The sequence below is a fragment of the Perca flavescens genome, chromosome 2 (assembly GCF_004354835.1).
Source record: "Perca flavescens isolate YP-PL-M2 chromosome 2, PFLA_1.0, whole genome shotgun sequence".
Classification (NCBI taxonomy): domain Eukaryota; kingdom Metazoa; phylum Chordata; class Actinopteri; order Perciformes; family Percidae; genus Perca; species Perca flavescens.
In genome coordinates this window covers 18,849,428-19,137,785 of record NC_041332.1, presented here as the reverse complement: position 1 = coordinate 19,137,785, position 288,358 = coordinate 18,849,428, and the positions used below count along the sequence as shown (strand labels likewise).

General features: G+C 39.6%; 12 protein-coding genes, 1 long non-coding RNA gene and 1 pseudogene across 21 annotated transcripts in view; 6 read left to right on the top strand and 8 right to left on the bottom strand.

Annotated features, from left to right (window-relative positions):
• The window catches only part of myh10 (myosin, heavy chain 10, non-muscle), a 76,251-nt gene extending 70,242 nt beyond the window's left edge, over positions 1-6,009 (bottom strand). For 2 of the 3 annotated variants that reach the window (XM_028604100.1, XM_028604115.1), the window contains exons 1-2: positions 5,817-6,007; positions 941-1,322 (exon numbers count right to left, since the gene is read on the bottom strand). In XM_028604100.1, the coding sequence (XP_028459901.1) occupies positions 941-1,285 (345 nt within the window). In that variant the 5' untranslated portion in view covers positions 1,286-1,322; positions 5,817-6,007. Of the gene's footprint in view, positions 1-940; positions 1,323-5,816 lie in introns of all 3 variants that reach the window. The other variant, XM_028604108.1, reaches the window with a different exon arrangement.
• A 13,223-nt stretch (positions 6,010-19,232) lies between these two features.
• Positions 19,233-36,924, top strand: cygb2 (cytoglobin 2). The gene is made up of 3 exons (XM_028568841.1): positions 19,233-19,501; positions 29,309-29,540; positions 32,644-36,924. The coding sequence occupies exons 1-3, from the start codon at positions 19,311-19,313 to the stop codon at positions 32,806-32,808; spliced, it is 588 nt and encodes a 195-aa protein (XP_028424642.1). The 5' UTR covers positions 19,233-19,310; the 3' UTR covers positions 32,809-36,924.
• An 8,192-nt stretch (positions 36,925-45,116) lies between these two features.
• LOC114548007 (uncharacterized) lies at positions 45,117-50,043 on the top strand. Of its 2 annotated transcripts, none has more exons than XR_003691307.1 (4): positions 45,117-45,190; positions 45,432-45,615; positions 49,173-49,267; positions 50,003-50,043. It is a non-coding gene; the product is annotated as an uncharacterized LOC114548007 (long non-coding RNA). The 2 variants fall into 2 exon arrangements; XR_003691305.1 differs by having other exon boundaries at positions 45,127-45,190; positions 45,524-45,615.
• An 18,257-nt stretch (positions 50,044-68,300) lies between these two features.
• LOC114563520 (sphingosine kinase 1) lies at positions 68,301-104,492 on the top strand. The gene is made up of 5 exons (XM_028590305.1): positions 68,301-68,844; positions 86,612-86,761; positions 95,401-95,495; positions 96,586-96,701; positions 103,393-104,492. Exons 1-5 carry the CDS (start codon positions 68,433-68,435, stop codon positions 104,270-104,272), a joined length of 1,653 nt encoding a protein of 550 aa, XP_028446106.1. The 5' UTR covers positions 68,301-68,432; the 3' UTR covers positions 104,273-104,492.
• Positions 104,493-113,922: 9,430 nt separating this feature from the next.
• Positions 113,923-145,474, bottom strand: ube2o (ubiquitin-conjugating enzyme E2O). Of its 2 annotated transcripts, XM_028597036.1 has the most exons (23): positions 144,847-145,474; positions 131,791-131,850; positions 131,290-131,400; positions 130,274-130,371; positions 130,029-130,092; positions 129,114-129,257; positions 128,874-128,983; positions 128,606-128,756; positions 128,066-128,123; positions 127,095-127,263; positions 125,637-125,792; positions 124,567-124,721; positions 124,058-124,170; positions 123,767-123,892; positions 122,484-122,573; positions 122,063-122,387; positions 121,007-121,371; positions 120,710-120,890; positions 120,323-120,459; positions 119,121-119,324; positions 118,512-118,569; positions 117,249-118,050; positions 113,923-116,874 (listed from the first exon to the last, which is right to left on the bottom strand). In XM_028597036.1, exons 1-23 carry the CDS (start codon positions 145,282-145,284, stop codon positions 116,847-116,849), a joined length of 4,143 nt encoding a protein of 1,380 aa, XP_028452837.1. In that variant the 5' UTR covers positions 145,285-145,474; the 3' UTR covers positions 113,923-116,846. The 2 variants fall into 2 exon arrangements, with proteins under 2 accessions (XP_028452837.1, XP_028452844.1); XM_028597043.1 differs by having other exon boundaries at positions 113,923-118,050.
• A 1,955-nt stretch (positions 145,475-147,429) lies between these two features.
• Positions 147,430-150,833, top strand: aanat1 (arylalkylamine N-acetyltransferase 1). The gene is made up of 3 exons (XM_028599560.1): positions 147,430-147,880; positions 148,324-148,478; positions 149,680-150,833. The coding sequence occupies exons 1-3, from the start codon at positions 147,733-147,735 to the stop codon at positions 149,983-149,985; spliced, it is 609 nt and encodes a 202-aa protein (XP_028455361.1). The 5' UTR covers positions 147,430-147,732; the 3' UTR covers positions 149,986-150,833.
• Positions 150,834-151,287: 454 nt separating this feature from the next.
• LOC114571504 (inactive rhomboid protein 2) lies at positions 151,288-186,599 on the bottom strand. Its single transcript, XM_028602468.1, has 18 exons — positions 186,400-186,599; positions 169,174-169,323; positions 166,808-166,971; positions 166,205-166,388; positions 165,185-165,406; positions 164,871-164,999; positions 164,340-164,449; positions 162,964-163,188; positions 162,717-162,828; positions 162,240-162,314; positions 161,677-161,838; positions 160,098-160,183; positions 159,873-159,936; positions 159,616-159,710; positions 159,418-159,493; positions 159,230-159,330; positions 158,534-158,687; positions 151,288-153,802 (listed from the first exon to the last, which is right to left on the bottom strand). Exons 2-18 carry the CDS (start codon positions 169,309-169,311, stop codon positions 153,371-153,373), a joined length of 2,529 nt encoding a protein of 842 aa, XP_028458269.1. The 5' UTR covers positions 169,312-169,323; positions 186,400-186,599; the 3' UTR covers positions 151,288-153,370.
• A 1,868-nt stretch (positions 186,600-188,467) lies between these two features.
• On the bottom strand, positions 188,468-204,870 carry acox1 (acyl-CoA oxidase 1, palmitoyl). Of its 4 annotated transcripts, none has more exons than XM_028592928.1 (14): positions 204,602-204,870; positions 202,999-203,158; positions 201,378-201,538; positions 197,792-197,899; positions 197,475-197,594; positions 197,226-197,341; positions 196,366-196,535; positions 195,500-195,662; positions 195,170-195,360; positions 194,244-194,423; positions 192,074-192,179; positions 191,669-191,812; positions 191,069-191,275; positions 188,468-190,605 (listed from the first exon to the last, which is right to left on the bottom strand). In XM_028592928.1, exons 1-14 carry the CDS (start codon positions 204,708-204,710, stop codon positions 190,555-190,557), a joined length of 1,986 nt encoding a protein of 661 aa, XP_028448729.1. In that variant the 5' UTR covers positions 204,711-204,870; the 3' UTR covers positions 188,468-190,554. The 4 variants fall into 4 exon arrangements, with proteins under 4 accessions (XP_028448729.1, XP_028448720.1, XP_028448746.1 ...); XM_028592919.1 differs by lacking the exon at positions 201,378-201,538 and adding an exon at positions 198,990-199,150 and having other exon boundaries at positions 204,602-204,869; XM_028592945.1 differs by lacking the exons at positions 202,999-203,158; positions 204,602-204,870 and adding an exon at positions 198,990-199,150 and having other exon boundaries at positions 201,378-201,396.
• Positions 204,813-207,948, top strand: ten1 (TEN1 subunit of CST complex). The gene is made up of 3 exons (XM_028592958.1): positions 204,813-205,067; positions 206,339-206,496; positions 207,035-207,948. Exons 1-3 carry the CDS (start codon positions 204,979-204,981, stop codon positions 207,184-207,186), a joined length of 399 nt encoding a protein of 132 aa, XP_028448759.1. The 5' UTR covers positions 204,813-204,978; the 3' UTR covers positions 207,187-207,948.
• A 1,936-nt stretch (positions 207,949-209,884) lies between these two features.
• On the bottom strand, positions 209,885-226,587 carry evpla (envoplakin a). Its single transcript, XM_028588976.1, has 23 exons — positions 226,376-226,587; positions 226,211-226,270; positions 221,771-221,870; positions 221,523-221,677; positions 221,038-221,161; positions 219,280-219,411; positions 219,081-219,122; positions 218,496-218,657; positions 218,237-218,344; positions 217,985-218,080; positions 217,732-217,842; positions 216,738-216,884; positions 216,449-216,600; positions 216,255-216,352; positions 215,925-216,097; positions 215,434-215,609; positions 215,048-215,186; positions 214,737-214,930; positions 214,121-214,271; positions 213,905-213,988; positions 213,595-213,702; positions 213,412-213,504; positions 209,885-213,262 (listed from the first exon to the last, which is right to left on the bottom strand). The coding sequence occupies exons 1-23, from the start codon at positions 226,585-226,587 to the stop codon at positions 209,885-209,887; spliced, it is 6,195 nt and encodes a 2,064-aa protein (XP_028444777.1).
• Positions 226,588-229,371: 2,784 nt separating this feature from the next.
• Positions 229,372-242,246, bottom strand: srp68 (signal recognition particle 68). Its single transcript, XM_028597333.1, has 16 exons — positions 242,001-242,246; positions 241,472-241,538; positions 240,805-240,918; positions 240,318-240,513; positions 239,712-239,794; positions 239,482-239,591; positions 239,208-239,287; positions 237,936-238,076; positions 235,822-235,920; positions 235,645-235,709; positions 233,780-233,933; positions 233,297-233,391; positions 232,786-232,915; positions 231,618-231,693; positions 231,427-231,482; positions 229,372-231,283 (listed from the first exon to the last, which is right to left on the bottom strand). The coding sequence occupies exons 1-16, from the start codon at positions 242,086-242,088 to the stop codon at positions 231,056-231,058; spliced, it is 1,782 nt and encodes a 593-aa protein (XP_028453134.1). The 5' UTR covers positions 242,089-242,246; the 3' UTR covers positions 229,372-231,055.
• Positions 242,247-242,661: 415 nt separating this feature from the next.
• On the bottom strand, positions 242,662-248,177 carry polg2 (polymerase (DNA directed), gamma 2, accessory subunit). 2 transcript variants are annotated; one of them, XM_028597356.1, is made up of 9 exons: positions 247,619-248,177; positions 247,258-247,543; positions 246,590-246,695; positions 245,913-246,018; positions 245,395-245,580; positions 243,965-244,102; positions 243,773-243,853; positions 243,448-243,548; positions 242,662-243,337 (listed from the first exon to the last, which is right to left on the bottom strand). In XM_028597356.1, the coding sequence occupies exons 1-9, from the start codon at positions 247,799-247,801 to the stop codon at positions 243,172-243,174; spliced, it is 1,353 nt and encodes a 450-aa protein (XP_028453157.1). In that variant the 5' UTR covers positions 247,802-248,177; the 3' UTR covers positions 242,662-243,171. The 2 variants fall into 2 exon arrangements, with proteins under 2 accessions (XP_028453157.1, XP_028453148.1); XM_028597347.1 differs by having other exon boundaries at positions 247,258-248,177.
• Positions 248,178-248,942: 765 nt separating this feature from the next.
• Positions 248,943-257,538, bottom strand: LOC114568105 (probable ATP-dependent RNA helicase DDX5; annotated as a pseudogene).
• A 16,329-nt stretch (positions 257,539-273,867) lies between these two features.
• Positions 273,868-278,091, top strand: LOC114572276 (CD209 antigen-like protein E). The gene is made up of 6 exons (XM_028603839.1): positions 273,868-275,070; positions 275,562-275,645; positions 276,373-276,447; positions 276,921-277,063; positions 277,196-277,296; positions 277,439-278,091. Exons 1-6 carry the CDS (start codon positions 274,956-274,958, stop codon positions 277,581-277,583), a joined length of 663 nt encoding a protein of 220 aa, XP_028459640.1. The 5' UTR covers positions 273,868-274,955; the 3' UTR covers positions 277,584-278,091.
• The last annotated feature ends 10,267 nt before the right edge of the window (positions 278,092-288,358 follow it).

The window sequence follows — 288,358 nt, the reverse complement described above, 5'->3', positions numbered from 1 at the left end:
AACCTAGTTTTGCTCTGGCTGCACCGCAGCTCTCTGTGTGTGTGTTCAACCTCCCTAAGTTCTCTCACACTACAGCCCCAGCATATACATCCAGGACATGGTCAAACCATATACTCCAACCCCCCAACTCCGCTCTGCATCAGCCAAACTGCTTGCTGCCCCCTCACAGCGAGGGAGAACTAATCACTCAACAATATCCTGACTGTTTGCTGTCCTGGCTCCTAAATGGTGGAATGACCGAAAGCCTACACATCTTCCGCCGAAGGCTAAAAACACATCTCTTCTGACCACACCTCGGATAAACATGAAAAAAGACAAATTTAAAATATATATATATATTTTTTTTTTCTTGAAGCTGCACTTTCATATGGCTCTTTGTAGCTTTGCTTATTTAAAGCTAATGTACTTGCACTTACTACTTGTTGTCTGGAGTTTGAACCTTCAGAGTTGAAAGCACTTAATTGTAAGTCGCTTTGGATAAAAGCGTCAGTTAAATGACATGTAATGTAATGTAATGTAGTGTGTGTGTCTTATTACACGCTCTCAGGTACGGAAATGTACAACGTTTGATTTAACGTGAATCGGTCATCGGTAGTACCGACATAATTTGATCGGTACAGTCCACAAAAGTAACGATTTCGGTACACAACCCTACCACCGACTTGGCTTACCAAGGCATTACTGTACACTGAGATTACTAAGATGTAAATCAAGTCTAACAAAAAAGAAATATATTTATAACAAAATAAAGTATTGGTAGAGGGGCTAATAGACAGTTGGATGGAACTGTTTACATCAACTCTTATGGTGGTGATGCTGATAAAACAGTACAATCAAAATATCAACTAAATGTTTTCACACCTCAATTTAGTTTCTTCAATGTGGACAAAGATGATTACAAGTCGTTACAGGTAGTTGTGAGTGAATGACAAATACTTACATAGATGAGGCCAGAGTAGTAGCGGTCTTTGAGGTTGTAAAGCACAGAGGCTTCATTTAGGCAGGTGAGTTCCGCCATGTCCTCTACTTTGGTGAACTTTGGCGGGTTCATCTTCTGGATGTCATCCTTGTTGACCACTGCCTTCTTCCCATTCTCTGCCAGCTCCACCACCACCTCATCCCCACGCTCCTCACGAACACTGGCAGCCTCGAAGCCATTGCGTTCTGATGGGATCCATACCAGCCTCTTGGCAGTCCAGTCGGCCTGTGCGGCTGGGTTGTAGACCACGGCACGGTCCACAAAGAGGTACCGCTCCGGGTCCTCCTGCCCACTCCTCTGTGACATTTCTGCTGGAAACCAGAAGCAGAACACACTATGCCACCTGTGGGAAGGAGAGAAAGTATATTGTTAACCTGACCAACAAAAATGCTACATGCAACTGACTAATGTCACACCATTCACCTTATAGAGCACAGATGTGACCACCACTGTGACTCAAGATTGTTGGTACTTTAGATAGGCTTTTTTTTTTTTTTTTTTTTTTTTTTTACGGACATTTTGACTGAAAAGCAGCTAAATGTAATTTAGCCATCATTCATTTTAGCATAACACCTGTGCTTTTCCTACTGTGAAATGTCAAAATGTCTTCTGTGACAAAAGGCCTATCTGTGTTACAGCAATAATTTCATTCTCTGTTAGGTGTAGGGTTGTACCATAGACAGTAAAATTAATGGAAAAAGCCACGCCGTAGACTTCCACAGAGACCAGTGAAGTCTGTTAGAAGTACTTTTCCGGCTGAGCGTTACTGCCTCCAACTGAGCTTGACGATGTAGATGTGACGTGAGCAACCGGTCTGAAAGTTGGAAGTCTTCTGGTAGCTGTGCCAAGAGAAATCTCAATTATTCAATCTTGCAGAGACAGAGAGCGTGAGTAGGAGCTGTCAATGAGCGTAGGAGCAACTTTTGGTAAGTATTCTGATGAATTATTTTGTCATTTTGACCGTATGCCTCCACGTGCCCCCGGCTGCCTGTGAGCTTCTCCTGTACTGTACGGTAATTTATCTACTATGCAACAGAAAGTTGCGTGGTTATGACACAATCGTTAGCCTATTTTTATAAAAACGGCTGCTCCGGGGCCATAACGTGAGGTACAAGGTAATGGAGCCTTTTATACATTGTCGTGTTTCTTTAGAAATAAACAATGGACAAATAGAGTCTTTAAACGCTTCAGATGTAAAGTTATTCGCTGTCAAAGTGATGTCAAAATGAATGGCAGTCAATGGGATGCTAACGGCAGGTGATGGCTTATTAGCATCAAAATGGCTCCATAGGAAGTACGCTTTTCGGAGGCTGGCTTACCCCCTTGGGTTGTACACAGAATGAAATGTTTCCAAGTTTGACTCCAGAGTTGCCAGTTTAGGCCAAAATTTTGATTTTCCCACAAAGTCAAAGAAATAAAAAGTGGGCATTATGAAATTCTGTCAGCCGAACAGTGAACGTCACTGGGCGGCAGTAGAGGAGATTGTACCAGTGTCTGGTTCAAAAGTGGTTTAGCTGACTTCGCTAACATTCAGCACCAGAGCTGAAAGCGTCGGAGCAGCTAACAGGAACATTTGCTGGACAAGGTTTAGGGGCCAGTAATAGTTTAGTGGGGAAATTGTTTATCACGGTATATGTAATTTTATATCCCAATTTCAATTATTTTTATTATAATATAATGCATTTTCTGGGAAAGCAATTGAGAAATTGTTAATGGGTAAAATAACCAAACAGGAGCGTCTTAAATCAAACTAGATGCAAAAAAAAAAATCATATAAAAATTCCAATCTTGCCATAAAGCAGTCCTGCTCATTGAATGGCTGAATTGACCACAATAGCCAATCACCAATAGCCAATTATATCATATTGTTATATAATATCGTTAATGCCAACCGTGGTAGCACCATGACAAACATTTTGACCATTTCAGGTAAGATGTTGATTCAACCAAGCTGCAATCAAAACAGCTTAATGTTGAAGCTGATGGTTAAGTGCTTTAAATATGATGCAGCTTCTCTAATGGCTGCTAAAGGCTGGCTCCAAGAAAACTTCTATTGTAATTTAAATGACTACAATCTTTCAAATAACAAGAAGTCAGGCTTTCAATGGCTAATGCGGTTTGCTTGCTTGATGACCATTTTGAACGCCAGGTTTAATAAGTATATTTAAGGGCATGTCTGAATAATTGTCAAGTGTTACAGCTTATCACAGACCCCCATGGTAGTTGCTAATTGCCAGTCATAACTCAGCAGGGACTGGTAACCTTATATTAAAGTACTACTAGTAGAAAAATGTTGGTCATCCGAAAACATTAGATACATACTGTGTACCTGTGCGTATATACAGTAAGTGTATGTATCGTGTTGAGAAAAAGGCGAGTGAGCATAAAATACACCAAAACTAGTGTCTCAATCAGCATTTACAGCAGAGCCTTCTGAATCATGATCTCTTATAAACAGTGACAGAATGAGCATGAGAGGGAGCACCTGGATGACCCCCTACAAACTCCTTAGGTTCCTCTTTTAATAAAAGCACATTTATTTTTCAGAAATATACCAAATAAAAATGTAATGTGAATTATGTGTGTTCTGTCTTTTTGTTGGATTAATTTGCTGTCATTACTTTGTTTTATTGCTTTGCAATTTTTCCAGAAGAACTTGTTTGGCCCACACAGACTTGTGTGCTCAAGCCTTGACACCTCCATTCCTGTGCAAAACCAACCCACATGTACAGTTACTTCACCATTTGAGCCTCTTCAAAGGCCAAGGCAAACCCTGACTGTGTTGTGCAATAATAATAAGGCAGAAATGTGATTAGTTTTTTATTTATTTTATAAGATTTTTAAGATCATCTGACATTTTACAGGGCAAACAATTCTTCTTCAGGAAAAAAAAAAATGGCAGATTAGTAAATAGTAAAAATAATTTGAAGATATCTCCTTGGACTTAAGGAAACAGTGAGGGCATTTTTGGACATTGACCAACTAAGTAATCAAAAAAATACTCAGATGTAATGATAATGGAAAATAATCATTAGCTGCGGTCCTAGTATATAATACAAAAAAGACTGATGAGTGGTTTTATACGGTGGCCGACAGGGGCAAACGCACTGTAACTTATGAAACACACGCAAATAGACAAAACACAAGCGAATTAAGAAAACATCTCCATCTTCCATTTAGCGCTCCCCCTAGAAGCCTGGAGAACTTCCGTTGTGTAATCTGGATGCAGCGGTTTTTTTTGTTGCATTTGTTTTCGGGGATTGTGTGCTTTTCTTTTTGCATTGTTTCTGTTTTTGGAGTTTGTGTGCTTTTCTTTTTGCATTGTTTCTGTATTTGCAGCGCGTTTGTGTATTTGGTTGTGTTGTGTGTATTTGCAGCGCGTTTGCTAAACGCTGCGCATGTGTTGTCAAATTAATGAAGATGTTTTCTTAATTTGCTTGTGTTTTGTCTATTTGCGTGTTTCATTAAGTTGCAGTGCGTTTGCCCCTGTTGGCCACCGTAGTTTTATGCTTACGATATCATCCAATTGAAGATAGAAATACACTATCAATAATGAATGCATATACTTCCATAAACTGAGCTAAAAAAAGACAGAAGCGTTGACTCAGTTGACCAGTCTGAATGTTAGCCATGACTGAAAGCACCAACCCTGCATGCTTCTTATTAATCTTAGACAACATCAGCTGACGAATGCTCAGAGATATTTAACCTACAATCAAGTCCAATGCTTAAATCAGGCGCTGATTAGACACGAATCTAGGTCAGGGCAAGAGACCGGGGATCAGTGTGGCCGCTGGCTGCCATGTCACTGCATCCCCTCACTTGGAGTTGGAAAAACAGTTTTACACTTTTATTCCTCATTCAGCTCTACACCACTGGGATATAGAATAGCACACTACACCTCTGGTAGGATATTCCAACAGAGGAGGGCCAATACATTGCAATTAGCTGTGAAATTGCTCGTTAGTGACTAATGCTGCATTCACGTGCTCCTCGGATGGTCCTATTTCCCGAGTTGGGAAGTCGTTCTTCCGACTTCTGTGTGTTCATGAGCTTTAAGTCGTAATGTGGGGGGGGGACATGGATGCTACAAAGAAGATGTGTTTTATTTCATTACTCAGAGCGCTTAAACAATACCCGTTTCCAGTATTTATTTCCAGTTTGAAGCTTTATATTAGTGATTTTGTCCAAGACTTTTTGCTGCACCAGTAACGTTAATTGTCAGGAATTCCTTTTTCCGATTATTTCGACACCAATTACATGCAGCATGACATACACCGGCTGGGCCAAACCGCTGCATCGGCTAGGTTAGCCTGCTAACGTTAGCTCAAAGTTGGCGTGCTGTGCATTATATTCCACCCGCTCGAAATGATGCCTGCAGGGACTCCACAGCTCCGGTTAACCAACAAAACACAACGGTGGGTCTATGCTGGCGGTTTTGTTGACTTTAAGCAAGTAGAAGGTGAACACAAATCCAAAATAGTCTAATTTCTATTCAAATTAGAGTTTTAGGGATGACACAAAATCCCATCTAATCATGGGTGTGGGTGTCTCAAAGACGGCTGGGTGGAGATAAAAGCAAGCGGACAATGACCACTCCGTTTTACGGTAGCTCCTAAAGAGTACTACTTCTAACAGATACATGCATCACAAATGTTCAAGACTATATAGACTGATACAAAAAGCACATTGGCTCTGCGGCGCTCGCTATTAGCAAAGCTGATGGTCCTCCATCATTGAAAAGTCATGGAACAATAATCCGCTAGCTAACGTTACTGTTGCTAACCACTTACATCCTCACCACAATGAACGGCCCTGTCTTTTCTGCTTAACTTACCACACAGAGTAGATGAAGAAACCCTGCCCAGGTGCTTAGCAGTATCCAGTAGATAAATGTAACAGTCCTTCAATGCGTGCTAAAATAGTCTCTTCTTTTGCCCGCTCTCTCATCAGTGGTACTCACCCACCATCCAGTACCCTCTCAACCGAACTCTCGCCGGCCAGGGAGGTTGCACCGCACCGCCGCACTCTTTGTGGGACACACCCACAATACAAATGTGGAATGTGATTGGCTCTCAGAGTGTGATGCCTAACCGCAATTGGTCCGAAATAATTTCCATCCCAAAACTTTGATAGTTGACGACTGCCGCCCAAGTTGTCAACACCTGCAGACCGATGGATGCTGCTTCGGCTTTACATGGTTGTAGGACATTCAAATCAAATTTTTACTCATATTATAGTCAACGTCGGAATAGTCGGGCCATATTATTATTATTATGTATTTGTCCATTTCATATAGACACAAATAAGAAAAGACTGAATACACACTTTATCTTATTGTACTATTTCATTTCTTGCTGTCTTTTCACTCTCATCTTCTAATTTAATTATTATTAAATTAAATTAACTTTAATTACATTTAGATTTATTGTTACTGTGTATTATTTTAGTTTGTCTTTTTATATATCTTATCTGATCTATTTTTTCTAATTTAAAATAATAATATAGTATAGCATAGACCTATTATATATTAAATTATTTTTATTTGTATAGCACTTGTCTTAACAAAGTTGTAAAGTATTTACAGGAAAAGAGAAAAAAGCAAACAATGCATATAATTTAAAAGGGCAAATGCAAATATTATCAATACTATGAGATCATCAGATACAGGAGGATACAACTAAAAAGTGAAAGAAGAGAAGACTGCAGTATATGGAAAGGTAAACCACAAGAACCATTGTAGGATAAGGTATTACAAAAAATATCTTATTAGAAAAAATTTAAAGGAGGGACTTAAAAGAAAGAAATGGCAATAGTTTTTCAGATTCTGGGAGCTTCAACTGCAAAAGCTCAGTCAACCTTTGTCACCATGCAGCCAACACCCAGGAATCTAACATATATCTTGCAAACGCAGGCATTAATTATGTCTTTTATGTTTGGTTATACTTTGCTTTTCCAACTGGCAAAATATTTAATTGTGTTGAAATAGTGCCCTCTGTTGCATAAAGACAGACTTTACTAATGCTGACCATGTATGGAGAATATATTTATTCATAATTCAAATTGAAAGTCCAAAGAGAAAACAAAGCAATATCAAATTAAAATTTTTATTATTTTACTACACCACTAGGAAAAATCATACTATAATTTAATTTAAAAAAGAAAAAGGAAACTGAAAAAGCAAAGCTGAAATGTAAAATTATTTATCTTTTGAATTTTACATTTCGATTTAACATTTGGCTTTTCCCATTTTGATTTAACATTTGACGTGACAGCCAGCTGGTGGCGGCTGGGACCGCGCTGTCAGCTGGAAGTCTCTCAATAGAATCATGGACAAGTTTATTTCCTGAAATATGGCTGGTTTTCCGTTTGAACACATTGTCATCAATATTAATGGAAATCAAATGAACGAAAAAGTACACAGGCCCAATTACGGTAACTACATGAAAACTTCACTGTTGTTGTATGAAATGTCGTTTGTGTTTAGCCTACATCATCAGTTTCTATCATCTAAAGTGAAACAAGAGGCCAAGCCAGCATGGTAGCGAAGCTGCAGCCAGATGCTCCACAACTGTGTTTCCCAGTAGTCAGCTCCCCCTGCTGTCCATAAGGGGCCTCTGCACCCCTTTTGTTTCAGACCTTGAGCTCTCTACAGCATCCATCCATCCATCCATCTTCGTCCGCTTATCCGGTGTCGGGTCGCGGGGGGAGCAGCTCCAGCAGGGGACCCCAAACTTCCCTTTCCCGAGCAACATTAACCAGCTCCGACTGGGGGATCCCGAGGCGTTCCCAGGCCAGGTTGGAGATATAATCCCTCCACCTAGTCCTGGGTCTTCCCCGAGGCCTCCTCCCAGCTGGACGTGCCTGGAACACCTCCCTAGGGAGGCGCCCAGGGGGCATCCTTACCAGATGCCCAAACCACCTCAACTGGCTCCTTTCGACGCAAAGGAGCAGCGGCTCTCTCCGAGCTCCTCACGGATGACTGAGCTTCTCACCCTATCTCTAAGGGAGACGCCAGCCACCCTCCTGAGGAAACCCATTTCGGCCGCTTGCACCCTGGATCTCGTTCTTTCGGTCATGACCCAGCCTTCATGACCATAGGTGAGGGTAGGAACGAAAACTGACCGGTAGATCGAGAGCTTTGCCTTCTGGCTCAGCTCTCTTTTTCGCCACAACGGTGCGATAGATTGAATGCAATACCGCACCCGCTGCGCCCGATTCTCCGACCAATCTCCCGCTCCATTGTCCCCTCACTCCATGAACAAAACCCCAAGGTACTTGAACTCCTTCACTTGGGGTAAGGACTCATTCCCTACCTGGAGAAGGCATTCCATCGGTTTCCTGCTGAGAACCATGGCCTCCGATTTAGAGGTGCTGATCCTCATCCCAACCGCTTCACACTCGGTTGCGAACCGATCCAGTGAGTGCTGAAGGTCGCAGGCCGATGATGCCATCAGGACCACATCATCTGCAAAGAGCAGCGATGAGATCCCCAGCCCACCAAACTGCAACCCCTCCCCACCCCGACTACGCCTCGATATGCTGTCCATAAATATTACAAACAGGATTGGTGACAAAGCGCAGCCCTGGCGGAGGCCAACCCTCACCTGAAACGAGTCCGACTTACTACCGAGAACCCGGACACAGCTCTCACTTTGGTCATACAGAGATTGGATGGCCCTGAGTAGAGACCCCCTCACCCCATACTCCCGCAGCACCTCCCACAGTATCTCCCGGGGGACCCGGTCATACGCCTTCTCCAAATCCACAAAACACATGTAGACCGGTTGGGCATACTCCCAGGCTCCCTCCAGGATCCTTGCGAGAGTGAAGAGCTGGTCCGTTGTTCCACGACCAGGACGGAATCCGCATTGTTCCTCCTCAACCCGAGGTTCGACTATCGGCCGAACCCTCCTTTCCAGCACCTTGGAGTAGACTTTACCAGCAAGGATTAACAAAGCCAAATCATAGACCTATGGAAAAACGCAGCAGCACAAGTATCAGTCCTTATGACCTCAGCATCATAAGAAGTAGAGGAGAGTGACTAGGCAAGGTGTGATCTGTTTTTGTTTTTGCTTATTTGTTTGTTTTTGTTTTCTTCGAGACCGCAGAGGGTGGGGAGTGGGAGAGGGTTTTTGATCTTGTTCAATTATGTTTGTATGTTCTGTATGTTCAAAAATATAAAGCTAATAAAAAATTGATAAAAAAAAGATAGAGATAAAAGATAAAAAAGATTTGCTTTTTCAGTTTCCTTTTTCATTTTCAAATTCAATTATGGCATGATTTTTCCTAGTAGCGTAGCAAAATAATAATATTTTTAATTTGATCTTGCTTCATTTTTTCTTTGGACTTTGAATTTGAATTATGAATAAATATATCCTCCATAAAGGACGGCACCAGCCATGAGACGGGAGGTCTCCAGGCTCGTTAACTATGTGTGGCCACAAGATGGAGCCAGAGAGCTGCTGTTCAGTGACAGAAGTGAAGCAGTCGGTCCCTCCAGAAAAACGCGATCGCATAATTCAATTTATAATCAGCCAAAGTCCGCATATTTATGCAGGGGCCGCATTTTTTCAAATACGCCGCACTTTCGCCGCATAAATTGCCGATTTCCGCGCAAAATATGCAGGGCTTGCATGATTTCATAATCCCTACATTTTCATTGCAAAAAAGTCACATATATCTTAGCAGAAAGTTGAAAAATCGTTTAGTTTACTTCACACAAGAGCAGCCATTTTCCCCTGTTGCCATGGGAACGTTATGAAGTGACGTAATTATGCAACGTGAATTTCATCGAAAAGCAGGGTGTTGGAGGTTGAATTTGACATTTACTTTGAGTCTCTTAAGTTGGTATCCAATAAGAAAGCTATCTTAATATCTGATATTATCTGAAATTTCTTTGTTTACGTGCTCCTGCTGTCTATATTATTAACGATTTTTGAAAGTCTGTCTCTTTTGTATCTTTTATTTCCCTCTGTTTAGACTATTACTTTTATTTTTACTTTCATATTATATTATTTGTATATATTTTGTATGTTAGGCTATTTGTTTACGTATTGCGATGACTAAATATATGTAACTATTTTTTTAAATAAAGTAAAAAAACAAAAAGCAGGGTGTTGGGGTAATCACTTTTTTTTCTCTTTTTCATCAAACCACAGTTTTTGCAAGTTCCCGCAATTTTTGCAAGTTCCCGCAAATTTTGCAAGTTCCCGCAATTTTTGCAAGTCCCCGCAATTTCATTGCATAAAATTGCATAAATATCCCGCATATTCCATTGCATTTTTTAAGAAAACATGCCACATAATCAAGGATTTTTGCCCGCAACAATCACAAAAAAACTTTTTTCCTGGAAGGACTGAACAGTTGCCATGGTGAGGACACCCTGGCAGATTGCTTTACATTACAAAAGTGATATTATTTTTTGGGATATTATAACTTGATAAAATGTCCCTCAGAAGCCAAATGGAAGTTTGCTGTTAGACATGATTTAATTCAAAGTGAAATGAAATGAAATGAAATGAAACAAATGTTATTAATTTTGATGCCTATGAAGATCTTAAATCTACCAGGAAAATTAACGTTATGAAATTGTAATTTAGCTTCAGTTAAACAACGTATACCAGGTTTTTCCAGCGCTGTCGGTCTTTTAGAGAAACGGATTGTTTCCTCTGTGACCAGAATGTATACTAATACAGTGGTTTTCAAAGTGGGGTCCGGGGACGCCTAGGAGTCCTTGAGGGAGTTCCAGGATCCCCAGCAAAAAGGGAAATCATTTATTTTCACTATAATTCCATTCATAAGTAACACAATGACAGAATGTATGACCATTTTGGTCACGGGTTGCATACACTGCCTGTAATAAAATATGAGATGGGGGACCCTGGGACAAAATCTTTTAAAAAGGGGTATGTGGTCTTATTTGTGTCATTTAAGATGCCCTTGTTATGAAAAGTTTGGAAACCACTGTGCTAATACATAAGAGGCACAGACTTGGGCTAATGGTGACTTAGCAAGGTCTGCCGACGAACACAAGCTAGATTAGCTAACTTTATGCTAGGCAAAATGCCCAGTGTGTAATACAAAAGAAGCAAACTAGAAAATCAGTGGCTGGTGAAGAAAGTCAAACATTTAGCAAGTCAAAGAAAGCCAGATTTTTTTTTCTTAGATGTTGGGAGACCCAGTGGTGATAGTCTTGTTTTTTTGTAGTGAGTATACTGTGATTTTTCCCTCCCAGCTTCATACTTTCTCGTCCCAGAGCAACGCGTCCCAAAATGACAATCCCATACTTTTTTTTGCAAAGTTACCGTGTATAGCATCAGCCTCATCTGGCTCATTTTCTGTAGTTTCTGTAACGTTAACGTCTGCTGCAGTGTCACCCGAAGCGGCACTATAGCTTCAGGGGCAGGCTTACCAAAACACTGAAAGAGTGTAGTGTAAGTTCCTTTTCGTTTCATATCTCCCGTAGTGATTCATATTAGTTCATTTCAAATTTGTTGTCCCAAGGTGACTAGCAACACAGACGGGATGAATTTATGAACGAAAGTGTGAAAGTTCTGTCACAAAACAATCATTATTACATATCCTTGTGTTTTTGTAAGTGGGTAGATGGGAATCCACTGGGGAGACCTGAAATGTAACTTCCAAAGAGCCAATAACATTAATCGATTTACATTCAACAAGTGGTCAGAAAAAAACGACTCCAGGATACTCATGTTACTCTGTGTCTTCTGTATGAGGAAGTATGAAGCCCACTAAGCAGGGAGTTGCTTGTGTAACAGGTTTCTGTAAGTGAGATCAAACTTATTTTCATGGTTATAAAACATATTGTTGCAGCTTGTTATTGGCTCATCCAATAAGTATTGGAACATGGCCAATAAATCAAATCAAAATTGGGCTCGGCAAGATAGTGAAGTTTTCCACATTTTACCCCCCTCAAATTAAAGAGTTTGACACTAAATCCAGTAGTGTCAGTAAATTACATGTACAGTGGTTTTATTACACTATCTATTGAACCAGAGGTATCATGTTTGTTTTATTCCACACATTCTTCTTTCTTGTTTAAACCTGGTGCCTGCATTACCCACAATGCAACACCACTGGGGACAATTCAGTCCGAAAGTTGGGTGTGTGATGCTAGTACCGGCTAATGTAGCCTCCAGCTGCTAGCCTGCAGCAGAGATGAGCGGGCTACAGAGGTCTGGTAAGCTCACTCTGTTATAATTAGAGATGTTTCCGATACCAGTATCGGTATTGGCTCCGATACTGCCTAAAACGCTGGTATCGGTATCGGGAAGTACTAGAGTTTATGCACCGATCCAATACCACGTAATAAAGCCCTAAATAAAATCTACGTTAAAGTACTTTATTTATGATCTTTTTCCATTATAACTGACTGTCAAACTCTATAATAAAAGAAAATTCTTGGGCATTCATTGTTTGTGTTTGTTCATGTTTCACAAAGAGTTTAACCTGAGCCAGACAGACAGCAAAGATAGAAATCATATCACATCCATACAGGGATAGTAGTATAAAATTGTTAAAACATAATAAAATATATGACACACTGGTATCGGATCAGTACTCGGTATCGGCCAATACGTAAGTTCAGCTATCAGAATCGATATCAGGATTAAAAAATGGTATCGGACCATCTCTAGTTATAATGCCCCCAGATCTTTTTCATTTACTTCTTTTAAAAAAAAAAAAGTATTGACAAAATGCAGTATACAAAGAATCAGGAAAACAATAGCACATATACATCAAGTGTACAGACTTATGAAGATAAAAATAAAAAACATATAAAGCAATACAAACGATGAAATAACAGAATCATTACATAGAAAAAAATAAAAAGAGGTACATGTAAACATAAATTTACAATTAGTCAGAGGTTTCAGGGAAAAAAGCTCTACAGTTTCCACAATTTTAATACTTTTTTTGTTATCCATCAATCTAAGTGACTTCAGTAGAGATTTAAATTCTATGAGAAAAGGAGCAAAATTAGGAGATAAATTAGACAATTTCTGCTTGTGAATATAAAATTTGACATACAGAATGATGAAATTCATTAGATACTCAAGAGCACCATTTCCTGAATTATTGTAGAAACAGATGATATCTTTAAGGTTAAAGGAGTAGACAAAGTTGGTGGGTTAAAAAAAGTAAGACTCCAAATCTGTCCAAAATCTTTTGGATAGTTTTCAATATTCTGTTTACAAAATGTACAAGAAGAGTTAATGTCGGCAAATTTAGCAACAAGGTGATTAGTAGGGTATGTTTTGTAAAATGTTGAGGTGTACTTCCTTAGCTTTGTCTTTTTCATTTACTAATGTGTAGTCTTCAGACCTAACTGACGCTGACTCAAGTGCCATCACTTGAAGCAATTTTGCTTAGCTCCCTCTTGATTCTGAATGTCCGTTACTATATTTCATTCCTTAAATATGCATATTTACTGGTTAAAAAGTTTTTGTGATTTCCTTTGCAGCTAAGTGGTCTGTGCATTCAAAAATTACATTATTACAAAGAGGCAATTTCAAAATGAGTTATCACTGAAAATGGCAACTTGCACACCTTAGTAAGAGCCTCCTAGAAGCAGTCATCATACCATTTCACCTTACATGCCCCTATTACTCAAATTAATTGACACACGATTGCCTCATGTTATATGACGTGCAGCAGACAGTAGAGGGCAGCAACAGTAAAGGTAAAGCTTTGCAGACCTCTAGCTTACCAGAGATCCAGTCAAGGTTACAGAACAGCTGTCTTAGGCATTTGTTTATCAGATATTTACTCATACAGTATGACATACATACATACTCTATGTAACACAGTAAAACTATAATTCATACAGTGTTCAAACTTATTAGAGTCAAATTGTCTGTCAAGTAACTGATCATATTTTCTGTCCATTTGTCCTCATACTCATCCTCTATGTTCACTTATAGCATCACAAAATAGCATCACTGAGTATATTTCTTTCTAAATTTGATGTCACATACTGAGCACTGGCATAGCTTGAGTGACAGATGCAAGATGTCTGAGTGAGTTATTTCATCTTGTCTTGGCGAGTGACAGAGTGACACCCTTTGGTGTGGTGCATTTTGCAAAATGCTGTGACAGCTCCATCTCTCAATTGTTGGCTTCTCCAGTCGCCTCTGTGGCATAATAGACCTGTCATCAGCATCGTCCTCCACCATCCCTCTTCTGCTTTTGTCTGGACAGCAGTTTATCAAACATCTCCATCTTTTTTTTTTTGCAAGCACAGATAAGGAATGTCAAATGTGACGTTTTCGATATAGTGCCAGATTGGATAAAGATATGTGTTTGACCTCCTTGGGCACTCTCTTCAGTTTTCTGCACAAGTTATAGATTGATGTGCTGTCTTTGAGCTTGCATGCTGCAACAATCTCCATCTTAAATAAGTAATTTGTCTATCATTGAGTTCTAAAAATCATATTTTCTTCAGTGGGGTGAAATGATTTCATCTATTTCCAAAACAAATCATCTTGCTTAAGTGTCATTCCTCTTAATTTTATTTGTTGGTCTGTACTTTTGTTATGGTCATTTTTAGTTCTCAAAGCAAGCAAATGTCTATTGGAAACAGGTGAAATTGTCTGAACCCACATTTAGATGTTTTTATTCCTTTTAGGACTCATTAGACTAGGGTAATAGCTACTAGTCAAGGACACTTACTGTATGTCCACAGTACTTTCCATGGAATTTGGGAATTTTAGCATCTTGGAAAAAGTATTTACATAACATAACATAACATAACATAACATAACATTATACTTTATGGTTATTGTTTTACTGATTCCAGTGTTTTTCCGGACTGTTATATTCCTGACAGGATTGAGTTGTGAAGGGTTAATGCCATGTGGGATGGAGCTTGATTGAGCCTGATAATTGAAGAGTTTTTTATTTGGTTTTTTAAAGATTATTTTTAGGGCATTTTTAGACCTTTATTTCCACAGGACAGATGAAGACATGAAAGGGGAGAGAAGGGGAATAACATGCAGCAAAGGGCCGCAGGTCGGAGTCAAACCCGCGACCACCGTGTCAAGGAATAAAGCGCTCTCTCTTTCTCTCTCTCTCTCTCTCTCTCTCTCTCTCTCTCTCTAATTAATCTATTTCCATTCATTCTTTTTATTGTAAAGCATTTATTTGATAAATTAGTTGTTCACTTTAAACCCTTAAAGGGGTGATAGAATGCAAAACCGATTTTACCTTGTCAAAGTTGAATAATGACAGTTTAGTGGGTAACTAAATTGTAATTTCCCCACTGGGGATCAATAAAAAGTATAAATTATAAATTAATTAAAACTAGGACATACATAGAACCTCAAAATCCCATTGACACCTCTTTGCTCTGCAAATCTCACAATTTAAAACTGCCTCTGAAAACGAGCAAATCTCAACGAATTGACGTCAACTCGACGGCTCCTCCTCATTTGGCTCTAGTCTCTATCTTTGTCACGCCCAAACATTTACATAGGCTACACCACTGATCTGAGGTCAGCTTAGTCTTCTGAATCTAGGTCGCGCAGATCTCAGAAATTGTATACATTGTTCATCTGCTATTTTACCACTAAATTCACTTCTGAGACTTTTTTATGCGAGAAATCAACTATGTAGAGGTCAAATATGGGCCTTTTTTTACGAAAATGTATGTCTAATTGCAAATTTTGTCCGACTGTGTGTTGGAGTTGGCCGGTGCGGCCTGTGTTGCTGCCTCGCCGCCCGGCCTGCCTTCCTTCACAGACCCCGGCCTGCTGTGAGGTAGATGGAGCTCCGTCACGGCTGGCAGCCCACGGCACTCCATGCTCACGCAAAGTCACTGTTTTTTGGGTTAATGGACTACCAAACTCCGCTGCCCTGACAGAGCTCCAGGGCCTGCAGCTCGAGCACGGTCAGCGAGCTTGTTACGCCAGCAATCTGTTACCACAGGTTCCAGTTAATCTTATAATGTGTGTAATTATAATGTGTTGAGTTATTTAAACAAACGATTGGGGAAATAAACGCCTCTTGTCCGCAAGTCTCATTGATAGAGCCTGCGGCTGGATGTAGCTCTATCAATGAGAGCTAGCTAGCCTCCTCTTAGAATTCTTCTGAAATTCACAAAAATGCATTAAATTGAAATCGGACACCATTGTTAGCTTTATAAGACCTTGGGGTAGATGTTATATAAGTGGCGTGACGAAATTCAAATTGTAAATATAGCTACTCTAGTTATGCCAGCAGCTGGCAGCCAGCCAGCTCCGCAGACCTCCGCGAAGCCCAGAGTATTCTAGTAGTCCAGTACCCAGGGAAACGGTGACTTTCACTGGGTATGGAGGTTGCCGCTTTCTCGTCAGACTGTGTGGATCTCCTAGCTAAAGTCTGACACGCCTTACCAAATTTGCAATTAGCCATCAATTTTCGTAAAACGGCCCATATTTGAGCTTTATATAGTTGATTTCTCGCTTAAAAAAGTCTCAGAAGTTAATTTAATAACGAAATAGCCCGACAAACAATGTATAACTTTGCAGTGTCTGAAATATGAGACCTGCTGTCTCGTCTCCAATGTGTTTCTATGTGGTTCGCTCAAACCAATCAGCGCACAGCTCATCTAAATATTCATGAGCATACCATATTTGGAAGAAAAGCTCTTGTTCCAAATAGAGCCATATTCACAGGGTAGTTAAGGGCCTAATAAAATAGCATTCGGGCAATTTTCAGCCCAACCAATGTTACATACCCTATTAGGAGACCTTAAGGAACAGTGTAAAATACCCTATATAATCATTTTATCACCCTTTTAAGTTTGCACACAGCCTACAAGTTGGCTTGAATTTTCAAAGTACCTTTCCCCATTAGTTCACTTGCTAGCTACATGTAGCTAACTCACCACATGGCACATTTCACATTGTATGTATTTGACAAGTTAATGGATTTTTTTGGCAAATGAATGGATTGTATCTTCTTATGATTTGGTAAAAGCTTTCTTTCTATCTGCACATGACATGGTAAATACAGCCTGAGCAAATAACCCCTTTATTTCCAGTTTATTCCCGTTAATTCCCACAAATTCCAATGGCAAGTTTACACCTTGAATATTTCTGGAATTTTTGCAACCCTATAGGATTGACATTTTATCATGTGGGGAGATCCAAGTAAGAGAAAATATAATTCAACATTTAATTCAATTAAATTAAAAAAAAGGGGAAAAGCCACATCATTTTAACAGAGACTTGACTTTCGCTGTCTTGAGAACATTTTTTAGGGGTGTTAGCAGTGATTAATTGGACTCATGACTTCAGTATTTCTAAAATCCTGGCTACTGGTTAACAATTTGATCTTTTGAAGAAACAATTTGGTTCTGAATATCTTATCAACAATGGGTATTGAGTAAAATGGGAGGGATTAAAAAAGCAATGAAATATTGTGATTATGTAGCAGCCAGTGCATTGACAGTAATGCAATTCTGATCTATTTCCTCTCCTATCCCCAGTTGTCCTTAGCTTCCTCTTTACCCGACAAACTGTCCGCTGCAATGTCCAGAGAGGGTTATGGAGAAGCAGAACCGGCTCACACACATCTTTATTTTTAATATAAATTTGTTTTGGCATGGCATGTAAATAGATATTTGTTGCCATGGCATATAATGGAATATAGTGGATAGAGAAAAAGTATAATAGGAAGCAGTTATATAAGTGAAGATTAAAAAAAGATCTGTATGTATTTTGAGTATCCATCTTTTGTAATGTTTTTCATAATCTAGCATGGTCATAAAGCCTGAAATTGTTTTTTCAAAACATTGATAAGATGTTTTATTTGTATTAGTTCATGTAACCTTTATGTATACAGGGTAGGTTGGCTGAGTACACATGAGCTTTTATGTCAACAAGCTAGCTAACAGTTTAATAGAACAACAGAAACAAAATAGAAAGAACAGACAAAGTCAAAAAAAACAGAAAACTGGCCAAAAAAAAAAACAAGGTGCGGGCTCAGTCAAATCAATCACAGGCAGATAGAGATTGAGTATGTTCTTGATGTTACAGAGAAGTGGTTGGATTTTTATTTTATTTTATTCCATGAGACCGCTGGCAGCGGCAGTCTGGTCTCCAGTTCTGGTTCAGGGCTCCATGGCGCATTAAACCAGTCACTGGAATAATATGGAGTGCCAGAGCACCAAAGATGATAGAAAGCAGTGATGAGTGTTGTTATCACCAGTATTGAACCTGAAGGCAGAGTGGTAAATGAAATCTAGGGGCTTCAGAGCGGAGGCAGCAGCATGTCGATATTTGACATAATCCAGAACTAAGAGGAAAACTGGTGCAACAATCTTATTTTTACAAGTCAGAGGGAAGCTGCTTCTGTTTCCAACAATAGGCCAAGCATCTAGAGTTTTTGCCAACAAGGTTTGCAATAATAAATTTACATTTCTTATCAAGCCAGATTTCCAAGACATTTAGATTCTGTGACTCTTTGATTGTGGACAAATTATTGTCATACATTATTAAAAATATTGACGTCAAATTGTTGAAAATTTTTTTGGACACATGCAGAGGGAATGTATTTCTATAATAACAATAACAAGTGCTTTATATATCTATTTTGATGTTGATATGTATATCTTAAACAGACAGAGAAATAGACAAACACATTCTTACTCACCAGATGTGTGTCAGACATGTGGGGAGGTGTTGTCAGAGACCCTTGACGCTCTCTCTCTCTGTCTCCCCCTCTTTGTCTCTCGATTTCTCCACGCCTCTCTCTCTCTCTCTCTTTTCCTCCCCACTCTGCTCTCATTCCATCAGGTCCTCACAACACACACCACACACCGAACGCCTCATCTCCTCCACCAGAGCGAGAGGATCAGAGAGAGGGAGAGTAGCTATTGACGGGAGAACGGCAGCATCACTGACAAGCATCTCCCTCACTGTGGGAGAGAGAAAGAGAGAGGTGGGGAGAGGAGAAGTGGAAAAAGTGAGGAGAAAAGAAAAGAGGAGAGAGCAAACCAGTGAGGGAAATAAGTTTTCAGTTGGAAGGAGGACAAGCGAGGGAGAGTTTGGAGTGTGAGAGCTTGGTGGGTGGCAGTGGGGGGATTGGGAGCTTTATTTTCCCTTTTCTTTTTTTCGGTTGTGAGCGCCACTTGCCACCTCTTCTCCTTCTCTCCCCACCCCCCCCCCCCTCCCCCCCGCCCCCGTCTTCCTCCTCTTCTCATCCCCACTCTCCTCTCCCAGCTCCCGCCGTGGGGTCTCAGCTCTCCATCTCCCTCCCCCCCTCCCTTGCTCCCTACCTCCCCCGGGTGCTGCTGGGAGCCTCCGGGCTGCTGCGCCGCAGGAGGATGTCTCGCAGGGAGTCTCCGCCGCCGCCCTCTCCTCCTCTAGCTCCGCAGCTACTGGGAGTGCGGAGAGGAGAGGAGAATCGTCCGGAGCGGGCCGAGCCGCTGTCCGACACCGAGAGGGAGATCATCCAGGACACGTGGGGGCACGTCTACAAGAACTGCGAGGACGTGGGGGTGTCTGTGCTCATAAGGTGAGTTTCGTCAAAACGTGAAAGCCGGGGATTTTATTGTCGCTGTGAAAAACTCCCAAGATTTGTCTCAATGTGTGTGTAAACTTTCAAACAATCAGTGAATACATTCTGTACTTTACAGTTTAAGATGCTTAAGTTTAAGGCTGTGTGCTTGAGCGTTCTATGTTGCTCTGTTTAGTTTATTCTCACAGTGAATCCTGAAACCTTCTATTAATTAATTCTCTGTGATCAGTTAACCATCCAGTGCATCCTTAATAATAAATAGTTGGGAAGTAAAGTAATGGGATCGTTCTCTCTCTTAATTTGTCTTCTGTCCTTGGCATTTTGTCTGTATTTACATCAAACACATAGAGGACACATGAAGGCAAAGGAAGAGACCCACAAGATTCTCCTGAAATGTAAAGATGACTTCAGAAAATAAAACATCTTTACAATTTCAAAGTCATTTCTCATTGTATGCTGAGAAACATTTCAGGAGCGTTTTGCTTTACAAAACATTTACAACATTAAAGGCCCACCTGATTGGTTATGAAAAGTGCTCGACATCACTGCTGATGTAAATGAGAATGACCTTGCATAAGGTGGTCTGACTCAACAGATGTAAGTACATTGCTGGGATACAGCCTGACATCCGAAGGAGTCTCTCAAAAGCTGGATGTTCCTCCTCTCTTGCTATCTCTGCTATCTGGGCTTAGCGCCGCCCAGGACAGCTGTTAAGTGGTTTAAAGAAATACAAACAAGAAAGAGCGTTTTTTTCTCCTATCCCAGAATAGATAGGCAATGTAGCCAGAACATACTCATTTGCTGAAACAGCGCTTTCGAGATAAGTCTGGCAATGTGAGACTATGTATGAGGTATTTCTCGAAAGCCTCCCTATTTTGTTGTTGCTGGTGAGTATCCAAGAAATACAGAGAGCACAAATAAAAAATAGGCACATCTGAATAGTGCATCAAACGTATTGATATTAGCGATAATAGTAGGAACATGTAGGATCATATCAAATCTCAGGGAAAATTTAAAAAAGATTTCAAAATTCTAATTGAATAGAATTTTTGTCCCAGTTTTCTTTAATCCTTTTGTAGAGGTTGTAACAGGTGACATTGTGTCGCACAATTATCACATCTTCTTTTTGTGTAAAGGGAATCTGCTGAAATCTGACGTGAAATCCGCAGTGCACAGTATACTAAAGGTTACTGTGCTGGTGTTTTGGTGGGTGTTGGTTTGCTGAGTTTCTTAATAATAAGTAGCTTCTGAATGCATGTACAATTAGGGCAAACGCTGGGCAAACTCCTATGTGCAACAGACAAAGAGGGCAGTGAAAAACAGATTTTCAGCCTGAGCTTTACACCATGTTTTGAGGCAATAATTATTTTATGTTACCACATTTAGAGATTTTTTTGTTTAATGACACAATAATTAAGCATATAGAGGCACGTACAGACACACACACACACACACACACACACACACACACACACACACACACATGCATTAAAGAAGAAATACTCCATAGTCCCCTGCTCAGTATCACAAGACACCCTATGTCTTCAAAAATGTATGAGATGTTGAATTTGTGCTCCGTTCATTTACATTTATCTCAAATTCATGCATAGAAGATAGTTTATGCCTCATACATTTAGATATACTGTAAGTTTGTAACCTTGTAACCTTGTTCTATTACTCACAGCTCTTGCTAAATCAGCGCTACTGTCTTCTTAAGTTGTCAAAACATATCCATAAATATAAAATCAAACATTTTCTTTCCAAGTGCCTAATCTTCAACAGGCAGTAATTCTCAGTGAAGCTTCACTGTAGAGTGTTGCAGACCAACTCGATGTAACACAGCATGAATATGTTTTTCCTGCTTCTTTTCATGTCTAATTTTTTTTATATATCAAAGAAGAAAGACCTGATCCGTTTGAATGTCCCCAGCTAAACTGTCTCAGTGTTACACTAAGAAAACCCTGAAGGGCTTGTTAGAATGGACAGCGAGTTGTAGCCAAGGAGACTGATGTGACTGAGACAAACTGATTTACGGTTTGGGGTGACGAGAATCCCTGAGGGAGAGAGTGAAAAGGGGCAGAGAGCATCTTTTCTTTATATGTGTGTGTGTGTCTGTGTGTGTGTGTGTGTGTGTGTGTGTGTGTGTGTGTGTGTGTGTGTGTGTGTCTGCGTCTGTGTGTGTCTGTGTCTGTGTGTGTGTGTCTTGTGCTCTTATCTGTGGATGACAGCAACAAGCTTTGGCACTTAAATGTCTTCCTCCATGCCACACTGTGTGTCTTCTCTTCTGTCACTCCTTTTACATTTCTTAAATACCTTTCTTTCCCTAATTTGCTATATTTTCTCCTCCCTTTATGAAGAGATGGCTTTCTTCCTACTGTCAAATCTCAGTTGGTGGTGATGACCAACAAATTCAATTACGTCAAAGCTACCAAACACATTACATACCACAAATGTGTTTTGCTGACTCTGGTATAGATACATACTGTATTGACAACTTTTAGAGCTTCTCGTAGCCAAAGAGCAACACAACACACATAATAAGTTGACAGTGTGAGATGCACAACTACAGCTGCAACAAATGATTATTTTCATTATGGATTCAATCAAACTTAACATCATTCACAAATACCAGGCATCAGCTTTGGCCTGCATTTTCAAGAATTTATTAATAATCACCAGAGCTTTAAAAAAAAAAAAAAAACACTCTCAGACATGAGTGTGGTATCAATCTTCTCATCAAACTCTCAACAAGAAAGCATTAAAAGTAAGTATTTTGAATATACATCCAAATAATCAAACAAAGAATCAACGTCAAAGTCCAAGGTAACGCCTTTGGATTGCTTTTGTCTGACCAGCAGTCCAAAATCCAAATGTATTCAGTTATAACACACGACAGAAAAGCTGTAATCTTATTGCTTCAAGTATTAGTGAGTGTTTGGCATAATTCTCTGTCGATCTACTAATCGAGTCGACTGATTGTTTCAGCACTTTACATTTTCATTATTTTATCTCTGTGATGCACAAGGAGTGTGATTATCAACAGTTGGCTGACAAATTGTCAGTTACCTAACATAACCTGAGGCTGACTCTCGGTCAAAGTCTTGAACCATGGGGATCTTCTTTTTCAGATCAGTACACAATGTCCCACATGTGATCAAAGATTAGCATTTTCATGTCAATCCATGTGCCTGGATGCATCGAGGGAATAGACAGCGACAATAGCCTCAGTTGATCTCACCAATGCGTACAAATGCAATTGCACCAAAAAGTGAGAGCACCCCAGGCGTCAGCAGAACAGTGCATATGGCATCTTTGTGACTACAATCAAACCTTGCATACTTATACTTACATACCGCATACTTAATTAGTACTGTTGTACTGACAGTACTGATGGTAGGATTCAAGCATATTTTCACCAAGCAGAAGATAATTAAGTGTCACAGTGAAACTGAGTTTTGAGACAATCTCACTTAATTAATTTGAAGTATTTAATGTTGTATTTATAACAGATCATTGGAGCAAGACACACAAATAGGATTGGTGTACTCGGCTCAGCTCTCTTGGAACCCTGCAACGAGGTGGTAGCAAAAAAAGTACCAGGTTACTATCGACAATTTGTCAATGGAAAACCAAAATAGAGCAAGTCGAGATGAGTTGAGCCATGCAATTGAAATGCAGCATTATAGGGCTTTCACACATAAATACATGGAGGACCATTATTTCCGATGGAGAGAGCAGCTGCACATACCAAATTGATGCACACTGCTCTGGTTTCACAGTTCAACCAAATTAAAGTTGTACCTCAAATGTGCTGCAAAAGTGATGATGCACATTTCAATGGGAAAAAATGTAAATATAATAAATTGTGTTTGTTTTTTTCCCTACTTTGTGATGTTACCAGAACTTTAAAAAATCTCAAGCACGAATGAAAATATCTGAGTCGATGGAGATATCAGGTTAAAAAATGAATATTGTTAACATATTCCACATTAATTCCAATGTAGTATCATAGTTAGCTGCTTTAAAGTTTAGCAACATCGATATCAAGTAGTTTATTTAGACTATTTAAAATGGACAATAAAATGCCCTCTTCGTCTGGCTTCCATCTTCATGATGAAATTCAAAAAAACAAACAAAAAAACCCACACAAACAAACGGCCAACAATGTGCTTTGTACGAAAGCCCTGTTAAGCAGGAAGCTTTTTTTATCTAAGAAAGTCAGATACATCAACAGAAACGTATATAGATACAATACAAAAAGCACAACCTATCCATATAACAAATAGAGAAAGGAAGAAAACAAGTATAAAAGTCTACAGCCATGCTGTCAGGCTGTACACACTGCACAGCTGTGCTTTGAGCTAAATGCTAACAATGTTACTTGTGAGCATGCTAAGAATAGCTAATTAGCACTACAATTACAGTTGAGGCTGATGGAAATGGCATTCATTTGTAGGTATTTGGTCATAAGCCAAAATTTTGGAAAAAATTAAAACCTAGTAACCTGGTGGCGCTAGTCTGAGTTATTATTACAGGTCAGAGCATTCTGTGGGTACCTTAAAAGTCTATACCACATTTAGGGGAATCCAGTAGCTCCACAAGATATGTCACTCAAAACCAAAACATGTCAACCTGCTGGTGGCGCTAGAGGAAAAGTCAGGGGATCACCAAAGTCATTAGGATTTATTGTCTGGGGAACAAGAATGTCTGTACAATCTATCCAACGGTTGTTGCGACATTTCAGTTACTTTACTTTATGCTTTATTTCAGACCCAGGGGGATCCATATCACAATAAAAAACACAGAGTAAAAACATAAAAAGTACAAAATAATACAGTAGGTCTACTAAAATCAGGAATATATAGGATATTTTTATTTTTGTCAATAATTAAGCCGGCAGTATGAAGTCATGGAGTTTGCCTTGTGAAAAAGACGTCCTTGACTGGCTCAAGGTGGTTCATGGTACTCCAAAAAATTAGAAAAACCCTTCCACTGTAATCAAAATGTGATTAACAAGCCCCACTAATGGTGCTGCGTTGGCTTTGATGACTTCATTTAAATGCAGAGACAGGTGCAAGAATGTGTTCAGAGCTCTCCAAAGTACTAAACCCCAGCACTCCTCTCACACAGGGACAAAATGTCTCCCACCATGCCTCTAGAGACATGTAGTATTACAGCTACACACACAGCATATTAAGGATCAGGTAGTCACTGTGTTCCCCTATATTTTTCCTATTATGTATATGTAAGAAAGTACATTACACATCAAACAATGAATTGGTACTTAGCATTTGATTTATCCATATGCTGATGTTTTACCACACAGCGTCTTAATACTGTATACTAACAGTACATGTATGTAGGCAATATGCATAGGTGATTAGCATTGTCAATAAAGCAAGAAAATGAAATTATTCTATCTTTAAGTAAATTGATCTACATCGGAAGATGGTGTTTAGGTCTCTGGTCTCCTGCATTAAAACTCTGATGTTCTACACACCCATCCATAACCCCATCACTCCAACCTCCACGCTCTCACGTTCTGCCTCGCTACATAAAGGGTACAATACTTACCGTGTTGGCACTGAACTGTGTCACTGGACGTAAATCACTATGTACATAATCTTCCAGGAACCAAACCCCAAATAAGTCAGTGCAATCCTTCATATTGGGTTCTTTTAAAAAAAATACTTTCTAGAATATTGGAAAACTTTTCAAATCTTAAATTCTGAGGGTCATGGGATCCACTTTAAAGGATGATAGGGACTTTTAGATGCTGAAACACCAGATCAGAAAAAGGTTTCCTGTGCCTGTTGCATATATTATTTTAATGTACTGTACTGTAAAACCATGCCTTAGCTACAAGGGATTAAACATTTATCATTCCAACATAAGAAGACAGGCACAGAAAAAATAACAATTTTTTTTCTTCAAAGAAAACATCAGAGCAGCACTGTTTTCTTAAAGCGCTGTAGTTAACTTTGTCTGAGCATAACAAGAGCTACTAGACAGTATGTATTATTCCTGTCACCAAGGAAAAGAGTGTGTACATATCGTGACAGCTGGTAGAGCCGAGCTAGCAGTGCTACAGGCAAGCCAAGCCTTTGTAGGTCTAGCATGACATAGGATCTGTGGGATGTAGAGTAGCAGGGCTGCCGAGGGCCAATCTCCAACTGGGAAGTAACTGTACGAGCAATTCTAGTCAGCTGGAGCACTGACAAGCTTTAAAGTGGGTCAGAGCAGAAGTGTGTGTGTGTGTGTGTGTGTGTGTGTGTGTGTGTGTGTGTGTGTGTGTGTGTGCATGTGTGCGTGCGTGCATGCATGCATGCTTAATACTTAATTATTGTGTCATTAAACAAAAAAATCTCTAAACGTGGTAACATAAAACAATTATTGCCTCAACACATGGTGTAAAGCTCAGGCTGAAGATCTGTGTTTCACTTTAAATGTCTGTAAAAATTGACAGTATCTGCCAAATTTCTCACATACGCCTTTAGCTAAGCTTGTGGAGACTTATTGCTTTGGCTTTCCTCCCTCTTACTGAGCTGCTGTGACCACACAGTCGGCTGTGATGAAAACTGTCAAACCCCTGAATCAAAACAAATCTTTGTAACAAGAATCCCAGCAGACAATTTACATTTTCTTTGTTTATCTCTCCTCTTACATCTACCAGGGTGGTTTAAGAATGGAATTTACTACATCTGCACCTTAAAAAAAACACTCGTTGTGCTTACTGGGCAGACCTCAAAAGCAATCCAGACACATCTGAGATTAGTGTCATTTTCTCTCACATCACAAGTTTTTAATGAATTTTGAAAAGCTCTGAGCTTCACGCATGGTAAGGACCAGTTATTTTGTCTGTTACACGACAGCTGAAACTGTTAGCTTTACCACTTTTTCATAACCAAACTATACTAGCGTTCACTTTAAGCCACAGTAGCATGGCTCTAAATGTCAATCTGCTCTGTTGTTTGGTTTGTTCACCACTTCAATTCACACATGACTTTGATGATCCTCTGACTTTTCATCTGGCACCATCATCAATTCAAAATTTCACTTTGTCCAATACTTTGGTGGTTTATGACCTGCAAAACTAATGGCATTCCCATCAGCCTCAGCTGTATTATGTGTGTTATGTATTGTTTGTTAGCTAATTAACAAATTAGCATGCTAACACGCTTAACTAAAACAGTGATATGGTCAGTATTATTTTTATTATACCTGTGTCACGTGGGTTTCGCCAATGCCTCACTTCTTTAGGAGACTAGCGGCAGGTCCTGAGCGTATTGATTCCTATGGGAGAATGAACGTGAAAACAGAATATGGCCGATTATATCGTCCCATTTTTCACCAAAGTAAATATTGGACTCATTTTTCACAAGCCACATATCTCCTGAACATTCTGACACTAGAATGGCAATTTCCAGACGGACAAATGAAGGAAAAAGCTTACTTTGTACGAGACCTGTTTTTGTCTGGCAACAAGGATAGGCTAAAGTCAACTAACGTTCACAATTTCTTTTTTTATCTGCTTAATACTGTGCCTTCAGTAGGTGTCTTTGAGGTTAATCCACTGGCATGAACAGCACCAGACATGCTCGAAAATTAAAATTAAACACCACTCTTCAGCACACCTGCATCCAATTACACTCAATCTTAACTATCGTGCCTCATCATCCACACAGCACTGTAAAATATTCTGCAAGGCACTACCGTCACAGTGAGGTGGATTGCACACTTACAGACATGAAAAATGTGTGTGCGTGTGTGTGTGTGCGCGCGTGCGTGTGTGTGTGTGTGTGTGTGTGTGTGTAAATCACGTTTTAGTCAAAAACCTACTTAATAATGAAGGAAATCACAAGAGATTGATTAGAGGTTATGGCATCTGTGCAATTTAAAGGCCTTGATATATTGTTTACAGACTGAGGGTCATGTTTTGATAATGAGTGCTATAAAATTGGAAAGAGAGTGACTTCACAGCCTCAGGCTATTCGTTTCTTGGGTAAATTCTTATTTTTCAAGCATGAGTCCCCACTTTGGTCAAATCTTGCGATGCATGCATGGTTCTTATAATGAGAGATTTTCACTGGCTTTATTATGGGCTTCTGATAGGATTTGTCGCAGTTAAGATGAATATATGTCAAGTTGGGTTTATTTCCAGCAACAATTCAAGAATGAATAGTAACAACAATGTTAAGCGAATATGTCTTTCTAGCTTGTGTAATGTGCTTGGGGTCTTCATGCTTCACTCTCTCTCCAATCTGTATTCAGGATTGTAGAAATGGTCTTTATTGTTAGATTCTGTGCAAAATTCCTTCAAAACTACAATGCAGAACCAGAAAATTATACACAGCAGGAGCATTTTCCCTCTTCTCATTTCTAATCCCTCCTCTCATTTTCCTCAGCCTTTCTTCACGACAAACCAGAGAAGAAAAAAAGCAAACAAAACAATAAAGAAAATAAGAAACCTTAACCATAATTTGAATTATGGTAGATTTGTGGCATGATGGCATCATTAGAAGGAAGAGTGTTTTGTTTAGTGGCCTTAGTTCAAGTATCAGCATCCAATCGTCGCTGACATATACTGTAGCTGCAGTTCAGATTCCCTGCTCAACCAACCAGACCCTTTGAGAGACACAACAAGAATAAGAGTCTACAGCCATGCTCGCAGTTATGTGAGACTAAACATAAGGAACAGCATGCTTGGAGCAAAATGCTAATACAGCTAAGTTTAGCGTGTTATTATGCTAACATTTGTTAATTAGCATCGATGAACACAGACATAAACACCTTGAATTTGTTGTTATTTGTGAATTGCAACTGTATGAGTTCATGAGAATGATACTTTTAAATCCCAACTTTCATTTAAAAGTAGAGTATGTATATGTATAATGCTGCCATACTGTGTTTTATCCCAAAAAACATTGACCGGCTTTCCTCACTTCTGTTGTTAGTAGAGATGGCCCGATTCCATTTTTTGCTTCCCGATATCGATTCCGATACCTGAATTTGCGTATCGGCCGATACCGAGTACCGATCCGATACCAGTGTGTCATATATTTTATTATGTTTTAACAACTGTATACTACTATCCCTGTATGGATGTGATATGATTTCTATCTTTGCGGTCTGGCTCAGGTTAAACTCTTTGTAAAACATGAACAAACACAAACAATGAATGTCGTAGAACTTTCTTTTATTCTCCAGTTTGACAGTCGGTTATAACGGAAAAAGAACATAAATAAACTACTTTAACGTAGATTTTCTTTAGGGCTTTATTACGTGATATATACCGATACCAGCGTTTTAGGCAGTATCGGAGCCAATACCGATACTGGTATCGGTATCGGACCATCTCTAGTTGTTAGTGGCTGTTCTTCCTCAACAGCCTCTTCTCCTCCTACGTCACTGGTGGTATTTACAGAAAACATCAAATGACAAGTCTTGCTATTAATTTAATAACAAATGCCTGGCAGAGTTATTAAATGGCGTGGCACTGTTCAAGTACAGCAGACTGGAAGGTGACTTACACAAACTGGATGCTAACATTCATTTCTTGTACAGCACCTCCATCACCTTGATTTTAGAGCAAGCAAAGTGAGGAATATTTGTTTGTTCCACGCTGTTACTTGTGTTGCTTTTAACATGGCAGGTTTAGCATGATGGAGATGGGGGAATTGTTGGTTATTAACATGAGGAATTTCAATGGCCACTACAACATCTACACATTTCCAGTAAAGAGCACAAGGTTTTTACATGAAGTTTGGATGTAAAAAGTGATCTGAAATATATTCACCTCCTTAGGTTCTTTGTCAACTTCCCATCAGCCAAACAGTACTTCAGCCAGTTCCAGGACATGGAGGATCCAGAGGAGATGGAGCGAAGCAGCCAACTTCGGCACCATGCCTGCAGGGTGATGAATGCCATCAATACTGTGGTGGTGAACCTCCATGACCCAGAGAAGGTGTCGTCAGTGCTGGCCCTGGTGGGAAAGGCCCATGCTATCAAACACAAGGTGGAACCCATGTACTTCAAGGTAACTTTAAGCAGTGAGCCATTGTTACCAGACGTGTTGCTCTCTAGTTTTCACCACTTGATGGGAGTGTCCATCAAACAAAATAGACTGTGACCTGAAAGATAATTGTCAGGTGCTCTATGGTTAAGTTGCACAACGGAAGTATTTTCTTGCTTCAGCAGCCTCTTGAAATATCAAAGCATCCCATTACCTAGAGAAATGTTCTCATTACCAATCTAATACCACAGTGGATTTTTTTGCCTATTTAAATGTATTACCTATTTAAAATCATATTCCTTGAATAAGTTTCATAAAAATCCAGTGTTTAATTTAGACCGTATGGTTGGTTGCATAATTTTCAATGTGAAACTCTATGATTTTTAAATACGATTCCCTCTTCATCTGAAGAGGGGAAGCATATGCTTTCTCTCTTTTAAAGTCTTTTGAATGTCGTCTGCAGTTGGTTCATACATGCAGCTGTGAAGAGGACATATTACCACCATTCAAGCATTCATCCACTGGCTTCCGATGCGTTTTAAAATTGTATTGATCACTTTGTGAATAAATCATTAAAACAATTAGTCCCACTGTGTATTGCCTGTACCCTTAACCTCATATGTACAAGGGTGAACCTCTTTGGTCATTATGTAATATTTTTGTGGTGATCATGATGGTGGTGAACATGTTGGGTGAAACAACACATCATCATTATCAAGAAAAAAAAATTTCTGATTAATTAATCATTTCAAGTGGTTTATCACACAAAATACCAAAATTTTTGCTCGTTAACCCCTTGACGCCTAAATTTATTCACAATTATATAAACAAAATATTATGTGTGTTTCTGGCTCCAAGCTGATGCTAAATTAAGTTGAGATTGTTAATTTGTCTATAGCATATGGAATAGATATAAATTTAGGTATGATTCAAATTAGCGACAACAGGCATTATGGTAAAATTCTTTACAAAATGGTAAAATTAATAAAACACATAGTAGATTTCATTCATGTCACAAAGTTGTTAGAACTTCTAAACTGTAAATGACAAATACATGGATCTTGACAACGGCAAGAAAGAAAACACTCTCCTACTCCCTAACGACAGTAGTTTCTTTAGGGTTAGGGGTAGGGTTAGGTGTAGGGGTGGGGTTAGGGTTAATTTCGCTTCCGTGAACCGGATGTATACCCACTCCGACCGGTCCTACGAGAAACCAGTGCATGCAAAAGGTTCCTAGGTATGTATCGCATGTAAACAAACCGGCATTGTGGGGAATACACACGCTATCTCGCCTGCAGTCGGAATGGAAGGGGTTTGATGCAAATTAGCGACAGTCGGCGTTAAGGGGTTAAGACTCCTCAAAAGTGAGGACTGAATATATTTTGGGGTTTAATAGACTGAATGATGAATACAAAATAATCAACTGGTTAATAAATAATGAAAATGAATATAGCTCATGAATAGCTCATCTTTAGTCATCATATGAGATCTATAAAGACTGCGCCATCTTCTGAACATGTAATTTATTGAGCTTTAAGATTCATTTCTTGGAAATAGTAGGTCAACAATACAAGGTCCAACTTAAAGGTACCATCATTTCCACAGCTTTCAATCACATCCCATGGGCTTAGTGCATGGAGTTGCTCAGTTGTAATGGAGATGGTTTAATTTGTTGGAATTTTGGTGACATGATAACAAGTGATCATATAGGAGGACATTACGATCCCCACCTCTTGTCACATGACAGAAATTCCATATTTAGGTCACATGATGACTAAGTCGGGTTTCCACCCAAAGTTCCCAGGGATTTTAGTCCCAGGAACTACTTTTCAAGGAACTGAAAGGTTCCTTCAGCCCATTACTTTTACCCAAAGTTCCTGTACTTTTGTGAAGTACCCACCGATCAGCGACTTTCAGTGTTGTAATGTAACAAAGTACAAATACTTCACTGCTGTACTTAAGTAGAATTTTTACGTATCTGTATTTCGTTATTTCTATTTCCGGAAACTTTTACTTTTATTCCACTACATTTCCCCCTAAGCATCTTAGTTACTCATTACTGTAAAGTAAAATCTGAAGAAATTTGTACACTGGAAAAAAGCAGGTTTGGCAAATCATTGCTCCTAAATTGCCAAGATAATGCACGCTCCATTCCAGTTGGTGGCCTAATGCCTGTTGCTGGCAAAAAAACCACAACCATAGGCCAAAACTAAAGAAGAAGAGGAGGAAGCATAATGACTGATAGAGTCATGGAAGCACCTGGTGCAGACTCTGTTGCCATGGTAACAGACGATGATAACGTTACACACCTTTGGCCATATTCATAGCTCATAGCCAGTTCATAATCAAAGATTTTTTTACTTTTACTTTTACTTCTAATACTTAAGTACATTTAATATCAGAACATTACTTTTGATACTTAAATACAGTAAATATCAGATACTTTAAGACTTTTAAGTAATATTCTAAAAGGAGACTTTAACTTCTACCAAAGTCATTTTCTGGTAAGATACTTGTACTTTTACTCAAGTATTGCTTTCAAGTACTTTATACAAGACTGGTGACTTTTTGGGGGGTAAAATAAGGTCCCTGGAACTTAATTTAAACCCTAATCCCTGCGGTCGAAACGTAATGACTTCCTAAAAAGCTTCGTAGTTCCTGGGAAAAGTTCCTACAGTTGAAACTGCAATGCAATTTATTCTTTCCCAGTTTCTGACTTTTATAATGCAGAAACAAAGTGAGAATTAAGGGGGTTCTACATGTCCCCAGTTCTGCCTCCAGTGCCACTGCTCATCTATCACATTTAAATCCACATTTTCATCTCCCCACTTCACTCCATTTCACTTCCTACCTGGGTTGTCCTTTCTCTCTACTTTGTCATTTTCATTCCCTTTGTATTGCCTGTCCACCCACTGCTTTCATGCTTTACTGTTATCATTTTCAATTCTCACCTACCTTGCCCACTTTTCTGTAAGAGCAAATTGGATTCTTTATTTCCACCGCTCTCCTCACACTTTACATTACTCTTTCTTCCTTCTACCTGCCATTATCATATTCCCATATTCTTTCAATCTTTCTTTTTCTACTCATGTTCATCAAGTTTCTTTTTCACCCTTCTTCCTCCCAGATTCTGAGCGGCGTGATACTGGAGGTGTTGGCTGAAGATTTCCCAGAATTCTTCACAGCAGAGGTGCAGATGGTGTGGACCAAACTGATGGGGGCGGTGTACTGGCATGTGACAGGGGCCTACACAGAGGTGGGTTGGCTCCAGGTCTCCAGCTCAGCAGTGTGAAGAATTTGGAAGAAGAGGTGGTAAAAGAGTTTCAATTGCAAAACTTCTGTGAGGATGGTTTCACAGAAATGGATAAGATTAATGTGGTAATCCGTGCAACTTTATTTTTGTGACATTTTGGGTGCTAAACCTTCATTTCTGTAGTGTTTCTACATCGCACTTCCCAGAGATCACTTTGGCACCAAACAATGTAGCCAGACCACATTTTTCTTTATTTCTAATAAGGTTTTAGCCAGTGGTACTTTGGTCTGTGTTTTTTAGCCACGGAAGCTATCACTGCTCACTATACAGTTCTTCTACTGTTTATTCCAAACTACTGTTGCTGCCAAAAGCATACACATCATTGATTGACAATTTACCCTTAAAGCCCTGCCCCTCTTGGTTACTGTTGCTAGGCCTTTCAAGCTTTCCAATGCAGTTTACGATGATAATGAAGTCAGATTTACCACTCAAAATTCTTGGTAATTTTTGAAGCAGTGGTTCCTTGATTTCAGACAGAGGTAGGCTTCTCATTTTCAGCTGAACACTGTCGATCTGGCCACCAGTAATAACAACTGTTGCTAGCAGATTAGATCAACTATCACTAGCTAGCTAATTAATGTTAGCTACTGTTAGTTTCCATCCAACTAATTTTAACAAAAACCCTGTAAAAGGGTTTAAATATGTACTTGAAGGCTTCTTAACAGCTACATCATATTATGCTAAAAGTCTAAATCTACAGGTCCTACACAGCATCATCACCTTGAAACATGTAGACCACATGGAAACAAAGAAGTAGTATTGTTTTTGTATTGTGGCATAGCTATATACAGTAGTTCTAGCATTATGGTACATTATGATAAAGAAAAATGTTAAGAAAAATACTGTAATACTGTGTTATAGTACTGTAAGTGTTAGCTGGAAGCTAGGCATGCTAACATTTGCAGCGTAGGTTAGAGCAGACAAACACACTATTTATATACTGCACTCTTCAACTTTTGGTGTTTTTGATTGAAAAAAAAAACAGCACCCTCCAAACTCTTGAATACCATACGTTGCTCTCAATGCAGCTTCACGCACATTGCTTTAGCATGTGAAAAAATCCAAAGCTCGACAGGCCTGCTGTGTGTAGTTACAGATAAGCTAACGTTATGTTGGACAGTGGCTGTTCAGGGTAGGGCGTTTTAGTGAATGGTCAGCTGGGGATAGCAGAAACAGACATTTATTTAGGCTATACGAAAATGTTGCGGATTATTACTTTACAGAGTTCATTTCTGTGGAAACCTGTAGTGAAAGAAGCATCTTCCGGCTAAGCCGCACATATGAATAGACCTACACCTTATGATATTTTAAAAAGAGATTAAGAAATCTTTAGAGAAGAAGTGATATTTAAGCTCTAAGAGGAGGGAAATTAGTTGTTGAAGCCCTGGCTATTGGACCATGGAGCTGCTGACTGTTAATAGATTATCTTTGTGTCCTACTAAAGTATATCCTCATGTTTAGGGAACCTGTGCCCCTTTATCTCTCTATTGATTCATTGCGTGCTCTTAATGTCTTGTTTAACTTTACCGAGGTGTTCTTTGTATAAGTGTACAGTGGGCAAGTGTGCATACTCTTCTGCCTTTGTTTACAACTCATTGACACGTTGGTCTGTTGACGTGTTAAAGAGGGCTGTTTTTTCTTTGCTAAAAGTCTTGGACTAGCAACAGTGCTTCATTTTTTTTCACTTTCATTACACACAAACATTGTGGAAGTGAGATGGAAAATATCAGCAGGTGGACACAATCAGCAACCAGACGTGTACACACTCACACACAGGCATGCTAATATTTACAGGACTGTCAGTTAGTTTACCTCTTCATCAGAGAGACATGAGGCATTAAAGGCTCCATTAAGGGCTTTAGAAAATCACTCCGGATAGCTATGGAAAACATGTCAGCTTTAGAAGTGCCATCCTTAGATCTCTGACCCATCTAACACAAGAAATTGTATCCAAATACATGAAATGCATCATGTGAATTGTACTGCTTTTGCTATAACACAATGGATGCTTTCTATATATTTGACCAGGGGAATGGTGGAAACCTCACAGTTTCTCTCTAAACTCATATACAGACATATTCAGTTATCCACCACCTCCTTAAACATGTTATAAACTGTCAAACTAACTTTCTTTACCTTAGATTGTCACCGGCACTTCAGTAATCAGTCTTTGGACTGCATGCACTTCTGCTTGCCGTCCCCATCTGCGAGTCTCTCTCTGGTCAATTCCCAAACATACATTGCAAATCTGTTTAGGATGGACATTTGATCCAATCTTCAATTTGCATCTGCTCCAGTGACGTCCTGTATTTCCTAGTTGCCCCCTTGTCATTGGCATCTGGCATTAATGAGGAAGTAATGAGTTTCCTCTCCTCCTCATTTGGTCATTCATCTACTGTTACTTCCCATTGCCTCCGTTAGGACTGCGTCACTGAGAACAAAAACAATTATGACTGGACAGATAGTCTTAAACCCTTCACACCATGTCAGCCATTCACAACAATACTTCATAAAAAGGCCTTTTATTCACTTCAAATATTTACACAATTTAAAAAATGACTTCCTGAAGCTATTAATTACACATCATGCCTTTCCTTAGACCAGTAGTTTCCTAACTGTTGCTACCATACTCCCCTTTGGAAGCTGGTAAACAATCATAGCTGTGTAAATTGATTGAATTTCATAAACCAGGACAAATACTAGGTTAACTTACAAAAACAAAATAAGCCAATTACTTCAATTTTATTGAAGTATCATTAAAAGGTACTGCATGTTTTTGATTAGATTCTGTCATGCAAATGAAAAAGGCAAGTTAAACCCAAGGCTCTCCTGCTGTATTAACATATACTGTATACAGTACATAGGGAACAACTTTTGAAGAAAAAATTCTATTATCTCAAGTTAATATCTTGCTATCTTTATATAACAGTTTTGTTTGCTTGAGATAAGGAGATAATTAACCTGCCATTAAAAATACTGAGATAACAAGATAATTTAACTGTATCTGTATCTGCTGGATGTGATCATAATAACAGGATTAAAACAATTACAACCACAGCCAGTCTTGGCTTCAGTATCTGTACTGAAGCCAAGACTGGCTGTGGTTGTAACTGGCCATTTAAATTTGACATACGTTTACTAAGAGATACTATTAAACAAGTTCCTTTTCCAGTTGAACTGGAGAGTCTTAAGCCAATACATGGATAAAAATACACACAGGAGTCAAACAAACCACAAAGTAAACTATTTCCACTTTGGCTCAAATAGCTCTGAAGGCAGTAAAGCTGTTGTCAGTCATAAATTATCTGTTTCAAAATACACACCAATCCTGTTGTCTGCCCGACTTCCGACGTCAGCATCCCTCGAGGTTCATGAGGATTTTTGTTACATAGAGTTTCCCAGACATTTTGTTTATTAAACACTGTGTGATGTCAAACCCGTCTGCAAACACACACACGATGGAGATGTACTGTTGCTTTTGCTAAGCGGCAGGTTTCGTGTCCCTCTATGCAGGATGTTTCTTGTCACACCATAAACACACACACACACACACACACACACACGCACACACACACACAATTATGTGCAGACACATTCCAATAACGCTCACTTGCTTTCTTTATCACTTTATACACACACATACACACACACACACACACACACATACACACACATACACACATGGTCTTGCATTTAAATGGTGAGTTGGGCATGTCCTCGCATGCCAAGTGTAATATAGCATTACTTACTAATCCAGTTTAATTTTAAGAAGAAAAGTAGACAAACTTTACTCACATGTTCAAACTCTTTCAGCAAATAAGGGTGTCACAGCATATGGAACTCTGTGTATTTGTTGTGAAATGTTTCTGTCCATCAGTTGAAAAGTTAGGACTTTATATTTTTCTAAATATATCTAGGAGAGGGATTATATGTATTTGAATACTGTATATGAATATTTCATTGTATACTGCGTTGGTGGGAGCGAGTGCTGTGACTTTGTAGTGTTATGCGCATGTTTGCACAGCCTACCACAACTTGTACCTTTGCAGGCCTGTGAAAATGAATCATGACCATCAATAAAATCAATAAAATATACTTAAGTTTGTCTCTGACTGAGTTTTTTTTTTTATTTAAAAAACACATCACATTTGAATTTATTGATGTTTGGACAAACATGCTCCCTGGAGAATTACAAAGGTCAAGGGTAAACATCTCCCTTGGATCAGCCCCAAACTTAATAGTCTGTTTAAGCAGAGGGACAAAGCATGGTCAACATTCCGTCAGAAAAGGATGGTACTTATTGGGAAATATACAGGCAGTTGAGAAATTTGAGCAAGACAAAAACTCGTAATGCAAAATCAAACTACTATAGAGAATGTCTCACTAGTGATTTTAAGAATCCTAAGCAATTCTGGAAAAAAATCAAAATCATTACTAATACATCAGATAAACACTCAATTAATCAAATAAGAGTGGCCGATACAATACTTCATGACTCTTTATCTATTGCCCAAGCATTCAATCAACATTTCTCCTCCGTCTGTTCCACCTGTTTTTTTGGTAATTCATCACCTTGCTGCAGTTATTTTTCTCTTAGGTAAATTTTACCAACTGAAGTTCAGAATGCCATTAATGATCTAAATGTAAATAGTGGTGTTGGACTTGATGGAATAGAAAACAGGTTTATTAAACTAGCTTCCCATATTTTTATGTAGCCACTTGCTGATTTATTCAATCTTTCTTTGCCTACATGTGAGTTACCAGCTATCTGGAAATGTGCACGCATCACTCCACTCCATAAAACTAGAGATGTACATGATCCAAACAATTATACACCTATATCCATTATATGTTCTATTGCTAAAGTCTTTGAAAAATTAATTTATAATCAACTTTCACACCATCTCAATACCAATAATATATATCATAATTTCAATCCGGCTTCAGAACTAATCACTCCACAACTACAGCCCTACTTAAATTCACCAATGATGTGTTTTGTGCTGCAGATAATGGTGAACTCACAGGTCCCATCTTTATTGATTTAACTAAAGCTTTTGATTTTGTTGATCATTATATCCTTTGAGATAAGCTCCATGATATCAATCTCTCTGAAAATGCAGTTTTGTGGTTCAATTCATACTTGCATAATAGAAAACAATGTGTAGTCCTACAGGGAAGTAAATCAGATTTTTTGATTCAAGACAGAGGAGTGCCCCAGGGCTTAACATTGGGACCACTTCTTTTTTCTAAATAATTTACCATCAATTTTTAATAACTGTTGTGTTCAACTGTATGCCGATGACACTGTCATATATATATATATAGATCCAAACCTAATTTACCACAAATTCAAGCTTCTCTTCAGTCTGACTTCATTATCCTACAAGGCTTTTACATAATAAATTACTGCTTAACAAAACAAGTCCTATTATATTATTTTTGGTACCAATCAAAAACTCAAATCAAAACCTTGTTCCTGTGTAACAACCTGTAATGATGGCATGTCTCTGCATAAAGTTGATAAGATTAAATATCTTGGTGTATGGCTTGATACTGAACTCTCATTCAAATTACACATTGAGCAAGTGTTATGTAAAGTGAACTTTGGAATCAATGTTTTATATGGATCTCGGAATTGCTTTACGCGCAGTGTTCATATAAAACTTGCCTCTCAACTTATACTTCCAATTCTTTACTATTGTGATGTTGTATATCAAAATGCATTTAAATCAGACCTTGTTCCCCTTAACACAGTATATAATAGACTTTGCAGATTTGTCCTTGGATGTCATTATCGCACTCATCACTGTATAATGTATGATGGCCATCTTTAAGGCAAGGCAAGACAAGGCAAATCTATTTATAGTGCACTTTCTCATACACAGAGGTCATTCAAAGTGCTTTACAGGCAGAAACAACAACAAAAATATACAATTGAGATACATGAGAAGACAGACACATATTTATAAAGGCATAAAATAGTTTACAAACAAATAATAAAGTCATTAAAAATACCATAAAATGAGACTAATTAAAAGCTCTGGAGAAGAGAATGGTCTTTAACTTAGATTTAAAAATGGTTATAGTTGGTGCTTGCCTTAGATCCAGCAGAAGCTGATTGCAGCAGTGGGCAACATAATGGCTGAAGTCCGTTTTACCACTCTTGGAAAGAACTCTGGGCACCACCAACTGACCAGTACCTGCTGATCTGAGAGACCTACCAGGCTCATAGTCAATAAACATGTCAGTAATATATTTAGGGCCTAGACCATTGAAAGACTTGAAGGCAGTAAGTAGTTTAAGTAGTAGAAGACACACTCACAGGATTCAACTTATATTTAAATGTATTTCTTTCAATTATCCTCTTTATTTAAAATAGTATATTGTACCTTATACCTCAAACTACGAAGTTCGGCACTCTACTCAACTCTACTTCTCTGTCCCACAAGTAAAAAAAACAATTGGCAAAAGAGCTTTTACGTTTTTCTGTTGAAATAAGATCAATTTCACTACTTGGTTTGTTTAAACATTCCCTGTCTGCTCACTTTAAGATGAACTGCCATTGTTATTAATGATGCAGTCAGTTATGCCTACTGTCTATACCTAATGTTTATATTTGACTGTAGTTAGAAATCCACTCACACGCTACTTTTTACTTATTTACTTATTATTGGCCATCTTGACCATTTGGTGGTTGTAATGTATTGATGAACATATGCATATGTTGTTGTTGTTTTTTGTTTTGTTTTTTGCTTTGTATGTGTATGTTGCCGTATTGCTAATTGTATTTTTATTTAAATTATTTTTTCTTTAACTCTTCTGTTGTTATGTAATGATTGTGTTATATGTTGGGACCCCCTCGAAAACGAGATGATTCATCTCAAGGGGTTTATCCTAATAAACAAATTTTGAACATTTCATATATAAATATATCTGATTCAGATGAAGCTTCTTGTAAAGTTTTCACTACATATATAAGTACAAAATTACCTTATGTCAACGTTCAGGCTAAAATGAATCCGAAAAATCACTGGTGAAACGATGAGCACACAAGTTACATTACTAGTCTATCTAAAGCTAATTGGCTGCTAGTCCATGCTCACCACAAAATGTTACATCACCTGGAAAACAATGTTTGCATTTATATGCTAAATTTTACTCATATTTTTATCCAGAGTGATTTGCTTATACTTTTCCATTTTCACATAATAAATATTAAACCATTTTTTAGACATTTTTGTGGAAACTCTGTGGAACCTCTGGGGACCACGATAATGGTCATGGTTAAAACGAACAACGGCCTGATGTGTAAAAGTCCAATGTTTTGTTGACTGATTCTGTTGTTTTTTCATGGTATTTTTGTATTTTTATTTGAATTAATAGAGGGAAGTGGCAAACAGTATAGTTTACATAGCGCTTTAGATCATGGCCCACAACGTACAGACAAATTCTTCCCAATTAACAATATCATTTTTTTGTGATAAAAGTGCACCAGTAGAGTACCTACAGATACATACCGTACATGTAGGTACAACAGAACAAGATGTGAAGTTATAATAGGGGGTAACAATCTGGGAACATACAAAAATATTTTATACTGTAGGTATTTTAACTAATGGGTATCTATTCTATTAGTATGGGGTACAGCATGACCTACGTTGTGGGCCGTAATCTAAAGCGTTACCAAAATTTTAACCCTGGATTTAAGAGAACTGAGAGTGTTGCAGATATTGTATGTGGTGCCCAGAAAATGAATGCTGCTTCACCTTGGGAGGTCTGGAGGGTTCATAACGTAGCAGCAGATCAGAAATGTATTTTACCCCTGAACCATTAAGTGCTTTATAAACCAGTCGCATGAAGCTGGTGCAAAGAGCTGAGTACTGGTGTGACGTGTTCCACTTTGCTGTTTAAGTGAGGACTCTGGCAGCAGAAACTAAGGAGAATGTATTATTTTTCTATGTATTATTTTTCTTAAACTGTTTTTGCAGAGGAATCCAGTTTTTTTTTTTTTTTCTCCTCAGCCAGAGGTGAACTTGACCCAGATAACCCAACACAGCTCATATCTCCTGCCTGCAGGTAGTCAATGCAGATACTATGCTTGGCAGTCCCACTGTTTCAGGAACAAGAGATGATTAAATGGAATGAGATGTAAATGTTTTTAATCAATGATTAATGGCTTCCTGTTCGCTGCTTGACTCTGCAGGCAAGACTCTAGCTGAGGCTCCAGTGGGAGGTTCATGCAGGGAGGAAGACTGTCATTTTTCAAATCCATACAAAAATGTATTCAAAGTGTACATTGTATCATCAAAGACAACTTTGTTATATCTGCTTTCTGAGTGCAGGCAATTTCTTTTAAAATATTTTGTCTTGCTTTCACAGGTTACTGTAATGGTTGAGTAGAAAATACTTATACTTATTATAAGGATTTAATATCGTATTTGGGAACACAATTTTACTGTCTTGCTGCCTGGCTCGAGTAACAGGAATAGGTGAAGCAGGTAAACACCATGAAAGTCTGAAAATAGTAATTCTCCAATGAGTGTTTCCATCATGCACAGCGTGTTCGACAGGACACTGACTTGTCACCATGGTGACACATTTTCCCACTGCTAGATATAGTCATTTCCCAAGAGTGCTGGCAACATGGGCTCATCAACACACCTGGACAAACTCTACTCTTTAAGAACACACAGAGGCTAATAACAGGTTGACTTTGAGAACCATTAGAAGCTAAAACATGACATGACATATCTTCAGCTACTTAGGCTTATAGATGCCATAACAGTTATCATTTAATCATTCCCTAACCCACACACACACACACACACACACACACACACACACACACACACACACACACACACACACACACACGCACGCACGTCTATCTCTAGCGCATTGTCTTCGCTTCACCTACTTTACTGTTTGGTTCAGTCTCTCATCAACTTTGTCTCCCGTCGCAGCAGGCAGCTGTTTCCAGAAAATTAAACCCACTGCACATTACCTGTCCCACCACCAAATGACAGAAAGGCTAGTGTAACATTGTGGAAAATTCAGCCAGTTGGTAAAGACCAAAACATGCTAAAAGGAGAGTAAATATTGGACTTTAATAATGGCTTCCAGAAACATGACTTCAAATTAATGCTAATGTTGTTCTGTATCTGCTGGATGTGTAAGTAATGTGTATAAAAAGGCAACTGTTAGCTAGCATGTTAGCCATATTAACTTTATAAGATGAATGTTCTGTTTAAAGCTTCTTCCACTGCCCCTAAGTGTTCACAAAAACCAAGTAATGCAGCTTTAAAGACCCTTTAAGGAGGTGAATGAACTTCTTATGAACATACACGCAGCAATTCCCTCCTTTGTGGATGGAGTTTCCTCAGTTGTCATGGAGATGGACTCCATCCTCTCGGGAAGACTGTAATATGTAGTTAAGCAAACAAAGCTAGGAGATGGTTGGAGATGGAGACTTTTTGACTGCTTACAATTTCCCTCTTATTCACACACTCAAAGATATACACCAATAGGGGTGGAGCTGCCATGCAAGGCGATGGTTTGCCCATCTAGAGTAACATGGGGTTTAGTGTCTCTCTCAAGGACACTTAAATATGTGGATAGGAGGAGCAGGGGTCAGGGGATTATCAAACCGGCAACCGTGAGATTAAAGGACGACCCACTCCACCTTCTGAGATTTTCTTGGGGCCAAAAGTCTACAGCCATGCTTGCGGTACTTTGAGGCCTTAAGGCCATTTTACAGTCGCCGCATCCGAGTTTGCGCACGCCAACGTGATGTCAAAATGATGTAGATCTTGCTGGCGCGCCAGGATTTTGAGTTTGCATCCAGAGGGCGTGCACCACTCTAATTTCTTTCAGCGGTGTGCGACAAAGCAGAAACAGGAAGCCTGAACAAGCTTGAGGGTAACCGGATGCCAGGATTCTCAGAGTGACTGCAAGTCTCTCTTGTAAACTCCGACAAATTAGGTCATCGAATCAAATCGAAGCATTGACGTCAATGCTGCTTCCAGTTCTGCCGTTGTTTACCTTTTTCTTCTTCTTCTAGTCCATAGAAATAGCTTGGTCGGTAGCCTTTCCTCAGTTGCGCCACCTCTGTTCAGGAGAAGACTGCAACTAGTGTCGTGACCACCATGCGGGAGTATAAACAGTTACGGCGCTCCCATGACATCACACTGGTGCTCGACAGGTCGGCTGCGGCGAGTATACCCCACGTATTAGGCACAGGGGCGCTTTGAGCTAAATGCTAACATGTTCACAGTGACAATGTTAACATGCGGATGCTAAGCAGGTATAATGTTCACCATGTTCACAACCTTAGTTCAGCATGTTAGTAATAGTACAGCTGAGGCTGATGGAAATATAGTTGGTTTTGCAGGTATTAGTAAGCCATAAACCAAGTATTGGACAAATTAAAAATTTTATATGATGATGATGGCACTAGATAAAAAATCAGAGGATCACCAAATATATTATATTACAGTATATTAGAATTGATCTTAAGAGGAACCTAAATGTTTGGACCAAATTTGTTCAACATTTTATCAGCAATCAATCCAACAGTTGTTGAGAGATTTCATTCAAAACCGCAAATTTCAACGCCAGAGAAAAAGTCAAGGGGTCATCAACGTCGTGATTCATTCTCTGGGGACCATGAATGTCTGTACCAAATTTGAAGTCAATCCATCCAAGTTGTTGAGATATTTCTTTTAAAATGTGTGCACGCAGTATAGAACTATCGAGCCTACAGAATTTAATAGCAGGTCAATTCTAGCAAACATCGTCCATATGTTGAATAATTACAATACAATTCCTGAAATGTAGGAACCATGGAGCTAACTGTTCAAAATGCTTTTTTGTAAATTTGCCCCAATAAATCCCTTAATTCTTTCAGTCAAGCAAACCCAGAGCATGGCTAAGCCAGCCAGCCCATGCAGGTCAACACAAATAACAGCTCTGTGACACTTAAACCCCTTTTAGGCATTGGTGAGTCCTTGCAGCTCTCAATCAACAGAAAGCTTGAGAGGAGGCCTGAAGAATTTTCCAATTAGGCGGCCTGAGCTCGTCTCAAAGCTGCAGATGAGATGCACAGCCACATCGCTGCAACTTGACATTCCTGTCAGCCACTTGTGTGAACTTGTCTGCCGTCCATGCACCAGAGGTCTCATGACAGAGCGGTGACAGCAGAGTCACAGATGCCGTTGCTGGGAACGTCATCACTGGCTTGAGAATATCCATGTCCTGCTGTCAGCAAGAAATAAAACGTCCGAGTAATGAGACAGAGAATGGGCAGGCTAAGGATTAGATTTGTGTGTGTGTGTGTGTGTGTGTGTGTGTGTGTGTGTGTGTGTGTGTGTGTGTGTGTGTGTGTGTGTGTGTGTGTGTGTGTGTGTGTGTGTGTGTGTGTGTGTATCCATTTTTGTAAACCATTTTGTGTCTTGGAGCCATCCTCATTATGTTGCCAGGTTGTTGTTGTTGTTGTTGTTGTTGTTGTTGTTGTTCCCCTTAACAATGGTCATCATGCACTAGTATATAAGTGGGATACAGATTTTAATGTGGCTAAAAATGCTGCAGTACAGCAGGTGATCTGCAATTGTTCACAGATTTACAACATGGCAATACCTTGTCAGATAGCCTACTGTTTTAAATCACATGAACAATTCATTGTCTCCAGATAATGAATACTAAGGCCTTAAGGTAATCCCCTAAATGTTCTTATAGTGCCACCATGAATTGGTATTTGGTTTAGAGTGAAATGTCTCAACAACTGTTGGATAGATTGCCACAAAATGTCTCTGGATCAACTGTGATAATTTTGGTGATATCTAGACTCATCTAGCTTCAAAAAAAAGGTTATCATTAAATTAAACATTTGGTCAAATTCTGACCAAATACCTGCAAAACTTATGACATTCCCATCAGCCTCAGCTGTACTTTGTGTTTGGTGCTGATTTGCAAATATTATCATGCCAACATGCTAAACTGAGATGGTAAACATACCAAACATTAAATCTGCTTGTTTACCAATTTACCAAACTTCCAATTAAATCAGAGTATCACAGTTTAACTTAGACTTGGATGTTGCAGGTGGACTAGTATCATACACATATATATATTTATTTATATTTATGCATAAATTGTATGAACTAACAGGGTAACATTTCACTGAAATTGTATTTTATATGATTTCATGTGACAAATAAATTGATTGATTGATTGATTGTTACAATACTAGATGGATGATTAAAGGGATGAGGGGCAGGTGTGCAGTCAGGTGATGATCTGCTGGGCAGTGAGGGAACAGCAAGGTCTGGCATGACAGAAAATGTTCCAGCAGGAAGATATGGTAAATGGCAGAAAATAGATGCAAATATATCTTAGGTGGCTCTGTCAAAACAAAAAGTCTGAGGGCAGGTACTTTTCATTGGAGATTATGCAGTAAATACCTGAACACAATAAGTGCACATACATCACAGCATAGCTTAGGTGTGCATAGCTTACGTGTGCAGCAGTGCTGTGCCTTAATAATGCACCATGTCATCTTTTCTAATCTGGGGTTAACTAATCCACCTATGTTCCTGATCCAGGCAGAGACAAAAGGTCTCCTCGGCTGTGGTGAGTGGATTGCATTATTCACTATGGATGATTCATGTTAACCCTGCTGTCTTTGGCTGCACAGTGGTGGGCTCTGGAGACCATGTGCACCACCATCATGTTTCTCTCGACTCTGGCTCTAGTACTGCGCCGGCATTTCATCAGCCGAGAAAAAACGTAAGTTGTTGTTTTTGTAAAGCTTGATCCATGCAGGGCAGGTTTTTGCTACTCATTCATGCCCCTTTTTGCTACTGCCATTATATTTTGTTTAACTGGTCATGCTTCCATTCACTGTGAAAATATGTTCTGTAGGTGTATTTTAGATGTAGTAAATCATGTATTTACTTAATTATAATCAAATTCATCATTATAATTAAAGTTGTAAGTCTGATACTATACTAGCAGGGCTGTTGCCAGAATTTTAGAAATACAAGTCCAAACTCCCCTCACAGAATCCAGAACCACACTGTAAATATTATACATCCATGAACCACACCCAGACCACCAAACAAATTTTGTGAGTATTTAAAAATAAATCACAAAATCTCTTTCTTTATTTATTAATTTAACTGTTCAGTGATATTTATATTAAATTGTATGCCTTTACACTATGCTTTATTGCAAGGTATGTAATTGTGAAGATGAATTCTACATTTCTTTTTAAACATTTTTGAAATATTGTCAAACTCAGACCCATATAATATGCATGTAATCATAGAATGTAAACTCTTCTTTATATCACTATGCATTTACAGAAATATTACAGAGGACATGACCTTGGTGTCCTCAGTAGTAGCTTTGTCCCTGGTTACTAGCCCATCTTTTGTTGTTCTGCTGTCCACTTCAGAGAGAGAGGCTCATGGTTTGTATAAATCCAGAACCTGACTGTTCATCTCAGTGAGAATAAAGGGTGCATTAGTGCTTAAGAAGCAATTACTAACACTTGCTCTTTTTTTGTTGTTGCACACATTTGCAGCACAGCTTTTACATTTTTTTTTTTATAACAAATCAATGGAAATGCATCGAGAAGAGCTTGTTTTATTCATGTAAATCACACAATTATGGCCATTTTGTGATCCATTACAGCTGTAATCAACACCCTCAGACCAGGGCTGTGTACATATGCACTAATTAGGACTACCACACTACGTGGCTGAAATTAATCATTTAATTCAGTGGTAATCCAATTTTTAGATGTGTCTCAGGTGTGGTTTAATGTATACCCTTTCTAGGAAACAAGTCTTTTCTAGATCAAAAACTCCTTCATGATTACAGAAAACAAAATCTTTACTTGTGTCTTCTCTGGCCTTCTACAGTAATGTTATAAGCAGTGTTTAAAACAGCAATGCATCTTCTGTCTGGTCCAGTTTTTACCACTCTGTAACTGGAGGATTAAATGATTTTGCTTTCTTCCGGTTCTCTGAATGTGTGGAGATCTTCATAATGTTTGAGAATAAATTGCTTTAGATGCCAACATTGCAGGTTGTCAAATATTGATCTCTCCACATAATTATGTGTAATGAGGTGCGGCGCCTCAGTTGGAGAGCCACATATAATGCTAGAGCATGGCAAACTAGAGACCACTACATGAATCATTTTCTAAGAGCCCTTCTTGCCTTCAGATACTCAACCCCCCAGGCAGGGTCTGTCCTTGGATCTTTAGCTCATTACAACGTGAATAACACAACGGTTTGGGGCTTGAATTGATTCCAAGGTTGTGTGCTGGGAAAACGAGCTGATTACTGTGAAATGTTTTTGTCTTTCTGGGTTAGCCAGCCTCATATTGAGCTGGATGTTGTTCTTAGCTGACTAGAAACTGGTAAATACTGATTGCAAATGCCAAGATCATTATGTTGGGAGCTGCCGTAACACTGGCAAAAAAGGTGATGCTGGGTTGAGATGCCCTTAATAATGGTTGTTTTACATAAATGCCAGAACAACACTTTAGGTTGGCTCTTGACTGTCAATCATATTTATGACACACAAGGTTACAATGACATGTTGTATGATAATGCCCATAATATGACATTTCAGAGGGAGTTTAATATAAGACTGTGACAGTTAATATAGCTCTGGGATTGAACAAACTGTATGTGATGGATTTAGACTCTATTTTTCTCAGAAGTGCTGTTTTTCTCATAAAGAGATCCAAACATCCAGATAATTTACTTAATTACACAGGTGCATCCAGTAATTACCATGCTTTCGTTTGGACATTGAACTAACATTTAACAAATAATTATACTGTATTCACATGCTGAAAGGTTGAGACATCAATGCAGCATTAAGAAACTGTCCTTGAAAACAAAGACTGATATTTTTTGACGAGAAGAAAAATGGAAAAGGGTTTCCTTTGTTAGAGGATTGGTTATTTTCTATCAGGAATACGATTGTTAAAGGCCAGTAATGAAACAGCCCTGTCGTCTTTTGGATTCTTTCATTACTCAGTGAACAATGCCTTCTTCTAAGAATTACATTTACATACAACTAAATATACGTTGAGGAAACATCAACATATCGACATATGGAAACATTTTCACATTAAACATACTTTTGTACTTTAAAATGTATTGTCACCATTTTTCATTTATTTCCTTTGGATGATTTAGCCCCTTTACATACATGATGAAGTATGATCCACTGTTTTTTCACATAACATAGAAAACATGGTTTATACGGATGCCTTACATTGACCAAGATATGACTTAGCTAAACAAGATGCTTGTGGTGCTTTGAGCTAAACGCTAATGTCATCATGCTAACATTGTCAATAGCTTAGTTTGTTAGCATGCTAACATTAGCTAATTAGCACTAAACACAGAGAACAGCTGAGGCTCATGGGAATGTCACAAGTCACCAAAAGATCTTAGGATTTTATCCAGTATTTTATGGCAAAACATCCAACAGTTTTTGAGCTATTACAGTCTGAATCAAAGGGGCCATCCTGCTAGCATGGCTAAAATTAAAGTTGTCAGTGCTCCCTGGTGGTCAAACTATGTATTCGAGACACTTTCTAAACGTATATCTAATATCTTTGCCGTTTCTGATCTGTGGTATCTCGTTACATCAACTGACATAAAGTAAAAGTTATTAGCAAGGCTCTAATTTCTTAACAATAATGTAACAGTGATTAAAAAATCTAATCAGATGGTAACTTTGTTTTATTTTTAAATTTCTGCAAGTTGTTTTTGAATTTAAACCAGTGGTTGCTTTGGAAGTAAGTAACAACTATTATAACAATGTGTTTTGGAAAATGTTAAGCCGCACACTCAGAAAGAACTTCTTGTTTCTCTTCTTGATAGGATGAAAAGACATCATCAGAGAATAAAATTTGTTTTGTGTGTGCCCACTGAGTAATTATGCACACTAGCTGCACTGCCTTAATAACATGCCAGTTGGTCCAGAAAGTCATAGTGCAGAAAGAAAACAGGGTCTTCATTTCTATTCAAATCATTAAAAGGCCTTTTTTGAAGAGTTTTAAAAATAAGACACAGACAAAACACACACTGACCAACACGTCTATATGACACATAACTCCACTGTCTCTATTTGGCAGCAGATCACTTTCCCTGACTTGCAATGGTAAGAGTTATCCCGCCGTCATCCCTTCACTCGTACACTTCACAAGTGTTTCTCATCATTCTCTCCTTCATCTAATTAATTATAATATATGATGTAACACCCAGTTCTACTCACTGTGACCTCCTCCAACCTCCATCTCTTCCTCCTCTCAGCTTTCCAAAAGACTTGGGGGAGAATGAGGCGCCCTGTGGGCAAAGCAGCAAAGATTTGGAGTGAGGCTCAGTGTGTTGCAAGGCATCCACCTCAGGTAAACAATGATAAATATACCATTTTTCTTATGTCACCAATACTTTCCATGGCCAGGTCTCTTTTACTGTTTTGTAGCAATATGGGATGTCAGAGTCGACCCACAGCGTTTATTTTATTTTATTTATCAGAGCCTTTGTGAGCAGAATTAAAGTCTGACAGCGCTAACAGTTTTATCACTGTTCTGAATAACTGCATCTGAAATAAACTACATTTAGTCAATTTAGATTTTCCCTGTTTTCCAAGAAGGCAGAGTCTTTGTTTAATCTTCTGGGGGCAATTTATATAGGAAGAATCAAAATACGTCAAGCTGTTGATGAAGCTAATTACAGCAGTCTTCCCTCATTGTCTTAGTGGCAGGAAATTAGATAGTAGGCCTATTGTTATTATTATTTCATTCGGTGCAACAATAAAATAATGAGTCTGTACAGTTGACACAGTAATGTTGGTCCAATGGGTGGATACAATGTCTTTACACTGACTTTTATATATAGGTATAAATCCTCTAATTGAGTTTTTGTTTAGTTCATAATAGGAAACTTGATTTGAATTGAAAAGCATTGCAAAGTGTGTCTGTTATTTTGTCCACCCACATTGTCTGTTAAAATATTTTCTATGACTTTAATAAAATAACAGTCTACACACCAATAACAACAGCATAATTGAGGAACATGTAGCTCATGTAACACTGAAACCACATTAAGTCTAAACCAAGAGTGTATTTGTCTCTCCACAGATATTTAGGCAGCCTCCAGCAGGGAGATCAGACTCAGTAGGTACGTAGAAACACAGCTGTGAAAGGTAATCTAGCATTTAAAGGTCTCATGGCATGAACATTCCACTTCATGAGGTTTTTTAACATTAATATGAGTTCCCCCAGCCTGCCTATGGTCCCCCAGTGGCTAGAAATGGCGATAGGTGTAAACCGAGCCCTGGGTATCCTGCTCTGCCTTTGAGAAAATGAAAGCTCAGATGGGCCGATCTGGAATCTTGCTCCTTATGAGGTCATAAGGAGCAAGGTTACCTCCCCTTTCTCTGCTTTGCCCGCCCAGAGAATTTGGCCCACCCATGAGAGAGATACATCATGGCTTTCAAACAAGCAAAGTGGCAGTTGGTCAAGGCCACACCCACATCCTCCACCTTGCCCCCCCTCTCTCCTCCTCACTACAGACACAGAAATGGCACATACTAAGGAAAGCTCATTGTGGGACTGGCTCTAGTGGCTGTAATTCTGCACCAAGGCTGAATTTCGGGAGAGAGACTTCAGATACAGTATTAGGGGACCACTAAGGTCAATATAAAAGCATCCAAAGAGCACCATGTCATGGGACCTTTAAAGGTGTGTGTTTTGTCAGCTTTTATTGGACCAATAATGGGACTGTAGTGTGGCCACACGATCTGCACTGATACCCTGTATCTTACTAGCACAATAGTTTTACCACCTGCTCTGTGTTGCAGAGTATCAGTTTCTAGGCTCAAGTTACATTGTAGGAAACTGTGGTTGATGCTTGAGGTTGGTGTACGTGGTCAACACAGTAACGCGGGCGTTCGAGTCACACTGTGCGGAGGGGACATCATGGCTAGCAGGGCAACTGACGCATGTTTGCCAGAGCACTGGAGGGATGTGCGAGACTGGAGCATAGAGAAGAGACAAAACCACAGAGTAAGACCGTCTCTGACCTCTGAAACACTTATGTCCTACTCACACAGCACCCTGAACATGTTGTGCCCCGGTTTCTAGGAATAGTCTTTCTTACAGCTCTTGCACATTTAACTTTAAACAGACTGAACTCAGAGCTGCATGTTTTCTCCCAGTGCAGTCAATACTAAGTCATTTAGACTAGTCTGTTATGTATTCTTTGTCCAATGCCTCTGGGTATTGTCCAGCAGATCAGTGGATCAAAGTCAGTGATCCTTTACTTATCTTCTAACTGTGTTGCATAAAATGTATTATGTGTTATGTGAGTTAAGAAAATTTTAAAAATGTTTGATCAGCTTGTTAGTGTTATACATTTGTTTATATTGTATAACCCTCTATATTTAGTGTGGGACATCATGTAATGATTGCATTTCTGATTGTCCTTAATACGAACACAAGATCTATACATTAAAAGAGTTTGACACCAGTAGTTCTCCCTGTAGTTCAGCTGATCTGCATCTCCTTAATGCTTTTTGATAGAGTTGACGTTAAACTGACATACAAATCTGTACTAATTATTGTATTAATTTGCTTCTTAATGAAGTCATTAACACAGATGCATTACATAACAGTCATTATGAAGCACCATTACCCCGTGCTGTGCTCAAAGTAATTATAACAGAAAGGACAAACCTGCCTGTTGGCACAAAACCGTCTCCAGCTGGTTGTGAATTTTTCATTTATCTGGCAAGTAAACTTTTTATCCATGCGAGTGCCTGACAGACAGCTGTCATGTTATTCATTAGATGACTTGGTTACCACATGCGTTTTCCAAATAAATACAAAGCCATTATTGCTATTACTAATTTTGTTTTCACTTGTCATATTTCAAAAAAGTCAACGGACAGAACCTGCTGAATGACACACAAACATGTGGACTAAAACAAAACTAAAAATTTGCTGTATTTCAATAAAAATCTCAGCTAATCTGCTGGGAATGTATGTGTGTGTGTGTGTTTGTGTGTGTGTTTTATAGCCTTTTTTATTAATAGAAAATGAAGTCGAGTCAATGTACTTTTTTTTGGGGGGGTTTTGCCTTTAATGGACAGGACAGCTAGGTGAGAGAGAGGGGGAAGACATGCAGGAAATTGTCACAGGTCAGATTTGAACCCTGGACCTCTGCGTCAAGGCATAAACCTCCATGTTAATGTGCGCCTGCTCTACCCACTGAACCAACCCAGCCACAGTACATTTTTAAAACCAAGGCTTTTACCTGTAATTTTATATTTATTTAGAATTGTATTTATTCTATGAAATTTGGTGAATAAGATTATATACAGTATAATATATTATAGATCCTTGGCAACTAGACTAAACAACCTGTCTGTTAAAAGTCCAGTAAAGCTGAGCACTTCCTGTAGCTCGCTTAACATTTTATCAACTAAAATGTGAAACTACTCTGTTCGCTCAGAGGTGGGTCTGCTCTGATCAAAAGGTGCAAGATCCAATTCCGCTTTGCAACATCTCTCTTTTAATGATAAAATACTTCAAGTCGCTGTCTCGCTCTCCTTTCCCCACAGGCGTGGGTTGCAGATGTGGAAGGTGTCCTCAGGTCCATAGCGAGACAGCTGGTGAGTCTTTGTCATTTTTTAAATAATATTTTTATGACTGGATAGATAAGTCAATTATCTACAAACTGGATATGATGATTCTGAATGATACTTGTGTTTTTGAATGTAGTTGTTTATAGCTCATTGTTGGCAGTGAAGTGTCAAACTAACTTTCCCTCTCCTGTTCCTAGAATGCTTCTCTGGAGAAATATCCTCGTTTTAAAAGTGGAAAAAGCCCAGAATGTCGTCCTCCATCTTCTTTAAACCACAGCAGGTCTCTCTGTAATCAACCAGCTAATCCATAGAGGCGGCTTTAGATGTTCTTAAACTATTTGAAGGCAGAACTCAATAGGCTTTAAACTATTGATTGTTTCAAACATTTACTTGTTTATTATTCTAGCATGATGGGGATGTCACCGAAGATTAGCTGCCATACAGCGTTGTGTCTTTGTGTCATGAGCCCTAAAATTGTAACATATACTGTATTTGTTTAAACCCAGTTTTCTTAGCAAAGCTCACCGCTTCAATGCAAGGATCTCTTACCCTAAGCTGTTAAGTAATTTCACACCTGAGTGTATCAATCCACTGCCCCATAAGTGATGAAAAGAAGTTTCCAATTTGAGGTTCTCCTGGAACGACTGCTAACTTTTTGTTCATTACTCTGATGACCTGACCAGAAATAAACCAGTATTTTCTCTGATGTACACGGCCTGCTGATGTGTCTTTATTTGAAGGGGAAATTCACACCCAAGCCATCAGGGTTATACTTTTGCATCATTTTATATTTTACTCTCTGCATGGTGATGATTCTCATGATGATTCTCATTCGAATGATGCCTACATCATATACAATGGCGATTGAGCCCTCTGTATGAACAGATGTTTTTCATCTTTTTATGAGCTGGCCCATATCCTTTGCCAACAAATGAGATCTTATTATTTCCTCTCTGATTAAATAAATAATTGAATCCTTGTTGATATGAAGGTTGTTTTCCTGTTTGGATATCAGTGTGCATTCAATTTATGTTCCACTGGGACCAACAGGCCACAAAGTTATTTTTGAAAAGGGACCAAAACCACCACTGTGACAGGGATACGGCAGTGTTATGCATCTACTCTATTAAAAACTCTATTATCGTAAATGTCTCTGTTTGCCATTTTGACAACTGTGTACCAAATCCCTCCAGTGATGGTAAACTACTCCGGGAACTAATGTCCCTAATATGTCCCCATGAACATGAACGCCTCTGCCAAGCGTGCACTCTGAATCCGCCTGTGTAATCAAGACGGTATAGGACACGGATATCTGCCATAGTGGCGGCAGCACTTCCATATCTCCTTGTTGCCTCCTGCCCTGATGAGCCCTTCTGACTCAAATTACAAGGTGAAAGCAGGGCTTTTGTAGAGCAGCTTGGGTAATGAGTGTGGTCTTCCTGCGCACTCTGGCAGACCATGGGAGTTAATCTAATGATGGGGAGAGAGACATGATTCCTAATGGCCTCAGAGAGAGAGAGAGAGAGAGAGAGAGAGAGAGAGAGAGAGAGAGAGAGAGAGAGAAAAAGAGAGAGAGAGAGAGAGAGAGAGAAAAGCATCGCGGTATAGTGACTGATGGAGACACTACCCTTTTTCTTTCTACACTTGTACTGCAGACTTAATCATATCTTTCCTAGACTTTGAGATTCAATATAGAAAAACCCTGAACAGAAGTGAACTTATTGGCTCTTGAGAAGCTGATTATAGTTGTGCTGTTGTTGACTGTTAAAGGCAGTAAAAGGATGGAGGGCATTCAGACATCAAGTCAATATTGTGACCTTTTTGGAAACTATCCGTCATGAATCACAGTACCCTACAGGCTTTGTTTAATGTATGTGTTGTTATTATACCATAAAGCACAGGTCATAGGTTCATCCACAGTCCAGTTTTTTTTAAATCATTTATTAAGGAAGTCATGCAGGCACAGTGGAAACGCAGACCTAAATGTTTTCAATATGTTTTGTTGTTTGTTTTTTCTAAGTTTGTATCTGAGGAAAGATGTAATTTTCCCCAAAAAATGAACAATGTATTTTCTGTGTTGCACTACATAATTGGAGAATTAATTGGTGTAATTGACATGAGTGGCCTGCTTCAGTTATGGTTGTATGAAAGTACAGTTGTTATTGTCGTTGACTTAAAAACAAGACTAAGAGTCTACAGCCATGCTACTAGCTCTGTGAGGCTGTACTTAAAATGCTAACGTCAGCATGCTAACATGCTGATGTTAAGCAATTGCAATGTTTACCTTGTTCACCATCTCAGTTTAGCATATTTGCACGCAAACATTTGCTAATTAGCCCAAAAAAACATAGTAAACTGAGGCTGATGAGGATGTTATTGTTTCAGGTATCTGATCATTATCATTATCCGTATAAATTAAATATTTTGACCTGATGATGGTGAAGTCAGCCAGTCACCAAATGTATAACAATACATAGTGAGGGGGACCAAATTTCATGCCAAGAAATTCAATGGTTGTTGAGATATTTCACAAAAAAAACAAGAATGTAATTTCCCCTTGCAGGATTAATAAAGTATGTCTTAATCCTAATCGTGTCAACCTCATGGTGGTGCTAGAGGAAAAGCCAAGGGATCACCAAAGTTAGTAGGTTTTGGCAATCCATCTAATAGTTGTTGAGATATTTCAGTCTGGACCACAGTAGTGAACTGACCAACAGAGCCTTGGCTGAGGACCTCAGCTTGTGACACTGAGTAACACAGAACATCTTATAATGGTATTAAGCATATGCTGGTGTACTGTAAGGTGTTACTGTGTATGCAATTAGGCCCTAATGCTGTACATTTAATTTAATTTAGATGTTGATGTGATATCCAGCAATTGATTCACATTCACCTTCACATGTGTATTATGAATGAATAGTGATATATCATCTATATATGCACACACCTTCAGCTTTACTGGAGGAAGACCATTTGTGGTCACAACGTTGTTATGTCAATGTAGAACAAAAGAAGTATTGGGAGCAAGATGGCAATCATTTTCTTTGGTCTTTTTGTCCAAGTAACACCTCTCCTGTCTTCTGTCGCCCAAAATGCCTGCAAACAAATGTGCTTCTGTGGTAATCCACACAGTGATGAGAACACCTCATAATCAGCAGCAGGTTCATACAGCGAGCAGCAGCCTCCTGCAGTGAGAGCAAAAGTCTGATAAGATGCCACTCAAAGGCAATTAGCACGAAGCAGCAACAATAGCCCTACTCAAAACTCTTAACAAAACCCTCACACACACACACACACACACACACACACACACACACACACACACACACACACACACACACACACACACACACACACACACACACACACACACACACACACACACACACACACACACACACACACACACACACACACACACACACACACACACACACACGCCTACACACTCTCTTTCTCTCTCTTTCTCTGTTATTTTATAGGTGGCGTTTTTTGTCAGGGGGCTTGAGTGGGTTGGAGAGGTTGTGAGAATAGCAAGGTGTCCCCTCAGCCTGCATGATATGTTTGTTCTCTTCAGGGTGCCACTTTAGGAAATGAGCAGCGACATACAGAGGAGCTTCTTCTTGTAGGTCACATATGAGCATCATGAGAGCTGACCCTGTGGTTGACACTGTAATGGAGGAAATGAGATGATGGAGAACAACGGTAGTCAGCAGCCTGATAATAGTCATTGCCGTACTAATGTTGAAAAGGGACTAGACACATCAGACACACAAACTATACATCTTTATTTCTGACCAAAGTCTAAAGGTATATGTAGCACACTGGTAAATTTGTTTATGCATTTCTGTTGACAAAAATATATGAGCTGGTCCAATTATCCCTGGTTAATAATAACTTAATACGTAGTTGGTAAGATGATGAAATGTCCTCTGCTGTAAGTAGCCCTTGAACCTCTCAGGTGCTTTTCTTCTGTATTGAGTGTAGCAGGTGTCAATTTTGTTACTAGCCTATCAGTGCCAATCAGAGAGGAGGGGGCGGGACTTAACAGAACAAGAGACAGATTGAGAGCATTGACTGTAAAATTAGTGGACAGAGCACGTGTGACGTCACCCATTGGATTGTGGAGATCTGCTATGAGTTGTCGAGTTTGCCGTTATGGGCGCAGCCATCCTGGTTGTGGATGTGATGATTTTAGACGAGAGGGAGGAGTGAGGGAGGAGCCCTTATACGTTACGTTACACACTTTCACTGGCAATCACATCGTAGCAATGCCCTTAAACGTCCCCTGCTTTATCGTCGACTTTAAAATCAACGAGACCATAATTTAAAAAATTAACATCATTCTGTGTTGCAGAAGACTTCAAACTAGCAATTGAGACCATAAACGCAATATATATATATATATATATATATATTTACTGAGGTAATAAATCAAGTGAGAAGTGGATCACTTTCTCATAGACTTCTACAGAAACCGACCTCCTTTTGCAACTGCATGTGTCGCCACCTGCTGGATTTCAGATAGAATGCAGGTTTAAGGCACTTCCGCATTTGCAGCACTTTGCCAAACCGGATGGTTTATCCATTAATATTCAGTCTATGATTGAGAGCAAGAGAAGCTGGGAACAGTCAGAGAAACGCTAAGGAGTTGGTCGTAAATTCAGGAAATCGGTTAAATTACTGTTAATTAAAGTAATGGACATTTATAGTTAAGCTTAGTAAGCTCATAGTGTTTGTGAATTTCTGGAAAGTTTACATTGAGTGCTGCCACATGTGATGCTGCAGTAGAGGTGCTCAGGACTTGCTGCTGCATGGCAGAAGAGCCTGAGTTTTGCACACAAACACCCAGAACAGGTTTCTTCATCGTACAGCTTTTTTATTTCTTTTGGGTCACAAGGACATTTTAAAGGGATAAATTGCCTGATTCTGAAAAAAACCTTTTCTTGTATGACATTCAATGTTGTTTAATGTTTATTCAGGTGTGCTAGTAATGTGATTCATGTGTTAAATAAGAGTTAGTGGCTAAGAATGAATGCATGGGAGTTTTGGGGGGAGGGGGGGACCGAGTATATAGGGCCCTCATGTGAGAAGGGGATACAAGGTACTAGAATGAATAGCCGTGGATGTGGTGAGGGCTCAGAGGATGCCTATACAGGGTCAGAATTTTGTGCGTTGCCCCTGCCACACACTTTTAGTGGTTATAAGTAATGTTTGAGAGGGATTACTTTTGTATTTGTCTATACATACAAAATCCTACATATTATACCTTCAATATTATCCGAATGATACAAAATATTAGATTTATGCCTTAATCTGAAAGTGTACATGCAGTGGTTTGACTGCTGCCTGCCAACAGGTTACGCCAGCTACAGCACACAAGACTGCATCTGTGTGAACACACCCTCAGGACATGGTCGGTGAGTAGGTCAGGTCAGTAATGCCCACTGGCCATGATATTTAATGCATTTCTAAAACTAGACTGCATTTCAAGAGTAACATGGACTCCCTCTAATCGAGTCAGGCAAGTTTGTTCGGTCATTTTGCAAGACTGCATATCAACCCCTGTGACACAGTGCTCATACCATCATGCTCATCGGCTGCCTCTGTTCAAATCCCCCTCAACCACGCTCCAACAACCACGCCATGAAAATGGATGTGACACAATTAACCACATCCAAATATAATGAGGAGTGATTCCCCCGCTGCAGAGGGAGAGTCCTGGGCTTTCCCCCTGACTGTTCTTCTTGGCATCTTTTCAGTACAGCAAGTGACTCAGCCCTTTGGATGGTCCATGGCTGCCGGATGGCAAATGAGTTGAATTAAAGATGGCCTAGGCTAGTGGGCTCCCCAAGCTGCTTCTGTTGCCCTGGTGTTGTCAGGGAGAAGATGCTGGACCTTCCTGATGGTTGCAGGTGAAACTAACTTCTGAGAAGAAAGGTGCTCACTTAATAATGCCAATGCCAAAGAAAATGAATAAGCAACATGCTTGTCAATAAAACCAACCAATCAATTAAGTTATTTTTCAAGCTTAAGAACCAAACTTTTACTGGTTCCAGCACCTTGAATGTAGGTCTAAATATTTATATTAAATATTATATTATTAAAAATTATAAAGTTTCACTTTTTTCTGATATCTATCTTAATGTTACCCTTTTTTTGTTATTGGTGAAGAAAAACAAAAACAGGTGATTTAACAGAGATAGACAGTAGTAACTTCCTGGAATCCTGACATCACTGTTGCACAAAGTTGCCATGCAAACAGCAGACCTTAATGTAAATGTAAATGTAAATGGACTGTTCTTATATAGCGCTTTTCTAGTCTGAACGACTACTCAAAGCGCTTTTACATGGTACAGGAACCATTCACCATTCACACACATTCATACACTGTGGCCGAGGCTGCCGTACAAGGTGCCACCTGCTCATCAGATAATCATTCACACACATTTACACTCCGATGTGCAGCATTGGGGGCAACTTGGGGTTCAGTGTCTTGCCCAGGGACACTTTGACATGGCACTGCAGGGACAAGGATTGAACCACCAACCTGATTGGCAGGCAACCGCTCTACCACTGAGCCACAGCTGCCGACAGCTGCGGGCTTAATGAATCCGCCCAAGAAATAGTCCTCCACGTATCTCCACATACAAACAACAAATTGCTTTTGCACTTTTGTTTTGTATAGATTAACCAAATTAGATATGTTAAATAATGAGCTTTTGAGGTGCTAGTAGGCTGGTTTTGTTACTATTGGCCAGAGCCAGGAAAGCTGTTTCCTGTCTTGTAATGCTAAGCTAAGCTAATTAGCTGCTGGCTCCAGTTTTATATTTACCGTACAAAGATGATAGTGATATTAATCTTCTCATCTATCAACAAAGTAGCCTAAAAAGTAAAAATGAATGGATCATGGAAAGAGTGTAGTAGGAGTGGAAAAGGCACAAAGCTGAAAAAAACATGTATAGATTCCATTTACTTCAACCCCTCAACATCCGGTTTTAGCCCTTTTATGTCCATAGTTTTATGGTTGAAAAAATCCTCTCAACACTGACTGACAGTATCTCATACTGTATACTGTATTCAGCTTGTTGTTAAACAAGTGGTAAAAACTGAAAATGACCATAGTTAACAATATAACCTTTGTGCATTAGAGAATAATAAAAGAATAAATAAACAAGCATTTAACTAATTTCCGCACAATTCAGTCTGACAGTATCTGGTTTCTTTGATCTCCACTAAGTTCTCTGGGTATAAAACAAGTTTATGCAAGCTGCTCCTGTCACCGTTTGTTTGTAAAACAAATGATAGTACTTTTTAAAAAAATCACATTTTCAGTTTTTGTAGGAGTTATGGAAGGATTTTGCATGAAATGATACAAAATGATGATTCTCCACACAGCATCCAGGCAGCCATAACTTTATTACATTTAAATGATTCATTTCATAATAAGTGGCTGTATATTTCTCATGGTTATCTCCATCATTTCAGAGCTCAAAATGTTTCATTGTTTGCCAGCGAGAGGCAGGTCTGTATCACTCTTATATAATTAAGCCAGCGCCTTGACAAAGGGGGTGGGCATCTGAAGAAACAGAGCAGAATTAAGGGGCAAGTGAAGGAGAGCCAGGCAGACAGGCGAACCCTTTCTGCAAGCCATCAGTGCTAAGCGACCCAGATGAGGAATCTGTCATGATGAATGCCAATGCTAACTAAATGCTGAGGTATATGGCATTCCTTCCTCCCACTCAGTTATCTGTCAGTGTGTGTGTGTGTGTGTGTGTGTGTGTGTGTTGTGTGTGTGCGTGTGTGTGTGTGTGTGTGTGTGTGTGTGTGTGCGTGTATATGTGTGAAGGGTGTGGGCTGATGATAGGGCAAAGGCAGACTCAGTGTATGTTATATAAGCAATAATTGAGTTAATGTATTGACCGTATTGATATGCACTGAGTTGACATCTGTGCTGCATTACCCTAATAACAGAAAATGGATGCTTATAAGCTTGTGTCAATGGGCTCATGTTTAGGAGATGAAACCAGATGGTGAGGAACGCCAGTTGATGGCAATTAGTTCTAACTGGGGCATGTGTAGTATGCAGTGAAACCATGGTTGTTTTCATTGCCCTTTTGAGATGAAACCTCTTAAAACTGTACAAGCACATATGGGCGAGTGACAGCACTGTGTCTTAAATCCCATGAAAAACACCATATGCGGGGACGGCCCTCTTCCCCCCTTCAAGGCCAGGCAGCAATAGAGCTCACAGCTGGAGAACGGTGGAAGTGAGAATCTACTGTCTCTATTCATGGCTCCTCTCCCGCTCCTCAGCTGTACCATTTTCAATCAATAGCTTTTAGGAAATCAGCATCTACCCTGCAGTTTGAAATGAAAGGCTTCTTTTGTTGTGAAGCCCATAGTGTGTATAATGATCTCATGCTGAAGAAACATGCACATTTTTCAGAGGAGTTTTCCCCCCATTGCAGCAAATTACATAATATGTTCATGTTCAAAGTAAAGCCTGAATGGCTTTGGGGAAGAAAAAAAAAGCTGCATTCACAGCCAATGTAGGAATTAAGGTGATGCCTGCCTACTGTATATGTGGTGCAAAGTGGATGAAAAGAAATGCATTTTAGCAGCAATGTGGCACAAGACTTGCATGTGAGTAAGATCATCTTGTTTCCCCTCTGGCTCCAGGTGTTTACTGGGACCACTAATTCCCATCTGCATATATGCTTACCTCCTTTTTCCACTCCTCCCACTCCCCCTTCCTCCAGTGCCTGGAGCAGAACAAGAATGCAAGAATGACTTTGATTTGACCAAGGAGAAGTCAGACAACTTCTTTATTATATTTTCTCAAAGCAATATACTCCTCAGATACTTCACTGTGGCAAAGATGAAGATTAATTATGTTATCAGTAATGGATTTTATAGTGGCACTGATGACAAAATATGGAGGTATGGTTGCAGTGCACATTGTACCAGTTCTGGAAAAATAATCAAATCAAAACAAATACAGCCAAACATGTAGGGGAGCGGGGGGGGGTCCCTACAGTCAAACAGTGGCTTAAAGGGACTATCTCTTTTGGATATTTCCAGGTGGGGTTGTATGAGTTACGTATCCATAGTCAGTGTATTACCTAGTGACTTTGGTGTTAAAGAGTTAGTTCTGATTAACCAAAGTCACACAATAACACAAACGAACTAACCAATCGAGGCAATGGTAGATGAGTAACTCCTGTGTTTTGCAAGGTAAAATTATTATTTTTGTCAAAGGAGTCTGGTGGCTTAGAAGAGAGCATAGATGGATATAACCAACGTGATATCATGACTTTGTGTAAACATACACGCCCACTTTCAAGTGGCGTGTTATCTGTACGCATTTTGAGCTATCCACGTGTATGTCTATGCTGTATACAGCGGACGTAAACATACACGCCACGTGCCGTTATCTATCGAAAGATAAAGCGACAGTTGAGTTTAGGAAACGTGACACACGGGACGCAATCCCCGGTCTCCCTATGCGGATTTTCACCCTTTCATACTACTCGCTATGGTGTAAATTCACATACAATCGCAAGGTAATGTAAGTCAATGGAGGCCAAACGGCATTTGTACACGCTAAAAAGCGAGTATGCGTATTGATAACATGGCAATAATGGCATACGAATTGGCATGTCATACATATGCCATTTCATGAGATCAGTCTGATATAACAGTTTCCGTTTTCTGCCGGAAAGGGATGTCTGTACAGCAGAGTGAAGTATATTGTACATATATACTTATACCAATATTGTTTTTTAAGGTGGGCCTTTTTCAGGTGGCTAAAATACTTCCCCCCCTCTGCCCCCCTCTGATAGACTTTCAGAGTTTAATGATATCTTGCAGCCTCTACACTGGGTCGTGTGTGTGTGTGTGTGTGTGTGTGTGTGTGTGTGTGTGTGTGTGTGTGTGTGTGTGTGTGAGACACAGCAGAGGGGTGGGGGTTGATACAGATCATGGATCCTCCGTGTTCCATCCATCTTGTCTTTATGCTGTGTATTCTTTCTGAACAAACCATAAATTACACTTTGATATCATGATGTTATATATCCCTTTTTCTTTAAATATACACTGCATGCACTTAAATCTTATACTACAAAGTGTACTGTAGTATTTCCCACTTAAGTGTATTAAAGCATGATGTCTCACAAAATAGAAATAATCAAGTAAACAACCTTAAAACATACAGTCCTTTAGATGAATGGTATTCAGTTACTTTCTACTTCTGCTTTGTACATATACTAAATGATTTTCTTCAGTGCAGTAGAGCTCAGTCTGCCGTTTAGTTTTTACTGCCTTCTGTTTAGAGTATTTTAAGTAAAACTAAATGCATTGTGGTGATTATCAGCTGCCTCTTTCAGTATCCAACATCGCCATCTGTTGTTTGACTAAAGTAGCTGCTCCATTCTGGAGTTAGGCAGGATGTGTGAATCTTCATTTGAATTGCTCATATTGTACATGAAAGCAGAGAATGTGTAAAAAAAACAACACATCAGCACAAAGTTGCCCAGAGGTTTTGTGCTCTTCCCCAAAATGTGTGTATTCAGGGGTTTGGTAAATGATACTGGAAGTGAGGCATGTATGTGTACATCAGTGCAGCTGGAGTTGACCGCCTGAACTAGCTCGCAGGCGTCGCCCCATTGGTGCTACATAACATCTTCCTAGTATATGCCACCCTTAAATAAATCCCAAATGTAATTTAGTACTGTATATACATGTGGATACGTCCAATTCATGACTAGTACTGGAACCAGTACTTACAAATAAATAATAAAAATGACATTTGCTTGCAGGATCAGCAAACACATGATGAAGGAAACCTACTGAAGGAAACCTTAACAAAGTCCATAGAAATTTGTTTAGGCCATTGGGTTTGTTTTTCTCCTAAATGTGATGATGGAATGCATAAAATACACATATTTTGGTACAACCCTCCTGTACTGTATGGTAACATATAGTAGCAGTGGTGGAACATGTATACATACATATTTTAAAGTAGCAATGCCACAATGAACAAATACTCCATTACAATTTTGATTTCTGCATTCAAAGAAGATAAAAGTAACATTGTCAGCAAAATACTTGGTGGAGCTAATTTTAACTACTATATACTGTACTATGTTGTCTGACATCATCATCATCATCTGTTTTTCATTTAAAAGTGCAAAGTGACTAGAAGCTGTAAGATAGATAGTAAATATAGTAGTATATAGTAAATTAACTTAATTTGTCTACCACTGTAGTAGTTGCTGTTGGGATTTGGGATTTATTCTGTGGAATTGATATTTTCTCAATCATTCTTCATTCACCCAAATCCGCTTACCACACATCATTATCCCCATCTGAGGAATTTAGCTATATTGACCTCAATTAGAAACATAATTCGACTCATGAATCTCTGTAAATTATTATCTGACAAATGAATCAATACCATTTTCTCCATTTGCAGTCATCCTAGTACAGGGGTTTTCAACCTTTTGCAAGTTGGGCCCCCCCAAAGCTGGTCCATTGCAGTTGGGCCCCCCCCCTCCAATTTCTTGGCGAAATGTCTGATAAACGTAGCCTCAAATCATCCTCGATTTGTGCACGATTGCGGTATTTCGTTTTGATTGCAGTCATTTCTGAGAATCCTGCCTCACACACATCGCCAACGCGAAAGGGAGGAGAATCTTCAAGGTGACATCACAGAGTTGAGAGTATCCCTGCATCAATGCTGCCCAGAATGACGAAAGAGGGCAGGAGGTCAGTGGCATAACTAGCCAACACCGGGCCCCTAAACAGGATTATCAAGGCGGGCCCACCCCCCACTACAGCACGTGATGACGGCGCAATGTCCACGAGTAGGCTACCATGAATAGGACAGGATAGGATCATAGAGACACAGCATATAAGAGATGAGATGACTGACAACATCAGGAGTAGTCTAGGCACACCACAACAACAAAAAAACACTGGTGAATGTTGACCATAACACATGAAAAAACACACAAGGGCAGTCCCTCCAGGATTTCACAGCCTTTTTTTGAGATTGTTGCGGCCCAAAATGCCTGATTTCACGGGAGCTTTTGTTAAAAATTGCGATAAAAGTTGTGGTGTCTTTTGTATGTGTGTTGCAATGAAGTTGCAGAAGACAGTGAAAGGTGCAAAAAAAGTTGCAATTTTTTTTTATAGTTCTTTAAAAATAAAAAGGAAACTTGTTTTGGGGAGAATAATAATTAGTACTATTAATTAGTACTAATTGAGATTTCCTAGGGAACCTTAAAAGGCTCTGGATACTGCAAATGTTGGTATAATAGGAAAATGGCTGGTGGATTTAAGACAAAAAATAATAATTTATTGAATGAATCAAATATGAACATATCTGTCACTGTCAGTGGCTTGTTGATCACATTGTTAGTTAATGTCCTATCCTGGCCACACACACAAACACACATACACACACACACACACACACACACACACACACGCATTCATACGGTTTGATAAAGTACTTATTGGACTTTAATTTATCATTGCACTTACAATAACGAGCATAGCTGTCCTCAATTTAGGTCATCTGCGTTTTTTCCTGCATCCACCGTGTGTGATTGTGTGTGTGTGTGATTGTGTGTGTGTGTGTGTGTGTGTGTGTGTGTGTGTGCGTGCGGGCGTCAGTCGCGGGGGAAATGGAGCAGCAGCCCCGTCCGCTGCAGAGAGCTGAAACAGCAGCCGCTTCAGTGACTATATAATGAAAAATCGTTACAGCGTACATTGACGTTAAAATGTATACACGTTGGCAGTAGAGTCTGAAATGTTTTGCACGCTCTTTCGCTGTACGTTTTGTTGGTAAATATGAGATGTTCGAGTCACACACACGATCATCTTCATAACAGAAACAAGGAAATTAATTTGACCCGTTCTCACTCCCGCTTGGTCAGTGGCTGTTCTCTCATTGCTGACAGGTGCTCAGACGCCGATTGAAATAAATAAAATAAAGTCTGCAAGGCTGGGGAACATGTCGCAGTTCCCTCGACTGATGCGGCCATGCCATAGGTCAAGTTTTTATGTGAAGGCGTCCACTCTGTCTGCAAGGAGCAAAATCTGAGTTTATATGAGGAGTGGTGTGTGTCTCCTCTCTGCTCCGACTGCAGGCTGGGACTGGTGCGCGAGGCTACTGAGAGACTGACCGCCTGGGAGGGCTTTTGGACGGGGGAGGGGCTCACGGCAACACCCGCTGCTCGTTGAGCACAGTAACTGCAGAGTGATACATGCTTTCGAGTCTCCAAACACCAGTAAAAGTCGCTAGATTAGTTTTTGACAAAAAGGTCGCCAGGAGGATGTTACAGTCCAACCACTTGCATTTCAACATGGGGGAAATTCTTTTTCTGAATTCTTTTTTTTTTTTTTTCTCCCATCCTGTAGCCTACTCGCGCCCCCCCGGGAGAGTGTCCGCGCCCCCCAAGGGGGGCGGGCCCCACCGGTTGAGAACCACTGTCCTAGTAGAAGTGTGTGTACAGACGTTGACTGATAAGGAAATGCATATTTTAATCACTTTTCTTTTCTTGCTCATCAAAACTTGAGTTCAGTTCCGGTTATCACTAATTAAAGTGCATTTGTATGCATGTGGGAAACCTAATTAAATACAGAGCTAACACTCTCTGCTTCTAATCATCTGAGGCCATTTATTGCTGCAGTTTTTGATTGACAATCATAGAGGACAAGGTCCACTTTTGAATGGCAGAGAAACGACTTCTAGACTTTGTTTTTAATTTCTGAAATACATTTTGTTCATTCTTACTGTACTGATTTAATATGTCAACTTTGAAACAAATTTCTTTTCAGACTGATACTGAAATGAGCGCAATATGTAGGCCTAACTATGCAGAAATGATGTGATTCTGGCGCCATCTAAATCTGTATTTGCATTAACAGCATCATTATGCTCATAATGCCTCTTTGTTTATATTGTCTTGTTAAAGTGTTAGAAAGAATAGCAATAATCATGTTCATTTGTCTATGGTGTTAATCGGTTTTTATAGGCTACGTAATGCACAGCCTTTTGTCAGTAAGTTTACATTTACACTAAAAGTATATTTAAATCATTGACTGTGTATCTGCTCTGCCCCATTTGCAGGTAGTGGGGCTGATAGTGCAGTTCGTCACTGAGCTGGCTCACCTGATGAGCTGGCTAGCATACAAAGCAGGCTGGTTCAGTCTCTCTCAGTTCCCCCACGGTCTCCTGGTTTGGTTGCTTGGTTATGTCTTTCTTTTGAACATGCAACATCCTCTGCACTTTTTTCCACTCACACTGGCAATCGCATACATCACTTATGTCACTGATTGTTCACACATTTGTTTTGTAAATAACTTAATTTAACATAATATTCTACTCAGAAAACGGATTGAGAAGATGCTATGTAACTATTATTTCCATGTGAATGAAGACAATCTCTCCTTCATTAAGTGAGATGTTGGGTTGCAGTGGTCTTACCGATAACATTAACAATGGCTCTGATCTATTCATGAGTCACAATAAATCATTGAACCAGTATGTACAATACCAGGACAGTGAAAATAAAGCAAATATAATTGATCAAAGATAGTGTCGTGAACTGGCTCACGGTTCAGACAAAGGAGGGATGCACAAATGGGTGGAGGTCAAAAATGAAGCAATTGATTAAAATAGTAAATAACGTTGGTAAGTCCAAACTAAATCCACTAGGTGGCCGCAGACAGCTTCTTTTTACCGGGCAGAAGTCATAGGCAGAACTACTGAACAGCAAAGTTCAACGTAAACTGCTGCCGACTAGAGATAAATCAAGTCAGCACAAGACACCCACAACAACTCAGAGAAAACGGGCGGTTATGACTTTTAAAATAAAAGCGTGAATTGGTCCATTGATGGATTATGACCAGTATATGTGGATTTAATTAATAGCTACATTTAACTGGTTAGAAATGTACTATTACATTAAAACTACCATCTCTTGTAAATACTAAAAAAAGACAAAAACGTGTTTCATGGTCCTGATTGAGTGTGGCTACAACCTATTCCGATTTGCAGTAGCCTACTGCCGGCTTTCTATCACCTTCTAAAATATAACTCAGTATATTCACCTAATGCCCCCTACATCACAGTGTGATTAGATGAATGGAAAATACATGCACTATGGCCATGCTTAATGCTTTTCAAGTACCCACTAATAGTGTCCATAGCACCAGCGAGGCTGGATTGACAACCGGCCAAAGTGGACAACCTCTCGCTCATAGGCTGTGCATCAACTGGTTTGTGCTGATTTAATTGAAATATTGTTTGGGAGCATGCACCACCTAATTGCAATATCTGACATAAAAATGTAGACCTGCAGATTGCATAGAAAGTGGGAGGAATGGTAAGAGACCAACAAATTATACTGTCTCTCTTTTAATTTGGATTTTTTGTTTTGTTTGTTTATTTAGCCTAACTGTTTAATTATATATTCTTAAAGCTTTAGACACATGTTTTAAAGCCTTCGCCACACTTTTTTTTTTTGTGGGTCAAAAAGTTGTCCCATTTCAATATTATAATATAATAGGCTAATAGTGTAAAAAATACTGGAATCAATGTGTAGGCTACGTTTTTTAATTGCCGAATATAAACTCTCGCTAAACCCCCAAAATTCTTAGAAAAACAGGACAAAGGACACGAGTTCACTTTCCCCATGACAGTTGGTAGCCTACGTATGGGTCTTATTTTGAAATGTAACCGGATGTGGTGTGCTTAATTCGGGTTCTCTTGACACTTTACGAGCAGCAGGCTGTCGGTTGCAGTTCTCCACTTTGCTCTGCTCGCACCATCCAGGCGAGTAGCTATGTGACAGAGTGGCCGCTGCTTTATCCCGGACCCCCCGCGTCTCAGTCTCCCCCGTCCACTCAGGATGGATCAGAGGAGAGCTGACACCAGCATCAACCCGGTTTTGCTGTACGGGGAATTTACGGTCACTGGTTGCCGAAAAGCCAGGTGTGGCGTGAGCTTGACCGAGAAGGACCTCATCGTCCAAAGGCTTCTTTTGGCACCTGTCGGGCGAAACAAGGTGGTGCTCAGTCTGAAGGACTGCGTCGGTTGCAGGGCATACCGGGAAGATGACAACGCGGACCCGGCAGCATACTTGGCAGTCTACTTCTACCCGCTTAAACGCCGCTGGATGAGTTCAGCGCTGTCGCGGCAGAGAGCGGAGCACTGCTTTCGTTTCGCTTCGCTCCAGGACCCGTGCGCTAACCTGGAGGAGGCGGAGAAGTGGGCTCGAGCTGTTCGAGAACGGTCTGCACGGCAACAGTACCTAAGAGACGGTGAGTGTTCATTAGCAACAACAAGGAAAAGTTGATTGTCAGGACTCCACGCACTAGCCTACATGTAGCCTACAGTTGATTCTATAAGATGATAAAACTGTGTGACTTGAGGCAATAATAGTATATACAAATCTGCACGTGTTCATGAAATTAAAAATAAACTAAACCCCCAGTTTCTTCCACTCTATGTGCATTGTATTGACCCTATAAAGTAGCTTGTGGTAACTTGATTACAATAAAATCCACCATGAAAGCACAATAAATACTGAAATAGACCTAATACATTCTAGACCCGATCTTAATTTGGGGCCCTTCTACAATGTGGGGCCTAAAGATTATGTTGTTTTTAAAGCATCAATTGGTAATCCAGCCTTCTTATAGCTACCACTCATGTTATCATAGCAGGCTAAAGGCATGTAGGCCTATAGTCTGACTTTACTACCAACTCCAAAATGAATTATCAAAACTGAAAAACTATATTGTAACTAATTATTTTTTTAATTGATTCATCTGCTGATTATTTTCCAGATTAAATAAATGTGTATTCTATAAAAAGTCAGAAAAAAGTCCAAAACCCAAAGGTTTTCAGTTTATTATCACATACACCAAAGAAAAGCAGGACATCTTCACAAATGAGGAGCTGGAAGAATGCTTGGCATTTTGCTTGAAAAAATGACTTAAATTATTAGACAATCATCAAAATATGTAATAGTTAGGTCATTATTTGACAATAAATTTATAGATTAATCCTTTCAGCTCTGCTGTTTCATTAGTCACTTTAGGGAAATGACCTCCATGATCTGAAGTCAGGAGATGTCCCATCATGGCATCTTCCTATGATTAAATAACCGATTAACTAACTGCATTGTAGATACTGTTCAAATACTGCAGCCATACTATAAACTTGTCTTACTATACTATACTGTAAATTAAGATTAAAATTTGAAGGCATGATAATCTTTCCTGGTTTATTCTCATATCAGTTTGCCCCATAGCTCTTTAAATCACTAATATTGTTATTTGCTTATTTTCTGTACAGAACTGGCTTATTGTTACTCTGTCAGCTCTAACTTAAGGCTAGTGTTCAGTTACCTTTTAACCTATTCCTTAAATGAATGAAACAAAAGCATTGTCCTGGTACAGAGTCACATTTCGTTAACAGAATTCAAACAAACCCTTTTGAAAAACACCTGAAAAACATGAGATCACAGCTATTGATTTCACATCATGTCAAGACACGTTAAGAGGTATATCCTGTATAGAACTGGATTCTTATTTCTTATCTGTCATAGGATGTTTTAGCTTTAACCTACTCCTTGAATAAAACAATAGGACTGGTGTCGTATGGGTGAGTCACATTACAGTAACGTTAGTCTGCAAACAAACTATTTTAACAAAAAAGACACCTGAGAAACATGAGGTAGTATTACTGCTATTGAGTTCATGTATTGCCAAGAGGTTAGAATTACTCCAGTGGGAAATATTCTCTAATTGGAGATTTCTAAAGATAAGTTATCTCATCATTTGTCCTTCTCATGATGCTGTCCCAGCTCTATGAAGAAAAAAAAACATAAAATGCTATTTTTTGCCTAACACAAACTTTTTTCCTCCACACAGCCATGGTATCACTGGCATTGTGTGACCCAGATAGCATTCCCCCATTTGCACAAATGCATTTTTAACGAGACAAAATATGCTGCAATTCTGTACTGCCTGTCATTGTCAGAAGAAGGAAAGAGCAGACTTTTAGCAACTCAAAACAGAATTGTTTGCATTGAGTCCACTGCCTGGAGCTTAACCTGAGACAGTGATTTAACAGGTTTTCTACCTTGGGTCAGAGGACATAAACACAAATGTCTTCATGGCTTCACCTTCTCTGTAGTCATGTGATTCAACTCTACCTCGACCCAGTTTATCCAGACTTAAAAACACAGTTATTTGCTTTGAAACACCTGCTGTTTCTGGTGCTATTTTTGCAGACACAATTTTATTTCCTGCCTGTTTATTACTAACAGGGATGCAAAGTAGAGCGTTGGAAACTACAGCTGGAACAACTGATCGTTCGGTAAGCTTAGGTACTGTTGCTGCATCTGTCAAGCTTTCCGTTCTCGTACGGCACATATGCAGTTTACAATGGAAGATTTACCACTCAAAATTCATTGTAATATTTGAATCATAAGGTTCCTTTTATTTTACACAGAAGTAAACAAATGCAGCATCCTCATTTCTACCTGTCCTGTTGTCCCGCGTGTCACTGAAATGTACATTTTGTAACACCACCCACAATCTTTTCCTAAACTGTCTCGTTCTTGTGCCGCATGTCTGTTAAACGTACGTCCCTACCCAGATCGTCAACAAGTGACGCCAAGAGTCCCGCCCAAGCACGTCTAAATATGACGCTAAAGGAGACTTTTTGCGTCAATGACAAACGCCAAAGGCACCTGACCAAGCGTAGCTTTTTGACACGATGGGAGTGAGAATGTTGCCTTTTTTTGACGTTGTAAGTGGGGGGCTGTGTCTGACAATCGCCGGTTGGGAGAGTGGTGTAGCGAACAGTTAATCAATTAGTCGATGAACAGGAATTTAATCAGTAATAATTCTGAAAATTAATCACATTTTTCAGGTAAAAACACCAAACATTGGCTGGTTCCAGACCCTGAAATGTGACGATGTGCTGCTTTGTCTTAAAGTATAGTAAAATAAATATCGTTGGTGTTAATTGGTTGGACAAACAAGCAATTTTTTACTATTATTTGATTGATTGAACAGAGTAATTTACGACTGAGCATTAGGGCCACATCAAGGGGAAAAATGGGGATTTTTTTTATTTAATTTGCATTTCGAGAATAAAGTCGGAATGTCGAGAATTAAGTCGAAATACCATTTCAAAAATAAAGTCGAAATGTCGAGAATAAAGTCAACATGACGAGAGTAAAGTTGAACTACCATTTAGAGAATAACGTCGAAATGTCGAGAATTAAGTCGAAATACCATTTCGAAAATAAAGTCAAAATACCATTTCGAAAATAAAGTCAAAATGGCGAGAATTAAGTCGAAATACCATTTCGAGAATAAAGTCGAAATGTCGAGAATAAAGTCATCATGACGAGAATAAAGTTGAAATACTTTTTCGAAAATAAAGCCAAAATGTTGAGAATAAAGTCAACATGACGAGAATAAAGTTGAACTACCATTTCGAGAATAAAGTCGAAATGTAGAGAATTAAGTCGAAATACCATTTTGAGAATAATGTTGAAATGTCGAGATTAAAGTTGAAATGACGAGAATAAATTCAACTCCTTTATCACTTAATCACATTAGAGCGACTGTCCGCCATACCAGCTGCCATGTAGGTAACATCATATGGGTTACATCCTTGGAGTGCCGCGGTCGCCTGAGCCCCACTTCTTCAGGATCAAACAATTTGATCAATTGTCTTATTGTGTCTTGTGATACAACATATCCTCTCTGTATTGCGCGTAGGTGTAGCCATCGATACCCTTGCATCGGTCCATAACAACCTATTTCAGTTCGCACGGCCACCTCTTCCAGGTTTTTGTGGTTTCTCCTTTTGAACAGACGCAATTTTTTGGCACAATCTCTTCAATCCTAATACTTATCATCATGCTGTGTTCATGCGCTAAAAGAGAAGGAATTTTCTTGTTATTAAAACCGATTCTGAAGTATAATTTCACGAGTTCATATAGGCCTTCACAAGGCATTTTGTAGAAGACTACTTTAGGTAAAGCTAGTAGTTTGGTTTATTCTCAAAAGTCCAACTTGATTCTTGAAATATCAAGTTTTTTCTCGACATGTCAACTTTATTCTCGTCATATTGACTTTATTCTTGACATTTCAACTTTATTTTCGAAAAAGTATTTCAACTTTATCCTCGTCATGTTGACTTTATTCTCAACATTTCGACTTTATTCTCGAAATGCTAAATAAATAAAAAATCTTCCTCAATTTTTTTCTCCCTTTGATGTGGCCCTAATGCTCCGTCATAGTAATTGGCAAAATAATCAATGATGAAAATAATTATTAGTTGAAGCCCAGTTGAAAACCAGTTTGAGTTGTATTTTTTTTTATTTCATTGAGTCAAACAGAACTGCTGAGAAGTGCTGAGCAAAAATATTGGCAGCATGTGTTCTTGCTGGGCTATACCTGCCGAAGTGTCACATTTTTCAGACTGCAGACATTGTTCAGACTGCAGGGGTCTTTGGTATCTTTGGAATGTGACAAATGGATTCCTGTCTAAAAAGCAGTCTACAGTAAGTTACTCATTATGCCAAAGGCCTTGTGAACCACAGTTAATCATGTTCATGAGCTCTGCATCCAAGCCATTAGTCTAAGTGAGGTCAGTGGTGCCGGTCTCCATCAATATTGGTGCAGCGTGTCATTGTCTTCACTTCTGGTGTCCTCACCGAATTATTCAGAAAGCATCGGTTTTCCCCAGATCCATTTACCTCTGACAGGTACATGGTTATACCAAAAAGGCCAACTCTCCTCTTTTCGTCAATATTTGATCATTCTTGTATATATAATGTTTAAATACAAACAGGTCTTTGGCATGTTTGCACATGCTCAGGTTGCCCAGCGTTGCTTCTCTGCACTAACAATGTATGTGATTGTGTCAAACTGTATGGCAAAGGGATTGACTCCACTTCAGTGTTCATGGAATCAATACTAGTTTGCATGACAATGAACATTTCCCCAAGCATCTAATAAGACAACAAGCTGTCAGTTGGCCTTGGGTGGCCTTTGCTCAGTTTTATTTTTTATTTTCATTCACTTTTGGGTATTTGAGGCAGTTGTTGAGAGAGCTGTCAGACTGGTCACAGACCACATATAATGCTGGTGCAAAGCAAAGGAAGATTTTTACAGCACCATTGTCAATTTGTATTCCGAGCTGGACGGATGAATTAGTTTGAACATGGTTTACTGTTTGTTTTCTTTGTTTTCTGTCTTTCTATAATTATTTCAGCGTACTGGATTACAGCCTAGTTATTTCCTCACAGTAGGAAGTAGTGCAGAATATACCGCTATATCACGGTCAGCTAGCTGTTGGCTCTAGTCTTTGTTGTGTGCAACCTTTAACAGAAGAAGTGAGGTGACATGAGGTGGCACTAGTTCTTTGCGTATAAGATCCACAAGATCCTCATAAATTTCATCCCTGCTTTGACAATTACAATGGACAGTTCAGATGCATTGCCAAGTATTTCCTATTGATCACATACTGTCAATAAACAGATTAAATTCAGATGTGGACAGCATTATAATTATAATGAAGCAGGTGATGGCAGCAAGCAGAGGGGTTACTAGTATTGATTAAATCAATCCCTCTGAGTTGTCATCTGGCTTAAGCACTTGGCTGCCAATGTCCAATGACAATGAATTACAATGCATGTGGGTACACATCTGTTATTAACCCCTAGGTTCGTTTTGTGCCGGAATTGTCCTTTAATTCTTTGGGGTTACCAAGAATATATGCGGTCAATCACACAACACTGTCAACCTTTTTTTTTTTAAAACTGTATCTGGGTCAAACGCAATAAAATTTTCAATGTGATATTACCGGATCAATTATATTACCATGCCGATGTGCAGCCACAGTGACATGCTAGTAAATACTAATGCACTGTAACCGAATAAGGCTGTTAGTAAAAGTGTTAGACGCGATGGAAATGTCAGTGATGGAATGTCAGATGAGAAGCACCTTATTTGACACTCTCAGGGGGGAATGCTGTTGCTGCTTTTAGCAGCCAAATCCCAGTATATCAGCCAGTCAATGCTATTACTAATAGATTACCTCTGGCTGAGACAGAGTTTGAATGGTTTGTATGCTCTATTACACACAATTTCATACATGCAAGCAAAAAAGAAGAGGTTTATTGTAAAAAATGTCAATTGTCCTTTGATGCCTATTTGACAGTGAGCCTGTCTAAACCTAAATGAAAGATTTTACATTGTGTAAGTATCCATAAGATATTTTAGGATCCTTTTTTTTCTGGGCTACAAAAAAAGGGTAATTTGTGAGATCCAGAGAGGGTGAAAACATAACTTTTGTATGTATGTTTTATAGCAGTCAAACAGAAAGGGCAGTGTCATGGTCTGAAGTTGTTTTGCAGGTGATGAAGTTTGATATCAGCTCATATTTCAGAATGTCTTTCCATTGAGTTTATCATTAGTTGGGCAGCACATCATTCTTCAACAAGAAAGTAATCTGAATCTAATGGTCGGTCTGCCCAGTCTCCACACAACAGGCCCACAGATTATGTATGGAACATACTTGGCATGCTTGTCCTGCTTGTCCTCTCTGGAATTTGATGCAGAAGAAGGGGGAAAAGTTAAAATAATTTCCCAAATGCAGACTGATTGTGATGTTGGTTGTATGGCAAAGGGTGACCTTTTGAGAAATTCAGGATTTAGTAATGTTTTAAATTTGGCATAAATATTTATACTCTTTATGTTTTGGTTTGTAACTTGGTTTGTTTTAAGTTTCAACAATTTTTAATCAAATTGCCAAATAATTTGATAGTTCCAACTTATTAAATGTAAAAATGTGCTGCTTTTTCTTTACTTTAACATTATACCTTAACATTATAGTAAACTAAATATCTTTGGATTTTGGAGTGTTGGTTAGACAAAAGATACATCTAAAGATGTCACCTTGGTCTCTCGGAAAATGTGAACATTTTGACAGTTTTCATTGATTAATAGAGAAGATAATCAACAGATAAATCGATTATGAAAGTGATCGTTAATTGCGACCCAATTATTTACAGAAAAACATCCAGCAACCATGCCCAGGCTTTTAATGGGTACTGTATAACTTAATGTACGGCAGCTGTTCAGAATATGCTGATCAACTGTAAACTGATTTCCCCATTGCATTTTGGTATTGGTGAACATGCTCGCTATTACATATTTTTACATACAGTATGTTTTTAGTGCTTGAGCTGTTTTATGTCTATGTGGGTGTGTGAATAATCATGTCTGATGAGGGCGCACCAAAAATAAGGTGCTGGTCATAACAATGACATAATTGAAAAGGCGATCTTTTCAAATCTAAGAAGCTGATAAATCATGTGACTGATTCATCAAGGATCACACCCTTGTGATTATTAAGTCTTGAATGGACAAAAATGATGAATCTTCCTGATTTTCTTACAACAGAAACCACGTTTTATTCGCTTTAAGTTGTCCCTCTAGCGCTATAGTAGTAGTAGAAGTAAGGAAAATATTTTTTTATTATCTGGTCTGTCCTCTGATCAGCACTGTCCTAAATGTGTTTTTCTCTGAAGTATTGGAGGTGTGTGTGTGTGTGTGTGTGTGTGTGTGTGTGTGTGTGTGTGTGTGTGTGTGTGTGTGCGTGCGCAGTGTTTCCTTTAGGATTTATTTTAGCAGTGGGGACAGGTCTGTCCGAACAGCAATAATTTATACCTAGTCCTATGTCAGGGGTAATCAATTACATTTTGCCTAGGGCCAGAATACAACCAGCATCATCATCAAGAATGAAGACGTGAACATGAACATGCCGTCATTCACGTGCATATTAAGTAGCCACGTTGGTTTGTTTTGGTCTTATAATACATCCATAGATGCTCCAGCAGAGAGGATGGTTTGTTTAGCCAGCAGTTAAGTTTACAAGAATTTGTCCAAATTTTAAGATTTGTGGAAAACTTAGATAACAGTTAGACTACAAACCGACAGCTTTCGTTTTAGCTTGTCAAAATTTGATATTTAGAGTAGAGTGAGTGGACTGGATTTCTTACCTTGATTTTGGTGTCTGCGTTTCAAAGCCATCTCCCGCGGTGACGTTTTTGGTGGAGCTTTTCGTTTAACTCAGATTTTATTGATTTTTAGTATAAACAATAAAGAACAAAGAACACAGCGTTAGTGGGGTACATGTTCTTAATAATAATACTCAAATGTCTCCGACATCAAAGTTTTCGGTGGTGACTCTGTATTGTGATTGGTATTCTGTCCATTTTTCGCATTTCTTATCGTATTTTGCTTGCTGGAGTCTCAATATATACATCAGTCTTTCCATGTTGAGTATCTCCTCGACTACGTCCAGCCAGTTCCTCAGAGAGGGAGGGTCCTCTCTACACCATTTTCTGGTGATTGCCTTCTTGGCCGCAGCCAGCAGAATTTTAACCAGGTATCCGTCTTCATGTTGTACTTTTTCCCTGTCAGGTTACACAGATATAATATCTCACATGTCTTTGGTAGTTCATATCCCAGTATTGTTTTCAATTCCACCCACACGCCATTCCGATAATTTCTGATTTTAGTACATTCCCAAAAAACATGGGTGTGACCTACGTTCTGCTCCCCACACCGTCTCCAGCATGTTTGTTGTATAGAAGAAAATTTGCTCTTTGTTTTGGGAGTAATAAAGAACCTGATCATATTTTTCCAGCAAAATTCTTTCCACATCCTGGATTTGGTAGTGGTTCGCTGTACATCACATATGTTAAACCAGTCCTCCACAGTTAATGGTATTTTACTTTCTTTTACCCATCTGTCTCTTATATATAGTGTATAAGTTCCTCTGTTCTTCTCTAGACCCTGGTACAGTGCTGAAACCACCTTTTCAGTATTGTTTATATGCCTTAAATAGTGTTATAGTTACGTTGTTCAGCTCTTGAGGAAGATCTTTTTTTCTTTCTCAAAGAAGTGTCTAATTTTGTAATACCTAAAGTGGTCGTAATCGTCCAGTCCATATTCCCTCTTCAGTTTTTGAAAGCTTTTCATTTTACCCCGATCAATTATTGTGCATATTGCTGTAATTCCCTTGTTTATCCATTGTTCATAAATATTATCCATTGCCCCTGGTTTAAATTTAGAATCACAAGTCGGCCATCTCAAAATTTTGATTTCCTTCTCTAAATTGTATTTCCTAATCACTGTAAACCAGATTTCCAGAGTGAATCGAGTAATTGGATCAAGCATATTCATATATTTTTTAAACATGTCCCTGTTTGCAATCATACTTTGGATATGGTAACCCTCTCTTTTTAATTCAATATCTTTCCACCTTGCAGTATACTCAGGATCACACCAATACACCAAAGGTTGAATCTGTGCGGCATAGTAATATTCTAGAAAGCGAACGTTTTGACAATAGTTCTACATCAACATAGAGGAAACTGGTGTGTGTGACTAGCCTAGAAATCTTGACGCACCCTAGCGGCAGCAAATTCAGCAGCAGTCCTTCCCTGAGGACTCCTCCTTATTGGATATACAATGCAATAGAGCTTGACGTGCTGTCGTGACCTCTGATTCAGCGTCTGTGGAGATTTCTCCAGCTCTGGGGGCTCACAGCAGCTCTGTGGCTGTAATGACAGTGTCCTGCTCTCTCTCTTTTACCACAAGCAAATCTAAATGATGGAGTATACTGGTGAAATTTGGCAAAATACGCTCCAGCGTAGACCCCATCAAACTTTGTTCCTGTCGTTGTTGCAGACTATTTACATCTCAAACTGGAGGATTACTTTCTGTACATTTATACCACCAAGCATAAAAAGCATTCAGCGCTCACTAGTTTGCTATTCTCAGAAACGGCTTCTTGAGTCATTCTATGATACGCCGACAACAACAACAACCACTAATTGACCACTCGGCCTACAGAGCAGCTGGTTCACCTCAAAGAAAGTGTCTTTGCCTGGTAAAAGAACATGTGGTTGTGGGGTTTTTATGGTGGGAAGTCCATTTCTTCCATACATACAGCACATTAAAATTTTTTTTTTTTTACAGTTATGTCATGTTTTGGTCTCATGTCTTTTATTTAACACTGACTAATAGTTGCAGAAAGTGAACATGCAGTCAACTGTAGTGCCAACTGAGCTAATGTTAATTAAAAATGTAAGTTCCCATCTATCTATTAATTGTGTGTGTGTGTGTGTGTGGGTGTTATGCACATATCTCTCGAACCGTTAGTCCGATGTATTTCAAACTTGACAGGTGTCTTCCTACGGGCACGATTAAATGCAGTGCCAAGTTTGACATTGTTTGGATTAGAAATGCAAAATATATTGTTAAATATATAGGTAAAAGAAGCACACATTGGCTTTTGACGCTCTAGCCGCTGGCCACTCCCCCTCTCACCTTGAGGACCAGGGACAGAGAGCAGCCGAGCTTTGGCAGCTAAAATGTGACATACACCTCAGACCCACACATAACATTACCGTTGCCAAAATACCCCGCAAATCAAATCCATACTTCACCGTTAACAGTCAAGCCACTAAACCTGTATGGAAATGAACACCTCTGCTGAATTTTTAAATTCATTAATGATCATACAACATGAGACAACACCATCTCTCTCTCTCTCTGCGTGCAGACACACACACACACACACACACACACACACACACACACGTTGATTAACGCAGATATGTGCTGATTAGCTCTCATAACGGGCCAGGTGGGTAGCACACTGCCATGATTCCATGAGGCTAATGTCTGATTACTCCACATTTCCATTGTGATATTTTGTGATTACATTCTGAATCTGCAGCGTTCCCTGTCAGGTAAATATAGTAGCACAATGTCTTCCTCTGATGTAGAAGTAGCCTACACTGTAAGTCTGTAGCAGGCTATGCAGTGGAGTTGCACATTAAGTGGTTTGGGGTCCTTCTGTAAGTAATTTTGGGGTATAATTTGGTTTTGAAGAATTCTACAAGCAGCAATACCACAGGCCAAGCAATCGCCTGTTCCAAACAGACACATTTTTAACGGGCACTGCACTAGTTAAAATAAAACTGAAACTAAACATTAAAATGATTGGCAATTTAAGTGATTTTTCATGCAGCAACATAACCACCTCTCTCTAATCTGACCCTGCAACCTAAAATACCCGAATGGGAGAGACAACCGATGGTTACATCCTCTCTCTGCTTTCACGACCCAGCTCTCTGTCCCACAACATGCATCTATTTATTATAACAATGCAGGGGATACAGTATAGACATGTGGTTGACAAACAGTGCAGGATGATTTCATATAAAAACCTCAATGTCGTAAACTCTATGCCTTTCCTAATATAGATCTACAGCTAGCTAACCACTGCCACCTCCTCCTGCTCCTTCCACACCCTTTGTGGTTCTGGCTCAGCAAAAATCTGCTGTGTGCTCGAGCAGCTTCCACTCTCTGATTTACAGACAGCTTTATGGACAGGAGTCATCACCTCACTGCACCTAAATGTTACTGCAGTGAGGTTCGTTAGGTACACAAGGGTTCTTTTAAAGGTACAGTCTGTGATTTAGCTGTAAATAAACGGGTAGTCCCACCACCAAACTCGATTGACAGGCCTTTTTTATACAGCTTTTTAATGTTTTCTGGTGCATGGGATTTTCACAACAGTAATGTTTGTAAAACACAGCAGTAAAACATGCCCACATTTCTTTATGATCAGATGAGACACACACAGAAAATCAAAACAAATCAATTGTATTTGAATAAACCTGCTAATGAAATAGTTCAAATGATTACTGACTGTATCCTTAATTTGCTAACCTTAATATCGGAACAACGTTAATCAGAGACGAGAAAGGATGAGATGAGTGTGTGTGTCTCATGTTGTCTCATACAATAGTTTGTATTACCCATTACCTGTTTATTTTCCATCTCTGAATATAGTACTATAGTAATATATTCAGTGATGGAAGATGCATTCAGATGTTTTACTTAAAGTAGCAATATCAGTGTAAAAATACTCCATTACAAGTAAACATCCTGTATTCAGAAATATTATCAGCAGAATGTACTTAAAGTATCAAAAGTAAAAGTGCTTATTTAGCAGACAAAATATTAATTTATCATACTTTATATCTTGTTTGGTAGTTTAATCTGTAACACTGAGTATTTTATGTAGTGAGCATACATTTTGTATGTTAAAATCTGCATAGTAATTAGTAACTGTAGCTGTCAAATATATGTAGTTGTGTAAAAAGTACAATAATCTCCTATGAAATGTGTAGTAGATGTACAGACTAGCATAATATGGAAATACTCAAGTAAATAATAAGTACCTCAAAAAGTACAGTGCTTGAATGTGTGTGTGTGTGTGTGTGTGTGTGTGTGTGTGTGTGTGTGTGTGTGTGTGTGTGTGTGTGTGTGTGTCTGTATGTATGTGTGTGTATATATATATATATATAACATAAGATCAGAGATCTGGAAAATAACCTAAAAATGCACTAATGTAAATAAAAGTAGTTTTGTTGCCTTAGACTTTTAGGGCCCTATCTTGCACTCAGCCCAATTGCCTTTGTACACCGACGCATGTATCATTCCTATTTTGCACCCGACGCACAGCGGACTTTTCCCTCCACAGACGCACGTTGGTAAATTAGGGAATGTATTTGCGCTCCCGGGAGCGGTTCAGCAAAAAGAGGAGGCGTGTTCAGGCGCAAACGTTCCCTGGTGCTATTTTGCAGTTTCAGAAAACAATTCCGCCACAGACCAGGAAAAACCTGGTCTAAAGTCAGTGGTGCGTTATTCTGATGCTATTTTAGGGGCACGTGCTTGGCCATAATGTAGCGTGTGCACAACGCGCATACACTTTGCTTCTCTCATCTACACAGTTCCCACTTTTGCAAACCATACATAATTACAAGGAAAAAAATTATTGAAAATGCGCTTCAGGTGTTTGGATAGGTCAGGAGGCACTTTACAGTACAAAGTCGCAGCATTCTTTGTGGCTTGTTGTGTTTTACACAACGTTTCCATGAATCATGGATGTGTTGATGACATGGATGTGTTGATGACATAAATGAGGAATATGAGATGACGCTCTGATTGGTTTTTTGCACGTTACGCCCAAACCACACCTAGCTACTTCAGACCAACCCATTTTAGATTTGCGTCGGGCGCAAGAGTCATTTATCCCGCCGGCATAATAGCAACAGCGCCCAAGATCCGCCCACAAAGCTACTTGCGTTTCACGTTTGATACTTACGTTTAAGATCATTAAAATAGGGCCCTTAGTCTCTTTTTTGCACTGTGAATGGTCTTTAAGTATAGAAAAGTTCCATATAAATAAACAATAAACACAAAACTACACACATTCTGTTACTGTTCATGTGCATGCATTAATAAGAATGTGGGCACATTTAAGCACGCTAGAAACGCTGGTCCGGTCCACAGTGACTTGCAGTTAGTTTTGGGATCCAAACCTTGAAGCTCCAAATAAAGCATGTGCATGTCACTATGAATAATATTTGAGTACAAGGATAGATGACCCATAGCAGGACTAAACCTCTAATCATGATGGCTACATCCCAGACATTGTGTTGTATCTCTAAATGGCTATCATGAGGTTACAGTTAGTATGTTGTTAACTACAGTATGAAGCTCGGTTTAGAGGCTGAACACCGCACTGCCATCAGATGACCATCACATTTTTGCAAAAAGGATGTTTTTCACAGTTAAAAGATGGTTTATCTGTGTTTTAAGCCCCCAACGTCTCCTGCCTATCAGGCAGCGCTGCCTGAAAGGCACTAGGATTAGGCAATGGATATGGTTAGGGTTAAGGTTAGGGTTAGGTGCCTTGAAGTCAACAGTTGCAGCGCTGCCTGGAAGGAGACGTTGGGGGCTTAAAACACCATTGTTTTTGTGATCATTATACATTTCTTTTTGTTTTGTTAATTTGGTACTGAACACAAGATTTCTTCCACATACATCAGACTACTTGAGATTCAGACTGCAATACATGTACAGTACAGTATGTGAGAGAGTATACCTCAGCTGGCTTGGGACAAAGCTAACATTTAGTAGATAGCAAGTGAACATATCTGTCAAATTACAGGGGGCAGGGAGGGTATACCAGGTCAAATACATGTTAATCCATTAATCCTTTTAATGTGCAAACTGGATTCTCTCCTAATGGGTGTTTGTAAAGGCTTAGAGCCTTAATCACCATAGAGACCGAAAAAGAGCATTGAGACACAAACCTGTTGGTGAGTACAGTAGGTGTCAATGGGTGGAGGTCCTCTGTCACCATGCTCTAGGTCTATTTTTCTATGACAATAATAAAAAACATATACTTTAAATGTCCATTTATCACAAAGTTACAACTGATAAGAGCCCAAATTTGTAAAAAGAAAAAAAGTGAAAAACATTTTCTTCTAGGGCTGTGCAATTTATCAAATTTTGATCGCAATTTCGATTTTGGCTACTAACGATCACAAAAACAATGTAATCCAGAAAAACGATTGTTTTGCACATTACATTTTGAAAGTAAACTGTTATTTTGTCTTGTTTTCTGAAGGGAAATTCAAAAAGTTCAATGTGAAAAGTATTAAGGGAAATTTCACAGTTCAAGGTGAAAAGATTCTGTTTTTCAAGTTTCATAAATGCAACATCTTTCCAAAAGTCAATGAGTAATCGTGTTAAATAATCTTGATTTTAATATTGCCAGAATTACTTGTGATTGCGATTTAATTTTTTTCTATAATCAAGCAGCCCAATTTTCTTTTTTCTTTTCAGTCTAATGTCAATGTCCTGCTGCTATTGGTTGACATTTATGCATAACATGAAGCAGATGGTGTCAGTGATGCTGGCTTTGCAGCCATGTTGCCAGCTGCTTTTTGACACTTTGTGGTTCAGAGATATTGCAGCTGTCAGAAATGATTGATGGTGTATAAGAGCATTGTCTTTTGCTACAAATGAAATGCACTTCCAAGGCAAAATGTTTCCTGATGTCTCCTCTCTTCCTTTAAATCCCCAATGACACCAAATCTAGACAGAGTGGAACCCCATCAGAGTTGTAAAGTGATGCAGTCTGAGTCTGTGTTTTGTGGGCTCAGCACAGTGTGAGGAAAGCCACTTCTTTAATATTTGTTAATTGCAGACAGTTAATGATTTGTCATGCTTCAGTGCTGATTGTGAGCTGATATGAAGGAAGTTGAGTGAGACAATGCGTATGACTGACGCATGCACAGGTCATCACAATGAGTCAATGTGAGTCGTCAAGTAACGATGGCGCTTTTGATAGATAGAATGACCATATAAGGTCATGGATGATTTTATTCAACGAGGATGCAGCAACATGCTGGGTAATGTTTGCATTTTACCCTCAGATGTTAAAGAAAATATGAAAAATGTTACATTTGAAGTTTACAGTTAAACCTTCATCACTGACATCTTGCTGAATGTACTGAATGAGAGTTGTCAGACAAAGGTAAGAAATCTGTCTGTTCTCAAACTTTATGCAGTATGCACCCTTGCCTTGCCTGAAAATGTGTTTTTTCCGGGTCCTGGGTTTTTCCCTTTCATTTAAGCTGTCATTTCCTATAGCGAATACCTAAGTAGTGATTATTCCATTAAGATCTGGGAGAGTTCCTATGCTCTTGGTTTGAAGAAAGCAGATGAGACTGCTGTAATCACAGATCAAGTGAATGCTGTTGAGATGCAGAGCAGAGATTTGTTGCTCTAGTGCTTTTTTTAATCTTTTGTCTCGGCAGCAGTTTGGGAGGAGGATGATTCAGTCAAGTTGCAGTAGCTCTATGTCATACTTTGTGGTTTGGTTAACAAACTGATAACGTAATCAGAAACGGACTGTTGTGGCCACAATTAGTATCTTTGACTCTATGTTCAACAGTAGCAACATATGTATCATCACACACACAATTAGGGCTACACTCATTCCTATGCAAACAAGCCAGACATATTATCACTAATTCTCAATTAAAATAACCTCCATTTCCCTTAATCTATGATCAAGATCTATGGCAGAATGTTTTTTATATATATATATTTATAGTTATATTTCCATTGATTTGAGTGTGCCTCATTAGATCTATGTAACGCTCCATGCCATGACGTCGCTGCAGACAAGCTAATGACAGAGGAGGAAACCTGGAGCGTGAGAGATGACAAGATAGTTCCCTCTGGAATGTTTGGAGAAGGAAAGGGGAGGCACACAGGAAGTGGCATGGGGTTGCAGTTAACCACTAAGGTCTGCGTGGGTGTTGGGGCACACAGACAGCAAGGTCAGGTCCTTCAGTGCCAGCTGTCATGCCAGCTAATTCATAGGGCACTTCTGTGGCTTTCCCTCAGGAGTCCAGTCGTTATGATCTGGAGAGGAGAGACTACATAGAAATATTCATCCTACAGAGAAAGTGCCTTTATGAACCCGTCACAAGAAATGTGAGTTTGTTGTTTGCAGTTAAAAAGGATACATATAGCTACCTATCTTCCTACCTTGCTGGAAGACTGATGAGTTTACCTCAGGTCAAACTCCAGTGACAGAGGTAAATAAAAAAAAAAAAGTTAAGGCGTGTTCATTTTTGTGACCTGTTTCACTGCATTCCAATAGGATCACTGGGACTTCACTGAAAGTGCAGTATCCGGTGAAACCAAACCTGCCAATTAGCTTTTAAAACAGTTAGATGTGCTCATCCCTGCACTTCAGTTGTTCCTGCCCATTGTTACTCATATATCAGCTGTCAGACTTGTTTGGTTTGCCTCCCTACATGCTCACATCAAGCAGACTGCAAAACAAAGTAAGAGGAATCTCACTGCGGATTTGGCTGCTTCACTGAAAAAGTTCTTGTGTGTGTGTTGACAAGGCGTGACATAGAAAACAGCCTTACTAAAGCGTGCTGCTTCTACAACAAAGAAGACTGTGTATCGTCATACTATCGTCAAAAACATATTTTAAGGGAGACGTGGAAAAGGAGAGAACATTGATATGTAGTTGAGTTCAGATTTATATGGAGGTAAAGGACAACGTTTTTCTTACAGGAATACATGGTGTAATTTTGTTTAAACATTTGAGATACCATCCCCTTATCCTCCTATCTCCTCTCTCTCAGAACTACCAGCTCCCCCTTAACATAAGCACAGTTTTATCATCCTACTATGACTTCCATCATATCTATATTTCTATTTAGTTCTTCCTGTCTCATCTCAGATATTGAATAATAATCTAATGTTGGCAAGGCACAGTTTATGCTTGCAGTATTTAATTAAGTCCCTTCAGGAAGGAAGAAAAGGCCAAAACTAGCTTCTTCCAGTTCCTCCCTTCTTTAGCCCCATGCTGTGCCTCTGAGACGCCATAATCTTCAGAGTGTTTTAAAACGATTTGGGATCTGTGTGTGTGTGTGTGTGTGTGTGTGTGTGTGTGTGTGTGTGTGTGTGTGTGTGTGTGTGTGTGTGTGTGTGTGTGTGTGTGTGTGTGTGTGTGTGTGTGTAATATCAGTGTTACCCTCTGAAATCTGTTTGATCCCCAAGATATTGTGAACACTAATTTGCACCAACCCTGCAGTTAAAAATGTACCAACGTGTCCATCTTGAGATTCAAGCAGTGGGATTGAATCTAAAGATGGACAAGTGTCCTAAGTGTGTAACTGACTTTTGTTTTTGCTTGTATCCACAAATCTCCTGTCAAGTCTATGCACTGTTTTTTTTCTAAAGATGAGATGAAACTGCACCAGCGACATTGGATAAACATTAAGATCCTGGCTGCAGGATCTTTGTTGCATGTCATACAAACCAAAAACAAAAGTACAGCTAAAACTAGGACTGAAAATAGTTAAGTTTGAGATTAAGGTTTCCAAAGATGAACACGAGGCTGTTGTTGGATTCACACTTTGAAGAGAGTCTGTCCATTCACTGAGCTGTCACTCCAAATGTTCTAAAAAAAAAAAAATAGAAACTTTCCAGGCGTTTAGTGTCCTATATAGTAAGCCAGCCGTGATGTACTGTAAATATATGCTTTGTTGTGGAGAATTGACCTTGTCTATTTTGTCCTCTGCAGGGGTGTCGCTGAGCTTGTTGTCTCGTCCGAGCCGGATGATGCTCCTTGTGAACCCGCAGAGCGGGAAGGGACAGGCGCTCACTCTCTACAACAACCACATCCAACGAATGCTCAACGAGGCAGGGGTTACACACACTCTGGTCATCACCGGTGAGTTGGAGGCACAAGTACACACCACGCAGAGATATACACCACAGCATGAGAATACACACACACACACACACACACACACACACACACACACACACACACACACATAATCATTGGCACAGCTCAGCAAGACCACAATAACAACACCATCACCTCCCTCCATGTGTCTCTCTCTCTGTCTCTGTCTCTCTCTCTCTCTTTCTCTCTCTCTCTCTCTCTCTCTCTCTCTCTCTCTCTCTCTCTCTCTCTCTCTCTGTCCCAGTAACCCTCCACTAGTTTAAATCCCCTTCGTGTTTGTATGCTTTCAACATCAACTGCCTCTGACCCATATGCATACAGATCTGTTATGCAATAAATACGTGTGTACACTTAGCGCAGTAAGTCACACATATGGATAAAGACAGGTCCATGATAAACACAAAATCCCCTTTGGTCAGGATTTAATTTAATATATGCATTCATGATCGTCACCATAATCTACACTGGGTGGTAGTGATTATATAGTGCAGTTTTAGACTCACTCACTCATCCCATTCTATATCATGCTCTCAGTCTGATCAGTTCAGTTATTCACTTGTCTTTTATTTTGAGTTTTACCCTATTTCTGGGTTCGTTCATTAATCAGTGCAGTGTCAGATAACAGACAGTAAAACATGTCTTTTATCACAGTGTGAGGTGCATAAACAGAGAAAAGAGGGCAGACAGACAGAGGCATATGAGAATTCAGCTTCCTGGTACTGTGCTGTGGAAAACACGAAAACTGAGCTTTTTGTGATTTCTGAGATGCACTTTTTGACAAGTTAATCCCAGAGCATAGATTTAATCCCCAAATCTACATCTACATGAGAGAGCATGACTACTTAAAGGGAGATTTAAAACCATGGTGATAGACCATCTCTTCGACAAATACACTTCTAAAATAAAACTTTGACTCTAACCTCTCCCAAATAGCCCTGAATGATGCCTCCGTAGATAAGTATTGTGTTTTTTGTTTTTTTGTGTACAGTCTAGTAATTCCTCAACAATCATAATTGAGCTCCATAGTATGGGAAACAATCCTATTTACATTTTTTACTGGAATTCGATAATTGATCTGCCTCAGCTGTGTTATAGCTGAAACCTGTAACGTTATTAATTCAAAGTACATTATTACGTCCTTTGAGTGTAGTCACATTTACACTCTAAATACGCTCTCCGTCCTCTGCTGTTGAGAAGTTTTAAACTGGTTTGTACTCGACATCTTGTGGAAAAGAACATCTGATCCATTTAATAAAAACGTATAAACATCTACCATGGTTGATTATTAATGGTGAAAAAACTCTGACCCTTTACACTTGCAAATAGTTGATTCCAGAATGATTTTCACAACCCAAACGTTTGCTTATTAACGGCTTGTTACAAAGATTTAAAACAACAGACAGCTCTGTGCAAAAGGCTGTGTGCATTGGATGGTCTGAACATGTTATACCCAGTTATGAACATGGGATTGTTTATTATAAGCTTAACAGTTAATATATATTGAACAGAGAGTCTACCTGATTAAACACACTGTAGATGGAGAGATGGTAGCTGCTGTTTAACTGTGCAAAGCTGATTAAATGATCAAACATAAAATGACACTAGCCCCTTTGAATTTATTGAGCCAGACCTGCTCCAGTGTTCAGATTGCTCATGTTTGAATGATTACTTCACATCTGCATGTGATCACACCATAGGTGTAATTTACAGGGGGGGGGGTTACAACCCCCTCAATAATCAAAACTGGCCAGTGCAACCCCCTCAAATATCTAATAATAATTTCCTTTAAATAAATAAAGACATTTGCACCATAACTTAATGCAGAAAAGGCCCAAATACTTTCAGAAACATTCACCAGAATGCAGGAAATGAAGTGTTTGACGCTCAAAACTCAAGTTTGCTCAAAAGTGGAGATATCAACCAGCTGCTTTTCAAGACAATGTAGTGGCATCTATCAGTTTCTCTTTCTGTCTGGCATCTTTGCCTCCATCAAGCAAGATTTAAATTGATCCTTTGCAAAGCCCCGCTACCCCTTAGTTAACTGTTGCTAAGTCTGTCAGACTCACCCAATTTGACCAATAAAAAATGTGTTTGTATAATAATAAGTTTGGCCATAATGCTTGCTAAACAGCACGTCTATACTTGTGCATCATGTGTATCATTGTGTATGGCTGGAAGTCTCTTGTATGCGGATGCTAACAAAAGTGGACAGGCTCATTATTGGATCTTTGGCTGTGTGGCAGCTTTGGGCACTGCCAGGGGTGGAGGGCAGTTGAAGGATTACTGCACTGCTGTGGGGGTCAGATGAGAGAGAGAGAGAGAGAGAGAGAGAGAGAGAGAGAGAGAGAGAGAGAGAGAGAGAGAGAGAGAGAGAGAGAGAGAGAGAGAGAGAGAGAGAGAGAGAGAGAGAGAGAGAGAGATTTTGCATTTGTAAGTGACTAATAGTAAAACGTCTACTATTTCCTCTCAGGCAGTTTCCGTCACTGCTCAGGCATCATGAGATGTCTGTCACACAGTATTAATTAAACGGCCGCAACATGCTTGTCTTCCTCTCGTGCTCTGACTCATCTGCTCAATAAAAATTACAAATATTTACCAGAGGAGACAGATATCCACTCGAACAACCTCTTTGTGCTGCTCCTTTTTTTCCTTTCTTTATTTTTCTCTCAGTCTTTTGTTTTTTCTTTTATGGCAACAATCTATGTGCTCTCTTAAAGAATAGCATGTTCATTTATCAAGGTACAGCACAACCTGTTTTGGAGCTCTTTTCTGTGCCATGGCCCATGGATGTGGAAGAACTAACAAGGTGGACAGGAATCATTGAAAGATCATAGATCCTACAAAATGGGGAAAAGAAGCTATCAATAAAGTAGTTTGTGTCAGGGCTGAGCAGAAAACTGAGGCCCTCGATCAGATACTATGTCAGAAGGAAGACCATGCACACATGAAAAACTAGTAACTCAGCAGTCTGTTTGGCAGTGGGTAGCTTAGACAAGGGAATAAAATGGGCAGCTTTGGAGAACCGATCCACCACAGTCAAAATGCTTGTATTGCCAACACAAATGGGGAGCCCAATCACAAAGTCGATGGCTATGTGTGACCACGGGCGGTGAGGGATGGGGAGAGGCCTTAGGAGGCTCGCAGGAGGTCTGTTACCTGACTTGTTCCTAGTGCAGACAGCACAGGCTGCCACGAAAGTCTGGACGTCTGTTCTCATGGATGGACACCAAAAGCGCTGTCCGACCAGTGCCAGGGTCTGGGCTGCCCCGGGATGGCAGGCAATTCTGGAATTATGCCCCCATTCCAGCACCTGTGATCAGACAGAGAGAGGAACAAACAAGCGGTTAGGGGGGTTCTTGGCTTGGTACCTACTCCTGCTCCCGAGACGCCTGGACCAGGGCCTCTATATCCATTCGTGCAGCTCCCACCAGGCACCGAGAAGGGAGGATGGTCTCCACGGAGGTCGGGTCCTGAGCTGAGGGGAACTGCCGCGAAAGAGCATCAAGCTTGGCATTTCTGGATCCTGGACAATAAAAGAGAGAGAAATTGAACCGCGAGAAAAAGAGGGACAGTTTCAGACAACTTGGCAACTGCAGTGGTGGCTCAAACCAGTATAGAGTAATAACATTTTGAGACATTGGACCTTAAAATGCCAGAAGCCCTGTAAATACAATTTAGCAGACTCGGGCACAAACCTGGCTGGCCTGTGGTACTCCACCGACATGAAGATCAGTTTACTCATCACAATGTTGTGATGATGATGAAAGCCCAGGGCTGCGAAAGTTAAAAGATGTAAGCATTAACCAGGCTGGGAAAGATGCTGTCTCTTTCCATCTGTTTGCATTGTGGAAAACATAGCTTCCAATGTTTTTGGTGCTTTGCTCATACTAGGGATATGCAAGTCCCCCCCCAATGTTTTGGTAGTACAAGACTAAACCTTTGGAGTACTCCTTTAGAGAATACCAGAGAAAAAAGAGGCAAAATATTTCACATTCCTTTTCTATGACATTTTGACTTTGCTGTAAAAGTTTGGCTTGTTACTTCATGTGATTGTAAACCGGCAGAAAAGATGAATCTACAGAATCTGAACAGCTGACTGCCTGTCCCATGTTTTGACTGATGTAAAGTATTGTTTTGTTCTCACATTAAAATCTTGCTGCAGTGTAAGTTTTGAAAAGTAAATTGCTCGTGGATTTTGAGAGCCATCCCTATACTGCAGACAGGTTTTTCTACCATGACTCTGTGACCCAAAAGCAATCATTTTGAGGATTTTACTCATTTAATGTGGTTGTTACCACTTCATATAATTGCTGCTTGGTGTAGTTATTCTTTTCTAAACTGTCGCTCGATTTAGGTTCTTTTTTCCAACTGGCAGACCACAAAAGAGTTCCAATGTTAAAACTCTTATTAGCTGGTCATGGTTCAGGCGTGGCTGAGGAAGTGTCTATCAGCGGTACAACCCATTCGGGTCTCTCTGGATCTGTGATGAGGAGTGTTTTTATTGCTGTCTTTCTAACTTCACACTGGGAAAAAAAATAATGTTCATCACATGTTTTAGGACAGTGGGGTGAAAGTAGTCCCCATTTTGGTGGTGAGTTTTGGTGGCATGAATTTAATGAGATTTAAGAAGGGACTGTTACAGTAAACTAAGACTGCTTTTGTGAGTTGGAAAAATGAGGCTGAAACGTCTACATGTTTGACTGTGTACACTGGCATTCAAAGACACATGTGACATGCTGTAAACAAAACATTTTGGCTATGCGAACATGACAAATACAGCCATACTAAGCCTATTTAAAGGAACATGGCGACTTATTGGGACTTTAGCTTATTCACCGTATCCCCAAAAGTTAGATAAGTCCATACATACCCTTCTCATCTCCGTGCGTGTCGTAACTCTGTCTGACGCACCCACCGCTAGTCTAGCCTAGCACAGATCCTGGAGGTAACTGGTTCCAACTAGCCTACTGCTCCCAATAAGTGACAAAAAAACGCCAACATGTTCCTATTTACATGTTGTGATTTGTATAGTCACTGCGTGTACAAATAACAAGGTCACATGAGACACAGCCATCTTCTAACCGTATACAAACTGGGAACTATATTCTCAGAAGGCGAAGCACTGCTACTTGGGCGGAGTGATTAGCGCAACAGCTGAAAAGAACCGTTGTTACTCTCTGCTCCTCACCAGGGGGCTTCTCAGGTGCTGCGAGCAAATCACTCCGCCCAAGTAGCAGAAGTAGCACTGTTACACAGAGTTACACGCACGGAGATGAGAAGGGTATGTATGGACTTATCTAACTCTGGGCGATACGGTGAATAAGCTAAAGTTCCAATAAGTCAGCGTGTTCCTTAAAAGGCATCTGATGTTCACCTAATGTACTTTCTTAAATATGAGTCCGCTTCAGGATGTGAAAAATGTCCCACCTGAGGTGCTCCCTTTTGAGTGTGTGTGTGTGTGTGTGTGTGTGTGTGTACAAATTTGTGTGTTCATCTGTGTGTCTACGCCCTCAGGCACCTCCCAACAGCTGACTGAGCTGTCAGTGTTTGTACTGTTTTGTGCTGTTTAACTGTCAACACCTGCTGTCATTTATGTGGAGGAATACTGCAATTGTGCAGATGTGCTGTTTGAAAAGAGCCACAGATCGGATGTGTGTGACAGCAGTGTGGAGATGATACAAGGTTAGCATGAGGACAGAGCTTCTCCTCGTTACTTTGCATGCACTCAAACCATCATGATGGAAGATTTGAAATATGACAATGTGAAAATGATCACCTGAATCTGCCGCAGCTCCCCTCGGCTTTATGGAGCTTCACAGCGAGTTTCATCTAATCCAATTAAATGATAATTTTGTGATATGACAATTGTTTGCTCCATAAATGTCAAAACATTGTAAAAAACAACATTAAAAAATCATTACAATCTCTTATCAAATTAGCTGGAAATTAATTTTCTTTTGATCAATTAATCATTTCATTGTTTTAGCTCCAGAAAGTTTCGCACTCTCTCCTCTCGTTTTCTTTTTTTTTTTTTTTTTTTTACCTCTGCAACATAACCTAAGTATCATCACAAGCAGCACTGTGAGACGTGTCTCCGTCACTTATATTTTTTTCCCCTCACTGTGTCGTTTTGCCATTATCAATCTGTCTGACGAGGGGAGATGCATACTAAAGCTGCTCTCAGCTCTCCTCCCACCACACTGCAGTGTCCCTTCTCTACAGCTTTGTTGCTGATTGGGGCTTTTCAATCCTGTTTGGTTTACAGCCTCTGCATAGATAAGGAAGTGTTATGTGACTGGACTGATAAGGAGGAATTGATTCCTTTTATTGTGCAGAGTTTAGATAAGAGAAGAGGAGAGGCCGAGAAAGCAGATACTTCTGCATGCGTGTGTGCGTGCGTGCGTGCGTGCGTGCGTGCGTGCGTGCGTGTGTGCGTGTGTGCGTGCGTGCGTGCGTGATAACTTTGCTGTACTTCTGTTGGGTAAATAAACCCAACGCCGGCATTAAAAGGAAGAATAAGGTAGTTATATGTAAGAGACAAAAAAGACCCAGAAAAGTCTGATAAAATCTGATGATTTTTGGGCTCATATAAAAGTAGAATCCTTTTCTAGACCTGTTGGCATTTAGTGTTTTTTCTCCCATAAGATGCAGTTCAGTGGTTTCTCCTTTTGTAAACTATACAAAATATAATACTATACTATTTATTGATTAGTGGCCTACTGTAGCTAAGCCTTAGGGTGAACTTACTGTATCTTTCTGTCTAGGTTTGCTATAGCTGAAATGTCTTTGTTCGTTGGAATGATTAGGATGGCCACCTGTATGTTGCCCTGCTGTCTTACTGTGTTATGATAGTTCAGCTGTCCATCAGGAACCTGTCAGTCTAAGGTTTTGTTGCCTAAACAATAAATTCCCTGTCTGAAAACCTGATGTTCTGGCTTTGTCCAGTCAAAAAATATTAGCAGCAGAAATATCTAGTAATCTCACAGATTGTGATTTGAGCACCGGGTTACCATTGGGCAAAAATATAATTTATGAAAAACAACTCTGTTGAAAGTTTTCCGCTGTCATTGCAGCAGGGAGCTTTGCTGAGAAAAACGACTATTTTTAGCAGCTTTACAGCCAATAATCAATGACTTCATGGTCCCTTTTTGTCATTCTCACAAAGGTTGTGGTTGCAGCTCTGTAGATGTTCATGCCTTTAAGAAATGTATCAATGCTCCATGATTTTTTTTTTTCACAAAAAAATGCTGTGATATTAAATAATATCAATATTAGGATGATGGCGGTTTTTAAAGTGAAAGAAAGAAGAATGTGTGTGAAAGAGTGGAGAGATAGAAGGAAAAAGCTTCCGCTGTTGCTGACCCTCAGCAGGGGAAAGAAGAGGAGAGAGTTGTGACAGCCCAGTGTGCTTCACTGACTTTGCTTGACACCTCACAGCATTCCTTCTGCCCTTTCACCTGCAGAATGAGGACAGGGAAACTGAGAGAGAGACAAAGACAGAGAGAGATGCATCCCTTCACACACTTAAAACTGAGAGGAATATTTAAAAACCTGACTCCAAAGAAATCATGTGAAACTGTTAAGATGATGAGAATAAAATTAAGATATTAAAATATTACGAGAGACAGGTTTAGTTAGACTTTCAAAGGTCAATGGGATGAAGAAGTTACTGTCATTCCATAAATATGTTTAAAAAAATCTTTTGCTCACAGTGTCCAGTTAAAGTTCAGAAAAAAACAGTTTTCACTCGAGTGAGAAAATTGAGAGGTAAAGTTATAAACATTAAACTCTAGATGGTTTATCAGTTGTTCTATGGCCTTTAAAAATGCCATCCAAGCAGGTGCCAGATCATTATAAACTCTTGCTAAGATATCTGAATATCTGATCTGGCTCTTGCTTAATCTCACCACCCCCTAAACTCTGTCAATAGATAGAAAAACACACATATAGTGTGGTTTTGGATCCCTCAGACATCCTTGAGAAGGTTTCACCACATTTACGAGTCTGTAATTTCTTCATTTGTTTGTTCCAACACTTGTGCTTTCCACATTTACTTTTCTACATATTTTTTATATCCTTTTGTTTTTCCATATTTAATTAGTCCTGTTTTGTAGTTCTAGTGCACATTGAGGAAGCCCTCTCACTAAGGCCCCACTTCATCACACGATTCAGCCTCAGATTAATTTGACAAAGTGCTGCCGGGTAATTTAGTTGTTCTGAACTAATTGGCAGCGTAGTCGACACTTCATTTAAGACCATATATCAGCTTTCCCTCCCACGGAGGTACTTTAATTTGGCAACTGAAGAGAAAAAGGAAAGAAGATCACGAGGAGGACTAGGACTCCTTGTTTACCTGAGCTCTTAATGCCAATGTCATGATTTAAATAAGACGTACGTATTAGTGTCATGTGTAACTAGAGCTGCTGAGATTAAACAACAGCGAAAAATGTCCTCGAGTTAGACACCGAATGTCTCTCACACCTCCGTTAGAGCTGACCATGACCTCTGACCTCTCTGTGGAGGGAGGAAGCTGACAGGACAAATTTCTCTTTTTTACTTTCTAGATTTCTTGTACAGGAAAGACACACCTACATATGTATGTGTGTATGTGTGCTTTGCAGAGAGGCAGAACCACGCCCGAGAGCTGGTGAAGGAGACCGACCTGTCGCAGTGGGACGCTTTAGTCATCATGTCCGGAGATGGACTTCTGTTTGAGGTAAAGAGAGACACACAACATGTGTTCACTATATTCACATCCATACACACATTGTGTGGTTTTACATTAGTGAAGGACACTAAAAGTCTACAATACACACTTCTGTCATCATAATAAACCTGCTGTTGTGTATCAAAATGAACATTATCAATTATAAAATTCATCAGAGACAAATAGAGTGAATTTAGATGGGTTTCATCACTGACCCCAGCCTCTAATGTCCTGACTGAATTTAAGTCTTTGTAGTTGCTGTTATTAACATCACTGATTTATTTGATCACCATTGAGTCCATCTGAAATTCTCTAAAACGCTACAATATACTAAACTAAAGTCAAGCATTACATTACTTAAAACCCAGAAAAAGGACTACATATTAACAGGGCTGAAACAATTAGTTATTTAGTGAATGGAAAGAAAATGAATCAGCAACCGTTTTAATAATTGTTTTTTATTATAAAAACTTCAATAATTCTCTGGTTCAAGCAGCTTTTTAGCATTTTATAGCATTGTAAACTGAATATCTTTGTATTTTAGATTGCTAGTTGGACATAACAAGCAATCACTTTGGGCATTTTAAATTTGTGGCATGCAATTTTCGCAATCAAAATTGATTGAAAATGATTGGCAGATTAACAGTAATGAAAGTAATTGTTTTTGCAGCCTTACAAATATTTAATAGCCTTCTGTTAATGTGGTATTATCACTGCTAAAAGTTACAGACTGGTGGTTACAGTAGTACTAATGAGTGAAACCTCAAACAGGTTATTTTTATTCACCCAGTGTGAGTAACTTGATATACCTCTTATTATTAGGGCTGGTTAGAATTTTTTAATACTAGTTTAACTCAATACTAGTTTTAGAACTGAAACTTAACACATACAGTCTAAAAAAAATTATATATATATATATATATATATATATATATATATATATATATATATATATATATATATATTATTTGAAAATAAGTAGACAAGACTAGGAATCTGACACATTTCATTTCCGTCTATAGCATAAAGGCATAGAGGTTTGATACACAGCGCTGTACTATCACACAGCAAACCTGATCAAAACTGTATTTTCTGTCAGGTGATAAATGGTCTGCTGGAGAGACCAGACTGGGAGGAGGCCATCCAAACCCCGCTGGGTATTCTTCCTAGTGGATCAGGCAATGCCTTGGCTGCATCTATACATCACTACTCTGGGTGAGACGCACAAAGAATCCTGTGTGGACATGATATTGTTTCTCTCATGACTGCAAACACACACATCACTCTGGCTGGGTGAAGTGACTTAATTCATTTACTACGTGATTAATTTACTTTAGTAGAGCTTCAGCAATTAATCTATTGGTTGATCAACAGAATATTAATCAGCAACTATTTTGATAATCAAATAATCACATTAGTTAAATTTAAGTCCCTTTTCAAGCAAAATGCTGGTTCTCGCTTCCTAAATTTTGGGATTATTTTTGTCATGCATGATAGTAAAATCTGAAGTATTTTTGGTTGGTCGAGTGAAGCAAGACATTTTATAGACTGATAGACAGATTTTATAGAATGATTACTCAGTTAATCAAGAAAATTATTGGCAGATTAATCAATAACGAAAATAATAAGTAGTTGCAGCTTTTGACTGTAGATTAAAAGTGTTCAAGCTACATTCTAGCATTATTACTCTTTATCATGACTAACCTACAACTGAGAGATCGACACAAACCAGTCTTACCAGTTGGGTAACTTATTTGGGCCACATCATTCCAGGTGCAGTGCAGCTTAATTTGCATAAGCAAAGTACGTATATACTGCATGCAGGTAAATCCAGTTTAAACAAGACTATGCAATGGGGGAGCCAGTAGTTCTGATTGTGCCCAGTATCTCAACTGTATAGAAATATAATAACGGGTATTTTTTATGTAGTGTAAATGCTCCAGACACAACTGCTATGTGAAGATGTAATGATTAAAACAATTAGATTAGAATTGTTTTTTTTTAATACAGATAATAGATGTAGTATCCTTTTTAGACACACATAGGCCTGCCTTCTGGTGCTTTTCAGTGAAAAATGCACTTATGTCACCTATTAAATATTAATGACTCGCTCATTTGAGTGATTGTTTGGAGTTCATTCAGCCAGGACAAAGAACAGAAAGGAGTAATTGATTAACAGAAGGAAAGGAGGAAAGAATAATAAGGGCAACAGATCAGATTCGGAGGTGGAGGAACTTCTGCTGTGTCTAAAAATCACTCCCTTGTTCACTTATTCACTATGTAAAGGGATAATGTAGAGCGAGCGAGGTCATTATTGCGAATTAGAACCCTATAAATCAAAGTATTGGACATATTGAAATTTTGACTTAATGATGAGGCTAGAAGGAATGTCAGAGATCACCAAAGTCAGGAGTCATTAATTTTATACATGATAGAAAATTCCACCGAATATTTCCAAAACGGTCTAGACACCCCTGATAGATCAGCGGTTTGTGGTGCAGGAAATGTTCTGTGCAAAAACTGTGTCATGGAATATTCTATTATTTCACTACAAATTGACCTTTTTCTCTTAGTAGAGTGAAGGTAGTTTGTGTAGTGTCATGAAGATATTGCTTCTTGTGCTGCTGGCTATATACATTTCCCTGTGTTCTGTTGTTTGTGTTTTAAATACTCTGCCCTTTCTACTCTGAAGTCACCTGGTGTCACTATGGAAATTTTAAAACTTCATGAAGTGCTTTGAGGCACTTCTTTTTTAAGCAGCTCATACTCTTTGTAGGTCACATTAAGCTTTATCTTGCCCTTTTACTATTTTTTGTTGTTGTAATCTGTCATTTGGTATTTCAGTGTTTGTTTTGCTCCGTGTCCAGCAACCTTTATGTATTGTATTGTTTATTGTACTGCCTATTAATTAGATTCAACTTTATTGTCATTGCACAGGTAAGGACAACCAGTACAACAAAATGCAGTTTTACATCTAACCAGTAGTCCAATGATTAAAAGTGCTTTTCCTTTATAGCAGTGCTTAAAAAAAAACATAAAACAGAATGCAGTATGATCATGTTAGTGAATTATTAAAGTACATTAGCAAATAAAGTGCATAGAGTTCTGAGAAATCAGACAGTCCATAGTCCATATAATAGTATAGACAGAATGCAGTATGATCATATATAGTGCATTGTTGGGGTACATTAATAATAAAGTGCATAGTGATCAGAGGTAGTCAGACAGTCCATAGTTCATGTGCAAAAGGAGAGGGGGCGGAGCGGGATGGCACTTGTAAAAGGGTCTTGGTGTTGAGCAGCGTCATGGTGTTGTGAAAAAAGCTGTTTTTGTGCTGTAGTTTGGGACTTTTATTCTCAGTGAGATTCCTAGCTAAATAAAGGATACATTAAATAAAGTCACAATGAAATGAAATGAAACAAAACACCTAACACCAATGGTTCTGTCTTCACCAAAGAGCCACATTCATCCATCACTTCAACTGCATCTGCCAATCAGCTTCTCATCAAACAATGCTCTTCCAGCCAGAGTGGCAGCAACAATGAGAGGAAGGAACCAGACTCTGTATTGTTTACTCTCCTCTCCCGGGGCATCCAGAAAATTTCTCTCTCTCTCTCTCTCTCGCTGGTTGCTGCAGGCTGTCCTGTAGTGGCCCTGGCCAGAGTGTATTTGGTATTATTCCCAGCTGAATGTAGGGTTCACTGAGGCTACGTGGATCAAACGAGTGACAGCTAGAACGTATCTGTTATTATGCAATGCAGTGAACAGGTTTGCTGAGTGAGGGTTTAATGTGTTTCTGTACACAAACATAATGAGCACGAGCTGGAACATCATCTGAACCGCTGACTGAAGTGGCAGATGTGAAACTTTGATGTGAGTGAGAGTCTCCCTCCCCTGGTTGTTCACAGATACTGCATAAACAATGTAAAATCCATGGATTGGATCTGGAAATTAAATGAGCTTATTTAAAATTGTTACTTTATTAGGTCCACTTACAGTAGCTAAAACTAATACAACTACAGTCTAATACAACAGTAAATTCAACCTTCATGAATAATGTTCAGTTTTTTTTAAACAGTGTTAAAGTTCATCCAGTTGAAAAGTGGCCCCTGTGACTGATATATTGTTTAATATGACATTATTACAATTTTATAGTTGTAGCTGGTCGAGGAGGAGCCAGTGTTAACTACTTTATTTATAGATAGTTAGTTAAATGGGGTAGTAAACAGGACACAACAAAAGAAATAATTAGGCTACAATGATATACAATGAGGAACTAACTCTTGAAGGAACTCCTAGACATCTGGAACATATGACAAGGGGCCCCAAATAGACTCTGACTTCTTGTAAAAGGTTTCCACTGGTTTATTATTTAACAGTGTCCTGTATTTTATAAGCTTGCAATACATTTTAAGCCATGCTAACTGTCGGATGGATTGCCATAAAATTTGGTACCGACATCTATGTCCCCCAAAGGATGAATTGGGTTGATGTTTTGGTGATTCCAAAACTCATCTAGTGCCACCATCAGGTCAAAGTTTGCCTAATACTTCTGACTTTATGACTAAACATACAATGTTCCCATCAACCTCAGCTGTACTTGTACTTGCGTTGTGTGCTAATTAGCAAATGTTAGCATGCTAACAAACTAGAATAGATAGAGAACATGCTAACATCGACATATTAGCATTTTTATTGTGAGCATGTTAGCTGCTGATGTTAGCTTAAAGAGCTGATGGCATAGCTGTGTACTCTTATTTATGTAAATATTGTTATTTATTGACCTTTCTACCAGACAATGAGTAGAAATAACAGAGCCGTGGAAATTTTGATGTAAATCTAGATTTGGATAGTTGGACTGGTGAATAAATTCAGAATGATAAATATGGAGATATTTGCAGGGCCACTGCAAGTGAACTCCACTGAGACAACCAGTCATCGCTGTAATTGGCTGTGGGTGGTAACAGCAGGCGTGTGTGTGTGTGTGTGTGTGTGTGTGTGTGTGTGTGTGTGTGTGTGTGTGTGTGTGTGTGTGTGTGTGTGTGTGTGTGTGTGTGTGTGTGTGTGTGTGTGTGTGTGTGTGTGTGTGTGTGTGTTAGGGCTGTTACCATGACCTTCCACCCCTGTCTCCATTCTCCCAGATGGGGTTGTCTTTGTTGTCTGACTGGCCTGTCATGTCTGAAGGCCCATAAGCTGATTCTGTCCCTCCAGGATTTTTTCCTGAGCCTCCTGGTTTATTGATCCCCCCAACACTCCTCTTATAGCTTACTCCTCCAAACACAGCCTCGACCCAGTTTCTAACCCAAAAATATTAAGTGCGCCTTCCTGTTTATCTTATTTTTGAAGCTAGATTATTAACTGTGTCTCCTTCTAGAGGACTGCTCTAGGGCTGAACTGATTCGTCAATTTATTGTTTATTAACTCTGTAGAGTCCAGAGCTCCGCCACTGTAGCTCAGCAGGATGAAAATAAATGTCATGTTTTTAGATTAATAGCTTCATGAGTTTTTATCATACAAGCATGGCAAAAATATTGACAGAAACCTTATATGAATATTCAGTGAAAAGAGACATTACCCCTCCCACCACTAACTTTTGGTCATATAACAACATTTTCTTTAGATTGAAAATTAGTTGTATAAAACAATGGAGCAGATGAAAGTGTCTGTGCTTGTTACATACTAAGACTTCACTAAGACACACAATCACCTTAAAGGTGCTCTAAGCGATGTCACACATTTTTTAGGCTACAACACTTTTTGTCACATACAGCAAACATCTCACTATCCGCGAGCTGCCTGTCCCGTGAACACACTGTAACAAAACGCGGTCTCTGTATACAGGCCAGGCTCCATAAACGGCAACAAAAACTGCGCCAACCTGCACCACGAAACATAACAAACAGTCGTCCAGCCAATAACCAACAAGAAGGATTTGGGGGTGGGGTTGGGGGCTTAGTGTGCGGAAGGGAGGGGACGGGATGAGGAGGAGCGAGGGGCGAGCTAGCCTCTGTTTTGTTTGACAATACTTCGAACGTCAACAAGAAGTGACGTCACCCAACATCGCTTAGAGCACCTTTAAGTGACCAAAATAGTTCGTCACAATGGGTAAGGTAATGTTTTTTCACAAATTTCAGCACACTTCTAAAACTACTTTATACAACTTGTTTATTTAACAGTAATTTAAAAAGGAGTACAATCATGCAATAAATTCCACTTAGATAGTATTGTAGGTGAACTTGTGTTTTATAGAAAAAAGTCATAGTACTTCGAAAATACTGCTTAGATTTGTTCAAATTGACAACAATATCAGAGCATGCCAAAATTATCTGTGTCTGAAAACAACCTCAGACCCCAGAGGGTTAAAGAAAAATGCTTAAAATGTGAGAATTTGCAGCTTTTCTTGGTTTATATCATTGTAAATGAAACAGGTTTTTGACCGTTGATTGGACAAAATAGATTATGTAAATAATATATATATTTTCTGTCATTTTTTGTAACCGAAATATCAATCGATGATGTTAATAATCATGAGTTGAAGTCCTAGACTGGTGTCCATTTTGGATCTGGTGCAACTCTGCCCACTTAATGGCCTTTTGACCCTGTAATTAGAACTGCTGCTGCCTTAAACCTACATTGTGTAATTTCTTTTGTTGATTCTTAGCAAAAAACCCTTTGTTCTTTCACAAATATGTGCTCATTCATGTGTAATTACTTCCACCAACTAATCAAAGTATTCTCGTAAGCGTAGAATCTGACATTCAGAATCATTCAGAATACATACAAGTGAATCGCTCGACTGGCGGCAGCCATGTTGCGCTTCCATCTTTAAAATACATTAGCCAAAGAGGGACATAACTCCACCTTTCGCGCTTTTACACTCAGTGGCACCGTGACGAATGCCAGCCGGGAGATTACTCGCGACTGCCGGCAGATTTGAAAGCCTGTTGAAGATTCTTGAGAACATGTAACTCAGTCGCCAAGGAATCGAAAAAGAGAATTAAAATGACAATGCGACAGGCAAAGCAACAAGACCAAAGTTAATATGGGAGTGGCTAGAACCGCTGCGTGTAAGCGATTGAGATACTAAAAGCTAATTTCGGGTTCGGCCACCGTAGGAGTTAAAACGCGCTTGGAATGGGAAGGGCTATAAAGTAATATTCAGTTGGTTGTCATATACAGTTTCACCACTAGATGGGAGAAATTCTTACAAAATGTAGCTTTAAAGACAAGCTGTAAACACAACCTGTCTCCCGGTCAAGTACATTCCGTCGGAAATATTGACCTAAAGCAACCTGGGCCTGAAGTGGAAGTAGTTCTGTGGTAGTTGTTGGTGGATGGGTAAAACAAAGGACTTTCACCCAGGGGACCGGGGATCGTGTCACGTTTCCAAAACTCAACCGTCGCTTTCTTCTTTTACTAAACCCAACCCCGTTCTTCTTTTCCTAAACCCAAACCGCGTGTCATGTTTCCTAAACCCAACCGTAGCTTTCTTCTTTTACTAAACCCAACCCGTCCACTGTATACGGCGCTCAAAATGCGAACAGATATGCCACTTGGCTTTAGAAAGTGGCGTGTATGTTTACGTGATAACCCGCCAAGTGGTGTGTATGTTTACACATGCATAGCTCAAAATGCGTACAGATAACACGCATCTTGGCTTAAGAAAGCGGGCGTGTATGTTTACGCAAAGTCATATCACGTTGCTAAAACAATTGATTTCTTGATCAAACATGTTTTGAATGCCTGATAAGATGGCAATTTAAACTCCTTTCACATTTAATTCACATGAGCATATTTTCCAATCACTGTATTACAGATATCTCTTGAAGGCAGCATTAGATGATCTCTGTGGCTAGATGCTTCCAGCTCTGCCTGTTGTGACGAACTCTCTCCTATGTTCCTCCAGAGCCCCGCCGGTGTTCAGTGAGGAGCTCCTTGTCAGCTGTGGTTTCCTGCTCTGTCAAAGACTTGTGGCCCAAATGGACCTGGTCTCCATCCATGTGGCCTCCAGCCCTCGTCTTTTCTCCTTCCTCTCGCTGGCCTGGGGCTTTGTGGCCGACGTCGACATAGAGAGCGAGAAGTATCGTCATGTCGGTGCTGCCCGGTTCACTATTGGCACGCTGGTGAGGCTGGCTTCTCTCCACGTCTACAAGGGAAAGCTGGCTTACCTGCCCGCCACAGAGGACTACAGCAACGAGGAGGGTTTGGAAAATAACCAGACACTGCATTGTAACAATCAGGTTTCCTCCTTGGCTCCGGCCTCTCGACCATCCAGAGACTCTCCCTGCCAGAACACTTTTCACAACTCCTGCCACTCCAACAACTCCTTCAAAGCGCAGAGAACGGAGAGCACGCCTTCTCGAAGCGCCACCAAAGCCCTTGCAGGCCCGTCTGACTCCCTTCTGCTGCCTCTTGACCAGCCGCTGCCAAGCGACTGGGTGGTGGTGCAGGAGGAAGACTTTGTCCTCATGCTGGCCATGTACCAGTCCCACCTGGCGGAGGACCTGCTGGCAGCCCCAGGCGCCACCTTGGATGACGGCTTCATCCATCTTATCTATGTCAGAGCGGGGATATCACGCGCCGCGCTGCTGAAGCTGTTCCTAGCTATGGAGAAGGGTGCACATCTGGCTACTAACTGTCAGCATTTAGTGCACACTAAGGTGCGGGCGCTCAGGCTGGAGCCACATTCACCCAAAGGGATAATAACAGTAGATGGAGAAGTGGTGGAATATGGGCCGGTGCAAGCAGAGGTACACAGAGGCCTGGCGAGATTAATCACTGGATGAACAATCATCACCACCAGCTTTCATCTCTATTAAAAGCCCAATAAACACATTTTAGCATTTCAACTGAGTCCAGGTATACTGTTATCTGCAACCTCATAGCCTCTCATCGGTACGTAGAAAACACGTTTCAGTAGACGATTACGCATTATTACGATTCAGTGTTCAATATTAAATAAATAGGTAAGACATTATAAAATGAATACTCATATTAATTAATGCAGACAAGATACATCATATGTTTTTTAATTGTTCTTTCATCCTGCTTCTTTTCAAAATAAAAGCTTTAGGTTTTTTTATTTTATTTTCCACATTTTTATTTATTTTACAACACACATTTTTTTTGTACATCAAGACAAACAGGGCAGAGTAAGTTATCTGATTGGACAGCCAAAAACATAATTACGAGTCTTAAAACAAGATATTTTTTATGGTGTGCACAAAAAAAAATATCATCTTTCATGACTTCAGGGGCTCTGTACTTTTTACCAGCCTTATGAAAAAGTACTTTTTGAAAAACTGCTGGAATAAAGTAAACAATGAACGCAGTTGTTGTGAAAAGGAACAGGATCAAATTTAACAATAATGCGCTGAGGTTTAAAAAAGTATTGAATTGTTTCATTAATTTAATGCCTCTATTCATTTAATATTGAACACTTTGGGACTCCATAGCCACGGCTGAGTTTACTGTAGACACACGGTTCATGATAAAGTTTATCTCAACTTGTTTATCACTGCATGGAGAGGATTTCTTCTCTGTGCTGAAGCTGACCTAACAACCTGAAATACGGCATCTTCTGCAACCGCAAATGTTGGATTTATGCCTTCATGGCTCCTCTGCAGTATGTTGTAACTGTCCCTGTGGGGGATTTATTAATGATCAACACCTAGGTGTCTTTGCCACTGAGCTTAAAGTCCCATAGAGGAAATGATGACTGAGGCTTCGGCCTTTATTGGCAGTAAAGTCAGATTTTTAAATTTGTTCTTAATTGTGATGCAAATCTCTTCCAAAGTATGTTTCATTCATTTTACAAAAATCGGATGCAGACACAAAGAAATCAGTTCTTTGACTGAGTCCAAGTGAAGTGAACTCTGAGTAGCCTTAAACAAGGGTTTTAGGGGGTTTAAGCTGGTTAAAACAAAACATTGGTAAGAGTAGGGAGGACATGGAGAAGGAACGGAAGAGGAGGAGAGGGGAGGGGGGGGGATATCGACTTGTTAAATGCTGCATGAGGTAGGCGGCATTGTGTTCCTGACACGGCGCCCTTATTCTTCCTCCCCACCACAACAAATCATTTGGGAGCATTAGCAAACTGTCCTGTGGTGAGAAAGCAAGGACGTGTTTCAGTTCATTTAGCCTCAAGGCGAACACACACAAAATTAATTAATTCTAAAGAGATATTCTTTTACATGTTTTTGCACAATGTAAGTTTGTTACAAGGCCGTTTTGAAGCCTTCATGGGACATCAATGTCGATTTTCTGTCATTAAGTTGGTTTAAATTACGTTTACTCATGAAGGACTCTGCAACAAAAATTCAGCTACGAGCACATATGATGGAACTTAAAGACACGCTTGTAACGCTTTTTTTGTTGTCGTTTTAGGGAACAATTGTGGTCTGTAGCACCAAAACCTGAGGTCACGTTATTGACTGTTAAAAGTGGGTGTACTGTACATCCAACACAATGTTTCCCAACCTTTTTGGCTCATGTCCCCTTAAAATGAAGTTACTATGTCTACTTGTAAGTTCAACCAAAGAAAATTGGGGCCTTAATATGCAAAGATGATGTGTTATCTAGTAATTAATGAGACAAAAAAGTTGAATATTTTGTGCAGCAGAAATATATTTTTTCTGTTTACTCGTGACCCCTCAGATTTATTTTTGGTTGAGAATCACAGCTCTAATATATAAATAACAATAATCTTTTCTACACCACGGAGTGCTACTGACCCAGACCACTTTCATACATTTTATTTTTTATGCAAAGTCAGGTTTCTTGTGAGTGATGCAGTGGTCCTTTTAACTGTTTGATGTGCCTTGATTGTGCTGCCTCCTGGTGGTTTGAACACAGTGGTGCATGCACTGATTTCTTTGTTTTCTCATCTTTACATTTTTTTAAATTTTGTTATGCCCAGATGAACGGACACATTGGATGAACTGACGAAAATGTGTTCTTATGTCTGAAAAACAAGTGTAATTCTGGCACCGTCCTATTTTGACTTTAGAAACTGTTGATGCTGTTGCCATGGTGCCACCTCTTCATCAATTACTACTGGGGAGATCTTAAAATCTTCAGCTTTTCATTAAGGAAAAGAAATTGGAGCAACAGCCTTCATCCTGAATTCAATTTTTCTCTGTAGGTCAGTGTAATTGAAAATCCAAATGAGTCAGACAGACAAAAGTCTCAGAATGATGAAGAACCTAATGTTCATTCTGTAAGCAACCTAAACTGTTGATTTGCTGTTTACGTCTTCTCTTCACCTGCTGCTTCTCAACGCTCGTTGTCTGTGTGTTTAAATGTTTATGGTGAAGGGTTGATTTTATTACTAAAGATTGATTCTTTAGTCACAGAGAGATCTATTTTTTCCATTTGACAAATGTCTGTAATTTTTCTATTATCTAATAAAACATTCTACCGTAGTGGTTTTTAAAGGTAAAATAAAATAAATGATGACAAAAACAACCCATCTGTGATTTGATTTGTGAAACACTGGCTTCATCTGGTTTTGGGACAATAAGGTAAAATATTTCTTTGCTGATGGCAGTTGGCAAAACAGTTATTGGCCACATCAGCTTATGATCATTTTGGTCTAAAAGCCACAATTAACTCCCTGAACTTGACACAGGAATAAACATCCTCACTGAATTCAGAAGTCCGAAAAAATAAAGAAAATGGGAGTTGAGAAAGGTGCACAAAGTTAGTAGCATGCTATATGTAAGCCAGGTGCAGGTTAACAATTCTAATATTTTCATTTCATGTAAAATTTCTGTCTAAAACACGGATACCTATGTTAGATATTTTGTTGAGTTGTGTACTTAAACTATCCCAAATGTTTCCAACAATGTTCAAACTCAAAGAAATCTGTATTTTAATTTAACGACAAGGGATGTTTCATTTGGTACTTGTCAGTGGCGTCATATAACCTTTGACCCCTCTAGTTACTCTAACTTCCATCAAAACACGAGAAACACCACATGATATGTTCATGAGTAATTGTAAATCATATTTTTTTTCTGCCACACAGCATAATTGCAGCACTTTGCAACACGGTACTACAGCAGAGAACTAATTTATTGATAAGATATTTTAATATTGATTGATGCTTTTCTGCTGTCAAACATTAAAACTGCTTCACTAATTGTGTGAATTCTGATTCAGCAACTTTCTTTGGTTGCCTCTATAACTCTTTTTATTTGAATTTCACAATAAATGACATACAGCGGTGGCCATGGTGAACGAAGCATAATTCAGACAATATGTCAATTCCCCTCAAGTCCTTTACCCACCCGCAAACCAACCCAGATCAGGTCCAAACCAGACGTGGACAAACAACACAGACCCATGCACACAGACAAATAAACACCAGCAAGGACATACAAAATCCAATAGATAAAAATAAAAAAATAAACAAATAAGTACATAAACAAATTAAAAAAGAAATACAGGAAGAGAGAAAAGAGAACAAAAACAGCTGACGTCGAGCAGTCTAGAAGGAACTCAGTCCTCCAAGTCAGGAGATAAGCTGAGGGCAGAGGTGGAAAAAAGTACTAAAATATTGTAATCAAGTAAAAGTACCAATACTTTGATTAAATATTACTCAAGTACAAGTAAAAATACCTATCTGAAAAATTACTCAAGTAAAAGTAATAAGTAGTTCATTTAAAATGTACTTTAAGTGTGTGTGGATGTGTGGGTGTGTGTGTGTGTGTGTGTGTGTGTGTGGGTGGGAGATCTGGGTGGGTTGGTGGGTGTGATTCAGGTGGATGTGATCTGGTTGGGTGGGGGTGGGTTGATAAAATCAATAAGAATTGAGGGAAGTATACTATATAAAAAAATAGAAATGAAATTTTGACGAAACTGTTTTGATGACATTTTGAAATCTGTCTTTTATTGATTTATTTTTTTTATTGTTTCGCCTTGTTTGATGTATTTCCTTGAACCGGATTATGGTGACCCACAGAAATTAATAAAAATAAATAAAAAAAAAATGTACTTTAAGTAAAAGTTACTTAGTTACATATTTTCACATGTAGTGAAAATAGGACAGGGGTCATAAATGCAAAACTATTTTGTTTTTAATTAAAGAAAAATCTATACAAAGGTATAAACATCTATACAAATTTATACACATGTAATAACAATATAACACGTCACTTTAAGACCCTTAGAATGGTATAATGTGCAATTTCAGTTCGGACCATCCCATAAAATGTTTTCAAACAATCAATTGAAAGTGAAAGTACCATACATTGTTAGTTCTGAGGGCCATGCTTCTTTTCTTCACAAACAAACAACAGTTATAATGCAAATCAAGGCCAAATCACGTGTTTTGACTGGAGGGTCGGACCAATAGGCCAAACTTAATTCTGCTCAATATTAATTTTATGTCAGGTGACACATTCTCAAACGTCTCTTCTTTTCTCTGGGCATATTAGCGCAGCAGAGTTCACAAAACACTCTTTAATAAACTCCCCTTCAAAAAATGGCTTACTGTTTTGGCGATTTTGTGGCCTAGTTTGTCACAAAGCTGGTCTTGACTGCTGCATCCCTGGATGCCTTGTTGCTTTTGCAGCGTAACTAGCAAAGCTTCAGATGTCGGTGCGCACTCTGCATCAGTAAAGTCCTTTTTGAGGGATAACAGTAAATAACAGCTCATTTACGTCCATGCTAACGTCACCCACTCAGTTCCAGGTCCGACCGTTCTCTTTCTGCCGTTATCTAATTGTAGGGTATTTGATGATATCCTGTATTCCATGTAGTCGGGCCATCTCCTACTCCTGCGCTCCGTAGCGGACAATGTGACGGCGAGACAGCGCCGATTAAATATTAAGAACAAATTTTTATTTAAGATTTCAGTTTATGGAACAGTTATCACTGAGTACAAGCGCAAATAACACTGCTGGATTGAATCTTCATGGTAACGTGGATGATATGGAGTGAAAAAATGTGCGAGGCATCAATATTTTTATTTTTTCTACTCTTATAGTTATTCCCATTTATTTTTTGCAGTCTGACTTCAGTTCACCACCTCACCATCTGCGTCGCCAATTCCTATTTTGTCTCCATAATGTGCGTACGCATGGGTCAGAGTTTGCGTGGAGGACCGCACATTCTCCCGTCAAGTTTGTTTTTTATAAATCACAACCTTTGCGTGGGATGTGGCGTACGTACGTTTTCAGCCCCGTTTTGTGCGTACGCCACGTTTATAAATGAGACCCCAGGAACCTAATCGCCAGAATCGTATCTGGAAAAATATTGAAAAAATACAGGTTCCAGAAAATCATTCATGACACACTGGGTGTCTCAGCCAAACGATTCTGCAAGAATGTGAACACAAATGGGGACAAAATAGCCTGTTTTGCCAGGAAGAAATACATATCCACACACTCAAAACTGCAAGACCAGGTTGTTGCCTTTTACACCAGGGATGACGTAAGTTGTTTAACAGCAGGTAAAAAGCAGACCGTAACAAAGGGAAAAGTAAAAAAGCAGAAGCGGTTAATGACTGACACCATGAAAAACCTCCACAGGAAATTCCTGCTGGAAAACGTCTCTAGCAAACTTTCCTATACACTCTTCTGCCGAATGCGCCCATACTGGGTAGTCCATCCAACCATTGCAGACAGAGATACGTGTCTATGTAAGGGGCATGAAAACTTGGAATTTATCGTGGAGAAACTTCATGGACTTAAACTTCTGGAGAGAACAGAGTTAGAATCTCTTGCTGAGGAAACTTGCTGTAATCCAACATTTAAGCCATGCATGTATGCGGAATGCAAGAACTGCAAACTACAAGACCTCAAGATTCAGTCTGGCTATGATGGTCAAACCCAAGTTTCTTGTGTGCAGTGGACAACTGAAACCGTCCTCAGAGAGAAGAAAAGTGGTGACAGCAAAGAAAAGTTGCCTGTAAATATCACCGTGAAGAGGGAAATGGAGAGTTCTTTGGAGGACTTGATTGAGACTTTCCAAAAACCACTCAAAAAAGTTCAAAAGGCACTTGTTCAACATCAAGACCCAGTTTAACTACTACAGCGAATTGAAAAAGAACATGAAGAGTAATGAATGCCTCATACACATTGATTTCTTTGAAAACTACTCTTGCAAGTTTCACAAAGAGATTCAAGCTGTCCATTTTGCCTCTTCTCATCAACAAGCAACTCTTAATACAGGGGTCCTCTTCATTGGTGGTGAGGAAGACCATTTGTGCTTCACAACAATTTCGCCATGCAAAGAAAAGGGTCCACCTGCCATATGGGCACACCTCTCCCCAGTACTTAACCATCTCAAGGAAACATGCCCAACAGTGTCAATTATCCACTTTTTCAGTGATGGTCCCTGCTCACAATACAGGCAGAACAACTATTGACAACTGAATTGTACAACCAGGGCTTCACTGCGGGCACTTGGAACTTTTTTAGGAGGCCTTCTGAAGAGAACAGCTGACAGATTGGTGAGCCAAGGTGAAGACATTTCCACTGCTAAACATCTTTTCAATGCATTGGTAAACACCAATACAGCTGTCAAGATCTTCTACATTGAAGAGGCTACAGTGGAAAAGGCCATACAGCAGATGCCACAACAACTCCCCGCTGTACCATGCACTATGCGGATTCACCAGGTCATCACGCAAGCACCAGGGAAACTGACATACCGTGATGTGAGCTGCCTGTGTTCAACAAGGCAGATTCTGCAATGTCAGTGTTACCAAGCTCAGGCCTTCGACTTCAAAGTCAACTCTGCTGTTCCTTCATTGCATCAAGAACAACCAGACCTTGAAGTACAGTGGGATAGAGATGACATTGTTGGTCAGTGGTGTGTCATCAGATATGACGATGAGGTTTACCCTGGAACCATTGTTGAAGTGAGTGAGACACATGTTCATGTTAAGTGTATGCACAGAGTGGGACACAATCGTTACTACTGGCCAATGTGAGAGGATGCGCTCTGGTATCCATTTGAGGATGTGCTCAGGTTGATTCCTGCCCCACAGCACGTGACAGCACGTCATGTTGAAATAAAAAGAAATGTGCGGGAAGATATTGCCAAATCATATCTTCATGGCTAAGGACGTGCGCACACACACACACACACACACGCTAACAAACACGTGGCACAAGCACACGGTCAAGCACACACACATATAGACACCAGACGTGTATAGTCCAGTTGCCAGAAAGTAAAAATCTTGCCATGTTTTTGGATCTGCCTCTACATCTAGAACAGGTGTTTTCACTAACGAGCTCATCTACCTGGTAGAGGAGCTGGTTTAGTGATGGTTGGGACAGCTGCTGGACAGGATTTCTACTTTCTGGCACCTGGACTATACACACACGCACAGATAAACAAAGTCATTGAAAAACAAACCATAATTGGCCATGTTCTTGGGTTAGAAAATGGGGAGTGTGTTCTGTGTGCCGGTTTCATGGGTGCCTGGAAGTTGGAGGGTATGCCAATGTTTTACTTGGGTTCTGACATATAAATGTTTTTGAGATACAACTGTTTGCACTATTAAAATTTTGATCCAAGGCAGCACACTTATTCTGTTAACCAACAGAATAAAACACTATTTGGTTATTGTTACTTATTGCAGTGCACTATTATTTTTTTGTTCAATACAATGCACTACTGTATTTCATTCCACAAACAAGATTTTCAAAATGTTTACATGGTGGAATTTTTGTGTAAGTGCTGTTTTTGATACTTTTGTTGTTGTTGTTTTCTATGTTAGGATCTCTTGCTTATGATATATGTGCTTGTTAATAAAGTTGTGATTGATCCTTGTAAACTGATGTGCGTCTGTATTTCTCCTTTATGTCATGAAATATTCAACAGGTCTTGATTAAATGCAATAAAAGATTAGCTAACATATAATAATTGATATAGTTTAGGATTGTTTTTGTTAAATACATCATCCTACTTTGTCATGTCCAGTCAACTATGTTACTTTTGTCAACTATGATACTGGGCTGTCAATTAAGTTACCATTATGTTTTTTTTAAAAATATATGTATTTCAATGGTTCCCTAATCTCCAAGTAAATATTTAGAAACTGAGTAGCTGTCAAATATATACCTCAGCATAATTTCATCAAGAAAATTATCATGAATCAAGCAGTTTGGAAACAAAATATACAGACCGGTTACTTCAGTACTTGAAATTTGGGGTTTCACTTGAACAAAATGTGTATTTTCTTAATTAATTGAGTATTTTAATTGAAAAGGTAGGTAAATAGACACATATTCTTCCAAGAGTAATGCTTTTTTTAAATGTCTGCCATTTACTTAGTTAAAACTTATAGGTTTTGTCCGTTACATAGTTGACCAAGTAATGAGTAAACTTCTTGTTTTTAAAACTATATATAAATATCTGAAATCAATGAGCTTGGCAATGAGTAAAAACAAAATATTTCAGGGATGATTTATCAGGGAAGATAATCATTTTTTTCCAGAAATATTCAAACTCAAAATCTCCCACAATTATATATTGAGATAATAAGTAGTGGTACTGTCTGTATTAATATAATAATGCAAGAGTTAATGTAACATATTAAGCCTTCATTAAAGTTAGTAGAGCAATTTCAAAATAAATTGATAGCATAAGAAGCATTAATGCATATACTCTTTCCTTTGATAGTTTCCTTTTATGTGCATCCTGTCCCAGAAATGCTTGTTACTAACCTAGCTCTGGGGAGTTAAGTCCCCGGAGTCCTTATGTTTCTTCTTCGCCCAGAACATCGCCTCGGATTAGGGTGACACCAAGATCTGGGTCTTGGGTGCAGCTGTCGCTGTGGACCGGCTACACCCTGCTACGCTCTGCGATTCCCTGCAATGTCCGGTTACGTCCTGCTGCGTCCTGCCGCGTCCACCCACGCTCTGCGGTCTCACGTTACATCCTGTAACACCCTGCTGTGCCCGGCTATGACATGAACTACTACGACTATACCATTGTAGTCACTGTTCCATTATCTCTATTGTGACTATTACGCCACTGTTCATCATAACCCCAACCAGCACCGTCAGACACCGCTTACCAAGAGTCTGGGTCTGCCGAGGTTTCTTCCTAAAAGGGAGTTTCTCCTCGCCACTGTCGCAATAGCCACTGCTAATGCTTGCTCTTGGGGGAATTATTGGAATTGTTGGGGCTTTGTAAATTATAGAGTGTGGTCTAGACCTACTCTATCTGTAAAGTGTCTCGAGATGACGGTTATGATTTGATAGTATAAATAAAACTGAAAATTCTCTAGGATATTTTGATTCAGAATAAACTGTGTAGCTGCACACGAACCAATTGTCAATTGTTATCAATTCATTGTTGGTTTTGGTGTTCTCGTGGGATTTGGTAATATTAAGAAAATAGCACCAGGTTTATCTGCAGTCAGCTAACAGGTATCCAAATAAGTATAAGCCACAATGTTACGATTTCACTGCTTGCAAAGTTTAATACATCACTATACAGTTGTCTTAACGCAACAAAGTAAGCCATTAAAAAATGAAATCTTAAGTACAATACACACTCAGCATTTTGTACATATATGCCCCAAGCATCCATGTGACATGTCAGGTTTGTGTTAAATATATACTGTATGTATTTATATATTTCAATATAGTCATGACATCTGTACAGAGGGAATCAGGCTACAAATCATTACTTTATTAGTTATTTTTTTTAATATATCAACAACAGGCCACTGTGAAAATGTAGACATCGTACAGTCAAGTCTTGTGTGTAGCCCGTTCAAAAGGCTTAAAGCAACAGGTTACATGCTTTGGCTGTAAAACAAACGCCTCGCAGTAATTATAATAGTAGTAATAATAATAATAATAATAATAATAATAATGGTTTAAATTTGAATAATATACACACAGAAAATTGCACATCATGTGCTTGGTATCCTGCCAGATTTTTTGCTTTGAGATCTAGCGAGATATAGCTTCACATTTTCCGTTTCTGCGACTGAAGACAAATGAGAGAGGGTGAAAGACGAAGCAGTAAGGTTACCTCTCAACTCGGGAACCGTGGTCCATACACTTTGTCTTCAGACTGAGTTCTGACACACTTCTACAAGAATTGTGAAGGTGACATTTTACAAACAGCAGCAAGTGGTGGGACAAACAGAGACAAGAAAGCAAACAAGGCTACGTGCTACAGATACAGCAGCCAGTGAAGAAGACAACACATCCTTCTCTGTAGCATTAAAGGCAAAATAATGATGGCAAGGTCTAATCCAAGGAAGAGGACAAAATGTCATGGATGCCTGATTGCCACATCTGGTACAGAGTGCCAGTTTTAAGAGTTGCATGGGAAAAAAATGGAAGACAAAGCAAAACAAAATACCCTCATTCAAGACTTTTATTGTCTTAAGTCTCTTTAAAACAGCAGCTCTTGGCTCATGGTTTTTTTATCCTCTCCCATCACTCATAGTTTCACAATGGCACAATGTGCTCTCTCATTCAGAAACACTCTTCAGCATCAAGGTTCTTTGTTCAAGTAAATTACCAGCCAGCCAGTGCTCTCCCTTATAATCATAATAGTTATTACAATGAGAATCATAATATCTTGAACAAAATAGGAGCATTATGTTAAAGGTGGAATGCAGCTATTTAAAAAAAAAAAAAAAATGTAAACAACGCCTGCTTGGATTTCCCCAGGAAGCACAATTGGACCCAAAGGGGAGTTTGACTTTCTTTCACAGTTAAACGCAGCGTAAGAGTTTCAAGATAACTTTGTAAATACAACCTTGAATCCTTTCATTTAGATTAAATATATGCCATGTAAAGAAAGAAAAGAAGATCAGAGACAAGTTATACCACCTTAAGCTTTGTCTGAGTGCTGCAGTTTGTGTAATTTTCTCTCGCCAGTTGGGTCAGCAGTCACCTTCATGGGATAAGACGTTCAAGTCAGGTAAAACACTAAATAATAGAAAATAATAATCAAGCAAAAATTATTATAATATCAGCAAACCTTCAGCATCACACTGATTGTAGTTGGTATTCTGCTAACAAACTGCACATGCAATTTGGAGAGGAAAAATCTGAATATGCAGATGGCCACAGTGTGAGAGATTCATGTTTAAGAAACAACTGATCAGAGATCTGCACGATTAAAAGAGGAAAACACCGGAACAGGGCTTTAGTGGTTCCAGTGTGTCTCGGCATGTATAGGTTAATGTCTAAAGCATGACGCAAGCAGCTCTGTACACAATGATCTGAGATTATAAAGAACAATTCAAGTAAGGCAACATGTTGACATGAGATGACGGAATGGATGCTGTAATGTTTTTTTTCTTCTTCTATTTATTCTTTAAATTGTGTCAGTTGCATGTAATGTGGGTTCACCTCAGTCACAGAAAAGTGGAGCATTGTGGGTAAAGCTCCGCTCTGAAACCTTCACCTCAGCCTCTGTGAGTAAAACGACTTAAAATGCATCAAAACACCAAAGCACAAGTTCCATTTTGGTGATCGAACAACTTTGCTAAATTCTACAGAAAATGAATGGAACTTTTTGTTATGTAGAGGCGGCAGCTGTGGGCTTTGACTAGAGCACACACACCTTCATATGAAGCCACCTAACTGTCATCCTGTGCCTGGCAGGCTTCTCTACACACCAAACAGCTACAGCAGTCTGACCTCTAGAGGTGATTCGTATGTAAACTTGTCACACGGTGTTCGCTGCGTGGTTCAGTGCGAGTGATTGGCGAAGGAAAATACCAGCAAGTACAGTATAGAAGTGGTGAAGCTGTTGTGGTTGGCAGTTTAACTGACATTCAGTACGTTCTACTTGAATATTTTGTGTGTGAAAAGAGAGAATTTGGCAGAAAGCATACAACCAGTGATTTCTATTTAAAAAGAATACTCCTGATCAGTGTATTTATACGGCGTCACCTCTCCCAGACCAGATTGTCCATTCTTTTGTGGTAGTGCAGGATGGTGCAGCGATTATATCAGTTGTGCTACAGATAGCCGCAGTACACCCAACAGCCAGGTGAGCTGGGCTTTGCCGTTTTTCAGCCATAGTTGACCTCGTCCAAAATGCAGCGACGATCACAAGTCTGCTTTACATTTTTCAGACTTGTTTATCCAGCAAATCCTCACACATATGGTGGATGCTGCCGGAGGCTAGGTGGATGAGGAGGGTGGAAGAGGGTTCATGGCACTGATTTTCCTTCTCATTCATCCTTTTTGCATCCACACCACCTCCACTGAAGTCAAAGTCCTGCTGAAACCAGAAGAGAAATGGCCTCCAGTAAAAGCTCCGTGTTTACCTGCGTACGTGAACAGATGAGGGTTCCTGTGTGACGGGGAAGCTCCCATAGGTTTGTGCAAATGGATGAGCGCATGTGAGGTCCACCCCTCTTTATTCATCACACTCATCTGCAGAGACACTGAAGGAGAACAAAGACATTATCAAGTCGCATCCAACCTGAACCTGCTCACTCTCCTGATCAAGGGTGCCGTTCTCCTGCAGCCGTGGTTTGATCCAGAGGGATTATGGGAGGAAAAAAAAAAAAAAAAGGCAAAACATTGTGGAGTTTGGGGCAACAGTACAGACTACGAAATGAAGGACAAAGGTGTGGGTAGTGCTGGGGGCACAGTGCAGCTCTGGACAGGGGTACAGAAGATTGAAAATTGGAAGACCCCCCAGACAAGTAATGGATCCTCCTCTACAGCTTGAGGCGGATGAAAAGGTAGAAGAGAAGGAGGAAAAGAGCAGGGAACAGTGCAGAGGAGTGTTGGGGAACGGCGAGGAGGCACTTACTTGTCCTCTGTGTGGTCAGGGATGGCAGCAGCGGCCAGTGCAGCACGGTACTGCCGCAGGACCCCTCGAACACTCTTCACAAACCCCTTGGAGAGCGGGAAGAGTGGAAAGCCAATGTCCGGGTAGCCACTGCCCTCTGGCAGGAAACTCCGGTAGCTCTTTCTCCGTTTCTTTGGTCGCACCACCGGCTGGCTTCCCGTGGAGCCCACCCCTCCTCCGCTAACCGTGACTGAACCGGATTCTGACGTCACGCCGCGGACTACAGAGCCAGTGACCATGGAGCCACTCAGAGAGGTGCTCCCCTGGGTGCTGTCGCAGTCTGAGTTCTGGCTCAGCTCCTGCTGAGAGGCCACTGTAGTGGAGGGACTCAGCCCTGAATCCTCCAGCTCCTCCTCCATAATACTGGTAACTCCTGTGACCCCCTCCTCCCCACGCTTGCTGGGGCTGCTGTGAGCCACCGTCACGGGCCCGTGCTCGTCCAGAGGCTCCACAGATGAAGCTCTGTCTTTGGAGTGTTGAGCCCTGGAGGACATGTGTGCTGCCTGCCCCCTCTCAGCACCGTCGTTCAGCTCGAGCCACGCATCCAGACGGTGGACGAGACGCCAGCCGTTAGAAACAAAGTGCTCCTGGATCTCCTGTTTGAAAACCTCCACCGGATTCTGAAGGAGCTGCGTCATAGACTGGACCATCTTGATCAGGGCCATCTCGTTGTAGCAGCGGCTGTTCTCATATCCCTCCTGTAGGCCTCGGTCACTGTCAAAGCCAGCCTCGTTATAGTAAGGCTCATTGACGAGGATAAGGCCTGCACAAAGAGACACATGTTTATGTGCAAAATGTGAGTTTAAGTAATAAAACAAAAGGCGGGCAAACATTACCAGTAGGTTCAGAGTGGCTATTTCACTGTGTGGTGAGAATACAGTATACTTGTGGGGTCTGCACAGCCTTGTGGGGACCAAAATGTTGGACCCCACAAGGTTAAAGGGCTGTTTGATGGTTAAGACCTGGTTTTAGGATTAGGGTTAGAAATAGGTTATGGTTAGGGTGAGGGTTAAGGTTAGGCATTTAGTTGTGATGGTTAAGGTTAGGGGAAGGGGCTAGGGAATGCATTATGTCAATGATGGGTCCCCACAAAGATAGTAAAACAAGTTTGTGTGTGTGTGTGTGTGTGTGTGTGTGTGTGTGTGTGTGTGTGTGTGTGTGTGTGTGTGTGTGTGTGTGTGTGTGTGTGTGTGTGTGTGTGTGTGTGTGTGTGTGCTCTCTAACCTTGTATGGAGATGAGGACTTGCAGCAGACTGGACTTGCTGGTCCACCTCTCTGTGCCCTGTGGATCACATCACCATAAAAGAAAACAACAAATCAGTAACAATTTCTGAGAAATGCACAGATATATACAGTTATATTTGATTTCAAATTAATCAATTAGTCGTTTTTTTTTTTTTTTTTTTTACAAAATATACATCACAAGAGTTTCCAAATATCTTGTTTTGTTTAACTCTGACCCAAAGATATTCAGTTTACGATTATATAAAAGTGACAATTGACCTGTCGATTAACTGTTGAATTTTTTGTGTGTAGTACCCTACCAGTTACTTTCAGTTACCTTCATTGCAATTTTTACACAAAGCTGTCCAAAAAAATCAAGGAGTTATGCATCCAAACAGGAAACAGAACCACAACTGTTGCAAGTCAGGTTCAAAAGAGCAGGTTTCATTTGGTTTAGGTTACCTTGACACACCACCGTGTCACATTTCAACACTGTAATTACTGGTCAACACCCAGTACCGTAAAACTGCAGGTTGGTATTGTATCTCTCAACTTCCCTCAGTAAGATATCATACCTGTACATACATTGAGCTGTAAAATAGCACTCACCTTTCCGATCCAGGTGCCCAGCAGGCTGACGCAGACCTTGCCGTTGTCGTAGAGGTTGGGATTGAGGCGGCCGCCGCACTGCGACAGGTAGCGAAACAGAGGTGGCACAGACGGGTAGATGTTGGGCAGCTGGATGTCAAACAGGAACAGACCGTCTTCGTAGGGCGTACGAGTCGGCCCTTTGATCAGAGCTGAGAACAGGTCCTGTGTCCAAGAAAGCAAAGACCTTTATGACACGTTTTATGCTGTATGCAGTCAGTGCAATCTGTATGATGTGTCCAACTGAGAAAATGATCAGGTAAGTGGAGAAAGCAGTACATCATAGCTCAAATAAAATAATGAGATAAGGGCAGCCAGCTTCTGTCTTAAGGTTATTAATTAGTTTTTAAATATCAATACTTTATTTCACATAAACCCCTGCTGTTTTCTGAAACAGATGATCCTACTATTTCTCTTCGGTCCTACTCCCTGCTGCTGTTAAAGGTCCTATGACGTGCTGCTTTTTGGATGCTTTTATATAGACCTTAGTGGTCCCCTAATACTGTATCTGAAGTCTCTTTCCCCAAATTCCGCTTTGGTGCAGAATTACAGCCACTAGAGCCAGTCCCACAATGAGCTTTCCTTAAGATGTGCCATTTCTGTGTCTGTAGCTTTAAATGCTATTGAAGGGGGGGACCTTTAATGTTTTGAAGACCAAGAAGAAAGGCTCATAATTGTATTTATTAGATTGTGTAATGATGCTTAGGATTAATTTAAAAGTCTGTGGTTGTACATCACCCGTATCTGTGAAGAACTCTGCATGAGAAATTCAAGTTCACGCATGCACACAGCTTTCAAATGTTTACACAGATTTTACATTTTTAATGCAGTTTGTTTTCAGGTGTGATATACAACCACACAGGCTTGGAAATTATTTCCAGAAATCTCACAAGCTCAAAATCTTGTGGACCCTTGATTAAGACCATAATATTAGCCCTTGGTAACGGCAATCGTGCAGTGAAATCTGACCAGACAAATAATGAGTAGTTATTGTAAATTCTGTTTTCTTGATGTGTGCTGTACAGTGATCCAGCAGATTTACCACCAAAGAAGGACAGAAGCTGCCAGTATTTTTAATACTAAGAGTGCTAATCTTCAAAATGAATCAGGGGGATGATTTATTATTAAAAATGGTGATAATACAGTAATGACAGGAAACCCACCATGCGATCTTCAAATGTTTTGACCATGATGCCGTCCGGCAGTGACGTTGCTAGTAGAGCCATTTCTTTCCTCACTGTGCTGAAGAATTTCTTTGCCTCCGCTGGCTGAAACTCCATTTTCTTAAATGAGTGCGTGTCTAAAAAAATATATATACACAGTATATAGAGAGAGAGGACAGACAGATGGTGATTGAATAGCAATACAGACAAAATAAAAAACAAACAGACTGTGTGGCCAGGGAATTAATCAAGCTAAAAAGTGTGTGTGTGTGTGTGTGTGTGTGTGTGTGTGTGTGTGTGTGTGTGTGTGCGAGACAACAGAATGGAAATGGGAAGCAGGCTTCTGTTTGTTGTCTGAGTGTTTAAGACAATCTTCACATTTCTCACCTGGTGCCCACTCCAGCACAGAGAACACCTCTCCCTTGGCGCTAGTAAAGGTGACACCAGGCTTGCCACCACTCTGCTGGCACAGTACTGGTGTATCACTGAGAAACTCACTGGGCCATTCTTGTCCACCCACCGGTGTCTGCGGCTCTTGCTGGGGCTTTTCCTCTCCAGCTCTCTCTACCTGAACCGTCACAAACTAGCAGGTGAGACCCAATCTAATGTTGCACTCATTTATTTGGACTGCACTGGCAAATTAAAAATCAACTCTGCCACGTTGTAGATTAATTTAACACCTACCTCTGTCCCTGCTCCTCCGCTCCCCCCCGCCTCCACCACAGCCTCCATCTTCTCCTCCTCCACGATGGCCACGTTGTCCAGCGTCTTCCTCAGGTTCTCCTGCAGCTTCTTAATGTCGTCCAGGAAACGTTTCTCCTTGGTTGGTTTCTCGGGGGCCGTGGGCGTCACCGAACTCGCTACATTAGTTGTTGAAGCGGGTTCAGCGGAGGTCGGAGAGGTTGGAGAACCGCCGGTCCAGAGCTGCTCCACAGTCATGTTCTTCAGGCTCTCCAGGATCTTCAGGGCCTCTTTCAACTCCCTGAAGCCCCGAGAGGCGCCATCTTTACTGGGCTTCTCTGCGCCATTAACAGCTCCTGGAGTGGTTCCTAATTTATTAAGTGTATAATAAATGAAATCAGAAATGTCAAACAGGGCACAGGTACAACGCTGCTTTGTAACTGTACCTAATATTTGATCCAGATCTGGTGAAGGTGCTTTTTTGGTCCTGTTCTTTGGAACAAACTGACAGTGACTGGAGATCTGTGACAACTGGAAACGTTTGTAGGGTTTAATTCTCTCTTTTACTATTGTTAAATGGTCTGTTTTTACTTTCACTTTTATATTTTATCATCTACTGTATTTTAATTATCTAATAGTATTGTCTATTTGCCCTTGGTTTAATGTGTTGCATTTTTTATTGTTTACTGTAAAGCACTTAGAGCTACATCTCTTGTATGAAAAGTCTCCATAAATAACGTTTAATATTATGATTAGTTAGTGTGTGTCTTTAGGTTGGTGTTAATTTATTTAGAGTTGCTGCACTCTCATTTTTTTCTAAAGCATGTACTTGTTGCTGTATACAATTAAACGGCAAAGCATTTTGAGTTTAATTGTAATCAATTGTGCTATATAAATAAAATATCATTACCTTGCCTAAAGACACATATTTCACTTTATTAACACACAACAAAAAAAGCTCTTTTGTCCTGTAGACAAAACTATCACATAGGTGACATGTTGACACTATTGCCTCGAAACAAACAATAATATAAATGTTACAAAAAATAAGCTCCCCACCTCCTCCAGAAGCAGGACTAGCAGCAGCCACAGATGGCTCTCCCTCCTCTCCAGGGGCTCCTTTAGTGGGGCTGGTGACCCCAGCTTTGCTGCCCTCTTGAGGGGGGATGATGAATGTCGCGGAGCTAGTGGGGGTGGGGGTCGGGGTCGCTGTGTCGATGATGTCTGTATTGTTGACGTGGCTGTCTTCCTCAGTAGTGAGGCCGTTATCAGTCTCCCAGCTGTCGCTCTCGTCCTCCCACTCCTCAGTGGACAGGACGCTGCTTGTCTCCTCCACCGAGTCGTAGTCTGTCTCCTCGATCTCAGACTCCACATTGTAGAGGTGCTGTGTGTGTGTGTGTGTGTGTGTAATTATTAGAAGACCGACGTCTCACTTCTAATGTCAAAACGATATTCAATTTCATTAAGGATAAACATTTACCTGTGGCAAGACAATGGTCATGGAGTTATCCGCCCACACCACCTCCACTTTGCTGCTCACATCTACCCTGGACACCTGTCCGACCGACGTCTGAGTGAAGGAGGGTGTAGAGACACAGTACAACAATTATCAACAGCCAACAACACCTTATACAATAATAAAACAAGACTAAAATGGTCAGAGGATATAGCGGGCTCTATTTTAACGATCTAAGCGCACGCATAAAGTGCCTGGCGTAGGTGCATTTAGGGCATGTATGAATCCACTTTTGCTAGTTTACCGCGAAAAAAAAAAAAAAAAAAAAAAAAAAGGTCTGTGCGTCAGGTGCATGGTTCAAAATAATTGTACTTAGTGTCTTAATTAGCAACGTGCAATAAACCAATCTGAATTTCACTCCAATTCCCTTTAAAAGCCAGGCACGTTTGTACCTTGGCGTATTGCTGTTATGATGGCGGATTTGGTAAGCAGGAAAGACATTTTCAGGAGAAGAAACTGATCTGCCTGTGCGTGAAGTGAAAGCACGCGATCACTTTCCGCTACCTCAAGATAGCAATACAGCAAGAATGCAACTGAACACACCTCCTTGTGAGGCCAGCACACCCATGGGTGCACAGATGGACGCAGGTGCATTTGCTATTTAAAAGACGGGGGCGCTGGACGGGAAATTGACAACTGCGTCGGTCTTAAACTAGCAAAGACACCTGCGTGGGGCTTTGGGCTTTGCGATGCGCTGGGTGCAAGATAGGGCCCTGTGTGTTATCTGACTGTAAAGCCCTTTGAGGCAAACTTGTGATTCTGTGTAATACAAATAAAAATCAATTTGACAGCAGACATCAGTGTTTATTACTCCAGAATATGACACATTTGATGTAACTGTACCTTACAGTTGCTCTAAAACCTCATGAGGTCAATAAAATGAGAACAGTCTATCCCTATGGGGGCAATAATGTGCTTAACCAGTTGGATTATGAAATAGTTTGAGGGCAAAGGTGACATTTGGCCCTGAGGGTGGTGCAGGAGAAAAGCTCATTGAGTGTAAAACAGAAACAAAGAACAGGTTCCTGGTTACTAAACATTTGCAGAGCAAAATATGATCCACTCAGTTGCCAGTTTATTAGGTAAAGCTAGCTAAAACAAATACAGTCTGATACAGTAATGCAATGAATGCTACCTTCATGAATGGTCAGTGAAAAAAAAAAAGTAGTTTGTGGTGCTGTTTATTGCATTATACCGAGAGGTGTTTCTATTATTTTGCGCAGCCCATCTGTGTCAATTGTTCTCACATCGTTTTCGCAGTCATGTCCGTTCTCAGAGTTCCATATTCTAATGACGATGTCGGTGGTGCGGAAGTGGAAATCTGGGTGATCAACGATGTCGTACACACTGACATCCTCCTCCATACCGAAAACCTGGAATAAAGCCAAAAAGAATACCAGGCCGATTTCATTTCTACTAATGACTCACATACAGCAGCCAGGTATCACAACATAAGACCAAGCCGCCCAACAAATATCAAGTGTTCTCATGGCTTTTACATTCTTGAAAACACAAACACTGTTGTTTTCCTGACTGACCTCCACGTCGTCGCTTCTGGAGTTGAGTTTGATCCACTTGACAACACATGTTCTGCCCTTGTGATCACCAGACTGGATCACACCGTACACTCCTGGGTCCTGGAGGGCTTGGGCTGAGAGAGCACAAAAACACACACACAAACACACCCACCCACACAGTTTAGAGAGCAAAACAAAGAACACCAAACACTTTAAACCTCTAATTGCAAATATTGCTAAAAAAAGATGCATCTGTATGAATGAAAATAGTTTGGCTGTAACATTCCAGCCTTAACGTACATCCCCGTTTTTTCAGTCCATTTTACAGACGCACAAACTTGGCATAGTTTCAGCAAATGACCTAGATACTGTAGGTACTAGGTGGCAGAGTGGCCTATATACAAAATCTCATCGCAGTCCACAGGGACAGAAATCTGACACATGCTGTGTCTTCACTGGTCTGAAATGTTGAAACGCAACAAAATAACACAAAAATTTATAATTTTTAAAATCAAACTGTTTTTCCTTACGTCGTTTGTCTACTACAAAGTCCCCAGGACAAAACTCATGGCTGTCGAGGTGCTGGATGGGGATGAGGTTGTTTGATCGGATCCCCTTCTCCACCCGCCCGTCCTTCCACATCACATCAGCCGTGGTCTTTGTGGATACAACTTCCACTGCAACCCTGTACAAACACACAAAGGTAAATATTAACAATGTAAATGCCTTTTATCATAAAGAGGACAATTTCTCGCTTGTGGTTCACTCATCACAAAAGGAAAGCTACTGTACAATACTGCTATTTTTACCCTCCTCCTATCCTGTCCACTTATCTACTGTAGCATTTATCTTTACTGAACCACATTTATTTTGCCTCTTGGAATGTTGAGACCTCAGTCTTCCCGCTCAGTCTCTTTTTTCATGATCTCCGTTCTAAAATGATTTAGAAAACCTGAATCTTGGCGAAGAACATCTGCAGTGTTGTGGTTTTGTTTGGTGAAGTAAAACAAGCCAGAGAGAGTGTGAAATCTGTGTTGTAAACTGAGGATGAGGGTGACTGTGTGTGGTTGAGAACATGACACCATCAGTAGTCTGAAAGACTCCTTGTGTGAGAGGCTGCTGTCGAGCACAGATCGAGACATGAGCCCTTTGACAAACAAGAGAGGAGGTTGGAGGGACACACAGACACACTGTTGTCAGATTTCCCGGGTCAGCAGCTGTTGCTTTATCCAGTCTGCAACAGACGATGTCATGGGTCTTATTTTTACACCAAATTCCTGAAACAGTTGCGAGGACGCACCAGCCCAATCAGCTTTATAGATATTCCTAATGTCAAAACATTTTGGTTGTTCCCCCAGACTCTGGATTATTTACTGGTCACTTTTACGCACTTGCAGTAAGGGATGAAGATGGTATGAATGTATGGAGTGATGAATGGATGAAACATAAAAAAAAAAAGAAAAAAAAAAAAAAAAAGACAGAAATAAATAAAATGAAAAAAAAAAATAGAAAAGTACAAAGCAGTGCAAGCAACAAAGACACAGCGGAGAAGGAAAAAAAGACAACAATACAGGGGTTTTGTTTACTGCCGTTTACCCACCGGTCTCCAGGCTTGAACTCGCGGGAAAACTTGGTCCTCTTCTTCTTGTGCTTCCTCTTCAGGTTACGGATGGAGAGCGGGATGCTCTTCTTACGGTTGGTTCCCAGACCGCCGCTCTGAGAAGAGGCTGTAGAGCTGGCCGATGACGTCAGAGAGCTGCAACCAAGATTATAGTCACAGGTTAACATCTCATAATAGATTGGTCCGCAAAAGTCAGAAAATAGTTTAAAAAGCTCTTCCCAGTCCAAAACCCAAAGATATTCCATTTAAATCATAGAAGAACCTCAGAACACCTGCACATATTCACATTTGACAATCAGAACCAGAGTATTTTTTATTTTTTTTGCTGAACACAGTGACTTCAGCAGTTAAGCAATTACCAAAATGGTTGCAGATTAGTGTTCTGTCAATCAACTAATAGATTAATTGACTAATTGTTAAAGCTTTCATTTACAGCACAGCAAAAAAGAACTGGGCTTAATGTAGAACTATGTAAAGCTGAATCAGCTTAATTAATAATGCAAATCAAACTTAAAGCAAAATCAACAATAAGAGACAAACTGCACAACTGCAAGTTGATTCGGCTGGGTTAACTGGCAGAATAATCGGCAATAACTACTGTAAGCCTGTTGTAGAGAGGTCATTTGTCTTTTTTTTCCCCCAATGCTAACAATATTTCACTTATTTTTCCAAATGTAAAAAATCCAGTGCAACAGTAGCAATCTTATTCAAATGGGAAAAACATGAGGATGAGGGACACAATGGATGTGGCCGCACTGGGCAACTGGTCCTATGAAGCTCTGTAATAGTAAGTGATGTTGTTTTACTGGATTGCATCTTATTATTTAGAGCTGAAACAACAATTAGTCGATCAACAGAAAATAATTGGCAACTGTTTTGATAACAGATAAATGATTCTTGATGCTTTTTGTCATTTATAGTCAACTGAATATCTTTGGGTTTTTCCCGACTAATGTTTAGATACAACAACTAATTTAAACAAGTCACCTTGGGTTCTGGGAAATTATAATTTAATTATAATAATTTTCTGACATTTCATAGACAAAATGATTAATCGAGAAAAGAAACAGCCAATTAATTATAAAGGAAAATAATAGCTTGCTGCAGTCCTACTGTTAGTGTAATGTATAAACTCTTGCCCTCCCAAACACCTTGCAATATACTGCACTCCAACACAACACCTTAAACTCTGGCTTTAAATATTACCAGGCTTCAATCAACCCCCCTCAGACATACACTCAGTAAAATCTTTAACATTTAATCTCCACAAAGAAAGTTTTTTTGCGTCAGAGCACATTTTACTTTACAGAAGCTCACATTATTGCCTCCATACCGGTTAGTGGACAAGTGACCGACGCTGGGTGCTTATCAGCTTGTCCTCCCACACTTCAACAGACCGAAAACAACCTACCAAATAACTACATTTGGTTAACAGACCTGGTATCGTCCGTGTCTTCTGCAGCCTCGTCGTCAGCGTCCTGCTCTCCGTGTTCAGCCGAAGGGTCGTAGATGTTCTGGGAGTCCGGAGGGTTCTGGAAGGGCACCACAGGGCCGTTGTTGTTGTTGTTGGGATGAGAAGTGTCTGTCTGCTCTGATTTGTGCTCTCCTGGTGAGAGATAAAACATTAGGAATTCAATTTAAGTGAATGATGGATAATCCTTTTAAAATAAGAGATTCAATAAACGGTATACATTTAAAACCCAAATAATTCAAAAGTGTAAATCATAGATTTCTTTGGCAGTCTCTGTCTCAACAAGCTCATAGTGTCTGGGTACTTTAGGATTTTAAATTTGATACGGCTTCACAGAGTGAGAGTCATATTTTATTTTCCTGGATCATGAAAACCGATGCAATACATTTCTGAGCTGTAGTGCAATTTCCAATAGTCCATTCCCTCTGTACTGAGCCCCCCTGATATCTCACAGGAACTTTAAATCATTCTGACTCTGCTCTGCATGGAGACACTTTGTTCTCAGCTACTTTAGAGAAGATGTAAGCAAAAAGTAATGCAGTTTTCTGACTGCATGCAGAGACAGGAAATGATCACGTTTTTGGCTAATGATTAATTGTGATGATTAGACAAATTAGTTGGACCAGAGAGATTTACAAGATCAAACCATCCTAAACTACCCAACCACTACTGGATTTCTGAGGCAGATAAGTTAAAAGAATCTGAACCCTAAAAAAAAAAATAAAAAACTGAAAACATATTGGCCGATATGTGTTCATGTTCTACTTAACATGATAATTTGTGTTGTAGTGTCGTTGTTTGATTTCTCATATGCACATCTAGTTTTAAGGGAATAAAATTCTTAAACATTAGAGTCTTGCTGAACTCATAATAGAGGTACCACTGACTGCATTAGAGAGCAGAAGTGTGTGTGGGTGTATACTATACTGTTTGACACCTTGTGCGTCGGCATTCTCAGTTTTCTTCCCCGAATCCTTCTTGAACATCCTTTTCAACTGCCACACACACACACACACACACACACACACACACACACACACACACACACACACACACACACACACACACACACACACACACACACACACACACACACACACACACACACACACACACACACACACACACACACACACACACACACACACACACACACACACACACACACACACACACACACACACACACACAGAGTTTGAAGATGAAAAATTGCAGCCTTGCAGTTTACAAATGCTCAGTCTCTGTAATAGCACAAGATGTCCATTCCTAAAATACAACCGACACAGTGATCATCCCCTGTGACCCCCCCCTTTATTAACTTCTGGTGTAAAACAGGTGACATTGAGTGTTAATAAGATCCTGAGGAGATAACGTACTGGATCATCCTACATTCTTACAACAGGTAACAAGCTCCTCATATACCATAAAAGACCACTTAATCTATACTCTAACATATATGAATAAATATTATCCTCACCTTTCTGACCACGGGGTCTTCGGGCAAGACAGGGGCACCCTCGGGTCCATCACAGGTGATCCGCTTGGCGTCCCCCTGAGCAGGGAAAACGTATAGGGCCCTCTCTCCTAGCTGCCTCTGGGTATGGTCGTAGTATCCTAGACGCCTCACCCTAAACCCAACCAGCACAGTAACATTGCCCCGTGGGCAACAAGATACAGTTTCAGTTTGTATCTGTTCTGCATACATAAATCTGTGTGAGGATATATCGATGAATATTCAGACTGACCTGCAGAGATTTTCATGTGTGATGATGGAGGGAGGGGGATAGACACTGTCTGAACCTTTGGGAGAGTAGCTCTTTGTGATCCACGTCACCTTCAGTTCAACGACTTTCACCTGAGAAGAGCATGACGACACCATGGAGACAATTTAGGCTATTTAAGATACATAATTACATGTTAAACCCAGTTTATTCAAGTATATGACTCCAATAGAGTTGGCCATTAAAAAAAAAAAATCGTCTCACCTCTTCTACCACCACTCTGAACTTGCACTTCCTGCTCAGGACAGGTTTGACCCCCGACAGCCACTGTACATTAGAGAAGACTTTGGCCGGACCAATCAGGACCTGACCTGGGTAGAAACCATACGCCTCGTCGAAGAACAGACCCTGAAGAACAAACACAGTAAGAGGATACAATATGACTACAACTGAGAACATGTTGTTGATGATTTATTAGCTATTTAGAACCAACACAAGGATGCATTATAATCAACATGTACAACTAAAACAACTTCACAATAAACAAATATTTGCCTATGTGAATTGCAATGCAGCATATCAGATATTTTCTGCACATTAATGTTTAAAAAGCAAACGTGAAAACCCTCTGGGATGGGTGATAGATAGATAGATAGATAGATAGATAGATAGATAGATAGATAGATAGATAGATAGATAGATAGATAGATAGATAGATAGATAGATAGATAGATAGATAGATAGATAGATAGATAGATAGATACAATACAACTGATCAGTAGGCCTAAACAAATTGCAGCTTTAGTCTTTCTGATAATGTAAAATCCCATTAATAAGTGTTGAAAAGGAAATGGTTCACCATCATCTGTCAAGACAACTAAAAATTGGAAACATTACTGTTTTAAATGAAGACCACTTTGCATTGCATTTCAATTTCTAGAAAACAAAAATTATTGTTTTCTATAGCAGAGGAAATACTTACAAATACTACAATATTTCCTTATTGTTCAAACTAGACCTACACACAACTATGGATGGATATTACATTGGATAACAAATAAGAACCATCTACAGACAGCATACCAGCTATTTGTGAAGGGATCTGATCCCCCGACTAGCAGCTGCTCTGTTCAGGGTGGATGTACCTGAGGTGACAGATAAGAGCTTGTGGCTACATACCGAATCACTGACATGCGGACAGACGTCGTAAAGCTTGGCACCGTCCTCCACACTCATGGAGCACCTGGAGGGAGGCACAGAGAGAGAGAGAGACAACAAGTTGACACTCACTGGATTTGGCACTGATCAATGTGTGCCAGCATGTAGTCACGCTGACAGACAGGGTTACACAGTACACACGGTTACACACACACAGTTACACACACACAGTTACACACACACAGTTACACACACACACACTCTACCTGGCTCCGTTGGAGAGCTTGAGGATAATGTGATTAGTCAGGTCATACACTTTCCCCAGCCAGAAGTCATAGGCGATGTAGTCGCCGTACATAAAAGACTAGAAAAAACACAATTACAATAAGAAAATCAATCAGTTCTATCAATTTTACATTTTTATCAAAGTATTACCCTTTTTTGTGACCTAGAGGATACATTTTCAGGTACTTTATTTCTGTTACGAACTACTATTGGAAGATTTAAATGATTCTGTGAGCAACAGTATGTATTCAACAAGTTTTGGGCCTGTGTTGTGTCTGATGTATTGAGTTTACTCTTGTTATGTTGGGAGTATGAATGTTATGTATGTAAGGTTATGTTTTGTTGTACCGTTGATGGCGTATTAATAGTGTAGATGTATGTAATCCAGTTTATGTAATATTCTTAGCAATAATAGAGACCCCAGGCAGAGTAGCTTATGTTGAAGACTGACAGATCTTAATAAACAAACAAACACAATAGTTATGAGGATCACTTGCAGATCAGTCTGAGAGACCAACACTGGCAGGTCTACAGATTTAATTCACTCCTTTCAGGTCCCGGAAACACTGTGCTATTGTAGGTTAACTGACTCGAGAGATTGCTTGGATTGCAATATTTTTTACTGAAAGTTGCAGAGGGTCACCATTACTATTAGCATATTTCTAGACCAACCCCTATTATCAACCATGACTGAAGTGAATCATCTGGTACCAAATACTGATTTGAGTAGTAAGTGTACAATGAGATTGATAATTGAGTGTTTATCATATACAATTACCCACATACATTTGATTATCCTTAACATAATGCAATAAAACACACTCCTAAACTATATGAAACAGGCTATGCAGTGACACGCTGTATTTGTTTTTAAATCACATTTGAAAATATGCATTATTACTAAACGTGTGCCATTAAAAGTATTAGTTGCAGTATCTGTGAAATAAATTTCAGTGTTACCATAAATGTATTAAGGCCCTTCAATAAAATGTCTTACCCAGATGTGCTGCAGGTCTTTGCTGTTAACTGGATACAGAACACAGTTTGTCCCCACTAGTTTCACTGCACACTCAATGTCAATGTTGGTCACAATACCACACTGGCTGTCCTGTAATGCATCAAACAGGGACACTTGGGTATTGCTTGTAAAAAAATTAAAATAAATAAAATGCTTTGGTCCACAAGCATCACTGGATTGAGGGTATGTGAACGAGACAACACTTGAATTTAAACCAAAAGAGAAAGTCTTGCATTTGTATTCAGATTGTGAGATTGTGACTGCATTAACATAAAAAGTCTCCCCTTAGACCTTTTTAAGTGTCGACCTGTAATGTTATTCCAGTCATGTCTGATGCAGCAAATGGAACAGAGTGGTAAATAGCGACAGGACTGACAAAAACAGAGACTTGGTTGAAAGAAAACTAGAAATAACAAGACAGAATGAGAGAGGTGAAGTGAAAAGGGAGAGTTATAGACAAAGAAAAAAAACTTCACTTACATTAGAATTGTTTCTTCGCACCATGTCTCTAATTACGATAGATCGATCTTCAAGTTTCAGCTGTAAAAGAAACAGCAAACAGGTTTAGAAAATGCTGGATAACAGTTGGGTGACCTCATCTTTCAGAAATCGTACACCGACAGAAGCTGCTGCTGGGTGTTGGTCACTGAAATTGTATCATCATTTTCTAATGATAACTGCAGAGAATAACTATTCAAATCAATGGCCCTGTGATGAACATTGGAGAAGAACTTTGAAATGAACAAACTACACATAAATCACATTCACACTTAGAACCTGACAACATTACGGATATGATTCGTCACAGCCTTGTCTTGTTCCCGCTCACAGCCATGAAGACTGCAACATGCACAGTCAGCAGAGCTGAAATGCCCCCTGAGAGCAGATTAAATTATTTTGCCACCCATAAAGAGACACATTTCACTGAGCTGGCCAGCATGAGACTCTAGGTTGAGAATGGTGAAAGAGTCAGCAACCATATTGTCTTTATCAATTTTGAATCAACACGTTGAAATAAAAATAGGAGCTGTAAAACGCCATTGTTTACAACTAGAGAACCCACAGCTTGATGGACAGATGGAGCCAAAACAGCATTGATCAAAGACTACAAGCCCGGAGAGACCCAGTGTAGAAAACACGAGCCGCTGGGATAAACTTGGCACAAGCTCAGCTCTCGGAGTTGCAGTGGGAAACCTTGTTCCCATTAGCTACATTTTGCTGTGTCACTCTGCCTGTTAATGGAAATTAAGAGCAAAAATAGCCCTGCATTAAAATGGTGTTGCTGGAGCCATGTTGCTTCAGGCACCAGTGAGATGATTAAATATGATGCAGGAAGGCCAGTTTGAGTAATAGATCCATGAGATTGGAGGCTCATCAGAAAGCAAAACACTGAACAGTATTTTATCACTACAGTACAAGACAGGATTTTAAAAATCTGGTAAATTATCATTTTATCCTCTGTCGCAAAACAATCCCCAGGTACACATCAAAAACCTGTGATAACGTTACAAAGTGAAAATGACACCACATTGGGTTGCGGCAAAATTCAAATTAGGTTGAACTTTTTTTGCCAGATGACCCTCTGTGGCCTCACTGAAGTGAATGAGGGTCTGTGTTTGTATGTCTTAACACAACATTAAGCACATGCTTTGTATCTCTTACAGAGAGGAAGCAGTATGATGAATGCACTCCTTCTGCTTTACTTGAAATTAAAACAGAGTGATAGGGGCAGATTTCACACCACAGTTTTGCTTCTCTATGCCACGAGTAGGCACAAAATTGAGCCAGGGGACAGGGTCTAAGCCTTACTGATGCCATTAGACAAAATGTAGTGGGTTATGAATATGTTTTATTTACTGCTGGATTTCTCCTTTCAAAAAAAAACAGCTAAAAGTGTCATCAAGCACTCTGCACTACAATACACTCCAGCAACATATGAGATTTTAAAATCAACTTATATTTTACACACAATATGTGCTTGTCTTGAGTCCGACCAAATGTCAACGGAGAGGAGGTCCGAGGATTAACTGTTGTAGCTAGAGATCCACTTCCTGGGCAACAGAGGTGACGAGTTGAAAGTTAGCATGACCCATAATCAGATGGCCACAATCAAAATAAGATACATGTTGAAAATACCAGAATTTCCATTAATCAAATCCCCAAATAAATCTATGTGTTAAGACGCAAAAACATTGTACTGAAGAACACACACACACACACACACACACACACACACACACACACACACACACACACACACACACACACACACACACACACACACACACACACACACACACACACACACACACACACCTCATCTAAACCTTTTAGCTCAGAGAAGCGGCACGCACTAAACATTTTTTGAAACGGAGACACAGCTCTTCTTCATTAATATTCTTTCAGTGCATCATGCTGCATTGCGCTACTGTAGTAACTGATTGCCTCACCAGTTGTTCTTATCCCCCCCTTCAAACACTGTTTAAAATCAATACCATTTACCCCGCTGTAAGAGGAAGCAGAGACAGCAGACAGACTACAGCAAGACTTTTGCTCCCATTATAGTGGGGTGGCATAGCTCAATAAATTAAACATTTTTTTCATTTTGTGATAAAAGTACCAAAATCAGCAGATGTGTTGATAGATACATTGGGAACAAAACTGGATATTGGGCCATTGCAAACTCCCACCCTGGTTGCCGTGGCGGCCATTTTAAAAAATGGCTGCCACGGCAGCGGTTTGTCAAAATTTCCAATCCCATTGGACCCACATGTAATAACGGACATAATCTAGATTTTAGTAACCCTGAGAACCCAATGAAATACTCACAATTATATGTAATCATATAATTTCATTATATAATAATTTTGTGTTATAATTTTATTATGACTTATCAGTATGTGGCTAACCATTATGGAAACCATAATTTCAAATTTAATGATAGATACCTATGTTCCTAAAAAACGACATTTTTATTTATTTTTTATGCTGATGATACGCAGATGTACCTGCCGGTTATACACACAGACACAGAAATGTTGTAGAAATGAGTTCACTTAATGACTGCCTTTGTGATGTCAAAAACATTTTTTCAGCTGAACTCAAACAAAACCGAGATCGTCGTTGGGTCCCAGCATATGGCAAAAGAAAATCTGCCTGTGTCTGGTCCCCTATTCAATAGGGGATCCCAACCTTTTTTGAGCCAGGGACCAATAGTGCCTATTGGACAACCTCAAGCGTGTTACAAGGAAACTTGGTGACTGGTTTGACAGTAAATTTAAGTTTTGCAAAAATATGATCCATCTTAACTTTTAAAAGACAGAGTGACCATTTTACACGCCTTCATCTCATCAAACCTGGATTACTGCAACAGTCTACTTGCCCGAACCCAAATCTATTGATTGACTCCAGACTGTCCAGAACCAAGAGACATGATCACATCACTCCTCTACACTCCCAGTATGTTTTAGAATAGATTTTAAAATTTGACTTACATTGTTTTCTTTAAAAAAAATGTTTTTCTGAGTGCCTGGGTAGCTCACCTGGTAGAGCGCAAACCCATATATAGAGGTTTTCTCCATTGACGCAGCAGCCACGGGTTCAACTCCGACCTGCAGCCCTTTGCTGCATGTCATTCCCTCTCTCTCACCCCTTTCACATCTTCAGCTGTCCTATACAAATAAAGGCCTAAAAATGCCCTAAACAGTATTGGTTTTATACACCACCTTGTTTTTAAATCGGTTTTCTTTTAAAACCTTTTTTTTTTTACTTTCTGGTTTTATTTTGCGGCCTTTGTTTTTGCCCTTAGCACTTTGTAATGTGGATTTTGAAAAGTGCTCTATAAATAAAGATTATTACAATTATTATAAATTATTTTTAAATTATTAAAATAAAGTAATTTACGAATGAAACCTAATCAGGGGAATATGTCTCTGGTTTAGTTCATTTAATAAAGTATTATCACTGCTTGATTTGCCTTCATCATATGATAAGCAGTAAGGAAAAAAGACAAAAAGATGGAAAGGAGGGAGTATTCTCTGTCGCTCACGTGAAGTACACAATTACTTATTAAAACAAAATAATTTGCCATGCATACAGAGGCCCTGTGCTAAAAAAACTAGACAGCTTGGTTACAACAAAGCAGCTGACTGTTGCTATGGCTCATGTAGTAATGATGAGAAGTAAGGCGGGAAGGTGGTGGTAAACACAGAGTCAGACAACAAAAGAAAACGACATGCTCCTTTGCACAAATGGATGGATGTATATATATATCCATCCATTTGTGCAAAGGAGCATGTCATTTTTATTTTATTTATTTATTTATTTATTTATTTATTTATTATTTATTTATTTATATATATATATATATATATATATATATATATATATATATATATATATATATATATATATATATATATATATATATATATATATATATATATATATATATATATATATATATATATATATATATATGTGTGTGTGTGTGTGTGTGTGTGTGTGTTCTGAATAGAACACAACCTTGGCTGCCTCTTCATCCAGGCTGATAAGGTAGAAGGCACCAGATTGATTACAGAAATCGATGGAGGACAGTATTTGCTTTGACTTCCCGGCCCAATTAACACAAGTCATTATTCATGTTTCGTACAAAAAGGGAGAGGGGGAAAAGAGACACTGCAGAGGACTGCAGCTCGAGGCCACACCTTTTCTCAGTTTCATCTCCATACTAACAAGCAATCTGATCCACAAAATACAACAGGAAGTCAAATAAACACAAGACACACACACACACACACACTCTTGAGCCTTGTGAATTCTGTGTGGAGCTTAAAGAAATATCTCGGGACAATTATTCGCTTTCTTGCTGAGAGTTAGATAAGAAGATTGATACCCCTCTTGTGCCAGTATGGTAAATATGTAGCTGACTTATTTCTTGGCCAGGACCAGTTGCCAGGCAACTGGCGAATGATCCAATTTTTGGTGGTTATAGTGTAGTTTTTATGGTGGAAGAAAAAAAAAATTGATAAAACTAACTGGTGTTATTTCTAATGTAAATGGATTTGTAGTTTACAGTACAATGTGCTTAGAAGTACCATCATGCAGCCTTTTAAAAAGGCACAGGGGTTTTCAATTATTGTGGCTGGTTAGACCTCTGCTCAGGTTGAAGTCAATCAGAGCTATGCTGGCAAGGTAGCCAGATCAAGCCAAATCTAGACGCACCGTAGCGGCAACAAATGTAATCAGGGTCAGTCTAGAAACTCTCCGTTGGCTTGCGAGCTGGAAAAAACAAATTCTGGTCAGGCCAATCACATCGTGTATAGAGTCAGTGGGCGGGCTTAACATAAGGAGGGCAGAGTTGCAACGGTTCCGCGTGAATTCCCTGCTACTTGGAAACAAAGAAGATGGCTGCTGCTGCTGGCGAACAGCGGTCTTCCGAATCGGCTTTGGTCGCGACTCTGGAAGACTTGGAAGTCACTTAAGCACTGAAGTCATTCTTAAAAAAAGGAAGATGTGTTCGGAGTTTTGCCGACAAAAGTTTAATCTATCAACTAGCGTTGCTCTGGTTGGCTATGAGTGCAGAGGGAATTTGAAAGACAACCGTTTATCCCGCCCCTCGGATTGAGCCCTGCCAATGGTGAGTTCCCAAACCCAACATCTTGATGTGGGTCTGGCTTGTCAGGCTACTGGCAAGGACACAAGGTAATCAAACTTCATGGACTACTGGGAATGATAAAGGTACACTTCTCTGATGTCCATGTGTATGATCCACACACATTCAAAGCAATGTGTCTAAATACAATACTGCCACTTCATTACTCATTCACAACCTCTCAAGCTTGTGTGCACTGGTTTGCACATGTTGGAGCACCAAATCCTATTGGTCAGGAGAACTGCTCGTCACAGCTCACTCATTGGCTGACCTCATGCTGCGCTTCCTAAAGAAAAACGAAGCCTGAGTAACACTAGACAATTACTTTGCATTAGCAAAGACCGATCTTCTTTGACCATTTCTATAAATGAGAAAAATAAGCTTGCTACATTTTCAAAATCCAAATCAATGTCAAGTCCTTGCAACCTTGGTTGATATGGCAATAAACAAATGAATCATCGATCAATCCTCACTACCTAATACCTTCCCTCGCTGCTGCCGGACAGTGCTGTCTGACTGAAGGCTATTGATTCAGACACACAGGAAGGGTGCACAGCTCTATTAAAAAGAGAGCAGGTACAGGGCCTTTTACCCATGGAGACCACAAGGGAATGACAACTGTGGACTAATAGCACACATTATCCATTATGGAGCAGTCTTTTTACAGTGTAATTTCAGAGATTAAATGAAAAAGGACCAAAAGCTGGAAGAAAATAAAAAAGATACAGAAAAAGGGAGGAAGGCACTTAGGGCTACATGACAGAGAAATATACATTAGAAGAAGGAAAAGGAGTGTAAACAAGCAGAATATGAAATAAGAGAGGAAAATGGAGATAAAGACGCAGTCACAGAGAGGCAGAAGATGGAGACAGAGAGTGGCAGATGAAGGATGGGAAGGAGAATACTCCAGAGTCAATCACAGAGATGAAGAAATAAATGGAAAAAGTCGGATGGAGGAGATGACTAAGGGGAGGAGGGTGCAACGAGGGGTAGACAGGGTGTGTCAGGGAGAAAATGAAGATGAGAAGAGAATGAGGCACAGAGGAAGCAGCAGCCAGCCCAACAAGTGGGGGATCGAGACAGATACCAGGAGAGAGACAGAAAGAGTTAGTAAACAAGAAAAGGAAGAGCCAGAAATAGACTAGAGCACAGCAAACAGCAGATAGTGAGATAGAAAAAACAGAGAGGAAGTAAGAAGGGTAGAGAGAGCAGACTCCCCAGTAGGCAGGGCCAATACTGCAGAGGGAAAAGGAAGGTTGAGAAGATGAGGGAGAGAGAAAGAAGAGGAAAGCGGGCTGGTGGGATGGATGCAGGGTCCAACAGCTCAGCAAGTCACTCTTGTGAGTGAGTGAGTGTGTGTGTAGTCTATGCAGAGAAAGAGAGGATCAAATGAGATCCATTATCTCAGGGCAGGAGCTGGATGACCATCCAGTCAGCAGCACATTACGTCAACATTCTCCAACACACAGGTCTGCTGGGACACTGAGGGGGGGAGAGAGACTGGGGGAGGGTGAGAAAATAGAAAGCAGGTTAGGTAGAAAGAAATAAAAAGGGTGGAGGAGATGAGGGTTGAAAAAGAGGAACCTAAAAAGTGGATGAGGGTTGAAAAGGAGGAACCTAAAAGGTGGGGAGGGGCTGTCATGTTGTGTCCCTGTCAAATCAGATTTACTGTAAATACAAGCTGCTGACATCACCCTCCAAGTGGTAACTAGAAGTGGTACCACAGGGAATCTATTTGCAGGCTTGGATTTGTCCGATTTGCCACAGATGAGGTATAAACCCCACTGTCAACAGCCTAAAGAAAGAACCAGTGACCAATAAATCAGCAGTACAATCCACATTTATAAAGTAAACATCCGCTTCTAAACTTACGGATTAGTAATTAGTAACTTGCAAGAGTTGGGTGTGTAGTTTAAGTGATATTAACATGGTAAGACTTGTGGGTTTTAACAGCAGGAAGACGCTATTCGATTTTTCAGAAAAGGGCTTGAACACCTGTGGAGGCCCGGTGCAAGTTACTTTGGAGGCAGGAACCACAGCCCAGAAACTAAAACTAGACATGGGTGTCACAGTCAAAATGTATGTAAATGTCTTTCAGTCACTAATAAGTGCCTGAGCTTCTGACAACATTCCTGCAGTTAAAAAGCATGATTCATTTCAGTGTACTTGTACTACATGTACAGGAATAGGACTGCATCCTTTAGCCATCAAGACTTTGACCATTTCTGAGCTTGAAGGTTTCCATCGGATATGATAAAACAATAGCAATGCAGCACTGGAGTTGCTTTTCTTGTATTTAGATTAAGCATACAAAACTTTAATGTCAGATGACAAAACCGGTTTGCTTGTTTGTGTGTTTCTGTGCCTGCCTGGCACCTGTTCAAAACCATAACTAAGGCTCTGCACGCCAAAGCACTGTTGGGTGGGCCTTGGCAGCAGCATAATGTCCCAGATTCAACCAACGTCTGCCAGCCTACAGTACCTCGAGCACCTGCAGACGGCTCCTGAGCAATCCACACTGAAGGATGACATATCGACTATCAAACCCTTATCTGAGGGTGTAAATGTGGCAAATTTGGAGCAGTATATAGAGTTTTAAATATCTATGAGTGACTGTTTTTGACTTTCAGCCACTATAGGTCAGCTTCAAAATCCATAGCCCCATTGCCACAATAGGCACAATTAGTTTAGAAATCATTTCTAATCAAATGTGCAACATAGAATGTTAACACAAGCATACAACAGCACAATATGATTACTTGAAAAGAATGATGTGCAGATTAAATCGACAGAATAAATGGCTTAGGTGTGCTAAATTAATAAGATTGTAAACTAAATAAATAGAAATAGTGGATGTGATCATTCCAGTCTGCTTAGCACAGAACTGCTGTAGCTACTGCACACTGCTGGCCATTTCAAACCAAACACTAAGTGTGTTTGCTCATTTATAAGCTCCATATGGTGAGAATATCTATGTGAAGATGAAGAGCTACAGCATATAGGCTAATGAACATTTTCTTGTGATTAATGGCCATTTTTTATTCCAAAATACGCAAATATTGTTCCTTTTATTATCAACAGATAGCTGTTAAAATATGAAAACAGACAATTTTTCCCAACTGCTTTACAAACAACGTGCAGTGTAGAAAATACAATTCCACTGTTACAAGCACAATAAAGTTATGTTGAATTGTTTTAGTTCACATAAAGATTTGCCTCCAGCGTGAAAAGTGCCAAAGAGTTTGATGGCTCATGGATGATGTCAAATCTTTCCATGCTAAGGTTACAGGTCAGAAGGCAGGGGTCACACAACAATAACTCTTCTGCTAATACAGCCGTGGTTGCGGTTACAATCTGACTGGCTGAGCAGGTGGTATCTATAAAACAAAATCAAAGACTATCAGCACAATAAAGGTAAAGAAAAAAGCAATAAAATCCTACTCCTTGTTCACGTCATAAAGAATTTTATCATCTAATATTTTTTATACCCCTTATACCCTACATAAAGATTCATGCAACCAACTAAAATCAAATGTCCATGATTTCCTTTGTCAGTTGCAACTGAGTGATTGCAGTATATTAACTTAAAAGATATTTAGATAATTAAAAAAATTAAAGTACCATTTTTATTTTATTTTTACAGTGGGGTCATGGGCCCACAGACAGATAGACAGATAGACAGATAGGGAAATTACAGTTACAAGCAGCAAGAAGCAAGTAGAATGTTTTAAACACAAACCACAGCAATCTGATGGCAGCAGCATTCAGGAGAGTGTAGCTTTGGGACTGCACTATATAGTGCTGTCAACTCGAGGGCATTGTAACAGGATGAAATCACATTTTTGCTTCTCTGCCTAAGACTGCACGCCAGAGATGGTTGGGAATTTAAAATGGCTCAGAGAGCAGAAGGTGGGACCTTACCATTTCAAGGACTAAAAGCCTGCATATTACCATAACAGCCATCTGGTACCAAACTGTCTGCCTGTCCCATTACATCCTTTCCAGTCAAGATTTTTCATTTAATTTCTCTTTCTCATTATGGTTTTGAGACCCAGGTGACGTTTAATTGGTATTCAGTATTTGCTTTCCAAGTTGCTCTGCAGACATCTTTTCCATTCACTCTACAGCTCTTTCACCCACTTCCTCACTTTTTCTCTCTATTCACCAGTCTCTTTCTGCAGTATAGACAGCAGCAGCAGTCAGTCCTGCTGCACCCTCACTGTCACCCTTTTTAACCACACAGCCTCCTCCCGCTCCACCTGCTCCACCCCCACAGTCACAAAGGCTGCTGCGTTCCAGGGAGGAGCTTGTGGTCGGGGTGTCACAGCTTACCTCGACCTCTCTGACCTGACACCCACCTTCTCAGAGCCTTAAAACAAGGAACAAAACAGACCAGCAGAGAAGGCGTGCTGCATCACCATACCATGCATACCAGTAGTTACCACCTCACAATATTTTTGGGGGTTTCAGCAGTTGCATTTATGAATGTTTTAGTTACTAAATGATTGATAGATTCAGGGACATCTCAGACTCCCGCTGCACTGCTGTTCCCTCAGTGCATCCCACTGCTAGCTACCTGCTGCTGCTGTGCACTTCTGTCCTTTGATGGAAATTTCAAGGTTGTGCTGCAGCAACAGGGCTCTGTGGTTTCAGGAGTACTGACTGGGGACTGTGGCAGGCCCAAAGCAGGTGGTGAAGTAAAAAGAGTTTTTCTTCATCCACATAAGTTTCAAAATGTATTTTTAAAACAGTATATTGTCAGTAAAATGAATACCACAAATACCCCCCATAGGAAAAAAAAATTAAAAACTACGTAAAACATAAAAATTAACCTTAAGCTTCAAAATGAACAGTCAATAAAAATATATCTAATCAGGTGCCATGGTAACCAAAGCCCTGCGATCCTTTACTACACAGGTGGCATCTTACCTCTTATTACCTACACAGAAGAATATAGCACAAACACATCAGGCCACATTGTCAAGATGCGAACATCAACACCTTTAGCTGTTAAATGTCACGTTAGCCTACAAAATCTCAGCACTCATTTGATGTTTTAGCTACGGTTAACTTTTAGGCATTTCTCGGCAAGAAATGCCGAATCAAATAGAATACGGGTTAATTCATGTCTTTACTCTCTTCTATGTAGTACATGGTGTAAATTGGGATCAGTGTCGACAACACTAACATGCCTTTCATTAACCTGCACCTACTGCAAGTATAGTTTTAAGGTCAGTGAGGAAAACAATCATCTTAATCCACACTCAAAGTACTGAACTGCTGATAAAGCACAGCCAGTGTCCTTGTACTTAGAGGATTATGTATCTATTACTGTACCCTCCAATAAAACACAAAAGAGGTTCAGATGCACTGAGCATCTGGCCTTGTCTGCTTTTCCAGCAGAAGGTTAAGGTGAATGGTCAGTAAATCACTGAAGGTGACAGTTATACCGTGACCAAAAAAAATAAATGGGTAAACGAGGAATACATTATGCAATATCAGACAATAATACAATGGCCTTGCAGGCAATGAAAATAAGTCAGCCATGTTCCTGAGTGACTCGCAGTAAAACTGCAAGCAGTGCAGCTGACAACAACTGAGGTGTCCCTGTTCATACCTTCTCCGAGATACACATATAGGGCCCCTTCACGCGGTCCAGGGATGGTTATTAAGATTTCTTAGTGTGCAAAAAATGTGATTTGTTCGACTGAAGTAGTGAGCTGCAGACATTCCATTTTCATTTAGAAAGTGATGATACAGTGCGTTTACATGCAGTTTAAAAACCTGATTATATTCGGGTTAAGGCGATACCCAAATTTCTCAAATGTCATGTAAACACCCAGGCTAAAATCAGAGTTCTCATAGCCCGGTTAACAGACCTAGATGGCAGCTGCTACACTAGCTTTAATCAAAAGTACTTTATTTGTGCGAATTTGATCACGGAAGTAGTTTTGCAGTTACTACAAACCAATTCACCGACAGTACAGTCCAGCGTTGAGTGCCTGTGTGTGGGTTTGTGCGACAGCACAAAACTTACCAGGAATAAACAAGAATAGCACAGAATGAAATCCATACATGTGCACGCAAGCACACACTAGTAATGACACAGCATAACAGTCCACGAGGTTAACATCAGTGCCATTGTTTAACGGAGCCTTTGTTGTGACAGAGGTTGAATGACACTCAGACCAGAACGTTACTCATTTAGCACAAAAGACAAAGCAAGGCAACAGTGGGCCCTATATTAGACTTCTTCTGGTTCCATTCCGTCTCTTAAACAAGCTTGTATGAGCTTTTTTCAGACCAGTCCCATTGACCCTTTTTCACAAAGCCCAGGAGAAATCTAGAGATGCCCTGAAAAATATAGATGACAGCAGATTTCCCATTTATTTATCAATTACATTCTGCAATTACAATACAGAATGAAAAACACAGACCTAACTCTGTGTGGTGTAAAACACCCATGGACAATAGATGCACACCCAACTGTGTCTCTAAGTGGAACAAGGCTGGACTATGGAGTCTTTTACCAGCAATTACCCTGAAATCTTGACACTGCCTTTTATAGTCCTAATTGTTGATGCTGCTGTTGTTGTTGTTGTGTTCAATGATTAATTAAATCAAAGTTGCCAAGACAAGCAACACAACAGGTTCGTACTAATATTATATATATATATATATATATATATATATATATATATATATATATATATATATAAAATAAATGGTTCCATCTTTTCAAATGTATTTGCTGGTTTTCTTAGTCTGCCCAGTAATATGAATAGGTTTGTATTTTAGATTGCTGATTGAAGGTGTCACTATTGGCTTTGGTAGGTTTTTGACATTTTTAAAAAGGACAAACAATTTATCGAGAAAATAAGAGGCAGATTAATTAATGATTACAATAATAGTTGCAGCCATAGAAAATATAAAACAATGGCACAAAACTGGAACAGAGTGAAACAAATGATGTGGATTAGGACTGAAACTAATGACTCCAATACAATCTTCTTCTAATTTCATGTTTTGTATGACCAACAGCCCAAAACCCAAACATATTTAATTAACAGTGCTATGCAACAGAAATTAGCTAATTATCACAATTGATAAGCTGGAGCCTGCAAATGTTTATCATTATCAAAATAGTTGCCAATTAGGTTTTTGCTGATCAATTAAGTAACCACCTGTTTCAGCTTAAGACTGATTTCAACTATACAACTTGTAAAAAACTAACAATATACTTATATATAATATAACTTCACACTGAATCTGATGAGAGCTCTCTTCTCCTTATGTGTGTTAGCTGTCTGTCACTAAAGATGTCAGAATGCTTTAAATTGCTATGCATGTGTACTTGAGATGAGGAACTGAGACATAATAATAACTGTTGTTCTATCAAGTATAGTGTTTGCAATGGCTGGTCGTAGGCCAAGTCACACCCAGCTAAGGAACCGCACGGACTCATGGATAAGCTAATCAATAGGTGTCCGGTTCCTCGCAGGGTCCTGCACCTGCCAAAACCTGTAGTTACACTGACAGACAGAAAGCTGCTACCTGGCCTGTCAGTCGTGTGTATTTGATGTATGAGCGGCTGGATGCAGTCAGGTGGAACAACCCTGTTTAGACTTCCAGAACCAGCTGAGGGACATGGGGCTACGAGCTAAACTGATAGCTAGCATGTGTGCTTACAATGCTAGCAAGTTAGCGAGCTAGGTTATGCGTTTTAGGCAGATGGATTAAGTGAACCTGATCCCGGACAGGCTAGCAAGTCGACTCATCTCTTTCAAAAACAGACAGTTAAAAACAGTACAGCCCTCATGTCAGGCTAAGGGAATAACCGAGTCTCAGTGTAAACAGCTGACACATTAGCTGGCATGTGGTACCTTTGTCTCCCTGATGTCCTGCTTTCCTCCTTCAGGGTACCACTGGACGCGGACAAATCCCCTACAGAGAGACCGACTCGGGGTGTCCACGCCGCTCTCAGTGTCCGAACCACACGGGACTCGTCCTCCTCCTCCGCCACCTCCTCCTCCACCTCCATCGCCTCTCCCTCCGCCATCGTCGAGGTCCGAGTCGGAGTTAAAATCCTCCTCGCCGTGGATCATCCGTACGAGGCCAAACCGGACTGAGCCGCGATACCGCCCGGAGACCAGGTCGTGGGAGAAGAGCAACCGCTGGGAGCCGTCCGCCGTGGGAGACAGAGCCATGGATAGAGGCTCCGAGCCAGGGCTGGCTGCGGGAGAGAGGCCTGGGGTCAGGGATGCTGCCGCTTCTGCTGCGTTCGTTGTGGCCGCCGCATCCGACGCTAGGGGCTCCGCCATCGCCGCTGTTGTCCAGGGAGTGATGCTAGAGCGCGAGGACGATGGTGGAATGAAAAAAAATGTAACCTGGAAGCAGCGATGTGCACGTGTTTACGTCGCTACGAAGAGCTGCGTAGCTGTAGCGCAGTGTGTGCGCGTCATCACGCAGTACCCTCTCGCACCACTGAGAGGCAGTGTGAGTCACGAAATAATTGATGGTGCCCGACAAGTTCTTCTCTGCCTTACAATCTTAAGTGAATTATTGAACACACAATTAGCTACAATCATTTACATATAAGTATCAGACAAGTATATGTATACTATTTTAAAGGAATACATATTATGGAGACTACACATCAAGTCACATTTTCATTCACATTCTGATTTATAGACTAAAGATACCCTTTGTAATTATGTCTCTACACACTGACTGCCACACTCATAAATGGCTGTTAATATTAACAGCTATAATCTGAGACAATCAACAGAAAGGTAGGTGAAATTGGGCATATTTGTTTAATTTCACAATGTATGTTGAATCTATCCTCCAAGTGGATTTAAGCTAAATAAAATATATATATATATATATATATATATATATATATATATATATATATATATATATATATATATATATATTTTAGAAATTGTGTCTTTAATTTAGGCTTATCTATTTATTTTGAATAAAGACCTACAATAGACCCCAACACTAACAAAGCATAATGTATATGAGCCCTCATAATTCTTGAGGGAAACTTGTTGAGTTCTGACAAAAAAACTTGGCCCCCAGAATATTTGAAACATTCTCATATCTAAAAAAATATATAAAAGAGAGAGGTTCTGTCAGAGGTTTCTGCCTGTTAAAGGGAAGTTGTTCCTCTCCGCTGTTGCACCAAATGCATGCTCTTGGGGGAATTGTTGGGTTTCTGTAAATTATAGTGTGGTCTAGTCCCATCTGTAAAGTGCTAAGATAACTTCTGTTATGATTTGACACTATAAATACAATTAATATGTGAATTGAATTGTGCCTGGGAAAGCTTTGCAAAATTTAAGATTTGAAGATGGAGATTGTTTTCAGCCTTGTGGTCCTTACAAGGAGTTCACCTGCTCTTAGGGACAGTTTGGGTTAACTGGACCACTTCTAAATACAAATAACCAGTGCCTAAATAGATCAAAAAAAAGGTGCCAGTACCTTAATTCAGCAGTTGCATGAAATGATCATTGCATGTCTTGGATATATTTATATTCATATTCATTTTTGTGTGCATTTCAATACATACATTCAGGGCTTGACAATAACTTTTTGCTCACCAACCATGTGGCTAGTGGTTTACTAAATTAGCCACACAGCATTTTCACTAGCCACCATTTTGTGGGAAATGAGCCTATGTTTTATTTGATTAAAGTTGACTGTGGTGTGATACCATTTACTTCAAGAACTAGATTTACAACCTTTTTAAAGATTATTTTGGGGATTTTCCGCCTTTATTTGATAGGACAGCTAGATGAGAAAGGGGAAAGAGAGGGGAAGACATGCAGGAAATCGCCACAGGCCGGATTTGAACCCTAGACCTCTGCGTCGAGGCATAAACCCATGTGCGCCTGCTCTACCCAATGACCCAACCCGGCCACAATTTATAACCTTTTTAAATATAAATGACCACCCAAGTCTAGACTTCATAAAATGTAGACTATAACATTACAGTCATGAAATATTCAGCTGTGATACGGTTGTGTGTAAAGCTCTTTTTGTATGAAAACTTATTTTCTTATTGCAGAGGTGTGACAAAGCTCCACCTCTTACCTGAGACAGTTTGTTCTTCTTCCTCACTAAAGAGAGACAACAATCAGAATCACCCTCAGACCAAATGAACAACTTCCTCTGAGTGAGTTCAGCTACAGAAAGGAAAAGTGGAAAACTATACAACACTGCTGCCTCAGCCTGCTGAAACTCCACACACTGAATGTGAGTTTGACTAAAATCAGTGAAGTTAGTAGAGGAGGGGGTGGGGAGCTCTTACCTCTCCAAAATCTGCAACTTTATAACACAGGTGAGTGACTTTATTCACTGTAATAGCTGAGGATACTCTTGATAATAGCTTGGTAACATGAGACCTCCACATGATCAGTAAAATCCAAATCAGCTGCGGGTCTGATGTTGGTATGGCGAGGATAATTCTCAACACACGGATATCCCTCCTGACCCTGAGTTAAATGTTTTTTGTTCAACTTTCTCACGTGGAATTGGAGGATTTGGTTATCCAGCTCGCTTCAGGATTATAACCACCCGTGCGCACCGAGGGTATAAATACTGAAGGTGCGCCACTCTCTGCTCAGTCTTCACGCGCAGTCCTGTTACGCACGGATCCGGCTTTTAGAAGAGGATATACTCGCGTTAAAGCAGAGAGCAGTAGGAAAGTCAGACAGTTTCTTTCGCTTTACTTTAAAACCTTGTGCATAAAAAAGACCATGTCAGTATTGAGCGCAGTGCCGTTCATGAGGCCGCTCCATATGCGCTCTCAGGCGTCGCAGGGCCGCCGCCACACGCTGCCGGCCAGCGAGTTTCGCTCCCTCAGCCCGGAGGATGCTATCAGTGTGTTCGAGATTGAGAGAGAAGGTAAGCAGACTCTTTATACTTTACACACAGTTATCCCATGCGCATTTACGCACACTGGAACGTTTTCTTTCCTTTAAAGGGAAAACAGGAACATTCATTCGGTCTCATCCAACAGCAGCATCAGTTCATGTTTTCACTCAAGTGTAAAAAAAAAAAAAAAAGAACATTACATTTACAGGAAATAATACATGCATCTTCTTTCCAATTATCATATTTTACATTTAGCCTACTGGCCCACTACAAAATTAAGTTACCATGGTGATTTAAAGCTTTTCTATATGCATATGGGATATGAGGTGTTATAACATGCATAACATCCCTGGCTGTGATCCAGTATATCCTACACCACATTTCCATATACGGTAGTCAGTAGGGAACATTATTCTTACTTTTCTGTCACCTAGGGTTCTTAATGTATAATTTTATCCCCCTCCTCCTCCCAGCCTTCATCTCAGTGTCCGGTGAGTGTCCTCTCCACCTGGACGAGGTGCGTCACTTCCTGACCTTGTGCCCCGAGCTGTCTCTTGGCTGGTTCGAGGAGGGACGTCTGGTGGCTTTCATCATCGGCTCACTGTGGGACCAGGAGAGGCTTACCACGGTAAGACAGCGCGGAGGACACCTGGACAGTGGTTTATCTCAGGCTGACTGGCAAGGAAAATGCAAGATGAGGTTCAAAACATTAACAGAAGAACTTTTGAAAGATTTAAGAGCAAATGTATGGTATAATGTCTTTTGAAATTCAGTGGGTGAGTATAAATGTTCCACAGATCCCCCTAAATATCACAGGAACTATTCAGATGTGTGGGAGTAAGCAATGTGCAGTGAAATTCAGGGTGGCATACTCTTGAGGCTGTATGTGCAATAAAGAAGAATAATAATAAGAAGAAGAAGATGTGCAATAAAGAATAATAATAATAATAATAATAAGAAGTGTCAAAGTAAGAATTAAAAAACAATATTAAGATAAATTATTAGAAATACATGTAATTAAGCATTAAAATGCATTGGAATTTTTCAGTATATACAAATCTAAACATAGTTGTAAGTACAACATTTTGTACAGACTCAAGAACAAATACGCAAATGTGCAGGGCAGTGCCTATACAGTCTATAGGCAGTGCAAAGGAAGGCTTAACCATGCAGATGATAAACAGAGGTCAGACGTTGCAGTGTGTCAAATTAAAATTCAACAACTTTTGAGAGGTAAAACCAGGTTTCTGTTGCATCTTTGAAGCTCCAAAGATCTGTGGGCCAACTTTATTATTTGCCTTATTTTCCCAAATTTGATTCTGGTGACGAGCACAAACACTTGACTGCCTTTTGCAGTGGCCGCTGGAGCTACAAGCGGTTATTACAGGATAACAGGAAATGCTAAAACATAGTGAGAAGAATCATAAAGTCAGCACACTTCCTCAATAATGTCAGTAACATAATGAGCAAAAGTTAGTTAACATTAGCCACCATAAGCTACTGGTCATACCAGATCAAGTAATGCTGTAGCATTAAAACGGAGTGTTGAATTGAGCTGAAAGGTGCATTTTAATGCTTAAGAAGTCAGTTTTTCCTCTTGTAAGAAGAATGTATTATTTCTTATTTCAAAAGCTACACTGTATGGCTTTAAGGCCATCTCCCAAACAGCAGAGAAAGCTGGACTCACTCAACATAGACTTTTTAATTTGTTTGTCTCTTTGGTATCAAGTATTTATAGGTAAAACTTGCCACCCGAAGCCCAACAGCTTTCTCAACGATTCAGCACTTACCCCGTTCTTACAGCTCTCCTTTCCCTCTCTGTTTCCCAGGATGCCCTCACTCTCCATAAGCCTCACGGGAGCACCGTCCACATCCACGTCCTAGCTGTCCACCGGACCTTCCGCCAGCAGGGCAAAGGCTCCATCCTGATGTGGCGCTACCTGCAGTACCTCCGCTGTCTGCCCTACGTCCGCCGCGCCGTGCTCATGTGTGAAGACTTCCTGGTACCCTTCTACCGGAAGTCAGGTTTCAAGGTGCGGGGCCCCAGTGAGATCACGGTGGGCCCCCTCGCCTTCATCGAGATGTTGTACCCAGTCAGGGGCCACGCCTTCATGCGTCGTAACAGTGGTTGTTGAGGACAGAGGGGTTTAATGTGGATTTGCCCTGGCTGTCAGTGGTGGTGGGACCACTCCCCTCTTGGAAAAAGAATTCGGGGACGTCCGAGCAGCTATGTCGTACACGAGTGACCAGCGCAGTGTTTGTGATCCTCACTGTGAGTGAGACTGGTTCAGCAGGCGGCGAGGTGTGTGTTCTGACTGTGAGTCTGCAGACAGACGAGAAGAAAGAGCTGCCATCCAGCTGCCAACAACAGCTGTTTGTAAAAGTGGTTGAAAACTACAAATATATTGATCTGTAGTTTAATGAGTAAAACAAAAAATTAAAAAAATCCTAAAGAATGTAAGCAGTTATTCCCAGCTGCCTTGTTTCTTTCTTTGCCCTCTTTTTTATATTTAACCAATCTAACATTGTTTCTGGCTCTCTATGAAGCCAAAAAGGACATTTCTTCAGTCAATAAAAGTAGTATCTGCCCATTATTAATGCATTCATCCTGTATAGTTTTGTATAAACAGCCTGCCTTTCACAGCAGCATTAGAATATTATGATTTTTGTTTCACTTTGTAACTAATGATGATGAGGGTACGACTATAAATATGCCAAAGTAACAGCTAATCCTAAAATAAATATGGAATGAAAATACAAAGGGATATCCGCAATCAATCAGATAAGTCATTAACTTGAACATGCTTATCTGTTTTATATTAAGATTTGAGTGGCCCTGTCTGTCTCCATCAGTGACTGTTGTATGTACTTTACACATGAAATCATCAATAAGTATATTTTCCTAAATATATGTGCTTTCAAAAATTCTCCTTGATAGTCTCCTCTAACCTTTCCCCTTGTAGACAATCACCACCTCTGCCTACCAAAGCCATGAATCAAGATAATAATCTTTTGTTTTGTTTTTTACAATGTTTTGTTTTTCAAATAATAAAAGGTTATATTTTCTAACATGTCTGCTTTGAGGTCTTTTTATTTTGAAAGTTGTCAAGAGAACAATTTTAGTGCAAGGTCCATTTAGTAGCTTTTTGATAACGCATGATTTGAATTGGTCTGTTACAGGAATTTGTGCATGTTAAATGTACAACATTAATTTAGATCCATGAAAATATAATTTGCAGTTATTCTCCCTTTAATGTAAAAAATATTTTTTAGACAGTTCTCTTTTTAGGGTCAAAGCTCTCACTGGTGTAGCGCCAAATGTACAGAAAATAGAGTGAAATTATAATAGACAAAACGAGTTGTGATGCCAAATAAAAACTCAGTGTTCAGTGGCTCTTGGTATTAACAGGAAATTAAACTTCTCTCTGACACACATAACCTTCAATATTACTAGAGTGACATTTATTTTGACATGACTGCATTGACACACATAATTTCACATATAAAACTGAAGCAAAACAGAACAGTACCTTGTCCATGTACTAAAATTCATTTTAAACATTCCCTTTGTATACCAATAAATAGAAAAGGGTGAAATGATTTGGTCCCGATGCAAACACAGCAGTGGAACTGCTGCATGCAGTCATGACTGAAGATGTGGGTTGTTGCGGTTAAGATCAAACACTCACATGTTGAAAGGCACAGTAAAGAGGTTTCCTAAAAAGAGGTGGATGTCTTACTATACAGTATGAAGGCAGATTCCTGTTTTAAACAGATGGCCTTTACAATCTCAATACAGTGGTGTTGCAACTGATTCAAACATTTGAATTGTCATACAACAACATACGACCTATTCTGTATTTAACAACTCCACAAGATGATCAGTGGGTCAGCCCCACATACAAACTCACATAAGCTCATAACTCACTTAACTCATATAATCCTCCAAACAACAGTCATGACGGTGGCTTTCCTAACAGCTGAGGTCAACCCATGTCAGAATCACACACAGAACAACAACAAACTCCATCTAAGACAAAAGCCAGGAACTCATGGGAGAAATCGTTCACTTCAGGTGTTACAACTTCTTAAAAACCCTCATTGTCAGGGACCCACCACAACAGCAACAATCTACTGTGGACGACAACCCAAGCAATCAGCTGCTAGCGTCCAGACAATTAGAAATGTGTGGGAGAAGAGTATATGTAGGGGACAAGACTTTGTCCAAGTTTAGTCTGAATGTGCCTGTTTTTAGGAAAATCCTATGTCTGGATCAGGCGAAACATAAATGACATCTTGTGATTCTATGACAGTTTGCTTTTACAGAGTCAAAAAAATACAGTACAAAACTTACTCTGATCTAACAAAACACCTATATAGATAATGAAACCTGGAATAAATATTATTTTTTATAGTAAATCAACAAAATGGTTTTGGCACCGCTGTGTTAGCGGACACATATGAGACATAATTAGAGCTTGACTGAGAATTGAGAGTTTTTGTACAGAAAACTAAGTGATTGTGAAGAACAACATGCATACATAAGCAGCATGTGTAGTTGCTTTGGTAGGTTTCGGGTCAGAAAGGTGTTCATCAGTATTCAGTAAGTTGATTATGAGCAGTTTGCTTAAGTTAAATGAGGCATCTTTGTAAAATGGCATAGTCTGTGTAAGGCAACTAGTGGTTCTTGATATAAATCTTACCTTAGTTGACCACTGATATTTCACTTTAACTATTCCAACTGCACAGTTAATACTTGGAACACATTGTTACCTTTTGTACAACATTCCACTGCTCCAAATAATAGCGACATGCCAAGTGCATACATACAAAAGAGCAAAGATAAAAAAAAGAAGAAGATTTTAACTCCGAAAGCATTTCACGACTGTTAAAACATATTGAAGCAGCAGAACTAAATGACAGCATTTGTAGTGCTTAACCCCTGAAAACATGAATTTGTGGCAGGAGGCATCTGATGTATCTTAGTGCAATGGGCCACAGGATACCCAATGACCCACCATGGCATCAGTCTTCATTTTCATTTTAGCGGTTTGTCATCCATAGAGTTAAAGGGAAACAAGATCGTAGGCCAGAGGGGATTCATTTGGCTTCTTTAGATTGATCTGACTTTGAACTGAAGGAACCAGACAGTCTCTCGCTCTGCAGATGCTTCCTTTAGGTCCACCCAGCTCTATGCAGTTTTGACATCCTGAGTATCTTTTCCTGTCCTCCGAGTCCAAGGAGCCCATTAGCAAATTAACATGCTAAGTAGTGCCAGACTTGACTGAGGATTAAAAAGGTTGAGTAAAGTTTTACGGAAGTGAACAAGTCAGCAGGCTGAGAAGAGACTGATTCAGATCTAGGCAAATGGACTTTGATCAGGTCCTTTGATGAGCGAATAATAAAAAATACGATTGCCACATTCTTAAAGCCACCGAGTTGACCTGGAAACAGCTAACCCGATCATTGGCAAGAAGATAGTAAATCAGTAGCCGAGTCACGTCATCAGTAGCCTAGAGACTAGTGCACCACATTGTCAATGTTATGGTCTATGTCGTACTTTTCACAGAACTTGCTCGTAAAAGGTAGGCAGGTGAGATGCTCCAGCCAGTGCCAGTTAATCGGGTAAAAATAAAACCAAACGATGAGGGAAGAGAACAGCCCGATGTAGGCCAACATAGAGACAGCAATGAGGATACGTTTTCGGTACTTGTCAAAGGTCCCGAAGGTGACGTAGGGCAGGAAGGCGAAGGAGAGCAGCAAGCCGCTGAGGAAGCCAAAGATGTGGGCGATGTTGTCAATCCATGGCAGGAGGCCGCACAGGAAGAGGAAGAGGACGATGCCCAACAGCTTGACAAAGGCTTTCCATGGCTTCTCCAGAATCTGCCAACCTTGAAACAGCTCAACAAAAAGGCAAGCGAGGAGTCCAAACTGAGACCCTGCTGGACCCACCTGGAGGGAGAGAACAAGAGAAGAAGACAAGTTACAGACTATCCCATAATTCAATTTAAAACCAATTTAACAAAGGAAGGATTTTAGTCCCGACAAAAAGATGACAGTTATTCCATATTGCCACTTACACAGAAAACACCCCCCACAATGTGTATACTAAAAGACTCACATGTATGAGTGAGCACAGAACACACACATCCTCTCGGAGATATAATGCATACATCCTGCTGACTGGTGGGGATGCAGAGCTTTTGGGTGACCTTGACATTAGTCGACAGCATTCTTGTTAATTTATATTTTCTTCAAATAACAATTTGTCTTCTGAACAGTGAGTACCTACTCCACTTATATGGTAGTACAAGTACTGCAGGTCGTATAGATTTGAGTTCAAATGTGCTGCATTTATTATTATTATTTGTTTTCCCCGTGAGTTATCAGTAATGTGTCATATCATGTTCTTGATGATAAATACATATTTCCTGAAAGATAAAGACAATTAAACTTTCATGTCTGCTTATGTTGTCTGAACACGGTTCCAGAGGATTAAGTCATAAAAAAGCCACACACACACACACACACACACACACACACACACACACACACACACACACACACACACACACACACACACACACACACACACACACACACTATCTAAACTCTGTTATTTTATATTTCTCTTGTGTTACAAGTCCTGGGTCAGGCAGTAAAGGTGAGAAGATTAGAATGACGTCAGGGCTAATTGGAGGCTTGGCCTGGTCACAGGCAGGTGGCTAATCTGTGAAGACATTAAACTTCCACAAACAGAAAAGGAGCATGGCACAGCACTCCACCCACACACCACAGACACGCAGGCTGACATGTTCCTAACACTCGTCTAACACACTTAAAAGCAGGTCCACATTTAGTAATTTGTGTGGACTCACTATAATTTTTTCAAGTGACGCATCAGGTGGCACGACTAACTTACAAAAGATAAAAAAATAAAGGTTAACCTCCAGTTTTAGCAACTGATTGATTAATTAATTAAACTTAAGTATTGATTCCGGACACTGAGGGGAGCAAACGTCACGTAAAACCAGGTCTACTTCAGCTTACATGAGTATAACCCGTGTATTCCAAGACAGACTGTCGTCCTCATCCTAATTCCTCTTGGCAAGTGACACATAATCTTCACTTCCAATTCCGGGTGACCATTTATTCAGTTATTAAAAGTACAGGTTTAGAGATCTGATCAACAAATAATCAACTTAACCACCACTGCCACAAGACTGTGTGTATATATTTTAATATGTGCATTTTTCCAATTGTATCCTTTTTAAACCTTATGTGCACACTGGTCTGGACTCATTAATGCAGTGTAACAACAACCAATCTTATTGAAGGCAGATGAAAAACTACTCCTCATTTACAATCCATAAAGTTCTACATATAGTGTAGCAGCAAAGACGCCGAAGCACCTAAAACATCATGTGGTAAAGCAGTCTGGTAATGAGACAATGAAAACATTATTTACTTAAGAGAGCTGGACATGACTATCAGTTGAACAGATGCAAAATGTAAATCAACAGCCAAGAGCATTGTTTTACTTAGATTGCTATAGTAATAGCAATATATGACATTCGCTTTCACAATTCCTTAGATCTGCTTTACTCCTGAGAATTATCATTATTCCGATCACAGTTGCCACAGGGTGTACTTAACTCAACAGTTAAAGGATAATCCACTTAAAGTGCCTCCTTGAGCGCCTTGACCGCCCTGTGTTTTGCCTTGCATGTGCTTTTCTCTGGTTATTCCTAGTGTGTGAAGACCTGTGAGCTGGTCAGTGCTAAGCAGAGCTGGATGGTGGGATTTCTGATCAAAGTACGTCACACTGAGAGCCACCTCATGTCACACCACGCAAATATCAGATGAGAGCCATTGGTGTGGTCTTATGAAGAAGACAACAGATGTGTCAGTGACAATGGGACATAAATACAAAGGCCAAGAAGCGAAATAAAGTCGGTCATTGTTAACGAATTTAGTGCTCGCTTTACTTATCCACTACAATTGCCCATTATATGAATTGTTTTATAGGTGTGCCAGGAGAAACCTTGTGTGTTCATAAAGGTGTACAGACCAGAAGCATCACCAGATAAGTCTAGTCTTTGCAACAAATTGTTTTTGTGTAAAAGAAAGAAATGTGATCCCATTCACTAAGTACCTCGGCAGTGACCTTAGTTGACCCACAAAATGGCATTAGTCTAATCTCTTTACAGACACACTGGTAAAAAGGAGGTAATCAAGAGTTCTTTTCACAAGCTGACTGATTAGCACAGATCAAAATGTTGTTTTTTTTGCAAAGATTATTATACTTTGATTTAGAAACTTCTATAAGAGTAGAGTTACTCCAAAAAGGAACAGAGGAATTGTTGCAGTTTCAGACCTGTGGTGCTTCCGGAAATGACGGCTATTCTAAGGGTTTTAAATATCAGTGTATCTCCTGGTTCATTCTTATATTTTTGCCCTCTGTGTATGGCATAAAACAGGTGTCTAATTTGCTATGTCCTTCTTTTACACATCCTGATGTATTATTTGTTACTCCAACAATGTTGGTACAGTGACATCTTCATTTTACTTTTAACTAATGTCTGCCTAAAATGTACAAGGACTGCATTTATTAAACTTCAAAGCTATGGTCTTTGTTGGTAAAAGTCTGCACAGGATGTTCTTGAGATGCTCCACATGTTGATGAAACATTTATTTCATTATATTTTCATTAGATCTTCTGTGCTGCCGGGATGAAGATGTGCATGTGGTGAAGCATCCAAGTTTCACCAAAAAATACACTCAATACCTTTTATTAAATTCCTTCAAAGTCTTCACAACATATATTATACAAGTCTGGACAGACATGGATGTAAACTGCAACTTGACAGGTTGGCGGAGGCATACAACTGCAAGGTGGTAATTCTAGTTTTTTTGGAGTTGATTACAGAGACTTGTAGCCTAAAACCAACAACACATGATGTGCAGTGCGCTTAACCCTTGGTGGGATGGCACTGCTCTCTTCATACAAATGACTCAACTACAGTAAAGCAGTCTCATAATGTTATCCACTTAAGCTCAGTTTCTCCAGGCACTTTCACAGTTAACACCAAGAGGTGTTTTCTGTGCCCCTGCTGACCTCTATAGATGGGGGGGGAGCCAGATCAGCTCTAATAATCCCCAGCATGAGAAACTCCCCTCCGGTAAGTGAGCCAAGGTAAGCTGATAAGCCATTGAGTGGGAATAGCAGGCAAACAACAAACTCTAGCTACAATAGATATATATTAATGTTTTTTTTGTTTTTTTTTACACTTTACCTTTCCTTACCCTTTGTTCTGATACATTACATACAAACATTTTGTAACAACATCAGAAACTGATGCAACATGAGCGGTAAAGGCTGTCTTGGTTCATCAGCACATTCAGACCAGATTTAGCAGCTAATAAGTCAAAATATAGACGGAGCGCAAAGGAGGGGAAAAGAACAATCGTCAAGTACACTAAACAGACAATTGAATAATGGGCCACAGCTTTGGGTCTTTAATTCCATATGTCACATCTTACACATCAGGTATTTGACAGCTCAGAGAACAGTATGACAATATCAGGGTTTCTACAGGTTTCACCAAGTCAAATTTAAGACTTTTTAAGACCATTATGAATGAAATTTATGACTTATATCACGGCATTAAAAACAAAGTCAGATGTCAGAGTCCAGAAACATTGTCTGAAACAATCCCCCGATTTCCTCATTGGCATTATAGGACTGGTGTCTAGATTGGCTGCGATATAAGTTGCATGTTGGTCTCATTTGTAGTACAGTGAATTATATTTGGACTAGCGACAAAAAGAACTACAACACCACAGAATTCTAAAGTGCTGCAAGATTATTTAATGAGCATTAGAGGTAGCATTACATTGACGTAGGGAAATTAAGACCTGTTTAAAATTATTTAAGACCTAGAACACAATACTTCAGTGAAATTAAGACTTTTTAAAAGGTCTTGATTTTGAAATTTTAGACTTTTTAGGACCCTGCTGAAACCTTGGACATGTTTTAATGTCAGTGTGCACATATCTGCATATGTCAAGTGTGGGTACTTAAAATAAATCATCATAAATCAGCTTGTCTTAGAAATCTCTTGGCAAGAAAAGCCCCCTCACCCCCTTTTCAGGATCTCTTTGAGTTTGTGCACCTGGAAAGTTACAGCAGATTCACTTGCCCTACATATATGTAAAAGAAAACAGACGACGGAGAGTATGTGCACAAATATATAGATGCTTGTTTGTAAATGCATCTATCCTTAATTAGAATAGACTCTTGTGCATACTGTACATACAGTGCCCAAGTCTTATTATGTAAAGCGGTCAGTTTTGGCAATCATGTTAATAGATTAAACCGGCTTTTTGTTCATTCTAATGTTATATATACTGAATATTACCTTTGGTTTAATTTTGTAAACACTCACAAAAAAGGGTTTGCTTACAAAAAAGGGGAAACAGTACTGCAACGGTTATTCACTAACAGCCAACTGAAGCCCACCCAAACTCCTTCTGCTGATGTCGTCTAACAACGTCATCATTCTACTCCAGCCTACATGCCGGATCAACCCGCCAAAACATTAAGTGTTTTTAGGAGTCTACTGTATAAGTGTGCACTTTGTTTGTGTGCATTTTATGTCTGTGCGTGCATGAAGAACTCACATCAGCTCTGTAGGGCAGGAACAGGGCCGAGGCGAGGTTTCCAGTGATACCACTGAGGATATAAATGATGGAGATGCGGACCCAACCTGCCAGCTTCTCCAGGTCTCTCAGTATGGTCATCTGGAACACCACCGACACCACGCAGTGTAACAGCCTACAAACACATCAGTCAGAGAATTAAACATCTGTGCAGTCTGCTGGAATTTCAACCATTGTATTATATCAAATGGGCATTTTTACGCACATCTGCACTTTTCCCATAAAGCTTCCTTGTTGGCCTGTTTTCTTGTTTTTAAAGGAGACCTGGAGGATTTCCCACGTACCTAGTATTAGCACTAAGTATTAGTATTCATATGAGTAAGCAGCTCACAAGCACTGGGGCCTCATTTACAAATATTTCATTAAGTTTAAATCCCGAAGGATGCAGACAATGAAACTGCACTTACTGATAGTAATCAGTCATGGCAAATGGCTAAAATGGCTCATTGACTTAGCTTATTATTATTTCAACTATGTTAGCACTTATGAAGTGTCACTTTTCAATGGCTACATCTATACTTTAATGGCTGACTCAGCTGAAAATCATAAAAATTCAAATGAGAAATAAGAAAATTAATTTAATTGTGTTCAAAATGTTTACTTAAAGAGAAATAAAATCTTTGTCCAAAGAGGTTTTGAGAGGAAGGCGGTACGTACCCAGCATGGAGGAAGAGAGAAAGCCAGAGACGGTAGAACTGATCAGGAACATCAGGGTTGAGGAAAGGCAACAAGCCGCACACATCATCCAGACAGTGGACCTGCGCAAGAGTAGTGTATGGATTCAGCAATGTACTAACACACTGACGGACAGACATGCCCCTAACACACCTGCACACACACACTACCTGTGAGCAGAGTGTGGCATCCTCGTGGAAGTAACCATGCATGAAAAGGCAATACTCTCTGGTCGTGATCTCACATCTACAGGAGGGACAAGCAAAATGCAATTCAAATTTTCTCCAGATGACCTGGCAATGCAACTGACTAAGAAGTGGGGCAGTAGATCAAGGCTTTGAAGTCGGTAAACAACACACAAGTCTCACCTGCCCTTAGTTCCTATGCAGCAAGGCCGTCCCTTGATGTTACAGTCCATGTGTCTGTAACCTGTGTGGTTCCACTTCTTTGGGTAAGTACACACCTGGAGGAGGACAAGCAATGAGCAGTCACATTGACATGCTGTACAATGATCTTTGCCTTTATCTTATTTCCAGTTGTACGCCTCAGACACACGATAGTAGCACAGGAACAAATATGTGGTTTAAATGAACAATGCTAAGGTAGAAAATTAATTTCCCCTTACCGGCCACTGGGTGATGTCATCCGGCCACGTATGAGGCTCTGCAGAGGCAGGCTCTTCACACACTCTGGTCACAACATGCAACACACAAGGGCAAAAGAAGGCTTGAAATAAGCAAATGTTGGCAATTCATTTACTTACAAATCCATAATGCAATAATCCAACTTACTTGATTTTTCTTAATGTTCCACATGTCATGTGGCACAATGATCACATGCATATTCTTACCTGGGATCCTGGTGACAGACAGAACCGGAGGACCTGCTGATGTCCACTTGCTCATTCTTCCATTTAATAAAGGTGGCCAGCGTCTCCTGCATATTCAGATATTTTTGTATTAAATTTTAAGCATTTATTTTATAGAATAAGTATAGAATCAAATAATAAAGAGAATTGTAATCATTGTGTATACCCACATTAAAAAGGTCCCATAGCATGAAAATGTCACTTTATGAGGTTTTTTAACATTAATATGAGTTTCCCCAGTGGCTAGAAATAGCGATAGGTGTAAACCGAGCCCTGGGTATCCTGCTCTGCCTTTGAGAAAATGAAAGCTCAGATGGGCCGATCTGGAATCTGAAAGGTTACCTCCCCTTTCTCTGCTTTGCCTACCCAGAGAATTTGGCCCACCCATGAGAGAGAGAAATCATGGCTTTCAAACAAGCAAAGTGGCAGTTGGTCAAGGCCACAGCCCCAGAAGTAGAAGTACGCAAAGAATAGTGATTATATGATTACAGATTATAATCTCATATGCGTGTGTGTGTTTGGTAGGGGTGGTACGGTTCATAAAACCCACGGTTCGGTTCGTATCACGGTTTTAGGCTCACGGTTTTCGGTTCTGTACGGTTCTTGTTATTTTTTCTTTTAATCTTTAACACTCCAGAATATACTTCAGCATATAGCTAAAATTAGCATATTGAATGCATGTTGCACAATACATGCACACAGTGGCAGTTCTATATTGTTTTATTTCATCATAGGTAACATGAAATCCAAAATGTTCCCACACACCAGACTATAAATGACGCTGGCGCATCCTCCAGCTCTGGGCAGACTCTCTCCCACTTGACATCTCTACAGGTGACGTGACGTGACTTGCAGCGACACCCCACTCCACTTGAGGAGCGGTCGGCTCGGTGTCTCTCAAAATCGGACATAAATCTTTTAAACTGACCTTTGTCGATCTGAAATGAAGACAGATTCAGCAACTGCATGGCCTATTTCTCACTTAAAATGTTCTCAGAAACAAGTTTCGGTGAACTATTTTAGTACAATATGAGATCGTATTCTGAACGAGCCGCCATGACAGTCTGTTTTGAAATTAAGGACCAGCCAGACCCATGTGACGCAATCGTCCAATCAGCTGCCATGGGTTGCGTTTGTCACGCCCATGCCGCTCGTCATTTGCTGCAAGTGTTTTAACATAGGTGTTCGAAAGTGGGCACTACGGCAGTATGAGGTTAGTGCACATTAACAGTGTACTGACGAACCGTGCGGTACACACACGCTCCGAACCGAGACTAGCGAACCGAGACTAGCGAACCGAGACTAGCGAACCGAGACTAGCGAACCGAGCGGTTCGGGTGTTTTTTCATGAACTGTACCACCCCTAGTGTTTGGAGTGTATGCAGTTTCTAGCTTGAGGTGTGTGCAATTTAAGCATATTGAATTGATTTGAGGTTTTTAATTGCAATTTCTTGTGCACGATTATTGAATGTGTCTTTGCTTGACTTCTTTCTCAAACCGAAGGTTTATTATACTGACAAGCTAATGAAATAAGTATCAAGGTGCAGGATAAACCACTTACAGAGCAGCCGGAGCTGAGGGTCTGCACGCATCCCGAGTTGTCATTCTGTACACAGCAGCCAGACGCTCTCTCCAGGTCTTTGGCCTTCTGGATCAGACTGACTATCTGTGTGTCCTTACGGATGCACGGTGAGAACTTGGCCCCCAGGTGGATCAGGTCGTCCTGAAAAGTGGAGGAAATGACCGTAAACATACACAAACCTGGCATAGTTAAGTGATCTAAAAAGAAGAAAGAAATCCTAAAAAAAAACATCCATCCTATTATTTCTGGATGTAGGATTAAGTTTCTCTGTCTTTCAACAAGTTGTAAATATGTGTTCAGAATACCTCACATGTTGAATACGGGAAACAAAAATAATCTCCTATTTTGATGGAAGTAACTTGCTTATAACACAGTGTTGGGCAAGGGAAGGTTAGAGCTTGATAAGAGCAATAGTATGTGACAGGAAATGCAGTAAGTGATAAAGTTACAAAGTAATGAGGGTGTAACCCAGCATCAGGCGAGGCAAAAAAAGGGAATATCCTTTATTTATTTAGCCAAACTGAGACCAGCAAGCTACTCACAGATCTCGGACCAATCCAGAAGTTCTCCTGTTGGATATACTTGACACTCTCATAAATGCCTTTGTTCTTCAGCACCTACAGAGGGCAACAGAGTGACAAAGTTGGCAAATTTAAAGTTAATTGTTCAATGTTCTTTTATGATTTCTCAGTGAAGGATAACAATAATAATAATAAAATGTCTCTTAAATGCATCTTTTTGTTTAATGAATTGTATTTGCTTAGTAGATAAAAAAAGGGATCACTTTTAAGTCGCTTTCAATATTTAATGCTCTCAGCCATGTATTGATTGAGCAGATTATGTAACTGGATCCAAACAGCATTGATTGCTACACAAAAAGCAATAACTAGCCACTTTGGCACTACAGATAGCAGAACGTTTATGTCCTCTTGGTAGTAAAATGCAACTAATCATGGTCAAAAAATTTCAAATGAAATCAGTATTTCACAGTAAACCCCTAAGTTTTGAGTTTCACTCACCAGTTCAGACGTAGAATGTTGCGCAAACCCCACGGGGGCAAAACCATATGTACAACAGGCCAGCAAAGTGATTACTATATGGACAAACGTGATCCAGTAGGCAAAGTAGGGCCTAAAATACACAGCAGAGAACCACTGTAAATCAGGTAAAACTCATGACTAGCCAACACATACTGTCAGTCCTGGTGTCAAACATCACATTACAGGGGAGAAAAATGTCTTGGAAGATTATCTAGTCATTTGATACCTGTGGCTGTGGAAGTCATCCAGCTGCTTCTGGATGTTGCTGCTGAGGCTGCGTCGGTAGTGCCGGTTCAGCCACTTTCCAACGACGCCCATGCCATACTGACGCTTATGTTTATCAAATGCAAAGTGCTTAACTTGGGAGGCAATACGGCCACCCCGGCGGGGGTGTTTCTTTTCGGGGGCTACCGTTGGCGTCCTGGGCTTTCGGGATATTTCCTTACTGGGGCTGTGAAAAAGACATGAAAGAAATGAAAAAAGGGAGAGAACGAGGGTGAGGCAAGAGTGATGGAGGGAGCAGAAGGGGGGGAGGGGGTAGACAGATAAATCAGAAGAAAAAAATGAATGTGTACAAATTAAAACGATTGCATATGAAATGCGATGCATAAATATAAGAAAACCCTAACTAATTTAAAGGTCCCATGGCATGAACATTTCACTTTATGAGGTTTGTTAACATTAATATGAGTTCCCCCAGCCTGCCTATGGTCCCCCAGTGGCTAGAAATGGCGATAGGTGTAAACCGAGCCCTGGGTATCCTGCTCTGCCTTTGAGAAAATGAAAGCTCAGATGAGCAGTTTTGGAATCTGCTTGTTATGAGGTCATAACAAGCAAGGTTACCTCCCTTTCTCTGCTTTGCCCACCCAGAGAATTTGGCCAACCCATGAGAGAGAGACATCATGGCTTTCAAACGAGAAAAGTGGCAGTTGGTCAAGGCCACACCCCCACCCTCCACCTTGCCCCTCCCACTCTCCTCCTCAATAGCTACAGACAGAAATGGCACATCCTAAGGAAAGCTCATTGTGGGACTGGCTCTAGTGGCTGTAATTCTGCACCAAGGCTGAATTTCAGGAAAGACACTTCAGATACAGTATTAGGGGACCACTAAGGTCTATATAAAAGAGACTTCAGATACAGTATTAGGGGACCACTAAGGTCTATATAAAAGAGACTTCAGATACAGTATTAGGGGACCACTAAGGTCTATATAAAAGAGACTTCAGATACAGTATTAGGGGACCACTAAGGTCTATATAAAAGAGACTTCAGATACAGTATTAGGGGACCACTAAGGTCTATATAAAAGCATCCAAAGAGCACCATGCCATGGGACCTTTAAAAGGAAAAAAAGTATAAACATAAATAAAAAGGCATATAAATTTTGCCTTTGTTATGGTCTACATGCAGAAGTTGTGTTTACTTCTAACAGCGATAAGTGTACTTTGGCAGACCTTACAATTCATATTTAATAAAGTTATGATGATTAATATCTGGAACATGGCCTTTGTGTGTGGCAAAATAAGGATTATTGAATATTCTTGCACTAAGGACTATAGGAGCCTGACACAAGTTCAGTGACTTTGTTGTGTATTTACTCACAAGCTTTGGAACTTCTGGTCAGGCTGCTCACAGGGAGCAAAAGCTGCAGACATGGGAGGTGATTCAAATACGTCATCAGCCATAGAGTACAACTCATCATGGGCATCAACCTACACAGAAGAGTAATGGAGGTCACAGAGGAAGAAGAGTGCAGGAAGAAAAAAAATGGAAAACAATGATTTATTAGCAGCTAGGCCTCATGTGTTTAGACACTATGATCTACAAGGGTGGAAAAACAGGACACCTGAGATGATGAGCATGAGTTTTATCTGTCTAACATCCCATATTCTAATAGGTTTGACATATAGAAGGTTATAGAGTGTTATAGAAGGTTTGACAAATATATACTTATTGGAAGGAAGGTAAAATGATATAAAGAAAGAAAAAGATAGCGGTTGCTGTAGAAAGGGAGCCGATGAGAGATTAGAAGTGAAAGTGGAACAGACTGGTGGAGAAGTGTGACTGCTGACATACGCAGGAAGGGAAAGGAAGATTAAAAATGTCCAGCAAAGAGAGAAATTGGCTGCTGACCTTGCTGAAGAAGAGCGACTCGGACGTGTCTGCGGAGTCCACGGTGTCCTCGTCCATCCAGCTGGTCCGAACAAAGCTCCTCTTAGGGAAACTGCGACCTGTCTGGGAGCCTGCCAAGCCGCTACGGCCCTGAACAACATAAGCAGCGCATAATACGTTACTTTACACATGCATAAATGTTTCTTAGATCAGTTTTGCTCTACTTAGAAATAAGGTAACAATAATTAAAACATTAAAAAGGTATGTTGACAACTGTCCCTCTTCTACCTGGCTTACATCCTAACACACACAAAGGTTTCTGGTACCCCACCCACCCTCAGCAGGTTGGATGCAGCTCGGATGCTCATGCGGGCGACAGACTCCCTCTTACGCATGGGGAAGCGGCTGTACCCGGAGCGCTGGCTGGTGAAGGAGCTGAGTGAGGTGACACCCGGGGTGACAGGACCCCCCTGAGTGGTGTGGGGCGTCCTGGGGGAGCGACCATCCATCTCATCTGGGCAACGGAAGGCTCGCCCCCGTGCCAGGGGATCCACAATCTACCAAAAACGGAGATTAGGGTCAACCGGACATAGATATTTTCATCATGATATTAACATAAACTCTGCCAAACCATACTAAAAGAAAGAGCTGCTCTCTCGTATGTTTTTGTGTGCATGTATGTGTGTAAAGCAGGAATTAAACAAAATTCCTATCAGATGAAAATTCTTATCACTGGCCTTCCAGATTACAAGAGATGCAGAGACAAAACAAGCAAATAAGGATAGGCACAAGAAAAAAAACAAAGAACAAAAGAAAAACAAAATACTGGATGATGAGTAGATGAGTAGAGCTGTCTGACACGGACTGAAGGGAGGGACATTCATCTGGTGCACAGATGGTCCACGTCTGTCACCGTACAGCACTCTACTTTATTAAAGCCAGACACATTTTTCCCTCTCTCCTCACAATCTCCTTCTCTTAACATTGATATTTCTTCCTGTCTCTCCAGAGAAGCCTCTCAGGGTCATAACGTCAAATCACACAGGTGGGAAAATGATTACTATTATAAATTATTACTTGTTGGCTGGTTCTGAAATTGAGTGGAAACTGGAATCCTCAGTGGAAAGACCCCATGACTCAGAGCCTGCTGTGTCTCGTCCAGTTTCTTTTGCGGTCAGTGTAAGTTATTACCTTGGTAGGATATTTTGGTCTAATAATGCAATAGGCAACCAGGATAATAAAGATGTTTCTAAACAAATTATGTTGAAGTAAACCTTAATCCGGATGTCAATTAATGTCTGCATTAGAGTGTTAAGCCACGCAGTAACTGTATACCTCTCTAGACAGTACAATACCTTGGGCATCTTGTGTGTGGCTGGTGAGTCCGGGCCCTGGTCGAAGCTGGAGGCTGTCTCAGGCTCTCTATATTGGGCCTTTAACTTGCCATAACGCTGGCTGCAGTGGCGCAGGCTCTTCCTGTGCCATACCTGCTGCTTAGTCTCACAGTCTTCCCCAACCCCAAACCACTGGGCTGTATTCCTACAGGTACAGAAGGAAGAGGGTGGCCTCAGTATCACAGAACACAATCAAATAGCATTAGTTCATGGGCTCAATCATGAGACTTTTGGGATATGTTGCTGATAAATGCTGAGAAAATAATTGTCTGTTGTCTATTGATTAGAGGGTTTCTGAATAAGGCTTTTTTTTTTGCTGAATGAACTATGGGGACTAGAACATGCACTGTTTGACTTTTTAGGGTGAATGACCTGTAGGGAACAGCACTTGCATTTCTTGTGTAATACACTTTGATGAGAGTGCTTTGCTGATTTGTTTTTTTCATTGGCTCCTGACCTCGCTGACTATTTATTGCGGGTCTCTAATTAAAAAAGCAACCTGAATTGGGAGTGACATGAACAAAAATAATAAACATGAATCGAACAACAAAATCGTCATCTTACTTGCGGATGCTTTGTGAGAGCGATGTTTGTCTTCCAAACTTTGCCCTTCTGTCTCTGAATGAGAAGCCTCCATCTCCTGCTCCATCTCTGGCTCCGCTGATGCTCTCGGACACAGAACCGCTGGCTTGACCAGCCGCGCTTTTCTTCAGGGACGGTCGTAGTGGCTGACCAGAAGAAAGGAGGAATACTGTTACAGCACAGTTATAACGGTACGATAATTATAAACAGTGCCTACACAGAGTGGTAAATTTAAATATTAAATAGTGTTACAATTACAGTTGAAGGAATATTACAATAACAATAATAATAAAGCAGCAGTAGTGGCAACAGCAGCATGGATAATTATGAAGGTCTACAGTACTTTACTGGCCAATTAGCAGAATAGAACCCAATTAATTAATGACTATTATTAAATCATAACACTGTTAAGAAAGTAATTAGGTAATAACTGTCATGACTGCAGTACTCTTGGTCTGTGACAAGACTAAATGCCTGCATTGAGATATCTGGATTAAGTGCACACTTAATGCGGACAGTTGTGTTCAGTCAATATTTTGTATGGTCAGGTATTGCTAAAAAGGGCCCCACTCTCTTAAACACCTACTTGTGTATGCCGTTTATAGTGTTCTTCGATTATGTGGGGTTCAGTGATTCCTGTGAGAGTCCATTATCTTAACCTGCAGTGACTCTGCAGTTGGTGCGGCTAATGGTGCTGTCATTCGGAGAGTTAATGGGGCTCGAAGCAAGCTGAAAGTGAGCCGTATGTTCGGGTTGTGGCTCAGCTTGTCGGAATAGGGGAATACACTGTTTCTGCCACCGTAGAGCCATTGACAATGGCAAAACAATGGTCGCACATATAAATTCTAGAATCTTGGACAATTTATGAAGGATTTGTGCATTTAATTTTCTCTATAGGCTTGACAGAAAATAGCCTAGTAAATGACCTTAGTAAATGGTGTGGTAGTCATATTTAGTGGAAGCAGCAACTCACAATAACAACAAACAAAGAATAAAACCTTACAAAATTCCTTACCCCTTAGTTTTACAGATAATAAAAATCTAAATTGAATGTGTAATGACAAGGACTGAAGTTTTCAAATTTACATGTAATAGTTTCAGTATTAACTACAGTACATGAAGTTGCAAAGCATTTCCAAATTTAGTATTATTCAAATGTGTCTTAGTAATGGAAAAATACCACAGTCAATCTGTGGGGCCAGTTTCTGCTTCTTCTTTTCTCTACAGTACACGCCCGAGTTCACACTTTATTTGCATCTTTATTACACTAGTTGCTCTTTCAGGACAGTTTAACGGTCGCATGCTCAATTAAACTCTGACTACCTACCACTTTGTGTTGCTGAAATGCCATCATTTCTGTTCTAGGCATGGGCTCACAGAGGGAAAATGTATGGCCTTGTGCCCAAAGACTGCAAGACAGCTGTCCAAAATGCCTCCCTGTCCAAGTAAATGGCTATTGAGAGGAACAGAGGGAGAGCATGCTACCCCGATTAACATGATTTAATCCCGTTTTAACTTTTAAAAATAAAGTACTGCCCCAAGTCTTTTTGTCTAAACCACGTATATGCAAACTCTGAGTCGAATGATTAGTATGCATTGCATCTCCTTCCAAGGAGTCCATCAACCCAAGAGAGCTAAATGACTTGCATTACCTGCTGTAAGGATATGAGGGATGATTAAAGTTTTTTTTGCAATTATTACTAAACTCCAATTTGAAATTCAACCTTCTGATGCTCTAATTCAGTGGTTCTCTTTTTTTCTTCTTCAATAATGTGCCACCTTTGAAATATTACTGGTACTCCCTGAACTGTGCAAAAAAAAAAAAAAAAAAAAAAAAAGTTTGGTAAAAAAAAACTATATACAATATACAAAAAACTATATACAACTCTGTGCCTGTTTAAGCTAAACAACAACCATGTAATTGAAAAACACTTAAGTGCTAGCATACATTTTGAATGTTTAGAATCCATCACTAAATTTGTTTGTTTTTATAGTACAATTATTTTAGGAAATAATCCTAATACTTTGGAAATAATAATTCCAAGGTACCCCCTAGGGGTACTAGAACTGCCATTTGAGAAACACTGCTCTAACTCTTTCTTGTGTTAACTTTTTCTGAGTTACCAATTGATTTGAAACTTAAATAAAATTGTCTGGTGACTGAATAATCGACTAACAGCCCAGGGTACTTTTTACACGTTTTATCAATTCAACACGCATGGTAAAGTGCTTAACACCAGTACTATGAGAGGAAGTAGTCGTCATTGTGATAACACATCTTCTTAGAGACAATCTGCCCAAGAGGCCAGGCAGTGAAAGACAGGGTCAGGTCAAAACAGTCAGCCTACCTGTTTTGCAGGGCCGTGGGACATATTCTCCTCAGGCGGAGGGATGGCTATTACAAGGCTGGGTGGCTTCTTGCTCTTTAGACGACTATCTGGTTGACCTCCGCTTGGAGGAGGCTCCTCCCCCCCCTGTGATGCCATCCTGTCAGAGTGCTGGAGATGAGAAAATGTAATAAAAACAAAACATAATTATAACATTTATGTCACATAAGATCGGTTTACACAATTATTATACTAGAATGCTGCTGTGAGACAGAAAGAAAAGATTTTTTACCAAATTATTGTAAATAGATTGCACATGCCCTTTCAAATTCCAGCCACATTAAAGCAGTAACACCAATTATCACAACAACACATGTGAGCTTGTCCACATTGAACAGTCCAAAGTAGCTGGGCTGCGAGTGAGGTAAGATTAGTGGAAGATAGTAAGGCACAAATATTCTGTAATGAGATTGCATGTAATCTCTTGTAACCTTTCTTCTAAACAGGATTACTGTTAGTTTTGTTGACAGAAAATATGACAAGATATGTTAATAAACAACCACTTTTTCGAAGATAAGACAAGGATGCACTGAATCCAGGATTTGGGTTTGGCCGAATATCAAGCTTTTTGATGGGGTTTGGTTTCTGCCGAACCTTAGAATCTTTTCCACCGAACCGAACCCTACGCTTGCACTATGCGCACTATGCTGGTCGACATAATGACGCCAGCGTTGATTACGGGAAGGTGTTTACATATGTGGACAGTTCAATGCAGTAGGCTGTGAGAAAGTGAAAATGGAACTTATGAGCAGAAAAAGTGTTGTTTGGCAGTACTTTCAGTCAAAAGAGGGCGATTCATGTTCAATTTGCAATAGCGATTTGTCTCGTGGTGGCAAGGACCCTAAACAATACACAACATCGACGCTGTTAAGACATTTGTGTATGAAACATCCGAAAGAAGACAAGTTATGCATGAAGGAATCTACAGACAGCAGCAAAAATGCAGCAACTTCAGGTATGGCAAAATAAGGACAGTCGCAGCTAAAAACCTGCGTTAACCAGACAGTGCCTCTCCCGGGCTGTCAGCTGTTCTCTCTGCAAATGACAGTTCCCTACAGTGGGAGCGGAGCGACCGAACGGCCGGCTGCTACTCGTTAGCTTTCTAATTTCACCCACCCAACATGCCTTCATCATACACTGGTTAGCAAAAATTTGCCAAACAAAATTGTCACTCATCTGGCGATAGCGATGTGCTTTCCTACCATGTGAAAAGAGCGTGTGAATTCAACATTAAGTTGTTACATTTAACTATTTTAGAGGCTGTGGACGTTGTTTACTTCATTAATGTGTTTACCGTGTTAACGGACTGAGGATGGGAGTAGGATTCGGTATTCGGTTTCGGCAGAATCTTAACCAGTGGATTCGGTATTCGGCCGAACCCAATAAATCTGGATTCGGTGCATCCCTAGTGGTGGTGGTGATGGTAATGATGATGATGATGATGATGATGATGATGATGATGATGATGATGATAAAATACTTCTGCAAATGCTATGCCTTCATGTGAACTGGATCTCTTGGGCAGGGTGAACAGATTTAACTAAGCTTAATACTCATCTAACAAGAAATAACAGCTATAAACAGCACTAAATGCTCAGATTTAGAAACTGTGTATCAAGTCTTTATTGTGGCACATTTGTGCATTGCAGAGGAACCACCCTTTTCCTTTATGGCCCCAATAATAAGTCAAAAACATTACAGTCTATCAAAACAAACAAGCAGCAGCTGGCTCTCCTCCAGTTAATTCTGCTAAAAAATATCACTGCCAACATCCCCTGCTTTTTGATTACCTTCATAGGCAATTTCTTAAGTGATCCTTAAAAGGCTCTGCATTCACTTCCAGCAGATGAGAAATGGTGTTATATCAAGGCTAGCGACCGTGTCTTGCTACACAGCGCTTAGGTCATTGATTTAAGTTAATGTAATTATAAGGGTAGCGGCGGGAGGAAAGGAAAGGGATGTGTCTGTCGGAATGTTTCACTGTGAATATGTGCCTAAAAAAATTAATAAAAAAGGCACACAAATAATTAAACAATATTACATTTATGGCATTGCCAACAATCCTCTGATCAGAAAGTGTAAGTGCTGACATTAGCGCTGTTAGTAGGGTTGCAAAATTCCGGGAATTTTCAAAGTTGGAAACTTTCCATAGGAATTAACAGAAATATATGGGAATTAATGGGAATAAACTGGATATTTTTAATATTGCTTGTTATAATACTGTTAGTCTATAACAGGGAACTTAAATGTAGTTGAAAAATCTGGTTGCCAACTGAATTTCAAATTCAAAATAAAGTCAGCTTCAATTTAGCTGACTAAATCAACCAGAAATCGATTCCCCACCACCTAAAGTACTTAACTTGGACCACTAATGAAAAAGCAACTGATACACCAGCTGTTAAGCTGTTTGGAGTGACACCCGATGACATCAGATGACAGCGATCAATAGTGCGCTCAAATCATCATGCATCCTCCAGGTGGTTGGTAATCCATTTCTTTTCCTCGGCTTTAACTGAAAACAGCCTTGCAATCATTTTTATTGATTGCATATAAAAATGGTGACCTAGTAGTTGAAGCTCCTTCTACATTCATTACAAGTTGCTCTGCATGATATCATCAGTTTATGACTGAAACACATTCAACACCCAACTATTAAAAAAAAAATACAGTACCAGTATGACAGTACCAGTAGGATGACTCCCAACAAGATCACTATATCTTACAGTCAGTGTTTACAAACACAATCACTGTGTGTGTGTGTGTGTGTGTGTGTGTGTGTGTGTGTGTGTGTGTGTGTGTGTGTGTACAAATAAATCACATCTGCATTTTCATAACCAGTCCGTCTGTCTGCTCAGGGACCTAATAATATTCTTAAACTTACTTATCTGTCTCCCAGTCTTTACCAATCACAGCCAAAAGCGAAACAACCAGCCAGTCTATTCCTGGAGCTCAGAACGTCTCATAGCATTACACAAAATTTCCAGAGAAATTAAAGGCAATAGAAGACATATATCTACAATGACACAAGCCTTGGCCAACACATCCATTATGTCATTATGGTCTTGAAAGCCTTGAAGTTGTCCTGGAGTTGTGGTTTATAAAAATCAATGCGAGACCCTGGGTGTCTGCGGCAGGAATGGCAGCAGCAGGGAAATCTGACACCACCTCAGTCAATAGCCTAGTTTCCACTACTGAGCCAAGACACACTTAGACAGCGCTTTTACATATTGTTCATTTGCCTCCAGCCCGCTCCCCCAAAACAGCATTTTTATAATGTCTTTATGCTAATGGGGGTGTATATTTCAATTTTGCTAACAGTGGTTTGAATGTGTGAGGAATACTTCAAGCTTGGCCAGAAAGCCAGATTCAGTCCTCTTGAAACAGAAAGAAGGCTACTGGCGATTTAGCCTGTGGTTTAGTGGAGTAGTGGGTAGGGGCTGGAACCCACCCACTTAGATAATGAATTAGCTAGGAATTTGGCTAATGGACAGAGTGCTCAAGAGGCGGGGAGACTGCTGCTGACAACAGTCTATCAATGTAGACAGGCAGTTGATAGGATCCACATAACTAATGGGAATGGACAACAAATTGTATTCTCCAGAGGAAAAATAACAGAGCTAGAACCCTAACCCTTACATTTAGCCAGCAGCACCTTAATGTGTGACCTAGAGCACTTTTAAGAGAGGTGGACAATTATTTATTTTTAATCACATAAATGTGCCTGCATCCTGTCTTATCTGCAAGGAGAAATTTGCCATTCTGTAGAAAGTCTCAAGTTGCATTACTCTACTCAACTTACACAGCTAGGTACGGCGAAAAAGACAAAGAGGAGTTGCTTAGAGTGTATATTGCTAAAATGTAATGTTGAAATACACAAACAATCAAAAAAAATGGAGTTTGTTTTTTTCAGTGTTCGAGCAGCCCCCCTAAAGAGAGAACAAAGTGGCCAGTGGCCTCCAGGAAATTAAGGTTGAGACTAGGCTCCGATACTGCCTAAAACGCTGGTATCGGTATCGGGAAGTGCTGGAGTTTATGCACCGATCCGATACCATGTAATAAAGCCCTAAAGAAAATCTATGTTAAAGTAGTTTATTTATGTTCTTTTTCCGGTATAACTGACTGTCAAACCTCATAATAAAAGAAAGTTCTGTGGCATTCATTGTTTGTTTTAACCAAGTCAAAATCATATCACATCCATACAGGGATAGTAGTATACAGCTGTTAAAACGTAATAAAATATATATGACACACTGGTATTGGATCAGTACTCGGTATCGGCCGATAAGCAAGTTCAGGTATCAGAATCGGTATCGGGAAGCAAAAAAAATGGTATCGGACCATCTCTAGTTGAGACCCCTGATATAGAACATGGAGAGGAATTCAATAAACAGCATGCAACTCCATCATGAGTGAGTGTGTATAAATAGTATCTACAGTAATCATTTTACAGTAGGCTACTTATTGCTGAACTACTTATATTCAGATTTGCTTAATAACATAAGCAGTGTTGACAAATTATACAAAAATGATTAGAAGGCTCCACAACACATGCAGAAACACGACAATGACACACTGGTGTTTAGCAGCAAGCCTGTTCTGACTGTTGATGCCACCAACAGGAAAAATATCTTAAGAATAAGTTCAGTTATTTTTAAGGAGTCCATGAATGATTTCCCTCAGCTGTGTCTAGGAATGTTAGTACGTCAGCAAGCAGCAGCACCATAAGGGCATGGACCATGTCTTTCTAATTCCATCCGTGTACTTGCTCCCTCGTACCAACCACATCTAGCTAATGTGATGGTTGATTTTCAAATGTAACAAATGGGTTTTGGGCAAATCACATACAGAATGTTACGCTCCACTTGTGCTTTCTATAAACATGGATGAAATGACAAGAAATTCAAGACTGAAGTCAAAACTGAAGTCAAATCAAGTCAAGCTTGCTAAGAAGACAATGAAAAGCTACAAAAAAAAGGGGTAAAAATAGGGGAAACATTCGAGAACACAATGACTCCCCATCCACTCCATGTGTCAAGTGAACTTGTCAACTCACTCACTGCTGTCTCAGATCCCAATGAGTCATGTGTCAATGCAAGGAAGGGGCATATCCACAATGACATCATCCACAGCTAATGTCATCACATGACATGGAAAGAACAATTTCCACCAAGTGCCTTTTTAGCGTCTAACAAGTCACTGGTTCAACTAAACAGTTCATCACTTGACCATTAATCAGGGGGAACTGTACTGACAATGTGTGTCCCTTGTGTTTGGTGAAATCACGTGTGCCTCTGAGAGTGTCACCATGGTTCAGTCTCTTCCCCCCCTGGGAGAGGCTTGCCCGGGGAATGTGTTTGTTAGTGTTCCCGTTTTACTGACGCTCAGGGCAGTGGGATCCGCTGTGAACCTGGAGACAGGCTGGACTGTGCTCAGTCACTCCAGAGCTGTATAGTTCTGAATACATGTAACAGGTTGCAATTGCAGTCAGGACAATGTGTCCCCTATCTCATAAAGCCCATACATAACCCACATGTAGGGGTGTAGGGAAGATATCTGGTTTCATTTTTTGCCACACTCACTCTGCGCAGCATGGGCCTAAGCACACTTAGGTCGTGTTCACACCACCTGCAGCGGTCTGCAGGCGGTCCGACAAAAACGTAAGTCTTTCCATTCATTTTAAAATGGGGGTAGTGCGTTTAGTCTGCGATGGTAACAGATTCAACTGTTGGTGAAATGCAACCAGACCTCACCCTGCAGTGGCCACTGTGTGGGTTTGTGTACTTCCCCCTTAAAAACATACTACTGTGTGTGTCGTCACGTTGACTCCGCCCCGTCCAGTCTGAGGCACGGAAGCAACATGAAGAAGAACTCAAACACTGAGCAACTGAGCAACAGGAGCAGCTTGTACAAAAGAAAAGCGCAGCGTCAATCGTTTGGACACATTTTGGCTTCAGTAAAGACGACACTGATGTAATAAGTTTATAATATATACAAATATACCAAGGATACAAGTGGGATTTTCCAGGCTTGGCTATATGCTCATTAACATGAGCTTGAATGTGCTTGTATTGTTTGACAATTAACAGAGTTATAATAGTGCAGTGTTTTCCCTAACTTTGTGGAAAAACCCTGATAGTGTAGAAACACATGCTGACTGTAAAACACCCAGATATAATGAGTAGGTAGAACTACAGTCCCTCATACCTTTAGTTTATAGTATAAAAACATCAACTATGCCTACTTCCAAAGCAACCAAACAGTTTCACCCGCTGTATATTTTCGGCATTCTTCTCACATCTGAGCCAAGGGAATTGTTGAGAAACTACACTATGCGCCTCCACAGGAAAGCTCAAAGCTTGTTGATGCTGCTTACTGTGTGGAGAAAACAGTGAGTCTCACTGAACTAGTGTTGTGTGTGCCAAGCTATGTCTCTTTTTGTACTTTTCCATTTTAAGATTTTACATGGCTCGCCAGAGCAACTTGTACTAGGCCAGAAAGCTTCAAATCTACTTCATGAGTGCAGTCCGGCAGTGCGCGTTTAACATGTCACATCGTGGTGCTTCGGACTTGTGAGAATGTGTGATAATTGAGACCTCACCTCAGACAACATCGCACAACCTCCTTCCTTTTTCGCAGAAACTTGAGGTTTAGGCCTATACTTATTCACACTTTCTACAGTAGTCATGAACATTTACCTCAACATAATTGTGTGCTATACACAGTCTGATACTATTGCTTTTTTTTCTTTCTTTTTAGGGCATTCATTATACAGCCACTGGAGAGTGACAGGAAAGGGAAGAGAGGAATAGAGAGGGGACGACACGCAGCTAAATCAAACCGAGGCCGCTGCCAAGGACTCGGCCTGCATGGTGCGCACACTTTACACTTTGAGATTAGCATTATGAATAAGTCTGTAATCTCTACTCAGTGCATACCTAAAGCGGAAATAGCTGTTTTGGCTGGTGATGTAATTGGAGCTAAAAGAGGAACTGGCCCTCAGAAGTCTTCTTCTTCTTCTTCTTCTTCTTCTTAATAATATAATATAATAAACCTCTAACTGGATTAATATGTGTGAAGTGTTTTAAATGCATTGAGCATTGTAAATGTCTCTTAAAACACCAGGAGAGCACATTTATCCATGGATAAGATGCAAGATAACTTCACACATGAATTACTCTGTGGCTTACAGAACAGGTGTGATTAAAATGATAAAGCCTCAGTGCAACGAGGAGTGGGGGATAAATATTAGTGGGAATTATAACATGTTTCATTAAGACGAAAGACAGCCTTGAGGGTTAACATGAGTACAAGTAAAGATGTTCAGACAATGTTCGCATCCTCACAGAGTCTGTGTCTCGCACAGCCAGTAAGTGTGTGGACAACTGCGTCAAGTGCTAATTTGTACGTGGGAGTTGACCACACTAACAGTGTGATCTAGAATAGTAACATGAGGAGATATTGCGTATACACTTCCAGTCAGTTTCCCTTTCTCATTGAAAATGGCATAGACGTTGAATCATCTGATTAGACACCTGTATAAAACAACTCGTCAAAAGCCCTATTCGCACAGGACTAGTATTACCAGGGGACATCGATTTTACTGACATTATCTCCCGGATAGGACGTCAAGGCTCTGTCAAAACATCAACAATCATTTGTAATTGCCAACGGCCATCGTCATCTCAACCCTAAAATCACAAAATTCTGGTTCGCACAACTGTAACTATAAAATGAAAGTGCGTTTTGCCGCCTTGTCATCTTTACTAGTTAACAGCTAACTACAGAGTACAGACTAAGAAAATAGCTCAAAGGTTACAATAGGTGTTTGGTCAATATTTGCTCCCTATCAGGATGTGCTACTTAGGAGGTTCTGCACATGCATAGTAGCATTATTTAATTGGGGATTTGGTCCATTAAAAAATGTTGCTACCCTAACCCTGAAATCTTAAATAAAGACATTATAATAGAGTATCAAAATATGCTCTAGTTAACTATTCAAATATGAATCCATGCAAACAGCAACTCATTTTCTTTCCCGTTTCCTAGAGGTGTGACGAGATCTCGCGATATTAAAACGTGACGATATTTCTCGTCGAGGTGAAAAGTTGTCTCGCGATAGCAGTACACAAGTGCAGACCAGCAGCTAGTATGGAGTCTGGCTTTGACCTCGAACTTAGCATAGAAGATTAAACTTTTGCAGAGTTTGTCTGTGTAACCAAGCATTGGAAACGTTAGAGGATACCTGAAGCTCTCATTGAAGTTTTCTTTAAAATAGTGTTAAAGTCTCGTCTCTTAAACCTAGTGCACAACCCGTAATTTGTTTTTTGTACAAAGAAGGCTTTCTTATATGATGATTTAATTTAGCGCGCGGCAGGTCAGGGCCGGAGCAGGTCACGCCACGCCACATCACGTTGGCTACAAGCCAAAAAACTAAACAAAGGATGAGGGATAGAGGAATAATTTCAACAGCTGGAAGTATTGTCATTATACAAAGGCTTTGAACCGAGTAGGAACATCGCTGACATCAAACATGTCACTGTGAGCAGAAGAGCAGCGTCCCTCTCCTTTCTCTTTTTCATTAATGTATACCTACAGTGGGGAGAACAAGTATTTGATACACTGCCGATTTTGCAGGTTTTCCCACTTACAAAGCATGTAGAAGTCTGTAATTTTTATCATAGGTACTCTTCAACTGTGAGTGACGGAATCTAAAACCAAAATCCAGAAAATCACATTGTATGATTTTTAAGGAATTAATTTGCATTTTATTCAGAAAAGCAGAACTTAATATTTGGTACAGAAACCTTTGTTTGCAATTACAGAGATCATATGTTTCCTGTAGTTCAGGTCTGGAGATTGGCTAGGCCACTCCAGGACCTTGAGATGCTTCTTACGGAGCCACTCCTTAGTTGCCCTGGCTGTGTGTTTCGGGTTGTTGTCATGCTGGAAGACCACTACCCATCTTCAATGCTCTTACTGAGGGAAGGAGGTTGTGTGCCAAGATCTCGCGATACATGGCCCCATCCATCCTCCCCTCAATACGGTGCAGTTGTCCTGTACCCTTTGCAGAAAAGCATCCCCAAAGAATAATGTTTCCACCTCCATGCTTCACGGTTGGGATTGTGTTCTTGTGGTTGTACTCATCCTTCTTCTTCCTCCAAACACGGCGAGTGGAGTTTAGACCAAAAAGCTCTATTTTTGTCTCATCAGACGACATGACCTTCTCCCATTCCTCCTCTGGATCATCCAGATGGTCATTGGCAAACTTCAGACGGGCCTGGACATGCACTGGCTTGAGCAGGGGGACCTTGCGTGCGCTGCAGGATTTTAATCCATGACGGCGTAGTGTGTTACTAATGGTTTTCTTTGAGATTGTGGTCCCAGCTCTCTTCAGGTCGTTGACCAGGTCCTGCCGTGTAGTTCTGGGTTGATCCCTCACCTTCTTCATGATCATTGATGCCCCACGAGGTGAGATCTTGCATGGAGCCCCAGACCGAGGGAGATTGACCGTCATCTTGAACTTCTTCCATTTTCTAATAATTGCGCCAACAGTTGTTGCCTTCTCACCAAGCTGCTTGCCTATTGTCCTGTAGCCCATCCCAGCCTTGTGCAGGTCTACAATTTTATCCCAGATGTCCTTACACAGCTCTCTGGTCTTGGCAATAGTGGAGAGGTTGGAGTCTGTTTGATTGAGTGTGTGGACAGGTGTCTTTTATACAGGTAACGAGTTCAAACCGGTGCAGTTAATACAGATAATGAGTGGAGAACAGGAGGGCTTCTTAAAGAAAAACTAACAGGTCTGTGAGAGCCAGAATTCTTACTGGTTGGTAGGTGATCAAATACTTATGTCATGCAATAAAATGCAAATTAATTATTTAAAACTCATACAATGTGATTTTCTGAATTTTTGTTTTAGATTCCGTCTCTCACAGTTGAAGTGTACCTAAGATAAAAATTACAGACCTCTACGTGCTTTGTAAGTGGGAAAACCTGCAAAATTGGCAGTGTATCAAATATTTGTTCTCCCCACTGTATGTGAAACACGACAGAAAACTTAATAGGCCTATGTAAATGTGCGATAATCTTCGTAACATACAGCCTGAATGCAGAATGTTTGCAGTTCTGCAGTCTGGCTGATGTTGAGGTTAATTATTGTTTCAATAAAGTAGAATGAGTTTTAAAAAGGAGCTGGCAGGTTGTGCGTGTCTCGAAAGTATAAATTAAATATTATTACTTTTTAAGGAGTAGAGACTAACATATAGGGCTGCCACCTCTTAGTCGATTAGTCGACTAATCGGTCGTTTTGGACTTAGTCGACTAAGATTTCTTTAGTCGATTAGTCATTTTTTATGCTTATTCATGTTTAATTACTTATTTCCAAGAAACTTCTGAGCACATTTATGGTAAACACAAGATTTAAAGTGGTGCTTTTGCAGGATTAATTGTAGGGAAACTCAGTTTTACAGATGGTTAATTAACTACATTTATATTGTGCTTTTCTAGTCTTAACCACCTCTCAAAGCGCACAGCTCTATCAATTAAATCAACTAACCGATTAGTCGACAAAATCGTATAAGTGTTAGTCGACTAAGAATTTCTTTAGTTGAGGACAGCCCTACTAACATATTACACTTCCTGAGTAATTTGCCCAACACTGCTCGTCACACCCTATTGTTTCCATGTTTAACAAACTGAGTTTTCCTAATAAAGCCTCTCCGTCTCAACAAACTGCACTGTTGGACAAGTCCCATGCTGTAAATGAAAGACCAGAAAGGACTGTGTGTGAAAGAGCTTAATATGGACAGGGGGCCAGCAGTCAGCTGGCACAATGCCTTAAAAATGAAGAGGAACACTCTGCTTTAACAAGACCTTTTTAAAAGACAACCAAACCTTTGATGGCATCAATGAAATGACATCCTCTTGATAAACTTCCTATACGTTAGGTGGACAACAGGTTTGGTTTGGTCTGCCTGCACTCTTGCGATGTGTGTGGGGTTCAAACTGATCATGACTAAGCAGCAGATTAATCAGTTGAATTCTACTGAAGGTGTGGGAGTCAGAGAGTGTGAGAGTTTCAGTGGTAGTGTCTGTGTCTGTGTGTCTGTGTGTGTGTGTGCGCAACAATCAAAACTGCCTCCTCATTTCTCACTTCCAACCACAAGATCTCTTGATGATGACTCTCTAAACAAAACCTTGGTTCTTTACCATTATCCATATTTGGCTGATAATAGCACTTTAGTGCCTCAAACAAATCAATAGTTCCATTTTAAAACTATTAGAAGACAAGTTATTTAAAAGGAACACGCAGATTTATTGGGAATTTAGCTTATTCACCGTAACCCCCAGAGTAAGACAAGTCGATACATACCCTTCTCATCTCCGTGCGTGCTGTAACGCTGTCTGACGGTTCCAGCATTAGCTTAGCCTAGCACAGATCCTGCAGGTAACTGGTTCCAACTAGCCTACTGCTCCGAATTGTGACAAAAGTGACAAAATAACGCCAACATGTTCCTATTTACATGTTGTGATTTGTATAGTCACAGCGTGTACAAAAAACCATGTAACATGAGACACAGCCATCTTCTAACAGTAAACAAACCGGGAACTATATTCTCAGACAGGCTTGCTGCGAGCATATCACTCCGCCCAAGTACTATATTCTTCCACCTGAGAATATAGTTCCAGGTTTGTTTACAGTTAGAAGACGGCTGTGTCTCATGTTACGTTGTTTTTTACCGCGCGCGTCACTCTACAAATCACAACATGTAAATAGGAACATATTGGTGTTATTTTGTCACTTATTCGGAGCAGTAGGATTACTGGAACCATTCACCTGATGTTCTGTGCTGGGCTGATGCCGCTGGAGCCGTCAGACAGCCTTACAGCACGCACTGAGATGAGAAGGGTATGTATTGACTTGTCTAACTCTGGGGGTTACGGTGAATAAGCTAAATTCCCAATAAGTCGGCGTGTTCCTTTAAGTTCACTATCGAGGTATCTTGTTTGAAAAAGGACTTCGGCTTCAACCTAATCATTTCAGAGACCAACACATTTGAACTATTTTCTGCATGTATCTGCATGCCCAAACACGCATAACAGGGAGCTACTGTGCAATAACGAACAGCCTTGGTCCCTGTCCAAGAGTTCCTCACAATTCTCAAGATGTTTCCTAAATGACTAGTATTAATACAGCGTGCATTCTGTACACATAAAACAAGGTATTGCTACCCTATTGTGTTTTTCTCTCCATCACTGGGCCAACAAGTGCGTGCATGTGTTTATGTTGCAATGTGTCACCCAAAACAGCTAACTTCTAAAAAGGGTTTTGTAAGACATTTTTGTCTACTCATGGATTTTGAAAGAAACGGAAAAGGAAAATGAGCAGTTTCGGTGCCACAATAAATGTAAATAGTGGATCATACACAACCTACCCTCTGCACCACTGAGAGATTTCCAGCAAAGCTACAGTTTTCACGGAAATCCTTTTAAGGTTTATGAGTCTTTGGGTTTCAAAGCATTTCCGGTGTGTCCCAAGATAACGTGTCATGCACCGTGGAACGACGGTTGGCATGGGAGCAAGGTGCTTTTTTCTCCACCGGCCAAATGACTAGTCAATGTTTAAATTTTACCAGCCACCCAATAGATTACAAATTGCTTTTTTGGCTGGTGAGTGAAGCACGTCTACTAGCCATTTGCATATTTAACAGCATTTGGCTGGTAAATGGTGCTAATATTCCAACAGCCTAGCCAGCAGCTCGATGCTCCTCGATACGGTTACTAAAGTGGGTTGTTATTATAAAAGGAGAAAGGCACGCTGTTTGGGCGCGTTATGGAAATATGATCTTATCTGAAAACAGATAAGATCAAGAGGGAAGTAATGGCAGGATGTAACTGTGACACTGACCGACTGGAAGACCCTGAATGCAAGTGGAAAAGCCAAGGGGTTTCCAAACTACAAAGTACAGTATTAAAATTAGATATATTCTTCAGGCACCAAATTCTTCTTAGATAAAAAGAACTGTGGTACAGTGTTGATGGGGAGGTAACAATGAAGAAACGGAAACCTCAAATGTAGGGCTGCACAACGTATCGTTTTTTTTTTATTTATTTTTTTTATTGTCATTGCAAGATCAACTGAAGCAATAAACACATTGCGAAAGGCTGCAACATATCGCGGAAGACACTCAGATTCTTTGTGTTAGTTGAAAGAAAAGATCAGTAGAAACTGCACTTTAAAATGTAACTGTCACTTTTTTTAGTGGTGCCTTTTATGTCAATTCAATGTTCAATTTCTTCAATAAAATAATGTTGGAAATTATTTCCTTTCATTTTATTTTAAATTCAACAAGCAACTTGTTGTATTTTAGCAGAATACTGAAAGCAGTAGAAAGGCAGAACTGAGTACAGTTTAATGTAACCTTAATTGTGATATTTGGGGCTGTCCCTAATGATTATTTTTGTCATCGATTAGTTGATGAATCCAACGATTAATTTGCATATTAACTAATAAAGATTTTTGAACTGAACTTTGGAGAATCAGTACTTAAGTACTTGACATAAAACTTAAAATGGCTATGACATGGATTTATTTCATCACAGGAGTAATATGCAGTTAAGATGATCACTGGCAAATGTATTTTTGCATCAGTGTGGGGCAAGGAAAATAATTAAAACGCAGGGCTCCAAGTGGCCTGACGTTTATACTTGGGCGCTGATATGTGCGTCGATCTCTTTAATAGCAGGGCCGGCATGTGTGTGTGGAGTGTGTTGTAGAACGAGTGAGAAGGTGATTAGCTTTGGGGCGAGTACCACTGATGACGACTGATGTGTGCATACATTAGGGCTGGACCCTAATATTCAAATATTCGTTCGGTGGGTTGGTATTCGATTTTAAAATTTGACATTCGAATATTCGTTTTTTTTTTTGGTTTATTTATTTTCTGCATTTATCTCTCGTTCACACTCCAGTCCAGTTGGTGGCGGTAATGCACATTTAAGTTGGTTTGCCAACCGCCAATAAACTACAAAGAAGAAGAAGAGACTGTCGGTACACGATGACGCCTTTTATATATGTCAATGGATGACGCCCACTTCGAGCATTTAGCAAGCTGGGCAGAGAAGCTAGCGGCGATAAAAAGTGCGGAAATGGAAAACTGTTTCCCGTTTTTCCGTTGTGATTCGGCCAGAAACTTCAACATTGTGAGGCGAAGAGATCGTTTTGGAATATAAAGCTTGGATATTACATTTCTTTGGACTCTTGGGGATTTATGAAAATCAAGTTTTGGCCAAAATACCACTCTGTTGCTGACAGGACAACGACAACTGGTATGCATGCACTCTTGGCGGCGCAGATTACAGCTGAGTTGTTTTATTTTCTTTTACTTTGTAACAGTTGTGTACATGGCTGTATATTTTGAAGATTTAATGCTTTAAAGTTATAAAAAAGAAAAAGAAAAAAAAGTGATCTCTAATTTAAGCAATTATAGATATTGGAATAAACGCTACTACAGTTAGCCATCTCATTCAAATATTTCTTTTTCTGTGAAGTGAATTAATCCCTCACATTTTCATAAAGGCATAAAAAAAAAAAATGGTTTGGTTCCGGTTTGTTGTCTGTTGAGTTCATGGGTCTATGGGGAATTTATTTTATTTTTTTCCCCAGTGGCAGCAAGGGATAAGTAGGATTTTTTTTTTGCCTTTACAGTAGCAATGGATACTCAATATTTTCATAACATAGCCTACCTGTTACTACATGTACAGTTGTCGCTTAATAAATTGAAAACATGTACTGTAATTCACGTGCATATTAAGTAGCCACGCGTATTTGTTTTGGTCTTATAATACAGCCACAGGTTTACCGCTCCAGCGGAGGGGATGGTTCGTTTAGACAGCAGCTACGTTTACAAGAGTTTTTCCAAAAAAAATCAAGATTCGTTGCAAACTTAGAAACAGACTACAAACTGACATCTTTCATTTTAGCTTGTTTGTAAAGTCGCTATTTGCAGAGTAGAGCTTTGTTTGCACAGCGCAGTGAACAAGAGTGGACAGCGCATGAAGAGCAGACTGAAATATCGGTTTCTACATGTTTAAATTTGCCTGTAGAACAGGTAGGTGGGTATTGATAAATATTGACTCTTTAATCATGGAGGGTTTATTGTAGGCTTCTTACAGTTAACGAGTGTACCGTTAGTTCATCTGCGCCAGCGGAAGTAAATAATGTATAAGCTGTAGCTATCGTTTCCAGCCAGTTACATGTCCTGCGTGAAGTAACGCAGACACCTCGGCTCTGCTGTGTGTGTGTGTGTGTGTGTGTGTGTGTGTGTGTGTGTGTGTGTGTGTTTGTGCGCGTGCGTGCATCGCTGTTCAGAATCCCGTCTATCTTCCATAATGCAACGCTTGTATCCAAATGAATTGTGTTGTGAAGTTGTCATTAGCTTCACTGCTGTTAGCCACCTCCAATGAGCCCCAGGGACTTGCTGTAACGTTAGAGCACTCTAAAGGGTGTTTACCTTTCATTTGATCGTGTTTGCTTGCTACGTTGCCATCCTGTTGAACGACATTAAACACAACATATAGTTCATGAGTGGTTTCATCTGCCCTGTCTGACGTGTTGAAGCTCCCCGGCGGCGCAGTAGCGCTGTAGCTGGCCGAGATTCCTGCCTTTATTAGAGATAATAATATGTTCAGCCCCCTCTCTCCGAAGCTTCGAATATTCGATGCTCATTACTACCGAAGCTTCGAAGCTCAAAAAATGGTATTCGGACCAGCCCTAGCATACATACAGTAACTTTAGATCATGTAGGGGGTTCATTTTAACTGTTCACTTGAAGCACTTACCTGAAAAATGAACTGTAATGTTAAAACTGATCTGTATACATTAACACTGCTTTTGAATTTGTCTTAATGTTTCCCATGATGTAGTTATCTTATAAGACATTCAATGGCAGTGTGTGACTGGCACCTTCGGTCTTCACCTCCATTGGTGTCGAGAGTAACTAGAATAAAATACTGCTCTCGCTGTAGAACAAAACAATGAAAAAATTCTGTGATAATTATTACAATGATAATTTTGTCCACATCGCCCACGTTAGTAGCTACTTTGTGCGTAATTTCTGTATTAATCACATGTTGGTAGAGCAAGTATCTACAAGTCAGTGGTGGTTGAAAACATTTCTAGTGGGTAAAAAGTACTCTGCACTGGCACCTGAACTTACTATACCACACTGTAACCAACAACAACCCATCATCCAACACACCTGCAATAACTGGTAGCAACCACAAACACATTTTCACCCAGTTTAATGACTGACAATTCCAATGAATTATATAGTGAGTTTGCTAAACAGGTGTTTTCATTTTTATGATAAGGTCTCCTACACAAATTTCTGAGACTTACCAAAATCTGATAACGCTTATCCTCAACAGACACTTCTAAGAACTGCTAGTAGACAAAACCGGTACAGAATTGTGTAACTCTGCAGTAGGTGGAGAGGCAACTGTGAGAACTGCGACACTATGAACACAACAGCTGCAAATGAATGACTGTCTAGGTTACAGTTTAGTCATCACCACTGTGTAAATATTGTTTTTTGAAGATAAGCTAACCGACACTAGAATGGTAAAAAAAAAAAAAAAAAAAAAAAAAACCTCCTTTCTATTAGCTAGGTAACTTGACAACATGTGGTTTATTTTCGTCATAATTCAGATGAAAATTAGTTTCAGATACGGTCATTCTACGTTAAACGCACCCTCCTGCATTCTTTGACAAACAAATGGGAGGGGTGTAACAACAAATGAATTGTCGGCACATGGCGACTACAGCTAATTAACTTCACAGGGATAACTGGATGACATTTGAGGAATGGTATTCGTATGTATTTGTCCCGGCGGGTAACGTTAGAGCAACAAAGGGCTTGTCGAGGCACGCTTTCAGCGGCTCCGCTCGTCTAAGCTAACATTTGTTTTTTTTTGTCCTTTAAAATAAGCGTTGGTTCCCACCTTATGTTGAAAGTTGCTTTAACATTTATGCGAGTACTTATGCACGGTCATTTTGAGATATTTCATATGTTTTCATTTTAAAAACTCGATAATGACCGTTGACACAAACGCTTTAAGTTAACGTTAACTTTTAACGGCTTTAACGTTCCAAAAACAATCGTAAAGTGTAAAGAGTCTCGTTCCACTCACCTCCAAGACGGAACAATGGGATATTGTTCATTAGCAGAGGGTATATATGTCCGAGATGAAACAATACTGTAAGCTACTGTCCGCCAGTGTGTCACTACTTCCCTCTTTCTCTCTTCCAACAACTGCAGTTCCACGGAGGAGCAGGGGGCGGAGTTACAACTTATCGTAGCCACAGAGTTGAGGAGCTTTGGGCCGACCCTCCAGCGGGCAGCGTGTAGAAACTACGATAGTGATTATCTCCTGCTCTGCATACTAAGCTGCACGTTTGTGTTAATTTCATGTAGTTGATACATTATGGTTTACATCTTAAAATGTTAATAGCTAATGCCCACACTATATTTGTTTTTATTACTATGCAACTTTAAGGAATTCTCTAGAAAGAAATTACCTTGTATGCACAGCAGGGTTACTTATAGCACGTGTCTCATAATGTATAGAAGCAAAGAAAGGCCATAATAATGTTGTATAGGCCTAAGCCACTTATAATATTAAGAAATATAACCACTAACGTTACAGAGTACTCAGATGTTAGTTTAAATTTTATTATTTTAAATGTTGGTGTCTGAATTTCACCAATCAAATTTAAGCAACTTCATTTGATCTGACCGGATATACATTTTTAGATACAAATGTATGTATGTATATATATATATATTGAGCACTTCTGAAACTTTGAACACATACACACACACACACACACACACACACACACACACACACACACGTTGACATTGCACAGCTTGAAAGTGTTGGAAAAAAAATCTGATGCATTTATTGAACTTAAAGGGGTACTCCAGCAATTCAGTAGTACCCTTCCACAAAGTTGGAAGAACAAAGAATGGTCAAAATTGATGCAGCAGATGGAGAGATATCCTGACCCTAGTATGGGTCAAGCCCAAACAATCCTGGATCCTACAGTTCCATTAATCCATCTCAACAGTGCCTAACCCCTAATTGATAACTTTCTGGCTTTCTATAAAAGTCTCCAGCCCAGTCAAAGTTACTTTATTTTCTCAGACTTTAGAAAGCTCCTTCAGACTTGCACAACTATGTTCACAGCCTGAAAAGCACTAATCGTGACTAGTAAACTGATCTATGTCTGCTATACCACTGACACTTTTTTACATAGTTCTATTTGCTCTATTCTTTTACTGAACTCTTCTGCAGCAGGATCCAGTGTCATCTAGGCCAGTGGTTCCCAACCTGGGGCCGGGCACCCCCAGGGGGGGCGGCAAAGATCACAGGGGGGGCGCGAGTCTTTATCTGGTTTGAGGTTGAGGTAAAAAAAAAAAATTTGCACATGTTAAACAAATTATGATAATACACTAGAATATATAATGTATACAAAAGTCTGTATAAAAACTATATATTCTGTTGTATCCTCGTTTTTCCTGCTGCCACGGCATCACTATTTTATGAATGAAACATGGCGGAGAAACGTCACAGTGCTGATAACTGCTCTGTATCAAAAAAGAAAGTAAGGCTCTATTTCCAGAGTTACCTCAACTTCGGTTTTGGGGGGGGGGGCTCGGCTTTTCTTAGGCATGAGTAGGGGGGGCCAAGGAAAAAAGGTTGGGAACCACTGATCTAGGCTGAAAGTTGATCAACTTAATTCAAGTGGCTTTATGGTATACTATGTTGCAAAGTTTTTGATTTACATGAGTATGTAAAGTTCTTCCAGTATATTTCTCATGAAAGTGGTAAAAAGCAGTGTTTTCCGAAGTCTATGTAATACAGTTCAAGCTGGTTAACTGATTAAGACAGAAACACAATACACATGATTTAGTTTTTTATCAATATAACTTACAAGTCAAATTAAAACCATGTTTCAAATAATTATTACACAATAAAACATTACACAAACATGCTTAACAAAGAGCTTAGTCATTATATAATAATTGTTCCCGTGCGGCAGAAATGAATTAATAAAAGTCATACAAATACAGAAATGAAATACTATAAGCACTATAAGAACATTCTCGATTACTTGCATTAACAAAAGACAACTTCCTCAGGCACATCATTTAACAAATCCCCCCCCCAAAAAAAAATCTAAATTATTTTTGTGTTGTTTTGTTGCTACTTTTATTCAGCAGCATCTGCCATTAGGATTAAGTTGCTCAATGAGAAAATATAAAGTAGCCTACTGGAGATGAGTTGAGATAAAGCAAGAAATAAAAATCCACCAATTCTATGAAATATGATACATTTCTGTTTGCTAAGTCAGTTAATTATAGGTTTTTCTAAACGGTTTCTCAAACTTTAATAACTGATACAGAAGCATTAATCAAAAAAGATCCAGTTTGCACATAGTTCATCATATATGAATTAGAACAATTCAGTCAGCAGGATTTGAACGTCGCAGCATATTAACAATAGAATTATTTAAAGTTTGTAGTTTAAAATGTGCTTGATTAAAAACTAAAAAAAATAATCCATGTAGATGTTAGCTGGTGTTTTTAACCCTTCTTTATAATATATCAACCTCACACAGCAGGGAGGGAGAATACTAATTCACATATACAGTGCATTATGTGGTCTCATTAAACACTAAATTGTCAGAAATTCCTACCTTCTGTCGTCACAGGTGCTTTTTACACATTTGACATACTTCACCATTATCTGCAGAAACCGTTCTGTCCAACAAATACATTCAGAAGCATGTGGACGCACAGAATAGTAATTATTCGTTCTAATGGTTGAACACAGTCATGGTTCAGAAATTGAGGAATTTAGTACAAATCACCCCAAAGATGTTCATTTCATTTCCAGTAAGTCGTAAATCATTCCACTTTCTCACATACACTGTCTCTTGATGGACCTCTCTTCTCTCTATTGAGCTCAGTTTCTATCAATGGCGTAGTACCGGTATATAACCTACACACTAGTATCTGAAGTGGATCACTATACAGCAAGAAATGCAACAGGTGGTGGGGCTGAGAGTACGTTTTGCCTTGAAATACAGCAACTGGGACATTTTAAGGATTTTTCAGTCTTGTAAAAACTTGTTAGCATTGGAGACATCTGTGCCGGACATGAATGCAAGCTGACCGCAGCACGGAGAGAGTTTTTTATTCTAAAAACATACACTTTGGGTGAAGTATCAACTTAAGGCTGTGAGGAACAGTTTGATACAATGCAGGACATTGACTTTTAAAGGTGTAGTGACTATCTACTGACCATTTCAAAATGGTATTTGTCGCAGCATTTTACAGGAGGAATATTTTTATATTATCTTCACTGTTGGACATGTGCTCTTAATTCAAACTACATTCTGATTGCCGTTTAAGTCAGTCATATTACACCATCATTCACAGGTATGGAAGGGTAAGGGGTGTCACAGACTTGTGCAATTCTTTCTTGATGCATACAGCATTGATAAAAGGTCATGAAAAAATGAATGCCTCTTTAATAACAACAAACAGCACCTGGTCTTTTCAAATAACCGTTGGTCCTCGTCGTCAGGGGAAACAACCAAAACTGATTTTGCTGTTGGTTTGTTCCTAACATAAAAATCTCTAACATTATGTAACGTTTCTAATCACATTCTGTTCTTGTTAGAAAAAAAGAGAAATGGCATTCCTATCTTGGCTGGCTCATACAGCTGAGCCATCAGGCACGCAGTAGAAAGTGAAGAAAAGATGGGGGGGAACGGAAAGAATAAAAACTTCACAATGGAATTTCTCTACAGAAAACAAGGTCTTCTTAAACTGCAAATAATTGATTGTTTTCAGTATTCTTAAAAGCTATTTTTCAAAATAATGACTTCATTAGAGATTTTTAGATAGAATTCTAATTCCTGGTATTGCTATTATTCTCCTCATAATTGCATTGTCTTGATATTGTTTCAGGTTGTCCACCCAGTTTACAGGACACTCATTTCCGCATCACCAAAGAGAACAATGTAGACAGCCCCAAAATGTGACAGTATACCATGGCCTTTAGAGTGGCTGATTATGGTGTTAACATGACCACACAGAGAGTAAAGTAGGGGAGGCTAAATTCCTTCAGACTGGTAAATACCAGCTGATAGGAAAAGGCAAGTAATGGCCATCATGGTGTTGATATTGATTGGGGTTAATGTGGTTAAGGTTGTGCAAATATATGGAGATTTGAAGGGTCGCAACCAGGACCACCATGTACAAGGGGGTCAGCTCACAATTTGGACCGCAGGGGCTTCAGATACTTGTGGAAGGATTCATGGACCTGGGGAAGAAGAAGGAATGGAGCATTTGTTAAACTGAAATAACGGGCAAGGGGGAAAGACATATTTACGTAATCTCAAACACAGTGTTCTTCCTCTAATGCCAAATGATTGTGGTCTCTCATAAAGTGCACACATGCAGTAGTGCACTTTTCATTCTGGAACCTAACTGAACAACTTAATGTGACTTAATGCAGTATGTCATGCAAGTCCTAGAAAAATGACTTTCACCGTTTGCCAGTGTTTATCTCACTAAACAGGAGGAAGCAGGCTGAGTTTGCGGTTCAGGTAAGGCCTGCATCCTTTTCTTGTTGCTAGCATTTAGCCTACGTTGTGGCCTGTTAGTAGCTTGTACGACCATAAAGCTTAGCAGTAATAATATCCCCTAGACCAAATGGCAAAACATTTGATCATTACCACCTGTGCGTGCCACCATTATTTTTCACCCCTGTGACCCTGACCTACCTCTGTAGCGTTTAGGGGTGAGCGACGAGCCCATTCGAACATGTGCTCGTAGACGTTCCCATCATATCGTCCCAGGACTGAATTTAGCTTCTTGTCGTGGTGGTCAAAGGCATCTACCAGTACCACAGCGTTGGGCCTCAGCTGAGACAGCAGCTCCTTGATACGAACAGAAACCTGGTGCACCTGGGGCACATTCAGCAGTCCAGCCTGAAATCAAAACAGATGGAGATGTGGATGAAAACGTGCTGCCGTACCTCACTCAGCTGCCCTAACAGTGAGGAACAGGCAGTAGAGACAGTGGGTTTCACTGTCAAGCAAAGCATTAAGTCTTATATTTTATTTTCAATTCAAAGTTTATCTGATAAAACAAAATCTAATTTGCCTTATTTAATCAACAAAAAAAGCCACCACCCACCAAGGCATACAAATCATACACACAAAAATCCCCCATTCGGTTAGCTCAGAGACAAGAGACAGTTTTTCATATGGAAGCAGACCGTAAACAGCAAAGGGAGTATGCAAATAACTGGAGCAGGTTTGCACAACAGTTCTGTAACACTTGCAAACCATATTGTTTCTCTATGTTGGGATTTTTCTGACCTGTAGAAAGTCTCCAGAGTTGGTTGTAATGCCGTGCAGGGCGTACAGCAGAGCCAGGGTTGACAGCACTGAGTGTATCGCTATGTCACCGATCTCCCCCAGCTTGTCAGTAAAGAGCTTCACTACGACATAGTGACAATGGGCCTGTAGACAAAAAAACAGGGAGGACATGTACATGAATGAAAGAGACTCAAGGCAACAAATAAGAAAGAAAGGGACAGAAAAAGAAGAAATGAGATAAACATGAGCAGAATTTGACTTCAACTTCAAGCCGCATTGGAACAACATATTGGGCTTTGGCTCAGCATAAATCTCTACACTTTCCTATAAATCCAAGCCAGATCTGTGTATCAAAGGCTATGATCGAACACGAACACGAACACACACAAACACACACAAACTTACATCTGAGGCTCTGACCAGGTCAATAGCACTGTTGTTCCAGGCGTCCTCCTGGCTCTTCCTGTTCTGTATCTCTTGCTGGATACTCTTAGCTGCCAGCTCAACTAGACTGCAAACACACACACACAAATTATCTGCATTAACCAAAGAGGTCATTAATATAAATTAATAAAAACATTAAGACACATTTAACAACACATCCCCAGCTTTAACAACACATATTTATATTTGACTTATTACAACAGAGGCTGTCTCTTTACTAAAAACACAATAGCGCTTTTAAATTAAATTCTCCTGAAAATTAAAAAAAAAAAAAAAAAAAAAAGAGATAGATAGATAGATAGATATAAATAAAAAAACTGATTAGACTATCAGGGTGATTAATGTTGACAACTGAAGCTCTGGCCAACACCAACACCTGAGATACAAATCTAATCTGTCTGTGTGACGTAACAGCAGACAGTGTGTCAACATATATCCCTCCGCTTTTTAAAAAGTTCAATTTACATTTTGGGCATTGAGCATACGCCCATATCCAATATCTAAACATTGAAAGGCAAATTTTAATATAATATTACATCATACATTGCATGCAACGACGAGGCATGAGTGGAGGGGTCAAAGCAGCAGTACATTGATTAATATAACAACGAACCCCAATTCCAATGAAGTTGGGACGTTGTGTAAAATGTAAATAAAAACAGAATACAATGATTGGCAAATCCTTTTCAACCTATATTCAATTGAATACAATACAAAGACAAAATATTTAATGTTCAAACTGCTGTTACAACACCTTTCCCTTTAACAACACTCAAGCGTTTGGGAACTGAGGACACTAATTATTGAAGCTTTGTAGGTGGAATTCTTTCCCGTTCTTGCTTAATGTACGACTTCAGTTGCTCAACAGTCCAGGGTCTCTTTTGAGCTTCATAATGAGGCACACATTTTCTTTTTTTTCTTAGATTATTTTTTGGGGCTTTTCCTATTACCTAGTGACAGTGGATAGGCATGAAAGGGGGAGAGAGATGGGGGATGACACACAGCGGGTTGGATTCGAACCCGTGCCGCTGTAGGATTCAGCCAACGTGGGGCGAACGCTCTCTTACTGGGTGAGCTAGAGGCCGCCCCATGCGCCACACATTTTCAATGGGAGACAGGTCTGGACTGCAGACAGGCCAGTCTAGTACCTGCACTCTTTTACTACAAAGCCACGCTGTTGTAACATCTGTAGAATGTGGCCTTAGCACTGTCTTGCTGAAATTAGCAGGGACGTCCAAGAAAAAGACATTGCTTGGATGGCAGCATATGTTGCTCCAACACCTGTATGTACCTTTTCAGCATTAATGGTGCAGATGTGCAAGTTACCCATGCCATGGACACTAACGCACCCCCATACCATCACAGATGCTGGCTTTTGAACTTTTTGCTGATAACAATCTGGATGGTCCTTTTCCTTTTAGGCCCAGAGGACATGAAGTCCATGATTTCCAAAAACAATTTGAAACGTGGACTCGTCAGACCAGAGCACACTTTTCCACTTTGCATCAGTCCATTTCAGATGAGCTTGGGCCCAGAGAAGCAGAAATGTCTCCAGATTCTCTGAATCTTTTGATGATATTATGGACTGTAGATGATGAAATCCCTCAATTCCTTGCAATTGTACGTTAAGAAACATTGTTCTTAAACTATTGGACTATTTGCTCATGCAGTTGTTCACAATGTGTCATTGTGTCACATTGAGTCTTTTGGGGATGCTCCTTTAATACCAAATCATGACACTCACCTGTTTCCAATTAACCTGTTGCCCCTGTCCCAGCTTTTTTGGAACTTGTCGCAGCCATCAAATTCAAAATATTTTGAATATTTACAAAAAAAAAAAAACAATAAAAACGTCAGTTTGAACATTAAATATCTTGTCTTTGTAGCGTATTTAATTGAATATAGGTTAAAAAGGATTTTCAAATCATTGTATTCTGTTTTTATTTACGTTTAACATAACGTCCCAAATTGGAATTGGGGTTGCACTTCAAAAAATGAAGTTAAAGAATCGGTTTCACAACATACGTTGAAAATTGGTCCAATAAAAATGTGAAAAAACATGTAAAATGGTAAAAAGAATTATATATCTAAACCAGAAATGAAAACTCAGCAACACAGCTCAGTCTCTTACATGGCAGCTCGTTGTTTGTAGACCTCCACCAGGCTAGCCAGGTCGTTTATGTCTACCACGGTTGGTCTGGCAGCGACAGGCTGTGGCTGGACCCTGTGCTGCGTTGCTTCATTCAGATAGGATACAATGCCGCTCAGCTGCTGTCCTGCCTTAGCCTGCCGGTAGCTCTTCACCAGGTGTCTGCGTAGACAAAAGTTGAAGATTTTGAGATTTCTTCTTACATGAATATTAACACCAAATCCAAGTCTGGCTTCACCTATCAACCTCTTCATTCATTCCCATTCACACCTCCTTTAGCCTGTGTGTGTGTACTTTGTGTTCAGTTAAGAGCTCATTTGGAATTGAACATTTCAGTAACTGTTCGTACATCCTTGCCAGGGAAACAATATCCCTTCTAAAAAGGACAAAATATCTATATATCTAATATATAGTTGTTTTTTTTTAAACTGCACAGCTGACCTTCATAGTACTAGAGATATAAAACCATGACAGCTATCATTTAGGGATATAAAATGTCACCCGTGTTTGTTTTTGCTGTGGGAGGAGTGTGGGTGTGTCTCCTGCATTTGTGGTGTGATAGGGCTGCTGAGTGGGCAATATGTTTAAGTCTGTATTTGTCTATGTCTCGCTCTCATCCTATTAAAGTGTGTGACAAAAATGATGGGTGAAAAAGCTGTGTGTGTGTACTGGTGTACTAAAAACAACGCAATTTAGGAATTAGGAAGATGTTACTATACGTTTCAGTGTTACAACTTAAAGTAAAAGCAAAGTAAAGTGATAACATCCCTCCTAGTGTAGGAGCACTCTAACAACATAGTAACAATAACAACAAAGGCATTTCTAGCATGTGAGGACTTGGCAGGCTGTGAACTTGGTCCTAGTGAGGTGTCACATTTGCGGTCATGTGATTCTGTGTGACGAGCTACCTTGCGGTCTGCAGCATCATGACCGTGTTCTCTCCCTCGTAGGTGCATGTAGGGGTGAACTCAACGTAAATGTCCGGCAAGGCACTGCTGCGAGAGTAGCCGTGGCCGCCACATGACATGCGGCACACCTCAATGCCAGAGTTGGTTGTCCACGTGGTGAAGGCCTTCAGACCCGCAGACAGCGCATGGAGCTGTAGATCGGAGGGTAAAGAGGGTAAAAATGGCTTCATTCAAGCCTAAACACTGGGTGACAATTATATAAATATATTTTTTAAATCAAGTCATCATTAAGCCTAGATCACACTCTAAATGTGCATGTCCAGTCAGTACCTCAGGCAGTTCACTGAAGTCCCCGTCGTTGATGTCTCCACTGATGCGGTGGTAGGTCTCCTTCATATACTGGCCGACAAAAGAGAAGGCATAGGCCGTAGCCAGCAGAGGGAACAGCTTGTACTGCTGCGTCTGGTAGTCGAGGATCTGAGGCTCTGGCTCTCTGTGGGACACAAACACAATGTTCACTATCTCATATAAAGGTTGTACTTCCCTTTGAGGCATGAGGATATGGTACAAGATCAAATCATGACGACACCAGTACCTTTTCCATTTCCGGTTATGTCACCATTTCTGAACCTCTCACACTAATTTCATGTGTTGAATTTTATAGATCAACTATCAAAGTGGTATAAATATCATTTTTCTATTTGGACATATTGGCCCTCTTCTGTAATTTACTTCCTATAACATTTCACATCCATATATCCATATGTTTACTGTATAAACCATCTACGTTCTTATGGAACAAACATAACTAAATAAAAAAAATTTAAAAGTCTACCATTCAGTTAAATACATTAATTTATTCATAATTTGTCATTTGAGACTTTCTACTAATGTAAATGTGTTTTACACAAAATTCTGGTGGTATAAAGTAAAATCAAATTTTTTGCCCTTTCTGTGCATGATAGACCTTAAACCTGTGGTAGGCACTTTATTTTTTAGAGTTGTTGGGCAAAAATATCATGATAATCTTTCAGCATATTGTAATTCAAGTGATCTGAGAGAAAACTAGAATCTGCACCTCCTCTTGGCTCTGTTATCAGGCTTTAGATAATCTAGCCCCTTTTGCAATTTCTATAAAATATGCAATGCTTGCTCTTTGATGAAATTTCTTCATGCATTAATTTGTATTGACGTACCCCGGCCGGATTTCAGATTGGTGTCGAACAGAACTGTAGCGGATGGCGATGGTGCAGGACTTGGAGAGGGCCCGAGCTGACTCGCCTACAATCAATGAGCGGATGAACACCATGGTGCCGTAAGTCAGCTTGGCACTTGGTGGCTTCACATAGGTTCCATCTGGCTCCACCTAGTGGAGAGACAGAGTCATCTTCACAGCATATAAGCAGATGCTTCAGGAGCAAAAGTCCCACTCTAAATGCAATACATAAACTCAGTTCATTATTACAAGTCAATGCTTAATTAGATGGCCATTGCTGAGCTCAACATGTTTGCTAATATATCAGGGTGCGTTTTCAGGTGCCTGATAAAATTAGATGTGGTTGAGCCAGAATCCTTTACACCACATATTTTGCATTCAGTGATTCTTTTATTTGGGCCTTGTTGTATTAAGTTTTTAAAGCCAAAGGTTATGATGAATGGCACAACAGCTGCGGGTGCGGTCAACATGTTTGTTGTCCCTGATCACGTGTGGCCACTTGCAGTTCAGATGTTTCCAAAAAATAAATGTTCACGAGTTCCAGACCTCGAGTCGAGTTGAAAGTCTTTTGAGGACAAGTCTCAAGTCAAGTCTGAAGTCACTGTGTGTGCAACTTGAGTCGGAATGTTTAGGCAATGCAACAATCCTTCCCTATTTGGTAAACAAAACACAGCTGCGCAGGTCTTTGCTTAACTATTAAAGTATCTGCAAAGAACAGCATTTTGGCACAGTTGCAATTACACTGACAGCAATCCTTTCACAAAAAAAGATCAAATCTCCTTATCGACTTAAACCAATTTAATCTAAGGGAAACTAGCAACTCAAATAATGTCACATCACCTTGGCGTATTTCATCAGCATGTTCTCCCGTGGGATTCGTACGTTCTCTAGTTTTAGGAAGCCGTTGTCAACTTCATTAAAGCCAAACTTGGGGCCGATATCTCCAACCACAATACCTAAGAGAGACAGAGAAAAAATGACAGACCCAAAAAAAAAAAAAAAAAAAAAGGGAGGCAGAAACAGGAAGGTAATGAGGACTGACTTCACTACAAACACCACATCCAGAAAGACATCACAGACAGTGGTTACCTGGCAAGGGTACGTGTGTGCTCATGTCGCGGATAGGTACGATGAAAGCATGCAGACCGTGGCAATTTCCCTGAGTATAAAGCTGGGCTAGAACTATGGCATGGTTTGAGGTCTTTCCAACTAGAAAGAGAGAGAGTAAGAAGGTTAAACTAATTTGTGCTGAATGTCAACAAGGTTTTCTTAGCCTGAAAGAAAATCGAAAAAAAAAAAAAAAAACATATTCCTTATGCTTACAGAAATTCTAATACTTTGCCATTTCCAGGCTGTATAACTCTTGGTCCAGTCCTGCAGAGACAAGACAGTGTGAATCTACTTACGTCCTCCAGGCCACCATTTGATGGAGCTGATTGTGGGACTGTTCAAGACAAACTCCTGTGTGGCCGGGTCATATGTAGCTGTGGTCTCCAGCCCCCTGAGGTGTGTGCCTACAGAGAGACAACATATCGAAGCCCACCAAACACACACACACAGAACACACACAGCGTACACAGTTGAAAATCAAAAATGAATTAATGTGACATGAACAAACTGAAGATTAATCAATAAATCAACATGTTTAGCCCTTGACAATTTGAAATATTCTTTAATAGGTAGCTGAACTGGATGAAGCCAACATAAAGGAGCAAAGCAATGCACTTTGTAGGTGTTTGACAGATCTAAAAACATATGTACAGTAATAATCATTTTTCAACATTATTCAATTCATGCCATGCTATGTTATGCCATTTGTTTGATGGCCTCTGAATTTGCATCTAGCACAAACAAAACAGGTCTGGATGGCCTATTCAAACTGTAATGTGTCTTACTATACTGGTCTGCAACCAAAGATAGATCTTAAAACATGCTAATCCAAACATATATACAAACTAAAATTGTTAGTAAAGGAAGCGGTTATGTCAAAAACACAAAGGGGTGACGAGAGGTAGTTTGTCTGGCTATCTGATGCAGCCCGGTGGTCAGGGGGCATAATACCAAGTGACATACTCTACTCCAGACGTTTGGGCATGCAATTAAAAGTAAAACAATTTGATAACTTTATGCTTGTCTGGTGGGTCAACTGACACCAGTGGTCAGACAGGTTGTAAATATGTTTAACCATATCAAATATTTGACCTACTGTCTTTAAAGAAGTGGTGCTTACACAACAGACAATTACCCAGGATATTTTGGGTGTGTTCATCATCATGTTAACTTGAGTTCAGCAGTTTAGAAAATTAAGTAAAACTTGGGATTCATTTACGTGTCTGCCCACTCGTGTAGTTTTCCCAACCAGACTGAATTTACTTGTATCCTTAAACAAAATATGGAAAATAGGACAGAAAGGAGGTTTAAAACATTTGCAAATCAGACAAACAAACTTTCTCAGATAATTATTAATGGAAGTTAAGTATGAATAGATATTAGTGCCAATTAGGTAAACATTAGTTTTAACTAAAGCACCAGAAGTAGCACCAGAATGTTTTTACTGACGGGCCTAAACAGGCCTGCTTTTTTGGACTGCCCTGTTCATTTTACCGTGGCCCATCTCAGTCTGAGCGTAGGTGCCGATGATCTCTAGGTTCCAGGTGGGCATGAAGAAACGGTCCATTTGCTCTTGGGTGGCCTGGTTGAGCAGTGTGGGCAAGAACATCGCCAGATGGAGATCCAAGGGCCCTGGCCTGTCTGGGTTCACACAGCTAGATCCACACAGGACAGTGGCAAACGGAAAAGAAAAGCAGGTGGAAATGGGGAAAGGCCAAGAAGGGAGATGCATAAGGAATTTTGGATGGAAGCATTATGGGAAGTTTGAACCAAGTAAGTGCAGATGAATGAGGAGAGAACGTTGGAAAAAGTATTGACAGGAGGGATTATGGGTAAGAATTGATATGGTTCGAATAAGGAAGAAGCGAGTGAAGAAATAAAGACAAAAGTTGTGCAAAAAAGCATTAAAAGGCAGAAGTGACAAAGACAAATTAAAACAGCGTGTGAGCATACCGTGCATATTGATTTGATTATACGGCCATCATTTGGCTCCACTCATTTAAATCTGTCTTTAGTAGTTGCATCAATAAAGTTCCCCTGCCACATGTGAGTTTGAATACCTCAGTTATGTACAGCACTTTAGTCTCAGACACTTCTCAGTTTAGCATGCTTAGTGTGCTGGAACATGTTCACAGTTTCTGACCATAAGCTCATCTAATTAAAGCATAAAGGTTCTACATCAAACAAATTCCTGATTTAGCTGCCTCTTACATATCTTTACACCAAGTGGTCACATGTAAACGTCTTCTTCTTTACTAGTTCTAACTGGATGTTCAACAAGTCTGGCAACATACAGTTTAAAAGACACCAAGATTGTCATTGAACTGAATAAAGATATATACATTAAAATTGGACCTGCTCCTCTCTTCATTGCATGTTTCTCAGGGCCAGTAACTATACAGGTATACTGACAAGGCAGACAATAGTGGGTAGGTAAGTTCATTTTTAGACAACTTAAAAAAAGAAAGAAATGTAGACAACTATTTTGATAATTGATTAATTTTTCAAGCACAACTGCCAAACATTTATAGTAAATTGAAGATTTTGGGACATTTAAAGATGCAGAAGGTAAGACTTATAAAACTAACTTTCTGTCATATTAGCTGAAACTGACCCTATGTTCCAGTAGAACTACAACATTAGGCAGGTAATTTAAAAATAAATCTGGCTCCTCTGGCACCACCTACAGTCTGCAGTGCGATTTGCAAATTGAGGATATTGCGATTGTGTTCCGTTTTTCTTTAGACTGAATGATTAATCAATTGTTCAACATAATAATCAGCAGATCAATTGATAATGCAAAACATTTTTTATTGTAGCCCTAGAAAAGTGATCAAGGACACATTAGGTCATGCCATAAATGATACTCTTGGATTTTAGCCCAGTGTTGGTCCATCCTGTCAAAACACAGGTGAACAAAATGTTCATTAAAAGACCATTCAAGAGCCATCATTTCTAAACTTTCAGTGGAGGTCTGCACAGATGAAATGTTAATTCACATTAACATCCACTTGACTTTGTTACAGCAAGGCAACAAACAATAGCTGGCTTGGCCTACATTCTCTCAGATTACAAAGAGACATTCAGAAGCTAGAACTCAGCCTCAATATGGGATCCCAGACCACATATTTTTGCAGCACATAAGGCAGTTCTTGCTTTTGAGGTCATAAAACGGGCAAAAAATGTTCTCACTAGTTTCCATTTCCAGTCTACACCACACACCAGAACAACCTCTTCACCATTTCTAGCCACTCAAGATGCCAACAGCCAAACCAAAGACAGAACAGATAATTAGGACTAAATTACTGATTAAAATTAATTTAAAAGAGCGTATATAATTTGCAAAGAGATGGAAAGTAATCAAGACACAGCAGTCAAAATGCACACAAGCTTCACCATTAGTGCATTATCATGACAAAGATGGAGTGAGAGAGTTGTCAGTAGGAAAGAAGAATAACTACCTACCTAATGTAGATGGTAATAAGTTTTGGAAAAGACTAAACAAAACTAAAATATTTTAATCTAACATACTACTAACGCTGAAGGTGTTAGGGACAACCATAGTGCAGCGATGTTAGTAAACCAGCTACATGTACTTGACTAGCCACAAATCACCAACAAATTATAAAGCATGAACACAATTGTCAGGACACACGTGCAACTACTAACTTTTGAATTTCTACATGATTTGAATCTGTCAAACACATACAAGAAGAACTGTCCTCCAACGGGCCACTTTTCTTGCCCCGAATATAATTTTGGCTAAACATTCAAAAACACAAATGCCAATTTGTGATATTTTATAACAGCACAATGACGCTGTGTCTAAGGGCCTTTATCAACAAGCAAGTAAATAAGTTAAGGGCTAAGTCAAGGACTGACCGTGACCCATCTCAGTTTGGGCATATGTGCCCACAGCCTGGAAGGACTCTGCCAGAGGTAACCATTTCTTGGACTGCTGAGGGTCACACTGGCTGTACAGGGTCGGGAGGAACATGACAAAGTGTAGCCCCATGGCCTCATGGTGGTTGCCTTGTACCATACTGGGTGAAGGGAAGGTATAGGAAACACAAACTTAAGTTCAAACTTGCTGTTACTCAAATGTTGTGCAACTGAGGTATTTGGTGACTCACTATGTCATGGCAGCACTGTGATTTTTATGGCTGAGGTTCAAGTTGTTGCCATTTTATTGTCTAAAAAGTTATTCAGTCAAATTTAGTATTTGAACAAGTAACAAGAAGAAGAATAAGAAGACTCTCAGTTAAAATGAAGAGGGCAAGCAAAGTAGAGTATTAATGTGATCCACATCGATCCTTTTTACAAGCAGCCACAATTAAAATGACAACTCACTGAATAGATATCAAATAGGCTGACCGAAAGCTTGGGAGTGCAGGAACATAGCACACTGAAAATGTGAGCAATATCTCTAAAAAAGCATTATAAAAACTGAGGATCAATCACATTGCATTACACAGTACAGCTGGTGAAAGCTGGGAGCTTGCATACCCTCTGACACAGTTCCATGTTCTGAACTTTGCTCCGACCGCATTTATTTGCCACGAGATCAGACGCAGTTACAGATTGGTGGTCAAGCTACAATTTATATTACACATCTTCACAAAATATTTAGGTGATTCTATGAATTTTGTACTATCACCAGAAAGTTTCTAAACCATTCTTTTGTCTGATACAGTTCAAGGATAGTTGTGGAACTGTTATAAACATGATTAAATGGTCCCACATATCACAGTGCCCAAGCTACATCATGAACCCCCCTTATTATTTTTTTGAAACAAACATGCCATTTTGTATATTGGACGTCAGTTAACGAACAATCCACGTATATTATTTGATTACTGCCATAAAGTACAGTCAGGGCGTGGTATCATTAACATAACAGCCATTGTGTAATGTGTAACATGTCAACCACTTACATTATGTGTAATTTATAAATTTTCTAACCCTTGATACTGACAGTATCTGACAGAGGTCATAATAGTTTGCTTTATTATTCAGTAAGTACACAAGTATATTCAAGTACATGTGCATTTGTAAACATTAGCTTGTGAAAAACAGTATTTCAGTGTTCACCACTTCCTGCTACTTAAATTTGAATTGTAAATTACTATCAGTACACATATTTCTTATTTCTGACTGATTACACTCCTTGCATGCCTGACTCACTTCACCACTGTTACCTCCATGTTTATGTAACAATTCAGGACAACACTACTGTGCATCAAACTGAGTGAGGACAAACAATTCAATTTTTTGACTGTTAAATGCCTTACGTTGCTTGCTGAACATGATTTTAGGGATAATAATGTACAGAGGGACATATTCCCTTTTCTTTTTTTAGTAGGCTTTTTGAGTTTACCTCTCCTAACAGGTGATTTGACTGTGTGCAGGCTGCTCTCCCTCGGCCTTGCAATCACACAGAGACCCATCTGGATCTACAGTATGTAACCAGTTGGACTCACACATCGACTCATTTACCACATACGTCTTATAGCAGTAGATCTCCTCTGGGTCTGCAATGCCATACTCTCTGAGCTTCAGGATCATTTGGGCACTTTTTCTTACAGCCTGGTCATAGCGCTCACTGCGGGACAGGAAGTTTGGGTCCTCCTCCTCAAAGTCTGGGTCACTGAAAACCATTGACTCTACAGTGGAAAGTGGAAATTAAATCAGAAATGTATCTTTTAGTCTACACAGTCGCTGCACACTACTACTGTGTACTAAAATGTAACAGTGTGCATATAGATTTGAAAATGTGAATTAAGTAACAAAACAATCTTTACAGTTCAATTACCATAGCTTCCTCCTATTTAACAACATTCAACAACAACAAATGTTGAGACCAAACACATCATATACTGTATGCCTGTGTCTAGAAAGGAAGCCTTTTTTGTCAGAATTTAGACGACATAACCACTGTATCCTTTGCTGCTCTCAGCATACTGTAATCCACTGTACATCAGTCATTTGTTCAGTGGAGTGTTCAATGGACAGAAACTTAATCAGAAACTATTTTTAAAATTGTTTAGAGTAATTTAAAAAATATATATTTCCAAACTCTCCAGCTTAAACAATGTGATTATTTGCATGTTTTCTTGGTCTTCTAAAATTATAAACTAAATATCCTTGGTTTTGGACTGTAGGTCAGACAGATGTCAGCTAAGACTAAGAAACTCTGATGGACATTTTTCACAATTGTTAGAAATTTAACAGACAAAAAGATTAACTTAATCGAGAAAATACTCAGGCTACTCATTATTTCAGACACTAGTAGGTTTTAGTACAAATCTCTGCACCTTTAGGTTCAACAAAATTTTCAAATACAATGCTGATTTAAGAATGCATACAGACATGGAAAATTAAATTCTTCTCATAACACATTTTACAACGTGTATACACACTGACACACTTGGGTACATTAAAAGTGTCTTTTTTTTTTTTTTTTTTTTAATTATCTAACATTATATACACAAAAATAAATATGGTCTTTTCCATGACTTGGCATGACCTGACCCAAGACAGTAGACGTGGTGGTCAATCGCATTTCAATTCCACATTGAATCAAACATACAGTATGTTGTTCTCTGCTACCTACAGCCACGCTATGTTTGCCTAAAGAGGATATGAATAAAGTAGCATGGCCTAGCGTAAAGTTCACTTGAACAGGTGTTGAAACACAACCATAGGAAAACGGAGGTGAACACTGACTAAACAACTGATCAACTATTGTAGGGTTTTATGCTAAATGACACGAAAGTCAATTTTATCTTTGGAACATAACATATCACCCTAACATAATTAATTTTAGAATACCTTAAATACATTTTAGCGTAAGATATGTTTCTAAATTACGTGAAACTTTGGTTCAATTCAGGACAGCGTCCGAGGACAGGAAAGCCGCTAGCAACTCTAGCTAGTTAGCACACAGCAGATGAAAGCATTAACGTTAGCTCCTTCTTCTCCACAATACTTGTCTTCAGCAAATATCATTTGTATCATTGTCAGATAAAGTGTTAACGTTAGGTGTCGGCGGTAACGAGCCCAATAACTCTTAACGTTATAAGGCAAAGAAGTCATTTCAAACTCACCAATTTCTCGTCTTCTTTTGGTCTTCTCAAGGCCCCCGTCCAAAATATAGGTTAGTTTCTCGACGTCAAAAGTGGCGTTTTGCCGCTCTTTAATAATATCAGGATTCATGGTTCTATATCCGACTGAAAACAGTATTTACAGGTAAAAAAAAAAAAAGTAGACAATTGTTATATAACCTCCTGCAACCTCAACCTGACTGATGGACGGTTCCTCCTGACAGGGCCTCCTCCTAACGCAGCCGCAGTGGGGCGGAGAGGCGGGGATAAATCATGTCATATGACCGTATATCGCTGTTGAAGACAGACTTCCTCACTAGCACTTTACGTAACGTTATATTCAACTATTTCACTGTGTTTCACTGTTTTTTTTCTCCACGATGCTTCCCGCAGCTGCAGTTTTTCATTTCCCCTGGGAAGTAAACTCTGGAGCAGTACAGGAAGGAGAATCAGTGAGAGTATTTGGCAGGTTGGTTTTCACAACAGTTTTGATTCACAACATTTGGTTTGCTATTTTGATACAATAACAATTGTGCTTTATGAAAATATAAACAGTGCGGGAAGTAGCATTTGACAAGTCAACGTACAATATGTGTATTTATTTTTTCCGACCTGCAGCGGCAGTAGCAACTTGTAATACTAGTAAGTAACGTTCTCATTCAAAATGTTACTTGACTAAAAGTACAAACATATTGGCATCAAAATATACTTAAGGTAGCAACATTTTAAATACTTACAGAATGGGCCATTTTAGAATCATAAATTATTACTGGTTTATAATATTGATGTATTCATGTTGTATCTGGTGACGGTGGGGCTAATTTTAAATTCATATACTGAGTTGCCTGAGTAGCTTACCAAATTACACAACATATTATATCATAATGTATTAGTTGATTTATAAGTTATATATTTTGTAATAATCTTAATTTGCAAAGTAAGTAACAAAGGCTGTCAAATAAAATGTAGTGGATACAAAAAGTACAATATTTGCCTCCAAAATGGGGTGGAGTACAAGTATAAAGTAGTATAAACTTGAAATACTCAAGTACAAGTACCTCAAAATTGTACATTATTACAGTACAGTCCACCACTGCCTAATTGGTATAATGGGATCCGGAAGAATAGAAAAAGGCAGTGAAATCACACGTTTCCCTGTTTTTACAAATAGTGTATTCACAAGTCTAGGTTTCAAATAGTCTCCAGCAACCCCTTGTTTATCCAATCCAGGCTTAATCATCTTTTTTTTCTTGTTTTCACAAATAGAATAAACGTATAAACAGGGTATACTGGGTATAAACAGTCCTTAGACATGTCCAGGTTTGACAAATGTAGGTACTTTCAACTAGACTGGTCTGATGTGGAGACAAATCATCACCGTAATGTAATGTCCTGCCTTCAAAATCTACTTAAGTAAAAGTATGTAAGTACAATAAGTTAAAGTACTATTTATGAGGCAGTACAGCCCCTGTCAGTATTTTATTATCATTCATAATATTATTGGATTATTATTAACATAGCATTAGCATGATAGCAGCATTTTAATGTTCGACTGGAGCTTATTGTTTCCATACTGATGGGTAGTTTAATCTGTAATAATGCATCATAAGATGATCATATGTAAAATGTAAATATAGCCGTCAGATAAATAAATAAATAAATAAGAAAGAATACACCTTAATAAAAGATTACATTATATCATCCTGGCTGACATGGACACCTTCCTGTTCTATTTTCCAGACTTGTCTGCTATCAGCCTGAGCAGTCCAGAGCTACACTGTCAGCTCAGCATGCTGCTAAAGAGCACCACGTGGCTGTCCACACCTTGTTTGTGGAGCCTTTTCACTCAATAATTGGGGCCCAGTACTTAGTTCTGGGTGAGATTGAAAATGCTGATGGTAAGGAAAGTCTTTCTTATCTGTTGTGACTGGGGCATGATAAATAATTAATTCAGATTTTCAAACTGCAGTTTCCTGTTGCGGCTATCTGAAAGTAGTATCGCCAGATGTGAAAACAGTGCACTATATACAGTATATCATACAGATATCATTAGTTTATAAATTGATTTTTAAGAGCTGTCACAGCTGCAGCAATAATATTTTTTTTAGCTGATTATGCATTTACTCATGCAGAAAAAGATTGAAATACTGTTATTGGACACAAAACTCACAGAGGCTTATTCACCCTCACAGGATTCAGTATAAAGATATCCTAAAACATTGTATTAAACAGCTATCTGGTTATTCATTTATAGTGGTTGAAATATAACATAGAAGTCACAACTCTTTAACACTATACATTCTTGTGTTTGTTTGCCTCTTTTTAAATTTCACTCATTAATTTCAATACATCTTGATCACTGGGGTCATTTAAATACACCCAGTACTCTTTGCCTCTATCAGCTGCCTTTATCTGCATCTTCTCGTCTTGTTAAAGGGGATGGTGTGATGGTCCGTGCCCGTGTGCTGAACTGCGTTGATGGTGTAAACGTTGCACTTCTACAGAAAGCCATCACTGAGCAAAGGAGCTTCTTTGGGGAGAGGGAGTGCAAACAGGGTGATGCTGCATTACCTGCACATGCAACCTGATCAGGGTCTCCCAAGTTTCCCAGGGTGCTCGTTTACTATCAGAACTACAGTGCTGCCTCCAAGGTGCACTTGAGTACTGTTGTGTGAGCTCAAGTCAAGACCGTCTGGTTAACTCTAAAAGACGGTTTATATGACTATTTTGTCTACCTCTGACCATAAAAGTTTATTAGTACCGGGGTTTGCCATTTGACAATTAAGGCCCAAAATGAATGGATCAACATTGAGGCTTCATGTTTGGTCAATGAAGAATTAACAGCAGATGTTTTGGCTTATAAATATGGTGCATATTTTTTAGCCATGTCTCTCAGTGTTGAGACATGATGGTTTTTCAGTGCTACCATTTCATATGGTGGGTGTTACCAGTCTCATTATTATTTATGTACTTGTGCAAAACGTGCTTGTGTGTGTACTGTGGTCTGATATCTTTCAAAAATGCTTTAAAAATTGTTACAACAGATATTTCATGTATGGGTCGTGTAATATAGAATTAGAAAATAATTAAAAAAACCAAACTATATTCCACTCATATTAAATTGGCAAAGGTTTAAAATTTTACACAGAAGTATAAATGCATTCTTTGTACTGTGTACTGTGTTGTTGTTGTTGTTGTGACAGACAATTTAAAAGATGACTATTAGGTTATCTATTACATTGTTTCTCAAATGGAGGTTTATGTCCCCCTAGGGTTACTTTGGAGGACTGCAGGGGGTACGTGAGATATTTAACAAAATGTTTAGTTTAAGGCTGTTGTCCAAAACATTGTTCCTCTTTATGTAGAATTTTTTTTTTTTTTTCCTACCAAAAATGTAACATTCGTGTCGCCTTCTTTGGACCTAATCTTGCCTTCCTTCCTTCTACTGTCCTTTTTTCTTCTTATGTCACTGTTTTTGAAGTTTTTGATACTATTTTGATCTATTCTAGCCTTACTTCCTTCCTTCTTTCTACCATCTTTTTCCAAGTTTTTGTCTTTTCTACAGTTTTTGTCTCTTTTTCTCATTAGCATTTAAATGTTTTTTTCAGTTCCAAGGCTGTTGTTTAATAAATCTATCGCTGACAGCGCTGTACTGTTCCTGTTTTTATACACTTTTTTTTCTACCGAAAATGTTTAGCGCTGGTCAGGGGGTACTTGGCTTAAAGAAATAATTTAAAAGGGGTACATTATTGACAAAAGTTTGAGAACCACTAATCTATTAGATACGTTTTGGCTATAGTTTGGGCTATTACATAGATAAGGACTTGCACTGAAGCTGCATTAGCATAATTAACATTGAAACAGTTTTATGAAATCATGTTACAACCATATAATTAAAAATAATCTTACAAATAAAATAATTCAAAGCTCTGGCTGGTATCTCAACCACGTGTTAGGACTATGTTTTCAAGGGGTTAAGACAAAAATAAAGCACTATGATGCATGTGTGATCCTCACTAGAGCATGTTCTTCTGTATTTACAACTCTTAACATGTTTATATTTAATATGAATAGTATGTTCTGCATGGTTTAATAATGAGTGAGCTTTACACGTCCTGGGCTGTATGCTAAAGCAACTGATTTAAACCTTTTGACTTGTGACCCCTCATCACAGATTATGGCCTTTATATGGACTAGATTTTAAATTATTTGTGTATTAGTCGACTAGTCCATCAAAAAGGAACAACTTTGATAGATGATAAATTATTGCTGTCATTTGCCTTGCAAAAAATGTCATATATTATCTGGTTCTAGCTTCTTTTTGCTGCTTTTCTTTCTTTTTCATGATAGCACAACCTTTTTGTCAGACAAAACAAGCTATGTGAGCATGTAAATTTGCAATTTGGGAATTTTTTTTATTTTCTGATATTTCATAGACCACTTGGTAAATGACAAAAACAACTGCAGCCCTGGTGTGGTCAAAAATCATGACGGTAGTTTCTCCCTTTTTAACATTTTAATTTGAAGGACATTTTGGGGCCTAAAGTATCAGGTAATTAAAAAAAATCAGTTAGCATAAAAATTTTCTTTTACTTTCTCATCCATGTAGTCATCCGGTGGCCCCTCAGAATTATCATGGCCGCATGGGTCCGGAATCACTATATTAAAGAATAGATGCATCCTTGAAAATAGCTATAGGTTATATTTGTAACCAGCATGCTTGTGTACACTGGGTGGAGTGTAGACCATTATTTGTCATTTGATATCAGTTGAGGAACACACCCTACACTTGTGGGACTGGACAGGTGAATATAATGGGAAGCTTCCAATAAAAAGGGAGGTAGTCCATGCTCACCATTATAATTTAAATGTATTGATATTTAATTCTTCATAAAGTATCAAACAAAATTGAGTTTAAAGTCAACAGTGTCAAGGATAGCCTATGAGTAATACAGAATCAAATTCATTTTTGTAAATAGCATTGCACCATGTCCCAGTTTCCCTAATAACACAATAATATTAAAGATACACTGCATTTATATTCTCTGTTTTAAAATGAAATCAAAAAAGCATCTGCACACATCAGACATGTTTGGTAAACAAAGGCAACACAGCAGCAATCATTTTGGCTAGACAGAAAGCATTGCAGTAGAAGACTTTTCCTGAGTCAAAATGTACATTGTAATTAATGTATGGATTTCCCATGAACTAATAGTACAGTAGTAGTAGTTTTACCTCCCACATCACTCCATAGAACAGACAACTCCAACTAAGGTGTAAACATATCTAGAATTTGGCATATCTTGCAGTAGAGTTGTAACCAGACTCTTTGGAGGAGGCAGGCAGCATTGGTAAGCCTGATATTGGGTCTTTCTTACAGCGATCCAGAGCTTGTTTGTAGCTGATCTTCTCCTTTGTGATTGGGTCTACAATATCCTTGATGTAGGTCGTCTCGGCCTGCAGCTCTCTCATCATTGCGCTGTCGATCATTTTGTTCCCAATGGCATCAAAGATGCTCACTCTGCGGCCGGTTTTGGGATTGACGAGCCCTCCCGTCAGATGCTGTGCCTCCATGTAGCGAGTGGCAGTGTCCTTCGGCATCCAGCCTTTCTGAACAGCCTCTCCCACAGACAAACACTCTTTGGTCATGGGGTCTTCAACACCAGTGAAGGCCTTTTGTGCATTGAGTAGCCTTTGGATTTGACTGTCCTCAATGAGGCCCTTGGTTGCTGCCTTGTGAACTGTGTATCTCTGATTGTTGCTGATGTCAATGATGCCGCCTGTTGATGCCTGAGCCTCCAGAAGTTTTTGGGAGGTGGTGGGGTCGATCAGTTTACGCATGGTGGCGCTGCGTATTGTAAAGCAGGTGTCAGTGTTTGTATCCATTATTCCAGCAACTGGGTAGGTTTCTTGAGCAGTGGGGGCTGCTTTCATTTGTGTGGTGGCGGACTTGGGGATGATTGAGTTGAACTGCTGCTTCTTATTGTCACCCGCAACCAGCAAGGCAAACTCTGAGATGGGAATCTTGCCTGTCTTGTACTGTTGTAGATCATACTCTGTCAGCCGGCCTTGCTTCAGGGCTTCTTTGATGGAGTACTGCTTTCCACTCTTGCGATCCTGCAGTACAGATGTCTCCCCATCAGGTCCAAGGGAAGTAATTTCCTCCCAGTCACACTCCAGCTCCTGCAGATGAATGTACTGTTGACGATCAATCAGGCCCTGCAGGTAGGCATCATAAGGGGACATGTCTTTGCCTGTTTCTGGATCCAGAATGGTGATTTTGGTGGAGACATTGGTCTCTTTGGTCCTTGTCTCTGCCTGCTCCTCTTTCTGTACATTCATCAGAAGCTCCCGGATGATGCTGTCTCGCTGATGGATCTTGTCTTTTTCGTTCAGGATCTCCCTCTCCAGACGCTGAGTGCCAGACTCCATTTTAAGGCTCATCTGCTTGCTCATCTGTGTTCTCTCACTCATTAGCCTGCTCTGCTGCTGGAAAGACAAGCTGATGTCGTGTCTGGAGGCCTCGAATGTCCTGAGCTCCCGAGTGAGGTTCTCGTTCTCCCTCTGCAAGGCATCTCTTTTCAAAGTAAGGGTTGTTTCTTCTCTTGAAGAGCTGGATTTGCTGCCTATCAGAAGGTTGATTTTATCATTGAGACGTCTGATTTCATCTTCCAGGTCCTGTCTGGTAAATTTATGTTGAGACACCTGTTCCCTCAGGCGATCCCTCTCGGCTTCAACGGCCTGGTCTTTCTCAACACGGACAACCTCTTTGTACACTGTCCTCTCACCAGACTTCTCCTTCTGCAGGATCTCAATCTTTAGGGTAATGTTACGGATGTCTCTCTGGAGACGCAGTATATCGCTGGTTTCCTTGTCCATGTCTGACCGAATACCGTTTGTCATCCTCTCCAGTTTTGGGTCTCTTTCAACCTTCAGCACCTCCTCGACAACAATACTTTCCTCAACAGGCGGTGGGGCATTTTCCAGCTGTGTGATGCGAAGTCGGATCTCTCTGAGTTCAAACTCTGCTTGAATCCTCTTTTGGCGCTCATCACTCTCTCTGAGGATCCTCTCTAGCTCTTCCACCTTTGTTCTTAGCTGCTGCAACTCTAGGTCTACCTGACGGCGGCTCTGTACTTCCTCATCTAGTTTCCTGCTGAGCCTATCATGCTCGACCATCTGCCTTGGGTCCTTCTCTAAACGCAAAACCTCCTGCACAACCACTTTCTCCTCAGGCTTCTGTCTCTCCAACAGGATATATTTGTTTTGCAGATCAAACACCATCTCCTCAATGCTGCGCCGCAGCTGTGCCCCCTCCCGCACATCTCTTCTCAAGCGATCAGCCTCTTTCTCCAGCAGAGGATCGGGTTCATACTTGATGACTTCTCTGGTGACGACTTTCGTCTCTATCTTGGACTTTTCAGCCTTCCATTCATCTCTTTCTCTCCTGAGCAGACTCACCTTGTCTAGGAGGGAGTTGTAAGTTGTGTGTAAATGGTTCACCTGATCATTTAGCCTCTGAATCTCTCTCTCATTTTCAGGGCTTCTTTCCTCCTTAACCACTTCTTGTAAAACTTCCTTTATCTCTACCTTTGGCTTCTCAGAACGAATAATATTCACATTAGTTGTGACCTGGGTGATCTCCCTCTCTAGATCAGAGCGATTCTTGTTGGTGTCTTGTATGTCTTTCCTGAGCCGCATTATCTCCACCTCTGTGCTCGGGGCTATCCGGAAGATCTCATTAACAATTTCCTTCACCTCAATTTTTGATTTCCAGCCTTGAACCTCTTGGTAGCGGCTGTGGAGTTCCATCACCTCTTTGGACAAAGAGTTGTTTTCAATCCTCTCTTCCTCTATGCTTGTTCGAATCCTCTTAGAGTCAGCGATGAGGTCAGGGTCTTGTTCAATCTTTTTCACTTCCTTAGTGATGATTTTAGGCTTAATGTTAGGAATCAGTCTCTCAAGTGCATTAATCTGGCTCCTTGTCTGGAAGATTTCATCATTGATGAGCTTGATCTGGTTGTTCTCCTCAGAAATTTCTGTGTCAAATGTTCGCACTGCTCTCAACATCTCAGGGTCCTGTTCCACTTTCAGCACTTCCTTCTTAACCACCCTCTCTTTGATGGTTGGTCTCTTCTGCGCGAGAATCTGGACTTCTGTCTTCATCTGAATATGTTCCCCATCTCTCACTCGAATTTCATCTCTCATCCTTTTTATCTCGTCTCTGATCTTAGTGGCCTCTACGTCCAGCTGGGGATCTCTCTCAAACTCTGTCACCTCTCTGGTCACCAGTTTGGGTTTAGTGGATTTGAGGGTTTCCTCCAGGATAGTGATTTTTTTGGTAAACACCTCAACCTCAGTGTGGATGGTGCTACGCCTCAGGGACTCTTCATGCAGTGTGTTCTGCAGATCAGCTAAATCCCTTTCCAGTTTTGGGTCGCGGTAGTACTGCAGTACTTCTTTCTCCTCAAGGCGCTCCACTCCTCTGCGACTCTTCAGCGACATCATTCTATCTTTAAAGGTTCTCAGGTCTGCCTCTGCATGAGTTTTCCTCTCCTTTTCTTCGTCCAGCTCTTTTAAAAGACTTCTTAGCTCAAAAGAACTCTTTTGCTGGCTTTCAAGCTGCACTTGTTGCTGTGCCACCATTTGGACTTTCTCTTCAGTCTGCAGCAGGAAAAGTAAATGAATTAAATGACAATAAGTTGTCAAGTTATGTGTTTTGTGACATACCTTTAGGTAGTTATATGGAAACCATATTTTATGGTTAAGAGGTCATATAAATGGTGCTTCTTATTTATGACCTGTTTTCTTACTTGTGAAATGAGATTCTTAGCCAGGCCCAACTGTTTTTGGCGTTGGGTGTTTTCAGCTGTTACTTGAGCATAACGGTTGACGAGATCCTTTTCCTTTAATAAACAAGAGACAAACCATCAGCCACCTTGATCTTTTAATAAATGTAACAAATTATATTAAAAACGTAGAAGATAAAATGTTACCTCTTTCTGAACAGCGTCAGCCAGTGTGAGCATATGGGGTTTTGTGGCAACAGTGGCTCCAGCATCCTCAAGTGTACTGTTGTATTTGTAGACGTTGGCCTCGTATTCCTGCACAGACGTGAATAATTAGGCTTTGAGCACAAAATCATATATTCAGTTAATCAAGTATGCTTGTTTTCCCATTTGTGGACTATTTGCAAATGTGTTTTTTTATTGGAAAAAATAATGCCTGTGTATAATGCCTAGAATCACCAATACACTCTCTTGCTAATACGTTATAGCATTGTATTATAATCCATTTGAGTCTTACATTGAGTAGACTCTGCAGGTCTTGAGACAGGTCTGTCACTCTGTCCATGTCATTTCCCTTCCTCTTCAGGTCATCCATCACTCTCTGTGGTAAAACGTTTAACATATGTTAATCACTGTGAGTTATTTATATCTTCTATCATTTAATACTATCAGATTTTCTTAATTACAGAGTTACATAGAGCAAAGCATAGGTGTACATAAATCACAGCCTTACCTCTTGGGAGCTCTGCCTGGCAGTGACCTGAGACAGGTCATCTTTGAAGTTAATCTGGTTTTGCGGCAGGTTGTCCAGGAAGGACTTCAAGGATTTGGACGTGCTCTGGAACTCCTGGTTCTTGGTTGCAGCTTCTTGTAAGATGTTTTCTCTGAGAGAATTTATTGATATGACATAAAAATTAAACAACTGACTTTTTAAAGGCTCTGCATCATGGTACTTTCACATTCAAAGGGTTTGTTTTCTTTTCTGCCATTTCCTATTATAATTTTTATATCTGTGGTATAATTAGCATAAACCTTTGCCTGACCACATCATATCAGTGTATACTGCTACACCTCAAATCATGTATAATAGTGTATGTTTGAGTCTATGCAGTTTTATACACTATAGTGCATGCAAACTCGTCAAAGTGTATCCCTGTTCATTTGAATGCTTTGTATAGGGTTGAAGAGGCAAAACTGTCTGGATTTCACAAAATAAAGCAAATATTAGAGAAAAATGTCACGTCACTGTATAGGTTTTTTAATTTTGTTCATTCATATCCTTTTAATCATCATTTATTTTGATTTCCTGTGGGGATCCCGATCTGATTTGATCAAAGTCTGATTCTCACCTATCCTTCAGCTGGTTAGCCACGTTACCATAGCGGGTCTGCAGCTGCTTGACCTCTGTTTTCTGGCGCCGGATGTCAGGGCAGTACTCCTGGTAGCCCTGCTGCAGAGAACTGCACAGCTGCTCTGTGGTCTCCAGATTCTGACTCAGCTTCTTCATGTCATCCTGAGCTGCTGCCACAGACCTTCGCTGGTACTGAATACAGCAAAGGAGACATGTGATTTAAAATCTGTCAAACTTAAGTTGAATCTATGAAAAAGAGAACCACCTTTTATGTGGGAGAGGTACGATTTTAAATGCAGACTTTCTCACCTGAATGTCCTCAGCGCGGGCTTGGATTGCACTTGGCACATCAGGGATTGAACCATCTTCACTCAGCTTTTTCTCAAACCCAGAGACGAGGCCGTCCACCTTCTTAATCTGACTCTCCAGGTTGAGAGATGCATTCGCTCTAAAAAAAAAAGGTGGATGTAATTATAAGTGTACTGAGGTTATTTAGTTTGGCAGCACAGCTCGACAAAGACAGACAGATGAATGCCTAATAAAAAATGACGGGTGTTTGAAATCATTTATTGTGTTCTTGGAGTAAAAAAGTTTGAATTTGCCATTTTAAAACAGGGACCACATTTTCATTGAATACAAAACCCTTTACAATGTCGCTGCATAAATGCAACTTCCCAAACAAAACATACACTTACTTCTTGGTGTAGAGGTCAGCAAGTGCTGCGATTTGGTCCTGCTTGTTGTTGGTAGCACTCAGTTTGAGCGGCAGTGCAGAAGAGGTACTGCTGGCATCTTTGGACAGCAGGGGCTGCAGGTCAGCCTGAGCTGCCAGCTTCTGCTGCTCCAGAGCCTTCAGAGCCCTGGCAGCTTCCTATCAGGGACAAATGTAAATACTTCAGATAATTGCACTCATATACTGGGTTAAATATCAGATCATCTAGAATTCCTCCTTGTTCAAACTATAAACTCAAAAAAGAAACACCTCATAGTCTAAAAGTTTCAGAAGCTTTTCCATAGTTTCTACAATATTATCATCCAGGGTATCCGGGGATGCTTAAAAGACACGTGGTTTATGACATTTGGTAAATTAGTGGTATTTAACCTAAATCTAATGAGTTGACAGAAAGAATGAAGGCATTAAAAACAATAACAATCTTAGCTCTGTCTGTAACTTTATTCCTCCCACCTCCTGTTCCTTCAGCCTCTTGGCCAGATCTCCGGCCGGGTCGGTGCGGCTCAGTGGGGCTCGCAGGCGGCTCAGCAGGTTCTTCTCAGCACTGGCCAGGTCACTGTCCAGATTGTCTAGCTGCTTAGCCAGGGCTGCCGCTTTGGGATCCAGTGGGGCAGAAGACACTGGGGCTGAATAAGGAAACAGGGATTGATTGCCTGATCTGATTGTGGCCTTAAAATGAAAAGCTATTCGTGCAACTGGCCGTAAATGAATTATTGTGGTTTACAGAACCAACGATGCCTTAGAATTAGGATATTTAAGGATGTAATTGATAGACTTACTGACCTGATTGTTGGGACCTGGAGACCTCAGATTTTTGATTCTTTAGTGATGCCACCAGAGCAGCTCTTCTCTTTTTGATGTCTGTCAGTTCACCACCCAACCTAATGAATTGAAAAAAGTATTATATAACAGTATTACTGGCATATTCTTACATTGTTTGTTGTAGCTGCATAATAATACAATCTTGCATTACTTACAGGTCCACTTTGTCAATGGCCTCTGGATCAGGTGGAGCGATATGGAAGCAAACTCCCGGGAAGGTTTTTGTTGCCCCACTAGGGGAGGTAACGTTCCAGTTCTCGTCTGAGTTAGATTTCAGGGTGAACTTCTCGCCTCTTTCCAGAGAATCCTAGATGATAATAATAAATAAAACACATTCACGTCCAAAAAGTTTAGACAAGGAACATCAGTTTGTATGTGTTGTTTGTCTGTTGTTTCTACCTTTTCTCTGTTCTATGACAACAATTTAAAGTTAAGAAGCTTCACCTTATCTGACTCCCAGTCACACAGGGCCTCCACTGTGATGGGTCTGTTGGGGGTGCTGCGTCGTAGCTTCAGAGGAGCGATGGTGGTGCTGCGTCTCCTCAGATCTGCCAGCAGCTGTTCGCTGTTCTGTACAGCCTTCTCCTCAGCCTGGGGGGAAATAGAGAGAGAGATATCTTAGAAATACTCATCTCATGGTGGATAGCAACAAATCCTCTTCCATCTTAAACATCTTCCTACAATTAAGACTCAATCACAAATGTATCTCTAATAATAGTTTAATGCATTTTGTGTGCTTAGAGTGTCCAAAACAATATCCAAATAGATTACATAATGTATCTATTTCTGTTTTTTAAACTTTGGGATACCTGATAAATGTTTTGTTAGTTTAAACTGCAGGAGAAATCCACCTTTGTTCGACTTCTTTTAATGAATTAAACTCTTTTAAATTGAGGGGAGGTAATGAAATAAAAGCAAACAAACACATATACAAACTTTTAGGAAAAATGAACAGGGGAATTACTATAAGAAAGAATGTGGCATTATTTACTGGTGGATGCTAATAATAATAATAATAATAATAATAATAATGGGCGCCTGAATAGATCAGTTGGTAGAGCGGGCGCCCATATATAGAGGTTCACTCCTCGATGCAGCGGGCCCGGTACGACTCTGACCTGCGACCCTTTGCTGCATGTCATTCGATATGTCTTCAGCTGTCCTGTCAAAAATAAAAAAGGCCAAAAATGCCCAAAACATAATAATAATAATCAAATAATAAACCTACTTTTGATTTTGTCCTATGTGTACTTTAGTTTTGCTTCAAAACTAAGAACCATCACTTCTTCGTCTAACTATTTACAATAAGAGAAGTGGGTGTTACAGGGTTTATTTTCCCACAGGGAGGTGCAAGTTGAATTTCTTATGTGCATCAACTTGCAGTCCTTGCTTCTGTCTCTGTATTAATGTAACTATAAGGGATTAGGTTCCTCTCTACCTCGAGCTGCAGCAGCGTCTCTGAGTTGCTCTTCTTGCTAATGGATTTGGGGTCCAGGCTGTTGTTGAGTTTGGTCAACATCTCTGACAGCTGCTCAGTCTCCATTTGGTACTGGAAAAAAGCACAAAAACATGTTTTTAGTATAAAATACAGAGAAATGTATTCAGTACATGACAAAGAGATAAAAAGTGCATATGTTGTCACATAAACTTGGATTAAATGCAGAATGTGGTGTGTGGTGTCCCATATTTACCCTTTTGTACTCCTCCACATTGTCCAGGTGTGTCTCTTGACAAATGCAGATGTTGAGGAATTTCTGCCACTCGTTTCGAACAGCATCTCTCTGAGCCTGGAGACGTAACGTAATGAGTTAACCTGGATTTAAGTGGCTTTCAAATGAGTTTAAAGGGTTAAAGTTCATGACATGTTTTAAAGTTCAAGACTTTGGCCTTCAAAGTATTGTCTTTGCTGTTGAAAGCAATGTCTTCTGGGTAATGAGACTTACCTCTATTGTGTCTTTGGCAGGGTGCTTCAGTCCAATAAGTCTTTCTCCTTCGTCCTGGAGTTTGTTCACCTCGCTCTCGTGGGACAGGAGGCTGTTGTTCTTAAAGTTCTGTTTGAGATCAAATCAAAATGGGGTTATTTACGGTTATACCCAGGTGCAGAACAAATAACGCAGTTTGGACCATTCTGGACAAGCAACACCATCCTATTCAAACTTATGTTGTTTCACTGTTTTTGGTTAACAACCCATCAGTCCATACCTCATACTGCCTGCGGACGTCAGGTGGGTCCACCATGCGGTCACTCCAGTCCTGCTTTTTGATCTTATTTTGTTCTTCCCCCAGGAAGGCCACTTCCTTGTTGCAGCCATTCATGTATTCATACAGGCTGTTCAGGTAGTGGCGACGCCACTTGGAGTTGTCCTGGGAGAAAATAAATAAAACTTAATAAAACAACGAAACAAGTTCCAGAAGTATAAATGTTTATGTTAAAATAATTAGTATTTTTGAAAGTTTTTGGCTTCCCTAATTTTATGTTTTTTATTTTTCTTGTTGAAATTACAAAAATGGTATATCAGTTAGGAAGAAGAAGCAAATCGCTCATAATGTGTTTTGTTATTTGGACATTTTATTAACCAAGATGCTATAACAAAGAATTAATTCTGATATACGAACAAAAGAAAAACAAACTTGTGTCCTAAAGGTCAAAAAGGAAATATTATTTTTTTTGTAACTTTAAAGAGAAAAGGATGAGATATTTCTCAAAGATCTCCCAATAAATGTCGACTCATTGTCTTTATAGGCAAGACTTTTCATCCTAAAACTCAAAAATAAAACACAACTCACCAGTAGATTGTTGTACTGCTTCTTCAGTTCTACATATTTCTCCTAAGAGACAAGATAACAAGATAAGCTGCTAGAAACAGTTTTTCATTAAGATTAAAGAAGGCTTTAAATGTTTTTGATCAGTTGCTGTGGTGAACGCAAAGTGCTCAAAGTGCAACTGAAGACACCCAGAAGATGTGTTTTGGTAATGTGTGTTCACCTTGCTGCCTGCAGAGCTGACGCAGAGCTGCGAGTTGTAGGCCTCGATCTCTTTGTGCAGGATGTTGTGAGCAGCAACCTGCTTCTCCAGGTCGGCCATGGTGGGGCCGTACTCCTCCACGTTCACCAGTTTCTGAGAGCACAGATACCGGAAGAATACAGTTAATGGTATATAGAGACAAAATAACCACCAAACAGACCTGACAGACTGAGCACTCTTTAGTTAGTTGTGTTTTATAGCTTGCTCAGCTCTGGTTAATGTGTTTCTTACACGGTAGGTAGAGACTGAAAAGCATAGTTTATAGACTGAAAACTAGCGCAAGATGTTTGTAGGAAAGTAACAGGTATGTACTGCATGTAGAGCAACATTTGATGCACAATTGTGTTCCAACAAGTTTAAAGGATAAGGCTATTTATTTTTCTATAGTTTTCTTGTTGTCAACCAATCCCATAAAAAAAAAAATCAACAAGTCAACGTCTCTCAGTACTTTCTGACTTTGTTCTGTCTGTGTCTCTCTGCCCGAAGCCCATTTGTTCCTGAATATGTAAATCTTTAGATGATATTTCAGAAATATATAGTTTCATCTTTAGAAAAAGTTTAGTAATTTACCTACAACAGCAGGGCAGCTGTAGTTTTTAGTAAACATGACTAAAACAGGAATAAAAAGTGCTGTTCTTGACTATTTTCTGCGGCGGATCAATACACATTTGGCATCCCAAAAAGTATTTACAGCAGCAGGACCATGTATATGGGATTCAAAATAAAGTCCAGTTGTGGCTGGGTTAGCTCAGTTGGTAGAGCAGGTGCACATATATAGAGGTGTATGCCTCGATGCAGAAGGTCCAGGGTTTGAGTCTGACCTGAGACAATTTCCTGCATGTCATCCCTCTCTCTCTCCACCCTTTCATATCTAGCTGTTCTTTCCATTAAAGGTCCCATGGCATGAAAACTTCACTTTATGAGGTATTTTAACATTAATATGAGTTCCCCCAGCCTGCCTATGGTCCCCCAGTGGCTAGAAATGGCGATAGGTGTAAACCGAGCCCTGGGTATCCTGCTCTGCCTTTGAGAAAATGAAAGCTCAGATGTGCCGATCTGGAATCTTCTCCTTATGAGGTCATAAGGAGAAAGGTTACCTCCCCTTTCTCTGCTTTGCCTGCCCAGAGAATTTGGCCCGCCCATGAGAGAGAGACATCATGGCTTTCAAACAAGCAAAGTGGCAGTTGGTCAAGGCCACACCCCCACCCTCCACCTTGCTCCCCCCTCTCTCCTCCTCAATAGCTTCAGACACAGAAATGGCACATACTAAGGAAAGCTGATTGTGGGACTGGCTCTAGTGGCTGTAATTCTGCACCAAGGCTGAATTTCGGGAAAGAGACTTCAGATACAGTATTAGTGGACCACTATATAAAAGCAGCCAAAGATCACCATGTCATGGGACCTTTAAAGGCTAAAATGCCCCCAAAAAAAACTTTTAATAACAAAACAAAATTAAAATTAAAAAGAATATTTATGGTAATGAAGGAACAATGGAGCTCTGTGGCACAGAGGAACAAGATATATCATGATTTGGCTATGCAGGCAATAGGCCTATATATTCATAGCACCATTGTTGGTTTTGGTCTTTTCATGGCATTAGTTGACAATAGGAAACATATAAAATACTGCCAACAATATCCTTTAAAGATTAACATCAATCCTGGATCTTTAGAGAGTTTTTAAGCAGATGTCCCAAATGTTTAGCGTTAGGATACGTACTTGCTTCTGGTTTAAAACAGGCCCCCAGTCGATCCTGGGCATCAGCGATACATCGTCAACCTGCTCGTAGATGTCTCGGTAGAAGGCGCAGTCCTTCAACCAGCGCTCATGGAGGTGGAGGACACTGGAGTCACCAAAGGGCAGAGGAGACACAAAGAAAGAAATAACTCAGTATTTATTGAGACCCAAAGTGTGAAATACATTCTGAAATAATCATACAAATGAATGCAAACTAAATAATATAAGCAAAGAATTGTGAATTAATAACAAAGAATTATTTTCACTATAACAGTTGATGAACAAATAATCAAGAAAGGAAACTTTGTTTAATTTTAAGTTTAATATAATAACTAATATTGTTTTAATTGTAAGCCATCTTGCATGCTGTCAGTCTTTTAAACCTTAAAAAAAAGTTCTGAGGGACTCCACACTTATGCAGCTATGTTGTGATTCCTTTGTGTTGCATTTATTCTGTCCCAACTCACTCGCTCTCTATCTCTCTGGCCTGTGGGTAGTTGGACTTCTTGGCTTTGTCGACATCCAGGAAGAGATCCTTCAGAAGTTCCTCAGCCTCGCCCAGCTTGGCTGATATCTCAGTCTGGTGCTTTAAGGGCAGGTCTTTCTTGTCATTTTCACCGTCCTGGTGGAAGTAGACAAAAGTTAGGGTGATTATTTTTACAGAGGGCTGCCAGTTAAAGTGATTTTTGCTTGAGTTTTGAGTGTGTGTTCTCACAGCAGCCAGCAGCTCTTCAGACCGGAGGATGTCTTTCTCCACCGTGTCGGCATTCTTTTGCATCTGGGCGATTAGCAAGGCCAAGTTGCTGGTCTGGGTCCTGCAGGGTGAAGAAAAGGAGTTGAAAAAAGGGCACAGATGAAGCCACAAACACAGATGAGATTGTGTGTTATCGAGAAGCAGCTCAGTATTTTGCCCTCTCATGCTCCACAAGCCCTCTCACCGGCCCAAATCCTCTGTAGCTGAGACTGACACTCACTAGCAGACGTGGCTATAGGATGTCCTTTTAGTTGGCCGACATGTTACATTCTTAGTCACTGACTCTCAGTGATCTCATTGATCACAAATATTGACAACAAAACAGCTTCTAAATTGAAATGGACTTCAGGTAGCTATAGCTAAAAGACAAGAAACCTTTTCTCAGTAAACTGGATGAAGTTTTGAACTCTTAAAAACCCAATGAACCCAAATTTTGTAAAGTAAAATTTGTATATATTTTTGGACACACTCCACATGAACATCTTTTAATATGATCTAAAGAGCCCAGACATGTTGTAAGACTATGAGGTCCACGGACAAAACATATTTTTAGATCTCCTCTATCAAACATCTGCACTGAGGCAGTTTTCCTTCTATCTTTTTCACTCTTTTGTATTATCTGCCCAATGCCTGTACATCAAGATCACAACACAACTTGATAAATCACGCAGTGCCTCGTGCGGGCAAGTGGAAGATATTTCTTTTCACCTTCCAAGCCACCTACAAAGCATTCCTTACATGCTAACTATTCCTGCTGACTGTGACTGTTTGCGTAGCACTCTGTCGATGCCACTGAGAAAAGGAAGCGATGTCTCAGACAGACAATCAAAGGAGGTGGAGAATCTACTGGCTGACAATGAGAGATGAACTACACCCATAAAACTAAATAAGAGGTCTAGGTGGGATTTAGAAGCTAAGGATTTGAATAAAGATAACACAGGATGATGTTACAATCTTATATTAACATTGTTTGTGTAAGAGGCTTTGCGGTAACTGCATGGCGAGTAAGTGATCAGTTATGGTGCATGCAAATGAAATCAAATCATCTGCAAACATATGAGAAATCCAACAAGTTTAAACCAAGGTGGACAATGAAGAAGCTTTGCAAAGTTCTGATTGTAGTGAACTTTGGGGTCAAACAGAAACTACTCACTCCGTAGTGTTGTTTTCTCTGTCCTCTCACTCACAGTAAATCAAGTTTTTACATTGCATTCCATTTAAAGAGAAACTTGCAGGTTGCATTTCTTAATGTATTCAATAATGTGTCTGTCCAAATGTCCAATGTCTCCACTTTGAGATGGTAAAAAAAATTAGTCCAGATGTTACTGTGTGTTTTTGATATTTCTTACCACACATTAATTCACCTGCAAGGTGTTCGCAAACACCAGGGGTGTATAATTACTCTTTATTTCCTTTTGTAATGCCCTTTAAGTCTAAGAAACATCCTCATAACATGCAGCATTTACGCTCCAAAGTCAGCTTCACATCAGTTGGGAAAAGGGAAGTCACAGCTGCAAAAAAAACTACACATGTATCATAAATCATTTAAAGGTCCCATGGCATGAAAATTTCACTTTATGAGGTTTTTTAACATTAATATGAGTTCCCCCAGCCTGACTAAACTTAGTGTAAACCGAGCCCTGGGTATCCTGCTCCACCTTTGAGAAAATGAAAGCTCAGATGGGCCGATCTGGAATCTTCCCTTTATGTCGTCATAAGGGGAAAGGTTACCTCCCCTTTCTCTGCATTGCCCGCGTAGAGAATTTGGCCTGCCCATGAGAAAGAGAGAGACATCATGGCTTGCAAAAGAGCGAAGCATGGCAGTTGGTCAAAGCCACATCCTCACCCTCCACCTTGCCCCCCCAGCGAGGAACTCGCTGGTTAATTGACCCACATAACAAAGCTACCTCGGAGTGCAATGTTGTGTCTCTCTGGGGAGAAAACAAGCAAATGTCATATTTATAAGGCAGTTTCACACAGCTTTTTAATGTCGATAGAGGAATGCAGTGTTCCTCTTCCTGCGCTGACTCACTGAGCTGCGAGCTGATCTGGTTCTGCAGCCGCTCTGACAATGCCCTCCCTATTCCTGCTCACTCAGCAGGAGAGACAGGTATGTGCCATACAGACACACATAGTATGCATACTACACACAATCATTTCTCAACTTCCTCAATGTCAGCCAAAGAAACACTTGTGCTATTGTTTAAACCAACTGTGACACAGCCTTACCAGCCTCTCTGCTGGCAAAAAAAGAAATTAAAGACAGCGACAATAATGACAAGGGCCCATACGAGTCAGCAGAGCATGGATTAATGGAGCAGTATGATAATTTGATCTACATGCTTTTACCAACTGTCTGATACTTTTCAGACTTAATTTTATTATATCGTTCATCTATGTGAGGGACGGGAGGTTGTTGACATCATGAGTGGAATGAGTGAGTGAAGTGAAGGTTGTCTCCTTTATCTGTCAAGTGGAAGTACACTTTTCTCATTAATGAATGGCCATAGCAGAATAGCTCAACAGCTAGCAGCTTTGGCTGATTTGAAAGTAGGATAACTGGATAACCCACATAAATTAGAAGGGCTTGCCTTTTTGAGTTAGTTGCAAAATCACAAAACTTGCACCACAAACACTCCCTGATTTAGTTATAACGATTGAATTTTGGGGCTGAAATGTTGAAAGCAGCTCAAAGTTTAGCAGGTTCAGCACCTCTCACGTGGTTTCATTTAATGTGAACGTGCAAATTAAAAACTCCATTCTGCCCGAAAACTTCCCACTATAGGAGAACAATTGGCCTTGAATGCAGACAGTTCTCAGCAGCGTACCAGCATCAGTCACAGACTCAGTGTCTCTATAGATTCACTGTCACCAACGGCGCGAGCTGTGATGTAAATGACAAGATACTAACATCAGTGGTAATGAGCGCCATGCATCCGCCCTCAGCTACCAACACCCGCATGCTTACACACACACACACACACACACACACACACACACACACACACACACACACACACTAGTTTGATTATCAATTAACTATTTATTTAAAGTAAAAATGTGAAATATTTCAGTGTTTTCTATCATTTCAGTTGACTTAAAAATAAATATTTATGTGTTTTTTCATAAAATAAGTGATTAATCAATAAGTTGAAAAACTAATCCAAATATTAATTAACAATGAAAATAATCATTGGTGGCAACCCTACTTTACACTGTCTTCTTTCATTTAATTGGTGATTGAAATCTCTAAATGTCATGTCCTGTGTCAAAATACGGTTGGGAACCAACGCCCACATAAGAGAAAGAAACCAGCTGAGCAGTACAGACTGCCTAGCCCTCATCACACCTCAGCAGTCAGACAACACGTCCAGGGCAGGGGCAAGGTGAAACCACCGGGTCACCACCTGCCTGTGAAACCACGTCACCGTGGTGACATCGGACAGGGACAAGAAGGTTACAGATTCTCTCTGGCAGCTGACATACTGCTGATCTTGTCACATACTGTGTATGTTAAAGTGGATTTAAAGCCATTATGTCAATTAAATCAACTCGAGTCAACTAGGGTGACCGTACTAACACAAATACAACCTGTCCTCATTAATCCCCATTTCTTAGATCAGTACAGGACAGAGTTTCGTCACCCTCCTTTACCTGCAGTGATTTTTTTCACATTTTTACAAATAACAATAAATGACCATTTGGAACATATTACACATCACATGAACCTTTTTAAAAACGTTTCTCAATCAAGCTGCAAGCAGCCTTCTACCCCCACCCGCCAAATTTAGTTTCACTGACACATAAATCTATATTTTAAAACAGACGCCAGGTCTGACGGGACAAAGAGCAGCCACATCTCACACACACTTCTCATAGGACAGTCTTTAGCACATTGAAATATGATCCCCAACAACACTGTCAAAAGTCTAAATGCTGGTTCAGATTTGGTGCAAACTGGCTAGTGAAGTCATATTTTAGGGGGTTGTTTGGGTGAAGAAGCAGGATGAAAGGAACTGATAAGATTTGTTCTCTCTGTGACTTTCACCTCTTTGTCGCAAACACATTTTCACTAGTTCCACCCCATCTTTGCAAAGTAAACCTGACATCAGGGCCCTGTTTAAGCTTTTACCATCACTTTGGATTAACCTTGACATAACTCTTGACGCCCTTGAAACCAGTGAAGAAACTGCCTGAGCAAACCTTCAACCCAGCCATAACGTAACAGGAAGGGAACCACATCACGCAGAGAGAAAGAGGACACCAGCACGCACAGGAAACACGACAGTCCTCGGCTGGGGAAGAACAGGAGGAGGGGTAACATAACCAAGATACAGTGTCACCGAGCACACATTCATTCATACGTGCATTCTATCATAAAGTCCTCTGGATGAAACTCACTTGGTGCTCTTGCCCGTGCCCTTGAGCGTACTGTCCTTAGTATCCTTTTTCTTAAACATCCTGGAGGTTGTGGAGGGGGTCAGGCAGAGATCCCACAAAAATCACTCTCTCTCTCTCTCTCTCTCTCTCTCTCTCTTACTCCTTCGGTGTCTCTGTCTTCCTCACCCTGTGGCTCCCACTCTGTCTCTACTCTCCCTTTGGTTCCTCTCAAACATACTCAAACACTCTCTCACGTCAGCACAGTGTTTGACGCTGGCAGCTCCTCCCAGACAGGTTAACAGGTGTGTCACCGCACAGACATCCACCTTGCAGAGGAAGACCGGAACAACCTGTTCCCTGCACTCGCTCCCACCCTCGGTCCTGCCCTTCCTTTTCATCGGGGCCCTGACACACTCAGATCTCCCACAGTGAGCAATGCCCCTTTGATGACCAGAGATGCATAATTCCTGGAGCAGGAGGGACACTAAATTCCTGTTGGGAGTTGTGAACAAAACACTTTTTATTTATACCAATGGAAAACACACTGACCACCAAATACAGTTGGGAGAAATCAAGTTAGAAAGCAATGAGGGATTTCAAATCAAATGTTAGCACTATAGGAGTGCCCGTTTGTTGCGTGTCATTCCCCATCATCAGGCAACATACTTCCTCCTTTCAACTTCATAAAGCAGAAGATTGTTGCAAACCTTTCAGTTTTTCCTTATTTTATCCCCACTTTAATAACCTGTTACATGTACAATTAAATTATAAAAAAAAAAGGAAAAGGAAGGTGGGTGTGGTAACAAGAAACACCCCTTGCAACATATACCATCATATTATTTACCCATCGTAAGCATCACCACACAGTTCTTTATTCATGGGAAGATTCCCAACATTAGAGCGTCTCCTTTAATCAAGTGGAATTTCTTCCAGTCCTATACAATGTGCCATACTTTTTTTTTAAACCAGACACTAATGTTAGGCTTATCAGTTAGCATTGTGGTTGTCTTCATATATTCTCATATTCCACCATGTGGTAACTGTTGACTTTAATCCAAAAAGATGAACCTGTGATATAGTGGCTGGATTCAAAACCCATTAAATGGGCTTTAGCAGGCTAACACAATTTAACTTAAATACATGTATATAGTTCTTCTATTCAACATGTTTAAATTGTACATCTAATTGGGTTTGGGTCTAATTGGATTGTCAAGGCATTTCATTAATATTACTTTCAGCTTTACATTTGAAGTCTACTTTAGATTTTTGACTTGCTCTGTTCACACCCGTCTTCACCCTGACAGATAAACCTAACGCTACAAACACAGTGTTTACAGTCAACAATGGAAAGGTGTCTGACAACCAGTGGGCCAGAGAGGAACTTTCTAGAAATTCATGTAATAATAATGTTAATGATAACAGACAGCATCATACACTGCACAGTCCCATGTGTAGCATCTACAGACACACTAGTCATTCAGGATTAGGGCGTGTCTTTGCAGCATATCAACAAAAGGAATGGCAAGGAATGCAGCTGGGCAGCTTTCTTTGCAGCAGGGAACAGCATAGGGAGCACACATTTTTTAAACAGGCCAGTCTTTCTCTCTTTCTGGGTGCGTCCACCTGTCTGGAAAAACAGATACTCATTCAGTAACTCAGAGATATATGTGGATCCATTTTCAGCTCCTAAATACAAAACAAACAGCTTTTTATATATTTTTGTCCTTTAATGAGAAAATATTTTGAGCTAAACCTGGAAGAAGCTACTGTATATGGCTCCTGTTTTATGGTTGACCAGAAAATCCCATCACAAGGTCCATTTAGTTGATCGAAACACATGGTCTTCCTCAGCAGAGGGAGTTTGCCCAGTTAAGAAAGTTTTTTTAATTTTTAAAAGAGAACAAATGTTTTCCAAATCAGGAAGCCTGGTTAAGAAAATGGGGGGTGTTCTGAGCTAAAAATCAGAAAAACGTTGTCCTTCGCGAGGCAATGGAAATTTGCCAGGCGTGCTAGATCCTCTCAGGACCATGAATACAATATTTCATGGTATCCATGAAATTTCAGTCTGGACCAAAGTGGTGGTCTGACCAACAGACTGGCATTGCCATCCATAGAGCCACACTGCTGCTAGCATAAAATTAAATGATAGCTAAAATGATCCAAGGTCCAATGGTCCAAGCTATCTGCGATTTAAAAAGGGATCAATGACCTCCTCAAGATCATTTTGACGTTTTACAAGACATTACACATGGCAGGGAATATCCACATACCTCCAAATTCCTTACAGTTGAACTGAGGAAACAACAAAAGTGGGTGAGGCTGTGTCGGTCTCTTCCACCAAACTACACACAGCAGACAAACAGCATGGTTATCTGGCTCAAAGTCAATATTACAAAGCTTTGATGCTTGTACTGTAACTTGGGCTTTTCACTTTTCACCTAAACAAGTACAGTACAGTACAACCTGCGTTAACAAAGCATATGCATGTCAACAAGTAAATGGAAATGCCTTTCTGTGAAAAGGTTAACTGCTATGTTTCATCTCACAATTGCAAAATAAAGGTGTGAATGGACTGAATAATAGAAAGAAAAAAAAAATAATAGAGAAGACTGTTAATGATACTGTGTCTTATCTGGTCTTTCCAGTTATCTCCACCGCATCACATATCTTTAGTCCATGGAGGCAGAACACGTTTCTGGAGTGACATGGGTATGTGTGTATGGAAAAGTGATAACAGACAGCAATAAAACATCAGGCAGAGATGTCACACTCATGTGTGCAGTGGGTCGGTTAATTCATTTAATATACTTTGGTGTTAAAATGTAGAAGGGAAAAGAAACAAACATTCATACGCATTCATGAAAATGCAAATACACAATGTAAGCCTTAACACGTTCACACACCCTTCTAAGGCATCCTATGCACACCTAACACACCCACAACAGAGGTGAAAAAGACAGTCACACACCTCTTTACTTTAGAAATGTACCGTTTACTTGTAAGGTAATGTGAGGTTTGAGGTTATGGTAATTGTAACTAAATCACAGACAAAGCCACAATAAAAACCTTTTCCCCCCCTCAGTCATGGTCCTTTGGGCATCTTTAAATCACAAGGACTCAAGTTAGAATTAATATCACTGAATTTTCCATAGAAGTGAACGAAGAAAGTCAAGAAACCAGTGTTTGGTGCAAATATATTTTAATAATAGGCCTGGAAATTAAATCAAATCATACATTCCCATTTCATTTCTCTTTCCAGTTATGTTTCCAACAATTATTGATCGTGACTACCTGTTTCTTTTCAGGCCAATCGAGGTAAAGTGCTGGAACTATTCCAGCACGTTAATATTAATTCTTTAAAATAAAACATTAAAGGGGAGGAAAAAAAATAAAAATAAAACCAAAGAAATTAATAAAAATTAGTATGAAAAACAGAAAAATGTTTGAGTGGGAGAATGACACTGAACCAATCCTCTAGCTAGTGTTTAACCAGGTATCACAGGCAAACCAGGTCTCTGAAGGATCAGAGGAAATGCGTGGCTTTGATGTGAACACTATGACTGGCAAACAACGGATGACAAAATGTTTTTATAGTTACAGTATAGCCATAGACATTTAAGTCCTACTCATGAGGACAAACGGGAAGTGTAGTGTGATGAAAAAAAAAAAAATGAAAAAAAGAAAATAAAAGGCCGCTAAAAACTCCATCCATTCTTAATGTCGACTGCTGTCCTACAACATTGATTTTGCTGAAATGCAAATAAAAATGTCAAAGTAAAAACATTACACAAATTAATTACAGTCTGAAATGCTGCACTGGTACTACAAGATCAGCCAGCAGGCTCCTTTGTAGAAAACGTGCCTTGAAAACCCGAGACACTGGGAGGTGTTAGAAATTGCGGCTTGCGCTTTCATAGACCAGCTGAAGCAGTTGGACCCTTCTCTAAAATGATGGCAAGTTTAATGCCAAATGTCATACAGGACAACATATACAGTATGACCGGTGAAGTTGACAAATTAAAACACTGAACCATCCAGCATTTTTTTTTTCTTTTTTAAAGAAAAACATTTCACACTTTGATTCATGGCTTTTAACCAAATAATTGACTTTGTCAGTATATGGGGTGAACTTTTAAATCAAAAACTGGCTTCTTAATGCACAGTCAAAAGCAGGAGAGAGCAGAGCAAAAGGTGGAGGGAAGAAATGGGACACCGCTGGGTCTTCTGAAACTATGAGGATTGATAAAAACGGCTTCAGTTTGTTAAACTACACAGAATATAGATGGCATTTGATGAGCACTACTTTGTTTTAAGTCAAAGTAGCTGCCATAACAAAAACTGCACTTAGTAAATTTTATGTTTAAGAAACATCTCACATAAAGAAAAAACTAAGACGTAATTACATGAAGGCGCTTACATGAGAGTGAAAAAATAACTACTATTGATGGATTAGTTTACTCTGACAGGATTATGAGATTAACAACTTGGCTGTACTTAAAGACCATGGGATGGTAACCTGTAAAACCTAATATTCACAGACACCTCCATAACTCAAATTGAGGAGGCAGCCTGTAATCTAGGAACCCATGCAGCCTGATGTTATTACTAGAGGAGGCTGGTTGACTTGGGTCATATTGCTATTGGAAACTGATTCAATTACTTTTCTATAATCTTTCTTGGAAGACTATACTTACTCTGCCTTCCTCAGAACTGCAAACTCCACCTATCTTGCACTTTAGGCACTAAAAATCAAACATAAAAGTGATTTTAAATGATTCTAAGTAACAACTGGCCCAAGTCTGGTTGGTTGTGGTAAACTCAGGAACTTGTGGCTCTCCTGTGGAAACCAAAGCCTGGGGGATTGATTTAGCTGCCAAAGCCAAAGATGCCCTTGATGTAGCCTGTGAGACCACCCTTGCCCTTCTGCTCCACCTTGTCATCCAGGGGCGGGAAGGCCACGTGGTTGAGAGCAAGGTCAAAGAACAGGGGCTTGCAGGGGATTGGCTGGAAGTCGGGAGGAAACTGGACCAAATTTGGCTGCTTTCCTACCAGGGCGGGATCAAGACGGAAGGTCTCCAGGCGTTTGCAAAGGGGCTGCATGAAGGAGGAGGAAGTAAAAAAGTATATAAACATAGATAACTTCGAGTTGTTGTTGTTAATTATGTGCCACCCCAAAAGGCCCATTGTGAGCCAGGAAAAACCCTGGTGTGGCGTGTCTCTTGATTTTGTTCTCTTACCGTGTTGTCTTTGAGCTGCTGCTGCTGAGAGGGAACTTCAGCAGTCTCATCAGTATCTGAAAAACAAACATTTCCAGAGGCTTGTACACAGGACGAGGTAGAACAAGAATAGGACTAAATAAGTTCTCAGTCATACGGTAAAAAATAAATGAGTTGGGCTGGGAAACTGTCAGTTCAAAAGGTGCTCTCACCTAAAATAGCAGCTGCTTGAAGGGAGTATTTTTCAGCGTTGACCTCAGCAATGAGCTCCTGGACATCAGGGAGATCCTGCAGAAAACAAGAGCTACAACAGTGACATTTCTGGTAGAGTACAGACGATGGTCAACGGTCACAGACTTGATCGCAAAAGCTTTCAGGATCAGTTTCAAAACCTGAAACAACCTGTGTGGAGTTTGTTTCCTTTTTATTTACTGTGTTTATGTCACGCGTAAGGGGATCAATTCATGATGGGTTGTAAATGAAATTGTGTGGTATTGAGAGATAATGTATTTTTATTATTAGGGCCATTAAAAGTAACACGATAACGAGTTAATTCCAATTTCCAAATTCCTATTAAGAGCTCTTGTTTTTTGGCACGTGTTTAACATATGCACGTTTAGGGATTTGGGCCTCTGGCTACACTGTAGTTTGGGAATCAATAAGCAATGCAGCAGTAACATTGTGGATAGCAGAAACTGCAAAATGTTCGGTAACAACATCCTGGGGATGACCAAATCTGCCACCTGGCTCGCCGCGGCGGAGTGAAGCGCATCTCCGGTCTAATCTACGAGGAGACCTGCTGTGTGCTGAAGGTGTTCACGGAGAGTGTGATCCGTAATGCCGTCGCCTTACACCGAGCACGCCAAGAGGAAGAGAATGACCGCCATGGACGCGGTGTACAACGCACACCAGGATCAGGTAAAACCTGATCCTGAATCACAAATGAAAGGCTCTTTTAAACGCCACACACGATCTAAAGAGAGACTTCCCGTTCTGAGTAACAGGCTTTATTAATAACAGTTTTAACTAAATCAATGACCATTAAAAAGCATCTCAAGATCCCCAAAAAAGGAAACTAATCTCCTTGAGTTGAAATGGATAAAGAAAAAACTGTCTTTTGAATGGCAAGTTCAGTTTCAAAGCCCTTCCAGATGGTTCTCTCCACAAGACTAAATTTATTTGCATGTGAATTAAGTTGCCCCTGGAGTCGTCGAGTTCCAAATACCACTTGAGCATTAAACACTTGAAAAATATCCCTTTTAAAAGTACATTTAGAACAGATAAAAAAAAATAACTATGGTTAACCATGGACAATGATGCAATGAAATTGCGGTTCATTTTAATCAATCAATTAACAGCCTTAGTTTTTACATGACCAACCTTCAGGGTGTTGTTGAGGCTCTTGGCCTTAGACTGGACCTCCTTGGCGTATTTCAGCACCCTCTCATACAGCACCAGTGCCTCACTCCACTTCTTCACCAGCACATAAGACTGGGCGATGAAGAAACACCTGTGAAAAGGCACAGAGGGAAGGACCACATTAACAACACGAGTGATTGTATTTATGTAGACAGTATAAAATTCATTTTATATACCGTCTTGTTTTTGACAAGACGGAGGGAAGGACCACATTAACAACACGAGTGATTGTATTTATGTAGACAGTATAAAATTCATTTTATATACATAAATACAATCACTCGTGTTGTTAATGTGGTCCTTCCCTCCGTCTTGTCAAAAACAAGACTACAAGAGGACAGCAACTGCGAGAGTACACTGTGGACTCACAGATGTAATGCTAGATAGATGTAAGGTGGCACTGCGTCACAAACACTATTTGAATCTTTGTTGTATTTTTTGATTAGGAGCTGTTAACCTAAAAATGTCTGACCTGTAGGCCTTGTAGACGAGCGTCTTGAGGGACACCTCCTTCTGGAAGGTGTGGTCATCCTCCAGGCCCTGCAGGGCGGCGAGCTCAGCCAGACTCTGGAGAGACGGACGAACAGTGGAAGGTTAGGGAGGTGTAGGGGGGAGGCAGAGAGTGGACACAGGGAGAAACAGAAGGTGAGTTAAACTGTAAGAAGAAAGTGACAGAGACTGTCAAATAAGGCAAAGTACACATCCCTTCACTGCTGACAACACAGAACAAACAACTCATCCCACTAACACAGCTATGGTGAGAAACTGGCACCTAGGAATCAATTTCTAACTGAAATACATCCTGCTACTATGGCCAATTAAAGTGGATACAGCATATTACAAGCTCAGAAACACATTTCTATCCATCTTTATTTTTTAAATTACTTCTCCATACATGCAGAACCTTATGATTAAAAAGATAAGAATATAGGCTATTTATTGTCCAGATATTTACCTGTAGGATGATGTCGTAGAGGCGTATGAGATCCTGTGGACGGGGCCCTCGCTTGTTCTCGTCGGCTTCGGGTTCCTTCAGTTTAGCCTGCAGAGTATGGGCCATGCTCTCATTCCTCTTCACCAACGTACACAGCTTAATGTAGGTCAGGTAACTGGGAGAGGAGACCAACAGCACATTTATCATTCACTTATTAGGAGATAAATTTAAGAGGGAATTAGAGGTTGGAAATACTTATTTATACTAAACTAAACATCTTTGGGGTTTTGGCTGTTGGTTGAAAAAAACAAGCACTCTGAAAATGACACCTTAAGCTATGGGAAATTACAATGAGCATTGTTCACAATTTTCTGATATTTAACATAAAAATGATGAATTAGCAGAAAAATCAATAATAAAAATAATCGTTACAGCCACAGAATACGATCGCACAATCTGACACAGCAACTATCTAAAAAAGACAGAAATATGTGAAGGCACATCTTGGCATTTACAAGCACAATCACATTTCTTTACTAGGGGTGTTAACAGTACACATAAGTCGGTCTTATTTTGGTACTGGCAACTTCAGTAAACTATTGTCATGACAAAAGGGGAAACATTTTAAATACGTCTGTATTACAGTTTCCAAAAAAGGCAACGGGTCACAATAGGCTCTTTGAAGTATCACTTATGCTATGAAATATAAATATATGTTTTTTCCCTCATCCCAGAGATGGGCACATCTGGGTGATGCGTTAGCACATTGGCACCAGTACCCAGAGGTCCGTGTTTACATGCCGGTAAATCTCCGCTGGAAAATCTGCAACTTTCCCTCTTTTGCATCGCGCCATATCAACCATAAACACTGGCTTTACCCAGTTTGCTGCTGGAGGGAGCGCACCCATTGGTTGTTGACAATATGTACAATATGTGATTTAACTTTACTACCAAGACTTAAAACTTACGATAACATCAAACACGTCTGATTTTATTGGAACGTCAAGATGGGAAAAAGAGACTCAGACTGAGAAGACTGGAGAGCGCCGCAACTCTAGCAAGACTCTCATGATTTCATTCTGATATTGGAAATTGGTCTGCGACCGTGGAATAGCTTGAATAATGATAATAATTAGGGGTGTGCATTGGCACTACCCTCACAATTCGATTCGATTACGATTCACCAGGTAACGATTCGATTCAATTCGATTCTACGATGCATCAAAATTCTACTGCACACAACAAGGCAAATTTTTCATCAGTCATGAGGCAATACAAGCAGTCAGATATTGAACAACAGATTTTATAGGCTGCTATGTGTGTATTATCACTCTCCTGTATCTTTGATACGGAAGTAATTGAAACTTCACAACTTTATTGTCCACTCAAAGCCAGAAAATAAACAGTGACATAATCGATTATGGCACTTTGCCGCATCGATGCTGAATCGTGCATGCCAAGCATTGCGATGCATTGCCGAATTGATTATTGTTGACACCACTAATAATAATAATTTTTTATTTTGTTTTATTGATCCCGCAAGGGAAATCATTTTTCCAACACACATTACACACAGGCCTGAAATACACACTAAATATAATGGACCTATACATGCACAAAATGGAGAGATGTCTATGTGAGAGGGCTGCCCTGAGCAGTTGTGCACATTGGCAGTGCCCAGTAGGTGAACTGGCCCCTCTCCAGCTACCAGTCCACACTCAGTACGGGGACCCAACCCAACTCTCTATGGACTGAGCTACTGCCACCCCCAGAAAAGTTGTTTGGTGTAAGGTCGGCATTACACGCCAATCAGTTTGTTTGTTATAGATCAGCAAATGTAGCTAACTGACAAAAGTCTAGGTTTCAAGAACACGCGTTTCTTATACCTGTGCAGGAACTGCAGGTTGGACACCTTGCTGCTGTCAGCATCAGAGCTCCTCTCTCGCTGCTTCTACAAAAGGTGAGCAATAATTACAAGAAAAAGAAAAACTGGTCACATTCTTGTATTCTGTCAAATTGATGAATCTGACCTGTTAGCAACTTTTGAACCTGTTGTATCTTACCGCCTCACTCTTGAGTTCCTCTCTCACAGCCTGGATGGTGTCTCTGCACTCGGCCAGCAGGGTCTCATACAGATGTTCTTTGGTCTCCTCGTTAGCTGTCTGCATATAATAACGTAACAATAATTAACATCTATAGATTAACATCTACAGTGGAACATAGTGGCTATTTATCACGTCTTCCTGTTTCATAGTAAAATAATATTACCTTCACATTAAAATTCATTTGGTATGAAGTACGTGCAGGAAAGGATGGTGTACTATCAGCAGTAATAGTAGGTTCATGCTAGAGCATTAGCTCACTACAGCACACAAACTAAGCAGACCAGAAAACTGAAACAGACAGTATTTTATGTGAACCGGTCACATCTGGCTGATACCCATTAATATGGTATATATCAGCATTTATACTGCTTCACCAGATCAGATTAGTTAATCCCTTATAAGTATACAGTCTAAAAAAAAAAAAAAAAAAATGCATGGCACAATCAGTGCCTTAAACAGTATGTAGTCTTGGTGTTATGAAACCGAGACAATGAAAGGACCAAAGGTGCAGAAAGACTTAAGGAAGAAAAATAAATCACAAAACTATGTCAACAGGTTTCACATAGAGAGGAATTTGGAAGATGAAGACTTGAGTTTAAAAGTACTCTTTTTTTTTTTTTTTAGGTTAATCAAAAAGGTCTTAAAAAAATAACATTAAAACTCTACAAGAAAAATATGTAGACACATTGGCCTCTATCTGAACTCAGACATACACACAAACACTTTCTCACCATTTAAGCTACACTTGCATTAATAAAAGTCAATCATGCAAACAAATACTTCATCCATTTAGAAGTAGTAGTGGTTTGACACAAAAGAGCAAAAGTTTAAGCGGATGTGACTGTGGGTAACTGGGGGAGAGGCACAGGTATGTGGTCCAGCAGGCTGCCGATACATTCCTGCACACAACTCATCATCCAAATTTTCTCTATCTCAAGATGCCAGACTGATCTGCGAGTGGAAAACTGGAGCTCGCGAGATCAGGACGGTCTCATGAGGCTAATGTTGGATAACTGTAAATGGGAAAATGTGACGATTAATGACAAAAGAAATATTGATACAGTTTCATTTGTTTTAAACTCACGTAAAAGTCATTAAACACTTTTATGGAGGAAATTATTGTCACATATCCACCTTCAAAAGGGACAATAAACCCTTTGGAAGAAACACCGTGGAAGAATGTTACGAGAAACATTCTTCATAGTGATAATTGATAGACAGGTCATACGGCTGCTCTTATCCAGCCAGAAGCCTGATGTTATTTAGTGCCACACACTCATGCTAACACCCTGTCAAGGCCTAGCATGACTGGCTCAACCTGTCAAGCATATTCTCTCTCTCGGCAGATAAACTGATTAGAGGAGGGAGGAGTTGACGGAACTCTCCTACTACTAGGACTGATGCATGGCCAAATATGGAGTTTCCTGTCCCCAGGGGCCCATGTGTGAGACAAATACTCTGACTTTTATTGAGCTATCTGGGAGAAATGGCACAGACGCTTGCTAATTTTACAACATTCATTCTATCACTCACAAAAATTGGTTGATAAGGATGTTATTTCACATTCAGTTACAACTACTATTAGCATAATAATAGACCATAACGCTGCAGTTGAGTACCAAAAGGAACCACTTGATACTAAAAGATGTATATAATACTACTGTCTACAAAGACCTGCTGGGCGTAGCCTTGTTTCCATGTGTGGCCTGAAAATGCACAGAATGCAGCCGTGCAATGAGAGAGGCTGCATGCCAGAGACCTGAGTGTCTTCGGGTGTGACAGGTGTGTCTGCAGGGTGTGCTGAGCCTTCTGGCATAAGAAAACAGGAGGAATGAGCTGTGGTGGCAGCGATGGGACATGTGAGATTGTGAAGAGGAGAGTGCCACCTACAGAACATTTAAGGAACTGACTGGACTGTTGGAAGGAAGAGGTGTTCTGCTCAAACTTTAGGCCATATGCCCGTTTTGAGACTTTTCATCTGGTTTGCCTTTGGATACAGCATAAGTTGAAGACAGGAAATGTGAGGAGAGGGCAAGAGGGATTGACATGCATCAGGAACTAAATATACTGACCTGAGCGATAGCGGCCTCATTGTCTGCCAGACCCAACAGGAATATGCGGGCCTTATCGATCTTGACAGGCACCGACCGCCCTCGCCACTCTACCTCACTCATGGTGGCTGCCTGCTTGGTTCTGGCCTGAGTGATCAGAGCCTGAGGAGAATTTAAAAACATATGAAACATTTTTTTTTATAAAACATAGATACATTTAAAGTTGGAAAAAAGGCTATATATATATATATATATATATATATATATATATATATATATATATATATAGCTGAATTATGATGATGTGACCTAAAATAATGATTAATTGCACATTTTACCTTGATAACAATAAATGAATGAAAATTTCATTTTTTGTGATTCGACAACGGACACTGCGTTTTGTTTTTGTATAACTTTTTTTTTTTTTTTTTTTTTAATGTCTCTTGTATGATAAAAATGTAAATAGGCTATACAATCAATTTCTTAACTGCTAATTAACTTGTTAGTTCTAACTTTGAACCAGCAAGTTGCGTTTTAACCTCCTCGTTTTTCTGCTTGTGGAGAATTACGTGACACATGAAACTATACTGATGAGGACACAGCTGACAACCTGCAGGTGGAGGTGCTGGAGACAGGCTCGGACATACGTGCCGCAGGACGCTGTGGACTTGTGTCAGTCCCGCAAGCGGTTTAAGGAAAGTGGCTGCATGTGTCCGACAATGCACAAAAGATCAACACCGGTACAAGCCTACAGTGTCGGCCCGCCCCCATATTTGGCGGGCAAGTGTTAATTTTGGACCCTGCACACGCGGTAGAATTATTTTAAGGTGAAAGTAGACTTATCAACAAAAATAGATTATTGAAATTCTCGTCATGGGAAAAATATGTTGCTAAAAGCTTCAGAATTTTGATGTACATACATTTTTGATTAATCGTCCAAAACAGCCCTACATAGAATATTGCAATAGGTTTAAAATCGGAATAATATTGTATTTTTTATATTTATTATATATATATATATATATATATATATATTTTTTTTTTTTTTTTTTTATTTCAAGGACAAATGCTATTGTTTGTACAGAGATTGTATTTTTTGACATTTTAAATATTGTATTGTGACATAAGTATCGTGAGGATATTGTATTGTGAGGCCTCTGGCAATTCACACCCCTAGTAATAGATGCACACAAATTTGCTCAGGTCACATTTTATTTGGACCAAAGTTGAGGTTGGTGTGTGTGTGTTCCAGCCGACATGGTGTAAACTAATGTCCAACTCCTGTATGTTTACCTCTAGTTTCTCAGCCATCATGCCTCCTCCACCACCAGTCAGTCTCATCTGCATCAAGTCATTGATGGCGTTCTGGTCACCTGCAATTAGGCAGAAATAAAATAAAATTAAATCAGGTTTGTCTGTCTGTCTGTCCGGACTGTCTGGACTGTCTGACATATCCAGTTTGTGAACAATGTCTCAGGATGCCTAAAACAAGTCTGACAAGATGGCCGTCAATTATGTTTTATTAGGTTTTTGGAATAAATGTTCCCCGTATGTGTGCGTTACTCACCAATGTTGTAAGCACAGTAGCGGATGTTGGGTGATATCTCGTCCACACGCTGGCGATACAGAACTGCCAGCTCCTCAGTGAAAGCACTGGCAAGCTTTTCATAGATGGTCCTAAAAAGACAAAAATGAGATTGTTTCAAATCTCCCGAAGGTCATTAAAATTCATACATCAGATGAACAGCCACTTATTCTGCCAATGTATTAAGAAACTGTTGTGATGTTCAAACTCACTTGCACTTGTTGAAGGCCTCCATGGCAAGCTTCCACTCCTGCAGTTCAAATTCCACCATACCCGTCAGGTATGCAGTGTAGGCCTGAAATAAAATATATGAGCTATTATTAGTGGCTGTTGTAAGAATAAGAATCAAAATCATAATCACAATATATGCTGAAAATGGCATGTTTTAAAGAATATTTGCGACTTTGGGACTGATTGCTGTGGACAAAGTACACACGGCGATACACCAATAAGAGACAATTACATTTAACCATGTATACAGCCGATTTAAATAGCTCACGTTACTCTATTTGTGAACAGTTAACTTAATTTATATTGTACGTGGCGTTTTCTTTTGCAGGTTGCAAATGTTCCACCAAAACAAGTTCCTTCCCGAGACTATTTTGCAGCGCTGTGGAGATAGGTCCGGCAATTCGAGACTACATACAGAGTAACAAGCAACCAAAAAATAGAATATAAAGTCAAAGGGCGATACGACAAAGGTTGAGACCACTTTTGGAACTTATGGACCTTATAGCACATATATACCCCTTTTCCTACAGTATTCACCTTTACTGCATCTTTAGAAGCAGGTTGAAAGGGGATTTTGTATTGTGTACCTGTGCCTCAAGTTTGGTCTTGGCGTCAACACGGGGGCTCTCACAGAGCTTCTCCAACTTTTCGCTGTGCTTGGCAGCCTTGCGTAGTCTTGCAAGCAGGTGGAAGCGCTTACGTGGCTCTGTGTTGGCCTCTTGCTTCAGCTGCATGGCGTAACTCCATGCACGCTCTGCCTCCATCAAAACCAACAACAGATACCTGAAGAAAGGGAGGTAATTTCATCGGTTGTTTGGCAGCATAGTCTAACCATTTAAAGTGGACACAATCAATTCACTATCTATCAGAAGTCGACACAGTCAGCAGTGTACCGTCAGCAAATAGATTGATAAGGTCTAGTTTAATCAGGGGTTTAAGTAGCGAGGTGTACCAAACTAGATGACAACACGGCTCTACATTTTTCAAATCGTTATTTACGTTATATGAGGCTCTTCCTTAACATCAGCCAGTTAACTCCACATGAATGTCCGGCTCAGACTTTCCATTCCTCACCTGCTGTCAGAAAGCATTTCAACAGTTATTTTCTTCCCAATGAATTTATGTCGGTTGCCCATCCTGAAGCCAAGAGTCTTGCGCAGGCGACGCAATCTGCGGGAGCAGTAGCCCCTGCACACAGTTACATAAAGATGGTTACCTTACATTAATAATGCACACATGTACATTTCTACCTATACAAATACCAGGGTTTTCTTAAAAAAAAAATTATTAACCTAAATGTGTTATCATTCTAGATTTATTCGAGACACTTTAAGGTTAAGTAGTGACAATGATGCATGTTAAGATTCACTGCGTAGCCACTTTGTTGTTGCATTTGACTGCATTACATTGTACAAGTCAGGAAAAAAAAAGTATTAAGATTTAAGAGCCATTTGTACAACAGCACAGTCTCATGTGAAACATATGTCAAAGGTTTTCATGCAAACAGCTTCTCAATGTATAAAACAAGAATTTGGTCTCCAAAATAAATACTGTATACACAGGATGTTGGAGGGAAAAAAAAAAATGTTCACTGATGAAAGATTGTGGTTCTCTTTGTGAACAGCTATACAATCCTAAACAGTTTACCACAGATATCCCTACAGCTATGGTCCAGTTAATGGGGGTTTGTGTATATATATATATATATATCTCATATGACTGGGCAGTGGGCACAGCTCACCTGTATCTCTGGTAGTCTCCGTGCCTGAGGCCATGCTGCTGCTGGGACTCCTTGATTATTTGCAAAACTGCGAATCAATGTTAAGGGACCACCTTGTTTACATCACACACTGTAAGTTACTCTAGGGGAACATTTGTCATTCATATTCAAGTGTGAATAGGATATTAGCACTGGAAGTGACGTTCAGACCCTGGAAGTCAGACTGTGGTGCGGTTAGTTAGCTGCAACCGAAACTCAGGTTACAACAAGTACAACTAAATATAAACTATAGCAGCACACGTTAACTAATATTTGTACTTAATTTAACGTCCTTAGACTTGGAAAAAATAAGTTTGTGACAAGCCAATTTAATCTGCTTTTCTCGATTGACAGCCTGCTTCAGTATGACACGTAGCCTAATGACGCTAGCTAACGTTATCTTCTAACCGAGCTAGCAAGCAAGCAAGCTGTCGTTAGCTTTTGCGCCTGACATAGATTCGCTGGAGCAAAGACAAAACCACTGCTACACTTCTGATGCTGTGAAGGATACTTTCCAGTCCAAGTCCTCCATCCGGTGAATTTTCTTTATTTTCATCCATGGAGGACAATTTAGCGTCGTTTTGCTTGTCTGCGGCCATCTCTAAATGCTAACAGCTAAGCGGCACATATACACATGCTCAGAAGTAGAACCAGCAAGGACCATAGACTGTATGGCAGGGACCAATGACGGAACAGGGAGGGGCGAAGCTACATCCATACCTCGCGAGATTTAGCTGATGGGTCTTCCACTCAACTGTGCAGGCTGCTTTTAGGAAGATCTCTGGTAGAGTATACACCATTGACTGTAAAATTAATGGTTTACACGGAGAAATACCTAATTTTTAATTGAGGCATGCACTTTAACGGCTGCACCTGAAATAGAACAAAACCCCAAGACAATATATTACAGAACACTGACAGTCCTCCTCACAAGCAAAATATCATCAATGACATAAAATGCAGACTTAACGAAAAGCACACAGCAAATCAAAGGAGAAAACAGCCCATGTCTTCATAACAAGCCCCTATGCAGCATCATATATTCCCAATACCTTAACTCGCAGATATTGCTATGAGGAACTATCTGTCTGGTGAAAGCTCATGAACAGATATAAAACAGACCTTGAGGTGAGACCTTTCCAGGGTCGAGAATGATCTTTGAACCTCCAGAAAAATATTGATTCACTTTAATAATCAATTAATCTACAATAATTAACAGGGAGCATAAGGGCCACAACAACAAAAAAGTCAAACATTAAAGTGTAATTTAATATTATCATTTAACATATTTGATCAGAAATTGAGACATAAATAAACACACCAAACATTTATCCAAATCCTCCTCCAATGTAAATACCACCCTGTTGAATTCAGAGAGTTGGAAGTACTGAGAGGAGGCTGAAGGATGAGTGAGAGTCTTCATAACCAATCAAATTCTGGGGGAACATGCACTATGGGCACATAAACTATAAGCAACATGTTACACTGCACACATCTTCTTTTCACCCGTCACAAAAATAGTTTCTTAGCCTTTAAAGATGAGGTACAAAATGGCCACCCATCAGCCAAATATACTTGTAGACTTGTAGATGTGCAATGGTTTTGTACCTGGAAGGAATGCAAAACTGAAGCATCACAATACTCAGACTTTTCTTTTAGTTGCCAAAACAAAAAATGTCCATTCAGCTGTTGTCGGCAGCAGAAATGTATCTGGAGAGAAAGTTCTTGATCTCAGAGATGTGCTTGGTCTCTTTGATGGTGGTGTCTCTGCTGCGGACTTGAAGGAGGCCGCTCTCCAGCGTGTTCTCACTGATCACCACAGTGAAAAGCACTCCCATCTCATCGTATCTAAAATGCATCGATAAAGAGACACACATCAGTCCATAGCAAGAGAAACACTGATAGTTTGCTCCAAATGAGCAATTTTGCTTCCATTATAACACTGAATTGCACTTCACTTTGCATTCAGCTGCTCCATTGACACTGGCAGAGTTTCAAGATACCCAGGCCACGCAGAGATCTTAGCCTCCATAAACTCCTGCAGCAACCCTTCACAAACCTACAAAATAATCAAATACACATTAATCTACTTAACTTATGCCTACACAATCAAGTTCAATTACATACTTAAGTGCTGATTCTATCACAGTCACTTGAAAGATCCTTTTTACCCAGCACTTGACTCACTTTTTAGTTGTGTATCGACAAAGATTTAATCAAGATAAAAAAAAAAAAAAAATCAATCAATCACTGATGTCCACTGTCAATACATCTTTTTCTTACCTGCCTCAGCTCCACCGTGGCTCCCCTGCCAATGTCTAAAGCCACTTTCACTGGAGCCAACACTGGGTGCAACTTCAGAACCTGAAATTGAACCAAAACTCAGTGAGAGAGAATGACATCGCAAAAGAGAGGGCAAGTAAGAAGGTGGAAAATATTATCGTTTTTACAAGTGGGTCAGCTGTGAGTCATAACCTTTCTCTGCAGCAGCTTTTGCTTGCTTTCTTCTTTCTTGAGATGCTGGAGTGAGTTGGATAGAAAGGCCAACACACCGCGGTCCATGTTCCCGGTTACTGAGACGACGTGAGGAACTGACTTACGACTATCTCGACACTGATCGGGTATAGAAAGACAATTAACATTGTTGGTGGTTACCATGAAGAAAGGCAACAATAGTAGTGAATACACTAGCTGTCTGTGTGTATGATTTTTGGAACATGTCTAAAATTTTACATGAAGGCTGAAAGGCACGCGTTACTGTTAACATTAATGATGGCTTCGTCTTATTCAAGTGTCCATGTAGGTCATGACAAAGTGACAGTGAGCCAGCATGCACAATACCAGGATCCAGGAATTCAGTCATCAGTGTGAAAAAGGACTATAAGGGAAATTACAGATTTCATTGTGGGGGCCGCCACATAATTTGATTCTGCGATGTCCTTGGAGCATCACTCCAAACAGTTAATTAGAAACTGCTTCTTTCAACTGAGGAACATATCAAAACTCAGAACTTTGGCGTCGAAGGTTGAATTGGAAATGATCATCCATGCTTTAATCTCGTCTTGTTAACATTACTGTAACAGTCTTTTTACTTGTTTGAACAAGAAAGAGAGAGCTTTTCCATCTGCAGGTTGTTCAGAACTCCGCTGTGGAGGCTTTTAACTCACAAAAGCAAAAGAGCGCACATCTGGCATTTTGTCATCACTTCACTGGTTACCAGTTCATTTTAGAATTCATTTTAAAATTCTGGTCTTTAAATTTAGAGCCTTGCACGGACAAGCTCCTCCTTATATGTCTGACCTGATTCAGCATCACACTTCTTCCCAGTGTCTGAGGTCATTAGGTCAGATGTTGTTAGTGGTCCCCCGCACTCATTTTAAAACCAAAGGGGATCGATCTTTTCAGGCATTGGCACCCAGGCTGTGGAATGCACTGCTGCTCTCTTTACATTGTTCAAATGCTGTTGATTCTTTTTGAAAAGCAGTTGAAGACTTCAAACGGGCTTTAAGTTAGACAAGGGCTTTTATGTACCTATGTTTTCCTTGTATTCTTATATCTTCCATTTATCATATTCCAATTAAATTGTAAAGCACTTTGTGATTTTTATCTGTGAAAAGTGCTATATAAATAAATGTTACTTACTTACTTAACATCACCCCAATCTTCTGGCAGGTGATATTTAACCACTATTTACAGCCATCTCAGGAAGTAACTCCATGATGCCTTCAAAGGGTGATTGCTAGATTAACGTTGCAACTGCAACATGTCTATACCCTCTATGGGACTTTTCAGTAACACCAGCTTGACCGGTAAGAAACTGAAAGTTGACACACAAAAAAAAAGCACACAAACAAAAAGCCAGTGACCACATGAAGACACTTAAAAACAGCAATAAGGAGACTGACTTGTAGTTTGGAACGGACATCTTTGTGTGTCTGCAGCAGCTCGGTGTTTCCTCTGCTCCACAGCGTCTCCAGGGGCTCCTCCCCCCACGGGAAGCTGTAGATGATCCTCACACCACGAGACGCTGCCTCCTCGCGTTCCTCCTCTGGGACTTCACGACTGCTGAAGTCTGATGGAGACAGGGCAAACTGGAAAGACATGGGTTGACCTGATTTCATGTAACTGAAGTTTTCTTGATGTAGTAACACTCCTTGACTCCCTAAAACTCCTATCTCTTTTGAAACATTTTGAAAATGAAAACTGCATGTAAGGAACATGAAAACAGGACCATAACCCTTTTTGTGCTCCAGCTAGCGCTGCACAATATATGCCAATAGTATATTGTTAAACTACCTTGTGATTATAAAATAATCTTTCCTACGTTCTGTTCTATGTGAAAATGTGTGTGTATCTGAGTAATGATAAGGATCTGTTCAACGGAAATGCTCTGAAATACTCCCTCATATTTACCAATACTCACTTTCCTCCACCACTTCAGTCTATGACGCGTCCAGTGATCCAGCCACTGGGAAGAGGTACGAGGAGAGCAGAACCACACTAGAGATGTCTGGGTCACCTCAGCTGGGCTGGCAGAAAAATAACCATTACGTTATAATTACAGTATCATTACACAGGTTATTTTTAGCTGTTTACTGTATTTAAATAATAATATTTTGTTATGAAATACAGCAATACTCTTATTTTAATATCAAAATAGTCCAGGGGCCAGTTCACCCTCTAGTGGTGAAAAAATGAAAAGTGTCAAAACCAATATGATCACAAGATTCCTTGTTTCACGGACTGTAGGCTGTTTGCTGCAGTCCAATCTACTCTGCCCTGCACTGTACCTGGATTATTATACAGGACACATAGTCTAATCTATTGATACATATATTACATGTTCATATTGATGTATCTTTTCATAGGATTAGCAGTCAGTGAGTTGTACATATTGCTATGTCAAATACATACTTGTCTTCATGTAACATACAGGTGGTATTAACATAAACTCATCAAGCAATACTGAGTATGAAGGAGCAAAATGCATTCACCCACATTCCAAAATCTCATGTGGAGAATCTGTAGTGCAAGAATAAACTTATTCACAAGTATGTGTCGACAGACCGACAGACAGACAGACAGTAGATGAAGCCTCACCAACCAGAGCCATCTGAGGGCTGAAAACACAGACCAGTCTCAGCCAGCCCGAAGGGCAGCTTCCTGTTCACCAGCTCCAACGAGGGGACAAATTGCTCCAAGGCACCTGAGAACAAACACGACTTAAATGCTGTTGTTCTTGTATTCAATTTATTCTAATTTTGTACTCCAACAAAGAAGATTATTAGGGGGTAAAACTGTGTTTAATTTAATTGTTTAGTACCAAATTGAGGATAGGTGCCATCAGTTATGTCCCCAAGAGTGATGCCTTTCCTGATCCTTTTGTCCCTCTACAAAATTTGACTGGTGCAATATTTGGTTCTAAACAGTGGTTTAGATCATGGAATGAAGAATTCAAATGGAACCTCCTCCAAGCCAAGGACAGGTACAAAAGCTCCTTTGCAGACTCTAATGTTTACTACCAGGATCCCAAACCTTAATATAATATTTGATAGGTGGAGCTTGAACTGGGATGGACTCAACCAAGGCTAGGAGGGTCCCTTAAAACCAGTTATTTCTCATTTTACTGTAGCACCGTGGCTTGCTGAACCAAAGATAGTCTATCTTGCAATCACCTTGCTATACAGACCCAACTTTATGCCATCATAATCACTATAAGTATATACTAGTGCAACTATTTCTCTCTGTAATATGGTATAATGTGTTACCTTGAAGAAAGTTTGTCCTCAGAGATGTGGACCTCTGAATGAGTGATTGTATGTTCTGGATGAGCTGCTCCTTGCTCAGTTCTTGCTGTTCAAGTAGGCGTTTTACATTTTCAGTCTCAACAATCCTCAGTTGCCCCCGTCCACCTGTTGCTGTGTCCTTGCTGCTGCTCAGAGTGTTTATCCCAAACACCTGAGCTGTGGACCTGGTCACAGAGTGCCACCACTGATCCAGCAGGTTTCTCCTCAGCTCCATGCCCAGAGGTCCATAACTGCAGCTTATCCCAAGCTGAAACAGCTCTGTGTTAGTCTGGCCAGATAAAACAAAATATCTGTCCACACAAAGCTGCAGCAAAGTCCTGACCTTGTCCAAATCCTCACTCGATGATGTACTGCACTGTCTCTTGGTGTGTTGCAGAGCAAGTATTATTCTGCACTGTGAGGTTTTTAATACGCATAGGCGCCTTGATAGGACGTTTCTGACAGGGTAAGATAACATGATGCGAAGCAAATCCAAAGATTGTCTATTGAAGTAATGAATCCTCATGAGTTAAAATCGGACATGTCCATGAATAAATCTTGAATGCTATTTACGTTAAAATGTCAGCTATAGCTTAACTTTTCAAAGCAAAAACACAGCGTTAACTGTTTCCGTTGAACACAAAAATACAAGCTCAGTGAGGTGACTTTATCCTCCGCCTGTTAAGCGTTGATTGATATCACACTTATAGTAGATAATGGCATATATGCTACATACCGCAAATACTGAAAGCCTGTCGGCGCATTTAAAACAAAAAGCACTCGCCTGACAGCTTTTCACTGTTGTCACATAGTTAATATTCAATATTAAGCACTAGTTTGAAATTCACTGGAGTTACATGTGATCGCATGTAATACATGATCCCGGAACTGATATGTTTACATCCGGGTTACGAATTTGTCTGCCAGGCGCATAGACTCATAGACTATGCGCATTAAACGGCCAGGCGGTGCATTCGGTGTCTTTTCTGAAATAACCAGACATTTCTAACGGTGGTGGTTTTGACACACACACAAAAAAAAAAAAAAAGTGAAATGTGTGTGTATATATATATATATATATATATATATATATATATATATTATTCATTCAGTTAATTTTCAATTCTCTATTTTTTTTTCAACGTGATTTTTTATAATGAATCAAATGTTATTGCTTTATTTCATTTTAATACAAAATGAACACCAAATAGTCCCAGTGAGGTAAACAATATAGGCTACTTCAACAACGTACAGTATATCTCAGTCGTCTTATTTGCTTATACATTGTTTTTGAAGCCTTGTCTACATTGTCTGGAATACAACCCTGGTGAGGAAAAACTCTTTACTCTTTGTTTGCCTTAAAGTAGTAGGATCAATATATAAGGAGTATTCAGCCTAAAATAAGTAAATCAGCCCAAAATATCCACAAATGGGTAGTTTAATAAAGGACATGACCTTGGTGTCCTTAATGGTAACCGCTGCCCTGAACTAAAGTGATAACTTAACATGCACTAGAAAGTTTAGTTAAGTTGAATAAGGTAGTGATTTCAAAAAGCGCAGGAACATCCAGGGATGAGACACATTCATAATGCCCAATATGTGCGTTGTATAATCATTCTTCCAACCCAACCTTCCCAACTTCAGACACAGTCAACATAACACACAGGTCCCATTTTCTTATTTTTATTTAAAAGGGGTCACACGCACCCTTTTTATATGATCTTCATAACATCACTTTAAAACATACCACAAACTGAAAACACTGCATTACCTAGTAAAAATAAATTACTGAGGAATGTAACAAAAAACAGTCAAGGAAAAGTGCGGCAATCATAATTGCACTATAGGAGACGTGTCTATGACTCCATTTAATGCTCTGGGTTTACTGAATAATTTCAACCCTGCTGTAAGCAAAACAAAGTTAAACAGTACAAAGGATAATTATAACAACAATAATAATCATACTGTAAGATTGCAAAACTAAACCAAAATCACATTGGTTCCATATATTGTGCGTATATCATATCTATTGTGGGAAGGGTGGTGGCATGGGGTAGGGCACCATTGGTGGTGGGGGTGGTGGCTGTTGGGCCTGTGGTGGCGGCTGAGAGTTGAATGGGAATGGTGGGTGGTTCATGCCATTCTGAGCAACCCTCTGCATGCCCCCAAACTGAGGGGGGGCCCTGGAAGCTTTGGTTACCAAAGGCACCCACCTGGTTTCCTGGAGTACCAAAATTACCCTGTCCATTGCTGTTGCTATAATTGTTGTTGCCATAGCTAACACTAGAGTTACCACCGTTACCTCCGTAGCTGCCACTATTTTGGGCCTTATTACCACCAAAGGCACTCTTTGGCCCATTGCTAAACCCTCTATCACTGTCCCTGTCCCTGTAGCTACTACTGCCAAAGTTGCTTTTCCCACCCCCAGAATACCTATCCCGACGGTCATCCTTGTAGCCACCTCTTCCCCCCCTTCCACGACCTGCATGAAATGAAAAAAGGAGAGGGAAGGAGAGGGACAAACGGAAAGTAGAGTGGGTTCAGACTATGAATACACTGAACCTACAACAACATGGCAGTGATACTAAGAGATACTGATAAGATAAATGAAGCCCTTTTCATACATGGAATATGTCAGAATTGAGTTGGAGTGCAGGTTTGATTATTATTGTGATTGTGCTAGTTTCTTCACAGTTTATCTATGTGCATATTTACGTAACAAGGTTCATATCTAAAAAAGGGCTTTTGAGACAATGACATTATATAATTTCATCCAAACCACCATAAGTTTCTCATAAAGAGGCATGCAATATGAATTAGTGACAATAATAGACAAATAAAATCAACAGGGGGATTGACTTTTCTTTGTTCATAAAGTCAAGCCACAGAATAAATTGTCATATCTACTAAAAGATATACTGCATCTTCCTTGAAAACCATTAATGTACATAAAAGTATTTTACCTCCTCTGTCCTCTGCCATCTGGATCAGCTTGGGGTTAATGGCCTGGTTGGCCTCGCGGAGCACAGAGATCAGGTCACTGGCCTGTTTCATGTTGTTGGGGGTGAAGAAGGTGTAGGCTGTGCCCGTTTTTTGACTTCGGGCTGTGCGTCCAATTCGGTGGATATAATCCTCAGAGGAGTTAGGGTAGTCATAATTGATGACAAATTTCACATCCTCCACATCTGTGAAAGTGTTGCAGTGTGGCAAAACAAAACAGGGAGGCCATACAGGATTTTGCACACCACAACAGCCAGATCAAAGGGAAAAGTTAGCAGCTGTGGAGGCTGGGGGAAGAAAATGGTCACTAGGCTGTGGAGAAAAATGTGTTAAAACATATTATTGTGTATACATCTACTCCATGGGAATACTACTGTGGGAAGAGAGAAACGATGCACACTCCAATTGCTTACCATAATCAAAAAGATCCAAAGGACATTCACTCTCCCTTTTGTTAACCAAGGGAGAAAAAAAAAAAAATAGATTTAAGTCTTACCATAAAGGAGTATGCATTCACTAGTCCTTTCCCAATGCAGCGAAATCCCCCACAAATTGTCAAGTGACATCCAGGAGCTTCTACGCAGTTGGGCCACGATATGCACTGGGGCCTCTTCATGTGCCAATATAGGACCATTCAGGGGTACATTTTTGCAGGTCTGTTTTTCCCAGTACACTCGCAAAAGAAGCTTGATATTAAAGGCCGCACTGCATGTCTTGCCAAGACAAAATAGACCAAGTACTAATTTGAACAGGGGCCCCTTAAAAAAAATGAAAAAGGCCCAAGCGTTGAACCCTGTGGGACCCCTCACCGAGCACGGAACAATTCCCCCACCCCCTTCATCAGTCTCATCAAGGCAAGATCTTCCAAGAAGCCAGTGTTCACTTGAGAAAATGTCTCTCGTTGGCAGGTCTCGACATGACTATAAAACACAGGCGAGGGAGGAACTTTGGTTTGAGCTGTCTCACTCACTTTCTCCTCTCACTAGATGTTACCACTACCCCCTAAACACATGTGCCAGGTCTCATCAATTTTCAGAGACAAAAGATTTCAAACTGCTCTCTCCATTTCAAGAAATCCAGCACTTTGACGGGAAAAGAAAATGACTGAAAGCTTAAAAAAGACTCACAAGCACCCATGCTATGTGATACAAGCTCCGAAAGGTAACAATTTTTCCAAATCTCAAACAAGTGACTTGCAATACAGCGCTCTCTAACACAACAGCATGCAAGGCAAAAGTCACAACATCAAGCATATCTTTTTTTTTTTTTTTTTTTTTTTTTTTTTTTACGTTTGAGTTGGAAACAGCTGGATGGCATTTGTCAGGTGAAATCCTTGGACAGAGAACAGGTGTGCGTGTACATATCAGAGACAAAGGCTTAGCCACACAGCCTTTTGAAGATCACTGGCACACAAGAGCTTTCACCTCTCTAGGCCCACTGGGTGGCAAGCCAGTTGAGCACTTCCAATATGTCATCCTTCTCCCTCTCGAGGCCTGGGACTGTCATGCCTAGCGCCTGCCACAAAGACTCCACCTTAAGGTGAGAAAAACTCAGAAAATGCATAGAAAAGTTAAAGAAAGCAAAACCACTTTCTTTAAAGTAAGTGTAACACTGATAAGAAAGTGGTGCTACTCATTGGCATACTGACCCAAGCCACGGGAGGCCACATCTGTAGCGATGAGGATTGGAGCTTTGCCATATCTGAACTCTGAAGGGAGAGGGACAGTATTTAATTCAATTACAGAGCAGCCTGTGAGAAAGATTGTGAAATATATAGCATGCAATGTCATTTATTAGATCTCACCATTAAGGACCCAGTCCCTCTCCTGCTGGCTCTTGTCTCCATGAATTCCCATTGCTGGCCACCTGTGACAGACAGATTGAACATTTAAAACTATTGCAACTAGGGCTAGAGCTAATAATGCTGGGGATTGGCTGTCTAACATTACACGTTGTAGAGACACAACTCAACGTTACGCACAGAGACGGCTCACAGTAGGAGCTTGATAATAAAAAGATTTGGCTGTAACGTGTCATGGTATTGGTACCGGTATTAAACATTTTTGAAAGATACACAGCCCTAATTGCAACAACAGGTAGGAGCAATAAGAAAGACAACTTATCATTTGGCACAGCCTAAATGTTAACTTTCTAGATGAACAGATTAATTAAAATAAGGAAAAGACATTCTTTGAGGGGAGGGAAGAGGAGATCCTTACCCATCTCTTCTCATCCTCCTGGTGAGCTCATCACAACGCCTTTTGGTCTCCACAAAAATAATGGTTTTGTTCTCCTTTTCACTCATTATCTCCTCTAGCAAACGGATCAGTCTGACAAAGAGACAAAAAGGAAGTTAAATGTAGTCGGTCACTACAGCATACATTAGGTTTCTACTAATGCAAGTACAGCCAGACTTATTTAAGATTAAAGAAACAATTAGTTTTTTAACTAGTTGCCTTTTGGAGCCATTACCAACTTTGTTTTGTTTTGTTTTGTTTATATACCACGTTGATGATACTAATTAATATGCAGATTTATGTTTGAGCACTAGGTGGAGCATTGCCTTTGGGAAGGCATATAAGTAATACAGCCAGGGATACACAGGTGTGTGGCTAGGGGGAAAAGCATACAGCTTGTCACCGTGTCGTGTCAGGTTGGTGTGTCATTCGGGTTGATTTGTGTGCAGAAGAAAATGAATGGAACTAAACCAGAAATGAAATGGACATTGAAATGCAGACATATTGTGGACATTGATTATTGGCACCCAGAACACGCGTCAGAGCAAGTTCTTCCCTGGTCCCACCTCATTGGCCTAATGTAGGAGTTGGTAAAAGACTCTACATTGCCTATTTAAACAAGGTTTTGAGAGAACAGGATAACTGGAACATGTATGACCAAGGACTGACACAAAGTCATCCCCCCCCCAATCACAATAGTTGACTAACTGAAGCTAATAAAGATGTATGATTCATCTACTCACTTGTCCTCTTTCTCCATGTCATTGCAAACATCAACTATCTGCAGGATGTTGTGATTGGCACTGAGCTGCAGCGCACCAATGTTGATCTGGATGTAGTCTTTCAGGAAGTCTTCAGCCAGCTGGCGAACTTCCTTAGGCCAGGTGGCGCTCCACATCAGGGTCTGTCGGTCTGGCTGGTAAGGACAAAAAGGAGGACTTTAACACTATTTTGCAGCTTCCCAGTAAATTTTACCTTCACATTAAACTGTTTATTTAAGGATGCACCAGTGTAACATCTAGTATCAGTAACAGTTACCGTAATCTGGGTGAGTATTTGTATTAAGCGCAGGTTGTTTGATCAAGGTGTGTGGATAAGTATTTATGTATTTTATTCTTCTCCCTGTAGCATCTTGCCAGCTAAGTCTTTATTTCATGTGGGTGTTGGGCAAAATATTTCTCATAAACAAAGCAGCTGGGTAGTAGTCATGTTTGTGGTGCAACAATTTACTTTACTCTGAAATTGCCTCAATTATAATGCCTATAGTCTGCAAAATGAAAGAAATAAAAAACATAACTTACCCGAATTTGTTCCACTATCTTGCGGATCTGAGGTTCAAATCCCATGTCCAGCATGCGGTCCGCTTCATCCAGCACCAGATAGGTGCAACGACGCAAATTAGTCTTACCACACTCCAGGAAGTCAATGAGACGGCCTGGGGTAGCGATGCAAATCTCAACACCTAAAATAGATTAAGATATACTTTTACTGATCCTGCAAGGGGAAATTACATTTTTCACTCTGTTGTTTTCCCCCAACGCATCCCCTAAAAGATATACATTTAAACTTAAAATCAATCCAACCTTATATCATAAAATAAATACCTAATGGAACAGAGTCGAATGAACTGAGTAAAATTTACATAGTGAGAATAACAAAGTAAGCATACCCCTCTCAAGGTCCCTGATTTGGGGTCCTTTGGGCGCGCCACCGTAGATGCAGGTGCTCTTGAGACGGGAGGCCCGGCCGTATTCAGCAGCTACTTGTTGCACCTGCTGAGCCAGCTCACGGGTTGGCGCCAGCACCAAGCACTAAAGAAAGATGGATACATTTTTTCTAAATCAATAAATTATTTGTGTATTGCATCCTTCACATCAAATAAATTGATCAAATATGAACGACTCATATATATATATATAGGGCTATTACAACTACTTTTGTGTTTATCCGTTTATGTAGGACAATAATAATAAAAACATATATGGGTGGCTTGTGGCTTTGAGGTAGAATGGTCAACCTCAACCACAAGATTGGCAGTTTGATCCCAGGCTCTGTATATTTTTTTTTATTTGTATATCCCCTTTATTCAGATTGGCTCCAAAAATGGATGGCTTGGCTTGGCTCATGCTACACCCTGCAGACCAGAACCACAACTGCACCTTTTGAAGTGGCTCAGTATAGCATGCCAAGCTGTAATCATAAGCAACTCATTTCCCCTCCCAAAATGGGATAACTCTGCTGGTACCATTATATCAAGGTACTGCTTGGACAACTTTTTCACCAAAGAGAAAAAAATATTCTTTATTATCGCTTTATTATGAGTTTGGCACCCCATATTGAATTTCAGCAAAAAGTGGCTATTTAGTGATATACAGAGCGATACATTGATCAATATGGTATGAAGACTGGGCATCATCTGGGCCTTTAGTTACAATATTGTCATAGCTTAAAAGAAATTTCCTGTTCTTCGAGAATTGTAAAAACGAAACAAAAACTAGAGACCATCTTGCAATGGGATCACACCACCAATGCCTGGAGCACACCCATCTTTAACCTCGGCCTACACTAAAGTATAAAAACAATACCGCTGTTGCAACTGGTAAAAATTGGACTCTGTCAATATTATGCTGTGCTAATAGAGACAACAGGCCAGATCACACACACTAGACCAATATTTTTTTTGAGTGTACTTACAATAGGTCCATCTCCATGCTCCAAGAATGGCTGATGTTGGATGTGCACAATTGCAGGAAGAAGGTACTAAAGAAAGAAAAATAAAAAGGTCTGAGCTCTAAATATAAATCCTAACTCATAGTGCACATGAATCAGTTTTCCAATGCGCACCACCAACATAGCAGGATATATTTCTACCATCAGCTGACAAGTGTTAACATTGTTTCAAGTTGCAACATCTTATCTTAAATGGCTATTCCTGTATTCACATCATTCTGTTTAACCTTGGGCCAATCACTCTTGGCAACACCGTAATAAACTTATTCCACAATCTAAGTCTTGTATTTGGCAAAAGTGTTACGTCTTAACAACCCAGGGGTGACAACAATTTTATTTTATATGGCTGCTGGGTAGAAAGGGTCCAAAAAAATCATAAGTGAAAATATTTTACTTACTGCAAGGGTTTTCCCAGACCCAGTTTGAGCGATGCCAACCATGTCTTTGCCACTCAGGGCAACTGGCCACCCCTGAGACTGAATCGGAGTTGGATCAGTCCAGTTCTGTTTAACAATAACTTCCATGACGTAGCCTGAAGTAAGAAGTAAGATATGAAAGTTAAAAATGTTGAATGTCAAACCTTCTGACAATAGCACATTAATAGGTAAAGAACTATTCAAGATTGTGTGGTGGAGCATTATTTCCTACTCACTTGGAAATGCAGCTTCATGGAATTTTATAATTGGTTTGGGGCAATCCCGGCCTTTGACTGTAACTTCTTTGCTTCTTCGGTACTGTTCAACCTCTTGCTGGAATTGATGGGAGAAAATTTAAAAAATGACCACTGTCAATACACATACTCACAAGCCCACATGAACTAAAACTTAGAAAAAAGAAACAGGTCTTACAGGTGGTCTGCGAGTGGCATCTGTATGTTCCTGGTAGAAATTCTTTTGAAACTTTGGAAGCTCGTCGAGGTTCCAGTGCTTCTTTCGCAGCCTCTCACCAGGGTTGCCAAACTTTCCTGGAGGAGGTCCGCCCCTATTGCCTCCCCCACCACCACCACCAAAACGAGGGGGTCCTCCACCGTACCTTGTGTAAAAGAGTGGGACACATAACATAAAGCAGGGCTACACCTGGCGCTTATTAAAGGGGCACTCCAAAAATTGCTCACATAAAAGTCACTAAACTAGTACATTGATTTTGACTTTTATTTACAGTAAATGTATAATTCTGTCTAGTCAGTCCCTCCACTTTATGGACATGCAATACTACACCACCGGAGTCTCCCTTTAACACTTATTCCTCTCTTCCCTGTTTTCTGGCACCACATAAAAAATTAACCCAAAAGGGCAGCAGCTTTAAATTAGTAAAAAACGTCAAAAGACAGTTTAATCAACATTTGTGCAGGACTCAGACACAATTGTCCAAACAGAGAAATAGTGTATACCCCCCAGAGGCAAACTCTGGTACTGAATATTATTCGCTTTATAAACACTGAGTATCTCTGGCGTTTTTCCATAACAATAGTTGTTTAATAGATTGCTACAAAGAGTTAGTTGACAAACAGCTTACAGTGGCAAATTTAAAAATGTATAGCACATTAATAGTGCCGTACTCAACATTAAACTGTCAGATTACTGAATTGAGATTGATTTAAACATGGGCCCATTTTGAGGCTCAGCTTTACCTGCGTTGCAAACAAACGTTCTAGCTAGGTGACACTTAATGGAAAACAATACATTTTTCCTCTGCGACACAGATCTTCGTCTCGGGTGTGCATCCGAAAGAAGACACGCCACTGCGTCACATGATAGCAACTAGCCGTGCAAACTGCTCAGCCTATGGCCGACACAGAGATATCGTTCGCTGCCATTTTAACTTTAACGTTACCTCTGACAGGCAGGGACACGTTAACAGATAACGTTACGTCAATGCAGGGACGCTTTAGTTTTAAACACGAATATAGCTTTAAAAAAAATAGTATAACAATAACTAGTGGCGACATAAACTACAAGACAGGTGTCTTGTTTTGAGAATACAGACATGACAACAGTGCCGCTAGCAACCGTATGCTAGCTAGCTAAGCAGTTCATCTTGGCTGACTGTTGACGTTAAGAATCCCAGAGCTGACAGTTAACTTACCCTCTATCTCTGCCACGATCCCTGTCTGAAAATCCAGGCATTATGTAGTCGACTACTGTGTTAGAAGCGGACTTAGTTTAAATCCCTTTACCCGGTGAACAAAACAGAAGATTACTCCAAGAGCTAAATTTGACACAGGCAAAACAAAAAGAAAATGCCGGCAGACAAAAGTCTGTCTGGAGAGACGGATGTGATGTCAGACGGGGCGGATAACATTGTATCAATACGCGTCGTACAGTGCAGTGCAGTGGCACACCAGTGGTACTATTTTGTTTCCGCACACAGTCATGGAGGAAGCTGTCTTGAAAACCAGTTAAACCCGGTTAAACCCCCTTATCTATGTTTAAATTAAACACGTATTTGATATTTAAATTTGACAGTGTAATAGATGCCACATAATATTAACAGGGCTATAAAAAAGGGAAATATGTAATAAATCCTGAAAAAAATGTGATAGAGAAGTCCTGAATGAAGTCATTATTACGTTGTTGTTGTTGTTGTTGTTGTTGTTGTTGTTGTTGTTGTTGTTGTTGTTGTTGTTGTTATTATTATATAAAATGTGCCTTCACAAAAACATGCTAAATCTTAACTCATCACTATTCTAGTGATTTTTTTTTTCAGTGAGATAAATGTAAAATTAGGCCAGGGCCAAGGAACTATTGCTGGGCTAATCAATATAGATGAGACTGAAAACTGATCATAGCTCAGTGGCAATAAGTCTTTAACTTTGTAGGATTAATACTGATACATATTTCAAATATTATAATTTTTTTTTAATCACAGGGGAAGAAGCAACGGCTGAAAGCTGATTTATTTTTACTGTGGTTACATATTCTGCCAGAGCCTATATCACAAATTTTCAAAATATACTTTAAAAACCCAGGGCTACAACAGCTACATACTCGGATCAACATTGAAATAGAATAGTTACCATTTAATATTTTTTAACCTTTTTACCTGTCTCCGTCACATTTTGCCACCACACAATGTCACTTTTAACACAGTCTTTCTGAACACACGTGGCTGTTGCATTGCCATCTGGGTTGGGTTGCTGAGTGGGATGAACCTTTTACTTGTTTGACTCTCAATACCATCATATAAATATAAATCAAGATAATGTTGTGACAATTGATTCAATGGCACTTGAGAGTAAAAACAGGGTTGAGCCTAAAAATACTGGTATGTATCATTCATAATTCAAAAAAGTATCCATCATGTGATGTTTTGAATGTGATATTCATGCTGAACATACAGTATCTCCAAAATAGTCTAAACCTATCAACATGTGGGATGCAAGAGGCAAACCCCAGTGATAGTCTGTGGTATCAAAGCTCTGTGCTACATGATTTCTGTGCAGTATAACGGTGCCAGACATCCTGGATCAGAAAAAAAGTTGCAAGTGAACATAACCCAGGCAGCAATGATGTTTGACAAAGCAAATGGGTAGTAATAAACATATTTTGTAGATGATATGGGTTTCTCTGTGAATACTCAAAAACTTAATTGCTGAAATGAAGGAACAAAGCAAAATCACTACAACAAAGTCCAGTCAGATGATCAGTAACCAACTCTCCAATTCTGTAACAATATTCTGTGAACATTTATTTGAGAAATGCACTAATGTAACAAAATTAATTAGAACATAAAATGTGGAAACTGGTTGTATTCAGTAATGTTTGAACAAATTCCTTTGGATCTTCATCCTGTTGCTTTTCAACACAGTCTTCATTTGGTTAATAAAAGATGTTTGCTGGTACTTGCAAAGACAGAAAAAACTGATTTCATTTTACACAATTAAAATGACAACAATATTATTATTATTTATATATATATATATCAAATATACATGTTCTTTTCTTTAAAAAAAAAAAAAAAGGCCATATATGAGGGGATTTTAATCATGTTTGAAAATCCATTTATTTTACAAAGGAGTCTGGCCATTGATCTAGTGCTTCTTTATTCTGCAAATAGCAGATGCAGATGCAGAATTTGATAGAAAATCTGCAACACATACAGTAAAACATTACCTCTTGTGATAGGAAAGCCTAATACAGGCAATTAGAACAGGCAATATATTTACAGTGACAAAGGAATGTAAATGTTATTAATGTTTACTTTCACAACCTTTAGCATAATTTCCAGTAAGTTAAGCACAGTTTAAGAATTGTTAATGTGATACAACCCAGAAAAAGAAGTCGTTATATACTCACTATAAAATGTCTTACAATTTCAACACATACTTCTCTGTGGTCAGCAGTGTCCCATCCACCCATTCACAGTTCCTTTCTTTTATCAGGGACAATCGGACAATGTAGTTTCTTCTGGCTTCTTGAGCTGCTGTCTTTCGCTTCAAGGGAGAGACATTTGGATCAGCCCAAATACAAAGCAGTAATTACTCTATTAATTAGAGTAAATACAGAAATAAGAGAGTAAACGCTTAGAGCCAAACTGACTTGCTAAATTTTTACCTTTAAAGCTATAGTGACTATTTAATATTAATAAACATCCGTTACATTCAAGCCATTGCCAAATGAGTTGATAGCTATTTAAGCCTATCAGCTCCACAAAACTCTCTCTGTATTTCTCAGTATGGCTATGTTTACAACATGGTGGAGTCTGAGACTTTCATGTGCAGCAGCTCGAGTAATGTGTTTTTTATGTCACCGCTGAGAAAGGACAACAGCAACGTTTAGCTTTGGAGACGAAGAGGACTGCTGCAACAGGTGAAGGCATGGCTGAAAACTAGAGATACCAGTATCGGTATCGGCTCCGATACTGCCTAAAACGCTGGTACCGGTATCGGGAAGTACTGGAGTTTATGCACCGATCCGATACCACGTAATAAAGCCCTAAAGAAAATCTACGTTAAAGTAGCTTATTTATGTTCTTTTTCCGTTATAACTGACTGTCAAACTGGAGAATAAAAGAAAGTTCTGGGGCATTCATTGTTTGTGTTTGTTCATGTTTCACAAAGAGTTTAACCTGAGCCAGACCGACAACAAAGATATAAATCATATCACATCCATACAGGGATAGTAGTATACAGCTGTTAAAACATAATAAAATATATGACACACTGGTATTGGATCGGTACTTGGTATCGGCCGATACGCAAGTTCAGGTATCGGAATCGGTATCGGGAAGCAAAAAATGGTATCGGGCCATCTCTACTGAAAACCCGAAGAGGCGCCCACGAAATGTTACAGTCAGTGTTTGTACTGCTGAAAAAAGACCTACACATTCAGCAGAAGGTCTAAAATCCCAAACAGAAAGTGACCGACTGCAGAGACAAACACGGATAACCGTTGATGTGGCTTTGGCTACTTGCAGTGCGCTGAATAAAGAAAAGAAAAGGTGATTTTGAACAGTTTACTAGTGGGTTTTGTAACGTATTAGGAGTAGGAATTATTGCTATTACATTTACTCAACCTCAATGATGTGCTACTAGCAACTGTGTGGAGGAGCGCTGGGGGTGGTTCACGATCACAGAAGGCTTGCGTCATGTTAGACTATATCCACAAGGTTCCACTTCCGGGATTGTTCCGCCGCATGTCACTTTTTCGGCCGGACGTCCTTTACCTTACGCTTTCTTTGTGTTGTAATTTTAAACTCCCCAGATCTCTGCAGGGTAAATCCAGACAGCTAACTAGACTATTTGTTGAATCTGAGTTTTCTGTTGCACGACTAAAACAACCTTTGAACATACACATGTTCCATCAAAACAAGTTCCTTCCCGAGACTTTTGCAGCAGCACCGTGGCTCCGTCCGGCGCTTACCACCGCCCTAGACGATTGTGATTGGTTTAAAGAAAAGCCCTTTTTTTCTCCCAGCCAGACCATCCTCCGCAGCGCTGTGGAGATAGGTCTGGCAATGCGAGACTAGTGTCATGTGGATGCGCCCACAGTGTTGTTGTCATTAGTGACACATCATGGTAGTCACTTGTAACTAAGCATATAAACTATAGCTGAATAACTATTGACATGTGTTGTCAAGCATTTCTCCTCATTTCATCAACTTTACCTTGGTAAGCAGCATTCCAACATACTGTAATTGCCAACTACTTCACCAGCACTGCTATACATATCAGGTGCAGCAGTAGTCGAAAGACCAAGTCTGCACTTTAATTTGGACAGAAACAGCTGGGAAACAACATGCGTTTCATTTCTGCTCTGAGATATCCATGTAAACAAAGCTTGGACTTGTTTTCCTGGGTTCATTGTCTCATTTTCCCTTTATTTCTAAACCGCAGAGGAAAGTGCAGTCCATTACAATAAATGAATGATGGAACTACACATTAGCAGTGTGACCACCTGTAAAGGGCACACACCTCGGCCTACTTCCTATTTTCGACCTTGACTAGTGACATCATAGACATCCATTCTTCCAGGACAAAGAATGATACAAATAGTTGTGCTGTGCCATTGAGGGGTCTGCAATGTTTAGTTTTCTCAAATGTATGTATTCTCTTTTGTTTATGTGTTATCTGAACTGTTGTTGTGTTTTCCATCTGAGGGCCACCACATATCACAATGTGCCATTGAAAATCAAAGCTGCCACATTATCTCAGCTCCTCAGAGTGTGCTGTCTTATGTGACAATGTAAACAATTAAAAAAAAAAAAAACAACAACACCAAATATGACTGAAAAATGGAGGATCTTGTATGATTTAGATTGTTGTGAAGACACAGCATAGGCTACATTTTATTAACTGTGGTGATTTTTGAGGTTGGTGCATTTGCACATACAATAAACGCACATCCAACAAATACCCCACCAATGAAAAAAGATGATAAAATATAAGTGGTAATATTTGTACTTACCACAAAGCATCCTTAGAAAGTCATCTCTTTCAGTGTTGAGTTCAGTGTTATTGGCTGTTAACTGGTCACTTGTTTTCTTGAGATTGGCTATACCTTCCAATAACTGGTTTCTCTCAGTTCTCCAATTGTTTTTGTCTTTATTCACTATTGTGGCAAGGGGAACAACAAAACAGCAACTGAATATTCTCATAGCCTATGTTATCATATTATTACAATCATCATATAATCAAAATCATGTAAAGTGGTAATTCCTTTACCGTTCCTGTTACTAACACCAAACAGAATTAAAACTCACTTTGGACCCCGAGACAAATGATTCCAGCCAGCAGGAGAAGACACACCACACCCAGAAACCTTGAATCAGCTCTGACATGATTCCTCTTTCCTAAGTTTTCACGGATGACTGACACAAATAAATAATCAACATCAGGCTCCGAATTTTGAGGATACTGCCATCTATTATGTTTAGCTCTGTATTACGGTACATAAAATACAAGAAAATTAAATGTAAATATCAATTCAGCTTCAACAAAATCACACTGCTATAACACAAAGTAAACTACTAAAAACTCAAACTTAAAAAATAAAGGAAATAAAATCCAAATCTATGTCAACCCTTTTGTGTTTGCACACCTGCTTGTTGCTAATGCTGGTCGTGTCCGTACCTGGGTGCTGAGGCTCTGCAGGTCTTGGTGTATTTGGTGACATGCTCTCCACCCAGGGGTTGTCAAACACTCTCAGGCTTTCTGCACTGACATAGATGTTCACTATACTCTCCTTGTCGTTTGGATCACAGTAAACCTTGTTAATAATGCCAGGCTCAGTGTACAGGTCCCCCGACATGTTATGGCTAATAACTTAACGATTGCTCGTAGTATTACAAAGTTTGTTTTTAATCTTGATAATATGTCTGTTTTCTGAAAGAGGCTGGAGATCCACACCGATGATGCCATATAAAAGGGGAAGAGCAGAAAAACTGGAAGTTATAAGTAGTTAACCGTTTGGGCATCTTGTTTCCTCTAAATTCACCTGGTCATCAGTTACTTTTGACATTTGATTTGTTGTCCATAACCAGAGATAATGGTCAGTGACTATTTGTTGATGACGGAAAAGCAATCATGCAAATGAACCAAAACAGAGACAGGTAACAATGAGTGGGTCCTCTGTTAGATTTAAAAAAAGATGTAGTTCTACAGTTTACATTAAATTAGATCTTTCTCACACAGAAAATAATGTAGAAATATGTTTGAAGGTTTCTCTTCAAAAGTCACATGTTGTGGATGTGTTGGCGTGGTTTCTTGTGCAATACCACAAAAACACCATGACTAAAATTAGGACACATGGCCTGAGGGACACAAATATACTGTAAGACATGCAGATGTAGAACTTGATGGAAAATCTGCAACACATAAGACATAACCGCCTGTGCACCTGATAGAGAAACCCACAATACCAGGCATTTAGAACAGAAAATGTAAAAAACAAGTTGAATCACTGATATATTTACAGTGACGGAGATTAACATGTTATTAATGGTTACTTTTGCCTATTTTGATTTTTTGTGTACCTTATAATAAAGTGAAGTTGTAGCTTTGAACTAGTGATGAATAGCGGCTCTTTGACACGAACAAAGGGAACAGAGTCATACTTGGTGAGAGCCATTCTTTTTTTCGTTGTACATAATATATGTTTTTTTTTTATTGTGCCAATAAAAAGTTTTCTAATATTAAGTGTTGCATGAATTACATTCAAGGCAAGGTAACTTTATTTACATACTTCATACAAAGTAGTGAATTCACTGACAAAGCAGAGGGATATGGGTCACCTTAATGTTTACAATGCAGATCACTGACATTAGCTCTGGCTATACAAGTAATTTAGTGCTGTTAAACCTGATCCACACATGTGAAATGAGATTATATTGGTGGGATGTTTGATTCGGATCCAAATCTTACAACAAATTCAGATTTTTACAGCCTTGAGACCCAAATCAATATTTTGTATTATGACTAAAATGTTAACAACCAGACATTTAACACATAACATTTAACCGATTCATGTTATTTAACTAAACATATCTTCTATCACTATGAATTAATTTTTCAAATAAAAAATTATGTATATATCAGCATTGTTAGCTCTTCAGCTGCAGTACAGTTTGTCAATCTCGATAGCCATATTATGATATGAAAATCACTCAGTCATACAATTAATAAGGTCATTCAAATGTATTTATTTAGAGTTTAGAGTACATCACAGACACAAAATTAATGAATATAATATTACTGATTTGAGCTTTGTTACATCAAATGTGTGAGAGTAGAACAGCTGTGGAATCAGTCCAAGAGCATACAATAATAACCAGATTTTATTGAGTTTTCTTTCTCACAGATAAAGTATAATTCATCACTGCATCTCAAATAATGTGAGTGAGTCTTCTCTATTACCACGAGGACCACCATCATCCGGCTGTCTGCTTCTCCAGTACCTAGAGATGAACAAAAACTGCTCAGCCACAAATTCAAACCATTAAAACAATATTAGAAATGTTTACTGTTGACATTGTTTTTTCAGAGCATGCTATTAGGAGGCCCTACATAATAATGCTTTTGACAGAAACACAGAAAGCTCAGGTGTTTCAATATATGCTCAATATCATTACACTGTATAATTCTGTATTGTCAATATAAAAAGCACTTCCTCATCTGTGTTCTTTCATCTGTTAATCCAGGGCCACATCAGGACAGCTGGGAGCTTTATTGGAAATGGATCAATTAATTAAGTAGGCACAGGTTTGTCTCCCTGTACTGACACACCTTTAGAATGTAGCACAGCGAAAGTCAATAAATAATAAAAAATTGGAAAATGACTTACTTCCTTGTAACTGCCGTCCCATCTACCCATTTCCAGTCATTTTCTTCATTAGTCAGACCAATCCAGGTATCCAGGTAAAATGAGCTGATATATTTCTAAATGTAATAAAGATTATAATCAATTATTTATCACTTTATTTAGTGTCTTTCCAAAAAGATTATGTATAACTAAAGAGCCACCCCCACATGTCACAGTGGGAGAAGCAGTGTAAATAAATGCTGAATTCCATTTAGCTGCTTCAGTTTCAAGGTATTATCCTGCGTGGCCATTGTTAATGTTATTAGTAACAACTCTGCTTTTCTTACTATGGAAAGTCAAAATGTCTGCTGGCCTATTGTGATAATGCAGATAGAAGAGAAAAAAAAACTCTTCTATGTTTGAATGCATTATTTCCCCTTTGTCTGTTTTTATCTCCCTCTTACATTGTTCATATTGTGCATATTGCAGAAGTCATTAGACTCATAGACTTTCTCTTCCTTTTTTCTTACATTTCAGGAAGACTGAAGGTGCATTGCACACAACCTGTTCTGACAGCCATCTTTTTAAGAGAACAAATGCCTATTTTTTCTACCACGTTCAAAATTGTATACATGTATTTCAAATATTTACCACAGAGACCATTAATAACACTACAATATTTAAATCATAATATTAAAATGATGAATTTGCGAAGGGAAGTAGGTTTTGTATTTTGGTTGCATTTACAAACCTTTTAAAACAAGAGTATAGTTTGGACAAGAATAAAATAAGAGTATCAGCTGTGCTTCATGATCTTCACAGACTGTTCCGCTGTCAGTCCAGATTTTCTTTGAGGTGGACATTAAATAACAACTATTGCCAAACTTCATCCAATGGTCGGGACAGCATGTTGTCTCTGTTTAACAACACAACATTGTATGACCTCAGTCACAATATATAACTCCATCAGGCAGAAATATCACTCTCAGCTTTTACGTAGTACTGTTAGCCATCTGTTCTTCTGACTTAATTATCTTAAAATTTCTCAATGTCTAAACAGGGCTTAAAATGAAAACATTGTTGAAGAAGTAGTTTGACATTTTGGGAAATATGCTTATTCACGTTAATTGAGTTACATGAGAAGATTGATACCACTCCCGTGTCTGTAGCCTACTATAAATATGATGCTACCTGCCAGCAGCTGGTTAGCTTAGCTTAGCATAAAGACTGGAAACTGCTAGCCTGGCTCTGTTTGAACTTAACTAAATCTGCCTACCAGCTTCTAAAGATCAGTAATTAACATGTTACACCATATGTTTAAGTCATAGTGTAAACATGACAATTAGCCATTTTAAAGAAGTTATGTTTATTCTTGGCCAATGCTGGTTGCCATTTTACACTGTGGTTTTAGAATAAATTATGCAAATGCTATATACATTTTTAATTAGTGATCTTTAGCTTAACTTACTTACTTCCTTTTAAAAAAAATCTTTGGACAGAGACAAGCTAGCTGTTTACCCCTGTTTCCAGTCTTTGTACTAAGCTAAGCTAACCGGCTGATGGATCTTTTTATCGAACATACATGAGCAGTATTGATGCTCTAACCTAATTCTTGGTAAGAAAGTGAATAAGTGTAATTTCCAAAATGTCTTACTATGCCTTTGATTAAAATCATTATTCATATTTTCACTCACCAATCTGTATTTGTAATTCATCTCTCTCTCTCTTGAGGTTCTTGTTCCTGGCATTCAAATTGTCTTTCTCCTTTTCTAACTGGTCCGTCTTTTGGGTCAGGTTGTGATTGAGGCTTTTCATTTCGAAAACATACGTAGGACCAGGACAATGACTGCCACCAGGAGCAGAAGACACAGCAGCCCCAGAAGTGATGCAGCAACTTTGAGATAATTCCTCTTCTCTGAACTCACATTGACTGAATCGGCTGTTGGCACAAATAGACAGGGCTGATAAGTTTATCTTAAAGACCTAGTGCCGTGACCATAGTCTTACTTAGGACTTGCATGTTATAACTAGCTATTTTGTGAAGTTCTCCTTCATTAAAAGTTAACAATTGAGTTGTTGATTGGCCTTATAGCTAAACATTTGTTGTTTTTTATGACCAGTTTTTAGTAGTAATTCATCTATCTACAGTAAAAACAATATCCTTTGTGGGACATATGACAGGCAGACAGAAATAGACAATGACAGATATAGATACTTTGCTGTTGGTCCTCAGTCCTGTTGTCCTGTGATTTGTCCTGTGGCGTACTCTCCTCTGCCCAGTAATTGTCATAAATCCTCACATTATCAATGTCAACACAGACGTCTACGTTTTTGTCCTCCTTCACACCTGTCTGAAATCTAACTTTTTTGGTGAAGTCTGGCTTGGCATATATATCCTCAGACATGCTGCTTTCCCACTTCACCTAATTTAACTTAGGTGTACTCTCTTCAGCTTGGACCAGTCCGACAGTATTTTAGCATTTGTATCACCTAACCCTACAGGGAAGTAATTGGAGGTCACTTGGCCACATGGGTTTTTTAAAGGGAAGAAAATAGAGGAAATCACTGGGCCATGACGTTGGATTATTTAAAGCCTTAATAAATTAATTGTAGTAAACTTGGAAATGGTGACAATGCAAAGCACTAAGCCACCATAACACCCCATAATTTAACTAACTAAAAACCTGTCTATTCACCCTTTTATTTATTGTATGTCCAACTACTTACATTTGTGGTAGTGGATTTCTAAAGTCAGTATCTATCTTTAAGTAATAAACCATCTACACTGATAGGGTTGTTGTCTTTTTTCCTGTCTTTTATTAAATATATACCGCACTACAATAGAAGCTAATGTGGTCATACATTTTTAGATGAGAGTGCTCAACTTCCTTAAAGTGTAGGATCTATCTATCTATCTATCTATCTATCTATCTATCTATCTATCTATCTATCTATCTATCCATCTATCTATCTATCTATCTATCTATATATCTATCTATCTATCTATCTATCTATCTATCTATCTATCTATCTATCTATCCATCTATCTATCTATCTATCTATCTATCTATCTATCTATCTATCTATCTATCTATCTATCTATCTATCCATCCATCTATCTATCTATCTATCTATCTATATATCTATCTATCTATCTATCTATCTATCTATCTATCTATCCATTCATTCTTAGCAGTGTTTTAAGATTTCAGAGATTTTGCAACGTTGAAACCAAATGGGAAAAACCATTATGCAGCTGCAAGGCCAAACAGGTAAAAGTGGTCACCTAAAATAAATCATACTAACCAACCCTCAGTTTCCTGTAACAGTAAGCAGAGAATCACATGCAGAAATATGTTGCCATCTGTGTTACTATGTTTGGTACTTTCGTCTGAGTACAGTTCAGAAAGATAATTTATCATTTCAGAGGCACATTCTCAAGACATTGGGACATTGAGGACCAAACTCTAAAGTCAATACAGCTGAACATCATGGATCAACTGACGGATATCTATGTCAATGAAGAGGGACCATTCGGTTATCTTGACAAAAGGAAGAGTTTGGTAAAAAGTTCAGAAAGTATTTATGAAAATGTGTTGATCCACAGTCTGGAGCCAAACAAAACTGCTGCACTCTCAGGTAATGAACACATGCAAACAGGTCCTGTGTACAAATACTATAATGTTGACTGTAGGTTCATGTGAATGTCTGGACCATAGACTATATATAAAGAGGTGTGGACATTTAAACACAAAAACAGGAAAGATTATTGTCTACTAGACAGACTAAAATCAGGAGCAATATGGAGGGCATGGTTTGCTGTCATTAATGGTTTTAGCTTTGTACTAATAAACTCTATTACAACATAACTGTGGTGGAACATAACTACATACATTTACTTAAGTACTGTACTTAAGTACAAATTCAAGGTACTTGAGTACTTTAGTATTTCCATTTAATGCTACTTTAACCATCACTTTGAAGGAGAATATTACTTAACTACATTTGTTTGACACATTTACTTTTTAGATTACAATTTTTCATATTCCTGTCCAATGAAAACTATATATCTCCAGATTTGGTGATTTTACATGTTTTTGATAAACTGAAGGATGAAGTGTTTCTTTGTGGGTTGAGAAAATTATCATACTTCTTAAGTTAAATACATTTAAAATGCCTCTTGGAGCAGGTGGAAAAAAACATTTTCACAAAGCTGAAAACAGGGCTTTTTCTGACACCTTGAAAAGTTTTTAGAAATACGTGATTCCAACAGAACAGCCACACTACAAACATATGATCTTATACAATATGATGCAATGCTGTGTAAATTAAACTACTCATCATTATATAAAGGAGTTAAATCAGCAAAACCTTGAACATCCACAGCAGTAATATGCATTAAAAAACACACTAATGTGCCAGTATGTTGATATATAATAGTAAACTAGAGACCATCTTGGGATGGGATTACACCTGCTGTGACATCAAATTGGGACAGGGATTTGGTGACAGTAGATGTCTCCAGGACCACATTTTGCCATGATGACACACTCAGACACATCAGAGACGCTGTCATGGCTAGTAACCACTGACAGGGACCATTTTATTGCACAATGAGTACTTTAACTTTTCAAACTTTAAGTACATGTTGCTTGATTTTACTTAAGGTTTTGAATGCATTACTAAGTGGAGTATTTTGACAATGTGGTATTACTTTTACCTAGGCGTATATGTGAATATAGGTGGATTTTATTTGATTTCACATTGAGGAGCAAACGCATGACAAATACTCCTACCTTCAGGTGCTGTAGAGGTAAATAAGAGTTCCTGCAGAGCTGCTGCAGTGGGTCTGCTGTGTCTTCTCCTACTGACTGGACTCATAACTGTGGTTTGCCTATGTGAGTACTTTGTTAGCATGCTGATTTAACACTAAGCAGGTGATGCTGGTTGACAGTGTTTTATTTATTTGCTTATGCTTTTACAAACACAGTTACCAAAGGCAGCTCTGAGTGGAAAATGGAGATGGTCCTGTTTCAGACCAGTTACAAGAACCTGACTCAGGAAAAAGACCAGCTACAGACCAGTTACAAGAACCTGACTCAAGAACTCAACAAGCTCCATACAGTTGTTGAAAACATGAGCAAAAAGATAAATGATCTTCAAAGAAAGCTTCAAGGTAATTGTTAGTATTATTTTTTAATTCTGGCTGGCCTAGCTTAATAATAATAATAATAATAATAATAATAATAATAATAATACATTTTATTTATATAGCACTTTACATGGTACTCAAAGACACTTTACAGTAAAACCAGCACACTTAGCACATAAGAGACAGATGAAACAATAAAACCAACACATAAAACAAGCATATTAAAAACAATTAAAACAATAAAACCAATAGGCTAACTATCAGTGGAGAAATGTAAGACTATTTTATGTGGAAGGCTAATCTGAAGAGTTGTGTTTTGATGAATGTTTTGAATGTTTCCAGGTCAGTACAGTCAGTACAGAGGGTGGGGGCTGCAATTGTGAAAGCTCGGTCACCAGGTACGGTGCTTGGTCCTCTTTATTTAATTGTTCTTCTTCATGATAAAGCAACTTTACCAGCAACAGTTCAGTCATTTTTGTGTGTTAGCGGCTTAACGAAAGCATTTTGAATTTGCCTTTGATTCGCGCCTCTGATTGGTCTTCTTCTTGTGTGTGTGTGTGTGTGTGTGTGTGTGTGTGTGTGTGTGTGTGTGTGTGTGTGTGTGTGTGAGAGATGTAGAGAAAGAGAGAGCGAAACACTGAATACATGCCATGTCATAGAAGTGGATAAAAGCTTGCAACTGTTTATTCTACAGTTATGTTGATGTCTTTCTTTTTTATTATGAAAGTTACCTACAGTATATTCACTATGGGCCATAAGATATGTAGCTTCTGATTTAGATTGTTAATAGACTAATAAATAAATCTTCATCAAATAAAACAATACGCTGTTTCTAAGGAAGATTTTTTATGTTGGTTGAAATTAAATTTACTGTCTATGAAATGCTTCTTGGTGTGTGAAAAGTTTTTTTTTATTTTGGGGTTTCAGCTAATGGATCCCTTCAGAGCCAAATGGACATTGATTCAGAGATGAAGACTGTGCAGAAATAAAGATTGTAATCAATCACAATCCCTAAATTTATTTCGCTTTTTGTGATTGATTGATTGATTGATTGATTGATTGATTGATTGATTGATTGATTGATTGATTGATTGATTGATTGATTGATTGATTGATTGATTAACTGCTTCAGATTATTTTACTTCAATTATGCCAACAGATGATCATAGTTTTGTTTCTAGATGTTTTGATTTTATTTCTACTGGAAATATGAGTAAAATTTCTTCTGTTAATTAAAAATAATTGAAAATGGTTAGTTATTCATATTTTAATTCATTGCTTACTGTAATAGTTTTTGAGCTATCTTGGGAAATAGCAGACAAACAAATAGAACAAAAACATACAACTCCTTGACATTGCTTGCTCATACTGTACTGAATGTGAAATAAGCATTTGTGTGTGTGTGTGTGTGTGTGTGTGTGTGTGTGTGTGTGTGTGTGTGTGTGTGTGGGTGTGTGCGTGTGCGTGTGTGTGTGTGTGTGTGTGTGTGTGTGTGTGTGTGTGTGTGTTTATTATTCTCTTAAATACATGTGTACAGTTTATGGGGAGTAGCTTTGTGAAAGGAATTATAGATTTATTTTAGGACTACTTTGCCACAGTATCATGTTTTAAGGCTCAATCCGTATTTTTCTGAACACATATATTTTAGATACAGAATATCCCCATTCGTACTGAAGTCAGAATGAGTGGAAACATCAAAATTTAGCATACCTGAAAATATAAACTATTTATATTTACGCTGTGTTTAACCTTCAACAGCAGCAGAACCACATTTATAACTTAGATTTGTTTTCTACAGACACTTCCTAAAAAAGTGCAGTTATTTATCCCAGGATATAATATCCTGAAATAAGCTCTTGTAAAAATCTTATTGTATCTTTCTATCTAGTTAGTAACATACAGGGTTCAAAATTAACTTTTTCGTCCACTAGCCAAATGGCTAGTGGATGTTCAAATTGTAGTGAAGCAAATCTACCAGACAATTGCATATTTTACCAGCATTTGGCTGGTAGATGGTGGTAATTTTGAACCCTGTATAATAGACATGCTAGTTTAAAGCAAAGGACAGGACGTCAGGTAAATCAGAAAGGGTTTGATAGGTCATACAGGCAGGATTTCGAAATGTGGTGTAGGCATATCTTTTTTTTTAAAGATTATTTTTTTGGGGCATTTATTAACACAGAACAGATGAAGACATGAAAGGGGGAATGACCTTCAGCAAAGGGCCATAAGTCAGAGTCGAACCCATGGACACTGCATCGAGGAGTAAACCTCCATATGTGCGCCTGCCAACTGAGCTAACCCGGCTTCAGCCTATCTTTTTTAATAAGCCTATTTTTTTATTATTATTTTGTGGTTGTTCTTTTGTTCTAGACCAGGGGTCTTCAACGTTTTTTTAAGCCAAGGAAATCAGATTTCAAAATAGGAAAACTACAGACGAATTAAATGCCTCCAATGCAAAAACAACAAAAAAGTGATCTAAATTAACTATAGTATATAAATGCAGCTCAGATTGACATTTTACAGATAGACTCCAAAAAACACAGTCGGTGAAACTGTAATTAACCATGTTTTCTTTATTATATAACCTATTTCACCTTATATTTATTATATTTTTTATTTATAAATATCAGATTGACATTAGTTAATGTTTAAATATGGTTTTCCTGTTTATGTTCTGTTTATACATCAGAGGCCTGTACTACGAATCAAGATCAACATGTCCTGGCTTTCTTTCAGTTACCCGGCTTCACTAACCTAACAACCGCGGTCCTGTATAACCTGTGTCACGACGCTGGTTATCAACTAGTTCAATCTACCCAGGGTTTCCCAAACCAGCGGTGCGTGGGTTCACATAAAATAGGCTATGTTTGCACAGCATGACCATTCGCAAACATCTACCAGAGCCACATATTTTATATAAGAAGAGCAAACTATAATTCTACATAAATATGAAGAACAAAGACATGGTTTTGCAGGCAAAACGCCATAAAGTCTCTGCTTCCTAAAACAGGAGGAAAAGCTGGTAAAAAAATAGTCGACACTGTAGATGCGTATATCACAACCCTTATCAATATCACTTCCCCATCAGTCAGGCACAAGATATGACCATAATTACACTTGTGCTTTCCATAAACTGTCGTTGCTTTAGCCTATTATTTCAGTTGCAACCCTGACAATGGTAAGCCATCGTGAGAGCAAATAAAATATATGAAAACATAAGTCAAACCAACGCACGGCTCAAGAAGCCTATATGTAATTCCCTTTAATTAAAATCTATGTATTTCATAAAAATACCCATCAGGGAATGTTAACGGGGTTGTTGGTCTCTAAATGTTTTAACTTTTATGAGCGCAACCCTCTCTCTCGCCCTCTCTCTCTCTCCTTCCACGCTCCGCCTTATAAAGAACGGTGTAGGCGGTTGGTGCTTTTACACCAGTTGATCTCAAATCTCGCCCAGATAGCTCAGTTGGTAGAGCGGGCGGCCATGTGTAGAGGTTTACACCTCGACGCAGCGGACCCGGGTTCGATTCCGGCCTGCGGACCTTTGCTGCATGTCATTCCCCCTCTCTCTCCCCTTTCACTTCTTCAGCTGTCCTATAATTAAAGGCCTAAAATGCCCAAAAAAAAAATCTTAAAAAAAAAAAATCTCCAACTTAACCTGCTCCCAACCAGGTTAGGTGTTCAGCATAGGTTACCACGCCGATTGAACCCGGTAACAAGTGATCCACCGTCGTGGTAGGCTACAGAAAACCCTGGGTTGATGAACCTGAAGTTACCTCGTTAACGCCAAATCTTGCTTCGTTGTACAGGCCTCAGGTCCCAGCTGTAGAAGTAGGCCTGAGTATATGTCAGCTTAGATGAAATTACCCTATGCACAACTGTTAAACTGTTTGTTTTTTTGCTCCTGTACCAAAAATGAATTTGTCAAGATAAATAGACGGATAAAAGTTTGGTGTGATGTTCTCGTGGTGATGACTCATGCTTCGAGTAACTATTTCACTTCTGTTCACACTGCGTTAGCCTGATGTGTAACTCTGAACATTAGTTTTGAGAACTTACTCTTCTTCTTTCTTCTTGTCTTGGTAATAATGTATGACCATGGCAGGAAACCAATGGAGGGAAGTAAAAGCAATGGTTCAAGAGATAAAACAACTGACAAAAAGAGTTTTGGCAACAGCTTCATAACTGATAACTCATTATCTGAAAATATAATTTTACTTTGTTGTGGCACACTGGAAATTTGGATTTATCACCTCAAGATCTACCAGTGATTTTGTCATTTTGCGTTTAAACAAAGCACTTATTGTTGTGATTCTGTATCTAAATGACTCCAAATGGCAGATGTCACACAAGCAACCCCTCTGCACGTAATGGTTTTTAACAAAGCCACATGTGTGCTGTGTTGTAATTGGTACATTTGTCCTTAATTTCTCTTAATGTATTGGTGATAATGTGAATAATGGAAGGTTTAGGATAAAAAAAAACACTTGTTTCAAATGGGGAAGAGTAAGAGAATATTTAGTGTGGATTAAACTCTTATGATCATTTTAATGCCAAAGTTTGTTTGTCAAAAAATACAGACTCTAATGAACTGCTCATGCAAAACAAAGGAAATTGGAGGCCTCTTTGAAGAGTTAACATCTTCCTCAGGTAATTAAGTTCTGGCTAGAGCAGTGGTCAAAGGCTTAAAGATGAAGAAGTTAAGTCAGATAAAAATGAGGAAGAACACAAATATGTTGCTTTGAAGAGAAAAGAAGAAGTGGATTACACATCAGCATCAGTCTATCAGACCATTGTCACTCTCCAGTCAGAAGGTAAAATATGGCGAGGTTTGTCCATGGAGAGCAATCTGAGATCACTCCGGACTATATAAATCAACCTGATGCATCAGCAAGAAGTTCTGGCCAGGACAGGCGTGTGACTGCTGCTGTACCTGGTGAGACAGAAAACCTTAATTTAACATTGTATTAACATTTAATCATAAAAGCAACATGGGTACAAATTTCAATTTTTAAAATGTATATTTCAGAAATTCGAGAAGTAAAATCAGTGCAAAAAAAGCTGAGGAAAAATCAATACTATGTTTTTTTGTGCACATGTAAAAATGTTATTGATCTGCTTTTGTGTGAAGTCAGTTTATTCAGTCATTCTACACTGAAGACCCTTTACGTTCTATGTTCTTGTTTTACTTTGTTTAATTGACATTGTTTACTTTGAGTGTCAAGTATATGCTACATAATGGTTTATGGCAAGCTGGTCTACACATGTCCTCACATTTAGTAAACCCAGCTCTCAGCTCAGTGGCCCAATACAGTCCTCCCAAAAGGCCAACAGGCCAAAATTATCCAGATAACTGTAAACCTGCTTCTTGAAACTGTCCACTAGCCACTTATTTTGTGTGCATGTGTGTATAATTTCTGCACACAGGGAGAAAACTGTATAGACTGGTTGCTGTGAGCTTTGGACTCCTGTGTGTCCTACAAGCTGCTCTCAACATTTCCCTACGTCTCTGTAAGTCATTTTAAACTGTTTCTCTACGTTTCCCTAGACTTTTCTTTTGAAACTTGCTTTTATCATAAGATATGTGTTGTACATTCTCTTCATTCTTCCTGAGTATATTTTTTTGAGTAGGTGTTCTTGTATTTTTATTTTATTTATTATTTCTTGTATATTCTGTATGGGTGTGTGTGTGCCTTATACCTTGCTGCTGTAGAACAGAAATTTCCAAGTTTGGGATCAATAAAGTCCATCTATCTATCTATCTAGATTAAAAATATTACACTTTCTCTGACAGTTTTCTATTTGTCATAATATAATTTTATCAGTGTTTAGATCACTTGACCAATTATAACATAGCAATGCCTCAGTAATATCCAGTTGCACAAGTTTGGGGTAGTTTAGAATCAGGAACGATCACGGGGCATAATAACACTAGAAATCCAATGTATTACTTTCAGATTAAACAAGAAGAGGACGGGACTTTCCAGTTAGTTGATGCTTGCCCATGTGACAACTTTCAGCCTGTGTTTACAGGCTTGTAGTCAAGTTCCAGTATGCATTAAATAACACATACTGTACAGACCTGCTTCTCTGGTTTGTCGCCACTTGCTCAAGTGTCCTTGAGCAAGTCTGTTGAACTCTGAATTGCTAGAAGTGCATGTGGGCAAAATTGTTGGTTTAATAATGTAATGTAATTCTTGACACTTGAGTTCTCAATGAAGTGTTTCTGCTCTTTCAGACAGTAAGACAGCAGATATAGAGGTCTGTTGCACAAACCTGACTTGTGAGCCGAAGAGAGAAATGTTTAACTTTGGTAAGTATGAGGATGAAACTCATCATACCAGTAATGAGAGCTTGCATCCAAAGGGACATTCAGTGCAATATTGGGCAAAACTGGGTATTGCATATAGTATATCACATGAAAACACAATAAGTCTGGTCAATGCCAAACAGACTGTTATGATGATCCACTGTTGAAAATAAGACTATACAGTTATACTGGGGTTTTGTTTTTGTGCAGACACTGTACAACTTTATTAAATGTGTATTGCATACACACAGATTATTGACTAAACACATATCACCTGGCCAATTAGATTTAAATTAGGCCTAGTTGTTTGATTTTGAAGAAGTCTGATTCAAATATTTTTTAAAGCTTTAAATTGAATGCATACCTTGCATTCAATTGTACTAAATCAATTCATAGTCACTTTTTAAAATTGGTGAATTTATTATATCTCATGATTTCCTAAATATTAAGGCTTTCTTTGTTGTTATTCACAACAGATCACTATTTCCAACAAGGATGGGTGTATTTCCATCCCAGTTTCTATTACATTTCTTCCAACAAGAAATCCTGGCAGGAGAGCAGAGCTGACTGTCTGCAGAGAGGTGCAGACCTGGTGATTATAAACAGCAAAGAAGAGCAGGTGTGTGTATCAATGTGTGATGGAGAATAAGTTAGAGGTTAATAGAGACAAAAGCACCAGAAAAAGTGAGTGTGCGTTGGATTTTAATGAGTTTCTATTGATTAGTGATTACTGCTTTTCTCTCTAAACAAGGATTTCACAAGAAAATTCCACAAGCTCACATGGATTGGACTGACTGACAGAGAAACAAAAGGGATGTGGAAATGGGTAGATGGCACTCCGCTGACCAAAAGGTTTATGTTATAATGCTTCTGTGAGATGAATAAATAAATATATAATGAATCACAGGGAACATTTTAGTTTTTCAACTTCAATCTGTCCATCAGATGCTTCTTTGGTTGTGTTCTTTGTTAAAAGATTGTTTTTTGGTTTCAGCTACTGGAAACCTGGGGAGCCAAACAATTTTGAAGGCAAAAACGAAGACTGTGTAGAAATAAGGTTCCATGACTTGGAGAACAGTTGGAATGATATACCATGTGGAGATCAAAACTTCTGGATCTGTGAAAAGAGGATAGCTTGATAACTTGCCATATAAAACCCTGAAAAGCTGAAATTCACTTCATGTTTAAACTGAAAGCACAAGTTCACATTTCACAATCCTTTTACTCTGTACATAGGTCATGTTGGATTTATAATGGAGGAATGATGTAATGTTGAGGGGGGGGAGCTTTATTTTTTTCCCCAAGATATTTGAGTTTTGATTTGTATTGTATTTAGTACATTTATTTGGTTAATGTTAATTAAGATTACATTTCTTTTGGAATAAGTGTTTAGTGGTTTTTTTTTTGGTTATTTGTAGTTTATGTATTGGTGTTATTGTTTGTCTCCCCTTGGGTGTCAAACCTGGTTTGATCAGCCAGTATATAAGTCCCCTTTGTTTCTTTCATTGGAGGTCAGTTGTATTTATGAGTTTGTTATGTTTAGAGCTTAAGTTCGGTTTGTTTGTTTCACCTCTTTTAAGGGCCCAAACTTTATCTTTATTTTGCTGTAATGATTTTGTGGGTAAAATAAAAAAACTTTTTTTGAAATCTTGTGACTCCTCTTGCCTAACTGCTTGGTCCCTGACAGTACTCATCACATTTTGTTATGATCCAGGGCCCCTTTAATTACAGTACATGCATACCTTATTTTATGGAGGTGCTGCTGTTAGGCTCTATTTGACTAAATAATTAAACTAATTTGTATGTACAACAATGTTACATACTGTTACATAATTACACTGACTTATTTGTATGTACAATGTTACTGTAAAGTAAAAGCAATGCACGGAATAAGTTAGCTACCCAGGTCTTTAGGGATAATAACAATTGAATGTGTGTATGTGTAATGTATGTTGAAAGTGTTGTTTCCACAGATGCTTTGAACCCCATCTGATCATCCAGAGGGTATTCAATTAATTAACCAACATTTTTACTGTCCATATCTAGTAATAAACCTTTTGTCTTTTAATGTGAGTGAGATGATTGCTTGAAATAATGTCAGAGGAGGAGAGGAACACTAATAAAATCTAATCTAGCCTCTGGCACAATAAATGGCTTGTTAAATTCTGCGACTTGGACTGAAGAAGTGGCTCAAAGAAATCAATAAGCTATCGCGGAATGATTCAGATGTGGGAAGGTACATCACCAAGAGTTTGGTATTGGAAAACAGTATTGCATATGGGGGCTTTTTATTAAAATAAATATGCTCTGACAGCTGTCATGGAGCTATATTTCAAATTAATTCACTTTATTAACTTATGTAACAACTTTCCTGTCTTTTGGAGAAAAGCAGAAGGATAATTGCCATTTAATTCACATGCAGCTATGAATACTGATCTTGTGACTATATCTATCCTTCAGTCTACAGACAGATATAAGTGTCACATTCAAGAGATTCTGCTACATAGCACTAACCAAAATGAAAAGCTGCAATTTAAAGGTCAAATAGGTAAAGGTGGTAACCTAAAATATTTCACACCATCAGCCCTCAGTTTCTTGGTGATGTGAGACTCACATGCAAAAATAGAAAGCAACTGTCTCTTTTAGAAGTTAGAGTTACTCTGTACACAGTTCGGAACGATACATTTCAAAAGCACACTCTGCAGACTTTGATGCTTCAGGCACCGCGGGACCAAACTGCATCACCAAAAATGAAGACTGTGTAGAAATAAGGTTCCATGACTTGGAGAACAGTTGGAATAATACCATGTGGAGATCAAAACTTCTAGATCTGTGAAAAGAGGATAGCTTTATAACTCACCATAAAAAAAAACTGAAAAGCTGAAATTCACTTCATGTTCAAACTGAAAGCACAAGTTCCAAACAAGTGTGTTGTGAGGAAAGAAATGTACTCATCACATTTTGTTAGACCACAATGATCCAAGGCCCCTTTAATTACAGTCCATGCATACCTTATTTGACAGAGGTGCTGCTGTTAGGCTCTATTTGACTAAATAATTACACTGACTTATTTGTATGTACAATGTTACTGTAAAGTGAAAGCAATACATGGAATAAGTTAGCTACCCAGGTCTTTAGGGATAATAACAATTGAATGTGTATATGTGTAATGTATGTTGAAAGTGTTGTTTCCCCCGATGCTTTGAACCCCATCTGATCATCCAGAGGGTATTAAATTAATTAACCAACATTTTTACTGTCCATATCCAATAATAAACCTTTTGTCTTTTAATGTGAGTGAGATGATTGCTTGAAATAATGTCAGAGGAGGAGAGGAACACTAATAAAATCTAATCTAGCCTCTGGCACAATAAATGGCTTGTTAAATTCTGCGACTTGGGCTGCAGAAGTGGCTCAAAGAAATCAATAAGCTATCGCGGAATGATTCAGATGTGGGAAGGTACATCACCAAGAGTTTGGTATTGGAAAACAGTATTGACTATTGGGGCTTTTTATTAAAATAAATATGCTCTGACAGCTGTCATGGAGCTATACTAAATTAATTCACTTTGATAACTTATGTAACAGCTTTCCTTAGCTTCCTTCCTGTTATTTGGAGAAAAGCAGAAGGTTAATTGCCATTTATTTCACATGCAGCTATGAATACTGACCTTCTGACTATATCTATCCTTCAGTCTACAGACAGATAGATATATACGTGTCCCATTCAAGAGATTCTGCTACATAGCACAACCAAAAAAATTAAAAAATAAAAAGCTGCAACTTATAGGTCAAATAGGTAAAGGTGGTAACCTAAAATATTTCACACCATCAGCCCTCAGTTTCCTGGTGATGTGAGACTCACATGCAAAAATAGAAAGCAACTGTCTCTTTTAGAAGTTAGAGTTACTCTGTACACAGTTCGGAACGATACATTTCAAAAGCACACTCTGCAGACTTTGATGCTTCAGGCACCACAGGACCAAACTGTATCGCCAGTACAGCTGAACATAACGGATGAACTGATGGATATCTATGTTAATGTAGAGGCACCATCAGGTAATCCCAGCAAGAGAAAGAGGGAGACAAAAATATCAGAAAATATATATGAAAATGTGTTTTTCCACACTCTTGGGCCAAACCAAACTGGAATACTCTCAGGTAATACTAATACCAATACACTCAGGTAAAACTGTACATTTTTACACACAGGCACACACATACAGAAAATATTTTATGTAAAATAAACTTAATGAATACAAAATCTAAAATGGCTTGTGTGGGTAACTATAATGTGGAGAGTCAAACAGCAATGGACTATTAACAACAGTGCATGAAGAAATTGCACACAAAGCTATACAAATGTATTATATTATGAGAAGTGACAATAAAAAGGCTGAGTTTTGCAAATGACAAACATTGCATTTTACCCTCAGGTGCTGGAGATGTGAAGAAGAGTTCCTGCAGAGCTGCTGCATTGTGTCTGGGTCTACTGTGTCTTCTTCTTCTAGCTGGACTCATAACTGTGGTTTGCCTATGTGAGTACTTTGTTAGCATGCTGATGAAGCCCTCAGAAAATAATACTGGTTGACAGTATTCCTTTATTTGTTTGTTTTAGGGATAGTCACAGTTACCAGCAGCAACTCTGAGTGGGAAATGGAGATGGTCCTGTTACAGACCAGTTACAACAACCTGACCAAAGAAAGAGACCAGTTACAGACCAGTTACAACAACCTGACTAAGGAAAGAGACCAGTTACAGACCAGTTACAACAACCTGACTAAGGAAAGAGACCAGTTACAGACCAGTTACAACAACCTGACTAAAGAAAGAGACCAGTTACAGACCAGTTACAACAACCTGACTAAGGAAAGAGACCAGTTACAGACCAGTTACAACAACCTGACTAAGGAAAGAGACCAGTTACATCAACCTGACTAAAAGAAAGAGACCAGTTACAGACCAGTTACAACAACCTGACTAAGGAAAGACACCAGTTACATCAACCTGACTAAAAGAAAGAGACCAGTTACAGACCAGTTACAACTACCGGACTAAGGAAAGAGACCAGTTACAGACCAGTTACATCAACAAGACGAGTCCAGTTACAGACCAGTTACAACAACCAATCTAAAAGAAAGAGACTTTGGAGAATTTGAAGCCCTGACTAAAGACAGAAATGATCTTCGGAGTAAGGTAAGCAGAGAATGGAATATCTGAAGAAACTGCGGTGGGATTACTTGCTGCTGACAAGCTGATGCTGAGCTGTATATAATTGCTTCATGTATAGCTGGGAGCTGAACAGCATTACTGGCTTAACCTTACATAAAGGAGCAGCTAAAGGAGTGAAAACTGGTCGCAGCTTTGCCTGGGAAGAGGTTCAGAGGCCCACGACCAGGAGTCAGTGAATGGCTGGAGAAAGATCAAGGAGGACATTCACATAAGTGACAAATGCCACTGTAATGGCTAAAAATTACATTTAAGCATGATTCGTTATATTCTTGTCTTATTTCTGTTTTAGTTTCTCTCACAATGCTGAAAGTAAGTTTGTCTCATTCTCATATGTTGATTCTGATTCTCACTAAACTAAGTGGGTGTAGGCCACGCTGAACAGATAAGGTACGGGGTCACCCTCTCCTGATACATTCAGTTTTCCCTGGGTAGTTGAGACTTGTCTTCGGACAGTTGAGATACAGCGATGTGTGACATCAAGGGTTAAAGTGATAAAGAAGAGGAAGGACAAGGCGAAGGGGCTCTTGCATGTCTACGTTGTCTTGGTTGATTAGAAATGCAGTCATGCTTAGACAAGTGCGTGTGTACTATATCACTGAATGCATATAAGCTGTGTGCTTTTTCTTATTCGAGGAAGAGACTTTTCCACACTGAGCTGCTCTGCCTAATGTGAAATTGTGTAACTTCTATATTCTTGCAAGTATATAATAAAATACAAAAAACAAACTTGGTTTAGTCTGCAACTGTCTTTAGCCTATTTGTTTCACTAATCTTTAACTTTCTAAAATCCACTCCTGCTGCAAAAGAAACTTCCATAACAATTTGGCGACGAGGATGGGATCAGTTGGAAAACTGAGGAGAACTCCGTGGGTCGCTGATGACTTGCGATCCAGGGATCAAAATCGCCTGCCTCTACGTCGCCTAAAAAGCATTCAGTGAGAGAGGATCAGAAACCGTGGGGGACTCCACTGAATCTACACTAATCCTTAAAAGGAAGAAATTTCGAGCAGCAGGGGTAAGATCAAAATTAAATTAATTAATTTGAAAGTGATTTGAATTGGCTGATGAATATTCCAGAAACAAATACTGACATTGTGAAATTTGTATTTTTATACCATTTGGGTTTTTTTGTCTAACAATTTGGGTAATTAAATTTGTGGTCATTTAAGTGGTATCTTTTTAGACGGATAACAGATATCTTGGAGTATTTCTCCATCACGGGTGTGACATTAGAAATCAGTCATTGAACTGTAAAACAGTCTGTGAACTGTTCGGATTTTTTGCAAAGTTTGCCAAAAATAAACTGCGCCCTATAGCGACGGCTATTTGTAGTATTAAGAGAAGTAGACCTATACTTCCACCTTCTGTTATGGGAAACAAAGGTTCCAAGTCACACGTTCTGGGCCCGTGGTTGCTGAAATGATAAAGAAATATGGTCCTATCTGCATAGAATGCTTACCGTAGCTATTGGTCCAAAAAATGTGGGTTTCCAGAAAATGGTTAAATGGGAAAATCAATGATTAAGACACACGATTTAAAGCTATTAGAGAAAAATAGAGAATGTTTTAACATATGGATGAAAGAAGTAGGCTAGATAGTGATTCAGGGAAAGAGTGCAAAAACACACATACACCAATAACCTCCTCATCAGTTCCACAACCTAATCAAAGCCCATATTCTGCGCTTTCCAGTTCTCAAGGCTACATGCCAGGAAGACGAGCTGGGAAAAACAGGGGGACGAAGAGGACACGTTTTGTGCACCGCTGCCCAAACCCCAGACTCGACTCTCGGACAGGACCGACAGCATCCGTCACACCTGCATCGGGTGGGAAGACCAACGAGTACGTGAGAAAACCATGTTTAAAGCGTCTGTCTGCATGTTACAACAGGCTGGTGAGTAACATATGGAGCGCGGACCCAAGAAAGGCCGCGGCCACGAAGGGCCTGGTCGAGCCAGAGGAGGCCCCAGACACGGAGGCCGAGGCGGGTACCGTGGACAAAATGATGAGCCCTACAACCCAGACCATTGTTTGTACTGCAAGCACTTTGGACATTGGGTATGTAACTGCCCGAAGAAAAAACCACCTCAGACAGAGAACAACACTTGTCCTTCTGATTGACTGAGTCCAAAAGCTGATGAGGAAGGTACTGCAACCACACACACACTCGCTTCATGCAATTAAGAAATGCTTTGCACTGATAAACTGTTTTTTTTTTGCTATTAATGACAATTGATAGGTTAGAAAGTTCTGAAAAATAATCTAAAAAGTTAAACCAACTTATAGTAGCCTATGTTATCTTCTGAAACCTACAAGAAAATGCCTACTACTGAGTGTAAAGTTAAACGGGTTCCACTCACTTTTTTAGTTGACTCTGGTGCTACAAACTCAATTATTAGAGCTAAAGATTTGACACCGAAGCTTAGTGGTCGTTCTATCTGATCAATTGGGGCTACAGGTCAAGCAGTAAAAGAACATGTCTCTGTTCCTTTCTCATGTACATGGGAAACTGAGGACAGCTCAGTCTTTTTTGGTGTCTGATTTATGTCTACTTAATTTGCTTGGTCGTGATTTAATGTGCACTTTTAACATTGTTTTAACCTCAACACCTGATGGATTGGGAATTTCTTGTAACGATGGGTTAGTTTTTTGGTTTAGTTTTGTTTTCAGTTTAGTGTTAACTATTAGGACTTTTTTACTTGAGCCTGTCACCCAAAATGTCTGTGCACATCCCTGATGTCACTGTAAAACTTTTGCAACTAGAAGGTGATGAAGCTATTTTTTTTCTTCTCCAAAACTCCAGTTTGTCCAACAAGAGGTTTTTTTTCTGGGTCATGTGATCACAGTTGATGGCAAAATCCATCTCACCCAAACATATAGTAACTAACTGGAACTTTCCCAAACATATCATTTAGAAAAATTATTGTCCTACTGGAAATATGTGCCTATTTATTTCTATTTATGCAATTATGGAACCTCCATGATCCATGGTAAGGGTCTCAGTTCACATCAAACAATCTCTTGGATGCCCAAAGCTGATGAAGCGTTCGTGAATATGAAACTGGCTCCGCAGTCTTCCCCGACGCTGGGACTGCCAGATCCCTAAAAACAGTTTATGCAGACCATTGACAAGCACAAGAGCTGCGTGACAACTTCAAAATAAATACATGGTTTTAAAGAAGAATATTTTGGTCAATTTAGTCAGCTTTTTCATTGAATCAAGAGTAACACTGAAAAGAAGGATAATGGTACAGTATCCATGCTACACTAATGATAGTATTAAGGCTTTCATCTGTGTACACATGTCCTCTACGAGTATATTTGTGGCTGTATTATTTGTGTCCCCTTCAAAAATTGCTCTTCAGAAATTTTATGTTTATTGTCCCCCCCCTACTGTTAGATCAGATTTACGCCCATGGCCCTCATGTGACCTGTCTCTCGTTACTACCCTTGTTACCTTATGTATTTAGTCTCTGTGCTTTCTTCGTCTCTTGTCCGTTCATTGTCTTCACTCCCTGTGTCATTCCTTGCGTTGCTCCTTCCTTGTGGTTTTGCCTTTTCTAGTCTTTAGTTTTCTAAGTGTTTTTTGGATTTTACATTGGATTATTTTTGCCTGCCTGCCACAGGACACTTTCTGTTTGTAAGCCTTTTCATTTTATTAAATCTTTCAACTCTGCCTGCTGCCTCCTCGTCGCTACACCCTGCATTTTGGGTCCGAACCTGCTATCCCCTAGACCTGACAATATGCTCTTTTCACAGCCGACAGTCTTCTTAATTTGTGTCAGCATCTCACTTCTGGAACCGGGAAGTGCAAATGGTTAATTACTGTGCAGTAGTGTTGGCAATATGACCTTAAACTTAATATCTAATATATCTAATATATTTATACGTTTAACTCAGTAAAAATAAATAAAAATATCCTTTTGAACACATGTATTCTCACAGTAAACCTCAAAAATTTATTATTTGTCCTGAACAATAATTTGTACAAGATTCATTTTCAAGAAATCAAGTTTGCAAATTTAGTTTTAAGTGAATCATCTGTTTAGTTGGTGGACATAATCAAATTATGTTGGTAACTTATCCACCAGTTATGGAGGCCTAAATGTGAGGTTCCCAGTTAAGTATTGTCATTGCATTATAGTTTCTTTCCAAGAAGAAAGTTAATGTGATGCTCTAGAAGGAGATCAGGAAGATCATTATTGATTTGAGTTCATTCTTTGTGTTCTTGGTTGTTAAAGTGAAATTGAACCCTTAAAAACTAAAGCCTGTGAGCCTCCATGTGATACAGCGAACATACAGATTTGTCATTAACATCACCTTGGCTCTTTGTTTTGTAGTTGTAGAAGAGAATAGGCTACTTGAAGTTTGTCTTCACAAAATCAAACAAAACAAGCTATTATTAATCAGATCCTGTTGAAAATAATAGAAACCTTTCCACTCAAGTTGACAGTTTCACAGGAAAATGCCCTGACTAAAGAGACAGACGAGTTGAGGAGAATCCACTTTGGTACATGATAATGAAATAATCAGGGTTTGGATCTGAAGGGTTGTACAGTAAGTCCAGTCAGCGGTATATATAGGTGTGTGGCTTGTGTTGAATATAATATGAAATCTCCCAGTTACTGATGAGATGATGTTATTGCATACGTGCACTTTCTCAGGAAAAACACTGAAGTGACACACAGGAGCAGAAAAGAGCTAAAAGGCAAGTGAATATAAAGGACTTGGATTCGTCATGTGGACAGAAACTCTAAATGAATGTTACAGTAATTCTGCTCTGTGCTTCCTGTATGTACAGTATAGGAAGATTTCTGCTAACACATCAGCCAATAACAACTTTACAAGACATGGGCATTATCAGATAGTTACTCTAGATCCATATCCCCTCCGTCTCTCTGTCAGTCAGTCCAATCCACATTTCCTTTTAGTATTGTCTTGTGAACTACTTGTTTTTAAAGAGAGACGTACAGTAATCACCTAATATTTAACAAATGTCAGTCCGCCAATCTGGTTATAAAGTTAACTTTCAGAAAAGTGAATTTATGCCTATTTCTTCTGTAGAGAGATCATATCTTGGGTTAATCCCTTTTAAATTTAATCCTAGGTATATGGGTCACACGTAACCACAAGGATCTTTTTAAGGCTAACTATCATCTTCTCTTGAGTAGCCTCAAACAAGACCTTGAGCGCTGGGACCCTCTGCCTCTCTCCTTAGGAGGGAGGATCTATACGATTAAGATGAATATTCTCCCTAAGTTTTTATATTTATTTCAATGCCTTCCTCTCTATCTAACAAAATCTTTTTTTTTCAGTTTAAATAATCAGATTTCATCCTTTATATGGCATAAAAGGCAGCCCAGGATTAATATAAATATATTACAGAGGCCCCACACAATGGGAGGTATGGCACTTCCAAATTTTATGTATTACCATTGGGCTGCTAATATAAGATCACTGCTGTATTGGTTGAGAAATGATTGCACGGATGTCAATAGTACTGAATGGATGGTGTTAGAGAGGGCATCCATTGGATCTACCTCCCCAGCAGCTTTATTATGTTCCAAATTACCTTTCAAACGGCCTATCTCAGCCTTCACCATTAATCCAGTTGTTATCCATTCAATTAAAGCCTGGAATCAGTTTAGAAGGACCTTTAATCTCACTGATCTTTCACTTGTTGCACCATCGATAAATGGTGTTGGGCCCTTCTGACAATTTTAAAATGTAAAGTTAACATTAAACAAGTCATAGGCAGAATTTATACATTGCTCAATACACATAACATGAATAGTCTCAATAGCCTTAGAATTAAATGGGAAACAGACCTAGATGAAACGATTTCAGAAGAAATTTGGCAAAAAATTATACAGCGAATCTACTCTTCCTCTATCTGCCTCAGACACGCTGTGGTTCAGTTTAAAATAGTGCACCGTCTTCATTGGACCAAGGATAGATTGTCTAAGATTAAGGCGGGTATTGACCCTATGTGTGATTGGTGCAGGCAGGCTCCTGCCACACTACTGCACAGGGACGTCACTAGGATTGAAAGACAGGGGGGGCTTAGCCCCAGGCTATGCAAAACTTTACCTTGTAAAATCTTACTTACAAATGTTATTCTAATGTTAGCTTTTAGATACTTCAAAGCTGCATCAAAGCTGCATGGGGGGAACGTACTTATATTTTTGTTGCAATGAAGTTGCGAGAGACTGAAAATTGCAAAATAAATTGATTTTTTTTTTGTGTATACTATACTTTAAAAATAAAAACCAGGGTGATTGGTTGAATTTGCATGAATTGTTGCAATCGCAACATCGCAAATTCCTGGAGGGACTGATATGTATGTATGTTCACGTAGAGCCTAGCCTCCATCTGAATCACACAGTTTGCCCCAAGGAGAGGAGAATGATCTCGATATCACTGAAGATGAAAGCGAAATGGACAGTGTCATAATGATTCAAATCCAGCCCCCAAACCCTGGAAACTTGGAATTGTCAGCCACTTCCCATAACTTGCTACCTGAAAATCCACCAGTTACAATACAACCAAAGCCCCAGCGAGACGGCTCGGAAGATCTATTACATGAGGAGCCTTCTAGTAGCCCCCCTATTCTTGTGAGACGTCCCCACAGAACAACAGCAGGCCGTCATAGGAACCCCTTTAATCTGCCACAGTCCGTATGT

Excerpts from the sequence above, each read along its gene's own strand:
- cygb2 (XM_028568841.1), top strand. The coding sequence starts at position 19,311 with ATGTCTCGCAGGGAGTCTCCGCCGCCGCCCTCTCCTCCTCTAGCTCCG. Across the intron at positions 19,502-29,308 it reads GGGGTGTCTGTGCTCATAAG|GTTCTTTGTCAACTTCCCAT; the intron begins GTGAGTTTCGTC and ends TCACCTCCTTAG. Across the intron at positions 29,541-32,643 it reads TGGAACCCATGTACTTCAAG|ATTCTGAGCGGCGTGATACT; the intron begins GTAACTTTAAGC and ends TCTTCCTCCCAG.
- LOC114563520 (XM_028590305.1), top strand. The coding sequence starts at position 68,433 with ATGGATCAGAGGAGAGCTGACACCAGCATCAACCCGGTTTTGCTGTAC. Across the intron at positions 68,845-86,611 it reads GCAACAGTACCTAAGAGACG|GGGTGTCGCTGAGCTTGTTG; the intron begins GTGAGTGTTCAT and ends TGTCCTCTGCAG. Across the intron at positions 95,496-96,585 it reads GAGATGGACTTCTGTTTGAG|GTGATAAATGGTCTGCTGGA; the intron begins GTAAAGAGAGAC and ends ATTTTCTGTCAG.
- ube2o (XM_028597036.1), bottom strand. The coding sequence starts at position 145,284 with ATGGCGGAGCCCCTAGCGTCGGATGCGGCGGCCACAACGAACGCAGCA. Across the intron at positions 127,264-128,065 it reads TGAGAATGCCGACGCACAAG|GAGAGCACAAATCAGAGCAG; the intron begins GTGTCAAACAGT and ends ATCTCTCACCAG. Across the intron at positions 122,574-123,766 it reads GACATGACTGCGAAAACGAT|ACGTCGGTCGGACAGGTGTC; the intron begins GTGAGAACAATT and ends TCCTTCACTCAG.
- aanat1 (XM_028599560.1), top strand. The coding sequence starts at position 147,733 with ATGTCAGTATTGAGCGCAGTGCCGTTCATGAGGCCGCTCCATATGCGC. Across the intron at positions 147,881-148,323 it reads GTTCGAGATTGAGAGAGAAG|CCTTCATCTCAGTGTCCGGT; the intron begins GTAAGCAGACTC and ends TCCTCCTCCCAG. Across the intron at positions 148,479-149,679 it reads ACCAGGAGAGGCTTACCACG|GATGCCCTCACTCTCCATAA; the intron begins GTAAGACAGCGC and ends TCTGTTTCCCAG.
- LOC114571504 (XM_028602468.1), bottom strand. The coding sequence starts at position 169,311 with ATGGCATCACAGGGGGGGGAGGAGCCTCCTCCAAGCGGAGGTCAACCA. Across the intron at positions 159,494-159,615 it reads TGCATAGGAACTAAGGGCAG|ATGTGAGATCACGACCAGAG; the intron begins GTGAGACTTGTG and ends TCCCTCCTGTAG. Across the intron at positions 153,803-158,533 it reads TCCTGCCCTACAGAGCTGAT|GTGGGTCCAGCAGGGTCTCA; the intron begins GTGAGTTCTTCA and ends CTCTCCCTCCAG.
- acox1 (XM_028592928.1), bottom strand. The coding sequence starts at position 204,710 with ATGAATCCTGATATTATTAAAGAGCGGCAAAACGCCACTTTTGACGTC. Across the intron at positions 197,595-197,791 it reads CAAATGGTGGCCTGGAGGAC|TTGGAAAGACCTCAAACCAT; the intron begins GTAAGTAGATTC and ends CTCTCTTTCTAG. Across the intron at positions 195,361-195,499 it reads ACTTCAGTGAACTGCCTGAG|CTCCATGCGCTGTCTGCGGG; the intron begins GTACTGACTGGA and ends TCCGATCTACAG.
- ten1 (XM_028592958.1), top strand. The coding sequence starts at position 204,979 with ATGCTTCCCGCAGCTGCAGTTTTTCATTTCCCCTGGGAAGTAAACTCT. Across the intron at positions 205,068-206,338 it reads TCAGTGAGAGTATTTGGCAG|ACTTGTCTGCTATCAGCCTG; the intron begins GTTGGTTTTCAC and ends TCTATTTTCCAG. Across the intron at positions 206,497-207,034 it reads TGAGATTGAAAATGCTGATG|GGGATGGTGTGATGGTCCGT; the intron begins GTAAGGAAAGTC and ends GTCTTGTTAAAG.
- evpla (XM_028588976.1), bottom strand. The coding sequence starts at position 226,587 with ATGAAAAGGAAGGGCAGGACCGAGGGTGGGAGCGAGTGCAGGGAACAG. Across the intron at positions 218,081-218,236 it reads CTGCCAAAGACACAATAGAG|GCTCAGAGAGATGCTGTTCG; the intron begins GTAAGTCTCATT and ends TTACGTCTCCAG. Across the intron at positions 214,272-214,736 it reads GCTAACCAGCTGAAGGATAG|AGAAAACATCTTACAAGAAG; the intron begins GTGAGAATCAGA and ends AAATTCTCTCAG.
- srp68 (XM_028597333.1), bottom strand. The coding sequence starts at position 242,088 with ATGGCCGCAGACAAGCAAAACGACGCTAAATTGTCCTCCATGGATGAA. Across the intron at positions 240,919-241,471 it reads GGAGACTACCAGAGATACAG|GGGCTACTGCTCCCGCAGAT; the intron begins GTGAGCTGTGCC and ends AACTGTGTGCAG. Across the intron at positions 235,921-237,935 it reads ATGAGGCCGCTATCGCTCAG|ACAGCTAACGAGGAGACCAA; the intron begins GTCAGTATATTT and ends TATTATATGCAG.
- polg2 (XM_028597347.1), bottom strand. The coding sequence starts at position 247,801 with ATGAGGATTCATTACTTCAATAGACAATCTTTGGATTTGCTTCGCATC. Across the intron at positions 246,696-247,257 it reads GAGGACAAACTTTCTTCAAG|GTGCCTTGGAGCAATTTGTC; the intron begins GTAACACATTAT and ends GTTTGTTCTCAG. Across the intron at positions 243,338-243,447 it reads ATGGAGCAGCTGAATGCAAA|ATACGATGAGATGGGAGTGC; the intron begins GTGAAGTGCAAT and ends GATGCATTTTAG.
- LOC114572276 (XM_028603839.1), top strand. The coding sequence starts at position 274,956 with ATGGCGAGGTTTGTCCATGGAGAGCAATCTGAGATCACTCCGGACTAT. Across the intron at positions 275,071-275,561 it reads TGTGACTGCTGCTGTACCTG|GGAGAAAACTGTATAGACTG; the intron begins GTGAGACAGAAA and ends TTCTGCACACAG. Across the intron at positions 276,448-276,920 it reads GAGAGAAATGTTTAACTTTG|ATCACTATTTCCAACAAGGA; the intron begins GTAAGTATGAGG and ends TATTCACAACAG.